A 235,874-nucleotide genomic window follows, 5' to 3' on the forward strand; every position below is an offset into this window, starting at 1 on the left:
AGAGAGAGAGGAGGAAGCGGGCTCCCCGCCGAGCAGAGAACTCCCAGGACTCTGGGATCGTGACCTGAGCCGAAGGCAGAGGTCTTAACCCACTGAGCCACCCAGGCGCCCCTAAACTGGGGGAGTTTAAATATAAGATGTAAAAAAAACATAGCTTTATTGAAAACATCATTTGCATGAATTACCATTTTTGTAGGTTAATATTGACAGTTTCATGTACCTCAACCTGATAGATAGCGGTAGCTTGGAAAATGGGAGGAGAAATCAGATGGACAGGATGGTAAAGACCTTGTAACAGCTCGGGAGAAAGGCAGAGATAAATCATTTTAGACTTTGTTAAGTACTTATGTTAAAATGTTAAAGGTATAGAATTCAATATAAAAATATATTTAAAATTAAGTGTAATTTCTAAAAGGAAGACAATAGAATGCATAACTATCTAACCAAAAGGGGGAAAAAAGAAAGAAAAACAAATTTAAACACCCTGGATCCAGTAGGACACAGGAAAGGAGGAAAAAAGGTGACAATGAGGGGCGCATGGATGGCTAAGTTTGTTAAGCGTCTGCTTTCGGCTTTGGTCTTGATCCTGAGGTCCTGGGATGGAGCTCCTGGGGACCCCTGCTCAGCGAGGAGCCTGCTTCTCCCTCTCCCTCTGCCTGTCGCCCCCACTGCTCATGCTCTCTCTATCTTTCTCTGTCAAATACATAAATAAAAAAAATTTTTTTTAAAGGTGACGAAGAAAAGGCTTAGTAAATGGGCTTTTGAATTTGGTCAGACTCGAGTTCAAAACTTGGCCTTGCCCATGTCACCGACCAGTGTCACAGGCAAGTTACTTACCTGTCTTCCCTACTCAGCTTCTTTTGCCTCAGCTGTAAAATGGGGCAATGAAATCTTTGCAGGGTGGTTGTAAGCATTACACGAGATAACATAGAAAGTGGATGGCTGTGGCCTCCGGTGGGTGCTCAGTGAAGGTCAGCCGAACCCTCCCCCCGTCCTGCACTGCCCTCACCTTCACCGGGCTGCCCTACCCGTGCGGGTTCACCCGCAGCCCGTGGCCGTCTTGTTTGAGTCCAATGTCCTCACGCTGTGCTTGAGAAGGATGGCGGCAGCCACGACACGGTGTGAAGGCCTGGCCTGGAGCTCTCCATCAGAAGAGCTGTCCTGTCTCTCTGTTCCCTAAGAGCTGCGTGATACTGGGCAAAGGACGAAGTCTGTGAATCTTGGTTTTTCTTCATGTGGAAAATTAGTTAACAAGCGTGATATCTGGCTTAAGGCTTTTTCATCCAGATTCGACAGGGAAGAGCGATGAAAGCTTTGTAAGCTGCAAAGTATATCGCTGTAGGAGAACGTGACCCCTGTGGAAGCCTTTGAACCCATTTCCGGCCCCGTAAGCCCTGGCTCTTGTTCCAGTCACCTCTGCCACTTCCTGGCTCGCTGAGAAGGAGCCTTCTCCCCCCCACACACACTTCCTTACACATTCAGCCTCCCAACACATTTTTGCTGAGCGCCTACTGTTTGCCAGGCATTGGGCAGCAGGGTTGGGGGGGTGGTCATTCCTTCAAAGAGTGTGTATGGTTTTTAACAGTACGGGGCATAGGAATTATTCTGAGTAGCTTGCTTAAAAAATATGACGCCAGTTCCCCCAAAGATCCAGATTCAGGGGCACAGAGTCCAGGAATGTGCCTTTCTAAATGAGCAAGCCAGGTTATTCTGACAGGAAAGTCTCTTGGCTCACCCTTTGAGAAGCGCTGGCCTGGTTCTTCCTGGGAGTCTCAGGGGCTCACCGCTGGTCCCCCCTGTGCCCACCAAGATCTTCAGCCTGCCCAGGCTTTCTGTTGAAAGTTCAGCGCCAGGAGAGGGCGGTTTGGCGGTTTTGTCCTCAAATGTACACCGGCGTTAGCTCCCACCCTCCTTGTCAGAGGGAATCAAGCTAACAACAAAACCCTGTAGGCCTGACAGGCCCTGGGGGGAGGGCTCTGTCATTAGGACAAGTGTCATGAGAGATGCATTGGTAAGGCGGGCACCCCAAGGCTTCCCACAGGGCGACCAGCTGCCCTTGTTCCTTGAGCCTGTTTTGACCATGAGCCATGACCAGGCCCAGCGTGCCTGTGCTGATAGACTCTGACCTGCCTTTCGCCCTGCTCAGATGTCGTGTCTCCGGCCGTGTTACTGCAGCATCTGGCCCTGGGCTGCCCGGGTTGGGAAGTTCTGCCCTCACTATCCTCAGAGGCGATCACCAATCCCGCATCTCGGTTTCAGCGGACAGAGAGAAGCAGCAGCCAGGTTCTCGAAGGACGGTAAACCCAGCTGGGGCACAGGCGCAAGGGCACGACATGTCCTTGTGTTTGCAGCGGGGACCGCACCCATGCGATGCACCAAGTCTGAGGTCCAGTGCTGAGGCCTGTAGGTTCCCAGCCCTCCGGACGAGTTCCCCTTTAGTCCGGATACTTCTCTGCAGGAGACAGTGCATTCTTCACTCTGGGCTCACCCCTCCGCAGAGGCTTGGCAGTCCACATCCTTTCTCTCCTCCACACACTGTGCTCTTCTTAAACGTTTCGCCCACTCCCCTGGGCCCACCTGGTCCCTGGCTTTTCTCAGACATAGCCCACAACATGCCAGTTTCTCTTTAGGGAGACAGTTCTCAAACCATTGACTGTTAGGAAAGATCTAGAAATCATCCCATAGACGGACTCCCCTATCTCTACCACCCCACCTCCATTTTATAGTTCTAAAAACTGGCACGTGGAGAAAAAGTGACACCTTGTATTCATTCATCCTTGTATTCATTCACAGATGCTAACGGCACCTCATGCTCTGTACCATTAGACCCAAGGCAGACATGCATAGGGTAGCACAGAGCCGGGTGCAGACCAGGGCAGAACTCTGGGGACAGGAGGAGGCAGCCTGTGTCCTGGCTCCCTAAGAGTGACTTCATTGTCATTAGTGCTCCTGGTTCTAAAAAGTACAGAATGTCTTTCTTCCCATACAATCTCATTTACTTTCAGAATAGTCTTGGAATCCCAAGGAGCCTGGAAAATTCTCCCCTCCTGTGTGTGTGCATGGGAAATCAGCATGCGGGAGAGAACTCACTTGATTTGCCCATAGCTGTATGGCCAGGACTTTAAGCCCAGGTCCCTGACTGTCCACTCTTTGCTCCCGTGAAGAGCCATTTTGTCAGCCCAGAAGGGCAGTACCCTTCCCTTTGGGGAAGAAACAGGGAGCAAAAAAATTGCATCCTCTTGGATAGAACCCTTCTCCTAAGGTGGAGGCATCTCTTGATTTTGTCCCCATGGCAGGTGCCAGAGATCTGGCAGAGAACATCAGGGCAATGGCAGAGATCACCCCCATCAGAGAACGCCTGGGCTCTGACCACACGCCGGGGACATGACACTTTGGGGGGATTGCCCTCAACCCTCTGTCCACTCTTCCCCCTCCATCAAACTTTCTCATTACAATTATGACCCCCACATTGAATTTCCTATTCTTTTTTTGCCCTTCAAGATCCATGAAATGTCATCTTCCTATCATCGATCCTAAGAAAACACCCCAGAACAGAAACCAAGTAAATAGCAAGGAACAGTTCGTGGGATTTGGGTCATAACCTGCCACCACCCTTTCTGTGCCTCAGTTGTTCCAGCTGCTTGGTGAGAATAACAAAACATGCCCTTGCCATCTCCGAGGGCCAATGTAAGACTCAAATGTGAGTATAAATATGAAAGAGGCATGAAAATGTAACACGTCATATAAACACGAGCATCATGGGTTAACAGCCATGACCACTACAACAATAAATCCTCATCTCCCAGAAGCTTTCCACTAACCACGGCTTCTACAGAACCCTTCTTCCAGAAGGCAAATGATGGCAAATCAAGCCGGTATCAAGAATTTACCTTCTGATATAGTAACTTCTGTCCTGGGCTGCTCATTCAGCCCCATCACCTTCCCTTTCTTTATCTACATTATCACCTTGAGACTTGGTCTTCTGGAAAAAATCACCATGAGGGCCTTAAAAATCCCTGTTCATCAGAGAAAGCATCAACCATGCTCACGAGGCTGTGCTTATGGTGGGGAGAAAGTAGAAGCAGACATTTCAGAGAGAGATTGAACAAGAGCTTTCAGAATAAAACTTAGTTACTTAGAAAGCTCAATTTACCAGAACAATTCATTTCATGAATGTTCATGAACGCTCTGCTTAGTCAGTTACGCTGCATTGTTACCTCTGAAAGCTCTCCAATAAGTGTTTGGATTGAACTCCACAGACCCTGTCTTCTCACTCACAAGGGCTGGAGAAGGATGAAGAATGGAACCAGGCCAGGGTCCTCCAGCCTGTGCTCCTTGTAGGGAGCTGGAGTTTCCCCTCTTCCCTGGCAAAGTCCTGGTGCGTAACATTCTAGATCCATCCTCCCATGGATCCCTGAGAAGAACCCAGCAATCTTGGGTTCTTAACAGCCTAATTTCTTCTTGGTAACAGAAACCAATCACCTTGGCTAGTTATGGAACCTCCTCTGCCTGTTGGTTCAGTGACAAGAGAAGCCCCAAATGGCCGGGGGGGAGGGTCACCTTCCGATTTCATAGCTGTGTCTCTTCCCTCTTGGAAGTGTTCCTCCCTTGGGAACTAGGACCTCAAAACCTGCCAAGACCAAGAGAATGTGCACATCTAGAAAAAGATTGTATAAATGTATTTTTGGATGTAATCATGAGAAGGATCATTTCTGCCTCTTTCCTTTCAATTTTTTGGACCTTCGTATTCTGGCTTTGAGAGAAAAGGCACCATCACTTAGTCGCGGGTTTAAAGCATATGTGGTATTTTATCAGATAACACCTCAATCTCTCAGGGTGCTGTCCCCCAGCTGGAATCATAAGTGGGCCTCTCTTGGCCATTCCATTCTTTGATCAGACCAGCTGCCTCTGACTGATGAGGTACATGGTGGGATCACTGAATTCCATAGGCATGAGCCTGTCACTGAACAATTTTTGTATTAATATGAGTGCCTTTGTCAGAGGCAATGTTGCATAAGGTACCAAGATCATGAATAAAGGATTCTGTGGGTCCCCTAATGATAGCATTGGCAGAAGAATTTCAGGCAAAGCAGGTAAATCTGTACAGAATATGTTCTAGTCCCATGCAGTCAAAGCTTTGCCCACTCCAGGATGGAAGGAACTCAATATAATTAGGTGACTGGCTGCTCCCAAAGGATTAGAACCCTATCCAGGGCTCAGTGTCGGCCTCTGCTGATGGCAAGGTAGGTGCTCACAGCGGCGGTCTTCAGAGTCATTGGAGGGGAAATCCCCATTGTTCTGCCACTGTGGCCACTTTATACATGGGTCCATGGGGTGAGGAGCAGGGTGGCTGGGGAAAGAAGATGACGACCGCCACAGCGTGGGTCATCTTGTCTACCTTGCTTTTGGAAGCTTTCTCTGCAGGTAGTGGTCTCTGGTGATCATTCCCTTGGGTCATAAATATCTTCACAGTCTTCATTCAATTCATGAGTTTCATCCACATCTTTCTTCCTCAGCCCTCTCTGCCATACCAGTTTTTCACTCGTAGTCTTTCCAAGTCCCCGAACAATCAAACTGAAGTGCCAGCTACTGTCCATGAGACTGTATAGACTTGTACTTCAGCCCATTTTCCTTCCAAGTGAATCAGACATTTTGTCCAAGTTTCTGGGAGAATTTTCCTTATCAATGTGTCTCAGCGTCATCCCCATAATGCAGCAGACATCCCCTTCTGGCTGCTGCTAGTGTGCAAACAGACTTATCTATAAACCAGGCCTACAGTTTTTTCTTCTTTTGTTAATGGGGAAGTTCCCTTGATACCATTTGTGTGTGTAGAGGAGATGGTAAGACAGCAGGAGTAGATGCCATGGGAGTCTCAATTCACCCATGCCTACGCAAGTCTCCAGCGCTTCCATAAAATAGTGGAATGATGCCGCGCACGCCAACTTCATGATCTGGTGATGACACTCAGTTCATAATGAACAGCTCGGGTCATGTCACTGCTTGGTACCCTTTGGTTAAAGGTGCAGGTACTTCAAGTGTCTTTGAAGCTTCTGGGTCCAAAGGCCTAAGGGGCGAAGCCATTGGTACTTCCGCCTGGGCTTGGTACACAGTCCTCTGTTGCCCTGGGACTCACCTTGAAATGGGAGCCTCATGAGTTGCTGAGCCAGTGGGCCAGAGTAGAACACCTGAAGGTTTGCTTTTAAACTTCAGAGAGACCCATCAAGCACTAGGCCTTTTTCCTTATGGTGCATGGTTCAAAGTGGAGAGATTTAACCTTGGCTTTGGAAGAGCAATTCCAAGATATTTTAGACCACTGAATCCCTAGGCATTTCATCAGTGTGTCAGGCTTCTAAATTTTGTGGGTTTTTTTTCCTTCCTACCCTCTGTCATGCCTATATCTTATAGAGGCTTCAAGTTTCTTGCTGCTTCCTGCTTGCCAGGTTCAACTGACATAATGTCATCAATATAATGGACCAGCAGGAAATACACAGCAAGGTATCATAGCTCCTTTGGATTCTACGAAAGCAGGAGAGTTGACATAATCCTGAAGACCATGAGTATATGCCAACAGGTGAAAGCAGGCTGCTGCTGATTGTTCTTGCTAATTAAGATAGAGAAATAAATAATCTGTCAAGTCACTAGCTACACACCAGGTGCCACTGCCGTAGTAAAGAGAGTGCATCCAGAGTAACAGCTGTAGTCAGCAGCAACTGCCTGGCTGAGCAGAACACAGCCCACAGTCATTCTCCACAACCTGGATGGCGTTTTCCCTGACCAAATAGGTAGTAAACAAGGATATGATTGAAAGCATCATCTCTCCATCTTTCACAGCTTGGATGGTGACTCTAATCACTGCAGTACCGCTGGGAATGTGGTATTGCTTTTGATGTAGTCTTCTGGCATGTAGGAGAATGGGTGCTGTTGGCTTTCCAGAGGCTTCCTCCTGGCTTTGCTCATCTATTGGTTCTCATCCATGGATCAGGAAACCTAGTGGGGCTTCTTCCATTTGCCATTCATGTCTATGACATGGGTCTCCTGGAGTCATTGCAAGACAGCTCACACCAAGATCTCGTTCATCATCAGACCTTCACAAGTCCCCACTGCAGCTCGCGGACCATCGTGCTTTTAGGGTGCTCAGAAATTAGCATCAATTCAGAGCTAGTATCCAAGGCCTGTGTGTTTCCTTTCTCTTGTGCTGAGTGGCCCCAGCAAATGGCCCCTTGCGTACCTCTTGGGGAGCCTTGAAGAAATGCACAGAGTACACTCATACTCACATTTTGGGCTTCTTCCTTAGAGGGACCTGGCCTCTTCCTCAAAGTGTTCTGAGTTTGAGCACTACATTATCTGAGCAAACTGGGTGGAAAAGTGGCTGCTTGAATCAGGTGTCTACCTGCTACAACAATAATTTTCTCAATTATTGAGAACAACAATTATTTCTCAGTAATATTCTCCATAGATGTATGGAGATGTAGCTACCAGTCACGTATGGTTACTGAGCATCTGACGTGTGGTTAGTCCTGACCGAGCTATACTCACATGAGAAGTACACTCTGGGTTTCAAATATAGTCCCCCGAAATGTAAAATATCTATACATCAGTAATGCTTGATATTGATTACATGTTAACGTGATAACACTTTAGATATGAGTTAAATCAAATATTAAAATTATTATCATGGGTTTTTTTTTTCTTTTGAAATATGTGGCTACTAGAAAATTTAAAATCACAAATGTGCTTCACATTATATTTATATCGGATCATGGCTGATACGGATGAAGCAATTTCACGGTAAGTTACACATCTATTTTTTTCCTTTCAACTCTATGATCCGTTATCCACCACCATAAACCCATGTGGAGGAGAATCTGATTATCATTCTGTCCTGTGGCTTATTAGAGTAAGTGAGCCCACCTTGTCTCTGGGGGCTGTCACTGGGGATTCCAATTTGTAAAGTTAATATTAGAGATCTCGATCGAATGGCAGCCTCATCCACGGACATCTCTGACCTATGGAGAGCAGCCACACAGTGCTTCTCAAGGAGGCAGGCGTTCTTTCTAATGAACTTTTTAACACTTTGGTGAGGGGCGTATCCCCTGGGCCTTTAGAAGAGGGATGAAGTAGGTTACAAATATTTCAATTTCCCATCACCCTAAGCTTTGGATTCCTTCTACAATGCTAGGAAGTTCTGGTATTCTCAGCCTCATTAGGTATAAGACACTATTAAACCCAGGATTTAATGACTCATCCAAGCAAACGATTAGAGCCACTCCCAACTGCTTGAGCTACCATGTTACATCTTGAATCCCAGGTGAATTCACCCATATTGACTAATTTGATCCAATCCAACTATATTTCATCTTCCTTGGCCTAATATTTTGGAGTCTCTTCGCATATGCATGTTCCTGATTCCTGACACTACAAATGAAAAGATGTTGCGATTCTTTTGCAGTATAAATGTCTTCTCCTGGAGAAGATCTTTCAAATTTTTCTTTGGCCTATGATGAGATGTAACTCCCATTACGAGCCTTCAGGAAATGAGATATGGTGGGGCTAGGTCTAGAGAACCGTAGGTACACCTCTTGCCAGGCAACTGCCCTGTGCAACACTGTAGGGAAGCCTTATGCAAGGGACTGCTTTTTCTAGCAAGGGATATTCAGGGGGCCTGGGGGGCTATCGGTCTCAGTTTCATTTGTATCACTCCAAATGTCCTCATCTCAACCTTAGCATCCAACTCCCTCACGACCAGTACCCCAACATTAGCATAAAAACTCGACAAAATTGTACATCTGATACACCTTGCAAACCTTCAACTTTCACAATTGACTTTAGGCCAAATGCACAGCTATGTCTTCTCTGAGGCAGCATGCAAAAGGGATTCTTTTAAGGCCTCCACAGAAATGTCTGGTTCAACACTCATGTCTTGAGTTGTATGTTCAAAGCTCAAAGCTCCTCTCTATTTCTCTCTCTCTCTCTCTCACACACACACACCCCCACACACACTCACACACTCTCCAGCACAGTCAGATGTTGTCAGCAGTTCTTGTAATTACCACTGTTGCCATAGCAATCAAGTGCTGTGGTCACTTGATCACTTAAAACCTTGTCTTCTGCTGGGTCTCCATCCTACATCACAATCAGTGATGATTCAAATCATCTCTGTGGTACTTCATGCCACAGATGACCAGAGCCCCATTTCCCCGCCAACAATAAGGTCATTCATGCCTTCATTAAAGAAGTCAGAAACCTGGTCCCAGAATCTCATTTTGAAGGTTTTTCCTGGAACTGTTCCTATTACCAACTACTGTATTCGTCAGGGGTCTGAGCAGGAAACAACATCTATGCCGCATAGTGTAGAAGAAGATATCTTAATGAAGAGGTAAGAAACATGAGCAGAGAGTTAAGGGACCAGATGTGGGGTACTAAGGAACTGAGAACTTAAAGGTGGTGAAAAGGTCATGAAAACACATAATGTCACCGAAAGAAAGAGTGGGAGGTGCAGTCATGGGGGAGGGGACACGTGGAAGGAATTGCGGTCCATGGAGGGTCACAGCCACTGCCAGAGATGGGAGAGAAGCGCAGGGAAGGGGCAGGTGAGAAACTCCAACCCCACTGTCAAATGCAGTTGGAAGCCAGAGGACAAAGGAGCCCAGACGATGCAGTCCAAACAAAGGGAATGGGTATCCTGGGTGTCCAGCAGGGTAAAGAAGGGCCAACAGTGGGTTTGAGAGAGGAGGGCCAGTTCTTCAGGTGTTGCCTTTACCGGAACAATCTCCTTTCATCCTTTTAACCTAGTATCAGTAAGATGTATACTATTATCTCCATTTTGCAGGTGAGAAAGGAGACTTGCTCAAATAGTCGTGGGGCTGCAGCTTTAACCTGGGCAAGCTGAACTGGAGTTTCTAGATCGTGCTACGTGAGATTAGTCAGGCTGGAGTAGAGGGTTCCATTAGAGAAGGGGCTAGAAAGGCTGGGATAGAAACATGGAAAGCTTTGAAGGCTGGTCTCAGGAGCACGAAGGGTCGTGGTCTCTGTAAACACATCCGCCCCTGCCATGCTTTCTCAAACCCCATCAGAATTAGGAGACCCATTGACCTTTGCTTGCTTGTGTTAAGTAGCCTGAGCCAGAGAGTCAGCCTTGAAGAACCTGCCTAGTGCTCCTGCATGTGGTTGACCCTGGTTGGCTGGGCCCCCCATTACTCACTTTCTTCCACGGAGTCATTCTCCTGCCACTTTGCTTTGGGGGAAACTTCCTGCCACTCCTCCCAGCACATGTGTTTTGGGTTGAGGTCCTAAGCCAGCTGGCATACGGCATTGGCAATGACTGGTTAAAGATGGGTGCGTGACCCAAGTCAGGCCCAAAGGAACCAGCCAAAGTCAGTTCCTGGAGTTTTGTTAGAGGACTAGCAGCCTGAGAGGAATAGGGGGGACCGCTAGATTTCCACAAACAGAGACAAGACCAAAGCCAACGTGGAGGAAGGCAAAGAGGGATGACCCAAGTTATGCCCCTGTGACAGGTATGAGCCCTGAATCCAAGCACAGCCCCAGCCAGCCCATCTGCAGACTGTTACCTAAGCCATAAATCCAAGAGGTTTCTGCTTTTGGTCATAAGACAAACATGTCGAGGTGAGGCACTGGCCCTCCTTTCTCCAGAAAGTGCTCCAACCTTTGCCCCTTACCCCATAGGTTTTAGGAGCCCGGGGAGTGGGTTGTATGAAGAGGCTTGGAGGAGGTTTGTGTGAGGCAGAGGGCGAGGAGGCCTGGGGCAGCGGAGTGTATCCTTTGGGATGAAAGACAAGATAAATGCTTGAGTCAACACACACCCCCACAGAGGTATATTTAGTAAACTTTTTTCCTCACAGGGCTTGAAAGATCAAAATTGCTTTTTTAAAAAATAATAAAAAGGAAGCAGCCACTGTGGTTTCTTTTGACACCAGCCCAATTTCTTGGCTGTCACAATACTTCCAAATAACATGTGTAAGATTTCGCTGGGCTGTCTCTTTTTCCCTAAAACCCAAGGCAAAAAAACAACAAAAGTCTGCCTTTCCAGCTGCATGATAATGTTGGGTCAGAGGCTTCCTGAGATCTCGAACACTCCTGGGTCGTTTAGAGGCCTCGATGTTTCCCCTGCACCTGGGAAATGCAGATGGAACATGGGCCGAGGTGGAAACCCAGGTTCGCAGGGTGACCTCCAGGGTTCACTAAGCAATGAAACCCACCTGGCCAACCTTTAAGATTATAAAAAGTCCCCATGGTGCCTGGGTGGCTCAGTCAGTTAGATGTCCAACTCTTGATTCAGCTCAGGTCAAGATCTCAAGGTGGTGATCACGAGCTCAGCGCTCAGCAGGGGGTCTGCTTGAGTCTCTCTCTCTCTCTCTCTCTCTCTCTGCCTTCCTGCCTGCCCACTCTCTCTCTCAAATAAACAATACAGGCCATCATAGTCTTCCTCGTGGGAGATAGAGCTTCGGGCTACTGAAGTTAAAAGGTATGTTCCACTGGGGCACTAAAAGACTTCTCACTCCTCCCCCAATGACAGACAGACTCCCTCAAATCTCTCTGTGCTACTGCTTGTCACTTTCTTTCTTCCAGGTATGGCTCAGAGGAAAAAGTCTATCTTGCTTTGTTCAAGATTAGCCCTTCCCTCTATTGTTGGGCTCGCATTGTACACTAGAACTTGATTTCCAGTGAGTCCCTCTCTTCCATATTAAAAAAAAAAATTGTTTAATCAGCTTTGCTCACGTAATTTACATACAGTAAAACGCAACCATTTTAACGAATGGGTGAGTTTTGACAAACAAATACAGTACGTAAGCATGCGTACTACAGTCGAGGTATAGAACACTTCCGTCGCCCCCAAAACTGCCTCCTGCAGTCGGTTCTCCCTCCCATCTGCCTCCCTCCCCAGCAACCCCTGCTGGGTCATGGCAGATCTGCTTTGTGTCGCAGTGGATTAATCTGGGTTGTGATAAAATTTCGTGTAAATGGAATCGCACAGTATACTCTCACATCTGACTTGCTTTGCTCAGGATAATGCTTCAGGGGTTTGCGTCAGGGGTTCATCACGGTTTTGCGCAAATCAGTAGTTCACCCATTGTACTGCTGAGTGGCATTCCGCTGTGCAGATAGATATAATGCAATTATTTATCCGTGTGCCCGATAATGAATATTGGGGGTGTTTTCCATTTAGGGCCATTACAAATAAAGTTGCTATAAACATGTACGCAAGCTTTGTGTGGACAGGGTTTCACATCTCTTGGGTAAACACCTGGAAGTGGAATTTTGAATTGTATGATGTGTGTGTTTATCTTATAAGAAACTGCCGAATTGTTTCCCAAAGGGGCTGTATTTTACACTCCTGCCAGGAATATGGGAAAGGTCTACTGGCTTCGGATCCTTGTGAACACTTGGAGTTGTCAGTCTTTTTTAATTTTTGTCATTTTAGTGGATGTGTAGTGTTTTTAATTTTCACTCCTCTGATAGCTAAAGATGTTGAGCATCTTTTCATGTGCTTGTTGGCTATCTGTATCTTCCTTTGTGAAGGGTCCATTTGAATCTTTTGGCCATTTTTTGGTTCTCTTACTATTCAGTGTGATGTTCTTCTAAAGCCTAAGTATATATGTATGCCTTTTTTTAAATATATGTATGTCTTTATATGAAAATATTATACATATATAATCCATATATATTTGTCTTTTCATTTTCTTTTCTTTTCTTTTTAAAGATTTTATTTATTTATTTGACAGAGAGGAAGCAGGAGAGCACAGCAGGGGGAGCGGCAGAGGGAGAAGCAGGCTCCTTGCTGAGCAGGGAGCCTGATGTGGGGCTCGATCCCAAGACCCTGGGATCATGACCTGAGCCAAAGGCAGATGCTTAACCATCTGGGTGCTGAGTCACCCAGGCACTCCTGTCTTCATTTTCTTAACAGTGTCTTTCAAAGAGCGCAGATTTTACATGTTGATGGAGTCCAAGTTATCTCTCCTATAATTTTAACCTCTGCTGGCTCCTTCCCTTCAGCATGTAAACATGCTTAAAGGGCCGCCTGGGTGGCTCAGTGGGTTAAGCATCTCAGGTCATGATCCCAGGGTCCTGGGATCAAGCCCTGTGTGGGGCTCTCTGCTCAGAGGGAGTCTGCTTCTCCCTCTCCCTCTGTCTCTCCCCCAATTCTTTCTCTCAAATAAATAAATCTTTAAAAAACCATGCTTAAGTCTGTCTAATAACTACAAAAACCAACCAGACAAGAATAAGGCAACCACCACTTCCCCCACCACCTCCATAAGCCCTTTATTAAACTCCTACCCCTGCCTGGGTGGCTCAGTGGGTTAAAGGCTCTGCCTTTGGCTCAGGTCAAGATCCCAGGGTCCTGGGATCGAGCCCGTGTGGGGCTCTCTGCTCAGCAGGGCGCCTGCTTCCCCGCACCCACCCCGCTGCCTGCCTCTCTGCCTACTTGTGATCTCTCTCTCTCTCTCTGTCAAATAAATAAATAATTAATTTTAAAAAAGGCAAAAACAAAAAACTCCTACCCCTTTCAAGCTACTATGTATCCTTCTCCCTCTTTTCACAGCCAAGCACTGCAAAGGAACAGTCTTCATTTACTCTATCTACATCTTCCAAACCCTTCGCCTCTTTAGCACACTCCCACCCTGCCCTGGGAAATCCCTGGCGGAGTCATGGACCCACAAGCACAGTTAGGTACTAACAACTAGGGAAGCAAGAGCATACACATCTTACCACCCCTGGTTTGCAAGGGTAGGGCTGGAGATCCAGGCTTGGCTGGAGGTGGGAACAGGGCCCTTTAACTACTTTCTCATGGGGTTTCAGAGTCTTGTTTCTTGGCTCTCTACGTCTTTGTGTTACTGTCTAAATAATCATTGCATCAACACATTACCTTAAAATGATTGATGAGGAGTTACCTGTGGAGAGTGTTTGATGAGATTGCCCTCTGCCTGAAAGAGTCTCCACTCTGAGTGATGCTACTTCCCCCAGCCCCTCCCTATACTTCTGCACCCACCACTCTCTCCCCACGGGCTCCATCAGGTGGGCTCCTGGGGCTTGATCAGCATCAACACTCTTTCTCCTACTTATTCCCTGTCTTGCTTAGCAAGTACATACTAAGTACTATTGTGTGTGATAGAACTCAACAACAAAAATTGCTGACTTCTGAAGGGTGGGGGTTGTGGTCAGAGGATGCACTCAAGAAGCTCATGGTCTGCTTGGGGAGACCCCTGATTCATCTATCACTGCAGTGTGATGTGTGAGTACAAGGAGTAATACCCAAGGTAGCTTAGGGGATTAGGGCAGGTAAAGCGACTCCAAGCTCTGGGACAACACCTGCAAAGGACCATGAATATGTGTGTAATCTACGTGAGGTGCAGGAGAGCAAGGTATTTATAACAAAGAGGTCAGATTTGGGGGGAGGGGAGCAGTGGGAGAAGGTTCATTAGGGAAATATCACAGGATGTAAGTATCACAGGCTACATTGCCTAAGTCACTAGCTGTCCACCCAAATCCATTGTCTCTAACAGAAATGGGGGCGGTAGCCAAGGGTATGGCTGGACTACATTTCCCAGCCTCCCTTGGTGTCAGGTGGGGACACATGACTAAGTTATCACCAATGAGAAGAAGGGTGCATCCCCTTTCAAGCCAAGGCTTTTGAAGAGTGGGTGTGCCTCCTTTGTGCCCTCTTTCCCTCTTTGAGAACTGGATAGAGACCTAATGAGGCCCTAAGGAGAAAGTGGACCCACAATGGAAGGAAGGAGCTCAAGTCTTTGAATGACTCTGTGGAGCAGAGCTGCCCTATCATCCCAAATAATCAGCCAAGATTGTTTCATGAGCAACAAATAAACTTGTAATGTGTTACGCCATGGCAAATTTTGAATGATCTTTATTGTTGCAGTATGACCTAGCCTACATAATACATTCTGATTATGGTGCACCGATGAAAACACTCTAAAATATACCCGCATGTATGGGGAAGATGGAATGAAGTAGACCAAGGTGTTAATAACGGCGGCTGCCTTTGGGTGGTGGAATTACAGGTGGATTTCATTTCCTCTGCAATTTTCTGCCTTTTCCAAATTGGCTACAATGAGCATGTTATTTTAGAGTCATGACAAATATAAATTCTCTAAATTCAAGTAGTTACAGAGATAATAACAAGTTGAGGAAGAACCTCATTAGCAGGAGGCATGTAGAAAGTCTATTCAGGTAGTAGAGGTTAAGGGTGGAAAAAAGCAAAGGAAAAGCAAAACAAAACAAAAAAATTTTATTCCACATTTATTGAGATCTGGTCATGTGAAGGGAAAGAGGAGGGCATAACAGAGGAGCTCCCAGTCCATGCCTCCCTTGCATTCTCACACCCTTCCCAGAGCCTCCGTCCAGCCCTTGCATGGCTGGTGCTGCAGGGGGAGGGAGCCGTGAAGCTTGGTTTTGTATCTTCCTTCATGTAGTTTACAAGAAGCTGACAGAGAGAAGTTCTAGCACCAGAGAATGGGGAAAGGAGAGTCGGGTGATCACAAAGGGGGCACCAATGGTGTGTAGATGACACACAACATTTTCTGTTCCTCCAAATCCCTTCATGAAGCTCACCCCTCCATTGGCTTCCATGAGAACCTAAATTCCTAGGGATCTTTTTAGGTCTCTGGCCCCTCTGGCCTCAGGTACTTTTCTCTGCCCATCTTTTTGGTTCCTCAAGGGTCCATCTTTGGGCCTGTGCTCATGCCACACTCCCTTCTGAAGTGGGTTCATCCTCTCCAACATTGCCCCAAGGCTACCCTCCAGCATAGCTCCAAATCCAGATGGACAACAGCCTCTGAGCTCCTTCTGTCAAACGCCACCACGTGCTACTTCCTACCAGGGACCCAGCTCACTACCATCCAGCCAAAGAAACCCGGGTGTTAGCCTCATTTCTCACGCCTACCCTACCTCTTTAATATCTTCTCCATGTGTCCCATTCCCTTCGTCACTTCTGCTGTGGCCTCTGTTCAAGCTATCTGATTTCTCCCCTATTTCTGTATCACTCCCTAATTCACACCCAGAAACTCAGGACCTTTCACTTCCACAAAGCCCTAAGAATGTATTTTTTCTAATTTAAAAAAAATTAAGAGGGGCACCCAGCTGGCTCAGTCAGAAGAGCAGGAGACGCTTGATCTCGGGGTCATGGGTTTGAACCCCACATTGGGCCCGGAGATTACTTAAATAAATAAAACCTTAAAAATAAATAAGTTTATGAAATACTTCTTATATATAGAAAAGGACACTGAGAATACACAATAACCATAAACATCTGTATTATCCACCTATCCCCCATCCAGGATTAACTGATGAGAACACTTCCTGCCTTTTTTCCTCACAGAAAAGTATTTCTGAAACAGAAATTTAGGGGTGCCTGGGTGGTACAGCCCATTAAACATCTGACTCTTGCTTTTGGGTCAGGTCATGATCTTCGGGTCATGAGGTTGAGCCCCGGCTCAGCATGGAGTCTGCTTGAGGTTCTCCCCCTCCCTCTGTCCAGCCTGCTTGTGCTCACTCACTCACTCACTCTCTAAAATAAAGAAGTAAATCTTACCAAAAAACCCACAAAGATTTAAATTTTTTCCAATGTCATTTTTCTTGATTAAAAAGTCTCCGTGGATCTCTCTGTTGCCCTCAGCATACTTTCAGACTCCTTGACGGGTCTTCTGAGACTGTCCGCAGTGCCCTAGTGGTTAAGAGCATGGGCTGTGGAGTCTATCACTCAGCTGCTTATGCAAGTAGCCGATCAGTTATTTAACTTCTCTGAGCCTCGGTTGTCACATCTGTAAAATGGGAATAGCATTGTAGGGCTGTTTGGGGATTAACGGAGTTGTACGAATTTCCTAGCACAGTAGTTGGCACATAATATTCATGTCAGATTTCTAACTCTTCTGCCCCGAATTCTAAAGCAAGAGAGGAACATGGAAGGAAGAGGAGGGAAGGAACTCTGAAAGGAAGGGAGAGGGAAGGAAAGAGAAAAGGATCAATCACGTTTAAGCAAAGAGTTGGATAAGAGAGAAAAGAGTGGGGTGCCTTTGTGACTCAGTCAGTTAAGTGTTGGATTCTTGATTTTGGCTCAGGTCGCAATCTCAGGGTGGAGGGATCAAGTCCCCAGTAGATCTCTGTGGGGCTCCAACTCAGCGGGCGTCTGTCTGAGAGTCTCCCTCTCTCCCTCTCTCTCTGACCATCACCCTCCCCACCCCCCCATACCCACACTCCCTGCGAATTCTCTCTCTCTCCCCCCCGAAACAAATAAATAAAATCTTCCAAAAAGAGAGAGGGAGAAATGAGGGAGTGAGATGAGAGGAGAGACATCTAAATGGAGGAAATGAAAATAATGGAGGAAAAATAGCAAAGGTGGAAGCGCCTTCCCAGGATGAAAGGGGACTGTGGGGTCTGGGAGAATTCGGAATGAAATCAGTGCAGCAGACACCCTCCCCACCCCCGGCCCCTCACTGTTTGGAGGGCTCTGCGGGCATGGGTTCGCAGCAGCTCCGCCAGGGGGCAGTGTGGAGCCCCCGCTCCCTTTGCCTATATTTCACCTCCCCGCCGGGAGGTATGGGGGAAACACGGATTCGGTTGATGCCAAGTCGCTTGGATAGATTCTGCTACTTGTTATTTGAGGGATAGGACAGGTATCGAGCTTTCTGGAGATTAATTTTTGATTTATCTGTGGTAACAATGATTTATTCTGATACACCCCCAGGGCAAAGAAAGGGCTGTAAATATTTTAAATGCTGTTAGCCAGTGACAAGAAACATCGCAGGTTGGGGAGCAGGGCAGATGGGAATTTCAAATGCCTTCTCTATATTACTTAAAGGCAAATGGGAACACTTGTTAGCTTGTTTAAGACAGAGGCTGGGGGTAGGGGAGAGAAGCATATTAAATTGTTATCTTATTAACTCAGACAACATCTTATGTTTTCTCCATAGAGTCCATTTGCTTTTCCTACAGATTGGATTGGACTGGCTTTCACAGCCAGCTGAGGCAACCCAGTGAGGCATCTTTCAGACTCCTGTAGAGAGGAGAGATCGTCAGGGACAGGAGCCCTCTGGTCCATGCTCTCCAGCAGGACCCAAGGAGACAAGGACTGAGAGGCAGGGTGGGATGGTGGGGAAAGCTTTGGACCAAGAACTTTCCCAGGGCTGTGTGGCCTGGGGTGAGCCACTCTGACTTTGAATCTCAACCCCCCACTCCCACCCTGCCCTGATCATCCAAGCTGGTGTGCCAGGATGGAGACTGTGACGTCTAGGAGCACTTGGTATAATCATTGGCAAAAATAGCTCCATGGGGTTTGCTTTCCCAGCCTTCTCCCGCCTTGGTCCTTGTACCAGCCCTGATTGTCAGGCAGAGGAGAGGAGGCCATTCCCTCTCACGTGACAAGGAAACTGGGGCTGAGCAGTGGACCAGGCAGAAAGCCAGGAATAGAGAGTCAGGGTTAGTTGAGACTAGGGGGAGGTGAGCAATGCACTCACCTCTGGCCTGCAGAATTTCAGGGGGCACCAAAAACTCAGTAATCAAGATGAATAATATTTTTGTGCAATATTTAAAAAAATCAAAATTAATGTGAAGCTCCATCATGAACAAAGTATCTCATTTTTTAAAAGATTTTATTTATTTATTTATTTGAGAGTGAGAGACAGCATGAGAGGGGAGAAGTTCAGAGGGAGAAGCAGACTCCCCGGGGAGCCGGGAGCCAGATGCAGGACTTGATCCTGGGACTCTAGGATCATGAACTGAGCCAAAGGCAGTCACCCAACACTGAGCCACCCAGGAGCCCAAAATATCTCATTTTTAGGTAAAGAAAAAGTCGGTCCTCATAAAACAAGCTCGCTCTTCCCCCTGAGGACAGAGGCTGGGAATCCTTCAAGTGCCTGGGACTCTGTATTAGGATTTTCCTCTTGGCATCTCAGCTCAGGACATGACCTCTGCCTTTTCCGCTAGAGGCAGACAAGACTGATTTCAGTCCCTGCTCCATTCTTTACTGGCTATAGGATATTGGGTTAGTTGTGTCACATTTGATAAGCCTCAGTTTCCTATCTATAAACCTCAGTTTTCTCATCTGTGCCTTCCTCGTTGGGTTATTTTGGAGGTCGAGTGAGATAATGTGCATAGAGCCCTGCGTGGAGGAGGGGAGGAGAGGGGGTGTTGGTGCATATCAGGTGCTTGATAAACAGTAGTTATTATTTTTATCTGTAAAATGGGTATCATGTTCTCAGTCCCAAAGTGAGATAGTTGTATGCGAAAGAGACATCCTAAAATCTCGGAGGAAGGAGAAAAAGCCCAAGCACAGTGCTCTATTCCATTCCTGGAAACCACCAGAAAGCCAGCGCTCTCTGCTCATCCCTCCAGCTCCTGAAACAATTCCGGGCATGGCTGGAGCATCTTGGCCAGCTGCCCCCTCCCCCACAAGGGAGGTTCACGGCAGAACCCCAGCCTGCCGGATCACCTGCCACAGTGAGGCTGGTAATCCAACACACACTGCCTGGGGCAGGTGCTGGAGCCCAGAGACAGGTCACTGCAGGAAGCCAGGCGTCAGGGGGACAGAGTTCTGAGGGTCTTGGTGATGAAAAGCTCCCTGCCGATACTATAACCAGTACTGCTTCCCTTTTTGAGTTGGATACCAAGAGCATGGAGCTAAATTTACGGCCCATCTTTAGCAGGCGCATAATCCTGCATTTTCCACATTTGGTTATGTACCTCCATCTAAAATGCACACTCTTATGTTCCCTTTGTCTCATTTCCCTTCGCTTGTTTTAATTTACTTTAAGCTGCCTTAAATCCATTTTGAAACAAGGTGGGGATAAATAAATACATCCTATGTGTATTTAAACAGCTTCCCATTGTATATGTATATATTCTTGTGTATCTCTTTTCCAAAAATTACTGCCTGCTGCTTCTTGCAAACGGCTGTGTTTGTGCTTGCTAATTGTGTAACTGAATGGATTTAACATTGGGAGCTCTGATGAGTACCCAGGAAGGAAGGAAACAGTGTTTTAGTTTTCAGTATAAAAGGCAGGGTTGGGCACCAGGTGTCTGCCCTAGGAAGAAGCCATTTAAGGCACTTGTTCTCAGCTAAGGCCGATTTTACCTCCTGAAGGGCATTTGGCAATATCCGGTGGCATTTTTGGTGGTCACAACTGGAGGCTGGGGGTGTGGTGGGCCTCTGACATCTGGCATCTGGTAGGTGAGGCCATAGAAGCTACTAGGCGTCCCACAAAGCAGCCCCACAACAAGAATGATCCAGTCCCAAATGTCAACAATGCTTAGCTTGTGAAAACCTTGCTTAAGCGTAGGCTAGTTCTAGAAGGGAGGAGGAGCAGAGGCTTGTAGGTACTCAGAATAAAAACAGGGGGCCAGACTTCCTGAACCCGGCTGGGAAGATGGGCTTGCTGAGAGGGCCCCGTCTTCTCAGTCACCAGAATGGTGGGTCTCCCACTGGGGTCACAGGAGAAGAAAGAGCGTCTTGGGAAATAAAAAGACTCTGCCAATGTCCCCAGGAGGGGTCAGGTTTGGGTTGCCTGGGATGGGGACCCCCTTCATTTAGCACTGGAGTCCTTCCAGTTGCCCCCTGCCCTTCTTTACTGGGCTCTCTGTCCCATGAAGCATCCAGTGGTGCTCAGCCAAGGGGAGTACCAGCAGAGGGTCTGAGGGCAGGAGAAGCACAGGAAGGGGTATTGGTCTCTGCCCCTCTCTGTGCGCCTGCCTCAGGCGGGCTGCATTCCTCAACCAAAGTCACAGCTCCTTTCCAGGCGCACCCCTACACCAGCCGCTCCTTACAGGTTCTGCTAACAACCTGCAGGTTGTCCCCTTCTGTCCCTTCTAGGCTAGGGGGTATCAGAGTCCTGCAGTGCTAGTGCTGGGGTACCCTGGCATGTATTGTGATCTCCCCATAGCCTGCCATACCTTTGCAAATAGCCCCTTTACTCAGCCTTCCTCAAATTCTCCTAGTTTGAGCTTGTCTCCTGTGTCCTTCGGGGAGCTCAGCCATCGCAGCGCCCCATTTGTTTACTAAGTGTTCATTGAACACCTACTGTGTACTCAGACACCGTTCCAGGTGTTTGAGCTGCACAGGTAGACGCCCCACCACCCACGTCCCTGTCCCTTCCCCCCGCACTGAGGAGCGCCTGCGGGAGGCACGCTCCTGATTGGACAGCGTCAGCGTGCTTGGCTCCGCCTCGCGCCTGCAGTGGGTGGGGCCTCAGTGACTGGGCGATGGGCAGCTTCCTGACACCGCACCCCCCCTCGCCGCCCCGGCCCGAGCCAGAGGCCAGGGGCCTTTGTGGGAGCTCTGCCACCAGGGGGCTTACACACCTGGGCAGGTCACCCAGGCCCTCCGGCATTCCCTTTCCTCATTGGTCAGCCGAGGGGTTGGACCAGATAATCAACCTGTGGGTTTTCCATATTTGGAGTAAAATTTCCTGGCCTGATTGCTGCCCAGATCCTGGGTTGGGGGCCCCCCAAGCAGGCGTCCTGGGACCGCTGTATGCATGCCAGGCCTTCCAGAGGGAACCCTGGTGAGGGCCAGAGAGGCTGAGACTCCAGGCCCCGCTGTTGGCTGTCCTGCTTACCTTCTGGGGGTGTGGAGGTGAGGTGAGCTCCTCTGGGTCCTCCAGGGTCCCCGGACTCTCTCACCCCTGCCCTGCCAACTACCCTTTCTCTCAGGGCTCTATTTGTTCTGGGGCCAGACGCTGGGCCCCTCAGCGTGCCCAGTGTGGCCCTGTTGGCTCCAGCAGCAGGCCTGGCAGCTTCCTAGGCAAACAGAGCTTTCTAGATGCTACCAGCTGGCAGGGCCCACCAGAGGCAAAGGGTATTCCCTGTCTCAAGGCAATGTTGCATCTGCCAGCCCAGAGTTACGGGCGTCTCTCCTGCTCTGACAGACCTTCAAGGCTAGACCCCAGGGACCTTGTTTTCTGAAGCCGTCAGAGATGGAAGGAAGGCAGTGGGACTATAGGCAGGGGCCATGCCCATGCTGGGCTCGAATAAACAAACACATGCTGAGTCTGGGTGGAGATCAGGGCTTTGAGCCAGGAGTCTTCACAGAAAGCATCTCAGCCAACCTCACCGCTCCTTGGTGAGGAGTAACCATACCACCCCTTTTTGATGGAGACTCTGAGTTTAGAGAGGGGAAGTGACCGTCCCAGGGTCACACAGCTAGCAAATAGAAGAGCAAGGATTTGAAACTGGGACCACGGGCTCTAAACCCCGAGAGCTTCCCATTACAGCACATGCCTCTTGCCTTTAGAGACCAACCAGCCCCCAGCCCCTTCCCTGTCCCCCGCAGGATCAGGTCTCCAGTGTCACTTCTTGGCTTCAAGGGAAAAGGCCGGGGTATGTGGGAGCTGGCACTTGTCAGCATCTAGTCTGTTGGGGCTCTCCAGCCAGTTACTTTGAGAGGACCCTGTGGGAGGGAGGTCCCTCCAGGAGAGCAGGACCCCGGAGCTGCCACCCCTGGGCCCAGAGCTTTCTGGCTAGGGCACACCCCATCCGATGGTAGACAGATCAGGTCCTGCGGGGCATCCTTCCATGACATTTTCCAGTGGGGACGAGAAAGACAACCAGGGCGAGGGTCTAAGGAATCTCCCACCCGCCTTGTCCCAGCCTGGGCTGCTGCTATTTAGGAGGTGAATTTTGGTAACTCATCCATCGAGGACAAGGCATCTTTCTCCTCCATGGGTCTGCAAGAGGGCAAAGGTGAGAAAATACCCCTTTCTCTCCACCAAACTTCCTTTCTTTTTTTTTTTTTTAAGATTTTACTTATTTATTTGACAGACAGAAATCACAAGTAGGCAGAGAGGCAGGCAGAGAGAGAGAGAGAGGGGAGCAGGCTCCCTGCTGAGCAGAGAGCCCGATGTGGGGCTTGATCCCAGGATCCTGGGATCATGACCCGAGCTGAAGGCAGAGGCTTAACCCATGAGCCACCCAGGCGCCCCCCCAAACTTCCTTTCTTGACTGGAATGAAGAATTCCTTCCTCCCTCTCTACTTCCTTTCCCTTTCTCTCCCATCCACTTCCTACCCCGTTCCCCCTGTACAGACTTAATTATCAACGTCCTTTGTGTGTCTAAAACCCAGTGCCTACCTTCGCACAGCCTTGTTATGTGCATTATACTTGCTTCTGCCTCCCCGACCTCTTTGAGCTCATATCCCTGCCCTGGCCCAGTGCCTGGTTGGGGAAGGGTCCCCAGCCCTTGGCAGAACCCAGCACCTCCATCCACTTTCTTCCACCAGGTGTCTGCCCTGCCTACTGGTTCCCAGCTCTGGGCTTGGTGCTAGGAGAGCTGTTCAGAAACCAGAAGCCTCATTCCTGCCTTCAAGGCCCCTGAACTGTACAGAAGATCAAGACAGTGCATCGTCAAGCGGGGACTGGACAGTAACCTCCAAAATATTAGTCAGACTCTTCAGAGGAGGAGATGAGTGAGGACCGAAGCTGTCAGAGGAGTCACCAAGGAAAAGGTGGGACCCTGAAGGATGTGCCGATCGGTGGAGAGGTGGAGAGAGGCTCTCCCAGGTGGGGCTGAGGGAAGGGCACATGAGGGCAGGGTACGTGGAACAGACAGATCCGGCCGCCCCAGAGATCAGCCTAGGGAGAGGTGGGAGAGGATGGAAGGCGCATTCCTGTTCAGTCCCTGTTTGCTGAGCATCTACTGTGAGCCATACCTGGACCCAGCTCGAGTGCGTACTCCTACTTACTCCTTAGGACAGCCCTCTGGGGATGGCAGGACAGCTTCCAGCACCAACTTCCAGCTCAACAGCATGGCTCGTGGGAACCCCCAGAGGTTCAGCAAACTGTTCAAGGTTGAAAGACAAGGGGGTGAAATCAGTCTACACCAGGGCCTTCTGGTTCGAAAGCAGGGGGTGCTCAGTGGATGCTGGCCGTGGCAGGGCCGGGGCCGGGTGCTCCTTCATTCATTCAACAAGTATTTCTTGAATATCTAGAGCTGGATGCTGGGGGTACGCCAGGGAGCAGAGTAGACGCAGTGTTTGCCTTCACGGAGCCTACAGACTTGTGAAGAGTGGATTTTCTTTTTCTTTTCTTTTTATTTTTTTAAGATTTTATTTATTTATTTGACAGGCAGAGATCACAAGTAAGCAGAGAGGCAGGCAGAGAGAGACAGAGAAGAAGGCTCCCTGCTGAGCAGAGAGCCTGATTCGGGACTCGATCCCAGGACGCTGGGATCATGACCTGAGCTGAAGGCAGAGGCTTTAACCCACTGAGCCACCCAGGCGCCCTGGATTTTCTGTTTAAAAAAAATAATGGAAATATTAATAGGTATGTAATTTAAAAATATATTTTACTTTAAATATAAAGGTCATTTTAATGCACATATATGAATTTTGGACAAAAAGTATGGGGCACTATGAGAATAAGTCACAGTGTGCCAAGAGGTCTGAATTTCTTCAAAGAAGGTCCTTAAGGCTGATCACTGGGAATTTCTCTTACAGCTTTGTTGGACTTTGTTTCTGTATGCAGTTGTGTGCTGGCCTGTGGCTAACAACTTGCTGGTGGGGGTGGGCTGCCCTGACTCGTGACGCGATGTCCTTAGAGTGAGTGTGCCCACCATGGCCAGTCTCGTGCTCCCAACAGGCAGTCGTTGAAGGCAAAGCCAAGAAGAAGTGCAGACAGCGGGCTTTTATTAGCTCATTCCAGTGGCCCCAGCACATCGTTGACTTCTGCTTACTGGGGCTGGGGTCTTTGAAGGAAGTGATGGGGCTCTAAAGTACCCCCAAGTTAGTCACCCCCTCCGGGATCCCCGGGCTATCCTACTGTGGGGACACAGGAGAGGACTGTCCTGGCCTCCTACCTAGGCCAGGTTTGGGCATTGCCTGTGGGGCACCTGCTGACTGCCACAGGGGAACACGGAGTCCAGCCGTGATAACCTCCCACCCCTAGTGCTCCCAGTTAGGGTGTCAGATCAGGTGAGCCTCCTTCCAGGTGTCTGTGCTGTGCACACAGCTCACAGTGCCCCCAGCCCACCTTCAGAGCACCTCCTGCCCCAGGAGGCCAGGGTGAGTGGCATGCCCCCTGCAGACAGGATGGTGACATGGCCCAAGTCTGTGCTGAAAGGGGCTGATTGGGCAGGTAGTGGCATCATAGAAGAGCCATGGTCTTGGAGCCAAGAACTTGAATTGGAGTCACAGCCATGTGGCTTACAGATGTGTCACGTCACCCTTCTGGACCTCATTCTTCTCCTCCATGAGGTGAGAAATGGTTGGGACGGCCCCCTGGGCCTTGTGGAGGGCGGAACCAGATGGCCTCCGTGAGAGCTGGGCACCTGGGACTTGAATCCTGGGCCTCCCCATGTAATTCACTAAACCACAGCGACCACTTCTAGTCCACAGAACCACGGAAGCTGGGCCTGCAGTGGGCTGAGGGGGTCGCAGATTTCCCTTCCCGCCCTGTGAAGGACTCCCCTAGCCACCCTGTCTCTGGGTGGTCCAGTCCAAACACCCAAGTTCAACGCTTGTTGGAGCCCTGGTGAGGGCTCAGGGTTAGAACATTCTTCCCTTCACTGACCTGGAGTCTGCCTTCTCTGTGTCTGTCAGCGGGCCCTCCCCTGCCTGCGCACACACACTCTGACACACGTCAGCAGGAGCATAAATATTTATGACATGTAGCTAATGCAGTCGGCTTATAGGCTTTCCAGTGCTTCAGACGGGTGCTTTTGCACAAGAAGACTGATGTGGGGAGGGGTCCTGGGCAGGGAGTGGAGGACTCAAGCAGCAGAGAGGAGCCTCTTGGCCTCACTGAGTGTTCTGGAAGCTTGCCTTTCACTGCAGCAGCCCCAGATCTAAATTTGAAGGGAAGGTCAGCTGCCACCTTGGGCTCTGGGTGTTGGGAATCAATCAGCCTTTGAAGGCGTTTATGGGAGAAGCCCCTCCCCGCCTCGGCTAGGCCAGGCCTCAAGATGAATGGGACCCTAATCTAAGAGGGGTCTAAGGCACTCTTCACCTGGCTGCCCTGAGGTGGAGCCTTTGTGAGGGCAGGACGGAGGGTTCTTACTCCCACGCACACTCACTTCCCGGTTTTGTCCAGAGCTGAGTCCAGGGAAGAAGTCCTAGACGACTGCCTCTACCCTCCAAAAAATCCCCACTGAAGTCACTCCCCAACATCCACAGTGCATAGAGCCCACGTCAGGAAGTGCCAATGCTTCAGAGACTTTCAGTGGGTAGCCAAGAGCTCACATGCTTGTGGGCTCCTCCCAGGGCCGGCCAGCTAATGCCCCCCACACGACGGGAGTTCTGAGCATTCTGGGAGGGAAGGTGCACCACGCTCCGGACTTTGAGGGGCGTTGGGAGGTGTGGTGGGCCGAGGAGTGTGAGAGAGGGCAGGGGAACAGTCAGCTCATGCCTGGAATTCACCTGCCCCCCTCCACGCCCCTTTCTGGGAGAAGCCACAGAGGCAGAGCCTACACTGGGGAGGACTGTGCTCCCTGGAAGGGAGCAGGAAAAATCCCAGGAGGACCCTTGACAAGGCAAGATTTCATCCCCCAGAACCTCACTTCCATCCCCTTCCAAACCTGCGCTCTCGGGTCTTAGATTCTACACAGCTGGGCTACCGGGATCTCCCTTCCCTTCACGGGCCCCTGGGACAATAATGGTTTCCTTTCCCCTACTTTGGACAGCTCCTCTCTTGAGGAGGAAAGGGAGAAAGGGTGATGGAGAGTATCAAGGATAAAAACGGGACTCGATGTGGAAGCTGGGCTGGTCACTCCAGACTCTGGTGTATCAGGAAGGCTGAGCCATAGAACCTTCTCCACCAGGAAAATATCCCTCATTCCACCTGCCCCCATAACCAGGGTAACGCCCTTCCTCTGCATCCTCATAACACCCGAGGCATCTCCCTATCACTGTGCTGATGACATTATGTTCATTTTGCTCATGGGGCTATTTATTTATTTATTTATTTATTTTTAAGATTTTATTTCTTTATTTGACAGATGGAGATACAGGTAGGCAGAGAGGCAGGAAGAGAGAGAGGAGGAAGCAGGGGCTCCCAAGACCCTGGGATCTCGACCTGAGCAGAAGGCAGAGGCTTTAACCCACTGAGCCACCCAGGCGCCCCTCACGGCGCTATTTAGATCTCATCCTTCCCAGCATACAAAAGTCATGGCATTCTTTTTTACTGTGTGAATAGTTATTCTACCATAGGGATTTTTTTTGTAGTTTATTAACTATTTTCCTGAATCATAGATTATGAGATTATTTCTATACAATGTGCCATTTAAACAATTAATGAGTAAGACATCTCAAATATTTTAATGCTTAGTGTTTAATGCTTCCAGAACTATCACGTGCTTACCCAGTCATGTGGGAGTCTTGTTAAGATTCATCAGGTCCAGATGAGGCCTGAGAACCTGCATTTCTAACACACCCCAGGAGATACGGTGAGGCTAGGCTGTGGACCTCATATTGAGTAACAAGGTTTAGCCAAATTCTTGAGAGTTCTTAAATTCTCTCATATATAGCCGGTTCCCTAGGGAGGAAGAAAGTGATTGAACCATCTCATTACATCTTTGAAGGGCTCGGACTGACATTCTTCTTCATATGAAGTCAAATCTGTATTTCTTGGCCCTAGTTTTATTTCCTGGATCTAGATGGATCACATCGGAGCCATCACTCACATGCCAACCTTTCACATTATTGCTAGACAGTTTTCTTTCCTGTATCCTTTGTTCGGGCTGAAGGCTCTCATCTTCCTCACCTGCTTCCCCGCAGGGCAGGGGTGGGGGCAGGGAGGGGAGCGGGGAGTATGCTGCCCTGCCCCAGCTTCCTCTTTTTAAATGCCAGTCTCTGTTGTACGTCTCCCCTGTCTGCTGGTCCCGGTGAGGTCATTAACTCTTCCCACGGCGAAAGGTCAAAGCCATGTCCTGCATCTCTCAACCTCGGACTCTCCCTTTGACAGCTGGTGGCGGGAGGGGCTGGAAGGGGCGGGGAAGGGACCCAAGAACTGAAGATAAGGAAGACAGTGGCCCGGGCGGTGTGCTGGTGAATGCTTCACGACTGGCTCTCCGAGAGGGCAAGACTCCTCCCTGATTGGCCGTGTTTGCTGAGCTCCATTGTGCAAAGCTCCCACCACGGTGTTTCAGGCTAGCAAGGCGGGGTCCCTGGGCCCCCTAGCCCGACGTTGTAAAGCGATACCACGCAGGACACACGCGAGTGGCCTGAAGAACATACGTAACAGATCGCAGTATAACGAAGTGATGCATTTTTCGTGTTTATGACTTTTATTTTGAATATGACTTATTTCTCCGTTTTTAAAGATGGCTATGTTTAACAACTGGCTTGTCAACGTTTTGAAAATGTAACCACTGGCTCTTGTGAGCCTGTAGGAACGAGCTCCAGCACCTCCCTGGTGGGCGTTTATCTGGCAAGTCAGAGTCGCCCCCTTCCTGAAGCCTCTGGGAGAGAGCAAGCAAGGAGCGAGGTCACTCTCCTCTGCAAGTCCTTTGCTTCCGGCCCCCTTCGAGCCTCGCTACCTCTGGTCCCCAACCTTGAAGCCAGACCCCATTCCCAACATCAATCTTCTGCTGCCCCCTAGTGGCAGCTTCTGCCCTCTGCAGGTGCCTGGGAGCTTTCTCACCGCAGGATCCACCAGCACACGTGGCGCGATCAGAGGCACCCCGGCAAGTTAAACAATCTCCCCCTCCCACTCCAGCCTTCTGGAACCCAAGGGGGGGCTGGTTCAGAACACCCCAGTGTCTCCAGCCCTGCTGCTCCCTCTGCCTCCTGGATTCCTGGGTTCTCACTGCCCTCTGCAGTTCCCTCGAGGTATTGATAAGCTGAGCGAACGGGTCTTTACCTGGCTCTGTAGCGCCCAATGCCTCTGCCGGGTCAGGGGCCTATGCACCTGCTTTGTCAGCTCCCCTACCGGGCGTCCCTGACAACAGCGGCTCTACTGAAGAGGTGTCAGCACCAACGCTTCCCCCAACGGTGGGGCTGATAGTCTCATCAACAGTCTCACCGCCAGTAGTCCCAAGCAGAACTGAAAGCTCCCAGGCAGAACCCTAGGATGCCCCAAGACAGTGGTCCTCACGTCGTGTTGGTAGGGACCCTCAGTAAGACGCGTTTTACAATGAAACAGCAGCTGACATGTCCATGATTTCCCATCAAAACAAACCCCCAAAAGCTTGCCACAACTTAATAAGTAAAATTCACAGCCCATTAAAGGGTTTTCACCTGCAGTTTGCAAAACACGGGCTTAGGCCAACCCCTCATTTCAGAGAAGAAATAGAGGGCAAAGAAAGAACAGGTGTGCTTAATGGCAAACCGGGGCAGAGCCAGATCTTGAATTCACCTTTCTAAGCTCTTCAGCCATCACATTAGGGAAGGGCTCCTCTGGGCTCTGTCCCAGGGCTTCCTTTGCACTGAAGCCCAGAGCCCTCATTCTCTGTGGCCCTGATCCAGTTAGGACGGACTCTCGGGATCTGACCGCAGGCTCCTTCTGGCCCCTGAAGTTAGGGATTGTCCGCGGCTCTCTCTCACGTCCTCCCAGATGAATTTTTCCTGTTTCAACACAAGGTGGCAGCAAAGAGAAGCAAACAGTCTTGGTGGTGGTGGACAGGTAAAAAAGGGCAGGGCGGGCTCCGGACAGGGGCTTTAACCTAGGGGATAAATGAATACCGTCAGCATTGTCACCTGAGATCAGAGGCTTAAAGGCAATATTGTACCAAAGACCTTCGGAATTTACTTATTTTTAGAGGTTCAAGGGTATAGGGGATACACTTGTGACCATATAATGCCCTATGCAATATTTGTTACATGAGCTCTGATAGAAATATAAATCTGTTTAACCTTCCTGGGAAGTATTGTGTCATTCTGTCTCAAAATTTTTTAATGTTCAAGCCAGAAATTCCACCAGTAGGCGTTTAAGGCAAGGTACTAATTACACATACAAAGATGTTTGCTACCAAATTATATATCTTTAATGGAAAATATTAAATAATGTCAACATGGAATTCGTTTTTAGATTCTGCTACAACAACAAAAAATGTATGCAACCATTAGGCACAGTGATGTAGAATGTAAAAGGGAGTGTACAAAGTAGTATGTGTGCAATGAACCATTCTCTTTAAGTGTCCAGGGAGTCTCTTGGTAGTGGGGTGAAGGTGGGAACCCTCCCTAAAGGGGGTAGTCATTCAGCGTCCCCTGGGGAGTTTCTCAAACCACACAGCCTTCCCCAGCCCCTCACCCCAGTAGACTGTGATGTGTCCCTCTGAGAGCAACAACTTCCTTCTAGGAATCATTGCTGGGGGTGGGGTGGGGGGGCAGAGCATGGCTGGGTGGAGAGCACACTCTCGCGATGTGTGTGCATGTGGGATGTTAGCAAGATGTCCCTAGCATGGTAGCAGGACTGGTTTCTGGGTGGTGAGATTGCCCAGTGACTTTTCAAGAATGAAAACAATACTTTTAATAACTATGATTTAAAAAATACAGTTCGTTTAATCATTCACCTGTTGAAGGACATCTGGGCTGTCTCGGGTTTTTTGTTATTACGAATAAAGTTGCCGTATACACTCGCATACAGGTTGTTGTGTGAGCATACTACCGTTTCTCTGACATAAATGCCCAGGAGGGCAATTGAGACTTGTTTTATGGCCCAGCATATGGTCTGTCCTGGAGAATGCTGTGTGCACTCGAGAAGAAAGTGCATTCAGTTGTTGGCTAGAGTGTTGCATAGATGATGTTGGGTCTAGCTGGTTTACAGTGTTGGGGACGTTTCCGGTGTCCTAGCTGATGTTCTGCCTAGTTGGTCTATTTCTGGAAGTGGGGTGTGGAGGTCTCCAACTGGTATTATTGGGTTGTCAGTTTCTTTGTTTCCATCAGATTTTGCTTCGTGTCTTTGGGGCTCTGTTTGTCCTTAGGTGCACCTATGTTTAAAATTATTATATCTTCCTGATGGGTGGAACTCGTGTCATTAGGAAGTGCACTGCTTTATATCTGGTAACATTTTAAAATTTTATTTTTATTTTTTTTTAAAGATTTTATTTATTTATTTGAGAGAGAGGACATGAGCAGGGGGAGTGGGAGAAGGAGAAGCAGACTGTCCGCTGAGCAGGGACCCTGATGCGGGGGATCGAGCTCCCCGGGACTCCAGGATTACGACCTGAGCCAAAGGCAGACGCTTAACTGACTGAGCCACCCAGGTACCCCGACCTTTTTTATTTTAAGGTCTACTTTGTCTGCTACCACTCTGGCTGTTCTAGCTCTGTCGTGTTGCTGTCTGTATGATGTCTCTGTTTCCATCCCTCCACCTTCAGACTGTATCTTTCACTGTCAGCTGGGTCTCCTGTAGGTGGATTGTGTTTTCGATCCATTCTGACAATCTCTTATCTTTATTGGGATTGTCTGATCTACTCATGTTTAATGTTTCATTGATATTGTTGGATTCACATTTGCAGTTTAACCTTTCGCTTTCTGTAGGTCTCCTGCCTTTTTTGTTCCTCTGTTCCTCCTTTTCTGCTTTCTTTTGCATTGAGTCTTTCCAATGTAATATTTTAATCTTTTAATGATTTTTTTCACCTTTTTAAGCTATTATTTTAATGGTTGTTCTAGGCCTTACCATATACATTTTTTAAAAAAAATTTTTTAAAGATTTTATTTATTTATTTGACAGAGAGAGACTTCACAAATAGGCGAGAGGCAGGCAGAGAAAGAGGGGGAAGCAGGCTCCCCGCTGAGCAGAGAGCCCAACACGGGGCTCAGTCCCAGGACCCTGGGACCATGACCTGAGCCGAAGGCAGAGGCTTAACCCACTGAGCCACCCAGGCGCCCCTTATGGAACTTATTTTAAAGTGCGGATTTCTACATCAAACTGAAAAGCTTCTGTACAGCGAAGGAAATCATCAATCAGATGAAAAGGTAACTTCCAGAAAATATTTGCAAATCACAAGTCCGGTAAAAGATGAATGTCCAAAAAACATAAAGAACTCATATAACTCAATAGCAAAAAAACCCAACGACTTGATTTAAGGATAGGCAGAGGTACCTTCAGACAGCTTTCCAGAAGATCTACAGATGACCAACAGGTACATGAAATGGTGCTCAGCGTCATTCATCATCAGGGAGATGCAGATTAAAACCATAGTGAGAGATTCCCTCACACATTAGAATGGCTTTTACCGAAAAGATAAGAAATAACAAGTGTTGGTGAGGATGCGGAGAAAGAGGAACCCTCACGCACTGTTGGTGGGAATGCAAACTGGTGCAGCCACTCTGGGAAAACAGTATGGAGCTTCCTCAAAAAATTAAAAATAGAATTACCATATGATTCAATAATTCCACTTCTGGGGATTTACCTGAAGGAAATGAAAAATTAACTTGAAAAGGTATCTGTACCCCCATGTTCACTGCAGCATTACGTATGATAGCCAAGACATGGAAACAACCTAAGTGTCCGTCAGTGGATGAATGGATAAGGAAAATGCAGTGTGTGTGTATAATAGAATATTATTCAGCCCTAAAAAGGAAGGAAATCCCACCATTTGCAACAACATGGATAGACCTTGAGGGCGTTATGCTAAGTGAGCTTAACATAGTTAACATAGATAACTTAGATATAACTTAGATAAATATGATACAATCTCACATGTGGAATCTAAAAACACAAAAGACAGGAAACAAAAAACACCCAGCCTGCAGATAGAGAAAACAAATTGGGGGTTGCCAGAGGCAGGGCATGGGAGCGTGGGAGAGATAGGGAACAGGGATCAAAAGGTACAAGCTTCCAGTTACAAAATAAGTCCCAGCAATGTCATGTGCAGCATGGAGAGTGTAGTTAATAATACCTTCTTAAATACTTGAAAGTCATTAAAGGAGGAGAGCATAAAAGTTCTCATCACAGGAAAATTATTTTGTAATTATGTGTGCTGATGAATGTTAACAAAGATTATTCTGGTGATCATTTTGCAATAAATATGATTATTATATATAATATGTTGGTTATATATAATAATTATGTTATACACCTAAAACTAATATAATATTATATGTCAATTATATCTAAATTTTACTTACTATTGTTTATTCATTTATTTATTTAATATCTCAATTTTAAATATTAAAAAACAATAGGGGTGCCTGGCTGGCTCAGCCAGTGGAGCATGTGACTCTTAATCTCAGGGTCATCAGTTCGAGCCCTACATTTGGGTATAGAGATTCCTTAAAAATGAAATCTTTAAAAAAAATTTAAGAACATTAATAAATAATTGAGTAGTTGCACATGCAAAAACAATTTTTAGTTGTTAAAAATCAATGGTATTATTATTAATACTAGTATTAAAATCTGGTTCATTCTGACCTTCTCCCTTGTTGCTAGTAGACTAAAAGCCAACATTAAAATGTGTGAAGTAGGTGCGCCTGGGTGGTTCAGCCAGTTAAGCATCTGATTTTGGCTCAGGTCATGGACTCAGGGTCCTGGGATCGAGCCCCGAATCAGACTCCATGCTCACTGGCATGTCTACTAGTCCCTCTCCCTCTGCCCCTCCCGCCACTCGTTCTCTCTCTTATATAAATAAATAAATAAAATCTTTTTTAAAATGTGTGAAGCAAAAGGGCTTCAGTGGCTCAGTCGTTAGGTGTCTGCCTTTGGCTCAGGTCATGATCCCAGGGTCCTGGGATCAAGTTCCGGGTCAGGCTCCCTGTCTGGCCAGGAGTTGGCTTCTCCCTCTGCCCATCCCCCATGCTCCTGCGCGCTTTCTCATATAAATAAATAAAATCTTTTTTAAAAATGTGTGAAGCATAAGACCTATATTTCTAGGTATTTGTTCTATCACAAATAAAGTTATATTCTTCTATTACCTATCACTGCCTTTAAAATTCTGAAATATTTTTTGAAAGTAGGATTTCTGCCCTCCACCCCAAGGCCTGCAGAATCAGAACTTGTATTTTTTTCCCAAAGATTTTATTTATTTATTTGTCAGACAGAGATCATAAGGAGGCAGAGAGGCAGTCAGAGAGAGAGGAAGGGAAGCAGGTCCTTGCTGAGCAGAGAGCCCGATGTGGGGCTCGATCCCAGTACCCTGAGATCATGACCTGAGCCGAAGGCAGAGGGCTTTAACCCACTGAGCCACCCAGGCGCCCCTAGAACCTGTTAGTTTTTAAAGCTCCATGGGTGATTATGATGATTGGCAAGTTTGGGGACCACTTTTATAGCAGGTGGGGAAAAGGCCCAGATTTAGCAACAGTCAGACCCTCTGGGGAATGAGAAGCCTGGGCGCGGAGCTGGGGTCTTACAGCTCCCACCCAACACTCTTTCCTATACATTCCATCCTTCCCCAAGTGACCCTCTGTAGAACTTTCTCTCAGTTTCCTGCTCTTGGCTCTTGCTTGCTTTTCAGACAAGGAGAGGAATAAAATGTTCTGTAAATCATTGAAACTTCATGGAAGTTTGAGGGGAAAGTTGGGAACCCTGCACAGATTCGTCTGGGATAACCAACCATGTGTCACGACTCATTCCAGGAAAGGGCTTTGCTTGCCGTTGTGTTACCCATGAGGAGATAATCTGGGAAATAAAAGGACATTTTGTCTATTCATTTAGCATTTATTAAGTGTCAAGTGTGTGCATTAGGGATAAAAAGATAAGAGAACATTAGGGATAGGGTAGGCATTAGGGATAAAAAGATAAGAGAACACTCTTGTTCTCAAGGTGCTTATGAACTATATGAAGAATACAGGGCAAATATCTAACCTACTCAGTAAGTTTTATGAAATGAATTATTTTCATATTTTATATGGTAGCAACACCTAATTTAACCTGAAATCATTTGGTAGCAAAACCTGACCTGGACTGTCATAAGGCAATGAATTAAAGCCTTATTCGTCTTGCTTAGTGTGACTCCTCATGCACTTCACTGCAGAAATATTAATGTGTTTGATTTACAGTGTGCTGCCCCAAACATCACTGGGGCATAATATACAGTATCTGCACCAAGTTACCTTTCTCAAATCGAAACAATTCTGAATTCTAAAATACATCTAGCCTGAGGGTTTTGACTCTCCCTGGGGCTTCTGATAAGAGATTGTGCACCTGTGTTTCTTAAATTTTTTCTTTAAGATTATTTATTTGACAGAGATCACAAGTAGGCAGAGAGGCAGGCAGAGAGAGAGAGAGGAGGAAGCAGGCTCCCTGCTGAGCAGAGAGCCCGATGCAGGGCTCAATCCCAGGACCCTGAGATCATGACCTGAGCCGAAGGCAGAGGCTTTAACCCACTGAGCCACACAGGTGCCCCTGCACCTGTGTTTCTTTAGGTCCTTTTGGTCCAAGAGGAATTCTGGAGGTTCAAATTTCATGGCCAGGATGAAGCCAGAACTCCCCCTCTGGAGCCTCTGGATGACTGCTAAGATGTGAATGTAATTTTTACTGGGTCGGTATTTCTATGTGGGTCAGTGAGGCTCTTTGAACTTCTCCTGAGCACTGGACCCAGCTTGGCTGGGGAACCTTCCAGAGCATCACAACATAACCTGGGATGTGATATGACCAGCTTTGACAATGGTGGCCAAGGGGACAAGCAGAGGCAGGACAGTCCCTGCTGCAGTTGCTGGGCAGTGACCCTGAGCCTCTGTCCAGGAGTCAGCACCTGAGTCAGGTCAGGGTCTGGCAGGAGTGAGCAATTTTCTGTGCAGCTGGGGGCAGCCCAGCAATGGGAAATCCAGGGTGAGGACATGTAGAGTCCAGGCCAAGAGGTGGGCAGTAAGGTTCAAACCCTCAACAGAGGGTTCAGAGCAGGGCCCCGGTCCCAGAGAAAGGCTCAGAAAGGAGCAAGCACCGCGTCTGAGAAGCTGTCAGAACAAGAGCTCAGCGGATAGAGAGCGCAGAAGACCAGGCACCTGACTGGGATGAAGGCGGGAATGGGTCTCAGCGGCAAGGCTGCCTGGTTGCTGAGTTGCCGATAGGGACCTATGGTAACCTAAGTCTCTCCCCACTAAGGTCTGGTTTGGCCTCTGAAATTGGGTGTGGACCAGAATCTAGAAATGTTCCCTCTGCAGGCAGGGCATAGCATCAAGGTTTGGAAGTCCATGGGGAAGAGAGATGAGGGACCCCTCCAGGCCTCAATACCATAGTGACTTGGGTTGGTCCCCGTGCAGGAAAGTATTAACTTTGCCCAGGGAAAGATTTGATCCTTATCCAGCTCCTTGGAGGACCAGGAGCCTCCCAGGCCTTGGAATATCCTCGCTGACAAGAGTATCTTCGTTTGCTGGGGGTGCTGTGGGTCACACCAGATAGTCCATGTTATTAATGTGATATATGCTGGAGGCCTTGGGCCAAATGGCATCAACTTCACCTCTGGGAAGGCTGAACGCCAAGGTCAGCCATACCTACATGCCACCAAGTCCTTGGGTGAGCTTCTCTGGCTGGCGATACTCTATATGTTGCCACCTCATGTTGCTGGGAAAAGTCAAGTGCTGTCCCCATGTGTCTAGTGGGAGAGGACCACTGCAAGTTTGCTCCTGGTCTCTCCTGGGTCCTGCCCTATGCAGGCTATGTCCTCTGCTGATTTTCACCTGTTTCCTTCCACTGTGATCAACTGTAAGCATGAGTACAACAGCTTTTCTGAGGTCGGTGGGTCCTTCTAGCAAATCGTTGACCCTGTAGGGGGTCTTGAGGCTCTCCGAAAGTGCAGCCACAGCTTCCTCCCTAAATCAGACTCCAAATCAGCCATGCCTTCTGTACCATGCTCAGTGTTCCACGTGTCCCATCCTGAGTCTTCAGTGACCCGCTGGATGTCCGTTGCATCCAACTCTTGATCTCAGCCCAGGTCGTGATCTCAGGGTGGTGAGTTCAAGCCCCATGTTGGGCTCTACGCTGGGTGTGGAGGCTACTTCAAAAAAAAAAAAAATAGATAAGTTCTTAGACCGGGGACATACTGTGTGAAAAGTCTTCTCTACCTACAAGGATAGATATGCCCCATTCTGGAGACTGCTGTTCCAGAGTACAGTGCCCTAAAGGCACTAGGCCCTTACTACATTTAAATTCAAGTAGAAGAAACAACAGAATCAAAAGCACAGAGACAAGAAACCTGGGGCAGGTTTGAGGCACAGAAGGCAGTCTTCTCTGGCAGAAGTCACGGGTGTCAGTAGAGAGAATCCTAGGAAGCAAGGCTGGGAGGGAAGGTTGGGGGCAAAACACTAAGGTCTTGAATGCCACACTCTGGTGTTTGGGCTTCAGCTTTGTTCTATAGTTGCCAAAGAGGCTTAAAGTACAAGCAGCAGGCATGGGATGACAACACGAACACTTCCTTGGGAATCGGAAGTCTTGAGTTCGTTTTGCCTTGGTCACTGTGGAACATCAGGGACATCCCTCTGAGGCTTCGGGTCTTTGGTCAAGTTCCCTAGAAGCAGAGCCTGAGGAAGGAATTCAGTTGCATATGGCAGGCGGAGGGAGGGCCTTCTGGGAAAGGGAGTGTGGGAAGCATGCTGACGAGGAAGCTGCCAAACCAGGCTGTGTCTCAGGTGAAGACCTGGCCTCGTCCACAGATGCTCTGAGTGTGAGTCACACAACAGCAGGGTCCTCCCCAAGGAGGACCACTCACGGTGGCGGCAGGGGTGGGAGCGCCAGCCTTCGAGGTGCATATGCGTAGTTTAGTGCCAACGTCTACTGCATCTGGCTTCCTCTCCCGTAAAACAGGTGCCACACACTGACCTCACTGAGAGTGTTGGGGAAGCTGAGAAATAGGAATTCTACGCTGGGGAGTGGCACCAGCGGGGGCTGATTGGCTTCAGGACAGTAGTATGCGGAGCTGGCCAGGGTCAGCTCATCGGAGCCCACTGCTATATCTTCAGGAACTTTGCAAACTGGTTGCGAAACACAGCAGTTACGAAAAATTCAATTACATAAGCTTACAGTTAAATCATTTTAAAAAAAAAGATTTTTAAATTATATATTTGACAGAGAGAGAGAGACACAGCGAGAGAGGGAACACAAGCAGGGGGAGTGGGAGAGAGAGAAGCCGGCTTCCCGCGGAGCAGGGAGCCCAACGTGAGGCTCCACTCCTGGACCCTGGGATCATGATCTGAGCCGAAGGCAGATGCTTAACGACTGAACCACTCAGGGGTCCTTACAGTTAAATCATTATATTAAAAACGATAGTAAGAAATGATTCAGAGCTCATAATTTCCTAATTATTTGACTGCATTTTAGAGCAATCTATGATCTGGAGCTTATCTACATCTATTGATGTGGAGGAAACATTATGTAATGGGGGAGCTTCGCCACAGCTTTTCCCAGCTCCGTGCTCAATGACCTCCTCATGCTGGTTCCTTGAAATTGACCATGGTGGGAGAACTTTCACTACAGAAACTGGAAAATGCTACAAATCAGGGCTTCTCTTTTTTCTCAGTGGACCAATTACTAAATATTTACTTGTACATTACTGCTGCAGACCAACTCATTCTCCCCCCCAGCACACAAAAATATGCACACAATGGTCAGATGCCTGTTGAAGAGAAGGTTCTCTCTGGGCAAGGAGAGGGGTGATGTTTGTTCTTGGATTTTTTAAAAAAGATTTTACTTATTTATTTAGAGAGAGAAAGCACGCGCACAGCTGGGGGAGGGGCAGAGGGAGAGGGAGAGAGACTCTTTAGCAGACACCCTCCCCCATCGTGGAGCCCGACGTAGGGCTCCATCTCAGGACCCTGAGATCATGACCTGAGCCAAAATCAACAAATGCTTAACTGAGCCAACCAGGCGCCCCTTGGGGTTTTTGTTTTGTTTTGTTTTATTTTGAAGTAATCTCTACACCCATCGTGGGGCTCAAACCTAATATCCCAAGATCAAGAGTTGCACAATTCAATGACTGAGCAGCCAGGCGCCCTCTATGGTCTTGGAATTTTAAATTTATTTTTAAAAGATTTATTTATTGGGGCATCTGAGTGGCTCAGTGAGTTAAAGCCTCTGCCTTCGGCTTGGGTCGTGATCCCAGGATCCTGGGATCGAGCCCCACATCAGGCTCTCTGTTTGGCGGGGAGCCTGCTTCCTCTTCTCTCTCTCTCTGCCTGCTTCTCTGCCTACTTGTGATCTCTGTCTGTCAAAAAAAAAAAAAGATTTATTTATTTATTTGACAGAGGGGGAGCAAGCACAAGTAGGGAGAGCAGCAGGCAGAGGGAAGAGGGAGAAGCAGGCTCCCAACCAAGCAGAGTGCAGATGTGGGGCTTGATCCCAGGATCCTGGGACCATGACCTGAGTCGAAGGCAGACGGTTTACGACCGAGCCACCCAGAGGCCCCTGTTCTTGGAATTTGTAAAGCTGGGTGGTAGTGAGGGAGGGAACAGCCAGGGGGTGTCTTCTCCTCTACCAAACCCACACCTGGTTTGCATCTACCTGGTCGTGGTACTTGGTCCGAATGAAGCAAAAAGCGCTCATGGCCCATGAAACGTTCTCAGGTGCTTGGAATAATGTTAAACTATGGCCATGTATCAGTTTACTTCCAACCCACTCTTGCGTCTTAATGCGTGTGGCCCCACTTATTCAAGCCGCAGCCTCAAAGACGGAGAGTGAATGATAGGCCTCTTGCCGAGCTAGGAACTCCCTGGCGGAAAGACAGCATTTTCTCCAGTTCCTAGCACTTAAGAACCTGAAGAAGTTAGTCTGTTTGGAGGTCTGAGAGGGAGTAAGATTTAATTATGAAGGCTATTGCATTTACAAAGCCACTGTTACTTGATAGACAAATTCTGGGTCGTAAATGCACCCTTAGAGGACCCTTAACGGGAAGCTTGCACAAATGCTTCTGAAATTGTGATGAATCTTGTGTGGCGAAGCTCACGCTGTCCCATCTGCTCAGTCAGATCCACTCTCCTGGGGCCACCCACCCAGAGGAGGTGGGAGGCAGGAGGCCACCCATCTCAGGCCTGGCTGAGCCCTGAGCTCAGGTGTAAAGCTTACAGACAGGAAATGCAGTGGCTTATTTAAAACATCCTCCTGCTCACTTCCCAGGGGTTCTGTGCTAATAAATTGGCATTAATAAGATAAACTAATTGGGGGTGGCCTGGCTCACAGGCCAGGCTCTCAGCTGCTACCTCCTGGCTCTCAGCGCTGGCAGCGGCAGGAATTGTACTGGGGGTGAGGGGCGGGGTGGGGGATGGGGCAGAAACTGAGGAGCCTGGGGTCTGGAGCGTAGGGCCCCTGGCTTGCTCCTCTGCTTTTCCCCAGCCTGCTGAGTCCGGTCCTTGCAGCAGGAGGCACTCTTAACCATTTGGATGTATAGTTCCCTTGGCAGAGTAAAATCTTTACCCATAGGAGATGGACAGGATGCAGAGACACAGAAACAACATTTTCCTAATAGAAAACAGAGACATATGGTCACCGGACATTTATATATTTGCTGTGTACAGAGGCAGTGTCTGAAAGATAGTTTGGAGGTTGGAATGTTGCAATGGATGGAACATTGCAATGGTTTATGGAAAACAATAGGGAAGACCATTGTAAATTTTACTTTACCCAGGAAATCAGTGGCTGCATGTAAGAGATCTGTGGTTGCTACATGAGCACGAATATTTGCTTTGGCCATATTTCCATACCCAGCATGGTTATTTCTGGCTACTATGTTTATTTCTCTAAGAAATCTAACAAAGTCATGTCCATTTCAAATATAACTAGGGAAACACATTAGTATTCAGGCTGTAAGGACAGCCAGACTTCTTTATATTTTTTTCCTTTGGTCTGTTTAATTTTTATGTATTTGACAACACCTAATGGCAATTTATGTATTTCATTTAGCCTGTATTTATTCAAGGGGGTATTATTTATAGTGTGCGCTTCTAGATGGTCTCAGGCCCATCTCAGACCACAGATGTCTGTGTAATTCTTTGACCAGCAAGGAGCCCAGCACCGCATGTAGGGAAGGACTTCGAATGACCCATTCTGAACAACTCTTTTATTTTAGTTAATTTAAATTTAAATAGCCACATGCTGCTAGTGGTTACCATCATGGCACACTAAGATCTATCTATGTTCATCGCAGCTCTGTTTTTATTCATGCATCCTTTCGCCCATTCAACAAATACTTCCAGAGCTTCAGCCCTGAGCAGAGCCCTGTGCTGGGCTCTGTGGATTTCAGGATTCCCTGCTCTCAGGAAACTTGCAATCTAGCAGGGGAGACATACCGATAAGGAAACACGGTGTGATGAGCACAGGGAAGGAGAATTTATCATGTGCTCTGCTGCCCAGATGAGAGACTGGGTCTGGCAGAAGGAGAGAGTTTTTCCTACGGGAGTGGTGTTTAAGCTGGGTCTTAAAATAGTAGTACACCACAAAGTTAAAATGAGCAAGGAGGTTCAGGAAAATAAGTTGTTTAATATCTTTTACCTGTTTGGTCGTGATGACGTGGATGCCTTTGTGGTTAGCCGTGCATGATCTCTCTGAATTCTACTCCTACAAATAGGTTTGCAAAACAAGTGCGAAAGAAAAAGCTCTCTTAATTTTTTAAAGTTTTATTTAATTAAGGAACCTCTACACCCAGTGTGAGGCTCGAACTCATGACCCTGAGATCTAGAGTTGTATGCTCTTCTGACTGAGCCAGGCCGGCAGCCCATTTTTTAATATTTTTATTATTTTTTTAGTTTTAAGAAAAAGCTCCTTTGACGAGGGATTTCTAAATGCCAGGATTTCCCAGCTGGGGAGGGAATGTGTTCATTCTCCTGTTTGGGGACAGGATCAGAAAGCAGCCTGCCTGGAAGATCAGTCCTTAAAGGCCTCTAGAAAACCAGGGTTTCACACATTTAGAGAGAGAAAAGTGTGAAGCTGATTGTCTTCTTGCTGGCTGGTAGGAAGTCAGAGAGAGAGAACTGTCAGCTTTCCCTACTATTGCTGGGAAGCAGGTGCAGGACTTTCTCTGCAGTAGAGAACAGCTCCAAAAAATCCTTCTCTAATACATTGATGCAGGTCAAATTTACCCCCAAGCTAACTTTGCATATAGTCTTAAAAGGGAAAGGTGCCCTGTGCAGAAGTAGGTACCAGGATGGCTCTAGTCTGCCTCACTAGGAGCAGGGACTGGGCTAGGACACACACCTAGACTCGGGGCTGGCTACCTGCTGTTCTGGGGCCTCTCCTCCTCTCCACCTGCCTCCTTGTTTACTGCCCAGTCTACTGGGAATGGAATTTCGCCTGCCTAGGGGAGAAAACTACCACACACCGGAGGCAGGCTCTGCATCTGGGAGCCAACAGCCTGGCGATCAGAAGCCCAGTTCTGCTCTCAGCAGTGCTGGGTGGGAGTCTAATCCAAAAGAGATTTTATTTTTAAATTCCAAAACAGGGAGAGGGGAAGCAGGTGGAAAGATGCCTTCCAGCCTGGAACCAGGTGGGGGGCAGTAAACGCTAAAGACTTGTCTATCATAGCTTCCAGCTTCTTGGAGGACCTATAAGAAACCGGGGCCCCCTGGATGCTTCTCCCATCTGCTTCCTCTGCACCTGCCTTCTTGCCGTCCTACAATGTGAGGGACATAGATTCTGGGAACTTTCTAAAATTTGCTGCTTCTAGTGTGCCTTCGAGCACGCTCCTGAGCTTGTTTTCCTATGTCTTCCTCTGCCCACCTTGCTGTTACTGAGTGTGGCTCTCGCTTTGTCCTTGTTCTTCATCACGGTGCCAGAATTTCTTCCCTACGGCACTTGTCCACAGTGGGTCAGTGTAAGAGTGTGGAGGACTGGGAAGGGGACGGAGTCTCTGAGATCTGTGTGCAAATCCCAATTCCACCCTTTACCATCTTCAAAGTTAGCAGCAGCCCCCAAGACCACCCTCACTTCTGACACCATTCGCAAGTTTGGGCATTCCCAAGATCATGGTCAGGTTCTATAATGTGCCAATAGAACACACAGAACTCACCGGAAGCTAGAATACCTACAATTAAGTTTTCTTTTCTTTTCTTTCTTTTTTTTTTTTTTAAGATTTTGTTTATTTGACAGAGAGAGAGCAGAAGCAGGGGAAGCAGCAGGCTGAGGGAGAGAGAGAAGCAGGTTCCCTGCTGAGCCTGACGTGGGGCTCGATCCCAGGACCCTGGGACCATGACCCAAGCTGAAGGCAGACGCCCAACCAACTGAGCCACCCAGGTGCTCCCGTAGCTCCGTTTTATTACAATGAAGGGATGCAGATTAAAGTCATCCCAGAGAAGAGGCACATGAGGCAGAGTTCAGGAGACCTCCAAATGCAGAGCTTCTAGTCCTCTTCTCCCCATGGAGACAGGCAGACAGAGCTACTTTCCAGTGATGTGCTGCCAACCAGGGAGGCTCCCCCAAGCCTTAGTGTCCAGAGTCGTTAGAGAGGCTCAGTCAGGTAGACACGGCTGACCACCTGTGTAGCTAACTTCCGTTTCCAGCCTCTCTGGAGGTTGAGCTGATGCGTGCCCGAAGCCTCCACCATAAATCGCTGTGTTCGCATAGACCACCTAGTGTGGCCTCAGGCCCCCAGGTAAAGACACTTTTATCAGGCAGGACATCCCACAGGTTCAGAGATGACCTCCCAGAGGCCAAGGGCAAGGCCAGCTCTCTCTTCAGTCTAGTTAATCCTTTACCACATCTCATCTGTGTGAGGTTGAGATCTTCCTAGCCTCACTGGGTCTCTCTTTTCTCATCAGCACACTGGAGGCAATGACCACAAATCTTACTGGGGTCTTGTGACAGCCAAGTGATATGACAGACATCAAGGACCTGGTACGTGAGAGGCTACAGTGAAGATGTGGTCCCTTCTGAGCACCCTCCACGTGCTCGGTTCTCATCTCCTAACCTGGCCCAGGGTGTCAGTCCCTCTCTCCTCTTCTTCCCACCCCTTATACTAACTTAACTTTCCCCCAGAAAAGGGTAACAACCTACATATGGTTATTAAGCTGTTCTTTTAAAAAGGTGTGTGTGTTGGGGCACCTGGGTGGCTCAGTGGGTTAAGCTTCCGCCTTCGGCCCAGGTCATGATCCCAGGGTCCTGGGATTGAGCCCCGCAAGGGGCTCTCTGCTCAGCGGGGAGCCTGCTTCCTCCACTCTCTCTCTCTCTGCCTGACTCTCTGCCTGCTTGTGATCTCTGCCTGTCAAATAAAATAAAACAAAACAAACAAACAAACAAAGGAAAGATGTGTGTGTGTGCATTTTATTTTTCTTAAGTGGCTGCATACCTCTCCATTGCACAAATGAACACAATATATTGGATCGTTGCCCCCTGGATGAGCTACAGCAGACAGCCCTAGGCATTCACATCTTTGTGACTTGTGCTAGAGTTTCTACAGCCTGGATTTTTCGAGGTGGCACCAATGGGGCTAAGGGTCTATTCAAAGTCTTGATGGTAACAAGTTAAGCCTCTACCCCAAATACATGGAACAGCCAGTTTCCCCAGGCCTTCTGCGGACCACGTGTAAGAGACTGGCTTGACAACAGACACTGCTGGGGTCCGGCCCTGTCCCTCAGCTTCCACCATCCCTGCACATGCCCAGTGTTCTACTACATCGGAGACTTAGTGCACGGGTCTTTCTCTTCGCCTGGCCTTAGGCAGAGCTTGTGCCACTGACTGGGAGCAAGGAGAAGCTAGCGGATGTGAAAGTCACCGGTGACTTGCCATTCACCATGAGACAGAACAGAGTGAGTAGGATTTCAGGTCCAGGCTCAGCAAGAGTCCATGCCCGCTGGGGTTTCAGCCAGAACTTGAAATACAAATTCAGGGAAGAAGAGGAAGCAGGAAGGCCAGATGAATGTCTGGAAAGAAAAAAGCAACCACTGTCTGCCCTTGGCACTGAGAAGTTCTGTTCCTGACACACCAGCAAAACAGCCTGCGCCAGATCCAGGCCTGTCTTTGTTCCTGGTGTCCATCCCCGCCAGCAGGTGGTGTCCCCTGATCAGGACAGGCCAGTGGCTGGGGACAGTGAGGCCAAGGAAATCCCTGCTTCTACCCCATCTGGGCATCTGGGGGCCTTACATGCCCATCAGACCCATACTTTCCTTTTTTACACTAAGATATGAGGTAGGAGCTCCAGTTTAAATGACCAAATCACTACCTGATTCCTATCTGCTTCATCTTCTCTCCAGGACTCCGTTAGCTCAGCTGTTTAAAAAAAAAAAAAAATGAAGGAGAGAAAGAGAAGTAGTAACTAACATTTGTGCAGAGCACTTGGTTTACAAAGTACCTTATCTCCTTGAACCTCACCCTCTTTACAGATGAGAAAAAGAAGTCATAGAGGGGTTAAGTGATCTGCCCATGTTCTCCCGCTGGTCAGCCAGGATTTTCCTGGAAAATCCCGTGTTTCTTCAACTTGCCCATACTGGAAGATTCTAACATTGTAAATCTAAGATTTTTAGGGCCTTCCCTAAAATAGTGAAATTAAGTAGGCCCCTTCAGACACATCTGGGCTTTAAACCATTGCTTGGGCTGGTTTGTTTTCTCCTCTCGAGTGATAATAAAACAATATTTATTAAGTATTTATTATATGACAAACATTGTATTACATGAATTATTTTGCTTTTCCTTACAATAACTCTAGGAGGTAATATAATTATCCCCATTTTACAGATGAAGAAACTGAGCTTGACGAGGTCAGTAGCAACGTCCCGCCTATAGAGACACCAACAAAGATTGGAACTCATCAAAAGGTTCCAGAGAGAATCTTCAAGGAGATAAAACTATAGAATCTCTGATAGTTTGGAACATACAGATAGAGACAATTGATGGAGAATTTAGAGTTGAATTATAATTACTGTAAGCAGACAAGTAAACAAAACATGATAATTTTTAAGTCCAGAAAAGACCAGAAAGTTTGCAGGAAAAGCAAAGGTCAGTTGTGAATAGGATTTTAGTTGTCCTAGTAAATATTTCTTTGGATATAACCAATATCAAGACATGACTAAATTGGGAGGTGGGTAGGGGGACAGGAAAGCTATGTGAGACATGAAGGTGGGGCTGAAAGAGTGTGTCTTATAGGGTTTTCACTACTCATCAAGAGATAATGCCTGAACCAGAAGCAAGAAGTAGCAATTTAGCATGTTATTTAGAAATAGGGAGGAAAAGAAACAGCTCAGAAGAAACAGCTCAGAAGAGTTGAAAGTGATGGCTTCTGGCAAGGCAGAGCATGAGGGAAATGTATTTTATAAGAAATCTCATAGAATGATTTGACTCTGATTCAACTCTATGCTTGTGTAGCTTTAATTATATTTTCTAAAGGAATAAAAGGAAAATAAGTAAATTGCCAAGTTGACCCAGATCTGATGTGGTAGAGGTGGGATTTGAACCCCCGCAGGCTGCCTCTAGAGCTAATGGCAAAGCCACTGTGCAATATGGCCTATGAAATATCTATGTCCTAGTGCTATAAACATCAAGTGGCTGATAGATACAAGAAACCCAGTGGCTGGGTTTAGTGCTTAAAAAAGAAATTATTGGGGCACCTGAGTGGCTCAGTGGGTTAAGCCTCTGACTTCGGCTCAGGTCATGATCTCGGGGTTCCTGGGATGGAGTCCTGCATGGGGCTCTCTGCTCCCGGATGAGCTTCTCTCTCTCTGACTGCCTCTCTCTCTGCCTACTTGTAATCTCTGCCTGTCAAATAAATAAATAAATAAATAATTTTTTAAAAAAAGGAAAATTATTTTCTTTCTTCCATTGAGCCAGCCACGTGGACACTTCTGGTAAGGAAGACAGTGGGGTCCTGCCCTGGGTTCAGGCCTGAGGGGCCCTGGTGCTTTGAAGCACCTACCTCTGAGTTCTCTAAGTGGCCCCCCAGTGCCTGGGGACAGTGTCATCTGGACGGGGCTCCCCAGTTTCCAGATTCTCCCCTTCAGAGAATTTTCCAACCCTGTACATTCCCTCTTGCCCCTCCCCAAAGGGGTTGACCAGACACTACCAGGAGCCCCAAGACTGGGCTACAGGGCCCATCCCAGGGCCTAGGGTCAGGCCAGGCTCTAGGAGGGTGCACTATTTCATTCATTGTGTGAGGCCAGGCTGCCAGAATGATGCTGAGAAAAGATCATGAGTGAAATCAGATTGTTTGTGTAGATGGGGATCCTGCAGAAACTTTTGCCCAGGGAGGCAGCTATGCTTTCAGGCCCTTGCGCTATGGACCGTCCTCTGTTTCCCATGACATAGTCCTTACCCCATAGCTCTGATTGCAGGTCTCAAAGCAGCCAGCAGAAGAGGGGAACATTTTGTCAGTTATCTGTAAGATCCCGCCCTCAACTTTTCACTGTTCATTGGAGGAGGACACTGAGGAAGTGTCATGTCCTTGTGAGAGACTTAGTCACAGGGCCAGGACTAACAGATCTCTGGCCTCCCGGTCACTGGACTTCTTCCATCCTATCTCAAGTTTGGGACCAGGCCTGCGTCCCCGGAGGGCAGAACAGAATCTCCCGTTTTTAAACGACGACCACGCTAGCCCCTGCAGGAATCGCAGCTTTCTGACACCCCCAATTCGGGATCCAACCATTCTTCATTTAACAAACGTCCGTGGAGAGTCGACCCCAAGCAAGCAAGTCTCCCTGGGAACACAAGCGCTCCGACACATTTCTGCCTCCAAGAAGTCACAGTCTGATGGTGGAGGGGCATTTTCAGGGCAAAACCTGATACCGCAGGGGCCTGCCGGACGCTCCTTTCCAATGCCGGTGAGTGGGTGGGGGAGAAGAGAAAGCAGGAGCTTTTTTTTCTCCCGCGGCGCAGGCCTGAGCGAACCGCTCTCGGACGCGCCGGGCGGGGCCTCGCTCGGAGCATCTTCCGCCCCCACCTTCTCCGTCCGGGTCCCCGCCCGGCGCGCGAAGGGAGGGGCGCGGGGGCGCGCACGCAGGACGGCGGGGCCGCGCCGGCCGCCCGGGAACGCGCACGGGCCGGTCTCTGCCCTAATGCGGCGGCTGGCGGCGAGAGGCGCTGCAGGGGACGCGGGGGAAGTGGCGGCGCCGGCGACGGACAGCACGGACTGCGCCCAGGGCCGGAGCCCGCGCCCCCGGAGGTAGGCGAGCGCGTATACCGGACAGGTGGGGGTGCGGTAGAACGGGGGTCCTGGAAACCCATCTAGCGACACCCCCTTGTTGCCGCGCTCTTCTGCCCGTCTCCATCCCCCGACCGGTCCCCATCCCCCTCTGACTACATCCCCGTCCCTTCTCGTCTCCACACCATCACCTGCCCCGAATCCATCCTGTTCTGTGGATATCTGCATCCACCCCCATTCAGCTCTCACCCCCCTGCCCACCCCAACACCCTTTCTGTCTCATTGGCCTCATTCCCTCCCCCTTCCTGCATCCTCGACCTCTTCTCCTTGCTTTCCATCCCTGCCTCATCCACAGCCCTGCCCTTTTATACCTGTTTACCTCCACACCCCGCTCTGGATGACCCCATCTTTCCTATTCCTCACATCAGCCCCTCTCCTTGGCCTCCCCTGTCCTCATCCCCACCTCATATCCTGTCACTCTGTGTGCCTGTCTCTCCATCTGCTCCCTCAGTTTCTGTCCTCCCCAGGTCCCTCTGCACACCCTGTCCCAGCCGCTTCCCCGCTGCCTCTTGGTTTCCTCCTGCACCATAGTCCCTCTCAAGAACCCCATCTTCCCCTCCTTGTCTGTTAGCTGGCCTGGCCCCCATCACCTTTCCCATTTGCCCTTCCTGGTGCTCTGTGTATCCACAAGGCTTGTACTGAGCCCCCATCACCTGACACGGGGCCCTCCTTCCCTGCTTGGGGAGGCCTAGGGCTCCGAAGGCCTGATGTAGTCACGGTTGCGGAATCCACTTATAACCCCTTTCTGCATGTTTGATCCAATTCATGGCTTGGGGGTGAAGGATGCTGGGGGCTAGTCGGCCTCTTGTGTTCCTCCTCAGCCTTCCTTGGTTCAGGTTGGTTTCCTAGATGGACTGTGGGAGGGAGTGCTAAGCATAGGGAAACTAGGTTGGGCAAGAGGCAGGGTCCAAGGGAATGGCTGAGGACCTCTTAACTGGTCTTGTTCTGAGCCCTGGGATGCAAAGGCCTGGATGCTAGCCCCGCTGGAAGGTTGGAGAATTTTGGATTTTAGAGAGAATTCTTCTTCAGCCTCCAAGTTGGCACAGCTGCCATGAGTGTGGCCCATGGGCTGGGCTGAAGAGAGGGCAGACTGCTGAATCACTTAGACTCTGGTCCCCACAGCAGCCCCTCTCCTGCCTCAAGCCAGGTTCTGCTCCTGGTTCCTTCCTTGGCATTTGGCAGTAGGCTGTGTGTGTGTGTGTGTGTGTGTGTGTGAGTGTGTGTTGGGCAGAGATGCCTCCTCCCCCAGTCTGGAGGAATGGATGACAGTGCCCCTTTCCAGCCTGTCTGTCTGCCTGGGATGAAGGCCTGGTGTAGCTACCCTTGGAACCGTGATGAGCCCTGCTGGGGCCCAATCAACGCTCCAGCGACGGCAGACTGCAGGCCTTTGAGACATGGTTGGGCAGGAGTTGAATTGTTTGTATGGGGCCAGAGACCAGCAGGTTCAGAACCCACCGAACTTGAGACGTAAGTAGGAGAAGCCCAGGGAAAATGTGTGTGGTGAGTGGAGGCTCTGGAGGACAGGGGCCATACCAGCTGTGGGAGTGGGGAACAGGGAGAAGAGGGAAGGCAGAAACCTGTCCTCCGCTCTGGTTTGGGGATGGTTGGATCTGGTGGAATTGTGCTGCAGGAGGAATTGGACAAAATTGGGGAGGAGGGGTGTCATTCTGATCTTTTGTGTTGACCGAGTTGGCCCTTCTTTGTGTGTGTGTGTGTGTGTGTGTGTGTGTGTGTGTGTGTGTTTGTGTGTTGAGAAAACTGCTGGGTTTTCTTTTCTTCCTTTTTTGTTTTTTTGAGGTGCACTTCTGAGGGATTAATATCTTCCCCTTTGGATTCAGCTGAAAGTGTGTGTGTCCGTGTGTGTGTGTAGATAAAGAATGAGAATAGCACAAATGAGGAAAGAGACTCATTCACATTTAACCCCACAAATTGTGTTTGCTCCTTTGGAAAGGGATTGGTAGCCCAGTTCCTGTCTTGGGACTTCAGCTAAATCCCCAGGGCTTAAATTGGGGGTGAATCGCACATTGCTGTTGGGTTCTGTCCCATCTCCATAAGGGTCCCTCTCTTTAGAAATCCCAGTGTTTGGACTCCAGCTCATGTGCGACAACCCTAAAGGGGACTTAGGCACTGCCTGGCAAGGGGGAGGCGCGTGCATCTAGGTGGCTGGCTGTCCACCACTTTGTTACCTTTCTTCGCCCCCTCCCGTCATAGGGGGTGGGGCGGGAAGCTTCCCCAGGCGTTTCCTGGCCCGGGGAGGAGGCAATACCTGGAGCTCTCTGGGAGAGCTGATTGGATTAAGGTTCTGACGTTGAAATGCTTGATTGGGGCTGAGGTTATGTGAGGGATTCTGATAACAAGGTACATATTTGCTGGTTTTGTGCAATGACTCTCACCCCAGATCCCTAGTTTAGCATCACAGAGGCTTCGCAGAGATAAATCAAGGCCCAGAGAAAGAGGAGCGGGATCCCGGGAGAGCTGGAGCCAGATGCAGCGAGCTCCCTGTGGGCTGAAGCCGACTGGCTTCCGGGGCTGCTGCTTTGGGGCTGCTGCTTTCGGGGCACATTGAGGAGGTGGCTGCTCTCCGGGGTGGGGGGAGTTCTGGCTTGGCTATCTGAGGAGGAGGTGCAGAGGAAGGTCCCTTTTCTGCAGCGACCAAGGGACAGAATTCCAAGGCTCCCCTCACTCTGTTCTTGCATCTAGTTCCCTTCCCTTGGCACCACTGTCCTCTAAACCCATCAGAGAGCTGGCATGTGAGGCTCATCACTTAGTCTTTACAGAAAAGAAATCCTTAGGACACCAGAAAGTTGAGCAGGGAGGCAGAGTAGTTCAGTCTTCAGTCTGTTTGGCCTGGAGGACAGGGGGTGTGGGGGTTGGGGGTGAGAAGAACTTAAGGCCGGCTCCATATTTATTTATTTATTTAGCAAATACGAATGAAGCCTGCAGTTGCTGCCCTGCTCTGTGTGGGGCTTGTAGAGATGAAAACTGAGACAGCGTCTGGTCTCTCAGAGCTCCCAGTGTCCTGGAAAAGAGAGACAAGTAAACAGACAATCACCACAGATAAGCTTGAGTGAGAACATCTGGACGAGGATGTAGAGAGGCAGCTCCTTCATTCCAGTGGTATCAGCCCCCTCTCCTCCAGAACCATGAAGATGACTGGGTGACTCTGTCCAGTGGTATCAGCCCCCTCTCCTCCAGAACCATGAAGATGACTGGGTGACTCTAGTCTGACCCTAAAGTCGACTAAGGAAAAGGATGGAAGAGGAGGCGAGACGTAAGATATTACCAGATCCTTGGCTTTAGGGGGAAGAGCTAGGACAGCTGAACCTCAGTGGGTGCTGCTTTAGCCCATGGGGGGAAGGCATCCAGAGGGAACTCTGGGACAGGTTCAAGGCTACTCAACTCTCCCATTTCCATCTCCTAAGCGCTTGTATTTTAGGGGCAAACTGTGGTCTGGGTATGCTTAGAATGTTACAGGGGTCAGAGGAAAAGAAACCCAGTCTGCCCTCCCAGGAGCTAACTATCTGATGGGAAGTAGCAAGTACATGCCTAGAAGCAAGATAAGGAGAAAAATCCCAAGCTCTGGTAGGTGGGGAAGGGTCTTGGGGTCCTGGGGAGGTCAGAACCAGGTGGGATTCATCAGAGAAGTCCAGGTGGGGGAGGGGAGGGTTTTGAAGTTATTCCCTTGACCACAGGCCACCAGGCACATCCACAGTTGAACTGGGAAAGAACGTGAGGATGGAGACCCTCAGTCTTATCTGTCTGAGGAGGCCCCTTCTTCCCCCCACACTAAATTTAACTCATTTCATTAGTGTGTCCTGAGTCTTTGAATATATCCAAGGAATTGTGCTAAGGACTGGGGTATGAGTGAGTTGGAGAGATAGAAACAAAAACAAAGGAAAATTCAGTACAAGAAATGCTCTAGCAGAGGCTGGATGAGTTCTTGGCGTTGTAGGAGCATGGCTGAGGGGTCATGGTAGACACGGTAGGACCTGGAGTGATTGTCTTCCACGGTTGAGATACACCCTGTTTTGGCCAGAGCAGCTCGATGTCAAACTTTGGAGCATTTACTCAAAATGCCCAGCTAGAGCCCATGCCTCGCTGCAAGGGCAGAGGTTGGATGTATCTGGCCTGGTCCTTGGGCCTGCAGGGGAGGCTCTGGGAGCTAATGGCCATGCTGGGTGCTTGAGTAGGCACTTCCAAAGCTCTGCTGACCAGCAGCACCAGTCAGGTTGTGCCAGCCAACTGGAGAACTCCTGAGCCACCCTCCTTTCCTTAGATCTCGAGGCAGGCCAAGAAAAATAAAAGTGTCATACTATCGTAGTCATCATTCTAGATGGTTTGCTGTGTGCTAGGCACTCTACTCTTTTCTTGTATGCATCACTGCATGTAATCTTCATAAGGGTAAACCCTAAAAAAAAAAAAAAAAGAAGTATTGCTAGGATTCTGGTTTTATAGATAAGGAAGCAGACTCAGAAAGGTGGTTATTTAAGATTGAAGAACAGGTAAGTTGTAGAACTAGAATTTAAACCTGTGTGTGTTTGCCATCAAAGCTCATACACCTCTCCTATATATTATAGGAGAGTAAAAATAAAAACCTGGGATGTTTTAGCCCAAGGCTGTCTAGGAAAATCTATTAGAAAGGCCCAGTTATCATACATCTTTGAGTACCTCCTATGTCCTTCTGAAGGATACAGAAACTTTCAAATGGGGGAAATACATGGAAATATATGACAACTCCTAGGACTCATATAAGACAGTATGCAATTAAGTCTTCAGACCCTGGAGAGTAGAACTTCAAAGGAAGGAGTGATCCCTCGGTATGACTGTTGGAGTCAGGGAGGTGACAGGCATAGTAGAAACTACTCAGCCTTTGAGGTCAGACTTACATTCAAACCTTGGTTCTTCTAAGGAGCTGCAGCTTGCCCATCTGTAACGTGGAGATGTTAATATGAACCTTGCAGAGCTGTTCTAAGGATTAAATGTGAGAAGGCAGTGCCCCAGCAGGGCACCTGGCTGGTAATAAGTACTCACCAAATGTCAGCAGCTCTTCATAGAGGAGGTGAGAATGGGGCTGAGGCCTGCAGAATCGCTTGAATTGGTGGAAGAGGAGATTATCCTAGATGAGGGAACCCACCAGCTGTATAAGTTAAAACCTGATGGGTTCGGATTCCCTGGGAAAGAAGTGACCTCCCTCATCTAGCCTGCTCTCTCCAGGTCCTTGTGATGAAGTCTTACAGGAAAAGGACATCACCCTGAAAAGCAGGAGGGGCTTCTCTTTTACTTCCGGCTCTATCATGAACAGAGCTTAAATGTGTTTCTGTCTGTAAAACCAGAAGATTGCTCAAAGTCTTTTGTCCTAGAAGCTCATGTCTCTGGAATATGTCATTGATTAATTTCTTGTCCTGCCCTTCTTCTCCCAAAGGTCATGCCTTGATAAAGTTAGAGTGCCTGGGGTATGGTGGGCTCATCCCGTGGGGCTGTTGTCATCCCCTCCTCTCTCCTGCGGCTCCCTTCTCTGGAAAGCAGCTGCCTGAGCATCTGCTTTCTCCTCCTTCACCTGCTCCTCCTCACTCATCCCCTCCCAAGCTGGGCCAGCCCCTCCTGAAAGGCCTCCCTGGCAGCCCCTCTCCCCGTCATTATGATGCTAATCGTGTTGTTAATTTTTCTGAGATGCTGAAAGGAAGCCCCAATCTGTTCTAATGAATTTAATTAGAGAGGGGCTTGGAGGGCTTCAGAACCTCTTACCAGGATGACAATAAACAGAGTTAACGAGATAAACAGCCTGGGATCAGCGGCTCAGGGGTAGGAAGGGAGGATTTCCCACTCAGTCCTAGAATGAGGAAAGCCCCCAGCACCCAGAGTTGGAAGAAGGCTGTGTGAGTGGCTGTTGACTTGTGGGTTCTCTTTTGGGCTGTTTCCGCCCGCCCCACCCAGCCCCAGGTGCGCGGAGCTTCATACATAGTTCTGCCCTTCAGTGGGAGCTGCACCTCTGAGAAGGTCCTATCGTTGTCATCATCATCACCCAGTATTTGTTGAGCACCTGCTGTGTGCACAAGGGGTCCGGCACTATCTTCTGGAGGCTCATGAGACCCCGTCTCCTCCCTAAAGAGAAATGAAGATACGTGTTCATGTGTAAGAAACATTTGCTAATTCCAGACAGTAAATGCTAGAAGATTGGCAGGAGATTATGTTGGGCTTAGGTGATCTGGAAAAGCTTCTTTCGAGAGGAAGTACTTGAGGTCTTGAGATAGCAAAACTTGAAGACTTAATAATCAGAACTCTTGGAGTAAGAGCAAGAATGTGCGGGGGATCTTCGGAATGAATAAATGGTATGGTTGGGTGCTTGTAATTCAGTAGTGAGGGAATGTGTCTGGGACGGTTTATTGAGATGTAATTGTAGAGGACCCTGAGCACTGGAGTCTTTGCTCTTCTAACCTGATTGTGCTGGAGTCTCTGTGCTTTCCTTCTCTGGAAACTTAGCATGACCAGCTTGGGGGAGTGCCTAAAACAGGATGGTTTTTGTGCTGAGCTCACTGTCCTGGATCTAGTTTAGGCCAGTGGGGGTGGATTGACCAGATGCTAAGTTTTGTTCTCTGATCTTGTGATTTTCTGGGATGCAAGTGAATGGCTGGCAGAGCAATTCCAAGGACTTTTCCCGGTGAGAGTTCCCTCCTTCTTTATTGATGCTGGCCAATTTCCTTTGGCAGTAGCATCTTTTGCAATATTCAGTGGAATCTTCCAGTTCCAGGGTCAGTGAGTTTCGTAACTTGTCTCTTTATATCACTAAGATTTCTCCGAGTGTGTGTATGTTCATGTGTGTTTGTGCCTGGGGGTACATGTTGCCTATGTTAGTGGAATTATTCCAACTGGATCCTGATTCTGTTCAGATCTTTATTTGCAACACAACCGTTGTTGAACATTTGTGAGCCTTAATTTCTCCAGGTGCTAGGGAGGAAAAGTCATCCCTGTATCTTGTTGTGCATGTGGATCCATAAACTGAATGCTTTGAAAATAGGATTTCAAACACAAGGAAGAATTATAACTAGGACTTTTGACAGGAAGTATAACACTGAGCTGAAATTTTACGTCAGTTCTCCGTCCCCTTTGGAACTTCTCCCTGTGAGATTAGCCAGTGTTTTATTTGGGGGCGTCACCAAAGATGATGCCTTTTGTTATTTGCCATAGTCTGTCTGGGCTTATGCATCATTAGTGGTGAAGTTAACACTGCTGTCAGCTGTTGGTTGGCCTCTACGTGTGTGTTTATATTGCAGACACTGTTATAATGCCGATTGTGTGGTATTTTTCCACACGTTGGTGGTGACATGTTCTTTATGAAGGAAAATGCCTTTGAGGCCACAGGCGATTTTCCTATGCTGACGTAGACAAGGACGGACAGAAACTAGATCTCTCTCTGGTCATCATCACACACTGAGTGGAACTGAAGGCTTTGAGACTCACGTTGGGAACTAAACCAGAGTTCTCTGGCTGACCCAGGCCCTGGGCTATGCCTTGTGGGGTTTTTAAAATAAATTATAAAATATATATAATATTTGTTGCATCTATAGTCAGTCTTCAAAGGCTCTACTTGCATGGCATACTCCTAGGTGGCTTCTTGCTTTGAGAGCATCTTTAATCTCAGAGAATGTTAGAGATGGTCTAATCCAAGATCATTATTTGACCGACCAAGAAACAGACTCAAAAGGGCTACATATTCTGCTCATGGCTGCATGGCTAGTTGCTGGCAGAGGTAGTTCTTCACATACTGGACCACTGGGAACTTTAAAAATTACAGATAAACCTAGTAATTGTGCAAGAGGATAAGTAATTAAGTTCCCTAAAGCATTATCTAAACCAATAATGCTTTGGGATATCAGAGAAGAGAGGAAATTAATGTAGACTAAAGTCTTTTGGGAAGGTTTTGAAGAGAAGCAGGGGCTAGTTTGGGCCTAGGGATGGGTTGGATTTGAGTAGATAGAGGAAATGGACCTTTCTGGTGAGGTACAGGAACATAAGCAAAGGTTCACAGGAGGGAAGCTGTGGTCAGGCATTGCACTGGCCAGACTAGAGCAGTGGAAGGTATAGCTGGAGGGACTGGCTGGGGCCAGAGTGCGGAGAATCCCGACCTTGATTGAGTAGTTGGTGAGGAGCATTTGAAGCTTCTTGACTGAGCTTGCTTCGTGTCTGGGGTGGTGTTTGAGAGTTAGTTCCTTCTGAAAGGGCGTTGGGCAAACCAGGATGGGGGAACTTTCTCATGGGCTCAGGCAGGGAGCTTGCTGCTGTCCAGGGTGCTGACCTGCCTCTGAAAGATTTTCCTCTCCAATGATGCAAGGTTGGAAGGTAAAGCCAGAGAATGTTTAGAGCAACCCAAAGGGATCTAGAAAACAATTCTGGCTAGGACTAGGAAATGCGTGGGCTTTCTGGCATCAGCCTAGTTTACCCCATCTGACTTTGCAGTCCTTGTAATGAAAGCAAAAGTATGGATTGAGGGAACTAGTAAATGGCCCTTTTAAGGCGAGACCATTTGTGTGCACATTTGCATGCTAAAATGACCCAATTTGTAGCCTAGTAAATTTTGCCTTAGAGTCTGTATTTACATGAGAGTCTCAGCCCATTTCTTCTTTCATTGTGAAAATGCACTCCCTCTACTCAACATTTCAGAGTGTCTAAAACCTCTCCAGGGGGCATCTGGGTAGCTCAGTCCATTAAGCATCTGCCTTTGACTCAGGTCATGATCCCGGGGTCCTGAGATCAAGCCCCACATCGGGCTCCCTGCTCAGTGGGGAGTCTGCTTCTCCTCTCCTTCTGCAGCTCCCCCTGCTTGTGCTATCTCTCTCTGTCAAATAAATAAAATCTTTTTTTAAAAAAAGTCACTCTGTAAGTAAGTAATAATAACCTGTCAAAAGACCAGAGTAGAAAATTTCCATTGTGTTGGCATATGCAGTGTACATAGGCGTGCCTAACCTTATCATAAACATGCTTGATTTCCATGGGTCTCTGGTCTTAGGTTTGGCACATATAAATCTGATTTCCTAAACCAGACTTCATGCTTTTTGAAGATGTGCCTTACAGTTTTCTTGTTTTCTCCCGTAGAATCTCAGTGTGCTGATAGTAATCCTTAATGAACGCCTGCTAGTGAGTAGCTCTCTTTGTTAGCCTGGAGCTATGGGTTTGGCTCCTAGAAAATGTGTGCACATGAATACAAATAATATTTATTGAGCCCCTGCTGGGCATAAGTCTCTGTACTTGGTACTGTGGGCAGTGACAAAGGAGGAGCCGGGATGGTCGCTCTCAGTCTAATGAGAGAGCAAAGGCAGGCACGTGTGAAAACAACACACACACGACTGATAGACAGAAACAAAGAGTGGTAGCAGGGAGGCAGATCACGAGTGGGTTGCAGGATGCCTGCAGGGGCAAGATTTTGTGTGTGTCTCTGTCTGGCCTTCTCTCCTCGAGGATTCCCTTCTTCATGAGGCGTAGCTGGTACCAGCCACCTCCTTGCCTCCAAGGACAGTGCTGCCTTTATGGCTGGTCAGGCAGCTCAGTGTCTCACTGGGGTTGGGCTTAGGCGGTGCTGTCCTGAGCTGGCCTCTTCCTTAAAGAGCACTCGGGAAGGGAGAGAGGGCTGTGTGGAAGGGAAAGAAACTCCCTTTTCTTCTGGTCACTGAAATGGTGACAGGGTCTAGCTCTTGAAATTCCTTCTAGCACAGAAGGGCTTTGTTGGGACCCCAGCAGCTCTTGTACACGGAACTCCGTGATGCAGGGTCAAGCAGCTCTGGGAGAAATAGGAAAGGCAGAGCTTGGTGGCATGGCTCCCAACAGTCACCTGAGCTCCCTGCTTTACCCTCATGGAGTGTGCACTGCCTGGTGGGGAGCAGGTGGGCTGTGTCTCCCAGCTGGGCCTAGGGTGGGGGACTTCTCTGGTTGACTCACAGGAAGGAGCCTGCCCTTTCCCACCTTCTGTGGGCACACAAGTCATCTGGGACCTTGTTAAAGTGCACAGGCAGAATGATGAGGTCTGATTGGGCCTGAGTTTCTGCATTCCTTACCAGCCCCCAGGGGATGCCAGTGCTGTTGGTCAGCAAACCATACTCTGATTGGCAAGGCCCTGTTTGTGGATTGTCAATCTGGAAACATGCTAGTCTCGCATGGGGAGATTTCAAAATATGCAGACGCTGGGACCTGCTCTACAGCCCAGTAACATAATCTCTGAGAGTTGGGTCCAGGCACCAGAATGTTTGAAAAGCCCCCTCCATGATTCTGATATGTATATATCAGAATGTATATGTATATGTATATGTATATGTAAATGTATATGTATATGTAAATGTATATATCTCAGCCCTGGCTGAGAACCACTGGCCATCTAGATGGTCTTTCTCTTCCCTCTGATATGCTTTTCACCTGGCTGTGCCTTCCTTACCCCGAGAGTCTGTAAGTGCCTCCAGGGCACAGAACATCTTATAGCAGATTACCAGTCATGCCCTACAGTCATCCTCAGTCAGCTCAGCTGGTAACAGCGTGATGTGTTCCCATCTATCACTCTGGCCACCGCTCCCATGCATGTACCATCGGCCATGAGGGATCGAAGAACGTGGCTGGCTTAGAGCAGGCCAGTGCTACTCTTGGGATGACAAGTCAGAGAGGACATCCGGTACCTAGAACCATGCCTGGCACTTAGGAAACTTTCAGGAAGTCTATATTGAAGGGATGATGACGCCAGTGTGGGGTGGCAGAGCGGGCCCTGGATCGAGCTGCTGAAGACCGGAGGGATTGGGGGTCTAAAGGCAAGTAGGGCAAGTTATTTAACATTCCTTAGCTTTACTTTTCTCAGTTGTAAAAATGAGAATAATAACGCCTACCTAACGGGGCTATTTAAGTGGAAAATAATGTTGGAAAAGGGGGTCTGGAAATGCAGGTGTTATGCAGACAAGAGATTGTGTAAGAATTCATTTTCAAAGAGGTGGGATAAAGCCACAGGTATTGTTGCAAGCTCTTGTTCTAAAGGACACTCCCAGGCCCCACCACGTGTGCCTCTGTCTACAGAAGACCAAGGGGGCTTAGGGAGGTACCACTCATGGGTCGCCTACTCTGTGTCCAGGGCTGTGCGGTTGACGTGGCTTGTGTCCTCTCACTGATTTATCACAACCCTTGGATGGGGTATCATGATCCTGATTACACTGAGAAAGTGGGGGCTCTGGATGGGAACCTCCTTGCCCAAAGTAGGACAGCTCTCAGTGGCAGAGCTGGGATTGGCTCTGATTCCAGATTCTCCTCCTCCTGGCTCATTACCCCATGGGCAGTGCTGGGTTCCAGCACGGGCTGATTGATGGCCCCTTGGTTTGAGAAGCTTTCTTGTTTGGGGCTCACTTGTTTTAAAGAGTGACAAAAGAGGCTGGCTATCACAGAAACACCAGTCTTCCATTAGGGAATGTTAGAGGGCATGGCCCCGGAGCCTTCTGAGTCTTGGCCAACACTGCACTGTGAAGACATTACTCAAAGTCTTCCTCAGGCCCCAAGGCAGAGGCTGTGACACCTTCCCCTATAGAAGAATCACCGTCTGCCCCCACAATCCACCCCCCTCCGCCCTCTGCTTGACAGAGCCACTGACCCAGCTTTCGTCTGTTTCACCTACCTAGGTTTCCCTTTCATTCTAGACCTAAAAGAAAATGGAAACACAAAAGGGAGCAATCCCATGAGCCTCTCCTCATCCACAGGTGTAACGTCAATGGGTTATTTTTATTTTCATCGCCTGGTGCTAGTGCTCCCTCCTCAGGTGAGGAGGGGGAGGGGCCCATCTCCTCCCAAAGCTTCAGCCCAGAGAGGAGGTCCCAGTGTCTGCTGTCTTCCTGTCCACCTCTCTTGGCTTCAGCAATGCTGCCATGAGAATAGGGACACATTCTGGCTAAAGCCTGGCTAGGTTGTTTGGAAGAGAGGGGAGAGGGCTGGTTTGCACAGTTTGACCTGTCGCTGAGGGATCCACCTGGTCCGGGTGCTTATCTGTGTGTACCTGAGTTCGTTCGTTCTTTCTTTCTTTCTTTCTTTCTTTCTTTCTTTCTTTCTTTCTTTCTTCTTTCTTTCTTTTTTTTAAAGATTTTTATTTACTTATTTGAGAGGGAGAGACAGGATGACAGAGATAGTGAGAGAAAGCAAGAGTGGGGAGAAGAGGGAAAAGCAGGCTCCCTGCTGAGCTGGGAGCCCAGTGTGGGGCTCTATCCCAAGACCCTGAGATCATGACCTGAGCCAAAGGCTGAGCCACCCCGATGCCCCTCGAGTTCTTTAACTTGGGGCCTTGTCGGGTATCGGCTGAGACCAACTGAATCCACACCGAGAAAGAGAACTAGAGAGGAAACTCAAGTGACTTCACAGGCACTACAAACAAATCCCTCGGTGGGCTTTGGATATGAACATCGCGCTCCTCGCTGAGCTGTGACTAAGTCTGTTCGTATCTGGTCCACATTCGTCCTCTTGCTGTGCTCTAATTTGGCTGATCTTTCCCTTACGTATTCCATGAAGTTCTGTGCCGGGATGTTACTTCCCTGTATCAGGGCTGGGATTATAGCGTCCAGAACTTTCTTCAGCTTTAGGAATTTACCGAGTTTACATTTAAGTACAGAGGGTTAATCCATTGTGTTGCTTCAATATTTTCTCTGCTAAATCCCCATTTAAAAAAAAAAAAAAAAGCCATTTTGGCTTTTTTTCCCCTCTCTTTTCTCTTCAAGTGTCCCTAGGGTTTTCTGTGTCTGAGAAGTCTGCTTCCTGTCTGTGGTTCTGCACGGTCAGCATGCTGCCTCTCTGGTAGGAATAAAGACTCCCAGTTCAGGCCGGGTTGAAAACGAATCCTCTGTCGCCTGGAAGACTGGACACCAGGACGCCTTGCTGTAATGCCATGAATTCCCCATCTAGCTGCAGAGGTCTGGGGCCTTAGTGCTTTCATCTTTTCTCTCCTGTGGATACGTGGTTATTCCAGGACCACCTGTCCTGAGTATCTTAGCAATTGGCATGAAACCTCCTGGGCTTCTGGGGCTGGGATGGATTTGGCTGGTGGGCCCCCAGGCCTCTGACCCTCTTCCTTCTCCATCTGGCTGCCCTCGGCAGTGGGGCGCTGATGCGTTGTCACGTGGCACTGGCAGCTGATGGCCTCGGTGAGATGGGCAGGTTGAGGGGGAGGTGAGGTTAAATGAAATGTTGCAAAAGACTATGAATGGTGTGGGGCTGGGCCTGGCTGGAAGGTTCTGGAAGGCTGATATATGAGTAGGGTTAGGGTCTGGGTCAGGCGCTGGCCCCATTTGGAGTCTGGTTGGGAAAACCCTCTCTGAACATATTTCCCCAGATTGTTTGTGTTCTTACACCTTGAGAAATTGGGGGGGTGGCTTTTAGATGGCACCCTGAAAAGTTGTAGCTGGGGCTCGTGAGAGCAAGAATGCTTTGTTTCTCAGTGGGATGGTGACGTCATCCGGGGTCTACCCAGATGTTGGCATGTCAGGGACAGACCAGAATAGGCCAAGCGCTGCTCAGAGGTGGCTAAAGCTATTCTGCTGGCTTGGGGCGTGCTTGCTCCAGGTCAGTTGTCAGCCTTCCTCCCCTTTTCCTTCCCCAGGTTTGTTTTTCTCAGTTCCCACTGCAGAAAACCCAAGGGCATGCATCTGGTCTCGGAAGGGGAAAATAGCCCAAGAGCAAGGGCTTGGGTTCACATCTGGCTCTCCACTCACGAGTCGTGTGACCTTTCGCAAATGACTTAAATCTCCCTTACTTTTCATCTGTAAACTGAGAATTAAATGGTGCTTGCCCTGCATGGAGTCGTTGGAGTGGAATTAGGTAATACACAGGAACCCCTTGGCACAGCGCCTGCTGAGTAAGAAGTGGCCCATGGAAGTGAGCTCATGGTACTTCCCACCTCCTTTCCTGGAAGTACCTTCATGCTCTGCCTTGTCCACACCTCACGACTTTGCTGAGGAAAGAAAATGTTTTCGGACCTCAGCAAGGTGCTCAGCTGCGTTCTAGGTACTGCGAGAATTGCCCCGGGAAGAAGCGGCGATCTTTCTGGGACCCTAGTTGTACCTGGCGCTCTGGTTGACGAGCGCGTCAGGTACCTGTGCATGGAGAAGATAACCGAGTACGCAGAGTCCTAAAGGACAGATGCACACGGCTGGTGCGGACACAGAGCTCTCGCAGTTTAGCAGAGAGAGTGCGTACAGTCCGTGGCGACCTGGAAGACTGCAAGGAAGGACGGTTATGGGGGATCCTGGAAAGAGGGAGCTCTTGCTCTTTCTCTGCTCCAGCAAGCTCCTTAGGGAGTGCCTCCAAGGGGAAGGGGCAGAGATTAGAAGAAAAGGACAGTCTAGTTATCCTCAAGACCGAATTTCCTGCTGGCCACACCCATAGGGAAAAAGGACAGGAGGGAGGAAGGGAGGCTCAGAAGTGGTGCGGAAGCCAACACAGGGTCGGTCAGCAAAACAGTAAGAGATGTGAGAGGCACATCTCAGGACAGGGAATGAGAGTCCCTTTCTCCATTTCGGTCCCTTCGTTTTGCTTCGTCTGACCTAACTGTATCTTTATCATACCCCTGGCCATACCGAGTTAATATATCACTCTTAGGCAATACATCGTTTCCAGGTGAGGAAATCAAAGCACAGAGAGGTGGGTGGCCCATTAAGGAAGTGACATGAATCAAGGCAGAGCCAAGGCTGGTTATCCACCTCCTGACTCTTGGCCTGTGGATTCCTAGTCTGGCTCTCTCCTGGGCTTCTCCTGTGATTCAGGTCTCAGTTGGTGTCGCATAAGGCAGCCCGGGATCTCTAGGTGGGGGATGGAGAGCAATCCACCCAACACAAGACCTCTTCCAGCTCAAGCAGCTCTGGTCCAGAATACCATGTGATCATCACTGCGCCCCACCCCACCCCACCCCCACCCTGGCTGGGTTTCAAGTCCTGGTCTCAACAGCCACGGGACTTGGTGGCCAGGCCTGGGAAGAACCCATTGTCTTCTTGCATCATCACTGGTTGTGTGGCTGCTGGCTAGCTTTCTTGTTCATTTTCTGTTTTGTTTTGTGTGGGTTACTCTGAGCCCTATATTCAGACACAGCTGGGGAGCTGGCACCTGCTTAACCTTTGCCCCAGTCTATCCTAGAATTCTCTGTGGTACTGATGGAAGACCGCTGGCTCTGTGTGTGTGTGTGTGTGTGTGTGTGTGTGTGTGTAAGAGAAGAGTGGGGAGAGGTATAAAGCTTCCTGAATAGGAAGAGACCTCCTTTTCCCGTGGGGCTTGGTTCTGGGTTGAGACAACTGGGAGGCCCTGTGGTTTCCTTCTCGCAGAGATGTGTAAAGGGACCATGGTTATCAACCTCATCCGCAGTGGGAGGACAGGACGTGTGCTGTGTTCTAGGCACGAGTAGCCTGTAACCTCTCCTATCTCTTGCTATTGTCATAGCAGCAATGGTCGTAATAAGGAGAGCGGGGTTAGAATGATGGCAGCCTCTAGGCGGTCAGAGCTTACTACATGCCAGGCAATGCGGTAAGGGCTTCTAATAAATATTGTCTCACTCCACACTTCATCTATTTTTTTTTTAAGATTTTATTTATTTATTTGAGAGAGAGAGAGAGAGAGAGAGACATGAGAGGGGAGGTCAGAGGGAGAAGCAGACTCCCCATGGAGCCGGGAGCCTGATGCGGGGCTTGATCCCAGGACTTTAGGATCATGACCCGAGCCGAAGGCAGTTGCTTAACTAACTGAGCCACCCAGCTGCCCCACTCCACACTTCATTTATATGATGTATCATCAGTAGCCTTGTTTCACAAGAAAGTGAAGCCCAAGTACTTGAGTTGCTTTTCCTCAAGGTCTCTACTAACTGTGCAGCGGGGCTTCAGATCAGATCCGTCTGATTCCAACCAGATTTCATCTGACGGAGCTCTTAACCTCTGTGCTACCTGAGTGCTGAGGACTCTTCCAGCCATTAAGTCCACTGTAACTCTAGGTAGAGACCATATTCCCCTGCTGACGTAAGAGATGTACAGGCCTGAGCAGCCGAGAGTTTCTTGGTTATGACAAAGCCCTTAGTATCTCATGTCTGAGCTTAGGGAGACTTTGGGACTCCCTAAGTTATGTCAAGCCCCCCATTTTGCAGAGGAGGAAGTGAAGCCTGAGGAAGGACCTCACTTACAGCTGTGCAGCAACCCAACAGCAAAGCCGGGAGCAGAACCCAGCCTCCTAACTGGTAGCAGAATTTTCTCACCATCTGTCTATTTGCAGAATACCTTTGCTGCCCGATACCCCTCCGTCCTCTTACCCAAGATGCCAGCATGAGACAGGAGGGAGGAAGGGGGGTCAGGCTGAATTCTCTTATCACCATGGGGCTGCTGACTTGCTTTGGGCTGTGTAAGCTGGGGGAGGGGTGTCCCCACTGGCCCTTCCCTGAGAATCCACCAGCTTCCTTTCCCTTATGTCTCCTCATCCACTGGTGCTCTTGGCAAGACTAGGGTTTGTAGAGGACTTGACTCCCCACTGCCTTTCCCCATCCACTGTGACCCATTCTTTCCAGAAAATTCTGCAAACCCAGTAGGTTATGAGTGACTCCTCCCGGTTCCATATTGGATGCACTTCCATCTCCCCTTGAAGGTGGGGCCACCTTCTGCTTTGCTTCTTTCCCTGTGAGCAGTAGGCTTGGGGAGCAAGGAGTGGGGGCAGTTGTCAGGTGTTTCTGTCTCTCCCCTCCTGGGGCGAAAGCTCACAACATCTCCAGGGGTAGAGGAGTTTGACCATGTTGGTCACAGTTAGGATGCTGATAAGAACATGAATTCAAAGACAGGGTAAAGAGCAGTTTGGGGACTCACCTCTGATTGTCTTTTTGTCTGCCCATGAACCGTCTGGAAGCAGTGACAGTTTCCCCATCTCCCAGAGGGACACCCTGAGAGACTCTGAGGGAAAAGTTCATCCTGGAGAATTTACCCTCTCCCTGTCACCAGGAATTAACACTGTCTTAGGTTGGCAGGGACTCAGTGAGTTGGAGGCAATCCCCTTTGTCATAACTTTTTCAATAATTTTCATTAAAGTAAAACATATAGTAAAGTACACAAATCCATACTTTTTATTTCTTAAACATTAGTTTTCTGGTTATAAAGGTAAAAGTTGTAGAATTTAAAAACAAAAACAAAAACAAAACAACCCATAAACCAGAAAGCCTGATCACTTGGAAATGACAGCCGTTAAGATTTTATGTGTGTGTTTTCAGTTGGTCTTGTTCTGATTTGAGTGTTGTTGCTAACACTGGCTGTAGGGGACAGAAGGGATAAGGACAGGGGACAGGCACAGAGGGTCCTTTGCCCCTTTCCCAGGACGTTTCATTGCTGCTAGGCTGCAGCCCAGCTTCTGAGCCTTCACGTACCACTCGGAAACACTATCACCCCTGCCCTCACTGCTATTAAGTCGAATAATCAGCGGTAACGCCGCGCAGGCCGTGATTTATTGAACAACCTGCATTGTTCAAAATACAGAAGTCGGGTTTAACACATTGGGATGAGAGTTCTGGAGTGCGTGGGGGCAGGTGTGTCCCCAGGGAAACCAGTTGGCCCGGGGACAGGCTATGTGTGTGCGCACATCTGAATTGGTGTCTACCTCTGGCCTGTTTCATAGACTTGCATTCTGGGCCTCTGAACGACGCTCAGAGGGTGGCAGCCACTGGGTGAGAAGATGTGGCCTTACCCCTGGGCTCGTCAGCCTCAACCATTTGTGTCTGAGCCTGCCTACCGAGATCTGCTGGGCATGGAATGATCTGACGTGAAGTGCTCAGAGGAGTGTCTGGTGCCATCAAGGGTCAGCAGGTGTTTGCTGCAGCGACCGTCGTGAAGATCACCATCGTCTCCTCCTTACACGGGCTGGGCCAGAAACTGTCAGAGCCACAGGGGATCTGAAAGGCAGGCTAATGGGCGATGCTCAGAAGTTAACCTGCATTAGAGTTCCCCGGAGGGCATGTCAGAACACAGTGAGGGGCCTCACTCCCACGGTTTCTGAGTCAGGAGGCCTGGGGTGCACCCAAGAAGGTGCATCTCTGTCAAGTTTGCAGGTGAGGCTGCTCTTGCTGGGTCCGGCCACACTTGGAGACCCACTGGATCAATCCTGTCATTTTGGAGGCGAGGGACTGCTGTGGCCTAGATGTTTATAACCCCCGAAACGCATATACCCAAGGTGATGTACTAGAAGGTGGGGCCTCTGAGGGGTGGGTAAGTCTTGAGGGCAGAGCTCTCGCGCACGAGGTAGTTGCAATTATGAAGAAGCGCCTAGAGAGCCAAGTCGTCCCTTCCACCAAGTCAGGACACAGTGAGGAGTCTGAAGTCTGCAGCCCAGAAGAGGGCCGTTGTGGTACCGGATCACGCTGGCACCCTGAGCCTGGACTTCCAGCCTCCAGAACCACGAGGAGTCAAGTTCTTTAGTCGACAAGGCACGCAGTCTGGCGTTTTGTTATAGTAGCCCGAACAGACCAGGACAGGGCCTGAAGGGAAACAGTAATGGTCTGAGTACTCTTTGGTTGCAGAGTTGGGATCTAGCCCAGGTCTCCTGACTCCCAGCCCAGCGAGGCAGACATATTGCTGATGTCCTGGTCACCTGTCCCCTGGGCACTGCCAGCAGCTGGGTGATGAGGCCCAGTTTTCCTGACAAGACGGAAACTGTCCCAGCTTTATGGAAAGGGAATAGGAGCCGGCCCTGCGTGACTCGGGGTGCTGGCGGGGGGCGGGAGGGGCCCCAGGAACACAGATCCTGACCCTGCTACAGTTTCATCCATTTATTCATCCAGTGAACATGTATCTCTTACGGGCAAAGAGCTGGGCCTGGCACTGGGCGGGGTACGCAGGCAAACAGGACACAGTCCAAGTGCTGGGGCCCTATTTCCCACCTTGTCCTTGCTGATCGCTTGTCTTAGCCTTGAACGCGCTCTGAGTGCACAGTGAAAGGAGAGCGCTCAGTCAGGCCCTGGATACCAACCCTTGCTCCACTCTGATGTACCCGGTGACCTCCACTCCGTCTTCACTCTAGGCCTTGATTTCTTCATAAGAAAGTTCAGCGCAGGGGACGCCTGTGTGGCTCAGTCAGTTAAGCGTCTGCCTTTGGCTCAGGTCATGATCCCAGGGTTCTGGGATCCAGCCCCACAGCGGGCTTCTTGCTCAGTGGGGAGCCTGCTTCTCCCTCTGCCTCATGCTCCCCCTGCTTGTGTGCTCCCTCTCTCTCTTTCTCTGACAAATAAATAAACAAAATCTAAGAAAAGAAAAAGAAAAAAGGGAAAAGAAAAGAAAAGAAAATTCAGTGCGTCCCTAAGCGAGGTGATGGTTAAACAAGTCTCCTTTCCCAGCCTGTGATTCTGAAGCTCTGGGGGTTCTCCAAGGGCTAAAATGGCATCAGACTGCAGCTCAGTTGATTAAGACCTTTATTCCATTTCCTGCTCCTTAATATGAAACGGATTGGGGCTGTCCTAGTATGTGAGGGATGAGGAGTTCCAGGAGATGGGGTGGTTTGCTATGGGCCGAGCACTGCCCACTGACCACAGGGCTGGTTCTGGCCTCTTGGTGTTAGTTTTGCTTTTCTTCTCAGCCGTCTATTGTTTAGTTTATCCATAATGAGTCATGAACGGAGATGGGAGACATATGGAACTTCATAGAGTTAACGAGGAGCACAATGGTAATAATAATAATTCTGCCAATTTGCATGAACATGATGGTTACCAGATTGTATTCATTGGACCAGAATTTTTATATAGCACGTCAAGATGTTTCTAGTATTCAAAAAAGTGGTCGTTATCCTTAAAATGGATTTTCATTCACGGGGAATAAACACCATTCACACCTGTAACAAAGTGCCCGTAAATTACTCTGAAAGCTTCTCTCTTTTAGAAAGAAAATCTAAAACTTCCAAAGCACTAAGGATAAGAATTTCCAGCTTCAGAGTGTGAGAGCAGCTTTTGACTATTTTTATACCTTAACATTTGATTAAATTATTTTAATGGAATTGGATTCCCAGGGCTGACGTGATGTAATATGACATCTATAAACGTGTTAACGAATCACGCTGCTTCTTCTCTAACCTGAACTAAATTGGACAGTATGTGCCACTTGCTGAATGAGGGGGATATTTGAAATTTTTTAAAAATATTTTATTTATTTATTTGACAGAGAGAGAGATCACAAGTAGGCAGAGAGGCAGGCAGAGAGCCTGATGCGGGGCTTGATTTCAGAACCCTGGGATCATGACCTGAGCCGAAGGCAGACGCTTAACCAACTAAGCCATCCAGGCGCCCCGGGATAGTTGAATTTATGCACGTGATAACCACTGTTAAAGATTGCATTAAGGCTACACTTGATAAAAATTATAATTTAAACTTAAAAACGTGCAAAAATAACCAAATTTTGTTAATATTTCCTTAGGGTGAGCACAGGATAAAGGATGGAAAGGCATTAGCAAGAGCGATCTCTGAGAGTCCCTCTGGCTCTAACACACTGGGATTCTAGAATGGTGCAGGGTCTGCAACCATGATGAAGAGCGGGAGAGTATAATTGTCTGGCTGAGGGTAAGGGGACACAGGGTCTCCCCTTCCCCGCAGACTGTTGGAAATAGGATGAGACACATTCAAAGTCCAGATGTCAGAACTACAATCAGAGAGAAGCTCTGTGTCGAGTGTACCCAAGAACTGTCTGTTAGAACCACCAGATGGTAGAGTAGGAAGCGACATTAGATGTCACCCGAGCTATTAAAGTTGCCCCCAAATAGAGGTATCAGAAGCCCCCAAGGATGGAGTCCTGTGTCCTAGGGTATGTTTAAGCAGAGGCCCATTTAAGTGTTTAAGTTGACCCAGTGGCTCAGGTGATGGCCTGCTCTGTCGGCCTCCTGGTTGGAACCTGCCAGTGGGGCTCAGAAACCAGTGCGGGCACATGGACAGGACCCCCACCCCCCTCTCCCACCAGCTAGAAGTTGTTTTTGCTAAAGGTCAGTCCGTGGATGGACGAATTTGTGGCCTGGTCCTAGGGCCCCCCAGGAACACTGCTGTGGCCCCATGAGGACTCTCACCAGACTTGTCAGGTGAGCTAGCTGGTGTGGCAGCATAATTTTAGTTACATGTTGTGGGGGAGAGGACAGCAACTTTGGAAGAGGTGCTGAAGGCCTCTTCTGGAGGAAAGGCCCTTGGACTTGGGCGGGGGACACACCTGCGGCCTCGCCTCGGCCAAAGCCTCCTCTGCCCCATCAGTGGACACTGTCTCTGTGCCTCTTCCTAGAAGTCTGGCTCGCTCTTTTGAGGACCACCTTAGCAGATGGGAAGCAGTGCTACAGAAAGCCCCAACTGCAGATAATCTATGACCTACATTTGGTTTAGGTTCAGGAGCGATCTATTGGATGTCATTTGTTTTTACGCAGATTAACCTTCCTCATTTGTGTTTTGCTGAGGCTGAAAGCAAATGCTTTCATATACTTGGAGTCCGTATCAGAAGTGGGTAACCTAGAATGCACTCAGGCTCAGAAGTAAGCTGTCCTCGGCCTGAACATTTACTGCAGATAATTGATTGCTTTTAGTGTCCCACAATCACATTAGCTTATATTTTTATGTTAATCCTTTTCAACTTTGGTCATTTCCAGTGTGTGTGTGTGTGTGTGTGTGTGTGTGTGTCCCATTTACTCTGTTTAGGCTTGATTGGTTTCCTGGAGCCCCAGCAGAGACCTTTCTGCATCTCTCTCTATCAGGGCTCAGTAGCTGGCCCCCCTTGTTCTTTTGGGGTGCATTAAATGAAGCCAGTTGAAGCTTCATACATGAAGGGTATATAACCGTGAGCCACTCCTTTGTCCTCTGTTCCTGTCTAGGGGAGACATTTGCTGTGTACATATGTGTCCCGAACACAGCTGTCCACACGGCCCATACCTCCTGGTGTTGTGTCAAACCCGTGCCAGCTCCTCCATATTTCACTGACAAGTTGAGAGAAGTCTCTGATGCTCTTGGCGTGCCCACTTGGAGAGTGAGAAGGGGGAAGGGAATCCCCCATGGCGAGGGTGTGAATGATTTTTTCTCTGCTGGGTTTCTCAGGACACGCCCTTTCTGCCTGCTACTCCCACCACTAGGATCTGGTGGTCACACTCCTGGATCTCTGCTGGCAGTGGGGAGCTCCCCACTCTGCTCCCCCGATCCCCATCCCCGTGATGGCAGAAGGGCTGGAGAGAGACAGGCCCAGGCTGCAGGAGAGCTGATGGGCTTCTTTTCTGCTCTTTCTTACACAAGACTCCAGGCAAGCTTCCTGAGTCCCTCTGAAACCCAGACTTGACCATGAGCATAATCTTGCAGCTGGATTGTTCACTGACGGCCAAGAGGCTGACCATTCCCTCCTCCCACCCTCTAGCCTTTCTGTCTGACCTCAGAGACTCAGCAAGAGCCAGACGCCTTAAGAGCTCTCTCTCTCGTTCATCCCGTTCGTTGGGCAGGGGCCTCGTCCGGGGGGCCTGTGAACAGGGGGGCTTGCGTGTGGGTGTCCTTACCTTCTTCCTCTTACCCCACACCAGGCTCCTTCATTTTTGGCCGACACTCAGTAGGTGGCTGCCTGTCTTGGGGGGAAGAGGCCCGCTCTGCTGGTGGTTGACGGACACTGGGACTGGTTGGGTTGCCGCCTCCCTCCCTTCTGACCTGGGAAATCCTCTAAGCTGACCTAATTACTCACAGTGCGGGACGGCCTACCGATTCCCAGCAGATGTCGCCCTGTGAGGAAGGGAGGGATCCTTGGACAGGTGGGCACGTGCCCATCTGGGATTAACCCTCTGGTTGCTCCTTCTGAGGACAGTGTCTGCTTTCACTTTGCTGTCCTCCGGTGTTCTTCTAGGCCAATCAGCCCTCCCCTAGGGATGCGTTCATCTCAGTGACCCAAGGAATCACAGTCCCAGTTTCGCACAGATCTGCCCAATCCAGGGCATTTCTGCTGCTGTCTCCTGGCAGGAGACCATCAGGAGACGGTGTATTTAGCCAGAAGCCTTAATCTTTACCCCTCTAGCGTCCCCTCCCAACCGCGTCTGAACAGGAGCCATTCAGCGCCCTGATGAGCCCTTGGTGTGAAGCAGTTTTCCATCGGAGCCTTGAAGGACCTCCCTTGGCGGCCAGCTGCTCTTCCAGACACCCCACCACTACCACCACCTTCAGAGAAGCTGGAGTCCTGGATGGTGGTGCACGGCACAGGCACCTAGCTCGCCAAACAGTCACGCAGCACGTGCTCTCACAGTCATGGGTTACATTCTCTCCTGCTTCACACGGGGCAAGCCCGTTGGAGCTTCCTTACAGCGCCGGGAGAACTCCGGCCGGGAGCCTGCATGAACTGTGCCGGGACTCAGGCTCAGTCAGTGCGTGAGGGGTGGGGCCGGGCCGGGCCGTGCTCAGCCTGTCTGACTCCAGCAACGGGCTTTTTCTGTTGCCCCAGCTCAGCATTCGCCCTCGATAGAGCATATGCATGAGCCTGAGTCCCTTCCTCAGGTTGATAATCTTAACATGGGACTGAGATCTGCATGTGTGAAAAAGACTCAAGAATGCCATTCCACGTTCAGACATGACTGAGTCTAACTGGGAACCAGTGGGTGGACGGCAATGGGATGAAGATGGAGAAAGGCCGTTATTGACTAGAGTCCTGGGGTAGGCTTTGTGGAAAAGGCAGGCTTTAAGGTGGACCTTAAAAAAATCAGTATTTTGAGGAGTTCCTGGGTGATTCAGTTGGTTAGGCGTCTGCCTTCAGCTCAGGTCACAAACCCAGAGTCCTGGGATCTAGTCCCGCATCGGGCTCCCTGCTCAGTGGGGAGTCTGAATCTCCTCCTAACCCTGTTCTCTGCCTAACTTGTGTTCTCTATTGCTCTCGCTCTCTCAAATAAATAAATAAAGTCATTAAAAGATCGATATTTTGGGGCACCTGGGTGGCTCAGTGGGTTAAAGCCTCTGCCTTCAGCTCAGGTCATGATCCCAGGGTCCTGGGATCGAGCCCTGCATCGGGCTCTCTGCTCAACGGGGAGCCTGCTTCCCCCTCTCTCTCTCTGCCTGCATCTCTGCCTGCTTGTGATCTTTGTCTGTCAAATGAATAAATAAAATCTTAAAAAAAAAAAGATTGATATTTTAACACATGGAGGAAAAGGAGAGAGGTCTTTAGGACTAAGGAAGCTTAGGGAGGAGGAAGGGGGAGGAGACCTCTAATCTCAGGGCTAGGGGCTCTGTTGAGTAGGGGGAGATGGAGTGATCCCTCATTGTGGAGGGTTGAATTCCAGGATGAAAATCAAACCCAGTTACACTCAAGAACTGGAAGGAAAGAGGCCGGGGCTGCTCCAAAGCGTGCTTAGAAGAGAGACGCCCTTCCAACTGGCCTCGCCCTTGAGCTCAACCTCGACCTCACCCTCCAGCCTTTGCTGCCTGGGGCCCCAGTCCCTCCCCAGCGAGACCCGGAATTTCTGCTTGTTGAAATGACTGGTGGCACAGCAGGTACTGTGGGACCACCCAGTGAGGTAGCGGAAATGGAAACCCTGTAACTGGGACAGCCATGAACAAATTTTAGAGGGAGAAGTAGAAGGAGAATGTTTGTTTGAGACCATTTCTGTTGGGCCTTGTGTATGTGTGTGTCTTGTTAACCTTCACAAAGGACGTGATGAGGTAATAGTAATCGTTGTTCTCTGTTAGCAGTGAGGAGTCAAGGTGGGAGAGCCACCGCGAGCTGTTGCAGACAGAGCTTCGTAGGGGAAGCTGGGCGTCAAGGACAGAAGGAGGGCTGTCCTGATGGGGATGGCCACAAAAGTGCCAAGGGGAGTTTCAGAAGGGTGTGTATGTGTGTGTGTGTAAATGTCTGTCAAACATACCAAAGATAGGCTAGAATGACCTCCCATACACCTAGTGCTTAGCCTAAAAAACTTACTCAGGTGCCATTTGTATGACATAAGATTCACAATTTTAAACTGAAGAGTTCAGTGACCTTTGGTAGAGTCACAGTGTTGTGGGACCACCATCTCTGTCTAGTTTCAAAACTTGTTCATCACCCCCAGAACACCCCATATCCGTCAGACCATTGCTACCCATGTCCCCTTCCCCTGCTCCCCCTGCCGGCAAACATGCATGCGCCATGTGTATGGATTTGTCTGTTTCGGACATCTCGTAGGAAGGAAATCATACACTGTGGGGCCTTTTGTGTCTGGCTCCTTTCACTTCGTTTTCACTAATCCATGTTGTAGTAGGTGTCGGGACCGTGTTCCTTTTTATGGCCGAATACTGTCCCATTGTGGGGATAGGCCACAGGCCGTTTCTCTCTTCACCCACTGATGGACTTTCGGGTTCTTTCTACCTTTTGGCTCTTGTGAATAGCGCTGCTGTGAAAATGTGTGTTATGTGCACGCATGCTTATGCGAGTACCTGTTTTCAATCTTTCGGGTGCCTACCTGGGAGTGGAATTGTAGGGCCCTAGGGTCATTCTGTGTTTAATCTGTGAGGAACTACCCAACTGTTCTCCCCGCAGGTGCACCTTTTTAATGTTCCCAGCAGCCACGCACGAGGATTCCCGTTTCTCCACATCCTCCCCCAGTGCTTATCGAGTGACTTACAGATCTCCCTTCTGTACTGGGCTCCTGATCGCGGGTGCTCCGTCTTTGTCAGACTAGGCCCTGACGTCCACCCACCTTGGGCCAGGGGACTTGGCTGCTTCTAGCCCTTCTCATCCCATGTCTCCACACGCGTCCTGCCTTCATTCAGCTGTGGGTTCTCGTAGGTAAGGATTGGACCCCGAGGAGTGGGGCAAATGTGCTCCGGTCCTCCCGAGCAGAGGAACCCAGAACCACAGTTTCTTGCACCCCCTGCCCATGACTCCCCAGCTCCAGGCCTTCTGGCTGCTTTCCAGCTGAGCTGGCCTGCCTCTCACGTGCCCTGCCTACCAGCCCCAGGCCCCTGAAGCCCACTGTGTGTGAAGACCAGTGACCTCACAGTCCTCTGTCCCTGCTGCTGAGATGATGTGTTTTGGGCTATTTGGGCACCGCACAGAATGACAGCAGGCTCTCAGAGGGCCTGCTTGGGTGGGGTATTGATTAGCTGGCTCGGGCCGTCATAACAAAGGACCACAGACAGGGTGGCTTAAACCAACAGAAATTTATTTCCTCACAGTCCTGGAGGCTGGAAGTCCTAAGATCAAAGGATCAGCAGGGTCGGCTTCTTCTAAAGCTTCTCTTTTTGGCTTGTAGAGGGTTGTCTTATCCCCGTGTCCTCACATGGTCTTCCCTCTGTGCACATCTCTGTCCAGATCTTCCCTCCACATAAGGATGCCAGCGACATTGGATTCGGGCCAACCCTAATGACCTCACTCATCTTAATTTTAATTACCGCTTTGAAATACCCCCGTCTCCCAACTTAGTCATGTTCCGAGGTGCTGGGAGTTAGGACTTCAGCAGATGAGTTGGGGGTGGGGGGTCCCGTTCCACCCAGAGCCGGGGGAGGGGGCAGAGCAGCAAGGGTCCATAATGGCGAGGGAGACAGCGAGGCCAGGAGGAGACTGGGGGCTGCGGGGGGCTTGTGATCCTTCTGGGTTTCTGTTTTGGTTTCAGAGGGATGAGCTTCCAGGCAAATATAGAACAGGTGGAGGAGGGGAGAGAAGTGGTGGCAGCCAAGAGGGCACTGGGGGCTTTGGGGAGGCAGGGAAGCAGTGTCCACGATCAATAATTTATTCCTGGATGCCACGCAGGAGGGTGTTGTCATGGCAACGGGCAGCTGCTGGTGGTCGGGCTGACAGTTGCCTCTCAGAGCTGCCTCTCCTCCGGCTCCTCTCTCCCTCCCCTCGGTTTTTCCTGTGGGTGTCTCAGGAGCTGTTTTGTGGCCTGCAGCGTGCCTGCTCTCAGGGTGGGGATTCTGGGCTCTGGACAGCTGTAGTGGCTCCTTCCCCAGCCCCTTGTGGCTCTGGGCATGTGTGTGTCCACGGCCAAAGCCTAACTTCCTCCAGAGGTCACGCCCTGGCTCCCCGACCACCAGAACCCACCAGGCGTCTCGCCGCAGGCGCTTAGAGCACTGTTTCTCCTTGCAGCCTGTTTGTCTTCTAACAGCTGTCACTCCGCCTCTGCTAGCAGGTCAAAGGCACTGTCTTCTAACCCCGTCACTGCGCTCGGTGCCACGTCCCCATGGAGATCCACCCCAGCAGGGGGGCTGGGCAGGGCCTTCCCCAGCCTTCACAACCCACCCCACCCCCGTGAGTCCTTCTTGGCTCTGCCATCTTTGGCCACAGCAGCTGACCCTTCATTCTTTCCTCCTGTCCTCGGTGGGCAGGAAGACGCCAGGAGCAGGCAGCCAACTGGCACGTCTGTCCTCCCCACCGTACCCTAAGCGCCAAGGTGCCACACAGTAGGTGCTCAGTAAACACTTGTGCTTTGCTGTGGAATGAATGAAAGAGAGGTGGGAGGGAGGCCCTTGAGTCAGGAGCGGTCCTTACACGTCGCAGGCTCCGTCTGGGCTCTCTCTCCCAGTCTTTCCCAGAGACTGGCCCTCAGGTCCAACAGCTGCATGGAGCCTCCGAGATTGAGACCTTTGAAATTTTAAAGTTATTTTTCATACGCATTACAATTCACTGCTTCCCTAATTCACTGGCTGTCATGACTAATAAGGGATCTGGGCCTGTAATAACCATTTAGAACTTAATGTTATTAGTCTTGTAATTGCTGCTAAGAGTCTTCTTCTCTGTTCTCTGAATTTGTAAATCCTCATGCAGAAAGATGAGAACATACCCTTAAGGTAGAGGCTGCCAAGGGGGCCGGGTGGTTGGGGACCAGCCTCAGCTGCCTAGCTGGGGTGTGAGTTTCCCCCACAAAGCCTGGAGCCAGAGATGCAGAGAGGCCTGGGGAACACCCCCCCTGGAGCCCTCCTGGGGAGTTGGGGAAGGAGGGGCGGGGCCCTGCGGAGGAGTGTGACCTGGATTGCCCTCACGACAAGCAGCTGCTGGTGGAGAGAAGAGCCTTACCTCCAGGGAAAGGACATTCCTTCCTGCCCCCTCCCCAACCCAGAGGCTCACAGCCCTGATGGCCCGGAAGGGATGGCAGTGATGCCTTCATCACAGGGTCCTGATGCTGCAGGCAGAGATGGGAGTCGACAGGAAGACCAGCTGTGTTAGAAATGGCCTCCGCTGGCTTGATCTCGGGAACTGTCCCTGCCTGTCCCCATAGGGGATCTTTGTCCACACATGGCTCTCTTGAGTCCTCGTGGAGAAGGGTTTATCATGGGCTTGAGAGTACAGCTGTGGGGAAGGGCCAGGGCACACGGCTGATTGTCCCTGGTGTGTGAGCCAGTGTCCCTGCACCACCCCTCGGCTCTTCTCCCTGTGAAGGCCTCAACCCTGCTGCCTGACAGCTCTCACAACCAGGGCCAGCACCCCTGCCCTCTGCGTACCGCTTTCCTGCCGGGAATGAGCATGGAAACTCTGCTTGCTGCTTTCTCCTTCTTCTTTGTGATAAAGTACACATAACTTAACGTCTACCTCTTTCATCATTTGAAAGTGTACAATTCAGTGGCATTTAGTCCATTCACAGTGTCGTGCCCCATTGTCACTGTCCGGTTCTGGAGCACCTCCTCACCCCAGCCAGAAACCCCCTGCCCTTGAAGCAGTCACTCCCCATCCTCCCTTCCCCCCAGCCCCTAGCAACCACAAATCTCTTCCATTGTATCTCTGCCGACTTGCCTCTTCTGGATATTTCATATAAACGGAATCTCACAATACGTGGGCTTTTCGTTGCTCCATCGTCTGTGGGTGGATATTTGGGCTGTTTCTTGTGAATAGTGCTGTTACGAATATTTGTTTACAAGGTTTTCTTTGAGCACCTGTCTTTAGTTGTTTTAGGTATATACCTAGGAGTGGAAGTTCTGGGTCACGTGATAATTTAACGGTTATCTTGCGGAGGAACCCCCAGACTTCACCCACTTCTTTGGATGTGCCAGATTCTGTCTTCTTTTTAAAATTTTTTTTTGTTTCGTGGGGAGGAGCAGAGGGGAAGGGAGAGAGTCTTTTTTTTTTTTTTAAAGATTTTATTTATTTGAGAGAGAGAGAGAGAGCACCCAGAGGGAAAGGAGGAGGGAAAAGCAGGCTCCCCACTGAGCAGAGAGCCTGATGCAGGGCTCCGTCCCAGGACCCTGAGATCTTGACCTGAGCTGCGAGCAGATGCTTCATTGACTGAGCCACTTAGGTGCCCTAAGGGAGAGAGTCTTAAGCAGACTCCATGCTGAGTACGGAGCCCAGCGTGGGGCTCAATCTCACGACCTGAAGTCAGATGCTTAACCAATTGCCCCACCCCCAGACACATACCCCCCCTTTTTTTTCCAGACCCTGTCTTCTTTAGAGAGGGGGGGAAACTTGCTTCTTATGTCCTCTCCAGGCTATGACATTCTGCAGCCACTAGAGGAAAGTTTCTGGTTCCCAGCCCCTGGTCAAGACACAGTGACATGAGTGGACACAGCAAATGGGTCTACTGGTGACATTGGGGTGGTTTCTGATTGTGTTTAATGATGTTACCAGATCTTGTGCACCCACACATGGGCTGTCCCCGCTGCACATTTGTTCCTGCAAAGGAGCCAGTGCACAGAACCTTGTTTCATCCTCCCTGGGAATAGTCTTCAGAGATCTTTCCTTGATAATCATTCTTTGCTTTTGACATGAAACAGTATTCCCAACTGCATCACCCACTGTCTTTTTCATTTTTGGCTCGATCTTTGAACTTAGGGGAAAAAAATCAAATCTACCCTCATGGGATGGAAATTTGCCACCATGGGGGCCCATCAAAAGAATATGCTATAGGCTTTGAAAGCCCTTCCAAAAGAGAAGCTACAGAAATGTTCTAAGCATGGGCGGGCACATTGTTGGAATATGGATATAGCCTCCCAATGGGACGGCTTTGAAAGAGGAGGCACTCATTTAAATGTATAAATTCTGGTGTGTTATTTTAAATGATCACTCAAAAGGCTTTACGGGCATACAATAAAAAGATGATGTGAATGGTTGTTGAGTTATGTACACCTCCAGGAAATCAACGAAAGATACGCGTTTTAGGAATTTTAAGAAAATGAAGTTCAAATTATAGCCCGAGCGTTCAGTGGGATGCTTAACTCAAAATAGTGTTGCCCAGCTGCTGGGGAGGAGAGAGGTCAGTGGGGGAGACCATAGGGTTAGAACAGCATCCCCATCTTCACAAAGGTTAGAAGACAGGTTATTACAGCCATCTACCTGGCTAGGAGGGGACTGTTCTCCATCTTCAGGGACAATGAGGAGGAGGGAGGCTGGTAAGATGTCCAGGTGAACCGCTATGTTGGTGAGTTGAGTTTAAAAAAATTTTAAATAGCCTATCTCTTACTGTAGCCTTCATGACCAGGGCTTCCCTTTGAAGGTTAAATATTGTAGCCAGCTTTGGAAGCCTGGCAAGGAAGCTTTGGGCAAAGCCCCTAGGCCAATGTCCTGAGTCTCTTTGACCTACTGGGTAGTGGTGTTTTCCCTCCTTGTTCAAAAGCTGAAGTCAGCAGCAAAGGGGTGAGACTAAAGGCAGCTAGAGAGTCCCAGAGGAAGGTGGGGGATCCGAGCCGCTCCTCTGGCTCTTAGAGGATTTCAGAGTTAGGTTGGAGGCTACTGACACTGTCCCCACATTACACCCAGGCCTGGGAAGGGGATGACAAGGTCAGTGGAATTTCAGAGTCAAGAATAGATCCTCTCTCACTCTGTCACCTCAGTAACTCGTTCCAAGGTTTGAAGAATAGCCCCTTTGGGGAAACAGTGCTTCTGAAACCTGTTTCATATCTTTGTCTCATTTATTCCCATAATCATTTCTCTGGGGTCCAATATTGATGAATTTGACAGCAAAGCAGTGAAGGATGTTGTAGTGACTTCTTAAAAAACTTTATTACAGTAAATATATATTTATATATAATATATATTTTATATATGTATTTTATGTTTATATGTGTGTGTGTGTGTATAAAATTTGCCATTTGAACAATTTAAAACATACAATTCAGTGGTATTTGGTATATTCACAATGTTATCCAACCATCACTATGATCTATTTCCAGACTTCTCCATCATCCCAAATAGAAACTCTTTCACCGTCAAGCACAACTCCGCATTCCCTGCTCCCCACCTCTGGTAACTTCTAATTTACTTTCTGTCTCTATGAATTTGACTACATTGGGTATCTCCTCTAATTGGACTCATACAGGATTTGTCCCTTTGTGTCTGGCTTATTTCTCTTGGCATAGTGTTTTCGAGATTCATCAATACTGAAGCATGTATTGGAACACCATTGTTTTTGTGGCAGGATAACATTCTATTGTAGGGATATGCCACATTTTGTTTAGCCACTCCTACTCCCCCCCAACACACTTGGGTTGTTTTTACCCTTTGGCTATTGTGAATAATGCAGTAATGAATACTGGTCTATAAGCATGTGTTTGCGTCCCTGTTTTCCATTCTTTTGGGTGTATACCTAGGAGTGTAATTACCGGCTCATATAGTAACTTTATGTTTAACTTTTTGAGGAACTGTCAAATTTGTTGACATTTGTTTATCTTCTTTGGAGATATGTCTACTCAAGTTCTTGGCCCATTTTTAAATTTGGGTTGTTTGTCTTTTTGTTGTTGAGTTTTAGGAATTCTTTGCAGATCCTGGATATTAACTACTTACCAGATGAATGATTTGCAGATATATTCTTCCATTCTTCAGGTTGCCTTTCCATTGTCTTGACAATGTCCTTTGATGTACAGTTTTAAATTTTGGTGAAGTCCAGTTCATTGATTCTTTTCTCTTTTTGCTTATGCTTTTGGTGACACATGTAAGAACCTATTATCAAACCCAAGGTCATAAAGATTTACCTCTTGTTTTCTTCTAAGAGTTTTATGGTTTTAGCTGTTATAGTTAGGCTGTTGACTGATCCATTTTGAGTTAATTTTTTTTATATGGTGTGAGGTAGGGGTCCATATTTAGTTCTTTTGCATGTGTAAATCCAGCAATCCCAACATCATTCCTTAAAGAAACTGTTTGTTCTTTCTCCCTCGAGGGGAAACAGTTCTTTCCACATTGAACACTCTTGTCAAAAATCAATTGGTCATAGAGGTATGGGACTCAGTTCTATTCCCCTGGTCTGTATGTCTGTCCTCAGGCTAGTACTACACTGATTTGACTACTGTAGTTTTATAGTAAATTTTGGAATCAGGAAATGCGAGTCTGATTTGTTGTTCTTCTTAAGAATTGTTTTGGCTATTTAGGGCCTCTTCTGATTCTTTATGTATTTGAGTGTAATCATTTTTGGACGTATCTTTTTATGGATATACAACTGCTACCCAGAGATACTGCTGTGTCATACCACACTGGCATGTTCAGCTTTAATATGCACTGTCTGATTCACGAAGTGATTGAGCCGGTTTATTCTTCTACCAGCAATCTATGAGAGTTCCAGTTGTACCATGTTTGGTCATCTCAATTCTTCTGTAAATTTTTAACCTTTCTGGTAGATTGCCCCCAAGTTATGAGTGCGACACTGCTGTATTTTTCAGGGGCAATGTGAGCATCCACATCTCCTTGTTCAGATGATCTTTCTCTTGGCACCAAGTCTTGGAAAGTGCTACTTGCTCCATGCCCCATCAGCAGCAGGCAGGGTCTTGCTCAGCTCCAGAAGCTGGAGATCTGGCTAGCGAGCTGCATCTTTACAGCACAAAAACTCAGCCTATGCGAGAGAACCTTAGGATTGGGAGTGTGCCTGTTAAGGTGCTAAAGGAAAATTGGTCATTGGACCTGGTTATGGTTCCTGGCTGCAGCAGTCAGGCACATGAATGTCCCCATAGATGAGGCTCTTGGAGAGATGAGGCTCTGTCCCTGAGAGCTGTTCTTAGTTAACTGCTTCACAAGGAGGAGGAAGCTAGCAGAGCTGTCCCGTTTGACCTTTGGCATTTGCTCCTAGAAGAGGCCCCTTCAGACACAGAGCCTGAGTCCAAGGAGGGTAAGTGGCTTTTCCTAGCCCTACAGCACACTAGGGCTGGAGACTCTCAGCCCTGTGTCTTGTGCTTGCCCAGGGCAGTGACTGCTCTTTCCATGTTCAGCTTGCTGGTTAGCCAAACTCAATTCATGTAGTTCAGTAGACATTTACTGCAGGACCCTGTGTACCAGATATGGAACCAGGCATCTTGGGACCTGCAAAAGTCAGGACAAAGTCGCTATGTTATTTGTCATCCTGTAGGGGAAGAAATACTGCACACATCATTGCAGTGACAGGAGGACAAGGTGTGTGCTTTGTGAGGGATGTACGTAATGTGCTTTGGAAGCCAGAGGCCAGGATGTTCATGTCCAGCCAAAGGGCGGAATTGGCTTCCTAGAGGAGGTGGCACTGGCCCTGAGCCTTAGAGGATGAGTAGGATTCTGTTGAGAAGAAATGGAGTGAGGGAACTCCAGGAAAAGAAACCTAAAAAGCAGAGGTGGAGGTGGGCTATTCCAGTCCTTTGGAGAAAAGCAAGTGTAGTCAGATTACTGGATGTTGATGAGTTTCCTAGATGTCTGCGGGGGGACGTGGGTTTTCTTCTGCAGGACCAAGGAGCTCCTGCAGGGTTTGTAGGTGGACGAGTCATTTAGTGTTGTTCCTTACTGGAGAGAGTTCTGGTAATGCAGGGAGACCGTGGGAATACCCTGACCTCTCCTGCTTCTGCCCTGCACACATAGACCCGCATATAAGGAGAAGCACAGATACAGTACACACATCAAGGTAGATATACATACATACAGAAACTAGGACTAACACATGCACTGAGACTGAGAGACCCACACATCAAAACACATAGCCATAGGTAAGAACTTACCGAGCAGACACACACACACACACACACACACACACACACACACTCTCACAGGTACGGACGGAATGATGCCATCCTGTAAATGGAGGGAGACATGCAGTCAATGTCACGTACATGGGCTGCAACACCAGTAGTTTCAGTAAGACAGGTACCCGCACGTATTGAACCACACTAATGATATAAGTCATGCATACGAGATAGAAACTATGGGGTCTCAGCGCTGGACGGGCTCTGATGTGCTCTTTCACTCAGTGCCGGGATGTCTACAGCTCCTCTGACATGGTCCACATGCTGTTCTGTTTCAATCCTTTGGATAAAATGCTGCAAGTTTCCTGTTATAATAGAATTCACTTTCCATCTCGGGAGGTGAGGGTTATGCACACAGAGAGGAAACTAGACCCTTCGCCAGGACGGTCAACAGCCCGTTAAGAACTGCTGTCTGAGGGCCTCGGCCCACCCAGCCCCACGCTGTCCCCTTGATTCCTGTAGACAGTCCTTTGACCGCAGTCTGGCAAGGTCAGCCATCCCCCAGATCACTGTATTGCTGATCTCTTGGGTATGACAGAGCGGGTGGGCGGAGCTTGGCACACCAGTCCTCCCAGGGGAGGGCAGTGGGTGGCAGTGGGTGAGACTGCAGGGGGTGGGGGAGGGGAGTCCCGCCTAGGACCTGGGATGAGATGGAGCTCTCCCACAGGCACGCCAGCTGTTTGCACAGCCACGGCCATCCTGTGCTGGTGGGCCGTCCTCTGCAAATGTGACCCACATTCAAGCTGACCAGCCCCCAGCAGCTCTCCCTGCTCCCTACTGTGTTCCTCCCCTCTAGCTGCCAACCCTTCCCCACTCCCCATCCTGCACTGGGGCTGTCTCCCTCACTTGAGAAGGGGGCTGTAACATAGCTGGCTCCGAGGGATTGGCCCATATGGCTGCCTCCACAGAAGCCTCCAGGAGCCAGGAGAACTTCAAAGCAGTGGGGCAGCCCTGTCCTCTGGGTCAATCCCCCCACCTAAATGCTTGCCTGTTTTTCTCAGAATCTAACCTCCTTTTATTCCTGTTCAAGATGGGATAAATCTGGTCTTTCCCTTAGCCCCTCTCTTATCCTGGTATGGAAAACGGACTCCCTCTGCCTCCAACCTGGGGTTCTGGCTCTGAACCATAGAGCTGACACCTTCTGCTCTGCTTGGTCCTTTCTCAACTATCCTTCCCACGTTCTTACAAAGTCCACTAACCTGTGTTCATTACAGACAAGAGAAATGGCTCAACAGTAGCCCCTGGGAGAAGGCCAGGTGGGGGGCACTGTATGGGGCAGGAGGGAGCCAGGGCCAGTGGGCTGCATTGTGGACTTGAAGTTCAGTAAGAGGCTGCAAGGTGATGTATGCAGAGCTTCCCCAGAAGAAGGGCGGCATCTGGAACCAGGACTGGCCTGTGTTCCATGCTGGGGATTACACCAGACTGTCATACATGCTTTTCTTATTCATGGAAGTAGCTTATGTTCTTTGCAGAAAATTTAGGAAAAATGTATAAGTACGAGGGAAAAAATGCAGATCGCCCATCATTTCACCACCCAAAGAGAACCATTCTTACTCTGTTTTTGTAATCTGCTCTTTTCACTGAATCATCTTTCATATCATTAAAATATTGTTCTATCTTATTTTGTTTTAATAACTATATAGTATTTCATCACTTATGATAGTAATAAGAATCCAATTTTTTCAGTATTTACCATATGTGTCAGACATTATCATTCATTGAATTTTGTAACTTGAGACTGATACTATCATTACCCCAATTATACAAATAAAGAGAATGAGGCACAGAGAGGCTAAATAACTTGCCCAAAGTAACAGCCAGTAAATGGCAGAACCAGATTTTGAACCCAGGTCGTCTGGCTCCAAAACCCTTATTTTCACATACTGCTTCCCGTCATGGACATGGCATAGCTCATCATTTCCCCTAGTGATGTCTCTTTAGATTTTTTTCTAACTTTTTGCTATTACAAGCAATATTCTGATGATTTGTGTGAGTTACATATTCTCATTATCCTTAATTATTTACCCAAGATCTACTCTCAGAAGTAGATTTTATGAAACAAGGCATAAACATTTTTAAAAAAGATTTAATTTATTTATTTTGAGAGAGAGGGAGAAAGCACAAGATGGGGGAGGGGCAGAGAGAGAGAGAGAATATCAAGCAGACTCCACGTTGAGCCTGGAGCCCGATGCAGGGCTCAGTTCCACGACCCTGAAATCATGACCTGAATCAAAATCAAGAGTCAGTTGCTCAATGGACTGAGACACCGAGGCAACCCAGGGCATAAACATTTTTAAGACTTTTAGATCCATTTTCAGATTTCCCTCCAGAAGAACATTAGCAAGGTCTGCTCTTTACCAGCAAAAAAGGAGGGTTGGACCTTACACTCTAAAAAGAAAGCCTGACCCTCAGAAGTTTGGCCATCATAGGGGGAACAGGATGGTGCTGGGAATGGAAGGCTTTGCATGGGGGGGAGCTGAAGGGAATGGAGATATGTTGTCTTGGGAAGACTTGGATGCTGGACAGAAGGCGAGGGTACACTCGTGGTGACAGTCAAATGTGCGATGGGCTGTAGAGCAGAAGAAAGAGAATTTTGTCCTGAGGTCCTAGAGCAGAAGTGGACCAGCGGGCTGAAGTTGACATTGGGAGAGCCCTTGTCCTTTGTGGGGCTTTGGTTGGGCTGGGTGGGTGTCGAATAATTTTTATATGACCTGCTGCCATCCCAGCTTGGGTTCGAGTAGGGTGTGCTTATGTGGGGGCGATACCACCCACAGAAGATTACATCTTCTAGTCTTAACCGGGGGGTCTGCTCCTCCTTCCACCCCTGCCTTGGGGAGCCTGGCCCAGCCTGGTACTTCTGTCTGTCTATCCCTTCGGAGCCTGAGCAGCACAGCCTGGCTTGTGTCATGGGCCACATAACTCCTCCATTATGCATGAGGGGGACCCGGCAGTGAGCGAATGAGCAAGCCGGGGCGGGGGGCGGGGGGCTGAGTGGTTATTAATAAACAAGAGTATTGTGTGGGATTCCATTCACAGCACTTTCAGAGGACGTGGTGGGCTTGAGATAATAAAGCCCTGTTTATGCCCCCGAGGGCTGGGGAGGTGGCAAGTGGGAGGTGGCAAGGAGCAGGGAAGCCAGGAATTATTTTGATTCCCCCCCGGGGCAGGGCTGCTGTGTTTGCTCTGAGCCCGGCATCCAGGGGGAAGGTCTAGTTGGGGCTGTGCTCAGGCCTCCGTCTGCCCATTGGAATGGCCTGGGTCCTGAAAGATGCCTAGCTTTCCGCCTCCACCTGTCCCATGGAGGGAGACTGAGGACACACTGGGGGAACTGGAGCATGACACGTTCAGGAGAGAGGTGGACTGGTCACCTCTACTCTCCTTCCGGCCTCCTGTCCCTACCCCATTCCTCCTTCCGGGTGAGTCCTTCCGCGTTGGCCCTCCGGGACTCCGAAATGGCCTGTGTTGCGATGGTGCCTGGTTTCCTGAAGGTGTTGGCGTTGCGTTTGTGGGCAAGGGCTGCGAGAAGCTTCCTAGCCAGGGAGCCGACAGTTTGGTGTGAGGATGTGGAACACGAAGGAAGCAGGCCAGAAGGGAGAGAAGCGCTGAGAAGGAGGAAAAGTGGCAAGGGATGAGGCTCCCATGTCTTGGCAAGGCTGCGCAGGGGAGCTTTGGTCTGAAGGTGTCTGGGAAAGCGAGAGGCCGAGGAGCATTTGGCAGAGCAGGATCTCAGGCTGTGCAGCTGATTGCAAAGCCCGCATTGACTTTGTGACTTGTCCCTGTGGTTAGCCCTCCCGAGCCCCTCCCTTTCTCTCCCTCAGCCCTTGGCTCTGGGCCCCACCATCCCCAAACAGCCCTCTCCTTCCAGCAGAGCCTGTCCGGCTCAGTCTTGGCATCTCTGGATCTCAGGCCACGGATGCAAAAGCTGCTAGTTGGGAAGAAGGGAGAGCAGGCCATTTTGCCCTCTGCTGGCTTCTAGGGATGCAGAGCAGGTTTTGATTCAGGGAATCTGGATTCCCTCCCACTTAGAGTTGAACCAAAACAAGAGGGAAGCCAGGGCCCAGGCAGGCCTGGGTCACCCGGCTCTGTCAGAAACTAATGGTGCTCCCTTTGGCCTTTGCAAGTGGCTCTGGCCTGGAACTCCCCTGATTTGGGACACGTTTCCGTCTCAAGCCGGCTCTGAGGAGCTGTTTATGCTGTTTTGGCTTTGAGCTGGGAGGAAGAAAGAGGCTGGTGGCAGGGACTGTCTCTCTTGCACTCCTTGTGCCTCCCTGTGGCAGCCCCTGGACCAGTGACTTGAACTTTTTGTTTGGATTGAGGATTCAGTGACCCTACTTAGCCCAGGAAGGTCTGAGTCTGTATTCCAGCCAGAACGGACTGATTCTAGGTTACTGAAGGCTCAAACCAGAAGGGGCAATCTCCCGAAATTTCCCTAGGGCAGTGTCAGCGTCCTGCAGCTGTGCAGACCACTCCCTTCCCCCAAGTGCACAGAACAAACAATGCAGGTTCCCTGAGCACATGGCACCCCTGGGTGGCCCATCCTGTTCCTGGTTGCAGGACAATGGGGAGAGGAGGTGGCCCTGCCGAGAACTGTAGGTCCTCCTTGGGCTCTCCACTCCTGCAGATGCTGTGGGCACTCGCTTCCCTTCCCCTCCCACAGTCTGAAGAGGTGGTGACTATTTCTAGTAGCATCTGCCTGCTCCTAGGAGCACTGTTCCTGGGATTTGTGGGCCAGGCGGGATGCTCTACTAATACAGGGCACCAGAGCTGGCACACCAGCTGGAGGGCAGGAGTGTGTGTGTGTGTGTGTGTGTGTGTGTGTGTGTTCAACCCCACTGAGGTCCACCCACCTGGGCACCTGGCCTGCAGGAATAACCCAGCATCTTCTACCAAGATTCTCAGGGGTTCCTACTGACTGTTATGTGGCTGTCCGTTGCTATGGGATGTTCCAGGAAGGTCCAGGAACAGAGACAAGGGTCTTCCTCAGAGAGGCCGGCAGGCTGAGTCATGCCGTGGGCACGCCCCTCTCAAGAAGACAAGCCCGGTGTGTACCAGGAGGGGTAGGCAAGTGGGCCTCTCCCAGGGATGGGAAAGCCATCGCAGCTGTCACAGGCGACGGCTCACTGAGAGCTTATCCCAGGATCAGCTCTCCTCTGAGCACTTGATGTCTGTTGTCTCCTGTAACCCAGGCTACTGTCCTTTTAGAATCGAAGAAACCGAGACCAGGAAAAGTTAAGCATGTTGCCCGGTGTCACACTGACCATGACCAAGCCAGTCATCCTCCCTAGCCCGAGGCCCCGTTCTCTTGAACCCTTGTGCTGGGCTGCCTCCCTGTAGAAGGCAAGAGATGCTTTGTTTTGGAGGTGACAAGAAGGGCTGAAGTCAGATGCAGAGGAGGACTTCCTGGCAGTGAGAAGGGCCATGTGGAATCTTCCTTGGAGATCTTTGAGAAGCGTCTAGCGCTTCAGGAGGGGCCTTCCTGCAGGCTGGGCTCTGGATTGAGGATGGCTGGAGGGATCTTCTGTCAGCAGCCTCCCTGTGAGACGGGCTGGACCGTGCCTCAGTGGCCCAGAGCATAACCAACCAGCACCTCTGGGCATGCCACACACCCAGCTGGGATTTAGGGTCTGGAAAAAAGGCTCGGGGTAGGGGGGTGGTAGGGGACGGTTCTGAGAATTCTCCAGTAGGAAGAGGAAGCCATGAGAGGGAAGCCCCCCCCGCCCCCCACGGGAGCTCTGGAGCAGCACGTGGGTTAATAGGCTTTTCATTTTGGCCTTCCCATCAGACGTGCCTCGTTTACCCAGAAAGAAATCTCTGGCTTTGCTGGAACTCTGTTCCCGGAACCACCCTCTTCCAGAGGAGGCACTGGAGTTACGCGTGCTTAGGGACCACCGCTGGGGGCTCTCCAAGCGGAGGTGGGACCAGTGAGCCATCTGGGCAGCTGCAGGGCTACTCACCCCATTTCTTGTCCTCTGTCATCCGGATCTGTACCGGGGGACAGCCGCAGAGAGGAATACGCAGGGCGGGGGGTGTTGTCTCCTTCCTTGATGTGCTGCAGGGAGGAGGCGTGTGGGGGAGCCATCAGACTCGAGGCCTCCAGCGTCAGGCTGCCTGGCTTCCTGTACAAGTTCCACCCCGAGATGCTCGACCTCCCCGGTTCCTCAGCTGTCAAGTGTGACATTAATAGTCTCTCGGACTTTGTGAAGATAAATGAACGAATCCATGACTTCATTTAGCACAGGAGGAAGGAGGAAGACCCCTCTGTCCTCTGTCCCGGGCCACGCGGCTACTTGGGTTTTCCCACGCTGCCCTGCTTGGTCTTATACTGGGGCCCAGGCCTGGGTCGGGCAGGTGGCCTCAGCAAGTGCTAGTAGCTCGGTCCTTTGCTCCTGGCCTTGGCTCAGGTTAGGTAACACAGCTGTATCCTTTGGCCGCTCCCTTCGGCCGCCGGAGCGGGTGCGAGGCCAGATACTCGAGGTCCAGGACTTCGGCTCCCCTGGGCTGCATTCAGACCCCTTTATTTTGGGGTCTACAGAAGTAAGAGTTTGCTTCTGGTTTATTCCACATGTTTGACTTGGCGGCTCTTCCTCACAGCTCAGCCATTACCCAGTGTACGGGGTCCTGGGATCGAGTCAGGGCTTTCTTCTGCCCCCACCTTCTGCCCTGTAACAGGCTTTCCAGGTCCAGCCGCTGCACCGCCAACCCAGCATCCCGCACGCACCTCCTCCTCCCCACCGTTCTGGCTTCCTGTCCTGTGTGCCTCTGGCCCAGGTCCCTCCGTCTCTCTGCCAGCAGGCTTCTCCTTCTCCCACCTCTGCCTTGTCCCTGGGCTGAACATTGTCCAGTTTCTACTTCTCTAGGATCCGAGGACACTTTACACGCCCATAGCAAATACCTGTTGACCTTTAGAAGAACTGAGAGACCCACGGTTTCATTTCCGTGTGAATGCTGCATATTCTCTTTCTGGTATATGAAGCTTAAAGCTGGGCCCTGTGATAGAGTCTGCCCCACAGGGATGACCCTTTTTGAAAAGGAGAGGTAGTTTTCCCCTTTGCCCCAGACTAAGCAGGGTCAGAATGAGGAGGTTGAGTGGGGGAGGGTGACATAATGCTTTCTGGCTGTCCCCAGTCACTGCCCTATCCTTTTGATACATCTCCTCACTCAGTCTCTTCAATAACCTGAGTCAGATACCACAATCCCCATTCTATCAGTAGAAGGGGAAACAGAGAGGTTAAGCGACTTGCCTAAGGTCACACAGTGATTGAGTAGGAGAGTCAGGATTTGAGTGTGGGTCTGTTTTTCCTAGAATCATGTATCCTCTAGAGGAAGGTGGATATTAATGCAGACACATCTGGAGCTGGATTTCTGACTCTGAACAAACCCAAGTGTCCTATTCATTTTCCTTCTTCCTAACTCCCTCTCCCTGGCTGTGGATCTCTGTCTGTCAGCCTCCCGGGTGGATGCGGTCACACTGCTAAAGCCATCAGTGTCCCACAGATCACACATGCCAGAGAATAGACCCTATTTTGCTGGAAGAAGGGGAATAAAAATCAGAATGAGGAATCTGGAGGGGCCTGAATAATACAGTATGAGAAAGTTAAAGTGCTTCTCGTGGGGGCACCTGGGTGGCTCAGTCAGTTAAGTGGATGGCTCTTGATTTTGGCTCAGGTCATGATCTCAGGGTCCTGGGGTCAAACCCCACGTCAGGCTCCATGCTCAGTGGGGAGTCTGCTTAAATTTCTTTCTCCCTCTGCTCCCACCCCCCTACTTGTGCACATGCTTTCTCTTTCTCTCTCTTTCCCTAAAATAAATAAGTAAAAATCTTAAAAAAAAAAAAAAGTTACTTTAAAGGGGCACCTGGGTGTCTCAGTTGGTGAAGTGTCTGACTTCAGCTCAGGTCATGATCCTGGGGTCCTGGGATAGAGCCCCACATCGGGCTCCTTGCTCAGCTCCCTGCTCAGCGGGGAGCCTGCTTTCCCTCTCCCTCTGCTGCTCCCCCTGCTTGTGTTCTCTCTCCCTCTCTGTCAAATAAATAAATAAATAAATCTTTAAAAAATAAAGTTGCTTCTCCTCCCTAAAAAACAGTCTGTGAGGGAATATTCTGCAAAATGTTTACAGATAGACCAGAGGCCTGAGAGCCAGAAACCTCTACAATCCGCAGGAATAACTGCTCCCAGTCTCCAGGCTCCGGGCTGTTCTCAGGGCTTTCTCTCTCCCTGTGCCCCTCAGCTCCCCTGCTGGGGGCTTTTTGTAGGGGAGGACATTGTAAGTGACATGGTAATGGGCCTAAGCACACACCAAGAGCCAATGGTAGGTCCCAGCTGCCCTGTCCCCCCCTCCACAAATCCCCAACCAAGACAGGATGTGATTAACTAGTTCTGAGGAGCATTTGGAACTCAAATTCCAGCAGCTTGAGGAGAGGTCTGATGGAGTCTTTGTTTGCCTGACTCTGAAATTCTGGGGTTGGGGGAGAGGTGGAAGGGGGGAGGCTCTGCAGACCCTTCAGACTCCGTGGAGAATCTCCTGGTAAATACAGTCATTTGGAATGTGTTGTCTTCCTTCCTAGGCCTTCTAAATTACTCCCAAAGTGTGCCAGTCTCTCACCCGAGCTTTTAGTGGGTTTTTTTTTTTTCATTTTTAAAATCAACTGTATTGAGGTATGATTTACATTCAATAAAATGTATTCATTTTAAGGGCACAGTCAGATGAGATCTGACATATGCCTATACCCGTGTGACCACCATTCCAATCAAGTTATAGACTATTTCATCACCCCTGAAAATGCCTGCATCCCTCCTGCAGGCAGTCTCCCCACAGCCCCTGGCCCCAGGCAACACCCCAGCAGCTTTCGGTCACTGTACATTGATTTGCTTGTTCTAGATATCCATGTGTGCAGTATGGTCTTTGTGTCACTGCTAGGGTTTGATAAACCTCAGGGGAGAATAGGTTATTTGAGACTCCTGCACGGGCACGGCCCCTGCCAGGGGATCTCCCTTCTCTGCACCCTCTCCATCCTTCCCGAGGCCTTCAGCCTACTCTCACTTAGTGTGTGGACGTGGTATACCTTGAGTCTGTGGCAGGAGAGAGATCCCTCCCTTCCCTTTGCTTGGGCAGGAGGGAAGGGCAGCACATGATACTGACTCTTACATGGTGGCAGCGATCCTAGGTGCCAACTTTGTAGAAAGGACAAAGTGCTAAGAATTTGCTGCTATTTGCATCATCTTTCCAGGATCCTGTTGACCCATCTCTATAAGTGGACAGATTTGAAGGATATTTTAGGGGTACTTTCATCTCTTGGGAAAAAGGGATACAAACTAAAGCCAAGATGCTATCATTATGATATTTTTTCATTTCGTTTTGTTATCATTATTAATGATATTAATTGCCACCGGTTGGAATCCCCTCTGATGGTTCATTATTCAGCTGGCTACTGAACACCACCCAGGAGGCAGGGGAGGAAGGAGGGCAGATCTTTCGAGAGGCCTGGCAGGACCTGGCAGGGTGGTATGCTGGGAGGCTTCCCTTTCTTAGAGCATTTTCCTCCTACTGTTTGATTTTATTGGAATTCTTCTGAGTGGCAAGAGAGAAGGTCATGTGAGGATAACTGTCCCCTTTAGGAGAACAACAACAAGCCAAAGCAGTCTTGAGGTGGAACAGGGACTAGTGGAAAACAAGCCTATAGCCTCTTCAGCTAGATTTATTTAACAAACTTTCCCACTTTTTTTTCACTTTCACTTTTTTTTTTAAAATGAATACTTCCGAGCCCCCGGGCACAGAACTAAGGTGGCAGATCCAGCTCTGACCCACTGGTGTCTGCTCTCCAGAAGTTCGTGGTCCGCAAAAATACTTACTAATAACAACTCACACTTGTGTGTGCCGGTGCGTCCTGTGGGCATCGTCTCCTTTACTGCCCGGCCCCAAACAGTCTGTAAGAATGACGTCCATGGTGCAGATGAGGGGACCGGGGCTTCATGCTGAGCTCTGTGTGGATGGGGAGGACCAGGGGTCAGGAGAGGGCTGAGGGGACCGGGACCATCTCTCAGGCTGCAGGAATGTGCGTCTATTAAAAACCCCACCAGATGTGTGTTCTCAGAGGATTGAGGGCAGCCAAATGGCACATTTTTTTCCTCTGGACTTTATCGAGGACCATGGGATTGATTTTTATTTAAAAGATAGGGCCATTCTTCGGTGGGAACGGTTGGGGGCATCAGGACTGGAACTTGAGGAAGAGTTCTTTCCTGGGGCTGTAGGAAGGGATGGACAGTTTGTTTGGGTTTTATTTAAAAGAAGATTTGATGTCTTTCAAACTGGTGGGACTGAAGGAGGTCGTTTTAAGGATAAAGAAGGAGCAGTTTCTGATCTGGGTTGACTCTGTCCAGTGATCAAAGTGGTTTGGGGTTCTTGTGGCGGGTGGGTCCCCCGGCTGGCAGGAGCAGCTGGCAGCGTCCTCCTGGGGTTTAGGGAGGCTCTGGTGCCCAGTTTCTGCATGGAAGCCTGCTTTGGGAGTTTGAACAGATTTTCTACGACTGGCTCAGCTAATGTGTCTAGCAGGGGGCAGTAAATGATTTATTTTAAAAGACAACCTATGAACCTCTTTCCAGTCTCCGCAGGCAGCCCCTCTTCCCTGGCCATGGGTCAGCCATATCCTGCAGGGCTAAGGTAAACTTAGAAGGCTCTCCCTGGCCGCCCACAAAGGGATATGAGACATTGAAATGAGAGTCCCAAAGGCCGGGTTCTTCTTTAAGAAGAGAGAAAAGGAAAGTGTTTATTTTTACCATTCTGATTTTTTATTTTAATTTTCAATTTATTTTAAAAAATAAAGAGGTTTTTCTACCACGAGACGAGGTGCGAGATGCCATCTGGACTAGAAGCAGGAAGAAGGAACATCTCAGGCTCCTTCCAACTGTGTCATTTTGGTCTTCTTCTTCCCTCGCTGTCCCCACCCTGGGCTCCCAGGTAATTTAAAAGCAAGAGGGCATGCGGGATCAGCTTCCTGTAGAACCCCCAAGAAAAGGCTGTCTTCCAGTCAACGCATCGTCTCCATCTGGACCTTGCTGACAGAGAGAGGAAACAATGAAAGTGCATAAGGACACTTCTTTCAGGAACGGAGGGCGTCCCTAACCGACGAGACAAATGCATGTGGCCTTTCAGAACAAGCCAGAGTGTGGCAGCCTGCCTGCCCTCCTGGGACTGCAACTCACAGATGATGGTTGCTATGGATACGGGCGACTGGGGCTCCCCTGGGGCAGCAGGGAGTTGAAGCCACGAGAGGCTGTTTATTGCAGTGATGTAAGCTAGGGCACACCACCTGTGCAGTTGCTGGGTTTTAGGTGACATGTGGGGGACCTGTCCATTGGTGCTGGGTGTGCAGCTTTCTCTTCTTTTCTCTTTATTTTGGAGGCTGGCAGAGCTAATGCTCACAGCTCCCCAGACCCCGGGACGTACTCCTACATAGGAGGCACTACCCGGTGAAGCTTTACGAGGAGTGGGGCTCTGACCTGGAGGCTGCAGGAAAGGTATGAAAAGCTAGGGGGAACATAGTTTTTGCCATCCAGGCATGCCTGGTATGAGGGGAGACACAGCCCCTGCCATCCATGAGTTCCCAGCCCAATGGGGACAGCCAGAAGAACACCAATGACCCAGAGTAATGGACAGAGACAGGGTAGAAAAAGCCCATCACTTCACACTTCCCGTGAAGTCAGACGCGTCCGGGGTGTACCAGGTGCCGAACTGGGCCCTTCCTGCCCCTCTGGACTCAGTGTCGTCACTCTTCCCCCATGCTCCGTCTGCTTCTGCCATGCCGCGCCCTGGGCTCTTCTTGAGACTCCAGCGGCCGGGGCACTGGGGTCCTGCCTTGCTATTCCCTCGGCCGGGGGCTGTTTTCTCCAACACCTCGCAGCTCCCTTACCGTTTCACTGTATTTATTCAGACCTCTGCTTTGGTATCGTTTCCTGAGCACCCTGTGGCAAGCAGCCCTTCCCGGCTTCCCAAGCCCCTCCCTTAGCCTCTCCGCTTGCTTGCCTTTTCTTGACAGCACCAGCACCATTGACTGTTTCACTGTCGGATTGTCTGCCTTCCCTGCTAGACAGCCAGCTCCTCCAGTGCTGGGACAATGCCTTGTTTACCACCAAGTCCCACTGCTACGAGTATCACCTGGCATCTGGGAGGTACTCGATAAATATTGGATGAATGAGGGACAAACTGTGTAGCCTTGGTTCATTTTGCATTCTCTGAGAATTCGACACATGCTTTTATATTCATCCACCAATGGTAAAGATAAAACTTCTCACTTGCAATTCTAATTGGTGATTTAAAGACATTTTCCCTAAAATTAGATTTTGGTTTCCTAAGACAGGATCTCTCACACGGGGGTATACAGACCCCAGGAGTTCTTGGATACGATCATGGGTGTTTGGGTATTTGTGTTACCTTTGGAAGATGTCTGCGTATTAGTCAAGTTCGGAGGACCCATGTGTGGTTGCTAGAAATCATGAACATAAAGTTGTGAGGTAGGGTGCTTTGGAGGTGGCCGCCAGAGACCTTTCTGGAAAGCAGATCTTGAGAAGCAAGTTGATAGAAAGGGGCAGGTGTTTATACAAAACAGAAAGGCAATGGATGACTTGTTTCTGATGTCTGCTTTGTGATGGTAAGGGGCCATATGGAGCAAGCCCCCATGGGTCATGGTGTCCCAGCAGATCTATTTGGCTGAAGCAGAGTTTGAACTTGGGTAGAGCAAGGTGACGCAGTTAAGTTGAGAACGCTTCCTGCCCTGGGAGCCTGGATTGGAGTGACAGCCGTGCAGGGCTCGGACTGCTCGGGAGCAGTGACCCATAAACTCTCCTCTCTGGTCCCCTCCCCATCACTTACATCTCCCTGCAGTCTTGTTGGCATGAGGGCCCCTCCAGCGAGCCCCGGCTGGTGCAGCTGGGGCGTAGGGTGTGTGCAAGAGTCAGCTGGCAGGTGGAAGCCGACCCCGCCTGCGGACGATGGCCCCCGGCTCACCAGCTTGCAGTCCTTTGTTTTAACCGGGACTCAACCAGGCCAGAGGTCAGCATTTTCCTTGGAAGACTGTCAGAGCCTGTCTGCAGTTGAGGGGGAGCAGGGTCAAGTTCTCAGGGAGTGGCCAGGATCAGGCTCTATCTCCAGAATCAGCTGTCCACTGTCTGTAGCCCGGCCGGTGCCAGCACCATGTGACTGGCAAGGTGGCCTCTGCCGCCTGGTCACCGCCTGATCACGGCATTGCCAATGTGAGCCACCGGGAGGTCCTTTACAAACCAGGCAGTGACTTCCTTGTTAGAGGGACGAGTGGCCAGAGTTACTGCAAAGCTGGGACCCAGACCAGCTCAGCGCTCTTTCTGCCACCTCCTGTTTGGCACAGGGGCCCAGGTGCTCATTGAGATAGGGCCCTGCCCCTGGCTTCACTCTGAAGTAATGAGGTCTGCTTGGGGAGATTAGATGTGTCCCACTTCCTGCTGGAGTGACAGCTGTTCTCCTTACACACATGGCTGTGATGTAGCTTCCTCACCGTGCCAGGGGTGGCGGGAAGCACACACTTCAGGACTGTGTGCCAAGGACTTTCAGCCCTGGGTGGGAAGTGTGTGTAGTGAGTAGTCCCGAAGGGAGGGGTCTGTGCCTGGTGGGGTCCTACCCTTCTCTGTCGGCGGGCTTCCCTTCTACCTGCCCTGGTGCTTCCAGGGTTCCTCATCGTGGGGGTGGGTCCTGAAATCGTGTCTGGGTTTTGAGGTTCCTTCCTCCTGCCCCCTCCCTGGCCTGGAGGATGGGATTGTGCGGAAGCCAGCAGGAGGGCATGAGACAGGGAGGATGACTGACCTAGAAGAAAAACTGAAGGCCTGTTCTAACTCCTCGATCCGGGATCTCGAGGAGGGAGTGAGCCGTATTCGAGTGTTAAGGGCTCTGGTGAGCCTGGGGTTTGGAGACAGAGATTTGCACCCAAGCCTCTTGCCCTGACCTTGATCAGCCTACTCAACCTTTCTGAGCCTCTGTTTCCTCATCTAAAAAGTAGAGTTAAAAGCACCTCGCACGCATGGGACGCCTGGGTGGCTCAGTCGGTTAAGCGTCTGCTTTTGGCTCAGGTCATGATCCCAGGATCCTGGGATCGAGTCCTGCATGGGGGAAGGGGAGATCCTTGCCCAACAGGGAGCCTGCTTCTCCCTCTGCCTGCCGCTCCCCTGCTTGTGCATTCTCTCTCAAATAAATAAATAAAATCTCAAAAAAAAAAAAAAAAAAAAAAGCAGCACCTCACACACAGCACTGTGATGAGGACTCCGGGATAATATATATTGATAGAGCACTGGTCTGAGCGCCAGTCCCTAGTAGGTACGCGTGATAATGTCAGTATCACCATCATCAGCACATGATGGCCAAGCGTCTGCATGGTGTCCAGCACCGTGCTGTGTGCTACAGGAGATCAAGGGGACTTCTGCTCCAGCGGTGGGCATGGGTCTGAATAAAGAGAATGACATAAAAGAGAGTACCTTGCAGAACATGCACATCTACCAAATCTAAAATGGGGGGATTTAGACCAAATAAGGGTGTTGAGGAGAAATCCAAAAGGGAAGAAGATGACTTTAAAGGTCTTTGAGGCATTGAACATGGGATTAGGAAAAAGCTTGGTATGTATGCAAAATAATATTCCAGTTTTGGTATCTGCCCCCACCCTTCTTTCCCTAAGTGAACAATTAAGAATAACACAGTGGGGTTCAAGGAGGAAGCCCTTGGCCAGGTGGCCTGTAGCCCAAGGGAATAACACCCTCCATCTTCACATTTGCCTTGCCCCCTGGGGGCAGAGATGGCTGGGAGTCTCCCTCTCAAAAATCAGAGTGTCTGCCCAGCCCAGTAAAGGGAGAATCTTCCACCTTCTTTGGTCTCGCTGGACTTTGTGGGATGCTAGAAATATTTATCAACCCACCGAAGGAGAAAGAACTGACTAGGACCGGTGCCAAAATATTCAGTAAATTCAAGAGTCTTTTGTTCGGTGAAGAAAGCGGTTGGCCTGGCATCTCCTCTTCTGATCTGACGTCACGGCCTGGTGGGCTGGGTCCTTCCATTCTCGTCCAGCCCCCACTCCCAGGCTGAAAGGCAGTTTGCCTATTCAGGATTCTTTAGGAACGCTCATCTCTGGTTCCACCTGTTTGTCTGTCAGCCTTAGACAACTCCTTGGGCCCCTCTGGCCTTAGCTGCTTCACCCGTGAAATGGCCTTACCAGCTCTGGTCCCTCTGAGGGGCGAGCTCTGACCCGGTGGTCTCCTGCTCCACCTCCAGCCCCCCCTCACGTCTGAGCTTGGATGACCTGAGTGTTGCCCCTTTCCTGGATGGGCACCCCGGGATGTCCAACATACAATTTTGCCATGATCCAAAACACACCTGACCTCTGCTTTGGAATTTGCCTTTAAGCTTGGCACGTTCATTCAGTATCCTCAGTGAGGGATGGTCTTCTTCCTCTTAGAAGGAAGTTGATTTCCTCATCGGGACAGTAAGTCATGTAGTGCATACACGTGTCATTGACAGTAAGGATATGATCAAACTGAATGAAGATACTTTTAGTTCCAAACAAATGAGGCTGATTTGGTTCTGCTTTAAACTGACTCAGAAATCAGTTCCAAGTAAAATTTTAAGGACGTTTTGAGCACGCACTGCAATCCTGAGAACACAGGTGGTAGACTCTTGTAATTCTAAGGACAGCACTCATTTGGATGCATTAATTCTGATTTTAAAAAATGAATTTGCTACTTTATATTTACACCGCATGTTTTAAAGAAAGCCATTACCATCCTCTTCATTCCTGTTCATTTCCTGATGCATTTGTTTTATGTTTGGGTGTCTGTGATTTCTATTTTCTTAACAATGTGGCTTGCCTTGATCATTATCAGTTATAAAAAAAAATAAAATGTCCCATCTCAGGGGTCCTCAGACCTGTCTCAGCTTGTCCAAACTCAGACTTCTGGGCTCACACACATTCTCTGATTTAGTAAGTCTAGGGTTGGGGGGCTTTGCAATTTGCATTTTTAATATACTCCCAGGTGACACTGCTGCCCCGGGACCATGTTTTGAGAACCCCTGGCCTAATGGAAAGGGGTTTTAGTGATTGAATCCAACTCCCTTGTACAGATTGCTATACTGAGGTACGGGGAGAAGTGCCTCCCTTGCCAAGTGTTCTATAACTAGTTTAGTGACAAAGCTGGCAGTGGAATCAGACATCCTGTGTGCCCCGTCTGGTCCTCCTCAAACTCCTGTTTCTTGTTTGGAGAATAGTTAACAGGATTGCCGGTTTTTAGGATTTTGCAAAATAATTTCAAATAATCTGGCCTGTTAACCCCTGTAGTATGATCAAGTCATGATTTTCATCTCCACCCAGGAATAGCATGTGTTTCATTTCCTTTTTTAAATTGTGATACCATAGCTACAACCTGAAATTTACCTTCTTCACCATTTCTCAGCGTGCAGTTAATTCTGGAGCATGACGTGCGTCCGCATTGTTGTGTGACCAGCACCACCATCCATCTCCAGGACTCTTTCGTTTTCCGCAACTGAAACTCTGTCCCCATTCAACAGCACCTGCCCATAGTCCCCTCCCCCAGCCCCTGGTAACCACTATCCTACTTCTGTCTCTGAATCAAACCACTCTAGGCACTGCATCTAGGTGGAATCAGACAGTTCTGGTCCTTTCGTGACTGGCTAATTTCCCTGAGTGTAATCAGGACTTTAAGGTTCAGCCATGTTGTACCATGTATCAGAGTTTCTTTCCTTTTTTTTTTTTCCCCAAAGATTTTATTTATTTGACAGAGATCACAAGCAGGCAGAGAGGCAGGCAGAGAGAGAGGAAGAAGCAGGCTCCCCGCTGAGCAGAGAGCCCGATGCGGGGCTTGATCCCAGAACCCTGGGATCATGACCTGAGCTGAAGGCAGAGGTTTTAACCCACTGAGCCACCAGGCACCCATTTCTTTCCTTTTTAAAACTGAGTAAGATCCTGTTGTCTGTGTGTACTACATTTTGTTGATCCATTCATCTGTTGATGGACACTTGGGTGGCCTCCACTTTCTGGTTTTTGTGAATAATACTGCTGCGAACATGGGTGTACAAGTATCTGTTTGAGTCTCCGCCTTCAGCTCTTTTGGGTATATGCCCAGAAGTGGAATTGCTGGGTCATATGGCCATTCTGTGTTTCATTTTCTTTCTTTCTTTCTTTTTTAAAAGGAATTATTTATTTATTAGAGAGAGAGAGAGAGAGATCTCACGAGCATGGGGAGAGGGGGAGGGGGAAGGGGAGAGGGAGGGAGAGAATCTCAAGCAGACTCCCTGCTCAGTGTGGGGCTGGATCTCATGGCCCTGAGATCATGGCCTGAGCTGAAATCAAGAGTCAGATGCTTAACTGACTGAGCCACCCAGGAGCCTCCCGGGTTTAATTTTTTGAGGAACCTGCTTTGCTTTGATTCCGGGAGCTTAAGGATCTGCCACGGACAAATTTGTGGATAACAGAGTCTGAATAGTCCTTGGCTCTTCCTGCTCTGGTCACATGCTAGGAACTGAGTTGGCTGCCCTGAGGCCTCGTGGCAAAATGACCCTGTTATTCCCCGTTTACTACCAGAAGCTGTAGATGGCTTCTTGGGCTTTCTTCTACTCCTTGACTCTGCTCTGACTTCACTGTCACGGATCTCCATTAGTATTTGTCTTTGGGCATTTATGCGTTTGTGTTCCTGTCCGCCAAGTCTTGCCGGCCCCAGAACACTCCTGCTGCATTGCAGAACGAAGTCTGGCATGAATGGGGCCCACGTCATCGCAGTGCACCTGTCATTCTCTGGGTGGAATACAACTGTCCTCCCAGGAAGGCAGCATGCCAGGGTGGGAAGACCTCACACAGAGTGGAGATTAAGAAATACTTACCGAATTAATGAAGGAGTGTGACAAAGAGCCTAGAATACTGTCAGGCAGGGCTGGAGGCTGGGCATTTTGCAAGAAATAGCCAACTATTTGGCCTGACTTTTACCACTACCCAGCAGTCTCTGGGGCTACACCACCTCCAGGGACCCTGGGAATAAAAGAGGGCAGTTGGGAAGTCTAGTGTTCTCTGCTTCAGAGTAGGTACCAGCTTGAGGGTTGGAGGACAAGCCTTCCACCCTCATCTCGGGGGATCTAGAGCAGTGACTCCTGAAATCAGCAGAGAGAGCATTGGGGGGCTAAAGAGGAAGGAAGAACAGGGTCTAGACTTGTTAACCTGGTTCCAGCCCAAGTCTGCAAAACCCCACACGTCTCTACAGCTGATTCAGGAGGGTATTGTGAAAAACTTCAAAACCAAAAGGATTGTATTTTAAGTTTAAGGAGAATTGAGACTCCACGGCGTTCTCTTCCTGGTTGATTTGCAGAGTCCTTCTATCCATGATGCAGTAGCAGGCAAGCGTGGAATTTCTTCAAGTGGGTCAGTATCACTTTTCCACCTCTCCCAGGGTCACTTAAGGGCGCGGCTACGTCACTTAAAATTTTCTTGAAAGCAACAAGATGCCCATTATTGATGTCATCAGGAATTACTCTTCCGGTCTAGTTCTGGTGCCCCATTATCCAGACTGACAGAGGGTGAAGTGAAGCGGAGGTGGTAGTTAATCCACAGAATCCTTGTCAGCTAAGAATAACATCCTTTTTATTGCTTTTGTATCAGCTGATGATACTGCCTTTCTGTGTGGAGTTTTATGGTTAATGGTTCACTTTTATGGACCTGTCTCTATACATCGGTAAATGGCTTGTCAGATCCAGAGACTTTGTCTTTCTCTTCCTTCAGGCCATTTTCTCAGAGGCGGGTAGTCCAGACTTCCACCCCTGAGTGTGCTGTAGCCTTGTTTCCTTCCCTCTGGTTGCAAGGTTGGCTGCTAAGAGTTCCCAGATCCCAGGAACAATCAGGGAAGGTAAATGTGCCCGGTGGCAACTGGCGATATCTGTCTGGCTACTGGGAGCCCGTCATCAGGTCTTCAGAGGACAAATTTGTAGAATCCATTAACATTGATGCTTGCTGCTAATTGTAACCAGACCCCACCTTATCTCAGCATCTTGCTGCTCCTTGAAAAGGGCAGTTCCCCTCCGGGAGCTGACTGCCCTTTCCTGCTGCTCTGTCTGTAAAAATGAGAGGGTGTTTATCTGCTTGAGGCTATAACAGAGTCTTCAAAGGAGACCCGCACAGTCTTTATGGGCCTCCGGGTCTGAGAGAGGTCCACATGGTCTGCATGCATCTGCTTAGGGTGAGGCACAGCTCCAGGCGCATACAGCTGACTTGCTGGGCATTAGACCTTCAGGAAGAGATACTCAGTACTTTAAATCCCCCGAGATAGGGGCCATGAGGTGCCTCCTTGGTTTGGACCCATCCCTTCCTCCATCCATTCTTTCAGGTAGTGTTTGCTGAGCATTCAGGGACTCATGCTGGGAGCAGCCCGGCAGCCAGAGTTGCGTGAGACCTGGCATGTGCCCTCCCAGAGCCTCCAGTATGCTCGAGGAAATCAGACCGTTCTACAGGGAAATGTAGGGCAGCAACACAGGGCTGGCCTTGGGTCAACAATCCAGTTGTGTTCTAGGTAAATAAAGAGCGTGTGAAACTCAAGCTCTTGCCCCTAAACAAGGCGAAGTAATAGCAGGTGTGGGGAGAGGTGACATATTTTAAGTAAAAGGGTTGAAGAAAAATGGTGTCTGTATCTTTGGAAAGTGGGGGGCCTTTTCCAAGAGGTGGTTATGGGGGAGTGACAGTACATGTATCCCCAAGTGCTCATCCAGTGGTGCCATGGGGGTGGGCCAGGCCTTCTTGGGCAAGCATAGTGAGATGGGCAGAGAAGGTATTACTTCACTGAGAGCCAAAGGGATTTGGGTCTCCAGCAAAACAGCTAGTCTTAAGGTGGCTTGAGTCTTAGTTGAGGGTAGAATGTAAAGATCTCCTCTCAGACAGGATTCTTGATAGCTTGGCACCTTGGCCTGGAGACCCTAGAACACAGAGCCTAAGGCAAGTTCTTTTGTGCTACAGCTTCATGAGGGAGCACGATCTCAGAGAACGGAAGCAAAGGAGAAGGTGAGAGGTAAGGGAAAGAGGGCGAGGGTATAAGGATATGTTATTGATCTGGTTGCCTCTTAGCATCAAGCCCAACCAGTGGCCCAGTCTTTCAGGACTGTAAAAACAGATGGCTCCTTGGGACAGTCAAGAGAGGAAGGGCTGCCCTCTCCTGATGGTGATGAGCTCGTCCCTCTGGGCATCCATTCCCCTGACTCTCTGGGTGGCACACGTCCGGGTTCCCTGAGTGGCCTTGCATTGTCTCGCTCCCCAGTGTCAGTAAGAAGCCCTAGGGATAGAAGCAAGAGGTACAGGAAGTAGGAGTTCTTTGAGGCACTGCTGGTGGTGCCCATGTGAAGGGGGGTGCTCTCACATAGCCGGTCACTCCAGTCATGTCCAGGACTGGAAGAAAAGGCCAAAGGCTCTGGGGACAGACGTGGCTGAGAGGCACTTGACCACATACCCGCACACCGCAATGGACAGGAAGCGAGAGAGATCTTCTTTCAATATTGGCAAAAGTGTGGGGCTTGGAGTAGAGTGGGGGGCTGGGGGTGGGTTGGGGCAGGGAGAGCCCAAGAAGCATTATTGGTTATTTTCCCAAGGGAGATGGAGATGAAGAGGCCAGGTGCCCAGGTTAGCAACAAGAGCTGCTGCTGAGTCTGCTGCGGCCAGAGCTCTGGTCAGACCAAGCCAGTCCCCAGGGAAACCATCTTCTTCCCGGTCCTGGCCTCCTTGGAGCCCTGCACCTAACCCAGCCCAGGGGCAAAGACTCTGTGTGCCCCAACATGTGCCTTGTATTGGTATAGGCATGTCATGCTGGGTTGTTTTAAATTTGAGTTCATCAGTGAGCCCCAAAGCTAGCAAAATACGTGCATAAGCTGATTGGCCCAGGGCTGTGCGAGATGGTAGTGAGGCGGTAGCAGCTCTCTGCTCAGTGGATCTGAAGACATACCTACGTCTACTGTAAGCCATCTCATTTAGTAAGGGAAACAAAAGGCCAGGGAGGGAAATGACTTGATAAGGGCAAGAACCCAGGATTCCTGCCATCCTGGCCTGTCTGTGCTGCTCACACCCTTCAGTGACACTTGGTTGAATCCCTGCCTTTGCCATGGACCATCTGCTTCTCCAGCTGAGGTGTTCTCCTCTTTCCAGACACCTCAAAACCCTTCCCTACCCTGATCACATGTCATGCCTTCATGCCACAGGCAGCCTGACATTTTATACTCAATCCTGAGCACCAGAAGCAGACGCAGGAGCTCAGAGTCCTGCAGTTTGACATTCTGCTGTCATCAATTGGTGTTCACTCACCTAGCCTGCGCTGGTGGGACCAGACTGGGAGCAGGGCTCCCCACTCAGCCTGGAACGAAAGCAGAGCCCATGATTATTACTGGCCATCACTGAGCGGGCTGGGCTGAAGCACATCCATCCGGCCTTTTGGCCCAAATGTGCCAAGGGACTCCTGAGGGAGTCCGTAGCTTCTGTGGCTACAGCCAAGCCAAGCTGTTCTGCACACCTTGCGGAAGCTGCAACACAAACATCATTGGGTAACAGGAAGACAATGACCACATTTTCTAGTGATCTGGTTGAGGCTTGAACTAAAGCACAGCAGGAAGCATGCATAGGAAGGGACAGTAATTAGATACTTGCGAGCTAAAATTGATAGGCATTGGGTGTGGGAGGCTTGGAGAGAAGAGTCTGGTCCTTGGGGCTAGCTGGGTGAAACTGGCGAATGATGGTGTCCTTCACTGATAATGTGACTGTAAGGAAGAGAGGGAGGTTGGATAGAGATCATAGTTCTGGTTTAATTCTGTTGTTTCTAAGATGCCTATGGGAGACTCTTGGGGAGAAGAGCAGTAGATAGCTAGAAATACAGATTTAATTGTGGGAGAGAAGGAAGGACGTCAGAAGTTGATACCGTGTAGCAGCAGGAGGTTGAAACCATTGGCAGAGATAAGCTTCTTCAGGGAGGTTGTGGGGGCTCAGAAGACAACATGACCAAGAGGGAGACCCTGGGAAATAGGTGTGTTTCCAGTGCAGGGAAGGGAAGCAGAACCTTTGAAGAAGACCAAGAAGTGATCTAGCAGGAGGGCCTGGGACTTCATCTGTAATTGCTAGCAAAAAGGAGAAGGAGATTCCTGGAATGTAGTAAGCCATGTGGTGTTCGTCTTCTTATTTCCCAAAGGGCTTTTAGGAGACACACAATTAATGTTTGTTAAATTGAATTAAGTTGCCTTTTAGTGCACTGCGCTGATTTGAGCTGAATTGAGTTTGCTACTTCCTGGGCTACTCTAGGAGTTTTAGGCTTCTCCCCTGCTCTGTCCAGATTCTCCCCCTTGCCTTTCTCTTGTTCACTGAGTCCAGGACACAGCAAGAACTTGGTTGCCCAATTAAACATGTCAGGGTCTAAGGAAAAGCTACAGATTCTCTCACCATTACCATTTGGCTACCTTCAGGTGATAGTGAGCAGTGCCCAAGGTAACAGAGGCTTAGGTAAAAGGACACGGAATGACCTCTCAGAAATAACGTCGGAAGGTAGGTGATTTCAAATCTGGGGCAGGACTTTGGTTGTAAAGGCCCCGTGCTCCCCCCCCCCATCTTTCCACTTTCATATCTTTACTTTGTCAACTCTCAGTTCCTACATTTATCACCTCATGGTTTTGAGATGGCTCCATAATTCCAAGCATCATGTTCTAAAATAGTCAGCTTCTTGGTAGGAATAAAATGTCAGGCCTTTGCTGTATCTTTGATTGAGAGAAAAATCTTTGTCAGAAGTCTCCCCAGCTGACTTCCTGTTATGCCTCATCAGCCAAGTTGGCCATATGTCCATCCCGAAGCCAACTACTAGCCAAGGGGAATGGTATTACCATGCTGGGCTTAACCAGATCATGGCTCATCCCTTGGAGCTGGAGAAAGAGCCACCTTCCTTGGGCATGGTATACCAGAAAAAAAGAAAAAAAAAAACTGGGGCCCCATAAACTAGGGGAGAAGGAGGGAATGGCTGTGGGAAAGATCAGTGGTGTCTTCCTTACCCATATATTTGGTCCTTGTGACTTAGGTTTGAAAACATTCAGTTCAACCTTTATTGAGTACTTATTCAATGTATCAGAAACAATTACTTCACCACTGAGGCAGATAACAGGTCAGATTTTAAAATCAGAAAAAAAAAAAAGATTTTAAAATCAGAGTACATTCTTCTCCCTACCCCCTCTTGCTGAGCTCCGTTACTCCTTGGAGGACTTTTCTCACTTGAGATCCTGAACCAACCCTCTAGGCTCTGCTCAGTTCTTAACTGATAATGCGGCCAGTTCCCTCACTGTCTTGGTTGGTGCTACCCCTGATGTTGAAAATCCTGGATTCCCATCATCTTTGTTGTGTTTCCGTGGACCTTGTCTTCTATACTCCTGGTCTCCTCCCTTTAAAATATTTTCCTGCCTATTCTCCTGTCTGTCTCTCATCTATCTGCCTCAGTGTCAGTTTCCATCTGTCAACCTCAACGCCACCTTCTAGCTGGTGTGCTCCCTCTCTTACTTCTTCCTACCCTGTTCACTGTCTTCCACCTTGGGCCTTGTATCCCTCTGTTCCTCAGAAGTCACCTGCTGACCTCGGCTGACTGTTCCTGATTTGGACAGTCTCTGGCTCGGAAAGTTCCAACGAGTTCCCATTGCCTGTTATGTGGAGTCCGAAATCTGATGAAAAGATACCCAGCCAACAACAGCATTGCCTTTGTAGAGGGGACTTGGGTGAGCAGTTCCTTAACGCCATCTGTATCACTTGAGACGTTTACTGCAGCAGAGTATTCTGTGTGCCTTGCATAATTAAAAAACAAAACAAGAAATCTCCAGCCCAGCATTCTGAGCATTGCACATTCTTTCCAGCTCCTCTCCCACTACTCTTCTATGTGAACTTCCCTCTCCATTCAGACTGGAATCCTCCCTCCCTCGAGACCAGCCTTGAACTATTGCTCAAGACACAACCCATTAGCAAACGACCTATGCCTTTCCCTCCTGACTTAATCAATCTCTACCCCTTCACCAAGCTTCCAGGACCTAGACTAACACATTGCCCAGCAGCCCCATCTCACCTCCTACCAGCCCTTCCCCCTCCCCGTGAGCTTCCCGGGATCTCTTCCTTGTCTGTGTTGTGCATGAGCTTTTGCTATTGGACATCAGGGCCCCGGACACAGCAACCCCTGTGTCACTCGGCTCTGCTCTTTGGGTGCTGCCTGATAGCCCATCCACTCTCGCCGCCTTTATTCATTCATTCTGATTTTTGCTGGTGACGCTGAATGTGGCTGGTTTGGCTGAGGCAGAGCGTCAGCTGACAGTAGTGGGCTTTAAGATGTCTCCCCAAATGCGCTGACCATGAACTGAAAACACTTGCACTATTCATTTGACTTTTACATGCTTACTTCCTGGCTATACCTCTGATACTATGCCCTTGAGGCATTGCTTAAATAGCACATCATTACTCACTACTTCGTATATATCATGCCCCCCCAATAAGATTGTAAATGGCATAAAGGACAGTGTCCTATCTGATTTATTTCTATTTACTGCTCCCCCAGCATCTTTCTCAGTAAATATTTGTTGTTTTGATTTTAATCCAATTTCCTTACATTTTCTTCATAGCTATATTCATTTTTTTAAAGATTTTATTTGTTTATTTCACAGAGAGACAGAGATCACAAGTAGGCAGAGCAGCAGGCAGAGAGAGGGGGAAGCAGGCTCCCTGCTGAGCAGAGAGCCTAATGCAGGGGCTGGATCCCAGGACCCTGAGATCATGACCTGAGCCGAAGGCAGAGGCTTAACCCACTGAGCCACCCAGGTGCCCCTCATAGCTGTATTCAAACCAGCACTCATAGACTTATGCATTTTATAAATACTTAAGACCCGGTGTTTGAGTTTGAGAGTTGATGTTTCCAACCCCTTTATATAAGTGGCCGCTCTAACCCCATAATTACCTATTTGGAGGTTCACGGCCCAGAAGAGCCTTCTCTGGGTTTCCACTCTCCTCCTTGATCTGTAGGAGGTTGAGAATGAAGGGAATTGGTTCTGCAAATGGGGTAAGTTGCCTGGAAGTGGCCTGATCCACTGGTTCCCTTGCGACTGTGTTGTATAGAAGTGTCTGGACAGCACACAGCTCTGCCCACTCTCTGGCCTGAAGGAGACAGCAAGGAGTGGGCCAGAAGGAACGAAGTGGAGGCGGAGGAGCCGGACGGGGGTAATCAGAAAAGCTGAGCGCAGAGAACTGAGGTCCATTGCCTGAGGGTGCTGTGAAATTGGTGGGAGGGGGAGCATTGCAGCTTCCGTCCCCCCCCCAACACCGTGGTTGGTGCTCCATGGCTTTAATAATTGTATTCTGAGGAGCATTTAGACTGGCATTTAGTCAGGCCCAGAATGCGAATTCTTGCAGGGGAGGCAGCCAGCACAATCCTGCTTTGTTCTAGTTCTTTGAGGACTAAGGAAATAATTTTTAAAACAATACCCTCCTTCCTGGGTTGTCACTTGTTTGTTTGCACTGAGGATTTCTCAGTAACTCTTTGGTCTCTGGTGTTTGTGTTTAACCTCTGTGCTCCTAACCACAGTAGGAATTGGAAGGAGGGAGGGTTTAGATTTATATGCAAGGCTGGCGATGTAGTAATTGTGCCATTCTACATATGTTGGACACTCGTCAAGGGCCATGGACTCGGGTCTCTCTTTCCTTTTTCCCTTTAGGCATCCATTTGACCCTTTGCAGGCCTTGGCCATTCTAGGAACTATTTGGGTGTGGAAAAGAAATAAAAGGCATACTGTAGTCAGTATACTATATTATTATAAATGGCCAGCACTACTTACTGAATTTCTTTTGCTCTGACCAGGAACTAGGCTGGAAACATTATAGATACAGCTAAGTGTAATTGTCAAACGTTTCTTGATTGCTTCTTATCCAGGCACAATGCTAAGGGCCAGGGAGGGAACTTAGGCTAGCAGGAAAGCTACCTCGCATTAAACAAGTAATTACAGGTACCTTGCCACTCTTAGGGGCGCTTCTCCCAGTAGCATCAGATAATCTGGAGCTTGTTAGTAGAATGTAGCCCCAGATATGCTGCATTTTAACGAGATCACTGGGTGATTCATCTGTATATGTAAAGAAGACACCACCAGCCAGCAGGCAGGGATTCAGCATGCTCCGGGATAGCAGATCAAAGAAGGCTGTCTGCGGAGGTGACTTTTAAGCTAAGAAGTGAGGAGAGCCCAGCAAGGAAGAAGGTAACAGCTGGAAGGTGAGATAGAACAAGCTTTGGGCAGAGGGAGCAGCCTGAGCCTGCTGGGGCTGTGACATGCACTCTGACAGCAGAGCTGAGGGGTAGACACGGGCCAGCTGGGGGAAAGCCTTGTAAACCAGGGTAGAGAACTTAGATCCAGTGTGACTGGATTGAAGAGAAATATGGGCCCCAGTTTATAGATGAGGAAATAAACCAGAACCCAGATGGCTTGACTAACTGGTCCAAGGCTGCACAGCTAGGAAATCATTGGTAAACTAATAAGGGCTGGAATTTATATCTGGGTCTCTAATTCCAAAGCCCCTTTTCCAAACTCTTCCATGATTTTGTCTTCTTGGGTCATTAAGAAGACAAAATATGATATAATTTTTAATGTGTCTCTGTAGTAGTTAGGACTTGAATGATCTTATAATAAAGTGACTTCAATAAAACAAGATGATTACACCTGGAATAACATAATAAAACTCATGAAGTTAGAAGAGTTACGGATTCATTTTGAGCACAGATTTTACCCCCTTAGGGACGGGAAGGTTTATTAGGAGACAGAGTATAAAAGGAGACACTATACATTACATAGATAACTCTGATTATCTGAAGAAATGGATGATTCTCTCAAAAAGGACCTCTTTATTTTTCTTACCATTGAGTGTGAGAGGAAACATGAGTGGTGAATTGTGAGGGTAAAGCACAGTATGATTAAATTAGGGTTGTTTCCTTCCCTTGTGCTGCTAGGCTGAGTGAGACGTAGCCTCCCTCCATTCTGTATGCTCCTGGGGGGTTATCGGTGCCTCACAGTCCAGATACGTGAGATTTGACACTGCCACCAGCTCGGAGGACCATGTCTCAGGAGACCCACCAGGACTCAAGTGGTTCACTGATTTCTAAGAGGTCACATTGGCCAACCCAGGCATTGCAGGGGAAGAGTGAAAGCAGACTCCTGTCCTTGGTGTGGGGGAGGTGAAAAGAGGCGATAGGAGCCCTGGGGTTCAGGGGATTTCAAAGCTGTTGGGAGGTATGACCTTTAACCTTGGGGAGCTTCCAGTCTAATAGGAGAGGCACAGTTCCTGACTTTGGAGAGCTGCAGGTGTGATGGGAGAAGGCACAGCTCCTGTCTTCATGAAGTCCAAACTGAAGGGGAGAAACAGACCTGCTCCAGGGAGCCTCCAGGCTGATGGGAGACACAGAAAGCAGCACAATTACCCAATTATCAAAGTTACCAAAGCTGTAAAAAAAAAATCACAACATTCCTGGCTCCACGTTGCCATCAGGACTTTGAAATATGACAGTTTTTCCTGGCCGGCTCCAAGAGCCACAAGTGCTCATCACATGACAAAGGTAGAAGCCAGTGAAGACAGTAATGTCCCAGATGATGCTCTTCTTGATTAAATGGGTTCTCTCGGCCCAGGGTTGATTTTAGGTTATTATTCAGAAGGCAGGCAGAAGAGAAGGAGGTACTCCTGAGGCTGAGACAGGTACCCGGGCAACACTCGGGCCATCTCTCCCCCTTTCCACTCCTCTGAAGGCCACCTTTGCTCACAGTTCACACTCCCCCGCATAGCCAAGGCCCGTGGCACCAGTCATGGGGGACACATTTGCCAGTTCCCACCTCTAAAGCACAGCTGCGCCTTCCAGCTGATGCTCCGGAGTGCTGTCTAGCAGGTGGTTTATTTTTCTGCCCTTGCCCAAACAGGGATCCTTCTGTCTCCCTGCCGCTCCTCCCCCAGCACCTCCTCTGGAGACCGTGACTGCTGGTAGCAGACAAGGAAGAGGAAGAAGAGCTTGAGGTTTGCCGAACAGGACAGTGGATTAACCAGGAGGTTCTTGCTTTTGTCCCACAAACGGTTTACCTGTCACCTTGAGCACGCTTCTCCTGCATTCCTTTACTCTGCCCCCGGGACCACGCTTTTCCCACCAGTACTAAACTACGGAAGCATGGTGGACACGCAAGGCCACATGAAATTGGGAGACCCAGGCTCAGTTCTTAGCTCTCCCACTCCAAGCTGCATGACCTTGGATGAGTAATTCTGTTTGTCCTCAGATAAAGGATCTTTAAAAATCATCTGAATTCAGTTTTCTTGCCCGTAAGATGGGAAGGATGATGCTGGGTGGTTATGATGATCGTTTGCAGTGAATATGTTGAAGCCCGCGTCGGGCTCTCTGCTTAGCAGGGAGCCTGCTTCCTCCTCTCTCTCTGCCTGCCTCTCTGACTACTTGTGATCTCTGTCAAATAAATAAATAAAATCTTTTAAAAAAATATATATATAAGAGATTAATGTAGCCAAAATAAATATTGAGTTCACTGAAGCCTGAGAGCCTGTGCAGTGGGTATAGCTAACTCATGATCAGTACTGTGCCAGGGCTGAGGAAGAGGAAGGATAAATGGGAAACCAGGTCTCAGGCTCAGAGAAAGTCAGAGTTTAGTAGAAGAAATAAGAATAAGAACATAGCAGTAATATGTAATATTAACTGTTGTATTTCATAGTCAAAGTGCTAGGGAGGTTCAAAGGAATCCAGGAAGCCTGCATGGAAAAAACATTTTTTTTTATTATAGCCCCATATAAAAATGTATTCATTTATTAAACAAGTATTTTTTGAGCCCCGTCTGTGGGCTGGGCACTGTTCTAGAAGTCAGAGATGTAGCAAGAAGTAGATAAAATGCCTGCATTTCAGGGGGCTTGCATTTTAGTGCGGAAAGATGGGCAATAAACAAGGAAAATAAAATAAGTGGTACACTAGGAGATGGTAAGTATGAAGAGTTATAAAATAGAACATGTGTAAGGGGCCGAGGCAGGGGCGGGGCAACATGGTCTGCTGTTTCACCTAGTGTTGATGGGACAGTTCCTAACTGAGAAAGAGACAATGGAACAAAGACCCAAGGGAGAAAAATAAGATAGTGGGCAAGAATGGTGGTGTAGACCAGGGGAATAGCAGGAGAGGAAGTGAGGACAGAACAGATTCCTTTCAAAGCAGGAGGTGGTAGGATTTGCTGATGGCTCACATGTGAGGTGAGAGAGAGGGAGAAGAGTCACAGACGACTCTAAGGGTTTGTCACGAGCACCTGGAAGAAGAGTTATCATGAACTCGAATCAGGTGTTGGCGGGAAAGGTGGAAGAAGATATGGTAAGAGATGCCAAGTAGGCTGTTAAATATGTGGGTCCAAAGTTCACTGGAAAGGTTCTGGGCTAGAGATGTAAAGTTAAGAGTTTTCAGCATATAGATGGTATTTAATGATGTAAGACTACACGAGGTCACCCAGGAAGAGAGCATAAGTAGAGAAGTGATCCTAAGACATAGACCTTTAACAGAAGTTGGGAAGTAGAGGAGGAACCAGCACAGGAGACTGATAAGGAAGCGTTGTGGAGGGGATTGTAGAGATTGTGCTGTTCCGGGTGCCAAGGGAAGGAAGTATTTCCGGAAAGACAGACTGATCACTTGTTAGATCAAGCAAGATGAGAACTAGGAATTTATTTGCCAGTGGGCTTATACTGTTAAGGTGACCTTGATGAGACCAGTTTGGGTTGAGTTGGGGAGGGAGGGGGGTCTTAATTGGAATGGGTTTAAAAAAAGTTTGGAGAAGAGAAATTGGAGGACCTAAATGTAAGCACGGCTGGTAAGGAGTTTTCTCGTAAAGGGAAGAGAAACAGGGCAGTTGACAGAGAGGAAAGTTAGGGTTAAGGGAAGGCTCTTTAGGTTGGGAGAAATCACGGCATGTTTGTAAACTGGTGGGAAAGATCCAGTGAATAAGGAATGATGGAGAAGCATTTTTTCTTTAAAAAATAAAGTGTAAGGGGAAAAAAAAGAGAGATGGAACCGATAGATTAAAAGAGGCATAATACACATAGGAACTAATATTATTAGTTAGGACCTTGGGACTGTATTTGGATTCTGATTCAAACAAACAGCAAAAAACAATGAATCATGGAACATGACATCAAAAACTAATAATGTACTGTATGGTGATTAACATAATAATATTTTGAAAAACCCAAGACATTTGTGGGACCATTGGAAATCTGGGTACTGAATGGATATTTGGTAGTAAAAAATTATTATTAATTTTGGAGTTGTGATGTTATTGAGGTTGTTTAGTGTAAGGGTCATCTTTTAGAGGTAGATGCTGAAGTATTATAAATGATATTATGCAGTGACAGGGGTTTGCTTCAAAATAATCCAGTGGAGACATTGGGCAGGGTGTGTAGATGATGTGTGGTTGGCCTGGGCTCAGTAATTGTTGAGGTTGGCAGGTATGCTCATGAAGCTTCATTATACTTCATAATAAAAATTAAAAGAAAACAAGAATGGGGAAGGAGAGGTGGGGGTGGGTAAGAAGAAAAGGGAAAGTACAAATTACCATCTGGGAGGGCGGATGAGGGGGAGATGCATTTGATTGTCAGATACCATGAAGAGCCCACTGGAGATTAGAGAACTTGAATCTGAAGTGAGGACAGAGAGCACGGAGGTGTGTGTTTTCTCAGCCATGTTCATGACACGTGTGCAGGCACAGAGCAGGTGGAGAGCTGGATTTAACCAGAGTAGGTTTAGCCAGCTGTGTACAGGAATTGAGAGTATCATTCACCCATCATGTTGATAAAGTCTTGGAAGACCAAGGAAGTCTTGGTCTTGCTTCCATGACTTAACAGCGAATTTGACTAGCTGATTCCCCAGTCTACCCATAGGTCTTGACTACACTTAATACTTTATCACAAGTGCTTAAAATTTATTTATTTGGAAGTGCTAAGGAGTGAGGGGAGATGGAGACTGCTGAATGGCTATGGAGTTCCAGTTTGGGACTCGTGGTGGTGGTTGTACAACAATAGGGAGGTACATAATGCCACCAGACTGTACATTTGCAATGGTTAGGATGGCTAATTTTGTGTAATGTATATTTTACCACGGTCTTCTTAAAAAGGATTTTACCTGCTGGCATCTATGAGAAAAAATAAAGTGGGAATAGAAGTGGTTCCAGTTGAATGCAAGCTGGTGCAGCCACTCTGGAAAAGAGTATGGAGGTTCCCCAAAAAGTTAAAAATGGAACTACCCTATGACCCAGCAATTGCACTACTGGGTGTTTACCCAAAGGATATAAATACAGTGATTTGAAGGGGCACCTGCACCCCAGTGTGTACAGCAGCAATGTCCACAATAACCAAACTATGGAGAGATCCCTGATGTCCATAAACAGATGAATGGATAAAGAAGATGTCGGGTATATATACAAAAGAATATTATTCAACCATCAAAAAAAATGAAAGTTTATCATTTGCAAAGATATGATTGGAACTAGAGGGTAGTGTGCTAAGCAAAATAAGTCAATCAGAGACAATTATGATAGAATTTCTCTCATGTGGAATTTAAGAAACACAATAGAGGATTATAGGTGAAGGGAAGGAAAAAATAAGATGAAATAAAAAAGAGAGACAAACCATAAGAGACTCTTACCTATAGGAAACAGACTGCGGGTTGCTGGAGGGGAGGTGGGTGGGGGGATGGGGTAACTGGGTGATGGGCATGAAGGAGGGCACGTGATATGATGAACACTGGGTGTTATATGCAACTGATGAATCACTAAATTCTACCTCTGCAACTACTAATACACCGTATGTTAATTAACTGAATTTAAATTTTTTTAAAAAGTGGTTCAAATCGCCTTGTGTCCCGTGCTCCTCCCCTTTGGCCCTACGAACAGGCCATCTTGGTCTGAGAGTTCTTTCCCTGGGTACAAGTATCTGGGCGAGTGTGACATTAATGCCTCTGGTGACAATGACTTCTGCATCAGATCCCTGCGTTCATGTGTTAGCTTGTCCTATGGAGGGTGTCATTGAGGGCCAGTTGGGAAGCAAAGCATCATCTAAAAATGCAAATGTTTCCCACAACCCTGATTATGGCTCATCCTTCCTAAGGTGCTCCCCTTAGCTCCCTTCTTAACAGTTTGCCAAGACTTCCACCGAAAGCAGGAGTTCTGTCTTACTGGATCATTTCTTTGTAGGTCCGAGTCATGGGACTGGGCGCCCAGTTACTGGGGCTTACCTGCCTTATCTTCCTTAAGAAGAGATGTTTCATAAAGCAAAATATTTCTCTCACCAAGTCATGTGATCAGTACAAATTCATGGTATATTTTAAAACCAAGATATACTGAAGATAAAAACCAAGTATAGCTACTCTTCCTGTTTTCCCTTGGGAATAACAATAATTTTCTGAGATAATCAGAAAGGACTTTTTCAAGAAACCCCTTGTGTAGTTTGCATGTCTATGTGTCTTCCACAGGACCGTTCACAAAGTAGTGGTTGACATTTTGTTGCATTGCTATAAAGTGGATTTTGGCATAGCATCAAAAAGTGGAGGCTTTGGGGCCACCAACATGGGTTGGAGTTTGGCTCTGCCACTCACCAGCTGAGAACCCCTAGATGAGATGTTTCAACACATCACTGGGCTTTGGGTTTCTAATGTGTAAAGCCAGGGTAATAATGCCTTCCTTAGAGGAATTTTGTAAGGACTAAAAGAGATGGTTGCTCTAGGAGTGAATGTTCTTAACTTTCCCTCATTGCTGCTGCCTTCTTTGGCAAACATGACTGTGAAAGGATTAGGATGTCCATGTTTGTGTGACCTTAGAGAGATCACCAAACATCTTTGAGCTTCATTCATGTTTCTCATGTATCTCTGTATCACTTTTCTCATCACATCAAATGATGGACTTCAAGTAGAGATTTCTGAGATCCCTTTCATTGCAGATGATCTAAGATTCCTTTGACCCATTGGAACAAATTTTGTTTATTTTTGGACCTCAGGTGCACAGCTTTGAGTTAGCCTTTGGTTCATGACTCAGCCTTATCATCGGTCTTACATGCCCTTGCTATTTTTCTCTCTCTTTTATTCCTGTTCTTTTCCTCTCTTCCATCTCCGTAACTTCTCTGGTTACTTCTTTCCCATTTCCATTTACCCATCCATCCATTTACTTATTTATATAGTAAGTACCTACAAACCTACACGCACAACCAAAGATAGAACTTTGATAATTAGAAAATATCTTGTCTTAGGATTTCACTACCACCGCCACCAAGCCATCCTCTCTAGCTCCCTACTACCAGAAGTAATCATTAATTCAAAAAATTTTTTTAAATTTTTAATTGCAATAAAATATGCATGACATAACACCATCTTAACCATTTTCAAGTGTACAGATCAGGAGGGTTGAGTACATTCACATCGTTACGAAACTGATCTCCAGAACTCCGTTCACTGAGTTCGCTGAAACTCAGTGCCCATTAAACAACTACACCCCATTCCCTACTCCTCTCAGTCTCTAACCACCACACTTTCCCTTTCCATCTCTATGAATCTGACTACACGAGCCACCTCAAATGAGTGGGAGCATACAGTAGTTGTCTTATTTCACTTAGCATAATGTCCTCGAAGTTCATGCATGTTGTATGTAGCACATGTTAAAATTTCCTTCCTTTCTGTGGCTGAGTAATATTCCCTTGTGTGTGTACCACACTTTGTTGATCCATTCACCCATCCACGGACACTTGGGTTACTTCCACCTTTTGGCTGCTGTGAATAATGCCGAGATGAACATGAACATACAAAATACCTCTTTGAAGACTCTGCTTCTGGTTCTTTTGGATATACACCCAGACGTGGGATTGCTGAATCATATGGTAATTCTATTTTTAATTTTTTGAGGAACTGCGTACTGTTTTTGGTAGAGGCTGCCCCATTTTACATTCCCACCAGCAATGTAGGAGGGTTCCAATTTTCCACATCCTCACCAACTTGTTATTTTCTGGTTTTCTTAGTAATAGTTATCCTAATGCGTGTGAGGTAGTAACTCGTAGTTTTGATTTATATTTCCCTAATGATTAGTGATGTTGAACATCTTTTCATGTGCTTGTTGGCCATTTGGATATCTTTGGTGAAATATCTACCCAAGCCCTTTGCCCATTTTTGAGTCAGGTGTTTCATTTTGTTGTTGAGTTGTAGTAATCATTATCTTGGATCCTAGTTTCTCTTATTCCCTTCCTTTTTGTATAGTTTTCTTGCATAGCACTCTAACGCACTTATCTCACTTGTTGTGTAATGTTTCATTGTTTGACTCTACCAGGGTTTAATTATCCGTTTCTCCCTTGATGAGCTTTTGGGCTCTTTCTAGGTTTCTGCTATGGTGAACAGGGTTGCAAGGAACATGCAGGTACAAGAGTGTCTCATGGGTACATATCTAGGAGTAGATTTACTAAATCATAGTTTGTGATTGTTCAATTTTAGGAAGTAATGTAAAACCTTTTTCCAGAGTGCTTGTACCCTTAGCAATGTATAAGAAATCTTCAACTTCTTTCAACATTTGATATGGTTAGACTTAGTAATTTTTGCTGGTTGAGTGAGTATAAACTGGTATCTCATTATAGTGATATATATATATATATATATGTGTGTGTGTGTGTGTATATATATAGATTATATATATATATTAGATAGATAACCTATTATATATTGATTATATATATATATTGAATATATATATATATAGATAGATTGGCATTTCCCAGTCACCATTATGTTTATTAGCCACATATATTCCTGTGTGTCTCCTGCCTTTATTCAGTTGGTTTGTTATCTTCTTATTTGCTTATAGAAGCTCTTTGTATATTTCTTGACTGTGATCTTTTGTTAGGTGTGTGCATACCCAGTATCTTCTCCTAAGTCTTAACTGGTGTTTTCATGTACCATAAGATTTCTTTTTTCCAAGTCAGATTTATTAAGGTATAGCTTACATAGAATAAAATTCACCTGTGTCAGGTGTAGAGCCCTATGAATTTTACAAGTATATATAATTATGTAACCACTGCTATAACCAAGATACAGAACCTCTCCATCATTCCAAAAAGCTCTCATGTACCTCTTTTTGGTTAATCCTCTCCCCACTGACCTTAGCTCTTTTTGGTCTCTCAAGTTTCCATTTTCCAGAATGTCATATAAATCAAACCATACAGTATATAGCCTTTTGGGGACTGGCTTCTTTTACTTAACACAATGCCTTCATGATGCCTCTAACTTGCTACATGTATCAGTAGATCAGTTCTTTTTATTGGTAAGTACTATTCTATTACGGACCACAGTTCGTTTGCCCACTCACCTGTTAACAGACATTTGGCTTGTGTCTAATTTTTGGCAATTATGAATAAACTTATTAAAAATCTCCACTGAACTTACTAAAAAAAAATCCAGAATAGGATTACTAGGTCATATGTTAACTGGCTATTAAACTTTCTAAACAACTGCCAAACTGTTTTCCAAAGAGTTGTGCAGTTTTTTATTCCCATCAGCAATGTATACAAGTTCCATTTGCTTCACATGCTCACCAGGACCTGGTATCATGAGCTTTTCTGTTGTTGAGCTCTTCCAACAGGTATATAATCCCATCTCATTGTAGTTTTAGTTTGCATTCACCTGTTGACTAAAGATGATGAGTATCTCTTTGTGTGCTTATTCGCCAAAAATACATCTTCTTTGGGAAAGAAGTGTCTGTTTACGTCCTTTGCTTGTCTTTTATTGGGTTGTTTTCTCCCATCCAAGTACTAACCCAGGCCCGATCCTGCTTCGCTTCCAAGATCAGATAAGATCAGGCACGTTCAGGCTGGTGTGGCCATACACTGGGTTATTTGTTTCCTTATTACCAGTTGAGAATTCTTGCTATATTTTCTGACTGGCCTTTTATCAGATTTGTGTTTTTCAAACATTTCCCCCCAATCTGTGGCTTGTCCTTTATTCTCTTAGCAGTGTCTTTCAAATGGCCATGCAGGGCCCCCTGACCCATCCTGGTCATTATCCCCACTGCCTAGGGAAGGCATAGCTGCAGAGGGGTGCTTGATGCTGGATTCCTCACTATCACCAGCAGTCACCTGGGGCACCTTCTGAAGATCCGATTCTTCTCCACATCGTTTGCTGTTCTGTTTGGACTGGTCTAGTTTTGCTGGATCTGTGGGCGAGAGTACTCACACCCATCTTGAACTTTCCAGAGCAAATGCCTGTCTTCCTTACAGTTAGAGAATCTCTTGGCGTCACAACACAGGTCCAGCTGTACTGAAATAACAGTGTCCGATTTTAGCTGGATTTTTTGCACCTTTGGAATGTGAGATCCCCTCAGTGAAGCAAGTTATCAAGGAAAGTTAATGAATTTCTTTCCTTAGAAATGTTATTATTGAACATTCTTGATGCTCAGCACTGGGCAATTTATTTTGAGGAGAAGTAGCTTTTTAATACATCTGAGAAAGTGTTTTTGTTTTTAAAATACTGTCAAAATTTTATAATCCATGCTAGCCCATAATGAAAATATGTTCAAAAAAATATTTCCATCAAGTTTGTATTACTTTCTGTAGTAGCAGATTTTTCTTCCTTATTTGTTTTGCATTTGTTTTTGCATTTTAAGTTTAATCTGCTGAGAGAAAGAAATGAGGTATAAAGATTGGAAAGGAAGAGATGTTATATTTACATAGAATGCAAAGAGAAGCAACTGAAAAACTATTTTTTTAAAGATTTTATTTATTTATTTGACAGACAGAGATCACAAGTAGGCAGAGAGGCAGGCAGAGAGAGAGAGAAGGAAGCAGGCTCCCCACTGAGCAGAGAGCCAGATTCGGGGCTTGATCCCAGAACCCTGGGATCATGAACTGAGCCGAAGGCAGAGGCTTTAACCCACTGAGCCACCCAGGTGCCCCATGAAAACTATTTTTAACCAAACTTTTTTATTTTGAAACAATTATAGATTCACTGGCAATAATAGCAAATAATACAGATAGATCCCTTGTATACTTTGCCCAGCTTCCTCCAATAGTAGCTTGCAAAAGCATAGTGCAACCTGGGGCCCCTGGGTGGCTTGGTTGGTTAAGCATCTGACTTTTGATTACAGCTCAGGTTGTGGTCTCAGGTCATGAGCTCCAGACCCCCATCAGTCTCCACACTGGGCATGGAGCCTGCTTAAGATGCTCTCTCTCCCTCTTCCCTTCTAAACAAACAAATGAATAATAGTACGATAGCCAGGATATTGACAAGAGACTGTCAAGATGGAAACTATTTCCGTCACAGCCAGGATCTCTCTTGTTGACATTTTTTTTTCAAAGATTTTATTTATCATTCATTTGAGAGAGAGAGAGAGCAGGAGAGGGAGAGAGAATCAGAAGCAGACTACACACCGAGAGCAGAGCCTGACACAGGGCTGGGTCCTACCACCACGAGACCATGACCTGAGCCATAACTAGGAGTCAGATGCTTAACCTTCTGAGCCACCCAGATGCCCCTCCTCTTGTGGACATCTTAAAGCTGCACCCATCTTCTCCCAGCACAACCCACCTTCCTTCATCTGTGGCAACCACTAATCTGTTCTCCATTTCTATAATTTTGTCATTTCCAGAATGTTATATAAATGGAATTACAATATATTAAGTTTAGAGGATTGGCTTCTTTCATTCACCATAAATCTCTGGAGATGTATCTTAATTGCCACATGTATCAATAATTCTTCCCATTTTATTACTGCTGTAATGTTCCACTACACTATACCACAGTGTAACCATGCCCCCATGGAAGGATCCTTGGGTTGTTTGCATTTGGGGCTATTATGAATAAAACTGCTATAAACATTCCTGTGTAGGTTTTTGTGTGGACATAAGTCCTTGTTTTATTGGGATAAATGTACAGAAGTGCACTTGCTGGGTTATTTTATAGTTTATATGTTTAATTTCTTAAGAAACTGCCAAAGTGTATTGTAACCTGGCTGTACCAGTTTCCATTTCCACCAGCAATGTATGAGTGATTTAGTGTTTTCGCATCTTACCCGTGTTTGGTGTGGTCATTATTTTTTATTTTAGCCATTCTGATAGGTGTGTAATGATAGCTCATTATTGTCCTGTCTCTTTCCTTTTCATTGCACTTTTAATTTGCATTCCGCTAATGGCTGGTGACGTTGAACTGCTTTTCAAGTGCTTATTTGCCATCTGAATGTCTACTTCAGTGAAATGTCTTTTGGCCATGTTCCAGTTGGATCGTTTGTGTCTTTGGTGCTGAGTTTTGGAAATTCTTTATATATTCCAGAACTAGTTCTTTGTCATATGTGTGATTTCTCCCACTCGTCATCCTCTTTTGCAGAAAAGTGTTTTTAATTTTGATGAAATCCAGCTTATCAGTTTTTTTCTTTTATGCACTGGTGCTTTTGGCATCAAACTAAAGAACTGTTTGCCTGCCCCTAGATCTCAAAGATTTTTCTGTTTTAATTCTACAAGTTTTAAAAGTTTACATTTTACATTTAAGTCTTCCCTCTGTTTCGATAGAGACTTATTTCTGTCTAGTCTGTATTACTTTTGTATTTCTGTATAAGGACTTAGGATGAGTTTTGTGGTTTGGGGTTTTTTGGGGTTTTTGTTGTTGTTGTTTTTATGGCTCATGAATGTCCAGTTGCGCCAGCACCATTTGCAGAAAAGGCTGTCTTTTCCTCCATTGCTCCATCGCCTTTGCATCTTGGACAAAAATTAGTTCAGTATATTTGTGTGGACCTACTTCTGGATTCCCTGTTCTGTGGCATTGAACTATGTGGCTGTTCCTTTACCAGTACCATACATTCTTTTATTACTGGAGCTATCTAATGAGTCTTTCAGTTGGACAGACTGCTTCCTCCCATGTTCTTCTTCTTTTTCAAGATCTTGTTAGCTATTCTAGTTCCTTTGTGTTTCCATTTAAATTTTAGAATAATCTGTCTGTGTCTACTGAAAGTCTTGCTGGGATTTTGATACAGATTGCATTGAGCAATTGTATCAGTTTGGGGAGAATTCACACCTTTGCTGTGTTGAGTCTTCCAATCCATGAACACAATGTGTCTCTCTGTCCATTTAGAGCTTTGATTTTTTTCCATAGGCACTGCATCATTTTCTACATATGAATCCTGTACATGTTTTGTTCATTTTATACCTAAGTATTTCGTTTTTTTGAGGGATTGTAAATGGCATTGTATTTTTAATTTTTCCATGTGTTCATTGCTTGTATATAGAAATGCAGTTGGTTTTCAAATGCTTATCTTATATGATAACATCATGATGATTCCATTTATTGGTTCTGAACAGGTTTTTTGTTTCTTATTTTATAGATTCCTTGAGATTTTCTACATAGACCATCATGTTATCTGCAAATAGAAACAGTTTTATTTCTTCTTCTCTGTCCTGTACGCCCTTGACTTCCTTTTCTTGCTTTATTCCACTGGCTATAACTTCAAGCACTATGTTGAGTAAGATCAGTGAAAATGCACATCTTTGCCTGGTCTTCAATTTTAGGGGGAAAAAATTCAGTCTTTCACCATTAAGTATAATGTTAGCTGGAGATGTTTTGTAGATTTTTAAAAATTGAACTGAGGAAGTTTCTCTCAAATTTTTTCCTGAAAGTTTTTTTTTTTTTTAATCATGAATGGGTGTTGAATTTTGTCAAATGCTTTTTCTGCCTTGATTGATGGGATCATGTGATTTTTCTTCCTTAGCTTGTGAATATGGTAGATTTCTTTGATGATTTTAGAATATTAAGCCAGCCTTTTTTCTGTGGAATGAACCTACTTGGTCATAGTGTACAATTCTTTTCATATATTGCTGAATTTTATTTGCTAATTTTTTAAAAAGATATTTGTATTTATGGTCATGAGAGATATTATCGGTCTTTAGTTTTCTTTTTCTTTTTTTTCTGTCTGTGTCTGATTTTGCTATCAGAGTCACCTAGCTTCATAAAATAAATTGGCAAGTGTTCTCTTCTATAGTATGGAAGAGATTTTCTAAAATTGGTGTTGATTCTTCTTTAAAAGTTGCTAGAATTCTTCAGTGAAACAGTCTAGACCTGGAGATTTCTCCTTTGGGAGTTTTTAAATTATGAATTCAACTTCTTTAATAATTACAAACCCATTTGAATTATCTATTACATATTAGGAGTTGTGGTTTGCATTTTTGAGGAATTCGTCCATTCTGAGTAAGTTTTTAAATTTATGTATGTAGAGTTGTTTGTAGTGTCTTCTTATATCCTTTTGATGTCTGGAAGGTCTTTAATAACATCTCCTTTTTCATTCCTGATATTGGCAATTTTTTCCTTTTTCAGTTTTGCTGGAGATTTGTTGATTCTATTGATCTTTTCAAAGAACTAGCTCATGTTAGGAAAAAAAGAAAGAAAAAAGAACCAGCTCATTTCATTGATTTTCTATATTGGTTTTCCTTCCTAGTTCATTTATTTCTGCTGTTTCTTGTTTTCTTCCTTCTGCTTGTTTTGAGTTTATTTCATCCTCTCTACTTTCTTGAAGTGGGACCTCACCTTATTGATTTGAGACTTCTTCTTTTCTAATGTATGTATTTAGTGCACAAATAAAGTCAGGATAAAAATAATAATGTGGACAATTTTAAGGTCCTTTTATAGATAAAGAAGTAATTTTCCTAGTAAGTAACAAGTTTCTTCAAACTGATAAGAATAAGCCAACTAATACAGAAATGAACAAAGAATAGGAACAATTTAAAGAAAGGAAATACTCAAATTCATTCATAATAAATGAACCACAAAAGGCAATTAGATTGTCAAAGACCAAAAAGAAACCAAAAACAAAACAAAACAAAACAAACCAAAACAAAGCAAAACTATTAATACGGCGTATTGGGGAAGTGGGAATCAGAAACTCAAATATGGCTGGTGGGAGTATAAACTGTCACAGCCTTCATGGAGAGCAATTTGGCCACATTCCCTTTGACCCAGAAATTCTGTATCCAAGAATTTATCCTATAAATAGTCTTACAAGTGTGAGAGATTATGTATATCCAAGAATATGTATTGGAGCAATTTTCCACATCCAATGATTACAAATATCCTACATGTCTAAGAGTGGAGGATTGAGCACATAAATATGATATGTTCATACAATGAAATACTATGCAGCTGCTAAAAGCAGTTTTACATGAGCTAATATAGAAAGATATCTAAGATGTTTGTTAACCAAGAACAGCAAGGTAGGTGAAAAATATGTATAGTATGTTGTCGTTTTCAAAAAATGTGTATCTATGTAGACACAGCCAGTCTCTGAAAGGATACACAACACACTGCTAACAGTGGCTGGCCAGGGAGAGGGGCTAAGTGGAACTGGGAAGGGGGGTACAGGATTGGGAGGGGAATTTACTCATATATACGTATACATATTATTCATATAAACTTCTTAATGTATACTCTTATTATACACTCCTTTGCATCTTTTGAATTTCATATTATGTGAAGGGACTATCTATCCAAAAAAAGTAAAATAAAATTTTTAAATGCTTAGCTTAAGTAAGAACCTCCAGAAAGAAATAGAGACAGAGACTAAAAAGTCTTTGTTCCCACTGCACGGATTAAATATCTTGGGGGAGGAGGGACATGAGCCAGGACTCAGGAGTACTTTGATTTTTTCTGTCTTCAGAAAATGCACTTATAGACTCAGAATTCCAAGGCAAGAAAGTGTTAGAGATTCCCCAGTCCCACTTTTATTCTGTGGCCAGAGGCAGGACAATCTGAGAATAAGCATTTGCTGAGAAGAAATCTGTAAACACTCCTCACGCAGACACTAAGATAGGAAGGCCAAGAGATAGCATTTTGGGAGCCAATGAGCAACCCCAAACATTCCTTCTGGTCATCAGTATGACATGCTCTGCCTGCCCCTTATTACTGGGAAGCACATTCCATTGCCCACTGTTCCCCCTGTAACCTAGGCCTCGTTCAGAGGTACCAGCAGGTGTCTGGCCTCTAGAAGCTGGAGGTAGTACCTCGGATGCCCAGCAACCTGGGAGTGGCCCCATCCATCTGTTACTGAGAGTCACTCTTCTTGCAGCCTGTGGGATATCAGGTATCGCTTGATCATGGTTCCTCCCCAGAGCACCAGGTGTCCTTCCTGGAACCGTCTTACCCCTGGGTCAGGTGGAGAGTCTTTACCATGGATTCTAAGTCTCCATTCTCACTTAACCTTGAAGTGCTGTGAGCAATGATGATAAAAACATTGGGGGTAGTTATAACCTCCTCATCTTTAAGGTTCTCTGTCTTTATATTTGTTCATCTCTCTTTAAATCACAGCTCTCATTTGATATGGCAACCTCATAGGGCAGATATGATCCCCAGTTTTCAAATGACAGTAAAATATTTGTACAAGGATTTGTTTTCCAAATGCTTTCCCACACGTTATCTCATTGTAGCCCTCCGATGCCCTCATATAGGCAAGGAAAGTTTCATTAACCCAGATATACAAATGGGGATATTAAAGAAGCAGCTGTGGAACAGTGGGTCTTGGGGATAAGAACATGTGGGTTTGAATACTTCGGGATAAGAACATGGGTTTATTCTACCTGTTTCCTCCAGTGTGAAAATGGGGATGATGATATCTGCATCCTTCATTATTAGACTGGATTACTGTTAAGATTAAATAACTGTGGTTTGAAAGGGTTTCAAGAATTAGCATTCTAATGATTTCTTGTTTCTCAGTCTGTTCTAGCATTCAAAATTTATTTGTATTTGGAAAATGTTTTGCAAAGGAGAGAATTATGTAACAAACCTGACATGCCCATCGTTGTCTGCAACAGTCATCAGTACAAGACCAGTCCTGTCTCAGCTATCCCCCCACCCACCTTTTCTTCTTTTGCTTTATTGACCTGTTTTTAAAATAATGAAGTTTTCCCTAATATCCTCAAAATGGGTTGTTTGGAGTTTTAAGAGATATTCTTAGGGGTTTGTAACATATTTGTTATGTTTCAATCTATTGCAGTTATGATCCCTGTAGATGTCCAGGTTGACCAAGGAAACCTTATTCTGGATGGCTTTTGAGACCTTTTGGCATGACTCTTAGAAGATGTCTTTGATGCTGCATTTGATCTTTTGGTTTGATGAGGTGTTCTAGGTTTATCTTGTACAACTGCTGACTCAGACATTTCCCCAAAGAAGCCTGTTCCTTTGTGGGGGGGGGGGGTTAGTATTTAGAGTTCCTAAACTGATTGCCAGGGGTGCTCAGTTCTCCTGGGACGATCCTTGTTTCTTGGTTTTACAGTGGACAGGGCTAGGGAGTACGCTTTGTGTGTGCACGTGTGTACATGCATGCAAGAATGTGTGCAAGATAAAACATAGGAAGTTCATACTGAGACTCCAGTTAACAATCAGGGCTACAGACTTTTTACCTGATCTCATCGATCTTGCATCTGTATCACCTTTCAAGAAGAAACTTTTTTTCAGCAACATTAGTAGTATTATTCCTTTGACTTATCTCATAATACATTACAAAAGTCCCAGAATAACAATAAGAAGAACAGAATAGTACCATCAATAATATGATTATTGAAAACAGTTTAGGGTTGGAGGGGCTCAGGGAATGGGGTAGTTCCTTTTATTCTTAGGTATATTCTTCCAAGGATATTCAAATTACTGTGTTTTAATTTTTCTATGTGTAGTGCCAGCCAACTGGACACATGAACTCATTTGTTGCATTTTATTTTTTGACATTTCTTTTAAAAAATATTAATTGTGCTTTTATAATTTTGTCAGATACTTACGTGTTCCAAAGCAAATTCACACAACAAGGTCTATTTAAAACCCAACTTTTATTCCTATCCCATCCACGTCATTCCTCCCCCTCTCTGTAGGTCTTTTAAATTGTAAATTTTTTAAAAGATTTATTTATTTGTGTGTGAGAGAGAGCGCATGTGAGGTGGAAGGACAGAAGGCGAGGGAGTCTCAGGCAGACTCCTCTTTGAGTATGGAGCCTGATGTGGGGCTCGATCTCATGACCCTGAGCCAAAACCAAGAGTCTGATGCTTAACTGACAGTGCCACACAGGCGCCCCTAAATTATATTTTATGCTTTATCCTCTTATTGTCTTTTAAAAAAAATAAGCAGGTACATATTTATCTTCATGTCTCTCTCCCTTTCTTAAATAAATAATAGCATATTAAACACACTTTTCTCTATCATGTTTTTTCCACTTAACAGTAGAGATCACGACATAGGCATATAGGATATATTTCAAACAGATTCCTAGAACTGGGATTGCCAGTCAAAGAGTGAGTGCATGCGTATTTTGATACATGTTGCCACATTCCCCTTTACAAAGGTGGATTTTACCATTTCCTGCAGACACATTTTAATGTTAAAGCAAGTGATTAAGTGAGATATGTTATCTGCACCAAGAAAGGTTAAATGGTTGCCCAGAAGGACTGGCACTGGGCTTGAACCTATAAGTTCTAACTAGTAGTAACTTCTCCGCATTTTACAGATGAACAAACTGTGAGACACATGCAGGGAAGTGATCCACCCTAAATGACATAACAAATTAGAACTTCAAATCCATGTGCCCTGACCCTAAATTTAGATCTCCTTTCAATGTTATAGATGGATTTATGGTGAACTCAGTTTGATTATCTGTAGGTGGGGAAGAAAAACCCAATCTCTCTCCTAAGTTAAGACAATTAATGAGATAATTATGGGTTAATTCCCCCATGGGTATAGGAGAAATGCTCGAAGATAGGACTTAACTCCTTTAGGTGAACAGGGAATCAGCAGTTAGTTTATGATGTCAGGGCACTAATAATGATCTTATGGATGAGAGAGACCACCAAAGTCTGGCATGATTAGGCACCTTGCAGAATTGCTCTCCTCTCTTGCCCAGTGCCTTGAATTTCTTTAAACAAAGATGTCATTATGCTAAGCAAAACTTTCCAAATGGGTGTGGACAACGATGTAATTTCCCAGTGAATGAACAGACTGCAAACCACAAAGCCTTTTCTTTTCCTTCCCAAGAGTGACCCTGGGGCTCTTTGTGCTTGCTTTGTGACAGGTTGATTGACTTATGTGCAATTTGGGACCCTGGAGCTTTCCTTCCCTCTGCAAGCTGGAAGAGCGCCTCTGGTATTGCAAGAAGGAGGCTGAATGAGGCAGAGACAGTGAGTGGGGTGAGTGGGGTGAGGGGGGCTTGGCCCGGTGCATGCGGCTCAGAGACGGGGGTAGGGGGAGATTCTTGCCTCTCCTCTTCTCTTTGATGAGCCAGGGTTCTTTGGCTTCCCGAGTCCCGTAAAAGGACATCTTCTTCCTTCTCCCGGGAGCTGGCTGGCCACAGAGCCAGACCTCCAGGCTCCCCTTTGCAAGGAGACTGGCACCAGGCAGCTTTCGCTCCTTTTCTCCAGCGATGCAGTCAGTGGCATTAGACTTGTCATTGTCCAACTGTCCACCGGAATTGAAAAATTGGGAAACAGCTTGGTGATCCGTAGCCCCTGCCCCGCCCCACATAGCCTGGCCTCCACAACCTGGGAGCCTCCTGAGTGACAGCCTCGGCATATGGGGGGGCAGTCTGGAGAACCCCTCCTCTGGGCGGGGCATTGGGCCCCAGCAGATGGACCACTGTCCATGGCCCAGTGAGCAACCCGAGGCCGCATCACTGAAGCAGACCCTGTGTGCACGTCTGCATTGTTCCATTCTCAACTAGAATTGCCCTGCCCGCGGCTGCTGTTTGAGTCTCAGGCTGGGGGGAGGCAGGGGAGGAAACGTGTGACGTGAAGGCTGCAGTTTTCACGGAGGAGTCACTGGTGACAGATCACAAGCTAGTGGCCTGGAGGCCTGAACAGAGAAAGATTTCCTTATTCTTGACTCTTGGCACCTCTGCCTCATGGCATTTTGTCTTTCTCTCTCCAGCCCCCTTTCCAGATGTCTTCGTTCTCCCAGGAGTTGGGAGATGGGGCTGAGGGGTGGGGTGGGCAGGGCTGCAGGGAGGGGGTTGAAAGGGAGCAGAGCTTGCTGATGACGTGGATTTTGGATCTGGACAAAATCCAGCTTTACTTGCTTGGTGACTTTAGGAGTGTTTCTAACTGCTGTAGGCCTGAGTTTCCTCGTTTATGCAATGGGGATAATAATGGACATCTTGTAAAGATCAAAGATGAAATGTACAAAGAGCCCTGCACAGTGCCTGACATGTAGCAGGTGTTTAGTAAAGGAAAGGTATTATTATCTAGCCTATCAACAGAGCTCAGATGTACTTGTCTTATCAAGGTGGTTTCTCTATGGACCCTTTTAGGGCTATGACTTGCCTTTAAAACACTGCCAGCTTTTCAGGGACTGCTCGGGAAATCCATCAGACCACAGGGCTTTTCACTGAATCATTGTTACTAAAACTGAACTTGAACATACCATATGCCTGACCTTGGGGGTGGGAAGCACCATTCTTTTGTTCTGCTGTTTTTGGAGGACCCTGATTGTAAAAGTGGTATTCCAGCTGTTTTCATGGGCATGTAGGGCTCTGAAAAACAGCATGGGAACAGACCTCTGGAGCTGGGGTGGAATCGGGAGGTAGGCAGCGTTGTGTGGCCACGCCCCCTCTCTGGGCGCTTTTTCAGGTACCCTCCCTCCTGTCTGTCCCTGTGCCCGCCGGAGCCCCTCACTGCCCTCTCTGGACACCAGCACTGTAGGTTGCCTCCTGAGGCCCCCACCTTGTCAGGTGATAGCAGCGCAAACTTGTGCTGGCTTGCCCTTCCGAACACTTCCAACCTAACCAGCAATCGCTAATATGGGTTCCAAGCTTAATTTTGATCGTGCATCCATTTAATTACATCATTTGACCTTCATGACCATTCTGTGGTGCGAGCAAGGCTGGGGTCTTCATCCCATTTGAGGAATACACTGTGGCTCAAGAAGTTATTTCTCCCAGGTCCACAAAATTCCTTAGCGGCGGAGCCCATCCTAGAAGTGAGGTGCCCTCAATGACCGCTGTTCTTCTTCCCGTGACCCCACACTGCCAGCTCCAGCCTCAGGCACCGGCACACCCTGAGGGGTCAGTAGGTCCAGGGACTTTCAGATGCACAGAGAAACCTTTAAAAAGAAAAGAAGAGTGCAGAGAGTACATGCAAGCAGGCCCATATGGCTGTTGAGGGAACAGGAAGTTCTGAGAGAAGGGGAGCTGATCCAGGTTTCTTTAGAGGGCGATCACCGTCATCCTTACAGTAATCAACATCCTGAGTGTTCCCCGTATGCACCGGGCACTGTGCTCTGTGCTGACGTCGCTCTTCCGTGTCATCCTCGCAACAGTGAATTAGGGCCCGTTAATTGCTCACATGCTACTGGTGACACAGATGCAGCACGATTAAGGCTGGTGCCCAAAGCTGCACATCTGCGTAAGGGCCAGGCCATGAGTGTGAATCCCAGCAGTCCTGCCCTGGGACCCGCACAGTCGGGTTCGGGGTGGCCGCTTCGGAATCTTCCTGGAAATTCTGGGTCACTTTCACTTGGCCCGCCTCCAGCCAGGTTCCAGGTGGGAATCTGATTTCAGAGCCTGCAGGGGCCAGTCCTCTGTTTCTGGGTCCTTCTTCCCTCTGGCTCTTCCCCTTTTGTTCTGAGGCCACTGCCATCTGGAGCTGCCCCAGGCATCTGCTCTCAGCACACTCCTCCCTCCCTGTGTGATGTCCCCACTCAGCCTAATCTCTCCCCCACCCCCGCTCTCCCCCACCCCAGCGCTACGGCTCTGGGTCCTCACCGGCTCTGGGTCCTCACCGGCTCTGGGTCCTCACCGGGCACTTGGAGCGGACACCCGCCCTCTGAAGCAAGACAGAGAAACCTGCCAGTTCCCCAGGCTTTCCGCTTCCATTCGGTTAATCGCACTCACACTCCTAAGCCCTTCTGCCTGTCGCAGAGAAGCTGGGCCTCCCCCGTGCAGCAGCATTCTAACAGGACAACGCGGGCTCAGGACGCAGGGCTGCAGGTTGATGGAGGAGCGGGGGATCTTTATTAGGAGCTGTTTTGCGTCTCCATCCCCTGCCCCAAGACTGATTCCCGGGCCCTGAGGTAGTACCTGTGCTTAGCCACCCTCTCCTGGGGCGCTGAGGTCTGCAGGCTGGGTGTGGGGACGTGACAACTATTCCCCGAACAGCTGTCTCCCTCGTTTCTCCCGAAGCGATGCCATTTCTTCTCCACCCCTTGGCCTTTGCTGCCACCCCGCTAAGCCCACCTTTTTAGCACAGGCGGGGCTGTTGAGTTTGAGACAACAAGTCACCTCTGGGTTTCTATTTCGAATAAGAGGACCTCATCTCCAGCCAAGAGAGAGGCCATTCTGGTTGCTGACAGATGCGCTTCTCAGGGCATAAGACTCAAAGCTTTCCCCAGCGCCGCTGGAGCCAGTCTTCAGCGTAAGCGCATAGCCGCCTGCACTTCGCACCACACTCCCAGACACATGGCGCATCTTCTCACACAGGCCGCCACTTTCCGGGCCTGTGCCACATACCCTCCTCCAGGCTCCCGTATCTTCACGCCCCCCAGCCTGCAGAAGCCTGCCGGGATGGCAGGGGATCGGGACTGATGCCTGTCTAGGATGTAAATGGAGGGGGCCGGAGAGAAGGAGGGGGAACAGAGGCCACTCCCTCCTGCTGTCTTAGTCCTCTCCTCCATGTGTCACTTTATCAGTCCAACAGGAATTTTTAAAAAATATTTTATTTATTTATTTAACAGAGAGAGACAGAGAGAGAGATCACAAGGCAGAGAGGCAGGCACTGTGACGGGGAAGCAGGCTCCCTGCTGAGCAGGGAGCCTGATGCAGGGCTCGATCCCAGGACCCTGAGATCATGACCCGAGCCGAAGGCAGAGGTTTAACCCACTGAGCCACCAGGTGCCCCCAACAGGAATTTTTTTAAAAATGCAACTGGGGACGTGTTATCCTTGGAATATCAGTGGCTCCACCAGTAAGGAGAGCAGGATGGGAGTTACCTCCGAAGCACTGACGCGGCTCTCCCTCCCGGGGTCTGAAGTGGTCAGTGCCTGGGCAGGTGACCTATGTTGGTTTTAATACTTGGCCACAGAGCCCGTATTTGGTTATTTGCACAGGCATTGTGCATTCTGAAGTTGTACAAAGCAGACTTGTAGATTCGAAAGCCCAGCTCATCCAAAGCCACAGAAGGATACCATACCCTAGCTGTGACTTGGGGAATAGGAGGAAGGACCAGTGGTTTTTGAACGCCAGGTTTGTGCCGGGCCTTGGGTTAGATGCTATACATAGACATTACCCCACTAATTGATGAAAAATGAATAGACTCAAAGCAGTCCATTTAATTCATAATCATCGCAACAACCTTTTAATAAGTGTCTTCATCCCACTCTTAAAGACAAGAAAACTGAGGCTCCAGGAGACAGTAAACACATTGTTGACCACGCAGCAGGTCAGTGGCTGAGGGGGCATTGAAGCCACGTCTCTGTGTCCATGTCCGGTGTGTTTCTCCTGGTCTGCGTGATGTCCTAGTGAGTTCATTGTTCACCTTTATTGATTACACCCAGACCTATTCAGCTTTGAATTGACAAGCCCTTATTCCCACGAAGGACACAGGAACAAGGTAGGAGCTACTGCCCCCACCCTCAGGAAGCTCACCTTCTGATTAAGGGGCTCAAGGTCCTCTCTCCTGCACCCCAAACAAGCTTCCCCTTTAATCTTGTCCCTCTTTTTTTTCCTGGCTTGAGCTCAGTCTGTGGTTTTTAAATGGCTTCAGAACCTTGGTCTGTGAAAGCAGGCTTAGAATCCCACAAACAGAGGACAGAGTAAGCAGCTTAACCCAAGTGATGTGAGCAGACGGATCCAGATGGTAGGTCCTCGGATGAACAGTGGCCAGGAATCCAGATGGGGCACCCCACTCAGGGAACCTGGGAGGCCACCGGTCAGTGCCTGGGGGCGGAAGCTGGATTTGAAAGAATGATGGTTAGGGCTTTAGATGCACAGCGGTCTTCCTTTAGGAAAGCTTCTGAGAGGGTCTGAGTTTGCTACCTGTTCTCTCTACCGATGCCCTCCATATAGCATTTTGCAATTCACTGGGGGGTGGGGGACAGAACTGTGGCTTGCCCAAGGTGGCAGACAAACACTTAGCCCTCCATCTTTTGTTTTAAATCAATATCCAATATATTACATTTCCAAGTCCCCAAACTGAATTCTTCCTTAAACTTTTCAACTGACAAATTTTATAGTTGTCTTCATAAATCTCGTAAATTTTAACAAGCGTTTGTTAGATGCCATTAAGAAACTTAGTTCAAAAATAAGTAAATAAATCTTTTAAAGGAAGGAAGGAGGGAGAACGAAAAGAAAAGAAAAGGGAAGAGAAGAAAGGAAACTAAAGGAAAGGAAGAAACTTAATTCAGAGGGTTGCTTGGATGGCTCCAGGATTCTCTCCCTTTGCCCCTCTCCCCACTTGGAGGGGGCATGCACGCTCTCTCTCTTTCTCTCTCTCGAAAATGAATAACTCTTAAAAAAAAAAAAAAAGAAACTTAGTTCATTAAGTTCCTTTCAACATTTGAAACCACGTTTGTAAATTTTACCATTCACTTTCCTTTTTGAAATACCACAGTTTTCTAACAAAACCTTCTTCCTATTCCTTATGCAATTCTTTTTTCTTACTGATATTTCAAATAACAGCTTTATTGAGATATAATTCCCATACCATCACCACAATTAATTTTAGAACATTTTCATAGAATTTGCCCTCCAGCCCCGTAAAATTCCATACCCATTAGGGGTCCCCTACCCCCTGCTGTCATCTTCCTCTAGCCATAGACAACGCTAATCTACTTTCTACCTCTATAGATATACCTACTCTGTGCATTTTATATTAGTGGGACGATGCAATACGTGATCTTTGCGACTGGCTTCTCTCACTTCTCGTGAGGTTTTCATAGTGCGGCCAAGTTTTAGCGTGACTCCACACCTCGCTCCCCTTCGTGGCCTAGCAGGATGGCGTCGGATGGACCTACCACATTTTATTTATCCATCCATTGGGTGATGGACATTTGAGTCATTCCACTTTCTGGCGATTGTCAGTTATGCTGCCGTGAGCATTCCTGTGCGGATTTTCGTGTGGACATGTCTTCCTTTCTCTTTGGTACCTACCCAGAAGTGGCGTTTTTGGGTCATGGGATCACTGTGTGTCACCTTCTGAAAGATCCTAGGTCTTTTCATATTAAAGGCAAGCCTTTCTTTCTGGCCCTCTATCCTCAATGTCCATCTTTTTTCCCTCCCAGATCCTTCCTTCTTACGCAAATCTTGGACCCCACCCTTGGAGACCTGTCGTGTAGGATTATGATCACTTCCCCTCCAGCCTTCCACTCAGCCACTTCCCTGTAATGACAGGCCCCAGGGAGACAGCTGCTGCTACCCTGGATGTCTTCCCCACCCCCTTGGCAAGGGGGTGGTGGACTCACAACCCTCTCTCTCTAGCTGTGAAGAAAGATGTGCGCCTAATTGCTGTGAAACTTTCTCCCTGAGGGTAGAAGATGGGGAGCCAAACAGTGAGAAGCTAGGTCGCTGAATTGTAGAGAGAGGGGAGTTCCTTTCTCCTTCCTGGAGGTGCTAGAATTCCTGCCCAAGGGGGTTGTTCCGTGTTCATCCTCCCAAGCCACCTTTCCTGGTATCGGTTTGGTTTATCCTGATGGCTCCGAGGTGGGGGCAGTCCACACATGTTAACGTCTGTTTCCTTTATCATCTGCTTTACCTGCTAATCTGTATATGGAAGGAGACTGGCCAGAGCTCAGTTAACCACAAGCAGGGCCAGTGAGTGGAGCCTGAGACATGGAAAGTCACAGAGAGCCCCAAACCTTGTTTAAGCAGCCCCTGCACAGCCTGTTAACCCAGCTAGTCCTCAGCTACGCTCACATTGGAGAGCCTCTCCCATTCCACGTATGTCTCCTAGTCCTGCCTCCTAGAGGATGAACGAGTAAACAATAATAATAGGGGGAGAAAATGCTCAGCCCCAAAGAACTTCAGAAAGCCGGCTGGATTCTAGCACAAGCCATGTCCTTCCCCGTGTGGCCAGCAAACTGCTGGCCTGTATGGGAGCTGTCAGCAGGACCAGGCTATGGACCAGGCCACCTGTACATTTTGGGCTTCCCCGTCAGGCCAGGCTAAGAGGTGCCGGGCTCCAGCTGGCCTGGATGAGATGATGGAGAAGTGAGATGGTACAACAACCCCACTTCCTCCACGTATCAGGCTGTATGTATAAGGGTGTTCATTGTGGCATTGCTGTAATGGAGGAAAAATAAGGAAGGACAACCTAAAAAGGTCTTCGACAAGGACATGGCTAAAAGCTGTGTGGTAGACCCTCACAGTGCAGTTAGGGAAGAGAATCACTGCAGGCCTCCGTGTCCAAGCTCCATTGCCTTGGTGACCCAACCACTTACTCCATTGCAGTCCAACGGGAGCACCACCCTGCCCCCTTGGAGTGGCTACACTCTCTTGGTCGGTGCAGCCTTCTTCCGGGGCCCCAGCCTGCCTAGTGCCTTATGAACACCAGGGTGCCCTGTAAGTACTTTGTGCCCCTATAGAACCTGGTGCGAAAACTGGATATTCACTAGATATTCATGGTGGTCACCTTGAGGGAAGGCCCTCTTCCCCCTTTCTTCTCTCCCATTCTCTTGCTTCCTCACCCCCAGCTTAATAAATAGCCAAATGGTTCAGGTTTCAACCTATAGATTAGTTCTGGGTGTTGAGCAGGAAGCAGCTGTTTTCAGCCAAATCCCTAATCTGAAAGCCAGGTGTTCCCCCTTGGCTCCCTCCCCAGGTGGGAATCAAGGGCCACCTGATACTGTTGTTCCCCCATCCCCCACTCCTGCTGAGTCCCGAGGCCTCTGTGAACTTAGCTGAGGCAAGAAGAGGAGGGGTTGGGTCTGCTAGGTTCCCCTGCCTGCCACTACCACCAAGTGGATCACTGTCAACGGTTAAACAGCCCTTTACTCCTCCCAGTTCTCTCCCTGTGACAATAAAAGGGAGCCAAGGCTGTAACAGCCACTGAACAGATGGAGACCACCCCCCTCCAACCCTGAGAAGGGAGGTGGGGGAAGTGGGGGAGTCAATCCCATATACTGGGTTTCCTTGTCTATTGGAGAAATCCTACAAGACAACTGGTTCAACCCCCACGCAGACAAGGAAATTGGGTCTCTCTCCTCCTGGGCATGGGGAGAGGCCAGCGTCTAGAAGCAAGCTGGTGAGTGATTTCTTAGGCTGTCAAGCCCCGGTGACCCAGAGGCTTTGGTGTAGTTACAGACAGCCCTTTAGAGTGGGACGTGGGTGCATTGTGTGGGCAGACACTTTCTTAAGGATGCTGAGACATGCGGTCATTCCATGGGGGTGAGGAGGGGGATGTGGGGAGATGTAATATTTTGGCAAGTGCTCCCAGAAGAGAAAGCCAAGGACTCCTCCCTACTGCTCTCCCTTCTACGCTTGTCTTTTTCAGAGATCCTTCTGTCTTTCTCCTCCTTGCTTGGTGCTCTGTCTCTTTGGGATAGGCTGATGATCCTCAGTAGGGGGCATTTCCAGTTTCCTAGGAAACCCACCCCCTGGCCTTCAAATGCCTGTGAGCAGAGGGAGTGGAGCAGGCTCGGGTCACCATCTGTTGCATCGTTTATTCCTTGGCATGAGAGAGATGGAAGGGAGGTGGTCGGGGGTGGGGAGGATCAGAGTGCAGGAGGGGGATGGGGTGGACAGTTCGCTGTAGGACCCAGGGCCGGCCCCGTGCGGCAGGTGGACTTCAGAACTCAGGACAGCTACACTGAGCTGCAGGTGGACTTCAGAACCCAGGACAGCTACACCAAAGCCCCTGGATCCGGGAGTCGGCAGGCTGGGAATGGAGGGGATAGCAGTTCTAGGACTACTGCCTGGCGCAGCTGAGTCCCTGGATACTGAGACCTGTCTGTGGGACAGAGAAAACAGTACCCCAACAGATCAGACAGAAAGCTCTGAGAAAGGCATTGGGTGAGGATTTCAGAGAAAGAGAGATGAGAGTGTCTGCTGAGAAGATGCTGGATAGGTGTTCCTTTTTGGTTATCGCTTTTGTTTTCAGGACTCAGGCTTATACTGTAACAATGGCTTTGTCGTACGTGATATTAACCAAGGATTTATAGTATACTGACTTGTTGGTGGGTAAATATCTCCCAATAAGAGGAAGTATCTGATCAGATGGCTGTTCACTCATCCCACATATATGATTTGTACCTTCTCTCTACAGAGGGAGGCAAGACATGGACTCTGAGCTCAAGAAGTTCAGAGTTTGATGCAGGAGATGGACATGGGAATCCCATGGGCAGGAAATGACTGCTGGAACAGAGTTGGGTGGCATGATGGGGAATACGAGGGAAAGGCGGCGTACTCTTAGTGGGAAAGCAGGGTCAGTGTTGGGGTGGGGGACGGGGGTCACCGCTCAGGGCCTTGGTGAAGAAGGGAATCTGCACCAGAGAGAAGTAAGGGAATAGCATTTCTGGCCTAGGCAAAGCAGGAGCAAAGGTGGCTGAAGAAGGTACAGAAGGCACTTTGGCCTGTTTGGGGAGCGGCAGGGGGCCTAGCGCTGGACGGGGTCCTGCTGGAGGAGAGGCTGCACAGAGCAGGAGCCGGATCACCAGGGCTTGAGCACTGCCCACACAGTGTAGGCCAGCTCTGCCACCACTCCCTCTGCCCGGACAGATATGAGATAAGATGACCACAGGCAGAACATACCCTGGCTCTTTGTCCTTCTTCAAGAAAGAAAACAGAGAGTGAGAGTATGGTTATTATGGTGGGAACCCAAGCCACTGAATTTCTTTTTAGATTTATTTACTTTAGAGAAAGAGCACAGCAAATTCGCCGAGAAATACCTTAGCTCTGAGTCCTGGGTTCCAGCTAAGAGGGGCGCTTGCCTGTCTGCGAGAGCCCTCCGGCCCAGGGTGGGACCCATCAGAGCTCTTCAGCTCCCACACACCGGGCCCTGCCCCACTGCTTATTTTGAAGTGCCTTTATTTTCTCTTGTCTTTCAGCTGTCCTCTGATTTCTGAGCAGGTTGCTTCAGATGGTTATAGTAATAAGCCTTACTGATTCTGTTTTGTTTTGTTTCATCTAATGCAGAACGGTGGAGTTTTATGTGGGCTCTGTTGGCTTTTATTATCTCTCTGTTCTCTCGCAATATCCTGTGGCAGTGATGTGTGAATGTATTCCTTAGTTGGTTTATGTAGTACTATTCTAGTCCTTTCGCTATTTATTCTGAGAACTAATTGCTGGCACGTGGCCTCCTGGTACTAATGTGTTGGCATATCCCTAGGCATTGTTCATTCAGGAGCACGGCCTCCACGTACCTGCAGAACTGCTCCGTTCGGGGCTCTGAGGCATCACACTAGACATACTCACGTAACAGCTCATGCCCTCCCTCTACCCCAACCCTAATGGATTCATTTCCTTTCTATATTTTTGATACCAATCATTAGCATCACCCAAATCCAGTTTTCTAGCCCAGAAACCTTGACGCCATCCTTCTTCTCACTGCCCGCTACCAATCAGTCGTCAGCTTCTGGTGATTCTAGCTCAGAAAATATCCTCCCATGTCAGGGGTCCTTGGATACTGGGAAGCCGTCTATCTGTTGCATACATGCTCTCTGACACTCTGTGTGGCATCTGGAATTAGGGGAAAGATGAGCACAGGGACAGGGAGGGGAGGTGTGGTATGAGGACCCTCAGCCTGGGGGTTTCCTGCTGGAGCAGGAGGGGGCTGTAAGGGCAGAGAGTGGCCTGCAGCTAAGCCCACACCAGCCGCATGATGGGCAGAACGATGGGCAGGTCACAGGCCCTCTCTTGAACTTAGGTTTACCCAAGGTTCAAAGAAAAGTCTTGGAGCACCTGGATGGCACAGTAAGTTAGGCGTTCGACTCTTCATTTCAGCTCAGGTCATGATCTCAGGGTGATGAGATCGAGCCCTGCACCGGGCTCCGGGCTCTGTGCTCAGAGCAGAGTCTGCTTGAGAATCTCTCTCCCTCTGCCCTTCCTGCTAGTGTTTTCTCTAAATCAATCAATCAATCAATCAATCTTTGAAAAGAAAAGAAAAGTTGTGCAGAGCAGAGTCATTTCAGGTCACCAGGAAAGAACACAGTAAGAATATAAAAGCAGCTTAATTGGTGCAGTGGCTCACTTTGTTTTGCTTCATCCATTTGATTCTCCAGCAAAAACCACCAGAAACAGGAGTATTTACTTCCCTTTTTGAAATTTTTAAAAAGGCTTGGGAAACAAGTAATTTACAAAAAAAAATAATAATAATAAGTGGCAGGATTGAGGCTTTTACTTGGATCTTCCATCCCATAAACACTCCCTACTAGGCAGGATGCCAGGCACTAGGACACAAGAATGACCCAGGCATGGTCTCAACCTCAAGAATTCCAGGGGCGCCTGGGCGGCTCAGTTTGTTAAGTGTCCAACTCTTATTTCAGCTCAAGCATAATTTCGGGGTTGTGAGATCGAGCCCCGTGCTGAGCGTGGAGCCTGCTTAAGATTCTCTCTCCCTGCCCCTCTGCCCCTCTCACCCCTCTCTTGCGTGTGCACATACACTCTCTCTGTCTTTCAGAATAAAAAAAAAAAAAAAGAAGAAGAAGTAGGGGAGAAAGATTAAGCCAGTGGCAAGCAGATTGTGTCCCTCAGGCCAATTCCTACAAAAACTGCCTATTGCCTGTTTTCGTAAATAAAGTTTTTTTGGGACAGAGCTATGCCCATTTGCTCACTTATTGTCCACGGTGCTCTTTCACTAAAGTAGTAAAGTCCGGTAATTGTGACAGAGACTGTATGTCTTGCAAAGCTCTCACAAAGCCTAAAACACTTAGGATCTAGACCTTCGCAGAAAAGGTCTCCAACCCTTATTTTAACTTACAGTTTTACAGTGTGCTAGGTGCCCCAGAGAAGCAGGTGTAAGGGAGAATAGAGACAGGCACTCTCGGCTTTGCTGGGGGTGGCAAGTGCATTGAGGGCAGGAGGCACAACAAATTAGCCACAAAGCAAAAGATGCCTGAGCAGCAGGATGTTGCAGACTGAGTAGGAATTAATCACATGACAGGAAGAGAAGGCCTTCCTGGGAACGGAGGATGGCACAGGTAGAGTGTGGGGGCTGTAAATGTGTGGCATGCTTGGAAAATGGCATGGCGCTTAGTTAGGGAAACTTCAGCATTGGGGCAGGGTCTGAGAGCCCTGCAGGAGCCTGACATCCCAGAGCCTTGCTGCACTCGGGAATTTGGACCTGATCGTATGGACCGATGGGGGTGACATGGAAACAGCACTGAGAGGATCAGGCAGGGGTTTAGAAAAATCACTGTGCTACCGACATGGGGTCTGAACTGGACAGAGACCAGCTGGGAGGTTATTGCGATAGTCCATGAGACATGACGTGTATCAAAGGTACACATGTGGGGAAGCGAGACACAGGAGGGTCTCGATGCTTGGTGTGAGGTATGAGAAGAGCTGGGGCTTCGGGGTGATTCCCAGGTGTTTGGCTTGGGTGACTCAGCTGGGTGCCACCAACAAAGACAGAGAATAGAGATAGAGGGACAGAACCCCAGTGGAGACACAGAGAACATCAGGCAGAAGGAAAGGATCTAGCAGTGTGATCAGTGCTGCCTTGGAGGCTGGCAGGGCCAGAGAGAAGAGGACTCTGGAATGGTGTTTCAGAGGCCAAGGAGGAAGAAGGTGAGGCGGGGTGGACAGACCGGTGAACAGTTGCCGATGCCTCCAGGAGGTCTCGCAAGATAAAGACTGAGCACTCTGGAGTCGGCCATCGGGAGGCCAATGGGAGGCCTGGAGAGAGAGTTCCAGAGTCTGGCTGGAGGAGTGAAAGAGAACCCGGTAAGTAAAGGCAGAAGCCATAGCCCACTCTTTAAACAGAGAAACGTGCATGAAACAAGACGGAGGTGGAGAAAATTCAGGTGTATAGGGGGAAGCTGTGGGATCCAGAGAAGATTCTTTTGGTTTTGTTATGAGGAAAACTTGAAGGTGTTTCTCTGCTGAGGCCTGGAGCCAGCTGAGAAGAATTCAGAAATTGAGGAGAATGCTAAGCGGATATTTGGTCGTCAAGGGCAGGTTTCTGTGGAAGGGTGGGGCTGGGTCCAGCAGAGGCAGGCAGGAGGAAGGAAGGACACTTTTTACACAGAAAGTGGAGGCCATGGGAAGCTTATGCTTTCGACCAACATTCCAGGGGCGTTTCTGATCGGCAGTACAGTCAGTTGCTAGTGATAGAAAACTTGCTTCCAAGCGGCTGGTAAAGGGAATATTTAATGTAAACATATGTAATTTTAAAAACCCTCAGTTAGGGCTTGCTTCAGGACACACTCCGTCAGTGACACAAGCAGTGGCCTGAAGAATCACGTCTTCCAGGCACCTGGGTGGCTCAGTGGGTTAAGCTTCTGCCTTCGGCTCAGGTCATGATCACGGGGTCCTGGGATCGAGCCCCGCATTGGGCTCTCTGCTCATCAGGGAGCCTGCTTCCCACCCCCCTCTGCCTGCCTCTCTGCCTACTTGTGATCTCTCTGCTTCTGTCAAGTAAATAAATAAAATCTTTAAAAAAAAAAAAAAAAGGTTCTTTAAAAAAAAAAAAAAAACAGAATCACGTCTTCCCACATCTTCCCTCTGCCTTCTGCAGGATTCGATTAGCCTCCCATGATACATGGAGACAATCACCCATTGCCGCCCACCTGGGGTACTAGGGATCAGGGATCGTGAAACAGTCCTGAGAAGTCCTCTGGGCCTGGAGGGTGTCCCAGTCGTCAAGGCATAACTGCTAGCGCCGGGAAGCCAGACAGTCTCCAAGTCCAGCACTGCAGCCCCGACCGGGCGCGCTCTTCCTGGCCGGCATGCTGGCTCTGGTGCTGTGCGCTCCTGCTGTGGGGCGCGCCTTCTGCATTTGGAGAGTCAGATAGTCGTACCAGGATTTTCAGTGCTTTCTTGTACTAAGAGAATCCTTTCTTCGAATAAAACCGTAGGCAAAACCCAGAGCAAACTCCTCCCCCCTCGGAGAAGGTCTCCAGAGGCTCCAGAACCTTCTAGAGGGTCTTTCTGCCTCCACCATTGCCTGTCTACCTGCCACCCTCCACAGAGCAACCAGGGTGGGTTTTGTGAACAAATCTCATCAGACACCCCATCATGCAGAACTCCGCAGTAACCTCCTAAAGTGCTTGGAACGGAATTTAAATCCCTGCTTCAGCCTTCAGAGCACTCTGTGAGTATGCGCTTGTGAGACTTGACTCCATTCTTCCCCAGGTGCCCTCCGGGCTCCGGCCATGCCGGTTTCTTTCAGGTCCTTGCACCTACCCCTCTGCTTCCTGCCACAGGGTCTTTGCACAAGTGGTTCCCCCGGCCTGGGATGTCTTTCTGACCTGTCTTTACGAAGTTGGCTCCTGCTTGCCATTTAGATCTTGGTCAAATGTCACCTTCTTACAGAGGCCTTGACCATTCACTTCCTTTTCCCTCATCACCCTATTGTGGTTTCTTTTCTTTTCCTTTTTATTAATAGACCTTATTTTTTAGAAAGCACTTATAGATTCATAGCAAAATTAAGTGGAAAGTACAGAGATTTCCCGTATACCCCCAGCCCCACACACGCATGGCTTCCCCCATCATTCCTGCCCCACCCCCACCGGAGCGGTGCATTTGTTACAGCTGACGACCCTACACAGACACATCATCATCGTCCGCAGTCTGTGGTTGACACGAGGGCTCACTCCCGGTGTTGTCCATTCTGTGGGTTTGGACACACATGTAATGACATGGGTCCACCACTGTGGTCTCATATGGAGTTTCCCTGCCCTAAAAGTTCTCTGTGCTGTACCTGTTCTACCCCCCGACCCCCTGGCCACCACTGATCTTTTTACCATCCCCAGAGTTTTGCCTTTTCCAGGATGTCCCTGGACTGGAATCATCAGTACGTAGCCTCTTCAGACCGGCTTCCTTAACTCTGTGATAGGCATTTATATTTCCTCCATGTCTTTCCATGGCTTGGTGGTTCATTTCTTCATAGTGCTGAACAATAATCCGCAGTGTGGACGAACCCCATGTTGTGTATCCGTTCACCTGCTAGGGACGGAGGACATCTCTGTCACTCCCACGTTGCGGCGATCATGGGTAAGGCTGCTCTCAGCACCCGTGTCAGGCCAGATCATGATTTTCTTCATTGTGCTTATTGCTACCGAGTTTGGTTTTTTTTTTTTAAGATTTTATCTATTTATTTGACAGAGAGAGAGAGAGAACACAAGTAGGCAGAGAGGCAGGCAGGGGTGGGGGGGAAGCAGGCTCCCTGCTGAGCAGAGAGCCCGATGCGGGGCTCGATCCCAGGACCATGAGATCATGACCTGAGCCAAAGGTAGAGGCTTAACCCACTGAGCCACCCAGGTGCCGTCCGAGTTTGTTTTTGTTCAGCATTTATGTCCCATCTTCCCCACTGGAAAGAAGGCTCCACGACAGCAGAGAAACCTTGTCTCCTGAACTTGGGTCCCTGCTGCCAGTTCTGTGAAACGAGTGAGCGGCCCACTGCCTGCCGCCCACAAGTCCCTGGCGGGCTCTGCGCGCTGAGCCATGTTCTAGCACTGCCGGTCTTTCCTCCCATCATCACAGACGTGTTGTGACCACTGGCGCAGTACCCCCAGAGTGGGGCTGTAGGAGTGTGGGGGGCTCCCCACGAGGACAGCTTGCTGGAGCCATGGGCCTCTCCTCCGTCTGCCAGGGACAGCTTGTGATACCAACACCAGGGGCCTCCCAGCCTGGGGAAAGAAAGCAAACCGGAATACAGAGAGAAGGAAAAATAGGAACGCAGACTGATGCGGAGTGACTATTACCAATAACCTCTGGGTGTAACCAGGATGCTTCCTTCATCCCTGTGAGCTCGAACCCCACTTAGTGGCGGCAGCTAGCATCTGCCGAGGTTTACTTTGTGCCCCACCCTTTGCCACATGCTCTGTGTAGGAGCTGTGTGTTAAGTCATCTCAGAAGCCCTCTGGAATATGACTGTGCATTTTTCAGAGGAGACGTACAGAGCTCCGAGGGTTCAGTACTTGCCCATGATCCCCACCTTGTAAGTGGGGGGCAGCTTCAGACCCACACAGTCCACGCTCTTGAACTTGACCGAGGGAGGCTGGCATGTCCAGCGGTCCCCACCGATGGCTGACCATCACCGAACTCATACCCGTCCAGGCCCCCATCCTTGACATTTTGAGTCCAAATCTCCCACGAGACTTGCAAATTTAGAGTTTAGGAAACTTGAAAGCTTCCATTCAGGGGGTTTGCATATGTGAATGGAGTGTCTCTGGGTACAATAATAGAGGTTCTAAGGGCATTCAAATTCAAAAAAGTTTTTTTTGACTCTGCAGGCCTGGTTTGGCCACTGCCTAGAAGTCTGAGGCCCCAGGGATCTGTGTGTTCAAGTAGCACCCAGGAAATTCTGATAAGCATCCAGTTTCCTTCCTGTGCGTACATTGTCATCACAGCCCCTGATCAAATGCTATCTGGATTCTTTATGGAACAGTGAGCTCAGTATTTCACACAGCAGAACATTTCGTGTACATGTGACTCTATTCTCTCTTTTTTCTTCTCTTTTCACACGGGGTCTACGGGGTGGGGGGAGGACTTCAGGTATACAAGACTCAAGTCCATCCTCTTCCCCAGTTCGTAGTAAACCATCAGTCCACACAAAATTTTTCTTCTGGTTTTATTTATTTTTGTTCTTTTCCCCACTCTCCCCCCTGCAATAGCCCCCCGTTTAATGTACATCCTTACAATCTACCACTTAACCTGTTTGATTTGCTAGAAAAGGATCTTTCACTCACATCATACTGGTAAGTATGCGGGTAGAGTCCTTATCATCAGGGATAGTATTGTAAAGTGACTATATTTATTAGATCATTCTTCCATACATCTCAGAGAAGCAGCTACCTCTCTGGAACTGTCTCCCATTGGTTCTCATTTTGCCCTTGTGGAGCTGAACAGGAAAATTCCACACCCTCTCCCACCATTCCAAGACAGTCACCATGGTCCCTCTTCAGCAGCCCCCATCTGCCCTCTCACAGGATATGGGATTTTCCTTAATCCTCCCCAGGATGCTCTGTAGTCAGATGGCATTCCCCCTGAAGGGTCCATCCACCCAATCCCCACACCCTATCTGGATGATGTACTTCTCTACTCCTAGCAGGAGAGGAACATGAGATGTTATGAGACTGGGCCATATGGCAAGATACTGTAAGAAAAAAGATTTGGTTAGAAGTATGCATTTAGGGGTGCCTGGGTGGCTCAGTGGGTAAAGCCAGTGCCTTCGGCTCAGGTTGTGATCCTGGGGTCCTGGGATCGAGCCCCACATCCGGCTCTCTGCTCATCAGGGAGCCTGCTTCCCTTTCTCTCCCTGCCTCTCTTCCTACTTGTGATATCTCTCTCTCTGTCAAATAAAGAAAATCTTAAAAAAAAAAAAAAAAAGAAGTATGCATTTAACTGCTTTCGGTTAGACATCCCTGCCCTTGGCCTTTTCCATCCGGTTATCAGGGTAGGGGAACTGTAATCCTGGTGATGTAGGGGTACCTTCAGGCGGGGCATCTCCTTCCTCACTCTGCTTGGGTTCTTTGAGGTCAGGACTAGAACCCCCATGCCCTGACACCGGTTGACACTCCCCTTCCTCAGATGTGGGTGGAACGCCCTACAGAATGTACTGGAAGGATTGCCAGCCACGTGCCTGTCTTCCAGGCTGAGTGGACTGGGCTCCAGGAGCTGAGGGAGCCTATATCCCCATGCGGAATAACCCGCCCCCCTCATCCTCCGCTGTTTTATCTTCATGAGCACATTCCAGACACCAGTGCTTACCTCTCTTTGGTATGGAGGTGAAATCGACGTATCATACAGCCAGCCAGTGTGTAGTGAATAATTCACCGTCATTCAGCCCTTTCACAGTGTGTGCGACCTCACCTCGGTCGACTATTGCTTATGATACCCGTGCAGTCCCTCTCTCACCCCAACATCATCAACACCCCAAAAGGAACCCCCATACCCATTAAGCCATCGCTCCCCATTCCCCCTCCCCCTCTGCCTCTGGCAAGCACCAATCTGTGTTCTGTCCATATGGATTTACCTGTTTTGGACCTTGAATATAAGAGATCATTCTATATGTGACCCTTTGTGTCTCGCCGCTCTCATTGAGCATAACCTCCTCAGGCTTCATCCCCATCACAACACGTGTGTATGTCATTATCTTCCATGGCCAGATAATATTTCACGGAGCGTACAAACTGCCATATTGCTTATTTATTCATCTTTTGATGGACATTTGGGCTGTTTCCACCTTCTGGCTGTTGCGAATGTTGCTGCAGTGAACATGTGTGCTCATGTACTTGAGTCCTGGTGTTTAATTCTTTGGGGGCATATATCTAGAAGTAGAAATATGGGGTCATATGATAATTCTGCTTAATTTTTTAAGGAAGGTATATACATTTCTTTTTTAAATAGCAATTCTACTCTGGAACTTACCTGCATATGGAAAGACATGGGAAGTGGATGAGGAGTCAGGAGGTCTGGGTTCTTTTCCTGGCTTTGCCACTAACCAGCTGGGTGACCTTGAACAAATCACTTCCTCTTTCTGGGCTCTTGTTTCCTCATTTGAAAAGCAAGGGGATTGCATAAAGCTAAATGGTCTTTCAATTCTCTTTGTCTTTTAAGATTTTATCCTGGGATCGTGCCCTACATCAGGCTCCTTGCCCCGCAGAGAGCCTGCTTCTCCCTCTTCTTCTGCTGCTCCCCCTGCTTGTGCTTTCTCTCTCTGTTCAAATAAATAAATAAAATCCTTTAAAAAAAGATTTTATTGGAAAAATTGGGTTCTAGAGAGAAGAGAGAGAGAGAATTGTCAAACAGCTAGACCTGATTATCTCTATGTGCATTCCCTACCGTGTTTTTAAATTGTGAGTTGAAAGCATCCCAAGTAATGGGGCTTTTCCCCCCTGCCTGTGTGTTTCTAGTTAATGAATAGCTTCGGGCTTCCTATTCCCATGAGGATTCCCAGAATAAGATATCCTTTTCTTGCCCATCGCTTCCTACTGCTTGGCAGCTCCTGAACAAAACATGGCGGCCGCGAAGCCAAGACTGGCGCCATCCCATCCCCACTGTCCTCTCTGCAGGAATGCTGAGCCTCACCCCGTGCTAGTTCTCACAGCGTTCAGGTGGTCAGCTGGATCACCCAAGTCTGGTCTTGGGAGCTGTCGGATCCAAGGAGAGGAGTCAGCAGACTCTTGCTCAGTCCATGTCAAGACCATCTTAGAAGGTTAGGAGGAACAACCAAAGGCCTCCTGTGATACTGTCCAGCCAGGAGCTTTTCCTCCTTGGGCGATTTCTACTCTCCTGAGCCTCTTCCATCTGATTGATTCGCTGGCCCGAGTGCACTGCCTAGGGAGGGAGGGAGTTTTTCCTCCACTAATTGGCAGCCTCCACAGGATGCCATCCAGGTCCAAAGTATGCGTTCTCCTGAGCTGCCTGCTGGCTTTCTGGGGAGAGCACAAGGTTTCAAAAAAAAAAAAAAAAAAAAAAATGTGATCCCAGTGGTTTATTTCATTCGGTCAGCCATTTATTTGCTCATTTCCCATCCACCCATCCCATATTTTTGAGTGCCTGCTGTGTTTTTGGCACCATGTTAGAGTCTAGGAATAAACAAGATGAGGCGCCTTCCCTATGGAGCCTTCCTTTTTTAATAGAAGATACAGATGTGTGGCTTTTGAAATGAATACAATGAGTACAAAGTGACAAGTGCTAGGGCGTCTGGGTGGCTCAGTCAGTTAGGCGTCGGACTCTTGATCTCAGCTCAGGTCATGATCTCAGGGTCATGAAGTTGAGCCCCACTTCAAGCTCTATGTTCAGCAGGAGTCTGCTTGAGATTCTCTCTCCCTCCTTCCTCTGCCCCTCTCACCCCTGCTCACGAAATCTCTCTCTCCCTCCCCAAAATATATAAATAAATCCTTAAAATATAAGTGACAAGTGGCAAGTGCTATATAATGGGGAGGGGGGCGTAAATGGCGTTCAGAAGTACAGACAGGAGACATACAAAGTCATCCTTGGCAAGTCCTCACGAGAAGGCAGATTCAAAGCGTGCTCTAGACAGAAGCTAATCTGCGCAGAAGTCACAGAGCAGGATGCATGAAGGGACCTGGCAGGTGACCAGTGTTGGCTAGAACACAGAACATGGAGGGAGGGTGATGAGAGGCGAGATTGCAGAAGGGGCTGTGCTTGGAGGACCACCGAGCCACGTCGAAGGATTCAGCTCTGGTGATGTGGAGAGTGAGTCAGAGGGGTGAGAGCAGCAGTGGGGCGAGCACTCAGGAAGCTGTTGTGGTCACTGTCATGAAACAGCGGTGACCAGAACCAAGGTGGAAGCAGTGGGAAGGCAAGTGGATGGACGGTGGGGCTTGAGGCTGTCGGGCCCAGCTTCCAGGAAAGAACCTGCTGCTGTGGGAATCAAATCCCTTAGCTGGCCTCCTGTCCCGGCCCAGGGGAGGTCCCTCATCCTCCAGGTCTCCGGAAGGATAACTTTGTCTCCCAGGATCCAGCCCAGGAGCCCTGCTCCTTTTGCCGACAGCCTCAGGCAGGAGAGGTCGGAGATGGTGGTGGGGTACAGGGAAGAGAAGAATTCTGCGGGAACCTCCTCCCCCCTTCTTCTTGGACTCGGCCCCAGGACAGAACAGCACACTGCACCCAGGTTGAAGACCCCACGTTTCAAACCCCATGGCAGTTTCAAAGCACTGCATCTCAGTGCCTTCCCTGGGCCACTCTCTTCTGTATTCAAGAATAGTTAACACACAGGGTTGTATTAGTTTCGGGTGTGCAATATCGCGATTGAACAGTTCTATACATTCCTCAGTGCTCGTCGGAATAAGTGTACTCTTAACCCCTTAACGTGTTTCATTCATCCCCCACCCACCTCCCACAGGCCATTCTCTCTCAGGAGCTAGGGAAAAGGGTTTCTCTCTTAAAGACTCATTCTAGGGCCCTTGGACAGTTGGGGTTTTGTTTTTTAATGAACATATAATGTAGTGTTTGTTTCAGGGGTCAGGTCTGGGATTCATCAGTCTCACACAATTCCCTGCACTCCATAGCACGTACCTTCACCAATGTCCACCCCCCAGCCACCCATCCCTCCCACCTCCCTCCCCTCCAACAACCCTCAGTTTGTTTCCTGAGATTAGGACTCTCTTACGGTTTGTCTCTCTCTCTGGTTTCGTCTTGTTTAATTTTTCCCTCCCTTCCCCTATGATCCTCTATCTTGTTTCTCAAATTCCTCATATCAGTGAGATCACATGATAATTGCCTTTATCTGACTGACTTATTTCACTCAGTATAATACCCTCTAGTTCCAGCCACGTCCTTGCAAATGGCAAGATTTCAGGGGTTTTGATGGCTGCATAGTATTCCATCGTGTGTGTGTATGTGTGTGTGTGTGTGTGTGTGTGTGTGTACACACACTACATCTTTATCCATTCATCTGCTGATGGACATCTAGGCTCTTTCCATAGTTGGGCTATTGTGGACATCGCTGCTGTAAACATTCTGGTGCACGTGCCCTTTCAGATCACCACATTTGTATGTTTAGGATAAATGCCCAGTAATGCGATTGCTGGGTTGTAAGGTAGCTCTATTCTCAACTTCTTGAGGAACCTCCATACTGTTTTCCAGAGTGGCTGTACCATCTTGCATTCCCACCAACAGTGTAGGAGGGTGCCCCTTCCTCAGGTGTTGGCGAGGATGTGGACAATCGTTCTAATCAGACATGATTTGTTGTGCTTGAGAATGTGGACATTGGGCCGTCGTAATATTGCTCATCCTACCAACCCGCTGGAATCCCCTTTTCCTGGGTCGTAGTCTCAGCATTGCCGTTATCTCTAAAGGGACAGCATCAGGGACTGCCATACCTTTGCTGCACAAAATGTCTGCAGAAATCCATTTTTTATTAAAAAAAAAAAAAAAAAGCCCTTTGAGCAACGAGCTTTCACCTAACTCCACACAGCACATAGGGTTCAGAGAAGCTATGAGACTGGTGTGTTTCTTACTGGCCCAGCACATGGCAGCCTCTAGGTGCTGGACCAGTGGGACCATGTTTGTTTTCATGACTTTTCCATGAAGAGTGGCCCTTCCTTCTAGAACAGTGATTCTCCACTGGGAGTGGTTTTGTCCTCTAGGGGACAGTTGGCAGTGTGTAGAGACATTCTGATTGGGGGCAGGAAGGAGCTGTGCTGGCATCTAGAGGGTAAAGGCCAGGGAGCCTGCTAAGCACCCAGCAATACCCAGCATCCTTCCCTGCACAAAGAACTGTGGATCCGCAATGTCAATTGCACAAGTTTTTAAGAAACCCTGTTTAAGAACATCAGTCTGTGACCAAACCCTTGAGTTCTTCAGGCCCTATAGGATTGCTAGAACCAACTGCAAGTTCAGAAAAAACTCACTTGGCATTGTATTTCTTTCCACAGCTGAGCTCTGTCCGGCAGGCCCAGTTAGAGCGGCTGGAGGCGGCAAGACCCCGCAGGCCGGGGAGCAGGGAGCGGGGCCCCGTGCTGAGGATGGCCAGGCAGCAGCCGCCGCCCTGGGTCCACGCAGCCGTCCTGCTCTGCCTCCTCTGCCTCAGTGGGGCCATCGAGATTCCTATGGATCGTGAGTCCCGCTCCATCCTCTCCTTTGATTCTCCTGATTTGGGGCAGAGGGTTGGACTGGAGGGATAGGTCAGGGGGGCGTTAAGCCCAGCTTTCGGAAAGGCTGGAGAGAGGGGAAGTGGTAGCTTCTGGAGGCAGAGCTGGGTTTCCCTCCAAAGCATGGAGGCAGGCAGGCTCGTGTTCGGGAATGTGAGAGGAATTTTATAGCACAATCTCCAAAAACTGTGTCTGAGCTGATGCTTGGGCTGCCTGGAGCCTGCTAAGCGGGACCAGAGGTGGTGGAGTCTGCAAGTCTGTGTGTCTCTTGGGAGTCCTTCCCTCCACTCCCCTCCCACGGCCCTCTGCGGTCCTGACTTGCCTGTCAACAGGGAGTTTCCAAGGACCAAGTGTAGTGGACACTTATCTGCCTTTCTATATCTGAGCTAGACCCTTGGACTGTCTTGGCAGGTCTAAATCAAGATGGATGGCATGGGGACAGTAGGGAAAGGAATTATTTTGCACAAGACAGGGGCTAAGTGAAACTTTAAACCAGAGCTCCGTTATAATACCGTTGTGGGAAAACCAGGCGCTGATTTCAGCTCTCCCATGGCAAAGTTGGGAAGTAAAACCCGTGTCATTCTGTGTCCCAGGGTGGGGGCATTATTTGGCCACCAGAATCATCAGACAAGGGGCTCGGGATGGTGCTCGAATAGCCCCGTCTCTAGCTGCTGTGTCTGTTGTTACATTCAGAAGGGGCCCGGGGACTGGCAGCCCCGGTCCTTGGCCCCGCTTTTAGATGTGTACTACCTTTGCCGTAATTCCGGCTCTTCCATCAGAATGTCTTGGCATTCCAGTGCTCTGATGTGGGCACACCACCTCTGTTGCCTGTTCCCTGCTTCCAGAAATAAATGGGGCCCACATGATGCCAGCCCTGACTTGGGCTCTGTCCAGGTGACAGATGTCTGGGGAGGGTAGGGAGAGCAATGCAGCTTCCAAGGAGTGCCCACTGAGCTCTCCAAAGCCAGGCCCTGGGGCCTGGACTTAGCACAGCTTGGAGAAGAACTGCATGTACTTTAGCCCCCTCCCACTCAAACTTACCGATAAGAGCCGCTAGAGGAGTGGGCACTTCTGGGTAAGAGAAGACCAATAGAAACTGTAAGCTGGACCCAGAACCAAGATGGGCAAGGCCCCTGCTGCTCTCTCAATAGCCCCAAGTGTGTGTGTGTGTGTGTGTGTGTGTGTGTGTGTGTGCGCATGTTTATGTGTGTGTGTGTGTGTGTGTGTGTGTGTGTATTCAGTGTTGGGGGGGAGGGTGTCGTGAAAAGAATAGTTCCCATGGAGACCATCTGCCCTGCTAACTCAAGGAAGAGTGTCTCATTAACAATCCCAGGCAGGCAATCTAATAAGGAGAACGATAAGGCCATGTCCCTGGAGAGGAGAGGGGTGCTGAGGAAATTGGGTTATCAAGGAGGTGCTGAAGGCTCATTTCTCTTCTGCTTCTCCTCATTCATTCACCTGCCACTGTGACCCCTGGGGCTAGTGGGTGAGGAGTTCCTCCAAGATGAACTTACAAAGAGACAGCTTTGACGTCTGTGTTAGGAATCTGGATTTCTAAAGCTCTGCTGGAGCTGTGGGCAGGTAACCCAGCTGCAAGTGTCTCCAAGGGACCCCATGGGGGGCAGAGACCCCCCTCATGCCATCTCCCCATCTCCTCAGTGTCTGTGAGGAGGGAGGGCCCGGGGAGTTCTGGAATTGTCTTCTGGGAAATGGAGACCCTTCCTTGCTCTGGGTCACACAACAAAGGGGTACTAGATTCACGAATACAACCCAGGTCTTTTGGCATCCCACTTGGTTGGCACTCGACATGCCTCTCCCCGACCTCTGGTAATCCCACCTTCTTTTAGTTCTTGGAGCTCACCAGAGTAGCAGCTGCCGTGCACGCGCCTGAGAGCTAAGGGCTTCTACAAGTGCATCTCCTGTGACTCTCACAGCGAGTCCTTTGCTGACATTAGGAAGCTGGGGTGCCATTCTCTCCAGCCCCTAAGTGGCAGGCCCAGCGCATGACCACAGCCCCTATCTGAATGAAGAGGGGAAGCCTTTTGTGACATGATGTCTGGTGCCCCGGGGATGTCACAGCAGGAAACCCATGATGCCTTCCCAGAGCAAGTCTATCTTGCAGGCACGGTGTCCATAACAACTTCTCCAGAACAGGTCTGCCAAAGCCTAAGGCAAGACGAGAGAAGTCCAGCCCTTCAGAGGAGACCCAGTGGCCCCAGGAAGAGGTCCTTTTCAGCCAGCTTTTCCCCTCCTGCTGGGTCAAGCATGACAGGCACCCCCCCAACACACACACCAAGTTACCTGAGCCCATCCTTCCCTCTTACCCTGTGCTGAGGCCCCGGGGGCTGGGTGGGGACAGATCACACATTCGTTTTCCTCCCCATCCCCCACCACCTCCCAGGGTTACTCAGGTCTTCACTGATATACAACCTATGTAAGTTGAAGGTGTACAGCCTGATGATTTGCTACACATATATTATGAAATGACTGCCACGTGGGTTAGTTTACCCCCCATCCCCTCACACAAGTACCTTGTGTGTGTGTAGCCATAACTCGGAAGATTGACTCTTGAAACACACTCGTGTGTGATACAGTGTGCTAATTATAGTTGCACGTGCATTCGGCCCCCAGAACATTTCCATCTCATAGCTGGACATTTGGACCCCTCACCGGCATCTCCCCGGCCCCTGACAACCATTCCACTCCGTTTCTTTGAGTTTGACTTCTTTAGATTCTACATGGAGTGAGAACATGCCAGAGCTTTCTCTGACTTAATTTCACTTAGCATAAGGTCCTCAAGGCCTATCTATGTTGTCACAAAAGGCCGCAGGGAGACATACATGCTATGTTCCCTGGAGGGTTATCCGCGCTTGCCCAGGTGTGGGGCACGTGAAGATCAGGCGGTCATAATTTTTCTGCGTGTTGCCTGGGAGTGGCTGAGGGGGCTCAGGCCGGAGGCTGCCATTCCGCCCGCCTGCCCCTTTCAAGAGGCCATATTTGTGCCTTGAGGACCAGGGCATTGGTTCTGCTCTGGGGAGTTGGGGCCCAGCAGGCTTCCTGGAACAGCCCTGGGCTGCGACACAATCCCTCATTGAAACACTGGCCTCCAGCCCCTGCCGTTCTGCCAACAGAGTCACACGCACCCGCCTCCCCCCTACCTCACCCACCCCAAGGAGAACAACGTGACCTTTGAAAAAAGCAAAGGGTCGCCTCATCAACAAGAGTGGGTTTGCCAAAAAGTGAGTCTGCTGGCAGCTCGCCCGTCCATCCCTCTCCCCACGTTGAGGGACTTGGCATTTTTCTCCTAGGAACCCATAGAGGAGACAGTGGGGTGGGAGACATTTCGTCCTCACTGTCATCCCAAAGACTGCTGCAGGATGACCTCAACACACGCACACGCACACACACACGCACATTCACACACTCTCCATCTTCCAGGGACAGGTGCCAGGGGCTGGTGCCAGGGAGAGAGAAGAAGTGCGGGGATAAAGAAACCTTGCAGACTGGGCAGGCTTCTGCCTTACACCCTACAGAGCTCATTGGAAGATTTTTCCCTCCCCCTTGGAAGTCAAAAGAGCAGACCCATTTTCCACTTGACGTGACTACTTTGTAGGTGGAGAGAAGGGCAGGTGGCATGACATGGAATTTGGGGGGTGTCACAGGACTAGGTAGGTTGCTCTTGTCCCCAGGTGGGCAGGCCTCACTGTCATCTCCCTGTGCTGGCTCGTCTTCTGGGTTGGTTTTGTCTCTGTAATAAATTCCTTGGTGACACAATGGTGGTTGCAGATGTCATGACCTCTTTAGGGAAGTAGACTCTCAAGAGGCCCCCGGCCTGGTTTCATTGTGGGGCTGGGGACAGCATCCATCCAGCTCCGGGAGTCTTCACTCCACCATGGTCTCCCCTTTATTTACCTTATTCACATCTGGAATGTTAGGGAGAGCATGCTGGGGACCCACCTGGCCAACTGACCTCTCTGGCCAACGATAGATTTGTAAGAAGAGCTCTGGACCAGACTAAGGTGGGCTGGTTCTCATTCCATTTCTGCAGGAAAAGTCCTATTGACCTTTAACCGAGTGACTTCCCATCTGAGAATCTGAGATTCCCTGGATAATATCTAGGGCTCTTTCCATTGAGCCAGCCCTTGATTTTTTAAAAGAGAGGCTTGAGGGTCATGTGGGCAAAGCAGAGCTTTTGCCAGGGCCAGGACAGAGCCCTCCACTGTGTGTGGGGACCCGAGAGCCATCCACTATGTCTTCAGATGAAGAAACCGCAGGCCTGGGCTAGTGGTCCCAGGCAGTAGGTCAAGTGTCAGCCCTGCTTCTCCTAAAAATGGCCCCTTCTCCCCACCTATCCTTCATGCTCCAATACACTAGCTTTCCAGAATTAGCCATTCTTGGGCCACTGGCAGGAAAACCTTATAAGGGTGAGGATGCCACTGTGGGGAACTCCAGGGAGCATATGTTCAGAAACCCCAGATTTCCCCTTTACCCCGGGACTTTTCATTTCTTTTCATTTCCTGCCAAGGCTGCACCCAGGCATATGGTACAGATAAAATTACTTTTCAGTGCCCCAGCAGACCACGCAACCCTGGCCCACTTGAAAGGATTATTCTGGACCTTTTAGTGCGTCTTACTCAAGACTTTGACTTACCGACAGTGCACAGAGCAAGGGACCCCTTCCTGCCACACTCCGCCTCTCCTCCCTGATGTCTGTCTTCTCCCTCAGGACCCTTCTGGCACCTGTAGTCCTGCCTTAACTCTGCCTTCTCCACACTGCCCCTCTCTGGGCCCCTAATGCTTCTCTTCCACATCTCACTGTGGCTGAGTCAGGAAGCTTCAAGGTCACCTGGGCTCACCCACAGCCTCTGCTTTCCCCTGGAAAAGACTGCCCGTGACACCAGCTCGTCCCAGACCTCAGCACTGGAGTGGAAGAAGCTTTGCATATGACTTCATGCTAGAGCCATTAAGAAAAGGCCTCTTACAAAGTGACAGAAACACACAGTCTCTTTTCTGCACATTTTACACCAAGGCCTTCTCCCCCAGAAAGTTACCATCAAAAGTCTTGCTGTTGGGGGTGCTTGGGTGGCTCAGTGGGTTAAGCCTCTGCCTTCGGCTCCGGTCATGATCTCAGGGTCCTGGGATCGAGTCCCGCATCGGGCTCTCTGCTCAGTGGGAAGCCTGCTTCCCTTCCTCTCTCTGTGCCTGCCTCTCTGCCTACTTGTGATCTCTCTCCCTCTGTCAAATAAATAAATAAAATCTTTAAAAAAAAAAAAAAGTCTTGCTGTTGGAAGCATGGTGCCCTGACCCCCAGCATTGGCACCACCTGGTTGCTGGTCAGAAACACAGTGTCTGCTCAGTCGGAACCTGCATTCTATCCAGACCCGCCCCCCAGGTGGTTCACGTACCTGGCAGAGTCTGAGAAGCCCGACCTCAATTAGGCACTGACTTGTGCACGGGCCCATGCATGCCACAGGTGAGGGCTGGGCGAGACTTGTGCTACCTACCTCCTGATCCCTTCTGTAAAAAGTGCCGGAAGGAGTGGCGGGCTCCACTTCATCCCTGCACTCGTTTGGAAGAGGGATTTCCATATGGCCATGTACTTCTGCCGTGAGCAGAGCCACAGCGATTCATCGGTCCCTAGAATTTTCCAAAGCGTAGGCAAGGAGGTGCTTTCGTGTGTGACAGGAAGGCACAGTGGGAGGAGTGAGGCCTGTGGACCACGCGGGGCCTTTGGGGCTTTGCTCTGGAGCCCTGGTTCCGATCTGCTGCCTCCCGGGATTCTCATCCCCGCCCCGCTGGCCCGGGAGCCCCCTTTCCCTCAGCGGCGTCTAGAGCCTGGCCTCTTTCAAGCAGCCTTGTCACTTTTGATACTTGGACTTCCCTGATGGCATCATTTGGGCAGAGGCTGGTCTTTCTGCTCAGCTTAGTGGTTTGAGGTCCCCGTGGAGCTGTCACCTCCTCCACGAAGCCCTCATTGGGTCTGTCCCCATCTCTGTGTGGCTGTCCTACAGAGTTCTGCAGCTGCGAGCAGAGAGCCCAGGCGCCATGCCCACACCCAGGCCAGCCTCGGTGCGCTCCCTGCGGGCTGGGGCCTGAGGAACCCGGGCGAGTAGTCATTTGCGATAACCTATAACCGATGTCTTCTTTTCTCCCCTCGCAATGCTAACCCACCGGAACTAACAGCAAGCATTCAGAATGAGCGTAAGTCCCCGCGCGCCTCTCTGCACTCGTGCCTCTGGGAGGTAGGAAGGCAGCAAGGAGGGGCGGGAGAAGGCCAAGTGAGGAGATACAGGGGGATTAACCACCTTTCCACCCTGCCTTTGGGGGCTTCTTGACACCAGAGCCCCTGCAGTGCGGGCCCGGGAAGGGGAGCGGCCAGCCGGAGCCCCCCATTGCTGGGAATGGCAGAGGAGCAGGGGGATAAGAAGGGCCGCTGCTCCCTCTGCTCCGGTGGCCGGCACAGGAGCTCCACGGAGAACACTGGAGGCGGGGCCGAGAGTGAGACGCGCTGGCTCTTTGGTGGGCAGACAAGTCCCTGGGGACTGGGCCTGGGAGCTCCAGCCTCCCCATGCTTTGGCCATCTGTGGACCCTCCAGGGCTCAGAACCATCCCGGCCACGGGGCTCTGGAACGCTGGCTGCTTTGTGGTCTTAATTCATTCAGTAAATGTATTTCAAGAAGTCTCATGCACTAAGCGTTGCACCAAGTGTTGGAATACAAGAGTGGGTAAAACAGAACTTTCTCATAGAGATCCCATGAGATCTGAAAGAGATTCTTCTTAGGCTCAGTCCTTGACATAACCCCCTTTCCCCTGGCCCCGTTTAAGGAGCTGGGCCCCTGGCACAGTGTACTGTCCCCCCCCCCCCCCCCACTGGCTTGCCGGCTTGTGCTGTGGCTCCCGAAGCTCTTCGGTTCAGCTGCTCCCCAAGCCAGGCCCCCGAAGCCCTGAGCGCCCCTGTTTGTGCTGTTGCAGTATCCCAGCCCCCAACCATCACCAAGCAGTCTGTGAAGGACCACATCGTGGATCCCCGCGACAACATCTTGATCGAGTGTGAAGCCAAGGGGAACCCTGCCCCCAGGTGAGCGCACTGGCAGGTAAATCCACGCCCCCCCCCCCAAGAGGTATTGAAACCACACCCTGGTCCTGAGCGTAGCTGAAGCAGTAGATAAATTAAAATTATCCAGAAGACATCTCTTGGATACCTACCTGGTGGAAAGTACAATTCAGAGAACTAAGAAATGTAGCTGATGAGGAGGCTGGGATCCAGAAATCCTCAGTGGCTTAAAGTCACACCCGGAAGTCAGGACGAGATACTAAGTTTTCTGACTGTCGGTGTCACACATTCCTTCCACTGCCTTACCTCCCCAACTTTACCCCACCCAGTGCACCACTACCGTGCGTGCGTAGCTTATAGGAAGTTCCTCCTGCTGGCTAACCAGAGTCTTTCATGCTGAGCACATCTCGGCTTGTGAGCACATCAGCATTAAATAAGGCGTCAGCAGACCAGAGCCGAAGGCCTGCGGGTGCGCGGACCCAGTTAAATGATGCTCCTCCCACCATCTCCTTAGAGCCCCTCTCCCTCCTTCAGAGAGGGACCCATGTCCTCAGGAAGAGGAAGTGAAATGGAAGCACAGAGGTATTACATGCCTTTGCCAAGGTCGCCCAGCTTGAAATGGGGCAGAACCTGGAGTTAAACCCAAGCCTCTGATAGCACCCCACCCGTCCCCTCCCCCACCCCAGACCAGGTATGTTTCTACCAAACAGAAGACACGGGAGATCGAGAGCTGTTCTGCTATTTGTCCCCCTCCTTCAAAGGAGCGGCAGCCACAGGCTGCACCATGCAAACCAGACATGACCGGACTCTGTGCTGGGCGTCTGTCTGGAGAAATGAGGCAGGGCGGAACTTCCGGTGTATGGCAGCCTCTTTCTGCCTTCCCCCTAGGCCCCCCCCCCGCAGTTTGCGTGAGCCCGAGAACAAGGAGCACCGCTCTCATCCAGGCTGGAAGAAGCAGGGTCACCCGGAAGGGTCAGGCGGGGCACAGATGGCCTTCTGAAGTTTGGTCTGTCCACCATGGTTCCTTTGCAGGGACAACGATTCCATGACAAGGAGCAGCCCCTATTGCCCCTGCTTCTTTTATGTCCTGAGTGGCTGCAGATGTAGCCCCCACCCCCAGAAGCAAAGGGAGATTCTAGTGTCTTCTCCCCTGGGGTCTTTTGAAGGCTGCCGATTCTTTCAAACTCCCCTCCTGGGCTATAACGTGTGGCCCCTGCTTTATACTCTGTACCCACTGAGCAGAGCACGGATAATCTGAGCCATTGCCCTTTGGCTTTTTTTTTTTTTTTTTTTAAGATTTTTATTTACTTATGACAGAGAGAGATAGCAAGAGAGGGAACACAAGCAAGGAGAGCTGGAGAGGGAGAAGCAGGCTTCCCGCTGAGCCGGGAGCCCGAAGCGGAGCTTGATCCCAGGACCCCAGGATCATGACCTGAGCCAAAGGCAGACACTTCGTGACTGAGCCCTCCAGGCGCCCCACCTTTTGGCTTTAGAGTTGGTTCTCAAACAGGGAGACAGGAGGAGCAGAACTAGCTCCCTGATGGGCTTGGCTCGGGTGAAATAGGAATTTGGGCTTGCCTTCGTAGTCAGAGGCTGGGACGCCCTAGGGTAGAAGCTGCAGCTGACTCGATTTTAAAGCAATCGGAGTCCCCACCGGCTGCTGCAGAGGACAGAATCTCCCAGTGGCTGCTTGGGTACGGGTCACTTACAGCCATGACTCTCAGCCTTGGTTGGCTCAAAGTACTAATGTCAGGAGCCTGCCCCCTCCAGCTTCACCTATGGCTCTGGCCTGGGACTCTGCATTTTATCCGACTTCCCAGCCAGTTCTGCCACCTAGCCAGGGGGACATGGAGGTGTGGTTATGGGACTGGGCCAGGGACCAGGGCCCTGAGGTTCTCGCCTGGAGCCCGGAGTCCACTGTGTTCCTCCTTGTTGCCTCTGCTTCTGCCCCCGCCCCATACTGCCCACAGCTTCCACTGGACTCGAAACAGCCGGTATTTCAACATCGCCAAGGACCCTCGAGTGTCAATGAGGAGGCGGTCTGGGACCCTCGTGATCGACTTCCGCAGCGGGGGCCGGCCCGAGGAGTATGAGGGGGAATACCAGTGCTTCGCCCGCAACAAATATGGCACGGCCCTGTCCAACAGGATCCGCCTGCAGGTGTCCAGTGAGTAGCTAGCGCGCTTGCTAGCGTGCCTTGCTCCTCGGCGCATGGACGGGGGGTGGGGCATGGAGGGTCATTCCAGAAGGGCCATCCCTACCCTTGGCCAATGGGTGCCTTGGTGCTCTGCTCATCCTGCCTCCTGTTCTGCCTCCGAGCAGGAGCACACCTTGCCCTCCTCAAAAAGATTGCTTGGAAACGAGGCTTCTGAGCCAGAGTCTTGAACAACTTCACGAGCATTCTGGGCACGGGAGGAGAGGAAGGAGAGGAGCCTTTGGAGAAGTGTATCTATTTAGACTGAAGTCCTCTCCTCTCTTGCTGCACCTGGCCTAGACTCACGGGCCCTCTCCACCCACTCCCTTGTTCTCCCGTTTGCCCTTCTGCTTTTCCTCCTTGTACGCCTGCCCCTAGCCGAGCTCCTTGTCCTGGCTCCCGCCATAACCCTCACTTCATGCTCCTTTGTCTGATTCCCCCCAGAGTCTCCCCTGTGGCCCAAGGAAAACCTAGACCCTGTCGTGGTTCAAGAAGGCGCTCCCTTGACGCTCCAGTGCAACCCCCCGCCCGGACTTCCATCCCCAGTCATCTTCTGGATGAGCAGCTGTAAGTTTTGGAGGCCTGCCATTTGATTTCTACTTTTATCTTAGAGAGTGGGGTGGGTGTCTTACATGGGAGGGGCTTGCCCAAGGTTGGGAGACCTTGACTTATGAGAAGCAGGTGTAAAGGTACTACATGGCGGAAAACACATCAAGAGGCTGCTCAGGCCCATTTCCTAGCCCAGATACTATCGGCTGTGTGATCTTGAGCAAGTTGCTTAACAACCCTGGGCCTCAGTTTGCTCTTCTGGGGAAAAAAAAAAAAAATAGAGCTAGAACCTGTACTTATGTGGTAGATCATTTTAAGGATAAATGAGTTAATACATCCAAAGAACTTATAACACAACCAGACACAGTAAGTGCTGAGTAGTATTTGTGAAGATGAAGGAGAACAAGAACAAAGGAAAGAGGAGGAAGAGGAGAAACTGTCAATAAGCCAACTCAGGCGGATTGGCCCCAAGCCTCCTTTCAGTCTTTAGTCAGTCTGGATTTACTGAGGACAGGGAGGCCACAGGAATGAAACCTTTGATAAAGGAGTGACAGGGAGACAGGACATTTGTAGCAGGGGCAGTGTATCATCCCTGAGAGCTTGTCCCATTTCATTTTGCACTGAGATTCATTTAACCACTGTGGACCTCAGTTTCTTCCCATGCTTTGAATCACAGTAAGTGAGGGCATGCTATAAAGGTGTTTAGAGCATTGCTGGCTATCTGTCTTCCTGGCTTCCCCTCTCCATCCTCCATACCTGCCTACCCACCCACCCCCAATGCCTTCTATCCATCCATCCATTGGTCAGTTTATAGATCTGCCTGCCTGCTTAGCATCCATCATCCATCCATCCATCCCCGAGTTTTTACCAGCTTGCTTCCGGAAAAAGCAGGGTAGTGAGCTGTTTGGCAGAGAGAGTATGGCTTCATGCTCACCCGTTGTCTCACTCTGTGTCATCTCAGTGCATGTGCGTGGGGAATGCTGCCTGGCCACAGGCTGGAGGGCCGGTTGGTTTGCTAACTGGTTCAGAGTCTCTCGTTCCCTGCATCACACCTGTCACCAGCTTATGTCCATAAGTAGATCCTGAGTGGATCTCATGACCCTCATCTTTCCATCATCACTGGCATCTGCCCAATGCAGGCCACCATCAGCTTTTCCCTGGGTGCCAGTAACCAGGGACTATAACTGGCCTCCCTGGTCTTTCTAAAAACATAAATCTGATTGTTTCATTCATATGCTCCCGCCCTTTACTGGCTCCTCCATCACCTCGGACCAAGTCCAAACTTATTTCCCTTCCTGATCTAGTTCCCTCCGCCTCTTGAGCCTTTCTCCTACCTCCTTTCCCGGCTGTGTGCTCTTAATTTTTAGCACGCACTGTTCTTACTGCTTGGAAACCTCTTTGGGCCCCTGTCTCTTCTGCCTGGTGTCACGAAGCCTCCAAGGTGGAGCTCAGGGCCCCCTGGCAGGGACTCGGGGCTCCTCCGCTCAGCCCATCCCCTTTCTTATCCGGGCTCCCCACTTGCCACACTGCACAGCAGTGATTTCTTTATCTCCTGCCTCTTCTAGGCTGCAGGCTCCCTGAGGGCAGGAGCTATCTAACTAAAGTCTCTTTCACCAATCATGGGCACAGTGCCTGGCACACAGTAGGCCTGCAGCCAATTTTGGATAATAAGTCATTTAAAGAACTGACCATCCCCTTGTTGGAAAGTTGGCATCACTAACCTTGTGCTTTCAGAAATGATGACATACATGATCCCAGGGTCCTGGGATCGAGCCCCACATCGGGCTCTCTGCTTGGCGGGGAGCCTGCTTCCACCTCTCTCTCTGCCTACTTGTGATCTCTGCCTGTCAAATAAATAATAAATAAAATCTTTTAAAAAAAGAAAGAAAAGAAATGATGACTTAATAAAAGGTCGTGGGAGGCTGAGAAGGCATTAGCTGTGAATCATCAGCCTGACAAATACACTTTCACAAACTGAGTAACCGGCAGACCCAGTCATTTGAATTGACACCTATTGCTTCAACAGTCATGGACAATGTAGTCCACTTCCTCAGCCACTCCTGTGACATCATTGATTCTAAAAAGCACCACTTTCATCTTTTAACATCTCCAAAATTAGAAAGCATCCTAGAATCATTGATTAGTAGTAGGTATCTTGCAGTTGTAATTGGCAGTGATTTTCTCTTTCCTGGTGGGAGTGAGAGCTTTAAAAAAAAGAAAACAAGTGAACTTGACTCCTGATTTGGGAAGCACCTGAAAGATAGCATTTCCTTCCTCCCTCTGGTTTGGGGCCAGTCAGAGCTTTTGCGGCGTGGATGGGAGCTAGAAAAGTCTGGTCACGGACCATGAGTGTGGCAGGCAGACGTCTTCCCTCACTGCTTTCACAACCCAGGAGGTGTGAAGTCCACTGCTTTCTTATCTGTGAACTGGAGAGAAGCCCCCCTCAGAGTTGAGAGGACGAGAGGGAATCACGTTGAACTCCCAGCACCACCCGACACTCTGTCGGAGCTCCATCGCCAGACCGATCGCAACGGTCACTCCTGTTACCATGACCACTCACCTCTGTCCGTACCTCTGCTCCCTTCCAGCCATGGAGCCCATCACCCAAGACAAGCGTGTCTCCCAGGGCCACAACGGCGACCTGTATTTCTCTAACGTGATGCTCCAGGACATGCAGACGGACTACAGCTGCAACGCACGTTTCCACTTCACCCACACCATCCAGCAGAAGAACGCCTTCACCCTCAAGGTCCTCACCAGTAAGTGCAGGTCCCTGCCCGGGGCTGGGAGCCGGGGCGGAAGCCCTCGGACCCCGAGGAGCCCCGGGTACCTGGGTCTGGGGGCAGCCTTGTCCCCAAAGCTGACCCAGAAACCCCTCCAGCATGGGGTGCCTGAGCTGTTTCCGTGACTCTGAAACCAACTTGCTTGATTCTGAAGCCTTGAGTTAAACTTTCTCCTGCTCTGAGTCAGTGCTTCTCAAGCTGCAGGCTCAGTCCGAATCACCAGGCCAACGGGGCAGCCATCCCCAGCCTGGCCCGAGTCTGCCTCCACAGTCCCGGCCTCCGTGTCCTCCATTAGCTCTCCAGGTGCTCGGGACCCACAGCAGCATCCAAGGAGCCCTGCTTTCAGTGGTCACCCAACATCTCTCCTATGCCCTCAGCTTGAGGATTTCTTTTCTAGCTAGTCCCCGTTTGGTGGTCTGTACTTCTAGAAATAGAGCCACAATACAGAATTTCCGCATTGGCTGGGACCCCAGCATGAAATGTGTTCGATGCCGGACCCCATGGGACGACTCCATTTGCAAGCTGCAGATTAATGTTCTAGTTTTACTTGTTTTCATTTTTATTTCTGGATTCTGTTTGGCTGGTACTGAAGCGGGTCAGCCCTGCCTGACCCAGGATAGCGTGGGGCCGGTGGCCCTCCGCAGAGGAGAGAACCGAGTAGTCAGCTCCCAGACACGCATCTTGCCAGGGACCCACCGGCCTGGCTCTCTGGCTGCCCGTCCTCTGCCTGCCAGGACATTGCATCCCAAGTGGCTGTGATCGTTTGCACCGCGGATGTGTAACAGGCCTTCTCTTGAGGAGCCCCCTCACCCCCCAAAGACCTTGGTCTGTGTGACTCAGCTGTGGAGGCTGTTTTCCATACTGGGGACAGTGGTACTTGTGGGGGAAGCCAAGCAAAGGGCACCATGTGGGCGCTGACAGCTGCCCCAGGTCGCAGAAGAGAACCTGAACCTCAGGTTCTCCGCACCCACACGCCTCTCGGGGGAAGGTGGGGAGAGTCTAGGGGACCTTGCTCCTTGCTCAGGACAGCGGGGGGCCTGGTCTTCTTTCCTCAGCTGCCCCTGCCAGTAATGGAAGCAGGTGCCTAGAACCCCAGCTCCACACCCCGTCTCTACCCGGCACGGAGGTGGGCCCCCAAGAGGCAGCTTCCTTCTTGTTCCCCTTCTCCTGTGCGGGAGTCCTTTCTCTCCTTCTCATTGTCTTCTCTTTGTTTTCTCACTTCCTTCCTCTCTGTTTCCCTCCTGCCTTCTTCCTTTCTTCTTTCCACCCCTCGTTTTCTCCCTCTCAGAACCCCGTCTACCCCCCTCCAGCACCCCCACTCCTGCAGCTCCCCACACACTGTTCTGTGTTGGAGTCGGGCTGCCCACAATTTGCTAACCGACAGGATGGCCGGAAACCTGGGGACGAGCCCCCATGTGCTCCCAGCAGCAGACCCCGGCCCAGTCTACTTGGCTGCCCCCTTGCTGGCCTTCTTATTCCAGACCAAGACCTTGAGGGGACCCCTGGGGAAGAAAGTTGGGTTGCCTGAAGCGTCTCAGTGCACATCAAGCGCAATTGCTGGCCAGCTGGCTGGGCCGTGGAGGACAGTGTGGTGCGCCTGGGACCTCTGAGTGGGCTCCGGGGCCAGGACAGGGCTGGCAGCATGGGGAGGGGAAGGTGGCAGGTGCGTTGAGCAAGATGCTGAATGCTGGACGGTCCTTAGTGCCGTCCCCTGGCTTCCTCTCTGCCTGCCCAGTGTGAGGCTTATAGTCAGACTCCTTTCTGGGGACTGAACCAGGTGACCTTCTGCAGTCCTGGGCAGAGGCCCTCAAGGTCACCCAGGATAGAGGCAGGGGGAGTTGGAGGTGGTAAAAAGCCTTCCTCTGTGGAATTAGGCAGTTAGAGATTTTCAGCATTTAGAAGTCGGGTTTTCCAGAAACATCCTTATCTCTACCTGCAGAGGTAAGGGCTGTTCATTTCTGGGTGCCCTACTCCATTGAGAACTCTTTCCTACAAATGCCAAGACACCCCCCCCCACCCCGCCCCAGGTGATGGGAATAGAGCCCTGTCTGCTTCCTGGAGTTCTCCCAGGGGTAGCTTTGGCCGGGAGCAAGTTCTGGGCATCTGAGCCAGCCCAGAATTGGGTACAGTTGCTTAAAATAGCACAGTTGTGCTCTGTCTGCTTTCCTGCCTGGAGAGGACACAGGCTCTTTCTTATACCTTCAGAACCGGGTCTGGGGGTGGGAGGCAGAACAGCCAAGCTTGGCTGGCTTCAATGTCCCTCCTCACCTCGGGTTTCCATCACAGTCTGGCCCTTGGGGGAAGATGCCAGTCTCAGCGTGGCTGATGGTGCCTTACCTACATATAAGGAATGGCAGAGGGGAAGATATCTAACACAAAACATTGGGCGGTCTGAAACCATTTTTAAAATTTGTTTTGGGTGCAATCAAAGACAGTGGAGGTGATGTGCCCGCCCCGCTTTGCCCGCCCCAGAGCAGGTCTCTTTGGTGACCGTGGTGAGGGAGAAGGGGTCTCCTGAGGCAGACCGTGGAGCACTAACCCTGCTTCCTCCTAATGTCTGCTGTCTAAGTAGCACTCTCAGGAGTCAGAAAATCTCCCTGGATTGCCCAGATGAGCTGCAGAATCCACAGACCGTGAGATCAGTTACAAGCTTGGGTCACTTCTCTGGAAAGAGAGGAGTTCTGTTTCCCTCGGTGGCATGGGAGCTTAGGAGCATGAAGCCAGGGTCTTTTTAGCTGTGTGCCCCTATCCTGCCCCCCCAGAGAAGAATGTCCCTTCTTGAGTACATCCTCAGCCCCTCTTCTCTTCTCCCCCCCTGCCTCTCCACACCACTGCCCCGAACAAACCCAAGCTGACTTCCTACACAGGCTCGGTCTTGCAACACACGCCATCTTAAGGGATGGTTCTGAATAATACAAGTCTCCCTAGTGGGCTTTAAGCACATTTGGGAAGCCCTGCGATATGGGTCCCAGCAAAGAGGGCGCACAGCCTCGGCGATCAGTTATAAGGGGAGCTGATCTGTCTTCAAATATGCAAATACTCTGGCACAGAGCCTCGCCTCCCTCAGGCGCTTGCTTGGACTGGATCTGGCTTCTCAGGGCCGTCTGCTTGGCTTCCAGTCCACTGTACCGCCCCCCACCCCCTGTGGGTACCGTCAAAACTTGAACCCAGTAGCTGGATGGGGATGACGGTAGAAGAATGAAAAGCTGAGCTTGGCAGGCTTAAGTGCCCTATTCCAAAACCTCTTTCACTGAGGATTAAATGCCCAGCAGTCTTAATTACCTGACATTGGCACCAAAGGCACCGGTCTGCTCCCTAAGGAATGACTTCAGCCCAAGCCAGTCTAGGAGCTCCACATCTCCAGCTTCGTCCGTAGTCCCTTCCCATCCAAGTGTAGAATGCTGAGCCCATACACTCTCTCTCACCCGTCCCAGGCAGGGTCCCCTTCTGTTCTGAAAATCTGACCCACAGTCTGCCCCTGTCTGCCTCCCTAGAACTAATTCCAGGACTCCTTGGGAGGAGGGCTTCCTGCCTCCAGAGACATCTCAGAGACCAGGGTGGTACCCAGTGCTCAGGTGGGGAGGGGTGCTTGCTGCTGGTCAGCCCACGATTGCTGGGCACTGCCAAGGGTCCATCTGTCCCTGTGTCTCAGCTGCTGAACTATATCTGTTGGTTTGTCTGCTCTCACTGACCTCCAACCTTTGCACCTTAGCTTCGCCCAGGGAGGGCTTTGCTCTTTCCCTCAGGGCTCACTCACACTCCTTTCTCTTTAGCTGCCCCGGGAGCTGGCCCGATCCAGAGTCCTGGAAACTGAGGATTCTGATGGGAAGTTGTTCAAAAGACGGCTGCGGGATACCATTAATCCTTATCTCATTTGTTTGAAATACAGTAGGATCAAGCCATTACAGGTCAAGCCTAATTTCTTTCATTAAAAAGAAGATTTTTTTTTTATTATTGCCTTCTTTTGCAGGATTTAACCTTTTCTTCTCTTTTTTGGGGCTGTTTTATGTTGCTTGTTTTTCACCAAGCATATTTCCTTTCCAAATACACCGTGTCTTTCCTTTGCAAAATCCCCGGTTGTTTTCTGCAGCTTCGCGTTTCTGTTGTTCTCTCCCTGTTTATGCCTCCGTGAGCTCTCCGTGGCCTGTTTGCTCACCCTCTTCTGTTTATTGCAGACAACCCCTATAATGACTCGTCCTTAAGAAACCACCCTGACATGTATAGTGGTGAGTCGCCGCGGTAACCTTGGGAGTAACCTTGCCTGTCCTAACCCCAGTTTGCCTAACTCGACTGATACCGTGTCATTAACCCACGCTGGGTGGAGGGCCTGACAGTCAGCCACGCCAGGGTGCCAAGGGGCCCCCTTCCGGACACCACTCTCCGGGAGGACCGTGGCCAGTGCGGGAGTCTGAGGTAGCTCTCGAGGAGCTGTGGCTTCCAGGAATGCATAAGCCGCCAGGGGCTGAAATCTGGATCAGGTTGGTCGGACCAGGGTAGGACTCCAAAAGAGCTTCTTGGAAGGTTCTGTGTTGGGTGGAGGGAGCGTGTCGGAGGAGAGGGGAGTCTGCACAGTGAGGAGGAAACAGGGAATCTGGTGCCTGTTAGCAGTTTAAAGGATGCAGAAAGCTTTGTGATAGAGTGTCTGGATGGGATTTGCCTGCCTTGCATCTAGCCTTAGTTACTGGGGGCACCATTTCACCCCATGTCTCTTTAAAAATCCCTCTGGGAAAAATGAGCGAGAGTCCAGCTCTGAGTTCTCTTTGAAGGTAAGTATAAAAGGAGGTGGGCCATGCCTGGTCTCTGTTCCCTGGGCTGCTTCTGTCCTCCGGCAGCGTGTGCAAATCCAGGACCCACCAGTCCGCACACTTGCACGTCCCGGAAGAGTTTCCATGAGCCGTATTTCTAACTTATCACACAACTGGTTGCTCAAGCTGATTAGTAGAGTAATTGGCTATTTCCACACCTGAGCCCCCGCCCCCCTCCACCACCACCACCACGGCTCAAGAATGTCTTGTTTTCCTTGTGCAGCCAGAGGGAACAGTCGTTTGCTGGCTTTGGCAAGGCAGCTGGCCCCCCTCATCAGTTATGCCTCGGAAGCTGAGGCTGCAGGTCCCCAGGACGGTCATTGTGGCCTCCAATGGGTAGGAAGTGTCTGCATTGTGATGTGCTAATATAAACAATGATCAGTGGGGGAGGGGAAGAAGGAGGGAGAGCCCCGGAGCAAGGCAAAGGCTCTAACTTGGCATCAAGCAGCTAGAGCCACACTGAGATTCTGCCAAGGAGATTTACTGCCCAAGGAAGCAGGAGATCTTTGTTGGATTCAGGACACTGTTTGTTTTCAAAATAATGGGGCCAACCAGCTTTGTGTCTAGAGCCCCAGAGCACTGGTATGGAATGTGCCTGTCTCTAAATTGGATTTCAGGTGATCTGTTATGGAAGTACTCTTGAAGCTAGAGTATGTCAGAGCCAGAAGGTCCCTTAGAGACCATCTGGTCCAAGCACCTCGCTTTGTGTTGGATAAACCATGCAGGGGAACACGCATGCAGAATTATTTTCTCAGCAGGATAAATTTGAGTGATTCCAGCCACTTAAACTTTGTGGCCAGTGGTAGATGTGATTATGAGTGAATAGGTGGGAGTTCTAAGAGCCACCCAGGGCTAGGACACCCAGCAAAGCTCGTAAGAACGCACTTGGAGATCAACCCCTTCTCCTCAATCCAGGGTAGAATGAATGGGGCTGACCCAAGCATGAAGCTAGCTGGAAGAGACACAAAGTCAAAGTGAGACACATGCTGAGCAAAGGACAGCTAGGTCGAATGCTTCTAGAAAGAAACACAAAGTGAAAAGGAAGAAAGATAAGGTCCTTCCTGAGTACAGGGCGGAACATAGAGACACAGGACAGTGACAAGTGCCCAGTGCATCTGTCTGCTTAGCTTTGAAACATGGCACATCTCTTAAAGGGGTAGGGCCACCCTACGAACTACATTTTGTTCTAGTGATTTCTACAGTGGTTTGGTATCCTTCGAACCTACGCCAGATGGCCCCCGACCCACTGAGTGGCGAGGGAAGCTGGTCTGAGATGGCAGCTTGACACCTAGAATTCACCCAATGAGGAGACAAGGAAGAGAAGAGTGGGCACTCTGAGGTAGACAGCCTCGAATTAAATGCAGGCTCCTGAGTGACCTTGGGTGAGTTATTTAGTGTGTGGAAAACCTTAATGTCCTCATCTGTAAAGTAGGTATACAGCGTGCCTCCCAAGACTGCTGTGAACAGTGACCAGGGTGACATGCGTCTGGTCGCTAGCATGGCGTCAGACACGTCAGTGATGAGTACGTGTTCCCCCAGTATTGGTATTGAAGGATTGAATGTGTTAGTGCTGACTGAGGTCAAGATGGGCATAGAGAAGTTGAAGAGAAGCCAAGGGCAAGAAGCCAATCAGCAAGGACGATTATGGGAAGAAAGTACTGCAGAGGGAGGGACTTGAGGGCAGACTAGAAAAGTGAAAGTTATTCACATCCTCAGCCCTGCTTGAGACCTCCATCAGAAAAAAGCCCCAACTCTCAAGTGAGGGGTTGAGGTCAGACTTAGGAAGAGATTTCCTGACGGTGGAAGGTATCAAATGTCACTAGACAGAGAGTTTTTCTTGTCTTCTGGGATTGTTTCGTCAACCATTCCTGGAGCCAGAGCTGGATGAAATGCCACAAAGCCAACCCCACAAGCTCTTAATCCTGGGAATCAAAAGCAGCGAATGTGGGATCCAGTTGTCCCTAAAAGCTGTTTTTGCCAAAAGTTCTCAGCTACATCTGATGCATTGGGCTCTCTTCTGCTAACCCACAGCACTTAACAGAAGGGAGCAACTCAGGTTTTCAGCAGTCTTGACCCTTCCTCTTGTAGGAATCGATGAAGACATTTTTTCATTGGCCCTTTAAAGCCAAGGTGGGTGAGGCAGTGTCATCTCTTGATGTCTCCCTGGTGACCAGATCCCCCTGGAAACCCATGCTCCCACTCCTGAGCCAGGGAGAACAGGAAAGGACGGACTGTCCTTAGGCTAGAGGTCAGAAGGGCCCTTGTGGGAAGATCTTCCTGAACCCACCAATGTGAGTTTTGGCATCTGGATTTTGAGTTTTATCCGACATTAGGTCCAACCCCAGCCCTGAAGATCAGGGAGAATAAGAGAAGCATTATCAAGCTCGTCAGGCTGAATTTCCACCTCTAAGAGGGTAGGTGACATCCTGTGACCCTGGGAGACTGTCATCCTCCACCGTGTAGAGGCCTAGAGAGTAATCACCTTTGTCTTGGAGAGTCTTTCTGGGTCTCCTTCCCCAGGGAAAGAAACTAGCCACCTTCCCTTGGGAGCAGTGGCCCCAAAAGCCACCAGCTGGATTGTCCTCCAACAGTTTTCATGTAATTCCCTCCAGCTGCTGTTGACCACATTTTTCATAACCCCCACTTCAGGTCCAGCTTCTCATCCCATAATGACACCACGTGTCACCCTGACTCCTCTTCAAGTTTTCCATGGCCTTAAGAATCCACTTGAGAATACTCTGGGGCCTCTTAATTCCTAGCCCAGCTTCTTTCTCCAGCTCGGGCCTGAGTTTATCTGATGGCCACCAAGGAGGGACGGAGTCTTACTGAGCAGAAGAGGTTCACCAGAGCAGCTCACCAAGACACTAAATCTTTTCCCCTTCACCTCTTTTGCCCTTGGGTTTGGGTTTTCTTTGGTTTGATACTCCCAAAGCTGGCTGTCCGAAGGAGGGACAGATGGGCTAACCATCTCTAAGGAGGCAAGCTTGGAGAGCTCTCAGGACATGCTTTGGTGCCAAATGGTCCAGAATCCAAAACATAAGTGGCTTGTGACCTTGCCAAGTCTATGGATTTCCTTGAGCCTCAGTTCCCTCTGCTGAAAATGGTGGTGGCACCCCCACACACCTCCCCCCCGGATTGTTGTGAGGAGTAAGCGTGACTCTGACGCCTAGAGAGAGCTATTAGCGCAGGCTTGGCCCCTCGGGCTTATACCAAACGCTGGCCCTGATTAGTGCCTCTGACTTTTAGGATGTTCTTCCCTCTATTTTTGAACTTTGGCTTGTTTCCCAGTAGCTTCTCTTCCTTTGGGATAATTCTATGGTTGCTAGCCCACACCCTACCAGTACAGCATGGCTGTAACCTTTTCATAGTCATGGCTATAGCACGTCAAGGCCCCCACAGTGAGACTCGGCTCGTTTCTCCGCCTGCTCTGCTGGCTAAGTGTGCTCGTGCTATGGTGTGAATTAAATGTCTACGGGGTCGCAGGCTGGCTTCTGCCAAGTTTGTCCCTGTGTGGAAGGAGTATGCCAACCAAGCTGGGGCCCCCTCCACGTCGTCCCAGCTTCCCAGCAACGGACAGCCTCACCAGAGCCTCCTGCCCTGAAATAGCCTTCTCCTCACAGTTCCCTTGACCTTGTGTTATCTGGACTGTTTGGGGGAATTCCATGATAACGGGTGGGAGGAAGCTGCTGCTTTGGTATCCGGCTTCCTTGGTCCTGAGAGCTGGCTGCTACGAGGGTCATAGATGGTAACCGATTAACGGCGTAATGGATTAACCCGGTCAGTAGCCACTGTTGTATATGTGTGTGCTGGTGGGACATGTGAGGACATCTGCACGAGTAATAACACGTGGGGTACACGGTTGCCTTCTTTTTTGTTCCCTTCTCCCTTTGCATTCATTCATCCCACCAACACCTACTGAACGCTTGCTCTATGTGCCATGCATTGTGCCAGCCGCCTCACTAACTGCACCTGTCTCATCAATTCTTCCCCTGACAAAAGCATAAAGTAGACCCCAGCTCTTTGAAGCACACTCTGCAATGGCTAGTGGAGAGAAGCTGAGTGCCTCTAAGACAGGAGCCTTGCGGATCCAGCCAGGCACCAGCCTGTCCAACGAGCTCCTGTAGGGGACATCAGTTTCCCTGTCACTCTGTCTTCATGGCCTGAACCCCTTAACAGCCCCCAGCTGGGAAGATGCCTTTGTCCCCACTCCAGGCATCTCTGATGGCTTCCAGCTCCTGGCAGCTCTTCCTGTCTTCCTCCTCTCGCTTCTCCAACTGAGCGTAAGACCCACTGCACCACTGGGTGGGCTCAGCTTCTAGAGTTAACTCTTCGTGTTTATAACCCTACACCTTTGGGCAGGGGTGTGTCCTCCAGCTTCCCCTTGCTTTGGGGTTCCTGGCTGGAAAACCTTTGTTCTCCTCCCTTCCGTCTTACCCGTGTCCATTGAACTGTGCAAAAGCTCCCCAGGACAGGTGGGGTGCAGGTAAGGTGGGGTCCAGACTCGCATGTCCCCATCCACAGCCAAACAGCCATCCCGGCCATGTCAATCTCTGGGAGCCACCCGGCCTCCAAACCCCACGTGCACGTCACTGTCAGCGGACGTGGCTGTTCCAGCCTAGTTGAATTGCAGATCCCCTCCTCCATCTTGGCTGCCACTTTCCACTCCCCCTCCCCCAGTCTCTCACATCCAATTAACACCCCCCCGCCCCCTCCCAGAGTCATTAGTGAAGAAGCAGAATGGTCTTGGCCCCAGAGTGATTTCTTGTCATCTCTGCTCATTCATTCTCTCCACGTCTCTGCTAAACCAGACTGTTCATCCGGGTCTCTGTGGGCTCATCCCAGCTCCTTGTCTCCAGGGTCCCAGAGAGCAGGTTGTCTGTCCTGTGGCCCCAGTACGTGCCTTCTCATTCATCCCCTGCTGCTGAGACGGCCTCCCGGGGGGGCCACCACATTGGTCTCTGGGGTCCTAATGCAAGATGCTCAGGGGGTAGACGGCTCACTGCTCAGGCAACCCCCTCCTCCTTGCCCAGGAAGGCAGGGTTTACTGAACTGGGGAGGAAGCTGGACTCCTCTTGGCAGATCCTTTCAGAACTTGAGATGCTCACACACATGTGCCAGTGGGGCCGGGGAGCCCTGCGCTTCCTAACACACCTCTCTTAATGATGCGATGCCCCGGCCCTTGTGGGGGGTGGGGTTCAGCTGGGAGGGTCTGGGGCTTGGTGCCTCTGAGGGTAACAGGGTAAGTAGGGGGCGTGATGACACTTCTTCCTAGCCTGACCGCTTGGGCCTTGTGAGTCCGCTCTGGGCAGGAGGCTCATGACAGCATCTTCTATCCTATTTCAGCGCGAGGAGTTGCAGAAAGGACACCCAGCTTCATGTACCCCCAGGGCACGGCGAGCAGTCAGATGGTGCTGCGCGGCATGGATCTCCTGCTGGAGTGCATCGCCTCCGGGGTGTACGTACAGCCCGCACCCCCCACTCTGGTCCCTCTCCAGGAGGACGGGGCGTGGGAATTAGCGCAGGGGCTCTTCTTGCCGAGTCTGAGGGGGCGTAAAGAGGCCCAGACAGCCCCTAGCCGGGCTTTTGCAAAGCATCATTATTCCCATCCCTTTCTGGCTGTCTTCTTTATGGGTAATGGGCGAGGAAAGGAGACGGGGTAATGTCCTGCATGTGTGTTCACACCCGTGTGACTTCCCAGCAGCGCCTCGGTGCTCTGTGGCCGAGCACCCCCTCTGTACAGGAGAGGTGTGCTCTCAGGGGACCGACCATCCTCCTGAGCGTCTGTACACTTCAAGGATGCCTGGGTGTCCCGGGCTCGGTGGACGAGCAGCAGGCCCACGGCTGGGGGTAACCCCTGTGTCCTGCTCGCTTCCTCTCCCAGCCCAACACCAGACATCGCGTGGTACAAGAAGGGTGGGGACCTCCCCTCTGACAAGGCCAAGTTTGAGAACTTTAACAAGGCTCTGCGCATCACCAACGTCTCCGAGGAAGACTCCGGGGAGTATTTCTGCCTGGCCTCCAACAAGATGGGCAGCACCCGGCACACGATCTCGGTGAGAGTAAAGGGTACGTTGTGTGTATTTCTCATTATGATGATTTGCCAGCCCTACACACCACAGCCCACCTTTCCTTCCGCGGGGAGGAGGGGGTGGGGGGAGTAGGAGAGACCTGATGACACACTGGCTAGTGGCAATAGTGATCTGCCAGGGACAGCGTCACCCGCCGGATGTGAGAGTGTATGTGTGTACATAGTGGGTATATGTGGGGTGTGTGTGTGTGTGTGTACACAGTGGGTATGAGGGGAAGGAGCTGCACCCTGACCATCCCCCACCTCTCTGTGTTGCCTGGGGCTCCCCCCACAGGTGAATGTACCCCCATGGGCCATTTGGATTTCACACAGCCCGATTTCTTTCTTACATTTTGCATTCCCGTTCACGGTGTGTCGTCTTAGCCCTGTGCTGTCTGTGTACTTGTGCATGGTTTTTTTCTTAAAAGTGGGGAGTTATCAGAACACAAATCATTTTTTTAAAAATCGCTTCCCTCCCTCCATGGTGCCGATGGCCCATCTGACCTGTGGTGGGCAATACAGCACGTGCCTTTATGGGTCCCGGCCTTGGGTGATGGGGTACACCAGTCCCTGTCAGCCTGGCGCTGACGGGATGATGGTCTGATACTGAGAGTGCAAGAACTTGGGAAGCCCTCACTCAGCTGACCTGATGACTTTGGTTTCAGCGCTACGCTTAGACCAGGGGTTCTTAACCTTTTGGGGGGTATCAAGATCTTTGAGAATCTGATCGATCCACAGGAACTTCTCAGGAAAAAAAATCCCCATCTCCACATATTCCCAGTCGGAAGGGACAGCCAGTCTGCTCTAACCAAAGCCTGATGCCTGAGGTCTTTTCTAAATGGTCTGATGTCATAGCAATAGCCCCAGGATCCCGAGGGGCCAGTCCCGGGCTTGCTTTACTAACTGCCCTGATGTCGCCCTCGGGTGCTCATCGTGAACACCTGTGGGGCTCTAAAAGCATCCACTGCCCCAGCCTCCCCTGAGAATTCAGACTTAGTAAGTCTAAGTTGGGCCCCAGTGCCCATGTTTGTTCAGAGCTCTTCAGAGGACTCTAACGGGTGGCCCCAGTTTAGAACTATTGTTCTGTGAACCCGAAATAGAGTGGGAAGCATCCGCGGTGCCAAGCCCACCAAAGGCAAGCTGGACTGAGTCGTCCCATGAGGATGAACCCCCGGGCAGGTGGTGAGGGCCTGGAGCTGGCTCTTGGAGGCTCCTGCCTTCTTAGTGGGAGCCGGTCGGTGTCTCCTGCCTGCCCCCAGTCATCTAACGCCGCGGCCTGCGCTCCGCTTGTCTTCCAGCTGCTCCCTACTGGCTGGACGAACCCAAGAACCTTATCCTGGCTCCTGGCGAGGATGGGAGGCTGGTGTGTCGAGCCAATGGGAACCCCAAGCCCACTGTCCAGTGGATGATAAATGGGGAGCCTCTGCAGTGTAAGTAACAAGACGTTGTCCCACCTGACTCCGCTGGGCCTCCCGTCAGAGCCTCCAGGGCCCCATCCCTATGTGCCGGCCCTGGGTGTCCAGAAGGAAGTTAATGACTAGCCCCTTGGCCACTGCTTGGGGAGCATCCCAGCTCTCTGGGCATCTCAAGAGGCAGGAAACCTATGCTTATGTTCCCATATTTAGGGAGCATGAAACTCCCTTGGGTTTTTCTTGAATCTTGCTTTCTGCCCTAAACCACCACCCAGCCCAGTCTCCAGGTCTGCAGAGAGCCTCCCCTCTGAGTTGGGGAGGGGCATGGAAGGTAGAGCAGAGCTCAGTAAGCTGCTGTGTTTAGTTACCCAAGCCCCACTCTCTGCTGAGGGCAAACGGAGAGCCAGGCTGGATAGAAGGAAGAACTGCCCCCTGAGAGCAGAGAAGCACTGATGCATTTCCTGGGTGTGCCCAGATTTGGGGAAACTGAGTCCTGCCTGCTGGCTGGAGTAGGTGACTCCAGGGCCCCTTCCGGCCAGGGCTCTCGGTCAGGTTTTCCCATCATAGTCTCTCCAGTTGCATTTACTTTATAAAATGTCCTTGTGGGTCTCTGAGACTGCCGGACACCTGCACCATCTACTGCTGGGGGCAGAGCTCCCTCCCAGCCTATGGCCTTGCCCTGCGCAGGAGCAGAGATGCAGAGGTTGCCCGCCCTCTGCTGTTCTCCCTGTCCTGACAGCACTCTGGGAACAAGGCAGACGAAGGCAGCAGACTCCACAGCGCCACGGAATAAATGCAGAGCCCAGGACTTGCCACTGAGCCCTGGCCCTGGAAAGGTCACCTGTCACTTACAGGGAGCGGCTGAGAAGAAAGTTGGCTCCACGAGAGTTGCCAGGGAAGGAGGTGTTGAAGTTGCTGGCGTGGACTTCATGCCTTTGTGCTGAGTGGGGACTTGGGGGTGGGTGATAAGGATGCTGACCTGTCTTTATTTGCCTCCTGCTGATTCCCCAGTTCCGGGCTCAGACTTGCTGTCTGTGGAGGGGCGCCTCGGGGGCCAGACCCTGGGTGGTCCTCTCCCCACTGTGGCGATCGGTCTGAGCTATCCTGGATTCATTCACAGACTGTCCAAACCAAGTCACCTTGGCTCAGTCCAGAAACCCTACAGAGGAAAGTCACCTTCCCATGAAAGATGAGAAAAGTGGCGATTCCTTACATTTCTAGAAAACTTAATTTATACCGCTCATTATCATTTTTTTAGTAAAGCTCCTCAGAGTGGGAGAAGGATGGGAGTAATTCTCCAAAACTTGACAGATGAGGGAAATGAGGCCCAGATTTACTGATCTGTCCCAGTCCCAGATGGATGTGTGAACAGGACTGAGAGCCCGCGGCCACTCCCCAGCCTCTGCTCTCTACATCCCAGGCCAGCCGTGCTGGAAAAGCTGCAGGAGGAAATAGCTTCTCTCAGTTCAGGACACATTTCTTGGGACGATCAGGTAGCTTTGGCAAATTTAAGGACTCATTCAGTCTCGACAGCATCGGCTTATGGGTCTATGTGAACGTTTGAGGAATGCTCTGCTCTGAGGATGGGAAGGTGGTAGGTCTCATCCAGTTGTATATTCCTTTGTCCTTTTCAAAACCTTTAAGTATATGCAAAGGGTATTAAAATAATAACAACAATGGTAATCAGTGTGTGCTGGGCCTCTGCTGATGAGTTTTTTTTTTAAAGATTTTATTTATTTACTTGAGAGAGAGCAGGACAGAGAGGGAGCAGTGGGGAGGAGCAGAGGGAGAAGGAGAAGCAGGCTCCTTGCTCAGCAAGGAGCCCGATGCAGGGCTTGATCCCAAGGCCCAGAGATCATGACCCACGCCAAAGGCAGATGCTCAACTGACCGAGCCATCCAGGCGCCCCTGCTGATGACTTTAGACATGTAATAAAATCTCAGGTTACCCTCATAAGAACCCCGCAAGATGGCACGTCATCCCCATTCTGCACAGAAGGATGCTGGAGCTCAGAGGAGCTGATAACGCTGGAGGTGATGTGTCTGGAATGCAAACCCCTTTCTCTTTCTATGGCTTATGCTCTCAACCGCACCTGCCCAACTCTCAGCAGGTCCAGCAGGGACTCACAGTCCCATCAGACAAGCTGAGAAGGCAGCCCCGGTGGGTTCAACGATGGGCCCGAGGCCACACAGCCAGGCAGCAGTGGAGCCAGAAGCCGCGTCTCCTGGGGGCCACCCGGGGCTGCTGTTTCCACAGCACCCCAGTCCTCTTAGGGAGCCCTGGCCAGAGCCCCAAGGGCCCTCTACCCACCCTTCCCGTTTCTCACGAGGCGCGTCTTTCCTGTCCTCAGCGGCACCACCCAACCCAAACCGTGAGGTGGCCGGGGACACCATCATCTTCCGGGACACCCAGATCAGCAGCAGGGCGGTGTACCAGTGCAACACGTCCAACGAGCACGGCTACCTGCTGGCCAACGCCTTCGTCAGCGTGCTGGGTGAGCGCACCCCTTCCTTGCCCTTGGGGCAGCCTCCCTGGGGCTTGCTCCTGTCATGGGCCCACCTTCTGCTCTGAAGGTCAGCCCAGCTGGGTGGGATAGGAGGGCCTGGGATTGGAGGGAGCATGGAGACGGAAGATGAATTTGCCAGGGAGGATGGGGAACTTCAGATCCATGATGCTGGGCATGCAGATGGTCAATTCCTTGCTAGGATCATGTCTCCAGATGAAGGAGAGGGGCCTGTCTCACCCACTCCGAGTATCCAGGCCAACTCTGCCTGCATTCTCAGTGCCCCAGGGCAGGAGGTGGTTCTGAGTACTGGGGTCACTCCTAGATCAGGGAGAGGGCAGGGGCAACTAGGAGATGTGATGGGGTGGGGAGGGGCTATGTCAGTAGCTGCTGTATAATCTGGGGAGACCCTTTGCAAAAGCTGGATTGTACACAGGGTAGGTCGAGGGCAAAGGGATGAGCTTCCTCTTCCCTCCCCTAACCCTGGGAGGCTTCTTAAAGGAGGGAGGTTGATGGGGAAAGGATTGGGGGGTGGTAGGGAGGGCTCCTGGAATGCTGCTGCGCTGCTGGGGCACGTGGAAGACCTGGGTGGGTGGGGACCAGAGGAGGTACGTCCCCCTAGCCAAGGTCCGTTCTCCGGGAATTGCAGATGTGCCACCCCGGATGCTGTCACCCCGGAACCAGCTCATTAGGGTGATCCTGTACAACCGGACACGGCTGGACTGTCCGTTCTTTGGGTCCCCCATCCCCACACTCCGATGGTAAGTTCCAGGAGACCAGGCCACGCCCCCGGGGGTCCTCAGCCCAAAATTGGTATTCAGTGAGACCAGGCAACCTTATGGGGTCCGAATGGGGAGGAAGTTGACCGATCATTGAGGTCAGCCCCCCTTAATGTACAGAGATGGAAACTGAAGCTCAGAGAATGCCAGAGACTTGCCAGAGCCACCCAGCAGTGGGAGGGAGACCCCTGCCCGTGGGGCCGGCCCTCTCTCAGTGTGCTGTGTGTTCTGCTGCTCTGTCGTGAGGTTTAAGAACGGGCAGGGGAGTAACCTGGATGGTGGGAACTACCATGTCTATGAGAATGGCAGTCTGGAAATCAAGATGATCCGCAAAGAGGACCAAGGCATCTACACCTGTGTTGCCACCAACATCCTGGGCAAAGCTGAAAACCAGGTCCGCCTGGAGGTCAAAGGTAAAGGAGAGGTTGGTAGGGAGAGGGCAGGTTGGGGCAGCCAAGGAAGCCATTTCTTCAAAGTGATTCCCACACGCCATTGCCTTTGACAACTCACTGCTTGTCCTGTTGACTCCCTAATGGGGCCCTCCCTGTGGACCTCTGTGTCCTCGCAGGGCTTCCAGCTGGCCTGGGTGCTGGAAGGGCAGGGTCCTGTTCAGCCTGGTCCACGTGGGATTAGAAAGGGAAGCCTGGGGCACCTGGGTGGCTTAGGCATTAAGCATCTACCTTTGGCTCAGGTCATGATCCCAAGGTCCTGGGATCGAGCCCCATGTTGGGCACGCTGCTCGGTGGGGAGCCTCCTTCTCCCTCTCCCACCCCCTCTACTTGGGTTCCCTTTCTGGCTAGCTTTCTCTGTCAAATAAGTAAATAAAATCTTAAAAAAAAGGGGGGGGAAGAGTGAGACCCCCACCAACACCCCACTACCACCCCAGGAAACCATCACAGGTTTCCAAAGCAGAGAGAAAGGACTTATTTCCTCCTTGGAATCGTGCCCACCCCCCCCACACTGTTCATATAACTGAACGTTATTTCTGCCATCTTCCATGGTCCATCTAACCTTTTCATGCATGTCACGATGTGTGGCCACATGGGGTAGGGGGCAGAGGCCACGCCAGTGATGAGCTCCCTCGGCTTCCCCACAGACCCCACCAGGATCTTCCGGATGCCCGAGGACCAGGTGGCCAAACGGGGCACCACGGTGCAGCTGGAATGTCGGGTGAAGCACGACCCCTCCCTGAAGCTCACGGTCTCCTGGCTAAAGGATGATGAGCCTCTCTACATCGGAAACAGGTTTCTGCTCCTTCCTTCTCTCTTCCTGGTGCGAGTCTGGGCCCGTTTTCTTCCTCCTTGCCCTCGACACACTGAGGGAACCTGAGCATAAGGAGCTGCATCCTGCGTGTCCCCCAGGAACTGCTGCTGGGGGTGGGGTGGCTGTGCCAGTGGCTCCCCCATCCCACGTGCTCTCTGCCTCTCTCCTCCTCTTCTATCTCACTCTCCTTTTCCCCACTCCTTTCTGTCATCCCTCCTTCTCTCCTCCTCTCCCCTCCTACGCACTCCTCCTCCCTTCCTCTTCTGCTTTGAGGGCCCCTTGGCGGTCTGTCCTCAGCCCCGCTTGCAGTACCCCTGTTGTCCAGCAGAGGGCAGGGCTGGCCCGAGCTGCCTGCCAGTAGGGTGTTAGCCGGGTGTCTCAGCCCATAGGCATCTGGGACGCTTTTACTAGACCACACCAGCCTCCGGGGTCCAGATTCAAGTGGCGTGGGGGGAGCGGAGGCATTGACAGTGTCTAAAAGTCCCGACAGGTGTCTGTAATGTGCAGTCTGTGATGGCGAGGACTGGTCTGAGCCGTTCCCTCCGCGAGACTCTTTGTCTCAGCCCCTAACATCTCAGGGGGGGATGGCGGTACAGGATCAGGCCTAGGGAGCAGCACGATCATCTGGCTTTTGCAGGGGCATACCTGACAGGCAGGCACAGGCATCCTCACTCCGTGGGCGCCCACAGCTTTCACAGCCCACCCTGCTCTGTGGTGCTCACCTCCCTCTGCAGGAGACAGTGCAGAGGAGCCCGGACACACGGCCTGAGCCTGGGTGCACAGACCGGCCTGGGCTGAAGGGACAGCTGGAAGTAGGGGAAGGGGAGGGATGCCAGCCTGCCTTTTGGGGGGGTGGATCTAACTGTACCCTCATTTGGGAGGGGGGCACAGCATAAGAAAGGCACAGAGAGTAGACACTGGAGAGTTTGAGGACATGAACGTGGGTCAGAGCCACTTCTGCTTCACCCACTTGCCTTTTCTTCTCCGTCAAGCACTGAAGAGCTCCAGGTAATGGTGAAGACCATGGGAGGGAGCCTCCTGTTCCCTGCCAGGGGCTGTGGCTGCCCAGCCCAGCCTGTGATGCTCCCCTCTCACCCTCCATCCCAACTCCAGGGAGACAGCAGGCAGGGCACAGAGCTCCCCACTCCCCCACTATCGTCCCACTCACCCTCCTCCCCAACCCTCCTGGGGCCCTTGCAGGATGAAGAAGGAAGACGACTCCTTGACCATCTTCGGTGTGGCCGAGCGGGACCAGGGCAGTTACACCTGTGTTGCCAGCACTGAGCTGGACCAGGACCTTGCCAAGGCCTACCTCACTGTGCTAGGTAACAGCCATGCTCACACACGCTCTGACCCTCCCCCATCCCACCCCTTCCCGATCCCAGAGAAGCGGTGGGGCCTGGGGAGGTCCCAGGCCATCGCCTGCGGTCAGAGGGCTGGGCAGACACAGTGATCTCCTCCCTCTGATCTAAGGGTTGGGAAGGCGCTCCTTTCAGAGCAAGCTGTCCAGGCACCTTACCTCTGAGGGGAATCATTAACTCACCCAAATCCTCAACAGATGGATGCCTGAACAAGAGAGGAAAGGTGGACAGAAGGTGGACAGAGGACAAATTTTTTTAGACACTGTCAAAAAATGTCACTGTCACAAAATGATCTTGTGATCATTTTGACCTCTGTACCCAGTTAAAACAATCCATCGTTGAAGCCAGATTGCGTTTTGAGTTGGTCCCACCAACACCTTTGGCCAGCTTCCCTTCCCCTCCCGCCCTGCGCCTGTCTCCTGATGGGATTCTGTAGGGCGCCCTGCATTTAGCAAACCGATTCCATCATGCCCTGCCTCGTGTCTAGGCCAGACTATAAATATGGAGCCAACCTCAACCCCAGGGGAAGGTCGCCTTTTCCATCCAGGGAAGCACATGCCCGGTGTCCCCTCCTCACCTCTGTCCTCTCTCGGGCATCGTATTGCCGTTACTGTTGGTGTGCTCCATCCCTTTGGTGGCGGTGACTCATAGTCGCGGGGGATGGCGGACCCAGGCCCATGGGGGCATTGGGACGGGAAGGAGACAAGCGCTAGCCGCAAAGGAAGCTTGGGGGATGGGTGGGGGGGTTTCTCCATGGAAGCGAAGGTGAAGTTGTGCCCAGAACACCTCTGCCCAGGGCAGCTGTTCAACCCTTGGCCACCTACTCCCATCCTTCTAGAACACCTGTAACCCTGGATAACTTGCTAACCTGGATAACCCATCTTCCCTTGCAGCTGATCAGGCCACTCCAACTAACCATTTGGCGGCCCTGCCCAAAGGTAATTCGTACTAATCACAGGACCCCAGCCAGAGCCCCGTCCAGGTAGCAGGGAGGGTGGGGTCTGAGGAGGAAGGTGCTACAGCACAGGACGTGCCGGGGGAGGCCGCTCGCTGCCAATCCCGATGCCTTTCAAGGGCCCCGCCCCTCTCCTCGCAGCCCAACCACCACCCGACTCCGGGCTTCCTGCGCCTTTCCTAGGTGGGGCTCCAAAGTCCTCGGCTGCTCTTCCTCCCCGTGCCTTCCTTCTGGCCACACTCAGCACTTCCTGGTGGTGGCCTGTTCTCTCCCCCAGCTTTGGCCTCAGAAGCACGGAGGGGGCAGCTGGGAAAGCCCTCTCTTCAGATTACCTGAGGCCCGGCTTGTTTGCAGCCCCGTCTGTGGCAGCACATCCCTTCACAGCCGGCATCCACACGCGTGCACGCGTACACAAACGTGGGCTCCCGTGACCCGCCTTCCCGATGCTCCCAGTAACGAGCCAGAGCACTGAGCTAACTGGCCCGAGCAGCCAGGATGGGGAAACATCCCGCGTACCCCACCAGCAGCGCTGAGGTGGCCTCGTCCCCGGGCCAGGGTGGCCCTGGCAGCCACTGAGGAAGTCCAGTGAGACCAGATCCCCCAAAAGCTCTGTCCCCAGCCCCATTTGGAGGCTTGATGGGACTTCTCTGTCCTGCTGTCTGTCACCGAAGCTCTGGACTGAGTCCCTACTTCCACCCTCATCCGGTCCTCTGCCTTTGTCCCTCCCACGCTCCTAACCAGTCCGCCTTGCTCAGCTCTCCCAACACCCCACTGAGCCCCTGCCCCCTCCAAGCCTTGGCACACAGAGTAGAAGGTAATTATCCTGAGAAAATGAGACCGGATCCCACACTTCCTCCCCCGTTTCCCTACAGGTGGCCAGCATGGGTCTCATGGAAAGGGCAGCATTTTCCAAACGCTCACCCCCTAAGAATAGCCACAGACATGGGATAGGTTGGTCCCGGTTCTCTCTGTGCCCTACATCCTTTGATGATTTTTTGAGGTGGTGGAATTTGAAGTCTCCTCTTTGTTCTTCCTCGGCCCAGGAAGAGGAACTGGGGTGGGCCCTGGGCTGACCCTTCCAGGAAGGCCAGGGCTGGTTCCTGCAGGTGCTGACCTCGGCCCATCCGGGACCTGTCATAGGACAGTGTCCAAGGCCGGGGCCAGTGCAGGGACGGGCCGGCTCTAACGGGGGAGTCCCGTGTGGTGTCTTCTTCCTCTGCTGCCAGGACGGCCAGACCGACCCCGGGACCTGGAGCTCACAGACCTGGCCGAGAGGAGCGTGAGGCTGACCTGGATCCCAGGGGATGACAACAACAGCCCCATCACAGGTCAGCCCAGGGCCCTGCGCTCCAAACCAGAAAAGAGGGATGGACGGCAGCCTGGTTACTGGTAGCAGCTGGAGGCCTTGCCCTGGTTTCTGGTCCCACTTCCCCCTTACCTGACGTGTGCCCTGGGCTATTCGCACGCAGAGCACATGGAGGCCTTGGCTCCCCTCTCAGTGTCTGGGGTGGGGGGATTCTCCCTGTGCCTTCATCTCCCCAATGGAGAGTGTAAAGACTAGTGGGAACCGCACAGGAGAACGTCACAGAAGTCCGCTACCTCAGCTCCCAAACAGCGCTATCTTCCTTGCCTACTCAGACTACGTCGTCCAGTTCGAAGAGGACCAGTTCCAGCCTGGGGTCTGGCACGACCATTCCAAGTTCCCGGGCAGTGTCAACTCTGCCGTCCTCCAGCTGTCCCCATATGTCAATTACCAGTTCCGGGTCATTGCCATCAATGAGGTGGGCAGCAGCCACCCCAGCCTCCCCTCCGAGCGCTACCGGACCAGCGGGGCGCGTGAGTACCCGAGGGCTGACGGCCAAATGCGCTGAACCCAGCTGCCCTGAGGCTCCACTGAGTCCCCCCAGTTCCTGGCCACGTGAACGTGGCGGGCCATTTAACCTCTCCGAGGCTGGACTTCCTGAGCTTTGAGACAGGAAATGACAGCAACACTGCCTCCATCCCGGGAATTTGGGAGGCTTGGGTCTGGAGATACGGTCTGGGTACCTACCGCGACGTCTGGCGTATCGTAAGCACCCAGTAAATGCTCGCTGCAGTTATTATTACTAATATCCTTAATAATTCTGGATCGTCTGCTGTAAAGGGAAGCGCTAGGCAAAGATTTGCCTTAGAAATACATAGTCTGGTGTTATCTCAGATTTCTTTCCCTATCACACTTGGGTAATTTAGATTTCTGAAAATACACCAGCTCATTGTGAGTGGTGCTGCTCCCCCAAAATGCTGAATGCCAGGGATAAGCCGGCCTGGCATTAAACTTACTTAGTGGCTAATCCGGGAAGGGGATAATCCACATTGCGTTGGCTGTTGGGACCATCCAAAGTGCGGAAAGCCTTGTGATAAATGCTGTCTAGTGAGGGATTAAAACTCAAAAGAAATTATCCCTGCTTGGTGGGGGTGGGGGACGTTCAGTCTCAGCTAGGAAGGCACGTCCGCCTCAGGAGAAAACCACGGAGTAAGTTCAATTGCCTGTGGGTCGGTGTGCAGAGAGATGCTGAGGAAGGATGGCCGTGGAAGGGGCTGGTCGGCTGGGAGGGAGAGAGGCCCTGGTAATGCACATTGGACTTGAACTTTGCACCCCCCTTGGGTTGCAGCCCCTGAGTCCAATCCTGCCGACGTGAAGGGAGAAGGCACCAGGAAGAACAACATGGAGATCACGTGGACGGTAAGGGTCCCTCCCAGCCCATCTCCCGATGGATGCGCTGTCTTGACCTTGAGCGCTGGTAGCCCTTTTGCTCCGTATATGCCTGAGGCCCCAAGGCTGCTCTCTGCACTGGATGTGCAGGGCCCAGACAGGAGCATTGTCTAAGAGCAAGATTTCAGACTGGAGACAGGAGCAGAGGTGACTGAGGAACATGGGCAGCTAGTTGGGCAAAATCAGAGAGAGTAACCAGCAACGAAAATGGACTTCTCTAGGAGAAGGAGGGTGTAGAAAAGATTTAGCCTAAACATCAGTGCCTAGTGTTGCTGTGTCCTGGGGTCCTCCCACTGGAGATGGTTGGGGTGCAGGGGAGACCAGCCCCCAAGCTGCTTTGAGAGCAGGGTTTCTTTTAGTCCAGGAAGGAACGAGAGGACGTAAAATCATCTCTCCAAGCCAGGATTGAAAAAAAATCCCATCTTCATCTTGGCTCTCTGACTGTTTTCCAAACCAGAATTGGGATTTGTGGCCTCAAAATGACTTTTTTCCAAAACCAATTCCAAGTCTGAGAGATGCACTTTCAGCCATGGAAATATTAACATTTCTGTGCTGTCGCCAGGAGTGACAGAAGCAGGGAGATACAACGTGTGAGATCATGGCTGTCCCCATCTTCTGGGGACCCAATCTCACAGCAGCCTAGGCAGCTGGGCTGAGCCCAGATCCAAAACACTGGGGCTCATCTTCAGAGCCTTGCAAGGACCGGCTCCTGGTCTACAGCTCTGGAGGGGACTGCTTCCTGGGCCAGGCCCTTAGGGAACGAAGAGCAGAGTTGTACTACCCTTAGCTGCTGTGCAGGACAGCATAGTCACACATGGGTTCAGTAGAGCCCAAGCCAGTTCTGTAATTTTGAGTTCATTGGCAGCCGGCATGCTGTGGCTAAACCAAAACTCATCACTCTCCAACGTCAAAGAACATTCTGTGATTTTCTTATTTTGTTCTGCTTACCGACCGGCCACAGGAGTGTCCTGTTGAAAATAAATCTTTGGCTTCCTATGCACTTGCAAACGTGGGTGGCTCTGGGACTCAGAGAGACTAGGTCTTGGGTGAAGACTGTCACAGAAAATCTACATGCTGAGTTCGTAAGACTTTGGGCTTTGGAGGACTCAGCGAGAGGGTGGCCTGGTCTCCCACTGCCGCAAGGGGGCGGTGCTGGGCAGATCGGGGCGGGGTGCAGGCTGTGGGTAAGTCTGGGCTCCACCCCTGCCTTCGATCTCTCCCTGCTCAGCCCATGAACGCCACCTCCGCCTTTGGCCCCAACCTGCGCTACATCGTCAAGTGGCGGAGGAGAGAAACTCGAGAGTCGTGGAACAATGTCACAGTCTGGGGCTCCCGCTACGTGGTGGGGCAGACCCCCGTCTACGTGCCCTATGAGATCCGAGTCCAGGCCGAAAATGACTTTGGAAAGGGCCCTGAGCCAGACACTGTCATCGGTTACTCCGGGGAAGATTGTGAGTACCCTCCCCCATCCCCCAGCCAGGATCCTCCCAGCCGGGCTGCGCACAGCCAGCCTCACAGCCCAGGAACCTCGGGGTGGGTCATGGGACTGCCAAGAACATCCTGGGAGGACTGCTGGTTCCCAGGAAAGAGAAATTCCCTATGGTGACCTCAGGCAGACAGGCCCCTGATAATGTCAGGAGACGAAATGTCATCACCACCCAAACGGTAGTTAGAATTACCAAACATCATCAGCTAGTCCAATACTGCCATTTCACGGATGTGAAAACTGAGGCCCTGCAAGGGAAAACCGTTGTCAATATTACCCAAGAGCAAATGTCAGGCTTGAAAACAGAAGCCAGGCCTTCTAGTCTACCTGAATGTCAGCCCTTACTAGTGCCAAGACTCCAGGACTCTCCCTCCCAAAGAGCCACAATCAGACTCCTCCAAAGGAAGCAGGGCCACAGGCCAGACTCCTCCCTGGCTCCCCAGGGGAAACCTCGAGAAATAGAGGTCTCCAGAGCCCCAGACTGGAATAACCCAGACCAGCTACCTGCTGGCATCCTAGTGTTGCTCTTAACCCTTGGACTGAGCGTGCAAAGAGTTCTTTGGAGGCTGGCCTTGGTAAATCAACAAGATTCCGGGCATGTATGTAGAAGCATATCCCTGGCTTTGAAGATGGCAGTGGCCTTCCTGTATCCCGCACAGTCATTCAGTAGGCTGCTGAGCAGAGCAGGAGGGCCAGGGGAGCCCCTCCCGATCAGGGTGATCCAAGAAAAGATCACGTAGGTAGGTGGAGAGGAGGACAGAAGGAAGGGAGGAAAGAGTCTTGGGGACCCCACTGCTGGGGTCAAGAGTAGGGCCCATGTTGTGCCTGACAGTCAGGTGGGAAGAAGTGAGGCAGGGGGCCCGTGCACCACTTCCCTGGAGGTGATTATGGACTGGACCCACTGGGGATAAGTGGATATATCAGCAGACTCTGTCCACCCTGCTCCTTGTCTCGTGGTGGCAGACACGTCCAGACAGGAGACTGGCAGGAACTACCGGCTGGTGAGTATGGAACGAGTAGTGCTAGTCGTGGATTTCGTGGGCCCGCCCACAGTTCCCACGGTACCCCCAGCCCCCCTCCGCCTGTGCTCTGCTGGACCAGAGGGGCGGGGCAGAGCTGTACCTGCAGCAGAGTGCGGCGAACCAGGCGAGTGCGGGTCTCCCTCTTCAGGGGGTCAACCATCAGAATCCCCTCCTGAACGAGGTTGGGGCTTCTTCAGCCTGTGGCTGACATTTCCTGCAGGGTCCTAGTGGGAAACGAGTGTCACTCAGAGGGGACTATCTCTAATGTGAGGATGGGGTTCGAGGGAAAACAGCAGGGTATCAGGAGCCACCCAGAGGACTAGCAACAGCAGGACCCCAGTATAACACTCTGTCTGAGCCTTGAAGGGGCAGCGGACGGGGACGTCCCCATGAGCAAGAGGTAGAACCTTGTGTAGAAAATTGTAGCAGCCCTGCAGCCCACAGAGAGGCGGCCAGAGGACCTGGTACCTCCCTCTCCTCCTGCCCTGGGGTCTCCCATTGGCCTTGCCTATTAAGCAAACCCCTCCAAGGGCCTGTGAACAGGGGGAGGAGGGCAGCTGTCACAGTCCGGAGAGGGCAGCCTGCTGGGACGCAGAGCAGGTGGCGAAGGGTAGTGCATGGGATGGGGCAGCAAACGGAGGCTACTCAGCTGGGAGGATAGCAGATAATCTCCCTCTAAACGTGTGGGCAGATCTCTCCCAGCCTTGGCCTGGCCTTCCCCCCACTCCCCAGGGGCAATCTCCTGGAACAGTGCTGGCCTCATGGAGTACCCCATGACCAGAGTGGGGTGGAGGCACCGGCCAGCTGAGAACAAGTCCGAGGGGCCCCTCGAGTCCAGGGGCCAGCCCTGCTTGCTTAACCGGCTCTCTGTCCCAACGCATTGCAGATCCCAGGGCTTCACCCACTGACGTTAAAATCCGAGTCCTGAACAGCACGGCCATCAGCCTGCAGTGGAACCGCGTCTACCCCGACACGGTGCAGGGCCAACTCAGGGAGTACCGAGTGAGGAAACCACTCCCAGCCCGGCCTAACCACCCAGCTTGCTAACCAGGGCAAGGGGCCAGCAGACGCGGGCCACAGGCTGCTCGGAAGGGGTTCTAGGGCTCGCTGTGGGATCCAGAGTTGATTCAAGATGATGTCCGGGTTAGCTGTTCAAAAATAGCCCCAGAGAATGATGATGCGGGTATCCCCAGGTGTGTCCTGCGACAGCAGGGCTGAGAGACTGCTCAGCGGACAGTCACACAGAGGGCGGCGGGTTCGGGTGGACGCCGCGCATGGCCCGTTGCGCTCCTACACCAGCGAGCACACACACCTGTGTCTTAGGAGAAGCGTTGAGGCCCCACTGAGCTGCACCCCTCCCCTCTCCTAGTGGTCCCCGCCGGGCTGCTTGCCTCACCTGGTCCGGTTTCATGACACCCAGGCAGAGCCTCCAAAAGGTGTAAACACCTTCCCCGTGTCGCAGCCAACTCCGGATTACTGGGCCTGCAGGTTACCAAGGCCCTTGGCTGCGCCGGGTCTCCCTGCCTGCGGGCAGTTTCCGCTCATGTGTCTCTCCTTTTGGAAGGGGCGAGCTGAGGCGGGCAGAGGAGAGGGAAAACCAGGCTCTGCCAGGCTCTCCCTTACACGGAGCTTTATTCAAAACGTGTCTGGGAGGTGACGGCGGCTGTTAAGTGTGGGTTAGTGCAGGTTCTGTGACTGGGACGTCACTGAGAGTTGGCTGATGGACAGTCAGAGGCAGAATGGCGGGGATCCGTCTCTCTGGGGCCGTGGATGCGGTAGGCAGGGGAAGGCAGGCAAGAAGATGTGTGCGCTTCAATGAGCTCCTCCCCAGCACTCGTACCCTTAACCGACTTGCCCGGAGATTTTTCTGGCTAAAGCTCCTACTGGGTCCCCTTCTAAAGTGTGGGCTTCCGCCTTCCTTGGCCATTGGAGGCCCAGGTGACGCTGGTGTGGCAGCCTGACCTGGGCCTTCTTCCCTACCGCTAACTGTACCTCGTGTCCCAAACTCTCTCAACTCTACCCATAACCCTGCCGCCTTCCGGAGGCCATCCCATCCACGCTCTTGCCACCAGGCAGCCTGGTGTCCACTGACCTGGACATGTGTCTAGCTCATTCTAAAGGGCTCCAAACAATTTTAAAAGAAAGCGTTTGACTTCAAAGGATTAAATCAACTCTCCTATTCAGACTTCCGGGGGTAACCTGTCCTTTTCAGCTCCCACCTGCTTCCAAGCTAAACCATACTAATCCAACTCCAGGCGACGTGGCCTTTGAGCCCAGAAGAGAGCTTTCCATGCCCGGACCCTTGGCCCGTGTTTGTGGTTCCGGCATGGACTCCATGAGCAACTCGTTCCCTGGCTTGGAAATCAGGGGCCTTTCTACCAGAAACTTTGGCCAACTTGCCTATTTCCCAGAGAGCCCATGCGGCTCAGGAAGTGACTGAGCCCCAAACCCCTGTTTCCTCTTTGACAGCAGCTCATACTTGCTAGGGGTCGAGGAGTGGGACCTCTCGGGCCGCTCCCCCAGCCCTAGGTGGGGCTGCTCAGGGCACTCGGGACTCGGAGCCTGTGACAAGCAAAGGGAAGACCAGTCACTCCCAGCGCCACTAACAACTAACCCAGCTCTGCCTGACCGTCCCCTCACCGGCCCGCCTCTGTCCCGAAGGCCTACTACTGGAGGGAGAGCAGCTTGCTGAAGAACCTGTGGGTGTCTCAGAAGAGGCAGCAAGCCAGCTTCCCTGGTGACCGCCCCCGTGGCGTGGTGTCCCGCCTCTTCCCCTACAGTAACTACAAGCTGGAGATGGTCGTGGTCAATGGGAGAGGCGATGGGCCTCGCAGTGAGACCAAGGAGTTCACCACCCCGGAAGGAGGTAGGTCTGGCCTGCAGCTCTTCGGGGTGGGGCAGGACAAGGGCAGTGCAGCCAGCTGGGCCCGGAGCAGCCCCTGCGGGCCTGGGCCGGACAGCACAAGGTGACCTCTGCGTGAGCCCAAGGCGCCGGCATCCTGCGAGCCGAGGAGTTCCTGCCATTCCCGGAGCGCTCCATCCCCGGGCCGGCCTGCCCTGACAAGACGCTATGTCTCAAGAGAGGACCTGAGCCACCTGCGGACAGAATTGCAGATGGGCCAGAGGACCAACCCCCACGGCCAAGGGCGCTACGGGAGCCCGGGCCACCCCCACCTCCGGAGGCCGAAGCACCATCACTCTGACCACCAGAGGCACCGGCTTGTTCCCCAGCACCCCGGACCTTCAGAGTTCTCTCAGCACTGTGCTCCGGAAGCTTCTGTCGGGACAGCTGGCCCATGTGTGCGGTGGCCCTGCAGGGGGCGCCCTGCCTGCTGCTGGTTCCGGGTCCCCCTGGGCCTGGGAGGCAGACACCTGTGAAGTTCACCACGTCCTCCTGTACCGGCTCAGCGTTTGCTTTGCCCTCTTCTGTTTCTCCTCCCTCCCTTCTTAACCGCCTTTCCCCTCCATTTTTCTTCTCTTCCTCCTTCTTTGTTCTTCCCTCTTATTTTCTTTATTCCTATCTTTCCAGCCCCCTCATTTTGCGTTTCATCTCCAGCCTCTCTCCGTCGCTCCCACTCCTGGTGCCCTGTCCATGAGGCCCACCTTGGGCTTCTTTCTACTGACCCCTGAACCCAGCATTCTCAGCTCGGAGGCCTGGGCCTGCTGCTGGGCCCCAGGGTGAGGAACCTTGTCTGAGACTGGGAACCGCAGCTTCTGTGCCCACAGTTCTGGTTGGTTCCCTGCTGGCTCGAAGGCATCTTTGCAGGGACAGAGCCTAACGTGTGCTGAATCCACAGTAGCTGCTAAAGGAAAACCTGACTGACTTCTTCCGCATTTAAACGGAGTCTGAGCCATGCTTGTCCTAAACGGGGAGGGGATACAGGGGTAGGGAACAGCATCCTGGATGGGGCGAAGGGGTCTCGTCCCCCCTCTGGTTCCCCTGGGTTCTGGCTTAGCAGCTGTCCAGCATGGGGGTTGCCCCAGGTCAATGCCTTCATACTTGTGCTCTGTTTTTTTGTGTTTCCTCATCCTGCCTCTGCCCTCCCCTTCTTTTCCCCTGCCCTCTCCTCCTTCCCCAAGTACCCAGTGCCCCCAGGCGTTTCCGAGTCCGGCAGCCCAACCTGGAGACAATCAACCTGGAGTGGGATCACCCGGAGCACCCCAACGGGATCCTGATCGGATACACGCTCAAATACGTGGCCTGTATGTTCCACGCTTCCTTCTCTTAATCTGGGATTTACAAGCCCCGTTCTCGCCATTTCACTAAGGAGTCGAGGTAGAAAAGCTTGAGGTAGCTCAGAGCGCCCTGCAGAGGGCTAGAGGTGCCAAGGAGAAAGTTCCCCTAGGGGATTAGGGGAGGGAGAGACCCAGCCCACCCCATCCCCATCACCCCCCACCCCGGCACAGCTCCTCCTGCCAGGAGCTTCCGGTCTAATGAGGGATTTAGCCCTACCCTTCGGGGATCTTAGAGTTTCCAACACCTACAAGTGAGTCTAGGAAAGACCGTATTTGTGCCTCATCAGACGGGATACATTACACACAGGGGAATCCACACAGCACTCGGGGAGGCTAAACCAGGTACCGTTTATGTCAGGAGCCCGGGTAGGGAAGACCTCACTGAAAGAGCTTAGTGTCACCCTGTCCGGACAGCAGTGTCCTTACATTTGAGAAGCCTCCACAGTGGCCGATCTTGTACCTCATTGGGAAGCTCAAAGGGCCAGGTGTTGTGCTGTGGACGATTTTAATAGCCAGCTGCGTGCTTGTGTGCTGTTCTAAATGATCTCTGGCCTGACCGTCCCCCTTTGAGGTATACTGAATAGGCCTTTTACAAAGGAGGCATTAATGATCAAAAGCTCTAGTGATTCTGCCCTAGTTGTGTTTGAAAGGAAGAAAGGACCTCAAAAGTTTTGTCCTTATTGAAAAGGCCTGGGGATTATAAACCAAACCCAGCCGCTGCATAACTTTGCAGTGAGCTGGAGATAATGAGATCAGTGAAAAAGCCTGAGCCCTGGGGTGTCACTGAAGAGCCGGAAAGTTTCTGCCCAGGTCTCTGCCCTTGAACCCCAATCTCCCAACCCCCCGGTCATTACGGTCCTGGGGCGAACTCCCCTTGTTCTCTTTGCAGCAGAGTCGGGAAGGCTTTCTCCTTCCAGCTGCAGATTATATAACCTACCACGGTCATTGCTGCTCGAGTTCAATTTCACTTACCTATCTCTCCCCAGTTAATGGAACCAAATTAGGAAAGCAGATAGTGGAAAACTTCTCTCCCAATCAGACCAAGTTCACGATGCAAAGAGCAGACCCTGTGTCGCGCTACCGCTTTACCCTCAGTGCCAGGACGCAGGTGGGCTCTGGGGAAGCTGTCACCGAGGAGTCACCAGCACCCCCAAATGAAGGTAGGTGCATTGTAGCAGCCTCGGGGGTGGAAGGTCCCGGCTAATTCCGATGCCTAGAGAAACACCCTCACCTGGCCTTCTGGCCGCCAGCCTTCTGGGCTGGAGAGAAAATAAGGCTGCAGGTCCTCTAGCCCCCCCACAGGATACAAGAGAACCCATCCCCTATGCTGAGAGGTAGGTGTATCTGGAAAACTCAGATCTTCTTAGACAATGGCACTCAGACCTGACCCGCACTTTGCCTTGACTTGCTCAGCTACTTAACATCTGTCACCTGTCCTCCTTGGGAGGGGGGGGGGGATAGGAAAGAGAGCCTGGGTCCATAGTAGAGATGACATGAGGGAAAGCATGTGGGAATTAAAGGTGCTAAAGAACTTCAGAGAGCTGCGGCAGTGTTGGCCCATGGTGGGGGAGGGGGGCTGCAGTGCTACTAAGGATACCTGGGAACGACTCTGGGATACCTCTTCTCCGGAGGGCACACGGAGCCAAGGAGGGAGGGAAGCAGCCTCGATCGACGCTACTCGCCAGGAGCGTGAGCACAGCAGGTGTCAGCCCTGCTCGGAGCCTGAGCTGGGTTGGGTGTCAGGCTGTGCGCAGGGAGGGCGTTGGGAAACAGCCCCTGGCCAAGCCAGCTTTCCTGAGAGCAGCTCTTGGCTCAGCTCTTGGCTCCTAGTATCTTCCTAGCCCCGGAGCACCCCCACTGGGCTGCGCCTGCCTGAGAAGGCCACTAGAGGGGACTCCAGGCCCACTCGTACCCGTGCTGGCACCCGGAACCTCCAGGATGCCAGGCTGTAGGAGGAGACCCCCTGTTTTCCAGAGGTTCAGTGGTGTGTTCAACAGCCGTTTCCTGAGCATCTGCCACGTGAGGTCCAAACACGGTGCCAAAAACAAGGGACATGGTCCAGCAGGGGCGAGCCGCAAGAATATCTCCTTGCTGTCCCACGTGAGGAATGTTAGGTTTAGCTGAGGCAGGTGCAGTGGCCATGCAGAGGCTGGGCAGAGGAGAGGTCCATTCTGGGAATGGACATTCTGGGAAGAGGCAGTGTGAATGGGGATTCTAGAAGCAGACAACAGGTTACTCTGTGCGGTGCTTGTCCCAGAAGCTGAGGTCCGACGGCCTGACCCTGGCCCACATTGGACCTCCCAAGCACCTCTTCCCCACCCCAGCAGAGCCTCAGGGCTTCTTCCTCTGGGCCTACCAGGCCTGCTGCAGGGACTCCCAGCTCAGCTTCACAGCCACCCTGCATCCCTCCCCAGCCCTGCCCATCGTCCCCCTCCCCCTGGGCCAGCAGGCCAGGCTAAGCAGGCAGGAGCGGGGACGGGCGGGACTTGGAGAAAGGCTGACAGTCCTTCTCTGGTCTTATAAACCGGGCATGAGCTACACAATAAACTCCCCTCCTAGTGTGCTTGTCAACCCCCCGGGGCACTAGGGCAGTTTATTAGGGCTGGGGGACTTTGGGTAAGTAGCTAATAATACGCCACTTAGCAAAAGCCTGGCCAGAAAAGGGATAACGCGCTTTCCTGATTCCTTAATTCTATAAGGAGAGACATAAAGAGAGCCTCTTGTCCTTCCCCATTCCTGGCCCAAAACAGAACATCAGATCAACAAATACCCCATTGTCAAGCCCTAGTGACCACCACAGGGTACATTCTGGGGCCCCAGGGGACAAGAGGACAAAGGGAGACTTTCTTCTCCATTTAGGGGTTTGCAATAAATTCAGGAATTCCTTTTTAGGACTCCCAATCCACAGTTGGGTTTCTTCTTTCATAAAGTTCTGCTGGTGGGAAAGAACAGGGGGCAGCAGACCCTCTGAGCAGGGGCCTCAGGGCTGCCATTTGTGAGAGCTCCTGGGCCTTCCAAGGCCAAGGTGGTGTGGGGGAGGGTTCACAAAACAGGCTCGCCCCTCCTCCATCCGTCCCAATGCTACTCACCATCTTCCCCCAAAGATACAGGATTTGGGGTTTGACGTCCTCCTTATGCCCACAATTCTTGGCATCCCAGAAGGTCACCCAGCCTGCCTCATAGAGATCAGCCTGGCCAGGGAAGACACACCCTTGGGGAAAGACCTGGAAACAAAGCACTCGAGATTCGCCGTCCCTACGACCACCCCTTAGTTGGTAGTCCTTGAGTGGAGGTAGAATCAGAGTGTATTAGAGAGGTCTCCAAGATCCGGGTGGAAAGTTGTCTGTAGGAACATACCAGACTGCCCATGGAATTGACCATGAACCCTGGACACCAATTGGCATCCTCAGGGCAGTAGCCAGACCCTGGTCACACTGTCTGGGTCACGTTTGAGCCAGACGCTTCTCTGCTCGCTTGTCCTGTGGTTTCACCTGTGCTCTGTTTTGTCTTCCCTCTCTCATCCTTTCTCCCTCTCTCTGGCCATCTTGGGCGCTGTGTTCTGAAGCCACTCCAACAGCAGGTACCGTACCAGCAGCAGAGGTAATGGGCATGGCATGGGACAGTGCAGGCGGAGCCCGCCCAGCTAGGGTGGAGAAGGAGGGAGCCCAGGATGAAAGCATGTTCCAGACTGTCTCTTTCAGGGGTTGGGAAGCCAGACTGTCAAGAAGGCTGTGTGCGGAGGATGGGACCAGAGGAGGTCAAAGCTTTCCCCTCTTCCTCTTCACTTACTCTTGGTCCACCTCGGATGGCTTATGAGGGCCCCCCCACCCGCCCAACGGGCTCCAGACCTAGTCTCTGCAGCTGCAGCTTTCTTGGAAGCTGCGTGATTCCTTCCCCTGACTGACATGGGCCCTGGCCTAGTTTTGACATCTCGGGGTGCAGAGAGAGGGTCTGCCGTCCTTGGGTGGCCGGCCGTGCCCCTGAAAGGAATGCTGGCCTGTGAGTGGAGGAAGCTGGCTCCTGTCTTCCGGTCCGGCTGCCATCCCCTGAAAGGGTGCCTCGGGGCGAGCGCTCTGTGCATGCAACCCGCGCGCGCGGCATGGGGGCCCGGCACCAGCTCTGCCGTCTGCCGTGGGTTCTGGGCAGTGACTGGGACTGAGCTTGTCCTTGGATAGGGCCAGGTGCTCCAGGACCTGGAGTCTCAGTGGGCACCATAGGCTGGTTGTTCCCTCGCCCCTTAGAAACCCAGCTTCTCAGAGTCTTCCAGCATGAAGAACAGCCGCCACTCTTGGGGTCTGGGAGCTAAAAGCACAGCAGAAGGGAGGAGTGGGTGGGCAGGTCCCGACTTAGGACATGGTCCGCTGACCGCAGCCCTCCTGTTAAGCCCTCATGCTGGGCATGTCATTATTGAAGGCCTATCCTCAGGCTGGGGATGCTAGGCAGGGGACCCCACGGCTCCTTCCCTGTCCTCCTCTGCAGCTGAGGGCAAGGCTCACCCTGGCAAAGCAAAGGCTAGGGGCCCAGGGATCACTAGAGCCTCCTGAAGCTCTAGGCAGAGAGGTGGACTGAGAAGCAGGTGAGAAACCGGAGGGTTAGCTTATGAAGACGACTGCCAGATCTGGTTTCCTCCCATCCCCATTTTAGGTTGGTTCTATTTCTGTTGCACACCCCGCTTCCTTCCATTTGTGTTTCTTTTGCCAGATCTGTGGGTGGTGCGCAGCCATCATCCCTCCCTCTCCACCCCCCCCAACTCCCCATCCCCCCTCCACATCATTGCCCAGGCTGGTGGATCCCAGTGCCTCCCCACAGGGCCCAAACAGCCTCCACTGGGATATGACATAGGCAGATGTCCTGGGTGTGGGGACCATGGAGAAAGCCATCCTTGTACTCCACAGGCTGCCCTGACTTTCTGGCGTAACTTGGCCCAGGGGTTTCTTCTGGAACTCTTCTAGCAGGTGCTCAGGGTAGCCTAAGCAGGCTCAGTGAACATAAGAGGGGGAGACACAGGACACCAAGAGAACCCACTGGAAGCTCATTGGTCAACCAGCTCCCAGCCCACCTCCCCCTTTCTGGCACCCTGAGACCCAAGGCAGGTGGGTCGGGTAGCAGGGAGTCCGCCGTGCCAGCAAGCGTCTGTGCCAGCCTGGGCTGCCACTCTCATGAGTGGCACCTGCGAGGGAGAGGTGATCATTCCGAAGCCCCCACCTTCTGCTCCCCATTTAGAAAAGATCTAAGCCCATTGTGGTATGCACAGTGACTGCAGGGTCTCCGACCCTCGATCACACGTGCTTCCTGGGCGCCAGCTTCCCCGGGACATGGCAGTAGAGGCTCAGTGCACGTCTTTGTAAATGAGATGTGCTCATGGCATTGGCTGTCCTCAGCTGTAATGCTCGAGAACCTTCTGCGCACACTGCAGGTGCCAGGCAGTGGAGCCCAGGTCTGACAAATCCGACGAGGGTCCCTTCCAGCTCATCGTCCCTGAACCTGGGTGTTTTATCCCCACACTTACCTGTTCATGTCTTACCCACTAAAAATAAACCCTCTTGCACACCTCTCAGGATGGCTGCCCATCTGGCCTGGCCATCTGTGGCTTGGCCACGGTCGTCCATGCGCCATGTGGCCATTTTGGGACTGAACCTTCCACCTTGGAATGTCTGGAAACTCCTGTCCTCCTCTGTGACTCAGATCTGCAAGTGTCTGCAGGGCAGCTCCGTGGCCGGTTCTGGGGTCAGGAAGATGAATAAGACAAGCTCTCTCCCCAGTTTTCCTCATCTCTTCTGTGGTGTTCCCCGAAACTCTGGTGGCAAAGCCTCAGCTGAGGCTAGGGTACCTTCCAGTGTGCGTGAGGTAACCCAGTAGGCTGCCATGGCCTTTGGGGAGGGGTGCTATGCTTCTAGCTCTAGCCGCCCCCCCCCCCGTCCTGAGACACTACCCCCCACGGCCTTCCTCTCCATTGTCAGGCTGATACTGTCCACTGCTCATTGGCTACCGTGGTTCTCCAGCCCGTAATTCCTGCTTTAACTGGAGAGGACATCCAAGCTCAGCAACGCGCCTCCCCAACCTGTGGGCCTCTCCGTCTCTAAGCCCCTTATCTCCTCTGTGCAAACCCACCCCAGGGGATGAACTCCTCTGGGTTACCTTTGACCTGAGCACTGGACAGTTTCTCCATGAAAACCTGCCTCCCCCTCTCACCTGTGGGAACCTCTAACAACTCACTCACCTGACCCAGAGCCTTTCCGTCTTGCCTTTGGCCCCCCGACTCCCTCTCCCTATCTCCCTGTCTCTCTGTCCCTGTCCAGCTATGGGACAATAGACACAGCTAATGAGTGGGTCAGAGAGAACAATGATTTGCCAGCTGTGACCTCAGCCTAGCTGAGGCTGCCACCTCCACAGTGACTCTAATGGGAAGACACTTGGGAGGCCACTCCTTGCCTTTTGTTCCCCTCTTACCAATAGTGAGACTGTTGATGCTGACCTGGAGGGAAAGTGGTTAGGTGGCCGTCATCAGAAATGCTTCCTCCTTGTCACACTTAGCAGAAGGGCCCATTGGTGGGGAGGGGCAAGATGACGCAGCATCTGCAGATTCATTTCCCATTCTTGTCTCTGACCAGCAGCACCAGGGAAAAAGTCGCCCTAACCTCACCTCTCGTAGCCTGTCTGTTTCTAGGGCTTCTTGCTGGAATGCCCAGGGAAGCATGTGCGAGCCTCACTGTGGGCCTGCGGGAGTGTAGTGTGTGTGTCTCTGCTTTACGAGAGCCGAGGGGCATGTGAGAGTGTGTAGAGCTCTGGGGGCAAGTGCCACTGAGTCTGGGGGCTCAGGAAATGTAACACCACCGCCCATGTGTGCATTACCCAGAACGGGATGATTTTAATGCAGAGTTGTCCCCTCAAAGCTTTTTGGCAATGCCTTTTAAATAGTCGTGGAAAAGGAAGGCGCTGTGAACATCCTATTGCCAGAAGTGATTAGAAACTACGCCGCTGGTACGGAGACAAGTCGGAGCCGGTCCTGCCCAGATGGGCAAGCTAGCCTCTCCAGGGTCCTTCCCGCAGCACAGAGCAGCGGGAAAAGCCCATGTGTGTGCATGTCCACGGGAGCTGCAAGGGACCAGGTCTGGAAGGGAGCTGACCTCTGCCTTGGGGTCTCTCCGGCTTTTCCGTGTGTTTGTCTGTCTGTCTGTCTTGGTGAGTGAGGTAGGTGGACTCCCTCACCCTGAGCATTTACAGCACTGAGCTTTCCAGGCCTGGGGCCACCTTGCACTAATGCATCCTCGAAGGGTGACTTTGACAGGGAGTCTGGCCACGCCCCATGCCTTCCTGATGTCCGCGTTGGCTTTGACCCCACCCGGGAATGTTTGGAATGCGTGGGACACAGCTGGCTACCCAGTGTGACTTCTGTGGTCAGCACACCCTCAGGGTCCAGTACCGCCTCTGATCTTGCAAATAGGGAAGTGGCTGGGATCCCAGAACACTCCCTCCTCCTCCGTGGGGACGGGTAATATTGGAGAATTGGGAATGAAAGGGCCTTTGTTGCTCAGGCTCTTACTGCAAAGTCCTTGGGTCTCTTCATTCTCCCCTGAGAAAAGCTCTCTGGCCATTGTCTCTTTGACTCCCTCCCTGCCCTGGCCCCCCTTCTGGGCAGTGGGGATCTTATCTTCCTAAACTTCTGGAGCTTTGAGATAGGGCTGGCGTGTGGCTATTTCTCGGGGGTTTACAAGGATCTCCTTCATCTTAACATCCCTGCCTTCTGTCCCAGAAAGCAGACCATGATCAGATGACAGGAGATGGCAAGGGGAGAGGAGGTCTGTCTCTCTCTGGTTTGCCCCCATCATTCCCATCCTCATGGCTTTCGGTAATACTGGACCTAGAGAGTGGTAGGGCCGCCCTCGGTTAGCTTCTCCGACCCTTCTGTAGAAGGAAAGTGGGCATATGGAGACAATGTCATACAGATGGACTTAGCCACCCAGGGGTGGCTGATATCCAGGGTGGCTTTGGGTAGGAGACGAGAGTATGAGAGTGAGCACAGATTTGAACCAATCTCCCTGAAGATTTATGCAACAAAGAGGCCCACAAATATATCTCGTTTATGTCCCGGGGTTTCTCCATCCACAGAGCACAGGTGACACTGCGACTCCATTAGTGCCCATCCCACATCCTAATGTGAAGGGAAGGGACCTGGGGCTCCTGGAGCCCTAATGTCCTCAGAAGAGAGGAGATAGGGCAGAGTAATTACAGAAAGGAGCATCACTGGGCAGGGAAGAAGGGAGGAGAGGCAGGGCCACAGATCAGAACTGAGAGCCTGGGGACGGGTGGACGGTGAGACAGGAGATGCAGACCCCACTGGGAGGCTGACCCCCAGAGTGGGGGCTGTTTGCTCTCTGTCGTTGGGTTTGGGGGTGTTAGGACCCAAGCAGCTGTGAGAAAGGGTACTTTGGGAGTGAATGGCTGGGAATGGGAGTCTTCCCAGTGCTCCTACAGGACACGGCCGCCACCTGCCCCCCTCCAAGGCGGGAGCTCTGGGGCCAGACCCAGGTGCTGCTAACTGGCCTGTGTCTGGGTAGTGCTGGCTGGGGACCCCATGCCGTCCCTGGCACCTGAGCGATTCGGTGTCCGTCCTTTCCCATCCTCATCCTCACTCTTGGTGGGGTGCATGCTGGGTGCTTCGAGCCACACAGACCATGAGAAGAAAATGAAACACGCACAAGGCTTCATTCTCTTCCTGGCCCATGGCTGTGTCCTCTCACTGTGATCCGTCCGACCCGGTCCGTCACGCGTTGCGGGGGAGGCTTCTGGTCACTGAGCCCCATCTCCTCCCTGGGGCTGCCTGCCTTGCACGCGGGGCTGCGAGTCCAGGCCGAGGGCCGCCCAGACCAACCGGACGGGCTGTTCTACATTTCCCCCCCCAGCTCCTCCCACGTGGCCCCCGACCACGGTGGGTGTGACAGGCGCTGTGAGCAGTACTGACGCTACTGCCCCCGCTGCCACCACCGAAGCCACAACAGTCCCCACCATCCCAAGTGTCGCACCTACCACCGTGGCCACCACCACCGCTGCCACCACTACAACCACTGCCGCCACCACCGCAGAGAGGCCTCCCACCACCGCCTCCGGGACTAAGATGCCCGAATCTGGTACTGCCACTGCCCCTGTGCCCCATCCCTCTGCCAGAGCCCCCCGCGTAGGAGGGCGGGTCTGGGGGGTGCCGTTGGCCGACGCCTCTCGTTGTTCTACCTGGAGAGCGCACGGGGTTGCTAGGTCCGGGAGCCCAGGGGGCACAGAGCGCCACCTAGCACGCTCCACCTTAGGTGGCCCTCCTCGGCTCCGCACGCCTGTTCTAGCTTCATATCCTGTTAACAGAGGCCCACACTCCACAGGCAGTTACCCTGGGGTCCTGGATGGGAGGGCTGCCTCCACCTCCATGCGGAGCAGCAGCTCAGGGCTGAGCATTCTGGAAAGGAAAGAGTATGGGCAAGTGCAGGGGACTGACCCCAGATAGTTGGCCCGAGAGGGCTTCCTGCCCCAGGGCCATGTCACTTCCAGCCCCGCAACCTAGAGGAGTGGGGAGTGGCCAGCCCTGCCAGGCAGCTCTTCCCTCTCCCCTCTCCCAGCAAAGCTATCTACAGCCTCCCCACCCCCACAGCCTTTTTTTAAGAAGGGCTTCCAGGAAAGCATTGCTACAGAGCCCCGTAATGCCTAAGGGTGCTCTGTTCTTCCCACTCGCATCCCCCACACCCCCAGATACACACCCCCATTTATTTCTAAGAACCAAGCATCAAACACCCTTTCATTACCGGCCCGGGGAGGGCCTCTAGCTTGCAGAGTGCACAGGCCAGCTGTAGAGTCAGCCTGATGCAGCTGGCAGGGCAGGCAGGAAGCATCCAGAAACCTCCACCGGCAGCTGTACGGTGGTAGCCGCCCACCCTACCCCCCTGGTCCTGGGCAAGTCCCTTTACCTTCTGGGGCCTCACTTCTCAGCACCTGAATGAGGATGGAGGCTTGATGCACGTGTGAGTATCATCTTTAATTCCATTACACGGAGTTACATGAACCCTAAGGGGACAAGGGACACATAACTGACAGTATGTTCTCCGGACCTTGAAAACGCCAATTTGCCATGAAGGTACAATATCTAGAATTTAAACAGCATGGACTGTATGTAGGAAGATGTCAGCTGGGGAGAAGCCTGGCAGGCTACTAGAAGCTGCCACCAGTAGTTTGGTGATGGGCGTTCTTTGGGGCCACAGGGAGGCATCTTTGCCTTATAACAGGGCCCCGGAACCCCACGAGTGCTGTGAGGTCACTGAGCGGATGCGCGGAGGCTGAAGAAGGGACAGATCTTGCCCCCCCGCCGCAGAGTTCCTTGCCCTCCGGAGGGGTCAGCCTTGCTGCCGTAGGACTAACCCATGGACTCTCACGTGCGACTCCTAACTGCCCGAGACACCGCAGGGGACCTGCCCGTGCCCCTGAACTTATCCTTAGAGCCTGGGGACACCCCTCAAACATCCTCATTTCCCTTAACGCAGCAGACTGGTACTGCCATCCATGAATTTTAAAATGATCATTCATCTTTATCATGTCTTAGGACCAGATGTTTCCAAAGTTTACTTTTTTCAGGGTGAAATGGCACTTTTTCTTTGTCCTTAACTTGTCTCTTTCAGACTTCAAGGGATGCGCCCTAACTCTCCCATTGCAGGACTTGGCAGAACCATCCATACTTCCCGTCACACTTTCTGTTTTTCATAGCAATCGGTAGTCCTCCTTCCTGGTCTTTCTCTTCGAACATTTTCTTTAGCGGTCGGCGTCCCGCTCTCTCTCCATAGCACGGCCTTCCCCCAGCTCCTCTAAGTCATTTTGCTTCCCCATGGCTTCACCTTTTCCAGCAGTCCCCCAATCTCTACTACCTTTGAGACTGTCAGATTTGGGTCGATATTGTATTGGCAGCCAAGCTGTTTAAACACAAATTCTCTGGCTAATTCCAGGCCCCAGAGCTGAGGAGGAAGAAGCTCGAGTTCTCACATCATGAGTTCTCATAGTTCGTTCCCACTAGCAAGAACCATGAGATACCAAGGAGCTGGGATTCGGGGTGGCGTAAAACCGCCAGGACAATGGGATCCCCGGGCAGATAAGTAAAGAATCCCGCGTTCTGCCCTCCCCACGGAGAATGGGGCCTCCGTCTTGGCCCCTCACCTAACATGAATCATACTCACCTGGGGCAACCGGCATCCAACAAGGGTGTCATAGAGAAGGCACCTCTTTGAAGCGAAGACCAGATCTTTCATCACTTTCCCAGCCCTGCAGACTTGGTCACGTGTCAAGTAGATAATGAACAAATGCATCACCATACTCTATTCATTTATTTTTGACAAGTGAGCCGATGACAGTGCCCCCTTGCATGCTAATAAAATATACAGGAGCCACATTTGTAAAGTCTTTGAAATACACGGCTTCACACCAGTACTCCGCTATGAAATCTTTGCTGGGCAGTGGAGTAATCAGACTGCTGGGACTGGTGAAAAATGATTACATTTGAAGATTAGTGCCACTCTCCTGTCCACAGGCTGTGGTTTCAGACAGTACCATGGCTTTGATAAAGCAGCTCCCAGCTCGTAGGCTCCAGATAATTAATGTTTCCCATATTGCATGGAGATCAAGCCTCGGAGACAATTTAGTGCTGAGAAGCCAAAAGAACTGGATTCTTCCGGTGTCTGAACCTCTGAGGCTTGGCGGTCAAGAAGGAGTTACCTTCTTTGGGTGCCACCTAGCCCAGGAGAGGGAGAGGAGGGCTTCATAGCTCTCCTCCCTACTTGGGACCCTGCAGTTGTAGATCCCAAGTCCCCTTAGGTCATCTGAGGCCCTGTTCCACATAATCCAAGAGTTTGCTGACCAAGAGGGACCTCAGGGACTCCAGAGCCGCCCCTCTGGGTTACTGTTCTCTAGTCTCAGGAGCGCGGTAAGGCTTTCCCACCTTTGGTCCTGCCTTTCCTACACATCATGTCTCTCCAGGGCCTTCAAGAGATCCCACTCTCCTTCCTGTAGAATGTCTATTGTTGAAGGAACGAGGCTGGCCCATCTCTCGGCTTCCGTCTGTACGCTGGTCAACAGGGCTTTCTCTGGTTTCCTCCACTGCCCCATTCCAATCCATGACAGGGGATCTAGAAAGGGAAAGAACCCAGGTTCGAGCCTCCAGTGGCATGGGTCGAAACCGACTTTTCATTCCGGCCCCTACCTGTGCAGACCCACAGACTGTCTCCAGCTCTCCCTCCCACACAGGTGCTCCTGACTGCACCCGTTCTGACCTGGATGTCGACCTCTGGCCTGGCCACCGAGGCTGCAGCTTGGCGCTCTGGCGGGCCCCGTGCACAGCCTCCTCTGAGTCCTCCCTTTCCGAGCCGCGCACGCGTGTGTATGTGTGTGTAAATGTGTGTGTGCACATGTGTGTGTCTCCGGAGCTGCCTCCCTCCTCACCACTAACCCCTCTTCTAACCTGCCCACCAGCCCCCGACAGGCAGTCCATATGGAACGTCACGGTGCTCCCCAACAGTAAATGGGCCAACATCACCTGGAAGCACAATTTCGGGCCCGGAACTGACTTTGTGGTTGAGTACATCGACAGTAAGCATTGCTGAGCGGAGGGGGGAGGGCGGCGGCGGCTGCTGCAGCGGGTAGCGCAGATGCCATTAGAGAGACTCCGCGGACTCCCCCAGGCTCTGAGGGCCTGCTAGCCCGGCTTAATTATGACATAATGAAATCGATACGCGCTCTGGCGGCAGTGGGGTGGGAAGAGCAGCCAAAGGAGAAGGAAGAGGGCTTCTGAAACCATTAGTGGAGGTCTAGGGTTGCATGTGCTGGGGAGGACCTGGGTAATGGGGCTCTGCGTCTGCTTCCTGCCCAGGATGCGGGTTCTGAATAGCATCCCCCACCCCGTCACGAGCCAAATCTCACTTCTGCGTGGATTTCCGTAACTCACAACCCATGGGGTCTCCACTGGAGAGGCGAGGCCAGTTCAGACTTTTGGGTTCAGCTGTGCTTTGCACACAGAGGAATGCCAGTGGCCCCCCGTCCAAGGCACTGACCGGGGCCACTTTGTCTCAGAGAGCGGGTGACTGGAGCTGAGCTGTTCACTCTTTATGGGATCTCAGGATCAAGGCTACATATTGATTAGACTGTAGAGTGTGGTCAAATATCTGCCTTCTGTGAAGGAAGAGCCCTGCCCCTAGAGACTCAGACGCACCAGGGTGTTCTCCTTAGCCTTGAATGAAACCAGCTCGCCCCTCCGGGAGATCCACCTGGGCGAGCTCCCCGAAGATCTGTAAGGAAAGAGCAAAGCCGACTCTCAGTCCTCTGTGGCCACAGGCGTTCCCATCCATAGAATCAGTCCTTGCCATCGAAGCTCCCAACAGCCACCATTCACCCCGCACCTCAGAGGCCAGGGCACTCGCTTCTCCTGATGTGTGAACGCTCCACACAGCGAGACAGGAGAGGGGAAGCCAGGAGGGAGAGCCAAGAAGTAGAGTCCTGCCTCACCTCCGTGTCCCACGAGGGGGGCTGACTGGCTCTCTGACCCTTCCCGGGAAAGCTTGCACCCAGGAAGTAGGTCGCAATTGTTTAGCGCTAAGACCATAGTGAGGAGAAAAAGCTTGAGGGGAAGGAAGAGCGCCCTTGGCAGAAGGGCTGCCAGATGGGAGAGTCAGCATCGCATAGAAGGTTTGGTAGAGCGGCCCGGTGACCTCCTGGTCTGCACTTGACGGTGACCAGGAACCCAAGCACTGCCTCTCCAGCTCCTCGTGCCTGGTCCTAGGCTGACTGAGGTTTCTGTTCCCCAGGCAACCATACGAAAAAAACTGTCCCTGTTAAGGCCCAGGCCCAGCCTATACAGCTGACAGACCTCTATCCCGGGATGACTTACACCTTGCGCGTTTATTCCCGGGACAACGAGGGCATCAGCAGTACCATCATCACCTTTATGACCAGTACAGGTGAGAGGGGAGCTGGCCTGGCCATCCCCGGCAAGCATGGGGCATTTCATCCCATTCTCAGCTTCCTGCTTGTCTCTTCTCCTTGGAAAGAAGAATCATCCCACCCATTCCCCACCTTGCATGGCACGTCTCGGCTCTTATTATACGTCTGCCCACAGCTCCCAGGAACCCAAGAGGAGCCAGAGTGCATGCACAGTGGAAAGGAAGAGCCCTTCCAACCCTGAGGCATGAGCGGGGAGTCTGAAGGAAATAGGATTGTAGCATGAGGATGGAGGAGGCCACCTGGCCCCCCTCGCTGGGCTTGAAACAAAAGGGCTTGGTGTAGGTGCAAACCCGGGCCCTGGGTGTGGGGCCGGGGGCCAGAGGAACACAGAGCAACCCGCCCCATGCACACAGGACCTTGCTTCCTGCGCGTGGTGTTAAGAGACAGGGCCATCCAAGGGCCTCGACCCCCCAGATCTTCCCAGGATCAGCACATATGTCACTGCCTTACCACTATCATCTGTTAGAAAAATTCCCAAGTGCGTAACATGAGTTGCTGGGGGCTTTATTTTGGCTTAATTTTTTATCCCACGTTTGCGGTGGCCTCAGAGTAGTTAATCTGTCATGTTCAGCAAGAGGAGGAAGCTCTCGGGTTGGAGCAGAGTTCTGGCTCAAAAGGGACTTCAGCTGTCGCTAGAGAAGCAGCCTCAGTGCACCAAGGGGATAGGCTGGCGGGGGCTCAGGACATGGGAGCAGGTCAGGATGGGCAGGCAGTTTGGAGACCGGAGGGCACTGCTGATGTGTTCCTGTGTGTCTTCACAGTCGGCCAGGCAGGTGGCCGGGCTAAGCCCTGGGGCCAAGGGCGAGGGTTGGGGAAACAGCCAGAGAGAGAAAAGGACCAGTCCCTGCCCCCAGGATGCAGGTTAGTAGACACATGCATAGAAGGAAAAGAAATACCACAGAATGATTTATATGACCTTCTGAATGTTGACTGAAATACTCATTACCCCCCTGTGCCTGGCCAGACTCATCCTGGCATCCTGTATCTTGAGAGTCACCCCCCTCTTCTTTATAAATGTCTCCCTCCACCCTTTCTGGCCTGGTCCCTCCTGGTCTGGACGTCCTGTCCTCCGCCCCGTGCCTCCACCTGTCCTGCCTATGTCCAGGCCATCGAGACTCAGGGAGTCTGAGTCCAGCTGCCCGCTTGAGGCCAGCCCAGCCAACTCAGGCACGACGTCTGAGCAAGTGGCCAGGCCGGCTTGGCAGCCAGCCAAAGGAACTGGGCAGCTGAGCGAGCAGAGCAGGTGGCTGGACTCTGTCAGACCCAGTCAGGATCCCAAGCTGGCGCTCATCAGTACGTGCGTTTGATTTTGCTTCATTATGAACCTGAGTTCAGCACAGAAGCAGGGGAGCCCAGATAAGATCCCTGGCTGGAGCACCCTGGTAGGGAACCCTGCCAAAGCCGGGCACCCTCTGCTTCCAGAGTTTGACTTCTACCAGCACCAAGTCCTGGGGCTGTGAGTGAGGGGTGTGGAGAAAGAGCCAGAGAAAAAAGGACCAGTGCCTGCCCTCGGGGACATCCCAGTCTGCTTCCCCATATCGAACATGCGGTACCGGGGGGAAAAAAGGAAAAGAAAAGAAAAACAAGAAGATTGATAATACACTTCCAAACATTGGCTCAGTGTCCTTTTCTCTTTTCCTGTGGTGGTTCTGGAGAGACGCTTCCTGATAGATCGCTTTCAGAGTGAGTGAGTTTTCCCAGATTCCGCTCTGTGCAAGCTGGGGTGAGCAGGTTTGTGACCCCAGCCCTGAGTGCATATTGCTCGCTGACCTCACTGGCTGGCTAGAAATTACCATGTGCAAACCACAGAGGGAAAGGAAATATTTTCACTTTCTGAAGTTTGTGTGTTTCTGGATTCTTCAAAAATGCACGCTGTGTATCCTTGGGCGGACTCCCGAGCCAAGTTCCCACGATCGCCTCGGTCCCAGGGTCTCATCAAAGCAAGAGTTTATGAGCATCTCTGGGTCACTTAGGTGACCACAGGCCATCACTTTAGCCCACAGACTCAAACATGCAGCAGTGGTTCAGGGGGTGATATGGAAGAAAACCCCTAGGAATGCTAACCAGCTCCCTGGCCCTCACCAGGAACATCCCACATGGAAAGTTAATCACCTCCTTGATGCTTTTGAAGCCAAAGAGACCCAAGGGGCCACAGACACATAACTCTAGACTCCGGGGGGCTCCTCAGCTCTTCGGTCCTGGGGGTGGGCAGTAGGGAGCAAGGAGGCAGGGGGCAGGTGGGGACAGTGGGCCAGCGGAACAGACCGCGGACTGCCTCAGACCGCAGGGAAGCAGGAGGAGGGACATCAGGGGACCTCCCTGTAGTCAGTTTCATTTATGTTTGGAGGAAACCCAGGATGGGGCATGGTGCGGATGCGGAGGCGTCAGGTGCAGCTTAAGTGAGAGCAGCTAAGCCCCAGTGCATCTGAAAGAAGTCCCGTTCTGCATATTTCTCTGTTCCTTTTTCTGAAATGTAATTCTCCTGCGGACTTTGAGTGACTGGCCTTTGACTCATGAGAACCGCCGAATGGCCCATTTCTGAGCAGTGGTGCGAGAGTGCGGTGTGCAGAAGGCACACAAAATATGGCCTCTGGTCTAGAGTGAGAGGCATTGGGACTCTGAGTTTGCCAGGCCTTGTGGGCTGGAAGAGCAGGTGCTGTCTGGCCCCCCCATTCCAGGAGGAGGTGGTGAGCGTCAGCACAGTCCGGTCTTCGAATGTTGTCATTACCGTGTCCATTAGGAATCTTGAAACACGTTGAACAGATCGATTAAGAATGATGTTGGCAGCCAAGTGTAATGCCCTGAGCCTCCCTACAGCGCCTTCCGCCTCGCCGAGTCCATTCTGTCGGGTCACGTGAATGAGATCATCTTGTCCTAAATTGCTTTTGGTTCTTGAGAAGCTAAGTCACTTTGATGGGGTCTGGTGGAGCCCACTTCACCCCAGATCCCACCTGGTTTGGGTTTTGTTGACCAATCATTGACTAGAGCCTCGTCTTAGTTTCAGGTGTACAACATAATGACCTGATGTGTGTAGGTATTGCAAAGCGGGGCCACGAGAAGTTTAGTGAGCGGCCAGCACACCGCGTAGTTACAAAACTCACTTGGATTTGAACAGCCTTCTGGGTCCAGAACGTTCTTTGACCTCTTTGGCAAGGACTGAAGGTAACGTTTGAACTTCAGGTCTGTCAGGAATGGACAGCTACATTCGCTTCCCAGATGGCCCATATGGCCACTGTCCCTGGGATTGTGACTTCCTCTCACAAGACAAAGGGAGTCTCTGAGAGATGGCTTGTCAGGACATACATAACAAGCTTCAGGAAGAATGTAGTGGAGCAAACAGGGCCCTGCGGACCTACAAACCAACTGTTGCATGGAAGGTGGGAACCACCATCCAAACTCAAGGCTCATGGTCAAGCCAATCTCCCTCTGACGCCAGCAAGTCTCCCAAATTAACCGTATTAAATTAGGATTAAACTGATATTTTATAAGTAGTCACTGCCTGCTTGGCACGTGACCAGCATCATGCAAAGCCCTAGGGGGCCCAACGACTCCCCTGTTCTCGAGCTTTTAATAGGATCATTAAAAATCCGGACCCAGGAAACAGAGCAATTGAATGTTATGTTTGGTGGAGTAAACGGGTAGAATTGGACTTCTGAGATTGGTGTGAGCGGGAGGAGGGGGAAATTCAGGAAGGAGAGGTAGAGTGTGGAGAGGTGGAGAGCAAGAGGGCAGCAAGCCAGGCTGACTCAGGCACGGTGGGAGAGCTGTCGGCTGGGGGTGGGGGGGAAGCGTGGAGCCCCTGGAAGGCCGGGCATGATGGGAGGTGTCCTGAGAGCATAATAACACAGTGTGCCATTGTATCCTTGGGACCTGATAGACCCAGGGTGAGGAGGGGACGCCCCTAGCCTGGAGCAGTGAGGCAAGTATGAGGGACACTGGAAGGACAAAGGATAAGCCTTAGGGATGGCAGGAATGGGGAAGCCACTGGCAGGAGGGGGGACAGGAAGACATGGGTCGAATTTCAAGCAGACAGACCATCCAAGGAGATGTTAGGGTATTAGCTGGGAACAATGGGCTTGGTGCTGTGGAACTGGCTGGAGGGACAAAGCGAGAGGAGTTAAGGGATTGCTGGTTGGAAAGTCAGCCCTGGAGGATGGGGGAAGGTAGTAGATGAGGAGGTAGAGGGAGGTTTGGGAAAGACCCACTCCACCGTGGTCATTGAAGCAGTGAGTAGAGAGGGGCTTGAGGTTGGCCTGGCGGGGTTGGAGGAAGAAGAAGTAGACGAGACCTGGAGCCCATGGAAGGTGGAGTTCACCCAGAGAAGAAGTGTGCCTGAGCTCGAGCTGATTCCTCCAGGGTCTTTGTTTTATGATCCAGGAAGCTTCAGGGTATTTAACAGCAGAAGGGAGGAGAAAGCAATGAGGAAGGTGCTGGAGGGTTTGCTATCCTTCTAAGACTGAGCCCCCTGGGAGGGGCGAGCTACTGCCGTGGCTGTGGAGGCAAGGACAGTTGTGGAAGCAGTGATGCTTCAGTGGTCACATTAATGTCACCGACACAGGGATATGATGGCGTGGAGTGGCGTGGGAGGGAGCAGTAGTTTGGGGGGACAGGGAGAGAGGAATGGAGGGATTGCCAGGCAGCCCCAAAGGTCCAATTGAAGTGCACATAGCTTACCAGCTCTGCGACCTTGAGCAAATCACATGAACTCGCTGTGCCTCAGTCGTCTCATCTGTAAGATGGGGACAATAAAGCCTGCTGGATGAGGTGGTGAGGACTGAATCAGATGAGGCGTGGAGAAGTACTCGGAGCGTGAACTGTGATTAGTGCCGACCCGGATGGGGACGAGCACCAGGAGAAAGGGGAATGAGAGCCGTCTGGGAGTGGCTGGTTGGGGGAGAGGGCTTTGCCTTTAGCTGGGAAGGCCTTCCTAGGAGGAGAGGATGGCAGGTGAGGCGGCCATCTGAAGGAAGAGCAGCACATGGAAAGGCCCGAGGTAGGGAGGTGAGCGGCCGGTGTGGCTGGAGGAGAGAGGGTGGGAGACGGGCCTGGAGAACGGTCCGGGGTCAGCCCCGGTGGGGCCTGCTGGGACAGGATAGGAGGCATGTGTTTCCCCGGTAGCAGTGGGACGCATTGGAGGGTTGGACTGAGGAAGTGATTTGCTCAGATGTGGGGTTCTAGGAGGATCTCTGTGACACTGTCCAAGGAGCAGCCTGCAGGAGTGTGAGGGAGGGGACGTCCCCCACAACAACATCCACAGACCAGGTGAGCACAAGGGCAGAAAGCACAAAAGTGCTTGCTCCTGTCTTCCCCATCTGTCCAGACCCTTCCTGGTGCCATGACCTTACCTAGGCACAGGGAAGGCGATAAAGACTGTTTCTCTGTCCAAGAAGAGCAAAGGGTAGGATTGCACCCCGATGCTTGCCCCACAAAAAGGCATGGGATAAAGACTCTGGGGCACGAGGGCTCTGGGTCACCCCCTGTTCCTTGTGCTCCCCCACCCCCACCCGGGAGGAAGCCCCATGTTTGGCTTGGGCTCTGTGGGCTCTCTGGGACCCTGCTGTCGACTGGCGCTCTGAGACAACCCCTCAGCTCACTTGGCGGGCTCTGGGCTTACTTTGGGTCTGCTCGGGTGGCTTGGATCCTGCCTCTCCTCCCAAGTCTTGGTTCCCATGGCAGGCTGGGTTTCAAGAGGGGGCGCTTGTGCTCTCTAGTCCATAGAAAGAAGAGTCGGGGGGGGGGGGGGTCCTGCCCACTACACACCCCCTCCCAACCCTATTGCCGACAGTTGCATCATTCGGGATACCGTGAGATGGCAGCTGAGCTCCTGTGCTCTGGGCCCACTCACGTGCTCCTTGAACTATGAAGGGGTCTGCTCAGGTCAAGACATGTCTTCACGCACTCCAGGAGCGGCTAGGGAGGGACTCACGGGCATGGGGGGGCGGGGTCTCCATGCATGGACGTGCTCTGAAATGGCATGGGGTGCGCAGAAGGCATGGCCTGGCCCATCTGGGGTACCCGCACAGGGACTGTCTGCTGCAAGGGAGCACACAGTCCAGCTGGGGGAGCGTGAGAAAGCACACAGCGCTCTGGAATGACACTCCAGCCAGGACCCCTGGCAAGGAGACCTGGTTGGCTTCGGGAACATATCGGTGGGAAAGGCTGCTGTTCGGGGCCTGTGCGGGCCTGTGAAGGTGTTCTTGGAACAGGTTTTTGCAATGTAGCCACGGCCTCTGTTCCCTGATGCGTAGCAGAGTCCCGTTTCCTCATCCCAGGCTCATTGACGGGGATTCAAACTTCCAGGGCCAATCCCTGGCCTTCTCTCCACCCCCATCAGGCTGTCACCAGCCATCTGGTTTGCAAGAATGCCATGCCCCATCCTTAGGAAACTTCCTCTTCCTAGAGGACCTGTTCAGCCTTCTGCTGCTTATTCTGCTCCCTATATCCCTTTCCTGTGCCTCTTTTCTGACCTCTGGACCTTGGCTCTTTAATTATTTTCTCTCCGTCCCTGTAGCGGGGTGGTTCGGGCCAGAGGGCTGCTAGGTAGTAGCTTAAGGCTCGAGGAGGAACATCGACATGAAATAGCCATTCTTCCCCCACGTTTCCCTGCTCACCTCCACCCACGGGAAATCACTCACGTCTTTGCTCCTGCCCTTCCCCAGCTTACACCAACAACCAGGCAGACATCGCCACCCAGGGCTGGTTCATTGGGCTCATGTGTGCCATCGCCCTCCTGGTGCTGATCCTGCTCATCGTCTGTTTCATCAAGAGGAGTCGGGGCGGCAAGTACCCAGGTAGGATGTACAAGAGGAACGGGCCTGGGGACATGGGGCCAGCATTCCCAGGAGCTCCCAGGTCCCTGGCCATATCCAGGGGGCTCAGGTTCTCTCGGCAAGCCTAACCCTTGCCAAGCTTGGACAGACAGTCCTCTCCCCTGGTCTGTGCATCTCAGAGCTGCCAGAAAGCACTTGAGTTAATCAAGTTCGCCTGAGGTGGGTGGATGGAACGGTCCAGGCAGCTCCAGAGAGGGGACGGAAGGAACCGTGACTCCCATTAAGAATGACCTTCCCTCCCCTTGACTCACCAGCTGTCTGCTCAGTAAATTGGCTTTTTTCAGCCTGAATCTCATTAGGATCCCATGTCCCAAGGAAGGAAGAAGGAAGAAAGGCATTTCCTCTAACCATGAGAAGGAGAGAACAGAGAAGGGAGGGTCTGGATGAAAGCAGCACGCCCATGAGAGAGGCTCTCAGGGACTGGGCTGTAATGACAGACCCCTGGCAGAGGGTCAGGAGCTCCTGCTCTAAGAGCCCCCAGAGGCTCAGGGGTGGCCTGCATTGGTACAGACCCCATCAGTAAAGAGCTCTGAGCTTCCCTAGCGTCCCAAAGAGCCATTGCTCTTCTGGGTGCCTCAAGATCCACCAGCCCAGACAAACCAAGGTCAAGGACAAGGACCTCTAGTATTCCTGCTTCTGGAAATATTGATTATTTTTTCAAATAGGGGCAACAAAACCATCTGTCTGGGACGGGGTGGGTAGAATGACAGGAGACAGGATAATGGATGACCCAGTGAGCAAAAATCCTGCTGGACTGCAGAATGAAATTGCTCCCTCCCCGCCAAAGCCCCATTGCCAAGCACAGGCCATGCTTGCCTCTCCCTCCCTCTAAATGAGTCCTCCTCCAGGGTCCCCCTAAAACTCAACTCAGAGAGAAGATTCTCTTTTATTCCTTCCCCTGTCCACGTACCCTCAGACCCTAGGATTCTAAAGGGTTTTGCCTGTGATTTAAGTGAGGCAGGTGTGTGAGGGAGGGCAGGAAATTATAATTCTTTATTGGCAAATACTGTTTCCTTTCACCTTAATGTGCTGTGTTGGGATTGTTTTTCTCCTGAAAAAGAGAAAGCCAGAGTCAGGGAGAAGAGTAGCCTTACTGAGCTCACACCCCAACTCATCAGATCAACTCTGAGGCTTCCTTTGCCTATTAGACAGTGTTGTTTTCCAGAAAGTTCTTCTCACAGCTTACCTCCTTCCCTCCAGCTGCAAGGTAAGGCCCTAGTCCACTAGAAAAATGAGCAAACCATGAGGCCCGGGCTCCAGCCTTCGTGCTAGACTTCATGGTAGACTCTGTGCTGGGTGCCAAGGACCCTGAAAAGAAAGGTGATCTCTCCCTCAAGACACAGCAGGGGCCCGGCAGGAAGATCACAGCCCAACAAGACAGGGCGTGGGATGGGTGTGTGCAAACCACAGAGGAAGCGTGGGAGAAGAGGGTCCCACACACTAGTGAGGTCCCAGCCGGGAGAGCATTTTCCATCCCAAAGGTGCCTACAGAAAGTCCCCTCGGCCCAGGGCCCCCTATTGGGGGCATTTACAAACTGAGCACAAATATCCGACCGAACGAACGGAATAAGAGAGGGGCCAAAGAACAAATCACATCCATTTGGTGGTGCTCGGGGGCAACCCCTTGGAGAGGTGGGGGTGGGGGGAGGGGCAGGCTGGAGGAGGTTTCAGTTGTCAACAGAGAAACCCTGGGGATGATGAGGAGGCGGGGCGTCAACCTGACAGCGGTTAAATGCAGGAAGCCAGAACAAGGGAGGCACTGATGGTGCCTTGTTGAAAGAGTGTCACCAACTCTACAGTTGGGGTCCCAGGGAACAGGGACATAATCACCATGTCTGTGTCTTTGCTTCTCTTACGGGCCAAGTGCGAGAGAAGAAGGATGTTCCCCTGGGCCCCGAAGACCCCAAGGAAGAGGACGGCTCCTTTGACTACAGGTGGGTGACCTGTCTGGCTCCTGGTCCCCAACCCCCACCCATCCGGCTGTAACTTCTGCCTCCCCGACAGCCCCTGCTTGTAATGAGGGGGCTGGACGAGGCTGCCTCCCCGCAGGGGGGACTCTGCCTGGCACAGGCTCATGGATTTTTTTTTTTTTTATTTATTTGACAGAGAGAGATCACAAGCAGGCAGAGAGGCAGGCAGAGAGAGAGGAGGAGGCAGGCTCCCCGCTGAGCAGAGAGCCCGATGCGGGGCTCGATCCCAGGACCCTGAGACCATGACCCGAGCCGAAGGCAGCGGCTTAACCCACTGAGCCACCCAGGCGCCCCGAGTCTCGTGGATTTGAGGGACACTTTTCCATTCACTCAACTATAGCTCCAAGCTGTCGAGATCCCCAGACGGGTGCTTTCAGCCACCTCTTTCCTCTGAAAGCAGACGCTGGGAAGGCCACGGCCATGAAATGAGCTGTCAGTTTCCTCTCTGCCCACCGCCCCCTCCCTCCCACAACCCTGAAGACAGGGACTCAGGGAAGCTGTATTGTCTTGAAACCTCAACTCAGTGAGGAATTGGGGAGGCGGTTCTAGACCTTTTCCTCATGAACTTGAATGATATCTCCGGGCCCTAGCCAAGAACAGCCCTTGGAGAGGCATCTAGTCGTGGCCTGTCCCAAATCAGAGGACTGAGGCCCAGACAGGGAAGTGACCTGCCGAGGAATCCCACCCACGCTCGACACCCAGGGAGCTGGTGGCAGAGCTGGAGAAGCCAGGGCCTGAGTTCCAGCTGGGCAACATCATGATCCATCCGTCTCAGATCTGGATGGGCCTTTGTGGCTGGCGTGATGACGTTGTAATGTCCCATTTTGATGGCAAATGTATCCTGAGTTAAGGAATGATGCAGGGCGGGTCATGGAGGCCTCATTCCCAGACCAAGGCGGGCGGGAGGAGATGGTCTGATCAGAGCCTACTTCCCCACCCCCACCCTGTTACTGTCCGGGGCAAGATCACCCTGTCTTCCCTGACCTCTCCTTTTCCCGCCCTTGGCCTCCACCACTCTGCTCACCAGCAGCCCAGCCCACTGCCTGGCCAGGAGCCTAGCAGAAGACTATGTACCAAATCTATCCCCCCAGCCCCCACGTCTCCAAAGGCCTCCTAAAAGGGCGAGCAGCAGAGGCCCCTCCCCTGCCTATCCTCAGCACCCCCGGCAGGGCCCATCTTCCCCAGGGGCTGAGCCCTATTTCTTGACCACCGGTTTCCAAAGGACACAGGGCTTTCCCTCCCCCAGGCCCTCAGTGCAACCCCAGAGAGGGGTGAGGACCTCCTGGGCTCGGAGAAGCCACTTCCTCAGCCACCTCTCCTCCCCAAGACACCAAAGATGTCTGCCTTGTCCCCACCCACTCCCCTGTCCCACCCACAGGGAGGCTGGGTAGACACACACAGGAGCCTGCACAGGTCCACACCCACACATGCACGCACACACGCGCGCGCACACACACACACACACACACACACCTGCCTCGGGTTTGGCTTGGCAGAGAAACACCTCTCTGGTGGGTCTCTCTGCTTCTCCCTCATCTGTCCCCCTGTTTCCGAGTCTCTCGGAATATGGGCTGACAGGTGACCAGACCAGAGACCCCCTAGTCCTTCTGGTTCCTTTCAAGCGTCCCTTAGAAGAAGTCTGCTCTTTCCAGATCTAGATCCTCTTTCTCTGTGAGAACCTGACACACTGAAGACGCTCCCTCCAAGCTGGGCTGTTCCTGTCCAGTGGCTGCATTTGGCTTAGGTGCCCGGAGTCCCCTAGAATCACACAGACACAATCCTCCTGCTCCTGGAAGGGAGCGTGTGTAAAAAAGATCCAGAAGTAGGACCAGGACCAGCAAGAAGCTGCTGGTTTTCAAAACGTGAGCCCCACTCTCCACACAGACTCAGTGCAGCCCTGTAGACCGGCTGCCTCCCCGTAGCCCCAACACAGGCCCAGGGAACAGGGCACAAGAGGGAGGGGCTGATAGCGTTCCAAGTACCGACGCCGGGCTCGGGTTCGGGCCCCAGGTCCTCCGCTGCCGGCTGTCTCTGCCCAGCGCTGCAGTGAGAGGCTATCACACACTGCCCACTCTAAAGGCAACTCAACTGGTTGTTCCCCCTGCACACAGACACCCAGGAAGGACTGCATGTGGCCCGGGGGCCAGGGAGGGGACATTATGTGTTTGCCCACGATGCCTGGCACCACTGGGGGCCATCCACCCCTGAGATGCGGCCATCAGCACCCGGCCCCCCTCGGAGCCTAAAGGGCAGAGCTTTCCGCAGGCTGGGGAAGGGAGGTGGTGCCTGAGCAGAGCCCAGTTATGGGAGGCAGGTGGGGGGGGTTGTCTCAGTTCCCTAGGGGCACTGCAGACATCCCAGCAGGTAGACCCCGCTCTGCCCCGCAGCCTGCCAGCTCTCCTTGCGGGGGGCCTGGGGGGTGTCTGAAGGGCAGGACCTGGGGGCCTTGGAGAAACCCAGGCAGAATCGTCAGAGCCTTTCAGGGCTTTGTCTCCAGTTACTGGCCTCACACGCTCCCATGTGTGGCCCTCCGCTCGTCCCACCCTCTTTCAGCCGAGGCACCAAGCAATAGTGTCTGCCGCTCGGTAGACCAGAGAGCGGACGGAAAGCACAGCACGGTGGGGAAGGGGGAGCCCGGGGAGAGGCTTCTCTCTCCATGGCCCAGACCCGTTGCTTTTTGCCAAGTGCAGAGCCTTTCCAGACAGGGGCCACCCAGATCACAGAGAGTCAAAGCAAGTCCCACCCCTCTTGATGGAGAGACTAAGGCCCGGTGAGAAGAAAGGCATTCCCGAGGCCACAGGACCACACAGTGACGTGTGCAGGACCCACACCCCAGCTCTTTGAACCACCCCATCCTCCCTCGTCTCCCAGTAGCTGGCTGTCCTCACCGTGGGGTGGCTGACCCCAGACTGGAGTCAGAAGACTGGGCTCCAGGCCCAGCCTGGCACCACCTTGCCACCTCACCTGGGAGAAGACACCAGGGAGAAACCTGGTCCTCTCCAGACCTCGGGTTCCCGCCATAATCCAGCCAGGCAGGGGAGGGCTCGGGGGTGGGAAAGGCTGACTGGTGACCTCTGAGGTCCTCCCCACTCAGAGCTGCGTAGCCCATGTGCTCGGCGAGAGGCCAACGGCCCGGTGCTACCCCACCTTGGTTTAAGCGACACTGGACCAGGCCAGGCTCTGATTCTCTGTCTCTCTCTGACCAGTGACGAGGACAACAAGCCCCTGCAGGGTAGCCAGACGTCCCTGGATGGCACCATCAAGCAGCAGGAGAGTGACGACAGCCTGGTGGACTATGGCGAGGGTGGCGAGGGGCAGTTCAACGAGGACGGGTCCTTCATCGGCCAGTACACGGTCAAAAAGGACAAGGAGGAGACAGAGGGCAATGAAAGCTCGGAGGCCACGTCGCCTGTCAACGCCATCTATTCTCTGGCCTAACGGAGCCCCCTCGCCCAGGACACAGCCACTACTTTGCAAGTGGGAGGAGGGGAGAGGGGGAGATGAAGCCACCGCAGACCTACCACACAGCCACCACCTCCTTCAGGGACAAGGGTACAACAAGGGGGTCTGCCAAGCTGTGAGGACCAGTGACGGCCCAGCCAACCCCAAGCCCCCTCCCGATGACCGCCCCTGCACCCCCGGGGGTGCCACCGTGTGGAGGAGTCCTGGCTAAGCTCAGCTGGAGGGAGCCCAGCCCTTCCCTCAGCCCCACGGCCTCCTGGAGCCTCCCCCACCCCCGCCCGCCCTTGCCCCTTGCCCTCCGCACGTGCACTCACCGGTTTCTGTTGGTCACGGCCCTTCACGTTATCCTTATTTTTCTTTTGTGCGTCCTCCCCGTCCAGACCCAGCGTCTCCATTTTCTTTTCCTTTCGAAGGAATGTCCCTGGACAAAGAAAGAATGGGTGGATTCTCCCCCAGATGGGCAAAAGGATTGACCTGTAAAAGATGTTGTAGAAAAGCTGTCGTATTCACACCGCCCCCCGGGCCAACGTATTTCCGAAGGATGCCTTTCTCGCCAGATGCCTCCCCGGGCCCCCAACCCATGCGCCTTGGCCTTGTCAGTTGCTGAGCTGGGCTTGGCTGCTTTCTGGAAAATGACAGTATTTTTGGCAGGGAGAGAGTGGGCAGGCCTCCTTGCCCCGCTCTGCTTCAGTCGGGAGGTGGGCTTACCTCTTGCTCCTGGCTCTCACCCTGCCCCTTCCCCCAGCGTGTCCCAGACAAGAGCTGCGCCGGCTCTGAAGGAGTCTGAGGAACGGGAGCGGCCACGGATGGGAAGAGCTTCGAAGCCAGTGGCCGAGTACCTCAAGCAGAGGGAAACCGGACGTCTGGTCCCTGGGGAGCTGTGCTCACCTCAGGAGAGAAGGAAAGGGCTGGGTTTGGACTTCCTTCCTCCCCATCGGTGAAACCCGGGATGTGGGAGAGAGGACCGTGCCCCCTGCCTCGAGGGATGAGGGCACCCCCCGACCTGGTCAGGGATCCCCGCTGCTACCCTCCCGGGGATGGAACCAGGCGATGCAGAAGCTTTGCTGATGTGTTTGGGGGTACAAGGTGCTGCTCCCCCTCTCGCCTCTAGCAAGTAGCATCTCCTCCGTCAATTCTGTAAGACGTCGAAAGTGGTGTTTCACACCGTGCCGCCCCCCGAGACCGAACCAGTGTGTCCTGTCCTCGGGGTATTTACATATCAGGAGAGTGCGCGGGAACACCACGCTGACCACGCTGGAGAGCCCGGCCTGGGGACCCCACGCCCTCCGGATGCCTTACGCAGCTCTGATGTGGCCCTGCAGCTCCCAGGTCCCCAGCCCCTGCCCGTAAACCTCGAAGCCTCCAGCGATGTCTCTCAAGAATGGGGCGGCCCCAGCAAACATCACCACAGACCCAGAGCAGCCGCTTGCCGCGCGCCCTGCACCCCGTTGCCCGGCCCGAGACCCACACAGCCTGCAGTGCTCAGAGACCCAAGGCGCGGCCTTCAGCCTCCCCACCTAATCCGTTTCTGAAACCAAAGGTACCTAGCCTCAGAGCGAGATCTTGAGCCTCAGAGCAACCTGGTAGCGGTCGCTGCAGCTAGAGCTGGTTTCGGGAGGGGGAAGCTGACCCCGGATCTGGACTGCCTGCCACGGGCACAGCCTCTGGTCCGAGCCTCCAGCTGCTCGCCCGGCAGCCTGGGCAGCAACGGAGCTGCGTCCTTCAGAGGCTCGATCAAAGCATCGTTTGCCACACATTTACGCCACAAAGGTATTAGCAATGTTTGCATCCCTTCATAATCAGTCAGCTGAAGGTCAGGCGCATAGACACACGTACTCTGTCTGCAGGTAAGAAACCATAGCCCAGAGCTTAGCCAGTTGTGCTGTTTGAACCTGAGAGCAGGCGCCTGGCCTTTGGCCCCAGCCGTGGCCAGCCTTTGCAGCCCAGAAGCCCCAGGGGCAGCTCCCTCATGCTGAAAGGGGACAGGGTGAATCACGGGGGGCTAGGAGTGAGCTTATGGGCCCCCTCCTCTGGCTTTCCTCTACAGCTAGGCAGTCCTGCACCCAAGCCCAGCCTCTCTCCAGGGAATGTCAGGGAAGTGTGCCTATAAACTGAATTAAAGGACCAGACTTCCCAGAATATGCTCTGAATCTGAGCAGAGAAGATAGTGTCTTGGGCGCCCCCCTCCATGTGACACCCCGACACCAGTGAGCTCAGTGCACTGCAGGCCGGCTTGTTGGGTAAGGGGACCATGCACTGTCACGGTGCCCATCCCCCCGGCCGTGCAGCTGAGGACCGCAGAAGGCCTCCTGCCGCCCAGGGGTCTGGGGGAGAGATGATTGCTCAGCCTATCTGCTCTTCTTGTGTGTCGTGCCCACTCTGCACCAGCTCCCTCTGTGTTGGAAGGCCGTGCGGGCAGCCACATGGAGAGGCGCCGCCGCCTGCACCGCCACACCACCCAGCCCTCCTGGCAGGCAGGAGCTAACCTGAGCCCGGAGAAGCCGTCTCCCCTGAGCAGAGATGCTTAGAGAGGTGTGTGTAGGGCAGGGTTAGGGAGCAGCCCTTCCAGGAAGAGATTGTCCATTTCCCGGGAGCCCATGCCAGAGCCCAGCCCACTCAGCCGAAAAGCAGTATTGTCCCTCACGCCCTGCCCACTGGGGCTCTCAAGCAACCGTGCCCAAAAACATACCAACCATGGAGCCAGGAGACAGTGACACCATCAGTGCTTTTGCCTGCCTGGCTGTAGGGGGTGGGGGAGTCTCTCAGTGATCCCAGAAGCCCTGTTGCCTGTGCTGCGGTCCCACCTGCCTGTGCCGAGCCACCAAAGCTGTGGGCTCAGGAAACAGCCTTGAACTTCTAGTCTGAGCCATAGTCACATGCGAGCCCTGCCCTCCCAGGCCTGGAGCTGAGATGCAGGACACAGTGGGCATTGGTTGGGGGCACCTTGAGTTCTCAAGCCTCCGGTTGCTCCAGGGTCCAAGGGGGAATGTCCGGCAAGAGCATGTAGTCCACGAGGCTGAGGAAGATTGCGGGGGGCGGTCAGAGCCTGTGGGGTGGGGTCGAGGACCAGTCCTGCTTCCTGAGTCTCTTTGCTCTGCCCCTTGGGGCAAGTTGCTTGACTTGTCTGTATGTTGGTGCCTCCAGTTCCCCTGTGTCATCCCTCCTTTGAATACCTGTGCCCACGGAGGGACAGGAACCCAGCTGAAGGAGCAGGAAGGCCAGCGACTAAGGGGTACAGCGCTGCAGGGCCAGGGACAGCTGCCTCCCACCCTGCCTGGCTTTTGTGAAGGGGACCCATCTTTCCTTATCTTAGCTTTGAGGAGATAGTTGAGGCTCAGCTAAAGGGAAAACCAGACCAGCTCTTTCCCTTGTCCATTGTCTTTGCCCTGGGGTGGGGGCATCTGGTCTATCCCTTCCTGGCAAGTCCCAAGGTCTGGAGGAGGGTCCACCTGTCCCAGAAGTAGCCAGTGCCAACACTGCACACCCTGGCTGGGGGGTCTCTGCAACCTGGACCAGATATGGCTTTCATGGCTTCCCCAGACACAGCCTGAGGAAAGGGCTGTGGACAGGTGTGGGTTTTCCCCCCACCCACACCCAGCACCCGTGCATGGGCACAGCCACACAGTAGGGCAGCGCTTGCAGGGGGAACAGTGTAGATTATGACATTGTCTTAGGGTGGTTTCACACCCTGGCCCATTTGAGAGGTTGGACCCCTCTTGAAGGATTCCTGCAGACAGAACCAAGAGAGTCTGATCCGAAGGAGAGGGAAGCTTCCCTGGGAGAACCCGGGGCAGAGGATCTGTAGGGGTCCTGGGGCCCTTTGCTGGATCCGAGCCAAGCCACAGAGAGTCCCAAACAGCCCATGGGACAGAAGCAGCGGGGATTGAACACACTTTGCCTCAGTCTTGGCAAGGCTGCTTCACCAATACTGAGGAGAGGAGGCTCCCCCGGCTCTCAGGGGGAGGGCATCTGGTTCCCTGGGTGCGGGCACAGGCGTGCTCCCCATTCGTGACACCTGGGTCAGCACTCCTACAGCCCCTGCCAAACTCACACATGACTGCTAGGAAGAAATCACCCACTGGATGTTGGCTGACCTTCACGCAGTGGCTTAGAAGTAGCAAGTAGGAGTCCCTGATTGAAAAAAAAAAAAAAAAAATTGGAGGAGACACATGAATGAAACAGAAAGCTTGAAATGCCCAGAGGAGACCGGGCTCTAGGCAGAACCCAGCTCCTGGCAGCCCATCCCCTAAACCAGGCAGGGGCCAGCCCATGGGAGGTCAAACCAACCTTGCTGCTCTCACCAGCCCACTCCGCCCAAGCCTGGGCAGCGCCCTTCCTTCCCTCCCCTGTTGAGAACAGCCTTCCCAAGATAGGTTCAGAGAAGGATCAGAGGGACAGGACCACCACCTGGGGAAGCCACGAGTCTCCACCCAGCAGTGTCCCACGCCACACCCCCAACCAGTGCACCTCCATCGACACAGTAGTATTAAACAGAAGTTCTCTGACGCTAAGGGTAGAAACGAGCTCAGTCCCAGAGCGCGTCGCTTTGGAGACTTCAAACCGCAGCACGCGGGGGAATCACAGAGCTGATCTCATGGACAGGACTCTTCGGACAGATGAGGACACTAAAATCCACGGAGGGGAAGGGACTGGCCCGAGGTCACTCGGCTGGCAAATCAGGGTGAGGGGGAGCCTGAACCCGGGCCTTTGGCGTCCTTGTCTAGGGTTCTCCACCTGCCTGCAGCTGCCTCCTTGGAAATAGAGCTGTAACTTCACATCTGTCTGTACCTCATATCACTTCTCCCCATGCCCCGTACGCCTCCCAAAATGAGACACAAAGGATTTTTCTGAGATTGAGACCAGTCTGTCTGTGACAACCCGTGGGGAAGCCAGCTGCACGGGGCAGACCCCGGCCAGGAGAGCGACAAGCCGACTGGTGTCTGTCACTCTGAAGTCTGGACTGTAATCTGGAGTGGCGTCTCTTGTTCCCTGACACTTGGGGCACCCAGGAGGCTGAGTCCCTTGGGTCCTCGGCCGTGGGGTGCTGAGGGGCAGCCGGGCCACAGAGGCTCTGCCACCCTGGGGTTCACTGGGCTGGAGTTCAGCACACAGAAAGAGTTCAGTGAAGCAATAAACACAAAAATCTGGGAGAAGAAATCCAGAATTTTGTGCCCTACTCTGTTTCTTTTTCAAAAACGATGCCGATCAGTTGACCCTGCCCCTGTTGTTGTTGGTTTTTTGGGTTTTTTTCTTGATCCCCCCAGTTGGACATCCTCAGTCAGTGTTGTCCCTCTGCCCGGCTCCCAGCTCTTTGCCAACCTTACACTCCTCCTGGGCTGAGCATCAGTCGCCTGTGACATGGTCACCTTCTGTCCCGGTCCCACCCCCAGCCCACACTGGCCCCAGAGGACCTCTCGCCCTGCCTCCCCCCTCCCCCAGCACCCACTTCCCCCCAACACCATGCCGCATTGTTCCTTCCAGGGGGAAGATTTTTTTCCCTGACATCCCCATGCCCTCCCACACACCCGCACACCTGCAGAGTGGTCTGATCTTTTTTCCATTGGTTAAAAATTTAACTCTCCATGGCAGACCTTGTTTTAACCCCTCTCACATCACGTTCTTTCCTCTCTGAGAGTTCTTATGCATTAACCAACGTTGTCAGCGACAGATGCGGATCTGAGGGTGTCACGTGCGACCTTCAGCAGGGAAGACTTCCGGGCCGCAGAGGACCATCTAATATGTGGACTTATAAACTGACTGCATGAGCAATGAAAAGGCCAAATTATTCAGAATTCTTTTTTTTTTTTTTGAATCACTGTAAAAAAAAAAACAACAACAAACAACAACTGATTTCTTTTGTATAGAGAACACTAAACGTATAATAAAAGTTGTTCAAAACAGACTCTGGCCAGGTGATTTGTTCATTTTCTTTAGTTCATGGAAAGGGGTACAGGGTTGTCGGGATCGACAACAGAGAGAATCAAAAAGGATTTCTCGGGGACTCCAGACAGCCCGCACTTCGAGGATTCTGCAAGACCAGCCCCCTTCTTTTTTTTTTTAACAGATTTTTATTTATTTATTTGACAGATCACAAGTAGGCAGAGCGGCAGGCAGAGCAGCAAGCAGAGAGAGAGGAGGAAGCAGGCTCCCTGCAGAGCAGAGAGCCTGATGCGGGACTCAATCCCACAACCCTGAGATCATGACCTGAGCCGAAGGCAGAGGCTTAACCCACTGAGCCACCCAGGTACCCGACCAGCCCCCTTCTTGAAGTTGGTCTTATCCTGGGGGCCTCGCGGACACAATCTGTGTTTTGACCGTACAGCGACAGACACGTGTGCAGCCGCGGAGAGAGTCCAATTCAGCTGACCTGTATGTGTGCCTGTGCGCCACTGAGGACGTGCCATGATGGGGATGCTGGGAGGAGGGGAGACGTGTGAGATGAAGCTCTATGTCCTGCCCTCCCGCCTTCGGCACCCCTGCCCTGAGGTGGGAGAATGCCAGCACAGTTCATATTATTGAAGGAATGAATAATACAGCTTACAACAAACCCAGAACCTGTCTCAGTTGACTCAAAGGATCTCAACCAACAAGCAAATAGGGGAGGGAAATAGGAAATAGGGAAAAGGAATAGGAAATAGGAAATAGGGAAAGAGGCAGAGAAGGCTGTGTTGGTGGAGGGGGACCGAACACAGTTACACCTCCTTTCTTGATTCTCCGGCTCGGAGTTGGGCTAATTCCCACTAAGGAGCGCCCCTTCAGCTGTCATCCCAGGCAGAATGAATGGTGAGGGACCGCCAAACGTTGTAACCCCCCACCCTGTCCTCAGACAGTGGGCAGAGCTGGGAGGCGGTTCCACTCGGGGAGAAACAACTTTAGTTTGTTTAGCAAACTTTAGTTTGCTTTAGTTCCGTTAGGCAGGAACGGGAAATAAGGGCAAAGGGTTGCCCTGAAAATACAGGCCCTGCTCTCCTGGGTCAGGGAGTACCAGGTAACAATCTAACGTGCCTGTGTTTCCTCTCCCTTCAAAAGTCCTTCAAAAGTCCTCAGAAAGGGGCGCCTGGGTGTCTCAGTGGGTTAAAGCCTCTGCCTTCGGCTCAGGTCATGATCCCAGGGTCCTGGGATCGAGCCCTGCATCTGGGCTCTCTGCTCAACGGGGAGCCTGCTCCCCCCGCCCCCCCGCCTACTTGTGATCTCTCTCTGTCAAATAAATAAATAAAATCTTTAAAAAAAAAGAAGTCCTCAGAAAAGAGCGGGACCTAAGGCCTTATTTCTGGGTGTGGCTCCTCCTGAATTTGGGGGCATCTCGTAGTCTCTGCCACATCTGAACCTCCCTGTTCACTCCTTGGGATACTTGAAAGATCTTTTCCTCATCCTCCAGTTCACAAGCTGTCTGTGAAGTCTGCCCTTCATGTCCATGGGCACCACCCCACCAGCAGCCCAAGCCCTCATTCTGAATTGACAGTGTCCTTGCCTCTCCTGCCACCTACTACCTCCTCGAAACTGAGGCTGGAAGGATCTTCTAACACACAAATGTGATCCTTTCCCTTCTTAAGACCTTCAGGTTCACTACAGTACCTTCAGTCGGCTAAAGTAGGATAAAATCTTAACCCCTTGGCTTGACATGTTAGACCTTTTGTGATTCGACCCCTCCTTCAGCAGCCTTGTTTTTCACTTCACGTACACCCTAAATTCTAGCCATTCCGATCTCTGTCCTGTGCCCCCTGACATGCAATGATTTCTCACACTTCTTATCTTTGGCGATTCAGTTCTACTCAGAATACCTATTAACTACTCTGTGCTAATCAATGCTGTAAGGTAGCTAGAATAGAGTTCCAGTCCTCAGGAAGCTCAGAATGTCATAAGAAACAGGTAAGCAAAAGCAATGCTGGAGGGACACCTGCCTGGCTCAGTCTGTAGAGCCTATGAGTCTTAATCTCAGGGTCATGAGTTTGAGCCCCATGTTGGGACTAGTTTACTTTTAAAAAAGAATCAGTGTTATAGTATCCAGGACAAAGGGCTCAATAAATGTGGTTCAGCAAATGAATGAAGGCCCAAAGGTGTGTCTGCTTGGCACACCCTCCTCCTGCCCTTTCATATCCCCTTCTAGATAGTTCGTAATCACTGGAGTTGATGTCCACAACCAGCCCTGATTCCCAGCAACACCTGATTCCAGGCTCTTTCCTCTCTCCCATTCCAAACCCCTCCAATATCCTTTCTCCTTACAGATCATCTCTCCTGGACTCCTTGGCAGCAAACAGCAGCCTGGAGCTGGGTCACAGAGGGCTGATCTTTAACAATCAGCTCAGGTGAAGTCTTCCCCACTACCTGACATAGCCTGTGTAAGTACGTGTATGTTCTGCACACACATGTGTACGCACGCGTGCACACACGCACACGGCTGCATGGTCTGATTCGGATGCCCTTGCTCTGCCCCCAGAACAGCTATGTTTTTTTGTCTTTCCCAGAGAGTCCCCATCATGTATTGCCTATTTCTTTCACAAAATTGTGAACATCTTGAGTATGAGAAATTTTTGTCCCCTGTGGGTCCACGGCCCAGTGGCCCACACACAGCACCCACAAAATGAATGAAAACGAATGAATGGGTGACCAGGCATTCCTTTGATGTGGTGGCTGGGTGAATTCAAGACTTCTGTGTCATCCTCTTTGGATACTGACTATTTGGATATTGGACTTGGACGTGACTTTCGGGGAGCCGTGGGCAGTCCACTGGCCCACTTTTGGAGCAGGAGCCCCCCCCACACACACACACACGCAAAGGGACAGAAATGGAGGGATGAAGAAAGCATCTTATTTGAAGAAAGCCAACCTCCATTCAACTGAGGCCAAACAAAGCGGCTGCCTCCCTTTGGAGCCCAAGGGATTCCCAGAATATGTCATCCCTCATCCCTGTCTCCTGAAGGCTGTGCCTCCCAGCCCATTAGAAATGCTAATCTCCAGCATGGGTTGGATTAACTGACCCAGTGGGAGACGACAAGTCATCTTCCAATCTTCATTAAGAGTGAAGGCTCTACCCCATCATGCCCAGCTGCCCCCAAAGGGATGGGATCTGGGAATTCATTACAGCCCCTTTCATCAAGGCAGTCACTACCGCTCAAAACCGTATTAGGTGGCGGAAGGTAGGGGAGGGCCACTTTAGCCTCCCCTCCCCGCTTAATGCATCAGAGCCCATTCTTTTGATGTCAGTTCCTGCTGGAGCGAGGACCAGGCAGTGGGCCTCAGAGCAATTTGGAGCCACAGCTGCGGCCCAACAGCCCACTCCCAAGCTCCACTCCCACCCCCACCCCCACCCCCGCCCCTGAACTTGCTGCTGATTAGCCCCAGACCCCACTGCGGGGAAGCAGGGCTTTGTGTAGACAGGGGAAACAGCCACTCTGACGCAAACAAATGAAATTACTTAGTGAATATTTAACATCACACTTGCCCTCTAACAAGGCTGAATCCTATTCAGGGAAGCAACTGGGACTGATGGGGTCGGAAGTTTGCAGACAGGCCCAGGGACAGTCCTGCATTATTGTGGGGGAGCTTTTGGAACCCCAGGGCAAGAGTAGGGGGCAGATGAGGAGCAGAGACAGGCAGCAGGAAGATTCGTACTTCTGTTAGTGCGGTCCCTAGACCAGCAGCATCCCGATGGACCGGGAACTTAGAGAGATGGACATTCTCGGTGATTCTGATGCGGGCTAATGTGTGAGGAGCGCTAGATGACAGGGACAGTGACAAGACCGGGTACTCTAGGATGCATCCCCTCCCAGTGTCCCTACTCCGAAGTGTCACTCGCATCTACCCAATGGATGAATTTGCTTCACGTGAGCAGATCTTTTAGAAAAACTAGCAAAGTTGGTGAATTCTACATCCAAAGTAATGCAGGGCGAAGCAGAGACGGCAGGAGAATGTCAGCGTCAGAACACGCCCCCCCAGGCATTAGCAGACATTGTGCAAGAGCCTTCTACGTTCACCGAGCGTGGGATTGGCAGGGGAACTGATCCGTTTCCATCCATGTCAGAGGCATGAGGGCACCAGATGGTATTTGGGTCACAATACATTTACATTAAACGACTGCAGAGGAGAGCCACTAATGACGTTGACGCCCGCCGTCTGTGCGGGGAGAGCGATGGGCACTTTATGGAAATTCTCTCCTATGACCCCCACACCAGCCCCCTGAGGCAGGTTAAGTTCCGCCACACAGGGAAGCTGGGCGGCTGAGGGCTGGATACTATCCCCACTAAAGCGACAAAGTCAGAGCCCACTGCCAGGCCGTGGGACTCGAATACCTCCCCATGGGCCAGGACCCGGGGGTATAAACGGGCATCGCCGTGACGAATCAGGCCTGGCGCTCGGTGCCCCCGCTGGCGTCGTGCCTGTGCAGCCCCTGCTGGCTCATCAACGCGGCCGGCCGGGATTTACCCCTCACTGCTCTGCTCTGCTGGGGTGGGGGTGGGGGGACATGCAGGCTCCAGACCCTGGCCCCGGGGAGCCCAGGGGAGAGGGTCGTGGGTGCCAGGCTGCTCAGGGTCCTGCAATGAGGGGCCAGGCAAGCTGCCAGTGCTCACCCAGCTCCAAGTTGGCCTTGGGTACCAGGAAAAGAACAGCCAGGACTCAGAAGATAAGGGAGGCACTGGCTGGGTGACTGACCTTCGCTTCTTCCTCAGTAGGACAGGGATTATGACCGCAGCTTTCTCATATGTTGGTGTAAGCATGAAATCAGTTAAAATGTGGGAAGTTCTAAGAAGAGTGTCTGATGCATGTTAAATATTATATAGTAATGCATTAAACGTACAGAAATGAATGAATCCCCTTAAGCTTTCCCCTTCTTCTGCATTCTGGAATGTTCTCCCTAACCTCTATTTAGTCCTTCAGAAGCCCTCCCCATCCTTTCAGGAAGGCTCAAATCCCACCTTTCATGACCAGCCTAGCCCCCAGGCCTGTTTCTCTTCAAGGAGCTGCTCCTGACCTTCCCACCCCCTGGCCCCCACCCGCCCGCCAACCCTCACCCACCTTGACCTCCAGCATTGGTTCACTGCCACTGCAAGGACTTGTCTCTTCTGTGCCTTCCCAGTCTACAAACTCTGCAAGGCAGGACCAGTACTCAGGCCTGCTTGTACCTCCGTGGCGCCCCGCCCTGCCCCTCCCACACAGGTGGGCCTCGTGTGTCTGCGTTACTGTATTACTGCCAGCCAGTGGCTCAGTCTGTGCTGTATTGACAAGGGGGCACGGGGTGTGTGTGTATGGGAGCGGTGTTGTGTGTCAGGCAGTATCTGTCTTCCTGAAAGCTCGTTTACCAGGTTTGGAGTGGCTGGCTGTAAGGGCCAGTGATCGGTATTGAGAGCTAAAGGTTCATGCTACAGCCCCATTAATTAACTTTCCCAAAGTCCCCTAAGTGCTCTTGTCTCTCTTTAAAGCCTAGGAACCCACTCTTGCTTATCGGAAAGGACTGTCCATCTTCCACCTCCCTCCCTCCCGCTGCTTCTCGCTCCAGGCTGGTGGTTAAGACACAGCGCCAACCTCCGCCCACCAGGCAGTCCGTGGGGCAGAAGAGAATGAGGCCAGCCATCCAGAAGGCCCAGGTTTGTCCTAAGAGAGAACGACAGGACTCTGCCAGCCTGTGTAGCTCTGATCCCCGTGGGAGTGGGACAGGGAGGAAGTCACCTGGTGGGGAGGACCATTTACCCCCCCAGATTCCGGAGCCTAACTCCCAAGCTTAGGGTAGGAGAAAGCCCCTCTTCCAGGCCACACGGCTCCTTCCTTCTCAACACCAGCAGCATTCCTCTCCAGGGACCGGGAGTTTGGCAGAGATCATCATCCACGCCATCCTATTGGAGGTCCAGAACGGCTAAAATCTGCCATCCTTCTCCACCCCCAGGCCCAGCAGCCACCTCCCTGAAAAACAAAGCACAAAACAGAAAGTCCTTCCTTCCAGCCACCTGGGCCTCCTTCCCACGTTTTCCACGGCGCTGAGCCCTGGTACAACCGAGCTCGTCAAGGCTGCAGGCTCGCTGCCGGTTGGGGGAGGGGGGAACAGAACACGCTCTGGAGCCTCCAGGCAGGGGGACGAGGCCATAGGTTCAGTGGTCAGTCAGCAGGCTTCCCCGGAGAAGGCCCAGCCCCTCCTCAGTTATGATCACCCGCCTCAGACCTGCAGACCGGCAGGTGTGAGCCCTGGTCCATCCCCCCAGTCCATAGATCCCCCACATCAAATGCTAAATCCCAGACTGGCTCCCAACCCGGCCCCAGCGACCCAGCAATGCACTAGCTAAGCTCCTTGGGGAGAGCAGGTGTCCTGTTCAGACTGTGGCCACCCAGCGTCTGCAAGGGCTGTGAGGTTTCCCTGGGCGGGGAGGGGGACGAAATACACAAACCTACAAATACACTCATTCCAAAGCCAACAGAAATCGTCTGAGAGCTTCAGCCTCTGAAGCCGGCTGAACCTGGCCCTCTAGCCTCCCCCATCCCAACACACCCCAACACAGACAGCTAGGCGCCGTGCTGCTCTGGGAGAGTTGGGGGCCAGAAGAGCAATACGATCATTCTCCAGAACCTCGTCCTATCCTAAACTGAGGACCGTGAACGTGCATGGTACCCAGACATAGGCAGGCCCTAGACTAGGGGGGAGCCTCTGCACCCCCTTTCCTCCCTGCCCCCAGCCCTGACATCCATTTCCGATCTCCCAGCCCCGCTTCAGGGCTGTCAGGCACCTTCTTGTGGGTCCATCAGTGGCTTTTAACGGAGCCCCCCGCACCCGCTTTCATCCTATTAGTGAGCTGGGAGTAATTACGACTTCATTAGCCAAATAGGTTCTTGGTTCAGAGATTCCCCCCACCCCCCAAAACAAAACACACACCCGCTTCCCTCCATCTGAGGTCTGTCCCCCGGGGCGCCAGCTAACAATGTAGCAGGCTCCGGGGAAACCAGCAAGGAAGGGGGAAGAAGCCAGGGATGGCTGGCCAATGGGGAGGGGGCCAGCAGCTGCCCCCCTCCGCCGCCACGCATCTGTCGGTGGGCTACCCCCACCCCAGATCTTTGACAGGGAGAAGGATGGCCCTCAGCAAATGAGGGGCGTGACCCTTTGCATCTGTCTGCTGTCCTTCGCCCTCCAGGCCCCGGCTCTAACATCCAGCTACTTCCCGGATGGACAGGCCAGGCTTTTTCCTGTAGGGGGGGTCTCGGAACCAATTGCCAGGGGCCTGTAGAATGTCGGGAGTCCCCAGCTTCCCTGCCCCCAGTCTCCCATCTAGACTGCAACTGCGGCAGATCCAGAAACGAGGAAGAAGACGGGTCTGCCAAGCAAGGACAAAGCTGCTCCCAGGACCGGCTGCCTCGGTGGGGAGCTCAGCCAGCCCCGGCCTCCAGGCCACGCAGGCAGATCCCTGACACCTCGGAAAGCTTCCACAGTTTCCCCGTCTGCAATCTGGCTCCCTGTATCTCAGCCTTAGAAAGTGTTTTCTTTGGGTCTAAATTAGCTCCACCTTGCAATTAAAACCATCCCCGCTAGGGAAATGGCTTTTGTGCTTCTCTTTTACTGAGCTTTTAATAGCTTTTAGGAGCATGGAGTCCAAGCCTCCTGCCTCTCCTCCGCCCTACCTCAAAACTTCCTCAGTTACCTCGAGCCACACAGTGCTACTCACGCAGCCTCCCGGCGCAGACCAGGAGGCATCCCAGCTAAGGCCACGCCAGCTCCGGCCTCTCCCACTGCCCACCCTCCAGCCGGGAAGGCACAGGCTTCCTGCAGACCCTCAGACACATGCCTCTTTGTCCATGCAGTTTCCGAGAGAGCTGGCTGCTTCTTCTGGGGGCTGCGCAAGTAACAGCTGGTGAATTCTCATTCCTGCTGAGGGCCCCTCTGCCTGGATCCTCAGCTGGCAAGATGCCATCTGCTGGGGCTGGACCTAGAGGCAGGAGGCTAGATGAAATGACCTCCAGACAGCCCTGCCGCTTACCCGACTCCAGGCTACGTGCAGCCTGGCCCTGGCCTTGGCTCTCACCTGACCCTGTCCTGCCCCCAGGCCCCACAGCTCTGCCTCTGCCCACCCTTTCCCAACCCCCAAGCAGCCCAGAGGCCAGGCAGGAGGACCCCTGCTCCCTGCCCTTCAAGCAAAGGGAGTCCCCAGAGGCCAGCCCAGCTGTACACACCGCGCCCCTGCTTGTGTTCCCTGAAAGCAACCCTCCTTTTGTTAATTCTGCAATTTCCCCAAGTGCCAGGAGCGTCTCATTTGACAGTCACCGCATCTGTTCCTGTCACTCTCCAGAAGGTCGGGTGGGAGCTGTGCCAGCCCCTTCCCTGAGGCTCCCACACCTCACGCTCCTTCCGTCAGCACGAGCGCCCTGCTCACCTGGTCCCCTGGGAACACCTCCAGGTCCCCTCTCTATGTCCCCAGCCCCCAGCACCCCTCCTTGTGGCCTTGTCCAGCAGCCTCAATAATCATCTCCCCTTCCAGGACCAAGCTCACCGGTCTAAGTAGAGGAGCACCTGTCCCGTGCATCAGGGAACTTCAGGGAACATTAGTCCTTCCTGTGAGGGCCCCAACAGGTGTAGGAACTTCAAGGGGCCACGGAAAGGGAAGTCCCTCATTTGGTCCTTCTTCTGTCCCCCCGCCCCAACACACACACGTACCCTGTACACACAATCTTTGGGCCGCTCACTAGCAGAGCAGTGGACGTTCTGGCTGATTCCTCTGCCTAGAAGGCCTACCAGGAATCTGCCATGCCCGCGTCCCAAGCTTCTGCATAGAGATCCCAACCTCGTTACCGCTGACATTCGGGGCTGGGTGACGCTTAGGGGGAGAGAGGGCTGCCGTGTACATTATAGGATGTTCAGCAACATCCCTGACCTCCCCCCCAGAAGCACACATTCCGCCCCACACGCACCCCTGAGAACCAAAAATGTCCCAGACACTGCTGGAGGTCCTCTGGCTGAGAGCCACCGAGCTAAGGCAAGAAGGAAACTAGAAACCTGAGTGTCAGTGACTGACACCTCCGCCCGGCTCCCGGCGACTGAGGGACAAGGGACGGCTTTACTAGGGTTTGGCAAGCCTCTTCTGCAAAGGTCCAGGTAGTAAACACTTTCGGCTTTGGAAGCCACAAGGCCTCTATTGCCACAGCGCGGCCCCCGGCGTGGCACGAAGGCGGCCGGACCGTAAATGAGCAAGCAGGGCTGTGCGCCAATGCACCTTGATGAACGTTGACATTTGAATCTCATCTTACTTTCACGTGTCATGGAATAGTCTTCTTTTTAGTTTTTCAACCATCTAAAAACGTCAAATGCATTCATTCTCAGCATACGCACCGTGCTCCTGGCTTCAAGGATCTCAGAGGAATGGCCAAGGTTTCCAGCTGACCTGTCCCTACACAATGGACAAAGTCAGGCCCAGAGGCTGACGCTGTGAATGGGGGTCCTGGTCCTGCGAGGGGGTGGAGGGAGCCAGTCACCCCCAGTCCCTTGGTCCTAATAACTCCGGGGACCGTTTTTTGGTGGGGTAGCCCCAACTAAGCCCAGCAGGACTGACTACGTAATTTGCAGCACCTGACGCAAAATGAGAGCGCGAGGCTCTTCTTCAAAAATTATTCATAATTCCGGGGCGCCTGGGTGGCTCTGTCCTTAAGTGTCTGCCTTCGGCTCAGGTCATGATCCAAGAGTCCTGGGATCAAGCCCCGAGTCAGGCTCCCTGCTCAGTGGGAAGCCTGCTTCTCGCTCTCCCACTCCCCCTGCTTGTGTTCCCTCTCTCGATGTCTCTCTCTCTTTCTGTCAAATAAATAAATAAAATCATTAAAAAATTATTAATAATTCCAAGACAGCCACAGAAGAGCATGAAATAGGCAGGGGTGTTCTAAGCACAGAGCCCATGTGATCTCACGGGCTGCACATCACCAAGCTGGCCCTGGACTTCAGTCTCCTCCCAGGAAGGTCTGCACCTACCTCGCAGCCTCTGCCCGGTGGAGGACCGGCCCATCAGGCTGGTTCTCTGGCCCCAGGGGCAGCTTCTCCCACAGGCCCTCAGGCTGGGCCAGCACGTAGGGACTGTGCCGTGCACAGTGACATCTGGCTGAGGTGGTAACTGGAGGCTTCCCCCTAGCCCAAGCTCCCCTTGTTGGATCCATTTGAAGGAGCTTGCACTAAATGGGCTGGTACTTGCCCTGCCTACGGGACACCCGAGATTGGGGCGGAGGAGTCAGTTGCACCCTGACATGGTCTCCGCCACCCCAATCTTGAACTGCAGAGGAACGGATGGATGCCCCACTCGTCAGCTCATTTAACAAGTATATATTGCACACTGGACGCTCTGCCGAGAGCGCAAAGCCAGGGCATCCCGGGTGGAGACACCAAGCCCGGACAGATCTCTAAGGGACATGCCCATGAAGGAACAGGCCTGAGAGAGAGATTCAGTGACCACTGGGCCAATTTCTAGAGCACGGAGGACTTAAGCAGGTGTACCCAAGGGAGGAAGATGACTGTTCCAAATCAGGAATAGCACAAAGAGGGTGAAATGAGAGAGTCTAGCCCCTTCCAGAAAGGGCAGGCAGGTCAACGTGGCAGGAGAGAGCTGGGTGGGGCAAGGTAACAGGAAAGGGCAGAGCTAAAGATGGGGCAGATCTGATGATCTCCTGTGTCACAGGACGAAGCCCAGCACCAACCCGGAGGCAGGAGATGTTGAAGAATTTTTAGCAGGAGAGTGACAGGCTCTGATTTGCATTTTAGGGAGCTCGCTCTGACTGCAGTCTGGAGGGGGGATAGGAGGGGCTGAGACCGGAGATGAAGGCTGGAGAGGACGAGATGGTCAGAATTCAGATGCAGCCCGTGAGGGTCAGAGCCAAGACTGTGGGACACGCACAGGCGAGGCTTCTGAGGGCTGAGTGGTTAGTAGGATACCAGGGGACGGGGGGTGAAGGGGAGGATGTAAAGGTCTGGAGGGTGTCATTCATGGGGGCACGGAACCCAAGGCGGGCAGCAAGAGGACAAGGGGAGGTGTATCAGTCAGGGTTCTCCTGAGAAACAGAATGGGTAGGACGTGTGTGTATGTGTGTCTGTGCACATGTGTCCTATATATGTGTGTGTACACATAGACGCATAGATATGATTCATTTCAAGGAACTGACTTATCCAACTGTGGGGGCTGGTTCTGTCTTCCGTAGACGAGCAGAAAGGCTGGAAACCAGGCAAGTGCTGAAGCTGCAGTTTGAGAGCAGAATTTCTTCTTCCTCAGGAAAACCTCAGTTGAGCTTTTAAGACCCTTCAACTGATTGGATGAGGCCCACCCACATTATGGGGGGTAATCTCCTTATTTTTTCTTTTTAAAAAAAGATTTTATTTATTTATGTGAGAGAGATTGAGTGTGTGCACAAGCGGGGGAAGGGACAGAGGGAGAGGGAGAAGCAGACTTCCCGTTGAGCAGGGAGCCCGATGCAGGGCTCGATCCCAGGACCCTGAGATCATGACCTGAGGTGAAGGCGGACGCTTAACAAACTGAGCCACCCAGGCGCCCCAAAGTAATCTCTTTGAAGTCAACTGATTGTAGATGTTAACCACAGCTACCAAATACCTTCATGGCCATCCCTAGATCAGTATTTGATTAAATTACTATAGCCTAGCCAAGCTGACACGTGAATCTGATGGTCAGGGGAATGGGGTAAGGGGTTGGGATGTGAGACACCCACAGGCATTCGAGTGAAGACTTCTGGCTATCCAGGGCAGGTTGAATCCCCAAGGATCTTTCTAGGTCCTCATCACCTCTCCTGTGCCCATGCCTGACTAGCTGGCCTCCCTGCCTCACAATCTATGTCTGCACTCTGCATTCAACTCTCCCCACCACCCCAAAGTGGGCTTCCAAAGGACATGTCTCAGCCTGCCTCTTGCTTGCTCAGACCCCTCCAGTAGCTTCCGACTGTCTTCGATGAAACCCCCGCAGGGTTCATAAGGCTCTTCACGGACTGGCCCGATCGCTCCAGCCTCCTTCCTTCTTTGAGACTTCAAAGGCAGGCGTTTGGCTCTCTCCCTCCCCAAGCTCTTTAGGCTCTGCTGCTGCCTTTGCACACGCTCTTAGAACTTCCTGGAGCCACAGCCGCCCTACTTCCTCCCAGCCCGGGCCGCCGCTACCTGGTGCATTCAGACATTTCTTCAGGACTCAGGTAAAATATTTTCTCTGTTTCTGACCCACAGTAGGCCAAGGCAGGTGCCCCTCCAGGATAGTTTGTGCAAACTTGGGTGACAGCTCTTACTATATTTTGATGATTTGTGCAGATCACCCCACCATTATACTGGGAGCATCTCAAGAGGGTGTATCGTGTCTTATTGTCTTCAGTATCCCCAGCATTTGGCATCATGCTTAGTGCAAAGGTACTCAATATTTGCTTGGTAAGTGGGTGGATGATGGATGGAAAGACAGATGATGGATGGATGGGTGGATGGATGGATGGCTATAATTTTCTAACAATTTCTGGCTATCATTTGTGGAACACTTCTTTCATTCCAGGCACTGTACTAGGATTTTTAAGTTCTGAATCAATCCAGGTTTTCGGTTGCAGGCAGAGAATGCAGACTCTGACCATCATAAGCAAAAAGGAACTTTAGCTATCCCGTGGATCACAGAATCAATGGCTAAAGCAGACGACTCAGAAATGGGCAGAAACTGAGGGAGGCTAGCCAGCAGAGACTCACTGAGGTCACATCTCAGGAACGGCCTGATCAAGACACCATCTTTGGGATCGCCCACATTGGACACTGCCTGCGAGGGTGCTGGAACCTTCCACGGCCCCCTCTCCTGCTGTCCAACACATGTATATGTCACTTCCTCTGATCCATACAACCCTTTAAGGCAGATGGTC

General features: G+C 51.0%; 1 protein-coding gene across 20 annotated transcripts; it reads left to right on the plus strand.

The window, feature by feature from the left end:
- Positions 1 to 47,756: 47,756 nt before the first annotated feature.
- On the plus strand, positions 47,757 to 217,304 carry NFASC (neurofascin). Of its 20 annotated transcripts, XM_032878406.1 has the most exons (33): positions 47,757 to 47,895; positions 126,914 to 127,019; positions 149,329 to 149,509; positions 155,728 to 155,745; positions 156,517 to 156,622; positions 158,569 to 158,765; positions 159,237 to 159,359; positions 161,930 to 162,100; positions 166,300 to 166,350; positions 172,273 to 172,384; positions 172,811 to 172,995; positions 174,295 to 174,426; positions 176,759 to 176,902; positions 177,561 to 177,672; positions 177,937 to 178,103; positions 178,787 to 178,934; positions 180,154 to 180,278; positions 181,208 to 181,252; positions 182,496 to 182,597; positions 182,908 to 183,105; positions 183,921 to 183,991; positions 185,250 to 185,472; positions 187,416 to 187,531; positions 189,191 to 189,395; positions 190,610 to 190,732; positions 191,752 to 191,925; positions 194,331 to 194,345; positions 199,669 to 199,893; positions 203,258 to 203,374; positions 204,586 to 204,738; positions 211,441 to 211,572; positions 213,476 to 213,545; positions 216,788 to 217,304. In XM_032878406.1, the coding sequence occupies exons 1-33, from the start codon at positions 47,789 to 47,791 to the stop codon at positions 217,017 to 217,019; spliced, it is 4,386 nt and encodes a 1,461-aa protein (XP_032734297.1). In that variant the 5' UTR covers positions 47,757 to 47,788; the 3' UTR covers positions 217,020 to 217,304. The 20 variants fall into 20 exon arrangements, with proteins under 20 accessions (XP_032734297.1, XP_032734303.1, XP_032734299.1 ...); XM_032878412.1 differs by lacking the exon at positions 199,669 to 199,893; XM_032878408.1 differs by lacking the exon at positions 181,208 to 181,252.
- The last annotated feature ends 18,570 nt before the right edge of the window (positions 217,305 to 235,874 follow it).

Source organism: Lontra canadensis, unplaced genomic scaffold (genome assembly GCF_010015895.1).
Source record: "Lontra canadensis isolate GAN:19392208 unplaced genomic scaffold, GSC_riverotter_1.0 scaffold63, whole genome shotgun sequence".
Lineage (NCBI taxonomy): Eukaryota > Metazoa > Chordata > Mammalia > Carnivora > Mustelidae > Lontra > Lontra canadensis.

Excerpts from the sequence above, each read along its gene's own strand:
- NFASC (XM_032878406.1), top strand. The coding sequence starts at position 47,789 with ATGCGGCGGCTGGCGGCGAGAGGCGCTGCAGGGGACGCGGGGGAAGTG. Across the intron at positions 183,992-185,249 it reads ACATGGAGATCACGTGGACG|CCCATGAACGCCACCTCCGC; the intron begins GTAAGGGTCCCT and ends CTCCCTGCTCAG. Across the intron at positions 189,396-190,609 it reads GTTCACCACCCCGGAAGGAG|TACCCAGTGCCCCCAGGCGT; the intron begins GTAGGTCTGGCC and ends TCCTTCCCCAAG.